The 288291-nt window shown below is 42.2% G+C and overlaps 3 protein-coding genes across 3 annotated transcripts; all 3 read right to left on the bottom strand.

Moving 5' to 3' along the window:
• Positions 1 to 10702: 10702 nt before the first annotated feature.
• Positions 10703 to 19006, bottom strand: LOC309408274 (homeobox protein CDX-4-like; the record flags this gene model as incomplete). Its single annotated transcript, XM_082004068.1, has 3 exons — positions 10703 to 11170; positions 13742 to 13887; positions 18577 to 19006. 3 exons carry the CDS (start codon positions 19004 to 19006, stop codon positions 10964 to 10966), a joined length of 783 nt encoding a protein of 260 aa, XP_081860194.1. The 3' UTR covers positions 10703 to 10963.
• Positions 19007 to 27969: 8963 nt separating this feature from the next.
• On the bottom strand, positions 27970 to 41922 carry LOC309408436 (homeobox protein CDX-1-like; the record flags this gene model as incomplete). The annotated part of the gene is made up of 3 exons (XM_082004256.1): positions 27970 to 28224; positions 31962 to 32107; positions 41490 to 41922. 3 exons carry the CDS (start codon positions 41920 to 41922, stop codon positions 27970 to 27972), a joined length of 834 nt encoding a protein of 277 aa, XP_081860382.1.
• Positions 41923 to 104605: 62683 nt separating this feature from the next.
• On the bottom strand, positions 104606 to 238228 carry LOC309408425 (vascular endothelial growth factor receptor kdr-like; the record flags this gene model as incomplete). The annotated part of the gene is made up of 30 exons (XM_082004241.1): positions 238088 to 238228; positions 202128 to 202224; positions 198047 to 198258; positions 184163 to 184290; positions 179791 to 179950; positions 177922 to 178058; positions 176233 to 176392; positions 174911 to 175028; positions 172908 to 173083; positions 161279 to 161429; positions 158225 to 158330; positions 149134 to 149242; positions 141820 to 142113; positions 139590 to 139736; positions 137763 to 137888; positions 137545 to 137651; positions 136169 to 136304; positions 134732 to 134836; positions 132212 to 132328; positions 128750 to 128838; positions 127329 to 127494; positions 126698 to 126795; positions 125618 to 125740; positions 125398 to 125509; positions 119877 to 119976; positions 119158 to 119263; positions 117663 to 117787; positions 117328 to 117406; positions 114006 to 114100; positions 104606 to 104816 (listed from the first exon to the last, which is right to left on the bottom strand). Exons 1-30 carry the CDS (start codon positions 238149 to 238151, stop codon positions 104606 to 104608), a joined length of 3954 nt encoding a protein of 1317 aa, XP_081860367.1. The 5' UTR covers positions 238152 to 238228.
• Positions 238229 to 288291: the final 50063 nt, after the last annotated feature.

The raw sequence follows: 288291 nt of genomic DNA, 5'->3' as shown, positions 1-288291 counted from the left end.
TCATCTCGGTTTTGCCCCTTTTCCAGGTGTATTTCTGTGGCGTTTTTAATAAAAACAGATGGGTAGATACTTCCCTCTCTTCCCCTCTCATCTTAAGTCGCTTGCTCACTTAGGTTTTACTCGCGCCACTCACGGGGCTGACCGCGGTGAAGGTGAGGGAGGAGGGGATGGGTTTCACGGCGAGGCCGGTGGCGGTTGAATTTTCCCGAGGCTTTGAGATGTTTGTCTGGGATTTGTTAGTCGGTTTGGAATTTTGAGTTGAGTACCCTGCAGGACAATGAGGTGGTGAGAGGGAAGAAAATCCACATACGAGGAGTACCAAAATTGGGGAAGAAAAATCTTTCAGAATAGTGGAGAGCAGAGGAATGCCCCCTCCCCCTGCACACAGGTGTAAAGTATTACTGAGGTAAGTTTAGGCACTTCATTAGTCACCTACTGCAAATGGAAAGTCAGCCAAAAAAAATTGGTGTTCGTATAGGAATCAGAAATTAAAATTCTGAGAGGATTTGTGGGTTGTTTGGTTGGGGTGTTGTTTTTTTTTTTTAATATTGGTCTAGCTACCATAAAGTGATGTGTTGGGTCTGGTATGTGGCCAAATCTGAATTCCTGACCCACAGCTTCTGCTGTGGAAGGGAACTTGCCTCCTCTTAAAAGAGGAAGAATGGTTCTCCATCGGTCTGCTGTTTTTAAGAAAAGACTTACCTCATAAATCATCTTTACTGTTTTTCAGGACTTTCTAGACTGCAGTAAAATACAGATGACTTGATTGTGAAAATTTTTGCTGCTTCCAAAAGCAAAATTGCATGAGCTGCAGCTTTATTAGTGCCGCTTACTCTTACTTCAGCATGTTGTCCATCTTATGTGGAGTTGCAGGTAAATCACACTCTAGTGACTTGAGAAAAAAATTGTAACTAAGGGACAAGATGTTGTTATAAAATGAAATTAAAAGATGTGTTATATCTTCTCCCATTTTTGTGAAAATAATTCTTTCTTCTTAGTGATGAATATCATCAATAAACTGTAGAGAAGGTAAGTGTGGGACAGAATATATCTCACTGTGATTGACCAAATATTAAAAAGATGTCCTATTTAGAAACATGTCAAAAAAAGTGAAAATAATTCTATATTTGAGGATCAGATATTTTTTCCACTCATCTTCATTTGTATATACATGATTGCCATTCATAACCCATGGAAAGAAAGTCTTGAAATCACTGAAATAAAGGTATTTATGGGGTTACTATTAAAGTAATTTAAATAAATTCAGGATGTCTGCTTTAACTGCTGTGAAAGTCAAAAAGATAAAACTTGAAATCAGACCTGAGAACACTTTAAGAAATGATAGGTCTGATGCTGTGCATTTACATTACAGGCTTTAATAATTAGTTGAGATTATCTTAGTTCTTGGCAGCTTTGGTGAACCATCCATGAGAAAAGTAATTATATTTAAAATGAAACTACAGGGGATGTAATCTGCTGTCCTTTTGGCCAGCATTCCCTGTGAGGAAGAGCTAAATGAAAGCTCTTGGGCTCAAGGCTACATGCTGTTGCTGAGCAGAAGTCAGGCAGCTCTGGGATCATTTCAGAGCAATCCATGGAACATGTTCCTAGTTTATTATGGAAGCATTTTCCAGCACTGTCCCTACAGAATGCCAAATAAAATATTGAAAACATAATTGCTTTATCTTCTTCACAGTGCTACAACACTTCCTGTTTTATCAAAGCTCTATGTGACCACTGATTTTTATAAACCTTGCTGGTGTATTTCAATTTCTTAGAATATTTTAAACTGACAAGTGAAGAGTTTTTACAGGTGCTTCCATGTTCAAAGGAATAATATGAATAGAGGGCCACAGGTAGGGTTTCTCACTCTTACCCAGATAGATGTGAAATGCGTTGTCTTAAATAATTAGGTTAAGGCATGTTTGTAAAGATACTTGGCATCTTTTTCTGTGTTTAACTATCGGTGTCTGTACTTCTTGATCATCGTCATTATTTCATCTGGACCGTGGCTTTGGAATACTCTCTTTTCATGGAATTGTGAGTACATCGGTAGCATGGATTTCTTCACATTGAAAGAAATAGCCATTTTTGACCACTTGTATCAGCATCTCTGTAACCTTATGAATTGAGAGATCCCGTCCCTATTTGCTAAAGTATGTGTGGTTTTGTGTATGTGTGTTTTTATAAAACTAAAATGACACTGGTGGTGATTCCGTTGATATAAAGTATTTGGATTTCAGAATAGTTTTCTGTAAAAATGTCTCACTGCTGAAACTAAGCTGTTCTGACATGAAAGATAGCTTAATATCTATTTAAATGATAGAAAACAAAACATGGTGATAAGACAGTCCTCATAACAGGGAAAGATTACTAATGAAGTCCCACAGCCTTATGTGCTGTTCAACAGGATTATAAATTATTTGGAATAAGAGGGTGACAGACTTTGCCACTGAGATGTCTCCCTGTCTCAGCAAAACTTGCCCCATGCTGCACAGAGCTAGGGAAGGTGAGGGAGTTAACCCTATTTCAGCCTTGTCTGACAATGTATGCATGTTGCTCTGCGTAACACTTAGATACCTCCGGGAGAAAGGTAAACCATGGGAACAGGCAATTACAGGTGGCAAAGGAGCAGTCCACAGTCTGCTTATGTGAATAAATGAGAGGAAAAGAGGCAACTGTGAGGGTTGTAGTCTGGGATTTCACATGGTCATGACACTGTACTCTGCTGGCATGATCCAGCTTTCACTGGGGTAAGCGCTTCTGCGCTGTCTTGGGATGTGGATGAAGCCCTTTAAGAAGATTTGTGCTAGATTTTTTTAGAGCGCTTAGGACCCCCCTTGGATTCTCCAAAGCCAAGACTGCTTCCTGTTCCTTGCATGTGTTCTGTTTCACTCAAATAAAAAAAAACTGTTGAGAGTTTTAGAAGGATGAAATAAAATTGAGAGACAAGCAGCATGTTTACTGTGCAGTGAAATAAAGAAACCTTGTGCTTCTCCGCAAGGATTTACAACTTTAACATTAGCTATGACAATGATGAGATGCAGGTGGTAGGGAAAGGATGGTGAACAATGAGAGATCCAGCAGCAGTATCATGCATGTTTGATTGAAAAACCTACATTTTAATGCAATTTGTGTTCGAATTTAATCAATAAGCTAATGTTACAGACATTTAAATGGATGTTGTGACAGAAGTGAGCATTTGGAATTAAGGCATGAATTATGTCAGGTGCTCAAACAGGTGGTAAAATAATTTGTTGAATTGAACTGTAAAATGAGGAAATGTAGTGTTTTGGCTTAATATACCGCGTGACTTCTTTATAATGAGTGTCTGAGGTATTAGCAAACCAAGAAAGGAGGTCTCTCTAATTGAAAAAGAGACTTTGCTATACTAGCTTCATATTTAATGTCTTAGGCTTTTTAATTAATACATTGAAGCCAAAGTTCAGCTGAAGTTTCAGGAGACTTTTTTTTTTCTTCCCCCATGGGTTCTCTCCTAGCAGGAATGATGACTATCTGGAGTAAAAATAGGCTGTTTTCGAAAAACACCTTTTGCAACCCATATCTGTATTTGAAGAATGCCTGCTTAGTATTGAGTTTCAGATGTAAATATTATAGGGAATTTTTTCAGTATGGTTTATCAAACTTTATGGCTTCACAGGAAGAAGTATTTAGATGCCTCATTTTCAACATTTTTTTTTAGGATGCCATTTATTACATGAAAGGATTATGTCATAAAAATGGAATGATTTGTGGAGAGGTGATGGTCTCTGGCAATGTTTATCCACCCAAATCACTTCCTTTCTTGGAGTAAAAAGTGGTGTTATGTAGAGCATGAAACATGAAAAGAGAGTGCAGGAAAGACGGGAGTTAAAACAAAGCACAGCATTAAATAAAAGCACTGTTGAGAGAACATGGAAAGAGAATGCTAAAGTGAGCCTGAGAGATACGGAGTCTTCTTCCAGTATATTTTTTTCCTTCTTTGTTCCATATAAATCTCCACCACACAATCATTATTCAGAAGGAAGAATATGCAACAAGAGATGTTGTGTTGGCTGTCATAATTCACTCGTTTCAGACACTTACATGTTTCAACAAAGGCAGAGGTTGTTGGATAATAGGAATATACTCTTGGAGTTTGGAGACTGTATTTTAAGGCTGGTGGATGAACCATCATGTGTTTTAATCAACATTGGCTCAAGAAGCAGAGGGGTTTCAGAACTTCAGGGCCTCACTGGAGATGCAAATGCCACAGTTTTGATACAGTGGAAGTATTCTCTTTTTCAAAAAGAGTGGACAGAATAAACAGTATTGGACCTCACCTGTAAAGTACCTCCTTCCTGAGTGAGTTTACACAAGCTGAGATTACTGATTCCTTTCTGAGAGAAAGAGTGTTCAGGGTACAAGCTTTTGGGAGTATTTTTTGTTGGGATGTTGGGGTGTTTTTTTGGTGTGGGTTTTTTTTTTTTTTTTTTTTCCTTGGTTAGCTTGTTTCTTCAGTTCCTTATGTGGCGAGTTCTGGAAAGATTGAAATAAACTTGCACAAGAAATCAACTAGTAGGATGTGGTGGTTAGTAGTGAGGTGTCTCTTGGTACAAGTTATTTCCATTGATGTAAAATTGTTGCATAATGTAAAAGACCAGTTTTCCTAAGAACTGCTTCCACCTGTGTGACACATGAGCAGCTTTGGAGAACTTACCTTGGCTGAAATCAGGATTAACTTGACATGGGAGCAAGTTAAGCTGTGGTAACCTCAGAACATTGGTGTTTATGCCTCGTAGAGTTTTGGCAAGCAACCACTTTCTTTCAGTGCTGCTTTCAAACCTGTTTGAGTTTAAACTTTCTATTTTCTTGGCTGCTCTGCATGTGCTAGGCTGCTGGTGACTTACATTGCCTTCCAAACTATTTTTGTGCTTCTTCCAAGAGAGGAAGATGCAGTAAATGGTCTGGTGTAGTGTCAAATTGTCAGGAAGCCTTCTGCCCCTTAGAGCCTTCAAGCTACCAGCTGCCTCATGAGTATATGGTCTCGGTCTTTCAGCACAAAGAATTGCTAGCAAATGCCTGCCCGGTGGCAGCTGTGTATTTCTCTGTCCAGAACATCTCTATCTAGGTACTTACAATCTAAGTTCTGAATTGTTCTCTTCTGTGTTTCAGTTTTTCCCTGCATACCCAGATTTAAAAATGTCCTCTTTCATATCCAGCTGCTTCTAACTCTGCCAATGCACAGTGTATAAGCCTTACTACAAACTGGAATTTTGCTAGGTTGCCTTTTTACTTCAAACCTAGGGCAGGTTTATTCCTGAACATGGTGCTGCATGCTTTTTTAACATGGAAATTAGTATTTTTAACATGGAAACCAGTAACTAAGCTTTGGATGGTTCTAATTACATACTGAATTTTGAGACATAGAAAGTGACTGCATGTATGTTTTTTATGATCCTTGTTACTGAAAACCTCGTAACATTTTTAAACAGCTTTTAAACGACATGATAGCTCGTATCAGAGGTTGAATTTATTTTTATTTATTGATTCTGAGCCTTGTTGCAGGAGGGTATGGTTCCATGACTTTCACTAATGCAGTTGGGAGACCTGTGCTTCTGAACTGATAAAGTAATACTCATGTTGATGAACCAGCTCTGCAGTACTGGAAAGCTCTGCCCAGATCTCCATGAAAATGTTTTTAGCCATTTTGGAATTCCAAAATATTGCTAAAGTACTATTTCCCACTAATACAAGCTTGTTTTCCCAAGTTGAGAAATGAATCTGAAGTTATTACATGAAAAACGGATAAGGGCTTAGTGGGGAGAAACCTTAAGAAGCTGGACTGTTCCCTTTAATAGCATCTGATGCATAATGAAATTTGGGAGGCCTGCATGACTGCATCACTCAGGTTGGAATTGTGTAAAACTGAAAATTCAAGACTCTTTTGGGAGGTATGTGTCTGAATTTATTTTCATCCTTCTCATCCCCACTATGTTCTTGTTTCATCTTAGTTCAACTATACAGTGAGATGGGGAAGATGTGTTTGTCACTGCTTTGGTTGCTGTAGCCAGCCTCGTCAGATGCTGTGGTGTTTGGCTTTCAGAGCTACAGCTAACAGGTGGCAGCATGCCAAATGCATACTGCTAAAATCGTGCGTTTTCTTGCCAATGTCTTGAGGCAGAACTCTGCCTCATTCAGAGAAAGTTGCACTGGCTGCCTGAAAACTGGTATTGATAAGGGGTTCCAGAGAGGAACTTGCAACCTGTAGAAAACAAGCCTGTGAAATGTTGGTTTTTTTACTGGCCTGCTGTTCTATACCCCGTCTCTTTTTGCTGTTATCCATAGGCAGTGTACTAAGTTTTCATTAATTTCAATATTGCATATTTTGCTTGCTCTACTTTTGATAGCCGGGGTGATGGGGAGAATATCAGGCTCTAGGGAGTGTCAGTTAATGGATCAAAGTATTAAGCTGCATTAATTTGGCATTTCAAACATTTTTTAACCTCAGTTGCACATGAGAATCAGCAGCTGATAATGGTTTTCGGATCCATGATTACAACTTGGTCATCTAGCATTCAGCCCCCTGTTAAGCCATTTACCTGTGATAGTGTTTTTCATTCTCAGGTTATGAAACCTTTACCCAAATGGCATGATACCATGTGCTGCAGATAATTTCAGTAGCATCATTAGTGTTTAGCACATCCATGGAATAATAAAAATAATTTCTTCAATGGAAATCATACTTCCTTTTAAAAATAGTATTAAGCGCACATTTTAAGATTGTTTGCTAAGTAGCTGAGGCTTTCTTGAAATAAGTCTCAAAATGTTAGCATTACCTACTAATTTCCTCTTTGGGAAATAAAGCCATAACTTTTGACTGGGAACTGCAACCAATGTATAGGTGTTCCTGTTCAATGCTGTGGAATTTATTATGAGAAAAAGACCCTGGTAATTTCTGTGGGTTTGGTTGTTGCATTTAGCAGAATTGTTTTTCCCTTTTCAGGTGCATCCATCATCTTGTTGCAGGTTCACATTCTTTTGTTTAGAAATAGAAATGTGTAACTTGCTAGGCAAATTTGGGTATGTTCATTTGTTGAAGTAAGGCAAATCAAGAGTGATGTGAGAGGTTTAATGAAGCTATTTTTGTGATACAAATTGTTTGTAATGTCTAGAACATTTTTGGCTTTGTGCAGGGGTATGCAGCTCTGTGGTGCTTATACTGAAAATGCCTAATGTAGAGGTAGATCAATTTTTCAAAAGTGATTTTAGTTTCAAGAGGTTGTCAAGATTCTGATCCAGGTTTTTATTTGACCTTTATTAGGGGCCAATTAGGGGTTTAAATTATGCTCTCTTCTCTGTAAATAATGGTTTTTAAAAATATTTTATAATAGCTTCCTTTCTACTTTCTAGTCTAAACTGTCTGTCATTACTATAACTACAGGTAAGTCTGTGATTGGCTTTATTTTTTCCCACAGATCAATATTTAGAAGTTAGTTAATGAATCCAAATCACTCTGCTGCTACATTGAGTCTCAGCATGAACAGTTTGTGGTAAAGTGTTCCTTCTTGATTAAGTATTTATAGATAGTGGGACTGAGAAAGGCAATTGTTCCCAAAGTTTTGGCACCTTTACAGTATTCTCATAAGAATAAAGTTGATTCAAATTAATGTCAGAAGGGATTTGCTGGCTGCTGGAATTAGACAGTTGTGTGATGCAGAATTTTCTTTTGATATCAGCATGGTGTTAAAGTGGCTCACTACTTTGCAAACTTGAAATGCCAATCAAACAGCTGAATTTGAACAGTGTGATAGCTTTCTATTTACATAAAGTGAAAAAGACAGGAAACTGAGAGCTTGGGGAAGATACCCACTGGGTGAGAAGGTTCATGTTTGATTTATTATTATTTTAATTGCCTAATGGTGCTAAGGGGGAGTCTAATTAAAATCCCTGGAGAAGTCTTCAAAGGAGGAAAGATAAATATTGTAAAATGCTATTTATAGCCTGTAGTGTTTCTTCTTACTCACATAAATACCAAAATTAAATATAAGACCTGGATCATCTCTTCTGAACCTTTTCCTTTACATGTGCAATGTAGAAGATTTAAACATAACTGCCCAGAAAATAATAGTGATGTAGGGACTTTGTAATGGCCGTATTGCCTCCGCCCAACTGCATATCCTGATCCTTGTGTTCCCGTGCTGATCTTGACAGAACTTGAATATAGGATGGACTCCTCTGTCAGGCTGTCATATAGTCTTTAATGGGCCATTAAAATGTGCCAGCATGTTAGATTTTGATTTGGGAAATTGTTTTCTGGCCAAAAAAACTGGCAGAGGCTGCAGTCAGATGCGCTGTCTAAACCCTGTCAGAGACAGAGTAAGAATTTTCTTCCTTTCAACTGCTTGCCATTTTCCCCTCTTTATGGCTTCCCATCCTCCTGATCTGGTAATATAACTGCTTATTTTATCACTGTCTAATCCAGTTTAGTAAAAATGATCCTGGCTAGTCTAAAAAGCTTTAAGAATGTGGTTTTTTCCCTTGGATTATTTTGAGAAACAGCTGTGGCACTACGCTTAAATTTAAAGGGACATTATGATCTAGATGGAGGGTAGTTATGCACAGTGCAAAATAGGGGGAATAACTTATTTGACTTAGCTGCAGCCAGAGATGATAATCTGATATGGTTTTAGGCTTAGAGGTCATTATCTAGTGCATGAAAGATAGTGTCTCCCCAGATATTTATTAATACATGCTTTGAATACATGTAAAATTGACCTGATGGGGAAAAAAAATCAGGGTGAAGATCAGGAAAAGGGAAAATACTTTTTATTGACAAGACTGGTTTTAAACATCTTGTAGGAGGTGCTTTGTATCCCATTCAAACTCCCATTTGACATCTAAAATAGTCTCATTTAAAATGTTTCCTTTGTGAACAGTGGTTGTTCTAAAGTACAATCAATAGCTTCAGTGGCTCTTCTGCCTGGTTTGTCAGAACAGCATGGTGTTTCCTGACTGCCTGGCAATTCGAAAAGGTAGACTGGAGCTTGTTTAGAAACTGCAAGATGATAATTTTGAATATGTTGAATGTGAACCTGGTAAATAATTATGCAAGTTTTTTATTTCAATTTTGACATAAATTAGGAGGAAAGGGACATTTTAAGTTAAACCATGCATTTCTGGTATACAAGTATAATGAGTGATGTGTTGTATGTTTATAGCTCTTTACTTGCCATTCTTCCTTGTTGATTTGAAAATTGATCACAGAAAAAAAATCTAGAAACTAGGAAGAAAATTTTTGTTCACTCTCAATTTCTGTCACTGATACCTTCAGAAAAGCTGTTGCCCATTCTTCTACAGAGGCTTTTTGATGATTTGAGATTTGGGTGGAAAGGTCAAGGTCCTCTTCCCTTTTCTTGTCTGTCTAAAGTATTACAGCTTCTTTCTTCCTGAGTTTCCTGGGAAATTATTTTTTTCTTCTACATCTTTCATGTATAAAAGGAAAACACAGGTAGAGGGACTGGTGGACTGGGAAAACCTCCTCTCCCAAATCTGTCATAGAGCAAATGTGAAGAAAGAGTTTGATCTGCTGTTTCTGGGACCAAGAGTGTGATGTTGTTGAAATAAGTGATGCATGACTTCCTATGCCAGATAACGGTGTTTTCTGTCTGTTTTTTTCTGTTTTCCCTTTTTATTACCTTTGCTCCTGATCACATTTTCAGTAATATTGTATTTTTCCAACAAGTACTTAACTTGTATGCTGTCAAAAAACTCATATTATGGAATATCAACGAAGGGTTTGGGGATTTTTTTTGTGCTTTGGGTTTTTTCCTACTTTTTCCAGACTCAGTTGTCTTCTACATACCATTGCTACCTTCTCACCTGCCAACATGGACGAGTAATTAAAGCTAACCACACTGTGAGTATGTTTTTCCTTAATTTGTGCTCTTTCAGGCGCGCACATGGAGTGAACACTTTTTGTTTCATGCTTGCTGTGACTTTGTGAATGTGCTAAGCTGCTTGATAACAGCTTCGAAATACAGTGTCACCTACTTTGCGATATTTCTTGCCTTTAGCCCAAAATAAGTGTCATGTATAAAATCAGTGGCCCAAGACTGCTACTATTTCACTTACAAGGTTTAGAGACATTAAACACATTCTTCATTTGCTTTTTGGTCATTTGCTGGTAGTAGCAGTTCTTTTTCCATTACATTTGTGCTCATATTTTTGAGCAATAATATGTGCATTCACTGAAGATTGAAGCAATACTTATGTATTCCAAACTATTTGGCACTTACTAATGTACATGACAAATTGCTGCATTTCTTACAATTGAACAAATCTTGGCAGGATTGGTATGATATACCTGTAACTATTGCTCAGGAGCCTGGCCTGCTTGAATACAATTACATAGGGCAAAGAAGATTTGTTTTATTTAATTAAATCTACTATGTTGGTATAGCAACATTGTTATGTTTCTTGAGTGTCTAAAAGTGTTTTGAATATTCTTGTTTTCAAAAAGTAGCATTCTTTTCAGTACACTTAAATGTGAATATTTATTAACATCTACAGTTTAATTATATAAAATGTAACAAACCAAATACACCCAGCATCTTATATTTTATGCAGTAGTACTCTATTTTATAATCAGTTCACTTAGTTTTCTGTGTATATATACGATCAGACTAGAACTACGTTTACTTGAGTTTTCAGTTGTGTCATTCTTTGTGTCAGTGTCTGAAGCAAATTACCTCCTACTCAAAGATTGAGTGATGAATCTTAGCAGCGCATGTTCCCTGAGATTTCTGCAATAATTAAAATATTTTGATAATAGTCCCAGATCCTGTACTTAAAAATCAGCACTCTGAAGACAGTTAAATGAGAATGGTCCTTTGCAAAGTTGAGTTTTCAAGGGAGTGGGTGGCGGTGGGGAAAACCATTCTTGCTTTTTCTTTTTTCCTTTGTTTTTTTCTTCCTCCTCTGTTCATTCTGAAACTATGACTTGATGAATGTCATTAGGCTGTAATCCATTTATTCCATGTGGTGGTGGGAACAGAGAACTAGATATTTCATTTGGACTGAGTGACCCAGAGTCACTCTGAACTGAGCCCCCACTGCCATCAAACTGAGATATTTTCTTCTTGATCATTTTTCTTTCTTTGGCTCGGCGATTCTGGAACCAGATTTTCACCTGTGGTGTTATAAATGATAACTGATTAATTCAAAGTAGTGGTCATCTTTTTACAGTAATAGTAGCAATGAAAATATAGGTATGTTAAAAAACTAACCAAGCAACCAAAGCCAACAAAAAAAAACCTACCCCACAAAAAACCATAAAACCTAAACCAAAGAAATCAACACTGGATTTGTGCACTGAAAGGTTTTTTAGTTAGTCTCTATTCATTTTCTACATCATGATCAATAGAAAATGAGTTTCTTTTCTTAGACCTGGTGGAAAGTGAACTTGCTGAGTTGTATTAAGAAGATAAGAGTCAGCTTTGTTATTTAGACTCAGGGTCCACCTAGTTCATCAGCTAAGCTTTGACAGTGCCATGTGTTGTTACAGAATAATTTTGAAGATTACTTCTTCATCTGTGTTACAGATTAATTCAAACACAAGTACTTAGGGTCCTTTTTCTTCATTTATATTGTGTCATTTGTGTATGTAGGTATATTCTTATTATAAGTTTTTAAAGGTTTTTTTTTTTAATTGGGCTATATATTTATATATGTAAAATGCATATATATGTACTGTGTCATGTATAAATAGATATATCAGCTGCTCTTAATGACAGTGAATTTCCCAGGCTAATTGTGCATATGAAAAGACTGCTTGAAATCTACTTTTAGTTTAAGTATCCATATTTTCTTTCCTTATGTGAAAGTGTGAATGAGTAGAAAACCCCATTCATGTGTTCCATATTAATTTTCTGTGTTCTCACTTCACAGTTTCTGTTATGGCCTTTAGGGTGTGTTGAATACAATATTATATAGAAAGTTGTACCATTACTTTATATTAAAAATCTCTTTATTATTTTCCAAATACTTACTATTTTATTACCTTACAGGTAATGACAATAAGAAGCATTTTGCTTTGTCATGAGTCCTGTAGAAGTGCATATGCGTTATGTATTTTGTCTACATTATACTTAAAGGAAATTTACCAGTCAAAAACTTAATGTCTTTAAGAGCAACAGCTATGTAAAAGGAAACTACTGATTTTATGTGGTATCACTGGTTACACCAGGCATGTCTGTGTTCTAAATCAGCCTGCTTGCAGAACATTAAAGCAGAGGTTTTGAATCTTTTATAATTACAGTTCTCTGAAAATTTCTGATGGAGCTACATCCTACTGTGTAACAAACTTTAGTCCATCAATGATAGACTTGCTTTTTGTAGTTACTTTCTGGGGCCACTGCAGAGTGTAATCTATGTACTGTTTAGGTCTGAGATTGAACATCACTGCATCCAATGCTTAATCCTAAAATATCATTGCTTGTCCAGGTATCCTTATACTTCCAGCCTCAATTAGTCCCTATTCTGTGTTCTTTCACAGACTGAATGCAGAAGCAGAGGAGGCTGCTGAAAGAGGAGAATATTTTAGAGAACGGAATGTGTATATTCAGAAAGAACAGAAGTTTGTACAATTCTAAAAAGAAAGATCTCTTGTTTAGATTTACCTGGGGTCAATAAATCTGGTTGCTAAAGTATGAGATGCCTTATTCAGTATAGCCAAATCTTCCCTTATCCTCCAACTGTAGCAGAACCATTGAAATTCTATAGTATAAGGAGGGTTGGATTCAACAGTTACTATATTTGCAGACTGCAGAGCTGTGCTTCCTAAGTGTGCCTCTCTCCAGCGTGATTTTAGGAAATTCTTTATCCTGAATTCCTCTAGTCTTTGTACGAACACAGCTAAGACACCTAGGCCCCTGCCCCGACTACCTTTATTCAGGGCAGCGCTTAAACATGTACTTGATATGAATGAATGAATGCAGCATTGCTTTCCAAAGAAGCAGTGGATCTAAGTATGCACTTGAAATTTTCCTGAATGGATAGTCTTGGCTATGTATATGTGTATAATAGGCATAAAAATTGGGCACAAAATTTTATAGCCTAAAGCATCCTGTATATGGTGGGTGTGAACTACTACTATAGATGCAGTACCTGTGAACATAGTAGCAAAAAGAAAACTTGAAAATCGAAGACTGCAACAACTCCTTAAAATGTGCTAAAATCTGACTGGTGAAGAATGTGGCCTCTGGAAATAGTGGCAATAAATTTGTAACAAAAAATACATAGATATCTTGTCTGATTGTTCTTTGAATGCTGAGTTTTTATTTTCCTGGCTTGTAGCTTATCCAATGCTTTGGATCTTTTCTGGCCACCATTTTGTGTGATTGCAAGAAGAAATGAAATAGTGAATGTCATAACTATTGAGAACATAGCTAAGATAACGTTAAGGTGAGCCGCTTAAATATTAGCTGTCTAGCAAGCTGTTAGGCATGTAAGAATAAGTACTTTTTCTAGTATAAATGAATTCCTCGTGTTTAGTTACCAATAATTGGAGGTTTCTGTAAATTAGCCTATTTATTAATTTGTATTTGCGTAGTGTATTCTCTGTGTCACACATACTCACAAACTGTATCATGGTTGCCTTTGCACTAGTTTTGATTACAGAACGTCAGTGCTGCTCATGTCCTCTGGCAGGAGCAGTGTCTGGTGAATGGGTGCGTACGAATGATCAATAGTCTCTGTGTACCTGTCTTTCAGATAGTCCCAGGTTTGCTGCAAGTTCTGACTTTCTCCTTATTGTAATATATCTGTTGCAGTGAAATTCCTTCTCTAATTCTAGTCTCTGATGATCTGTGTAAACAACTCGGTACTTTTCTTTTGTTCTTGTTTTACCTGTTTAAGAAAGAAATATTATTAATATGTTGAGTTTGATTTTCTGTAGCATCTTTCTTTCAAACATCTCAAACATTTTACAGACATTATTAATTAAACTGAAGAGTACTTGCATGGGATTGTTTTCTGTGTTACAGAGAAGGAATATGGGGTTGAGTAAGTGAATGAATATTGGTTATCATAACTGTGTCTCCCTCTTTATCTCACTCTCTGTAAACATGCATTTAAATGTAAAGCTCTTAAGTGAAAAGCATCTTAAGCAATTCATAGCAGTACATAATTGGTGCTGGCTATATTTGATCTCAAAGGGGTTTCATTTCAGTGCTCATTGAAGTGACTTCTGTGTCTATGGAGGCATAAATACACAGGATTTCAAGACTGAAGTTCAGTCACAGTTTGTGTAGTTGGACCGTGTCCTAATTATTTATTTGAGTTTTTAAAGATCACCTCTCTAACACAAAGAAATGTCCTACTACAAATGCTTTTGCTCTCTTGTGTGGCCACTGGACATGCTTGTAAGTTCAATAATAATTCAAATTTATTTTTTGAAAAAGGTGCAGTCTTGCCAGATTCTGAATGCCTGTAGAGTATTACTGGGGGTACTCTGGGTGCTGAGCTTTTCCTTTTGAATTGATGGGACTTGGCAATTTGTAAGATGAGGCAATAGAATACTTGTAAAAGGATTTCAGTGTCATCCTCTCTAATGTATAAAAGAAATACTCTTAGATATATTGGATGAATACTGTTAAGAGAAGCATTACTTGATGTTTAGAAGATATTTCTCATTCCATACACTTTTTTAAACGATTCTTCATGTAATAATAATACAGAGAGATCACTTTTCAAGTTTGTTCTCCTTTGCGCTTTTAACAGCCAACTAGATAGTTTTCCTTTTCCTTCTGATCTTCCCAGGTTTTTTTTGATGTGAGTTTTCTGGGACAAACTGTAGGACAAAGACTCCTTTAAAGTGGTTCCCTAAAATCCATTGAGGTGTTAAGATGAAGCACACGACACACAAAGGAGCGACAAGGAGATCTTATCAAGAACCCCTTTCACATTCAGAAACGCAAGCCAATTGGTTTGGAATTTACAAGCCCTAAACAAATGTCAGACTCTTTCATCTTAGCAGAGGAGAAAAGGACAGAAATAGATGAAGGAATATTTTTTTCCTCAGTTCTCTTTAATTTTGGACCAACACTAAGGATAGACTGCAATATTTCTATCTGAAGGCTAGAGCTAGACATAGCTGAAGACATTTTGCAATACGTGTAATTAAGGATGTTTTCCCAAGTCCTATGCCACTTTGACTTTTAGCATACAGGTTTTCCTACCAAAATTTGCAGGACTAAACCAATCGTCAAACTAAGTTTACTTTTTTTTCAAGGTACACATTGTTGGCTTTGAAATATTTGCTCTAAGTGATAGTTGTAATGTTAACAATAGTATAGATATTCTGGTTCCTTGTAAACTGAAGGCTTAGAAGGTAATCTTTGAAAACAAGTTAAAATTCAACAGGGTTATTCCGGCTTCACTATAATCAGCAAATATAACCATGATTTGAGGGGGTGGAGAAAAGGAGTAGTTTTCCCCATTCCCCTTGGTCATAAAATTCACAGAGTATTTCTTCTGAAGACAATAAAGCTTGGAGAAGGCCTCTTTATTTGCTGTGAAAATCATCACCCTTTCCGGCAATATAACTCCTGAAGAAAAGAGGGAGAAGGAAGAGACAAGACTGCATATCAAAGCAGAGAGAAGTGTTGAAAGGGTCTGTTGCCTCAATATGACAGATAGGCCTCAAAACCTCAGACAATGTAGGCCAGTAGAAAATAGATGTCACAACTAGTTTACAAAGCAAAATAAATTAGCATTCGAGCAGAGGCCTGGTCTTTTTTCCCTTCCTATTTTGCTTTCTGGCTGTGTTTCTGCTGTGATGTAATCTGAATTACTTGTACATCACTGCTTGTTTCAACAAAGGCATAAAATGTGTTGCCTGTAGTTAAAACAAAAACCAAGAAACCTGAGTCTGATCTTGCAAAATATAAAAATAATGTTGTCCTTTTGTTTCGTCCCCTTGAAGTCCATTCTCTTTCTTAGAAGGTCACTCCCAGATGAAGTTTCATTTAAAGTTTTAAAAGACATAAAATTTATTTTCCAGGCCCTTGTTTAGCTGCCTTCTTTCCAGTAAGTTTCATGCCTTGAAGGCTCATTGCTGTCATAAAATACACATTTTACACTGTTGATTACACATGTTTTAGAAATGAATTGATGTGAAGTTCTGCTCTTACATAACTGAAATTGATAGGGCATTTTGTCATTGTGGGGTTTTTTTGTGGGTGTGTGGGGTTTTTTTTTTTGTTTTTTTTTTTTTTTAGTAAAAACAGGACCAGACTGTAAGGAATTCTGTAGGTGTTCTTTTTCTCATTCTGGTAGCCTGTCTGGGAAGAGATCTTTACCAAGCCCACTTTTGGTGTTTGTTTTTTACAATTTCTTATTGCCTCATATGTTTGCAGTGTCTGTGTATTTGAAATAAAAACAAAAAGGTTTGATTCTGAATATAGTTATGATCTTTTAGTAAGAGGATATATAATTTCAAATCAGATTTTATCTGTTGAATGGACATAGTACTTCTGTTGTTGTGATGATGTTTCATCCTGAGAATTGACTTACGTAAATTTTCATTTCACTTTTCCTGCAATTTAATTTAATAAGTGCTAAAGTATTGAATCAGAATGTAGTGTATTTAATAGAGTCTAGATTATCTTCTAGAGAAAGCATTGATAAGTTAGTATGTAGCTGTTACATGCATAATTTTAGCCGCCTTATTATTTGTTTGAATTTCCTTTCATTTTTTACAACTTTTTATGTGTCGGTATTAAAATTTTCCAGTTTTTACAGTTAACATTATTTTAAAAAACACCAATGAAAAGCCAAATCTATTCAGTACTTGTTTTGCAAAATGCGACATTTCTGCTTTACTGTCCCAGACCCTTTTTTTAAAGCTGGGTTGATGTCTTGAGCTCAATTCTGTGAAGTCCTGAGCTGTTTTTAACACTTCAGAGGATTGGGCTTTAGGAATGCACAGCCTCAGGACATGTATCTATTGACAGGCCCCGTTTCAGCTGTCCAGTATTGTTCATAAAGTATTTTGGCATGTGTGTAAGTTCTAAGTGCTTTTCAGACTAGAGATTAATTTAAGCACATAACTGCTTCTCTGAATTGCATATATATTTTATGAAGTTGAGCAAGCGTGTAAGAAACCTCTTGGGGTCTTTGATGTCTGTGCAATAAGTGTAAAACTAGGATTTAGGTTTTTAAGTCTGTTTTATTCTTTAAGAATGCTAACACATTTAAAATTCAGTGACAACATGACAGACACAGGGTTGCCTTATTGACATTCAGTAGTCTGAATTGAATTTGGTCTACACTCAAGTCTTGCATCACTTCTACACCTGGAAATCTCCAATGATGTTAATGAAGTTACTGCTGATTTACATGAGTATACATAAGGGGGAAAAAACAGACTATAAATCTGCCTGGCTTTGAAGACCTTTGTAGAGGGTCCAAGTGGAAGGATGGCATTGTGATATCTTAATGTTCACTAGGCATTTTATATTTAGTAACAGGGGGAAAACTGTGTGTATCTGCTTTATAACTAAGAAACAATTTCCAGACTAATTTTGCTCTTGAGTAATAACCATTTGAAGGAGGATTGTGTCTCAGGCAGCAGTGCTGATTTTCTGTGTCTTCTAAAATTACTCCCATTGTAATTGCTCTTCTTTCTTTAGAGTATTTTCTTTGATGCTAACATTTTCTTGTGATTCTAACACACACTTACTACTTTTAACCTTAACAATAGATGTAGCAAACCTTACTACATCCAATTTACACCTTGGGAATATACACCGAAAGGTTCATCTGGCATGCAGCTTGTGACAAAAATGGGCACATCAACGAGTGACACTTGCAAGAAAGTGATTTTTAATTGGGTAATAGTGGCAAGCTGCAAAATTCTGGTATGTGAGAAAAATATGTAAAACCGATTTGAAACCAAATGAAAAAGAAGTTTAATAGATGAGATATGTGGTCTGCAAACAAAATAGTCTACACTGATCATTTGAGTCAGATCATTTCTCTAGGAATATTTCTTCTCACCTAATAAATCTAGGTAGAAAAATAAAAGACACAGGAACAACAGCAGAAAATTGCATAATCACTACAGTTGGATCAGAGCACATAATTTTCTTTAAAAGTATTAAGAAGTATGTAAAAATCTAAAAAGATCAACCTGATTTTAGATTGATATTTACCTTGCAGCACAAAATAATTATGTAGTATTTTTGCCTGTAACTGTTAAATGTTGCTGCAATTGTTGTTCCGTAACATTCTCAAGAGTATCATGTTTTTCTTCCAAAATGGCTTACAGAATGTTAGAACAAAGATTCCTGGACTTGAGTGAGATGCAGCCACATCTAAACACAACAGCCATTCCACTATAGTAACCCTATAAAGCCTTTATGGTATGAAAGTGAAACGAGTGCAAATTTAGTTAAAACTGCATTGAACAGCAGTAGGTTAAATAAATGTCATAAATGACCCACCAACCTATGTGCTTCAAGTAAAGTTAATTATTTCTAAGATCAGTGATAGCAGGAGATGCTTTCTCAGGCTGAAAGTTGAATATGCACTTACCAGTGGTGTTAGTTTGCACCGTTTTCCTCATCCATTCGTAAGAGCTGTGCCTTTGGCTGCTAGGAGAGATTTGCTGTGTATTAATTGTTTCTACAGGAGGTAACCCCCCAGATCCAGCAGGATGGAGGGAGCTGTAATCAGCAGAACTGTAGGAGACCTGTCCAGGAGACGAGCCATTGATCTGTGCAGCAGCAACCGTGCTGGAAGGTCCTGGGCCGTAAGCGTTCCAGTCCTCCCTCTGTGGGCCATAGTGAGATCCCCAGGTTCCCGCAGGCTGCCCATGGGTGTCCAGAGTTGGCACATGATGATATCCCATGTAATCTGAATAGGGTGGAGTAGACACAAAGTTTTGCACTGGCAGGTTGTTGCTGCCCCTTGCAGATCCTGGATACATGCTGTTCTCTTTATCCAAGAGAGAGCTCACATACATGATGCTCACAGATTGTAAATACGTTGTCACAACATCTTGTTCTTCCGTATTTTCTGTCGCTGCTTATAAAGAATTGTGTCTGGTTTTCTCTAATAATGCCACTTTGCTTGGAATCTTCTACTTCATCCTCTCTTATTATCAACTGTGTTACCAGGTACTGGTGGTAATGGTTTACCAAGATCTTGTCTGACGTCAGCCTAACTGCCTCCCTCATAATTACATTTACATTCAAATGAAGGGCTGACCAACCCCACCTTTCTGCTAGTTCTGGTGCTTTCTCTTTTAGAGAACTTTTATCTATCCTTTTACCCTTCCCTGATATTCAATAGCAATTCCAGTACTGTAAGATGATGCAACAGTTCCTTGTATTTTTAGCTTAGTAAATAGACCATTTTTTAAGAAAGGGCAGTGGTAACTATAATAGCAGTGTTTGGTGTTCAAATGATTCTCATTTGAAACCTTTATTTTGTGATGTGTTGTAAATCAACAAGTAAATCTGTCACTATCAATTTCTCAGATACTAAAAAAAAAAATCTCATTTGTACTTCTTAAGGGACACAGTCAGTTTGAATAACTGTAAGTCAATAAATGTGGAATACAGAGTACCTTGTAAACAACATGTCTTGAATATAAGTGTCTCAGAAATTTCCCCTCATTATTGATGTTTGTAAGTGGTTTTCCAGAATGGGAGAAATTAAGGCTCTAACTGCAATGCACATGTTCATGCTTTCCCCATACAGAGTGATTTAAAGAGATCCCTTCATCTGGTGGCCATTGCAAACTGATAAATTTTAAAAAGCAGACAGTAAATCTTCCTAACAAAGGTTGTGCCACAAGCACAAAGAAAATGACTGTAAAAAGCAGCGAAAAAAGTCTTTGATTAGGCCCACTAATATTGTTTGCTTCTGTTTCAAACTGAAGACAACCTTTATCTGCCTGAAAGGCCGGGTTCCTTCCTCTGAAACTGCTGTATAGCAAGTAGTCTGTCTTCAGTGGTGGCAGCTTAGTAAGTGAAATCAGCAGGGAGAAATATCTGGGTTATCGAGTTAGTGGATCAGAACTGCCTTGATGCTTTTCTGTAAAGCGCCTGACACATGCATTCTCTATAGGTCAATGTAAGTGTTCCCACTGAGAAAAATTCTGAAGGTAGTTTTGTATGTCGTTAAGAGCTTGGTATTAACATGGGAGAACTACACCATACTTTATGACTTGAGAATTGCCCTTATATGGTTGTCTAGCTACAATTTGTAGAGTGAATTTGATATATTTTTATCTTGGATGCATTTCTTTGCAATGAGCTATTTGTCAAGGGTTATGCTTGCAAAAGAGGTGCAAATTACAATGAGTTGTTTCCCTTTACAAAAGTGTGGTTTTTCATTCAGCATCCGTTGTATTTTGATACTACTCATATTCACACATCCCTTCTAATTCCAGCACTAAAGGATTCTAAGTGTGTACTTAAAGACAGGAAAGATATTCCTCTTCAGGTGTGGTGTTTGGGTGGGGTTTTTTTTGATGAAAGAATTTTTACTGAGAAGTGTAGTTATAAGTCATTTTGCTGTATTTACAGATTTCTTTATTAATCCTTGGGACCCTGAGAATGTTGAGGAAAGTTGCCTCATGGGATAGGACATGGAAAAAGTAAGGCCTTTTGCAATTAGCATATCGTTATAAAATAGACATAAAAAAAAATCAGAAGAGACTCTTGTTCTCTTCATCTTGAAAGCAAAGGCATTTTAATACGATTTTTGAGAGCCCACAGACTTTTTAGTACTGATGTGTACTAAAAAGAACAAAAAACTCCACTGAGCATGATGCAAATTGAACAAGAGATGTTTCCTATACTGGAAGTATCCTTGGAATCCTTGGCATATTTGTGAGCATTATGCCAGTAGTTAAATTCCGATGTATTGCTAAATGTTACGCAGAGCTGTCAATCATAGGCGGATCCATAGGAGGATGAAGCTTTGTCTCCACTGCCTGTATCTGAAATACATTGACATAGTACAAATGAACATTGGTTGCTCATAGATTTCAGATCACACACGTTGTTTGACTTCCAAGCACACCATTTTCACATCTCAGTGAATGACATTTAATTTCATAGAATGCATTAGATGATGGTAACATTTTTAATCCCTGGTCTTCCTCTTTCTTTATGGGATGCCTCTGCCCATACTCCCCACAATTTCAGTGTCACCTAATCCTATTTTTTGTATCTCAGAACTTTATCCTTTATTCTCTCTTCTTCTTTTATCTTTTGTTTATGCTCCTCCTTTCCCTTTCTTGTTTTGCCTGTTCCATTATCTGAATTTTCTTTAGATCTATTTCGATTCTTTCCAGAACATAATTAGATCAAGATACGCCGATGGTGAATTGCTACACTGATTTGATATCGGCTAACAATAGTAACCTTTGAATAAAGCATTTTGTTTAAAAAGATTTACATAGCAGGATAAGATTGCTGGGTAGGACTGCAGATTTTTAACACCAAGGTGAGAATAAGATAACTAACATGGCAACAGTCAAATGATCTTCTGCACCCTGACTGTTATGCCTCCCATTTTGTGTAACAGTACTGTGGACATGTGTTAAAAAGGAACCATACCTTTGCATGCAGTTTGGTAGTCTGAGGCTACCAAAATTTTGGGGTTGATGTTTTTTGAGAGCTAATTGACTGTTAATCTGAGTCTGCCTTCCCAAGAGTCATTTCTTGGTCATGCATGTGTCCTTCCTGCTCAGATCCTGCACATTGGTAGCTTCAGAGCCATAGAACCACTGCATCTTCAGTGTATAGCAGTAACTTACACGGTAGTTCCAGGAACACTTTTAGTGGGCATTGCCATCAGGAAAAAAAGAAAAAAGGAAAAAAAAAGTGAACTGCCCTTGCCTTGTGCGTATTTGCACTGTGAGAGGATGGCAGTGAGTCGCTGGTGGTAGAGGAAGGGCTAGTGTGCTGCCTGTGCCAGTGTAAAGTGCATGTGGAACTGTTGTGTTACCAGGGGCCCTCTCCTGACTATCTGGAGTGATGGGAAAGCAAAAGCAGTTCTGAGGTAGTGGGCTAGACATCCAGAAATCTCATCCATATGGAGGTTTGTATTGATACCATTTTCTGCACTGGGTGATAACGACAGAACAGGAAAGATCTGTGTGGTATTGGCAGCAAGAGTGCTACGTGCTTTGCATACTTCAGAGGGATGGATTGCCAGCATAACTGAATTCCAAGGTTGTAATTTTCCATTTTTTTTCCCACCTGTTAATATTCTATGTATAATTTTTCTACTTAGCCAGTGTCCACAGGAGTTGCCTCAGTGTTTGTTGGAGTGAAGTTGTATGTGTGTAAAATTAAATGTACTTTTGAGATCTTTGGGAAAGAAAATTTTCTGGTTTTCTAACAAGTGGTTAGTGAAAATCTAACAATACTAGCAAGTATGGTGATAACCATTGGAACTATTAAAGTTTTGTTTGTACAGGCAATGTAGATGGAATGAAAATTATATGAAATCTATCTGGGTTTTTGTTTCTGAGGTGTAAAAAACAGGTGAGCTTAGCGTGTCCCAATCTGGCTAAGGTGATAGGGATAGATGTTTGTTTTCTTGCCTCCAGATGACCACTCAAATAAGCCTGCTGTTACTGATGTGTTAGGAATTCTTCTTGCCCGTACCTTTATAACTGCATGCTTGGAATTTCAATGGAATGGCTAGCTAAGGGCTTTGTTAGTGAACTATGTATTGCTGATAGTTTTAATGCAGTCTTTGGAGGTGTTATTGACCCTTTATTCAGGCTGCACTTTGCGTGCACACCCATTCCTCCTAGAATTAATAGTCATCTGTATAAATCTTGAGAAAGGTCAGTCAGTATGTGGCATGCTGTCAACTGAGGTCAGTTCTGTTGGAAAAAAATCCAACTAGTCATGAAGGCAGGCACGTGGCTTTAAAATTTTAAAACACACAGTTAAAGAAGCTGCTCTTGCTTTCACAAACACAAAGCTTCTGAAAATTTTGATTACCCTTTTTAATTGGGCCAGCTTAATATGCAACACCCTAGTTAGGTCTCATTTGCAGGGCTTGAAATGCAAGCACATGCCAAATTGTATCTCTGTAGTGACAGATGTGGCACAGCCTAGAGAGATGAACAAGCAATGGTAGCTGAACTATTTTCACTTGCTGAACTGAGCTTTTTTTGAGAAAAAGGGGTATAGCCCAAGATTCAGTTCTGTACTGTGTGTCTCTGTCATCCCTAATGTGTATTTCTTTTTGATAGGAGACCAACAGTAGAAATAAAAATGTCAGTTGTCCATGAAGCCTTCCTCAATGGTTTCATTTTTAATTCCATGCTCTGAAATTGTGGTTGTTAACAAAGCCTTTTGAAAAATGGTGAAAAGTGACTTGTTGGGAGCATGGTGATTGTATTTACCCTTCTATCTATTCCATTACTGTTTTTCTAACTGCTGCTAACAATGACTTATCTTTCATTTCTTAATGTCAACTTCCGCATTTTATTAAAAGTAGCAACAGTATATTTCATGTATGATCTGCATCAGTGTTGTATTTGCCAGGAAAGAGTGGTCTGGAGCTAAAGGAGGGTCTCACTGTTCTGAAATCTAAATAATTTCAAATCTGCTACAAAATCAATACTGACAGTAGTAAGAGTATGTCCTGCTGCTCAACAAGCAGACCTAATATGGCAGGAGTTACAGAGCCTGCATGTGAACTCCAGGTTAAATTGCTTCTTTTTAGAAGAACCATGGAAACAAACAGTAAATCCTTTATTGATAATTAACTTGGTTTCCTTCCTGAGTCAAGTTGTGTAGGGCTCCCACTTGCTGTAACTAATTCATGCTGACCAGAGTATAGCTAGATGGGATTATTGGGTGCTCGCTATTGAGTCCTTGAGATGTTCTTTGGTGTGGTCTTTCTTTCATAAGGTAACAATGGAATTGATTGCCTCTACTGTTTGCCATTTTTGCCATACACATGGTTTATATTCCTGTCAGACTGGCATTTCTGTTGCACAAATTCAACTCTTCTTTCATACTCCCAGACAAGAGAGGTATATCTACATGAAGTCTGTCCTGCGATAGAGTGACTATTTTATTGTGGCTTAGAAAACCAGGAACATGCAGAATGTATCTTAATTAAGCCTCTCTGTTTATTGTGACACCTCTTAGAACAGAGTTTGTTACAAAATGTACAAGTAAGTATTTGTGCTTCTTGAGTATGAAAGCAAGTGGCAAACACTTTCATCATAAAACCTGTGCCTATTCCTTTACCTAGTGAGGTTTGCACAATGTTGTGTCCAGCTAGTAACGTCCAGTGCCATTCTAAAAGATGACTGGCTGTGTAAGTCATTCTTGGGGATGCATCATTTCAGCATACGCTCTGGGTGTAAAATCTTGGCTTGGAGTAAGCCTGTACTGCATCAGCAAACCAAATAAAGGTACTAAAGTACTCAGGAGTATGCTTTTTAATTTTTATGTTAACATCCAGAATGAATGTATTTTTGAATGTGCTCCTTGGGTGGAAGGTAGCACGTACTTGATGCTCTCTCCTACGTACGTTAATGAGTGCATGACCCCTAAGCAATTGCAGATGCTGCATATTTGAATTTTTTTGTTTTAGAAATACCATTTTGAATTGTATATCTTGCTTGGTTGCATGAAGTTTTTGTAGAAGGTGCTGTTTGCTATGCTTTTCTTGATCTTTTTGTACCATATAGATCACAGTTCTTGCTGGGTAATGGGGTTTAAAGGTTAGTGAATTCCTCTGAAAATTGGATATACCTTGATAGTTCTTTTAATCACAATTAGGATTAAGAGCTTAGATATTCTTGTGATCTAGTCTAAGGTATGCTTTTCTTCTTCAAGGCACTTTGCTAACAACCAATCAATCTTCACAGCAACTCTGCTTTAGTGTCCCTTGTTTTCAGATGTGATAAAAGTGATAGGTTATATGATATACCTAAAGTCAGGAAGAAAGTAATTGTTGTTCTGAGGACTGGCACCAGTATTTCATGACTCACAATGTTGGACCAAAATAATTTCAATTGATTTGGCTCCAATTTTATGTGTCTCTCATTTTTAATTATACACAATACAGCATTTAAGCAACAGCACTACACAGCTTCTTAGTGAAAAATAGCTTTCTTTTGGTTTTGGTGGGCAACTGTTTAAAGGATTAAAGCACATTGACAATATTTATTGAATAGATTGCTGGTAAGTTTAAAAAAAAATAAATTGAACTACTTAAAACAATCAGTGGCATAACTAGAAGGTTAATAATCTCTAAGGTATTGCCCTGGTTTATAGATACTGCTTTTGGAGCAATAAATTTTAACCTTTGAACATGTGCTTCTGCAAATAAAATCCAGCCTTATTTTGTGTACTTAACAACTTCTGATTGGAAACACATAGCAACCTATAGCAAGCATGCTTTCAGCAAACTGGAACAGAAATGAGGCAGATCTTCAAAGTGGTCACTTATCTTCCTCAATAACTCTTCTACATGTAAACAAGATAAACCAGGTCGTTTTGCCAGATCCCACTCTCTTTGAATGATGTTTAAATAATTTTAAAGAGAAAGAAGTTGTGTTCGGATGTATTTCTTTTCTTAAAGTTCTTTCTTGAAGCACTTTTTTTCTTTTTCCTCTTTAAAATTCTAATACAAAATTAAACTGTCATAGAAATGTGATTAAGATATGTAGTGATGAACCTGGAGCCAGGGTTCTGTGCACTTAGCTAGAACTAGGTCCTAAATTATTGTATATCAGTACAAAAGACACAGTTTCCCTCTGTATTCTTACCTTTTGAAAGACTAAATCTGGATTTTTTTAAAATTTATTTTTCTCTAGCCAGCATAATTCTGTTTAATTGGCCAATCTGAGGTTGCTTTTCTTGTTGAACATTTTTTAGTCTCTGTTAAGTTAAATATAAGTGCGTATGTGTGTGCATGAGCTGTAGGTAAAATATCTCTAGCATTTCCCTCTGTAGACAGAGTGGCTGTTCTGTGTATTTCCAGTGGATTCCTCTTTTGGACATATCCAATGGATATCTCTTTTTGGGAGACTAGTGTTTTGGTTTGGTTGCCATGCTCATCAATATGGATGGTAAATCACTTTTGTTCCCACGTGCTGTTTGCCATGTTCTGCTTTTCATAATATGTGGAAATCAGTAGGAGTCTTTCTGTTGCTGAACTTTGAATTGCAGTTCATTGTGTCCATTTAAAGATGGAACTTTACTCTTGTTTAGTGCTGTCCTTCTCGCAACTGTAAAATGGTAAATGAAATTAAGGAATAGTGAAAACTGCCAGCTCCCTGAACCATCCTGGTCTTATCATTCTCCTCTACTTTTTCTAAGTTTTTTAACCATCTCTCTGCTTTTAAATTTGATATTACAATTCAATAACAGACTAATCATGGAAGCATGCATGTTCACTTTCCACAGTAGCTGATATCGCGTTGGAAAATGATTATGAAAAAAGTCATTTATTTTGATCTTCTTTATACACAAAGTAATTTCACATTACCAACATTTTGATGATCTAATAGTACTATTTGTTATAATTAAGGAAAAAACCCCCAAGAATATAGTGCCTAAATGATTTAATGCTCCTAAGTCTTATTTGCAACAGTGACAGAGATATTTAGGAGGGCAACTTGATGAAAATTAGTGAGTATAGGTATCCTAAATTTCTGAACTGCTTCTGACAATGAGGGTGTAAACTGCCAAATCACTTGCATGCTTTAAAAATTTTCCCTTTTCAGACAAAGGTTATGCACATGCAATTGGTGGTCATATTAGGAAGTAAGTATCTGGATTATTCTTAACTACTGATTACCTATCAAATTCTGCTTAGTACAGTAGGGATCAGCACTTCGGGAATCAAGACCCACTTAAAAAAATGCCGAGAGTTTATGTTTAAGTGAAAATTTTGTTTGCTTTGTTGTCCCTTAATTTGGCTTCTCAGATTTTTTTAGTGTCACGGTAGCTCTGAAAACTGGACCAAATTTAAAATTAGTTGAGTGCAATTATTGCATCTTTATCTGTGGGCTATGCTGTCTCATGAAAGGCAGTCACTTGTTAAAATACGTACGCTTCTTGAAAGGATTTCTTGCCCTTTGCTCATTCTTTTAGGATATAAAATGGGTCTGACAGGATTTTTTCTTCTATCAGAAATGAACTTGGGCCAAGATTCACAATTCTAGAACGCTTTAGAAACATTTACGGTAAGATTGAAGAGTGCATGTTTATACCAGTGTATGGAGCATTGGAAATCATACCTGTCAAAACCAGAAAATTCCAAAAAGTTCATCCCTGACCTTTGCCCTTAACATGTAGTGAGTGCAATCACCATGACTAGGTTTTCCATCAAGTGGGTCAAAACATATAAACCAGGTTTTCATTTATCAAGATCCATGTGTAAAGTCCATGAAAGTGAGATTAGTACATGGAACCTGTGTGGAGATCAAAGGAGAAGGAAATACTCTTTACCTAGGGATGAGGGACAGACAGAGCACTTGCGTACAGCTGCTGTTACTGCCTCAGCAATGATGTATTGCCTGTGGCCCATTTTGTGCCTTTTTTTTTTTCTTTTGTCTGCAGCGTACTGTAAGAAGTGGCCGTACCTGGTCCTCAGCTCTCCTCCCTCCCAGTGCCTGCCCGCCTGCTGCGTGGCTGGAGGGATGCTTGCCTTGGGGCACAGACTCGGCATGGCATCCTCTTGCAGAGGCTCCCTGCAGCTAGGACTCCTGGCACGCAGCAGTTCCATTGCCCTTGGGAACTTGCGCTATCCTGCAGACCTGGCAAGTGGCTCTTGGTTTACTGTACTTGAAGCTGATGTGCACAGAACTGTGTCATGCTGGGGACTCCTGCAAAACAGCTACAGCTGTCCTCTCTCTCTCATACTGTAGTGCTCCATGTACTGGTAGTTTATAGTGTTCGTTATGCAGTAGCTCTTCAGGCAGCCTTACTGAGAGGCCACTACCTGCTGCAGGTTCCCGTTGTGCTGCAAACCATTCATGGGAAGCGGAGGTGGAGGAGGTGGAGGTGGGAATAAAGAACTGGACATTTCTGAATGAGTCTGTTGGTCAGGAACTGGCATTGGGCTCACTGAGCCAGAGTCACTCTGCATAGAGCCAAGGTTGCTGCCATCAAAATGAGTCATTTTCTTCTTCATTAATTTTCTTTCTTTGGCTCTGCGATTCTGGAACCAGATTTTCACCTGCAGGAAACAGGAGAATGTTTTTCAGTTGCTAATAGAATGCAATGTGGTCCTTCATGTATACAGTCAAGGGTCATAGGTAAAATCATTGCCATGAGGACCAGCGAGAAAGGCAGTGGCAACCTGAGACAACAGAGCTGTTTGCTTGCTTTTCATACAGGTAATCTTTCCTATCTGGTAATAAAATATTTACTGATGGTTTGATAAAAAGAGTTTTTCAGTGTTAGGTTTTTTGGGGAGATATTTCTTTATGGAATGAGCTTTGATTCTATTTATTTATTTATTTATTTATTTTGTACAAAATCTAATAGAACAGAATCTCATGTGTGATAGTGATGGCCAAAAGAACCTGGGAGTATCTTTACATTGAAAACTATACGCCCCAGTCAGAGCAAGTCAAAACCTGTCACTGGCCTGTAAACTGAAGCACAAAAGCTTTCCTGTCTGGATGCTGCACATTAATTGGTTAGCTCCAGTGTGTAAGCCAATGGAAATACGCTCCTGAGCAGAGTTTCACCAGCACACGACTCTTTGTACACAACGTTACTTAAAAATATAGTATAAGCGGTCCCTTAATATCTAAGTGCCTTTTATTGCATTCATGGATGGAGCCAGAATCTGCTGCTGCTCTTTTCCACACAGTGCACTGCTTTATACCATAGTCATTGCTTTGCCACTTGGGAAGAAGTGAAGCAACTATTGAAGAGTATATGTTTTTTGATTAGGACGGAAAAAATGAGGATGTGAGATGAAGTTGATGAATAATGGTTAATTGAAAATACAGCAAAACTTGTTCAAGTGTGAAAGGGTGAATGGTCTTTGGCAACTGAAATGTCTTTGGACGTGAATCCCCAATGTTGGATTTGAAACAGTGCATGCCAGCTATTTATCCTTGGAAGTGGCTCTGTATTATGTCCATTCTGTGTAATGAGTCAAGCTCCCTTATCCAGATATGTTCTGTTTTCTTGTTGGTGTTCAGATGGCAAAGGAAACACTTTTGTCACCATTTTCTATAACCCAAAGAAATATGAATGGTTTGGTGAGAGATACTGATTTGTTTAGTTATCCTGTGCTAGAAGCTAGAAAGGGAAAGAGAATGATGATCAGAAAGGAGGTAAAACAGTAAGAGGTAATAAAATCTGTGGCTACTAGGTTGTGTTTTAAAGGAAAACCAGTGGTGAAGTCCTACAAAACATCTTAAGAAGCCTCTGTGACAATCTGGGTGTACTTATCCTTGAGGCATTATTATTCCTATTTTACAATTGAAAAATTTGGATACACACAACACTTGTGGAAATTTGAACTAGGTCTCTTAAATCCCAGACTATCATCTGAGACATTTGGCAATTCATTTTTCAGTACCAAATTATGTTCCATTAAACTGGTCTCAAATACTCTCAGATCTCTTGCATTCTGATTGTGTTGAGGTAATCTAGTTTCACCCATGTATTTGCCAAAATGCGTGAAAAGATGAAACAGCCTAAAAACTAAACTATCATCTGTTTTAGAATTACCCTCTGGCTTCAGTGTTCTTACCTGCCTTTGAATTTGGATTTTTGTACTGGTTTGTTATTAAACTAGGGATGCAGATCTGCAGCAGTGATCCAGAGAGAATTTTAGTAGGCACTTCAAGGTCAATCATCAAATAATTACAAGTAAATACAGATCTGGAAAGTTAGACCAAAAGCTAATGTGGTCAGTTGCATCTGTCTGACTTGTTCTTTACCCGTTGCCCTCTTTCCTTCCAGTATTTTTTTTTTTCCACTGTTCAGTTGTTGTGCAAGTAACTCTTCCCCTGAAATCTAATTTTCTCTTTTCTCTTCATCATCTCCTTTATTTCTGTATCCTTCCTATATTAGCAATGTTTCATTTTGCCTTTTTTTTTTCTTCATTAGAAATAACATCTTTCCTTCCTTGTTTAAAAAATTGTTCTTTTTTGTTTTGTCTTGAACTATTCCTTCCAGTGTCCTGGATGGGATTTTGGCACAGCCAGGAAAAAAACTTTTCCAGAAAATAATTTCCCATTTTAGGCTGAGTGCAGTGGAACTTGGGAAAGGACAGTGTATGTTCAGTCATATTCATATGACTTAATTTGTATAAAACGGTAGTAGTGGGCGTACAGATCAGGTATTTCTTTCTTAATCTTACATTTTCAAAAGTAACTTCAGAGTTGTAGTCTTCATGGACTGGAATTAATTTCATTCATGACATACACTGATGATGAAGAGCAGCAAATATTGCAACAACTGTTGCCATGTTTCCCCAATATATGTAAAAAAACAGAAGTTTCGTGTCTTTTTTGTATCACCACTTCAAATATACTAACAAATATGTTTATCAGGAATTATCACTGAAGTAAGAAGTTTCAAGGACATATTGTTTGTTGTTTACAAAAGCAGGGTCATAATTTTTGACCCATCATAATGAAGTCAAGTTATTGAAGTTTTAACAGCTAGCAAAAAGATACATAGTGTATTTTTCATATCCGGTTGAAATAATTTTAATTTTTAATCATTAAATACTCACATTCAGCAGCAGATTGCGAAATATTTGCAAAATGGGTATTTGTTGCTCCATTTCTGTAAGCTCTTTCAGTGTGTGCTATGTAAGACAAGTCCAAGATGGATGAACAGTGCTACAACTAGGTGGGTTTTGGACTATCCCTGCTCAGTCGAGCCCACAAAACACTGGTAAATCGGGCATAATCTTCAGTGAATGACACTGAATAGTAACAGACTGAGGAAACAGTGCTATGATGGTTTGCAAATAGAAAAGGTAGCAAATGAGCTGAAATCTATTCAGGGAGATCTTTCAGTAAAGCTTCTAATTTTCTGTTTTGCTGCTCACTTCAGTGTACTCCATCAAGAAACTCCCAAGAGAAATGGCATGAACGTAGGCTCGGCCCATGCTGTGAGTGTCTTTGTGGGAGATCTAGCTTGGCATCTTATCTCAGTTGTTTGCATGAGCCAGCTGAAGTGCTTGGCAGCCAGAGGCCATGTACCTGCTTTACTTTGGTAGGGGGTGGCACAGGCGCTGCAATTGCATGATCGAAGAACACAGCACAGAGCAGTTCCAGAGCAAATAGTATATATCTTTTGACCAGATAGGATTGTGTTTTGATTTACGTTGTGGGAATAGAAGTGGAATTTGGAGGGGAGTGGGAGGACATAGGCTCAGGAGAAAGGAGTAGCAAGTATGTAGGAAATCCTTACAAAAGGTAAAAGGCAGCTAAAGAAACAAATACCTTCAAGTGTCCTGAACATACTTGAGCTCATCGGTACCATTCTGTGCTAAGACTGACCTTATTGAAATTGGTTATAGAATTCCCATTGGTTCAGAAGAACCAGGACTTCTGCTTTAGAAATTTCAGCAAAAATTTCTCCCTGCTACCACTACCCCAGTAAAACAGAGAAAAATCCAGGCAGGATTTTGTTGATATTTTTAAACTGTTGTTTCTCAGAACAGGACTGTAAGATTGGCATTTGCTTTTTCAGTGTTGTTGTACAGCTCCCTGATGAGACCTGAAGTGGTGTTGATGGGATATACAGAAATGAGTGCAAACAGGGCTGTTGGGCCATTCAGCTGGATAGTTTGAGTTCCTACGCTGCAAAGGGTACCCAGTCACGTTGTTTGGTTATTAGAGGCATTAGCATTTTTGTGTTTTTGAGCAGTACGGTTATCTCCTCATCAGCAATAATAAATTCAAAGAAATCCTGAATGGGTGATCCATACTCTACCTGTCTCTCGGAAAGTCTTAGGTTTGCAGCAAGTTCAGACTTCCTCCTGATTGTAATGTATCTGTTGTAATGAAATTCCTTCTCTAATTCTAATCTCTGATGATCTGTATAAACCACTCGGTACTTCTCTCTTGTTCTTGTTTTACCTGTTTTGAAAGAAGAACACAGTGCTTCAAGCTAGAATTTTTTAACTTCAGTAACACAAAATATCTGGCTTTACATTTGAAAATATGTTTGTGGGTATTTTAGGCCTGATTTTCTTTGCACTTACCCAGAGTAACTCCCCTTGGCTGCAGTGGGCTCGGTCTTGATTTACAACGCAAGAGGTTCATACCATCAGATTTTGGGTTTGCTCCTTAGTAAATAGATGATAAACTGGTCCTCATATTCTTTATCAACCTTGTGTTATCATTTGGGAAAGGGAAGTTGTTCTTGTTAAGAACAAGGAGCCAGGAAACCTGGGTTCTATTCCCAACTCTGATGCAAGATTCCTGCCTGGTGTTGAATTGCTCTGTTTCTCTGTCTCTAAAGCTGATACACTGCTACCTGTTTCAGAGGGAAATTGTGAAGGATATTTTACTGCATAGAAAATACTGAGAGCTTCCAAAGTTCCTTGCTTCTTGTTGCTAGGAGATTTAATACAATATTGTGATTGTTACTGCAACTTGGAGGTTGTGTTTTTCCTTCAAGTCTGGCAAGGTCAGTCCACAACTTGATAATAGCACAGGGAATAATAACATAGATTTTGAGATGACAGTTAATAAAAAAGAGAAAAAGCAGTAATACTTAACAAAGGGCATTGAACAATGATAGAACTGCAGCATCTGTTCTTTTGCAAGCTGCACTGCTGCATCCTTTCAGCTGTGGGTACAGCTGACTGAAGCAGATGTAGCTCAGCAGTGTCTGGGTCGTTAAAAAGTAATGGCAAATGACATGAGCCAGTGAACACAGATGCAAGTAGCTGAAATTTTATGGATTCCATACAGGGTAATTTCTGAGGACAGAATGTGTTGGCAGTAGTGAAAGAGAATTGAGAATGGGAAAGGCTACTGATGCTTTCTTTCTCACCCACCTTTCCTCTGCTATTAGGCAATCAATATATCAGAGATCAACACCTGCTTGGTGGCCCCTGAGCCCTAGCCTAAGGTGTTCCTAAATTTTTGAAAGATGTCATCATTGTTGTATTAAGACTAGTGTTACCATGTTTGCTAACCACAGTCTTACCATTTTTTATGTATTTATATGGACATTTCTTCAGATGTATATATTTAGACTGTAAATTGTCTGGGACAGGGAATGTATTTTTAGTTGTTTTTTTTTTTTGCAGTGTGTTCCACTGTGGTACTGTAGGTCGTCAATCTTTGTGTCCTTAGTGGTAACTATAGTAGAACAGCCCCCTTAGATTCAGGCTCATTCTCAGATGATGCATGAAATTTGAGGCATATGGTGGCTTGGTGCCTATAATAATCTGCTATTGCTGCAGATGTAGCTTAGCTTCATACAACAGCTCATGTTTGCTTATAGATCTGTTTCTGAAAAGATTGTGTGGATGCCTAACTCTTCAAAAAACCAGGTTCCTCAAACTCATAATAATTGTACTCCTAATAAGAGCACTTAATTTTGAATGGAGAGGACTGAAATAGATTTTTCAGGCACTCAGTTGGTAAAATTTCAGTCTCCGAGTAGATCAGCATGGCACAGCACCCCATAGGAACCAGCTTTGCCCCTGCAGGAGAGAATAGCTGGGGGTTTCATCTATCAGTGGTGTCAAAGGCCTGATTTCTCCCCAGCCCCTCCTTCCAACTCCCTGGCTTTTGAAGTTTAAGTAGCACCCAAAGATCACAATTCAGGGTACAGAGCTATAGCAGAATCTTGAAGTACTCTATCCCTTAATTCGTTATTTGGTTTCAGTGGTTATTGTTTTTTTTCACCATCTGTGGAGGGAGATGTCACGTCTCTTTAATAGCTGAATATATTTAAAGTTAACGTGGCCTTCCACTTGTTGTATACACTGTGTGGTAATGGCTCAAGAGCCATACCACTTTTTTCCTCTTCCAGCATTTGACAGTCAGTGCTTTGCTACTTGTAAGAATTTTTGGCTCACCAAAGTATTGTTTGCATTAAAAAGTTCTTCAGGCTCTTTTTGTACTATTTGTATAGATCCTAGATACAGAATTGTTTAGCACTGGAAGTCCTGGTCAGTGCAATGCTGTAAACAAATAGCGTTACACCTCTGGTTGTGGATAATAACCGGTTTGCCCTACGTGACCGGGTTTCTCTAGGACTCTTCCCAGGCGTGTAGAACATCGTCTACATCAGGATTTGATCCTTCAGCTTCCATGCTCCATGATGTTCAATCCTGGGAAAGCACTATGCATTAATAGTGAGTTTACAATGCTGTGGGCATTTTCCAACAGTCTTGAGGCTGTCAGCCTGTTTACGCAGAGTATTTCAGCAGGAAAAATAGGTTTGTGCATGTTTGTTCCTTACGCTGCGGTTTCTGCTCAATCCATGAAGCCAAAACCACTTTGACTCAAATCTGGTAACTTCCCTGTGAAGGTTCTGCTGTGCTGTGCTTGGCTGGGGTAGGTAAATAGGACATTGTCATTTCAGTAGCATTTCTATCATTGCGAAACTGTAGTGAAAGCAGAATTATCCCAATTATGTTTACACTCATAATCAAGTGAAAAGTGCTGTTACTTTTACAACATTATGGGAAGAATTTTAGAGTCTCTAAAGAACAGCAGTTATTCAGTTCAGTCCACATAAATACTAGGGACATTTGTTTTCATTCATTCGAAGTGTAAATTGTTTGTTTAACATATAGTCACCTGTGGTGCTTTAATGCCTCACTTGGTATTTTTTAACTTTTGATCTCTAGTTTGGTTTGTATTTTTTCCCCCTCTTTAAATGAGAATTTGGGGTCATTCTATGGGATGAAATGTTTAAAATGTTTCCTTAGTCTCCTTTGTGGTGTTAAGATGGAGTACACAAAAGGGCAACAAGATGATCTTATCTTGAACTGTATTCTCATTCAGAAGCCAGAGACAAATATCAAATGTTCTTTTATTGCCAAAACAAGGAGGTAAACTTGAAGATAAACCTTCCTGTTTCTGGTTTTAAGTGCTTAAGCCCTTATTATCTGAGTAGGAGAGGGTTGGGTTTTTTGCTTTTTAAACTGAAGAAACTAAATGTATGTGGAAAACAGAACTTTCTCCCATAAAATCTTTTATTTTCATATAAGTAGCTTCCAGTTTATTTTTAGTAGCAATGATAATATCTCATTTCTTTTTGAAGGAAGATTGGGAGCTTTCACATCTAATTTCTTTCCTTAAAGTAAATTAAGAGAATAATTTAAAAAATAGAAAAACAAAAGGAGAACATTTCCTTCCTAAAAGTCAAAAACAATCTGAGAAAAATTATCTATGATTTGTCACATAAATCTTGTCTTTGATAATTTTGATTTTTTTGTGTGGAGTAATACCCTCTGTGAGAGACAAGAGACTGGGAGTTGATCTGCCAGGGTCTTCTGAGAGGATACTTTTAGTTCTTGGAGGGTCATGTTTTAGTCTGTTAGGCCTTTACCCAGACTCTCATTTGATGTCAGTGAGAGTCTTCCTAATGCCTTTGTTCGATGCTGGGTTGGAATTAGTCTGCATATGGCATTTCCTTTCAAAGGCAAAGTACGCTTTTAGTTGCCAAAGTTAACAAACAGCAGCAGCAAAACCTATGGCTGAACACTTTGGGACTGTAGCCTCTAAATTCCATCTGTTAGATGGAATAGAACCACTCTACTGCATGCTGAGCCAAATTTTGCAGACCTTCTACTGGTTTTATTTACAGTGACACATTTTATTTCAAGGAGAAGTATTACCTGAGTAAAATTTGAGTTAGGACTAATGGATTCACCCCAGAGACAGCAGAAGGATGTTCTTTACTTCTCAGACTTCTTTAGGAGATAATGGCAGAATTTAATGATGCAATGATAGTAGTTAATATTTTAATCCAATTCTTTAGTCAAATCCTGCATATTTTACTCACTTAGGTGAGTGATATTACCAACATTTAACTTTCTACAATCTTAATCTTTTGTTAGCGACAGATTATCATTTTAATCAGCAATATAGTGTCAGTTTTATCGGGAATGTGTTCTGTCATGGACAGTTATACTATGGAATTGCAAGTGGTTGGAGAGGTAGTAGCTGAGTGGAAGAAAAATGAAACAAAAGAGCTTTGAAGCAGCTACCTTTGCAGTATGACTGCCTTTGTGTTCGGGGAGTGGGTTTCCTTGTTTTAATGAGCTATTTAGGAACGGTGGGTTTTGTCAAAAACCTATTTTACAAACAGTGACTATTGAAGAGTGCCTTTGGAGTCACAAGAAATACGGCATTTCAGACTTACAACACTTTTCATGCAATATAGTTTAACAATCCTGTTCTATCACGCCCGCTCTAGCAATTTTTGTGACTGGCCAAGTTTTGAGTTGGGGGAAGGGAACAGCTTTCCGATTGGTCATAAAATTCACAGAGTATTTCTTCTGAAGACAATAAAGCTTGGAGAAGGCCTCTTTATTTGCTGTGAAAATCATCACCCTTTCCGGCAATATAACTCCTGAAGAAAAGAGGGAGAAGGAAGAGACAAGACTGCATATCAAAGCAGAGAGAAGTGTTAAAAGGGTCTGTTGCCTCAATATGACAGATAGGCCTCAAAACCTCAGACAATGTAGGCCAGGAAAGGGGGGGAAAAAAACCCCCACCATCGGACCTCACAACTAGTTTACAAAGCAAAATAAATTAGCATTAAAACTAGCCCTGGCCCCTTTTTCAGTGCCTTCTGTCTTAACTTTTCAGGAATATTCTTTGTCCACTGAAATTGGCATCATTCATAAAATCCAGAAGCTACCTAATTCAGACAGAAGATGTCATAGTGTACAGTAGTGTCAGATTACTTTCAGATTACTTACAAAGCATTGTAATCTGGATGCTGTGGTTTAACATTGTTTCAGAGGAAGTTAATGTCTCTACCTGATGATTGGAAGTTAGCTTAAGACAGCTTGAAATGTGAAACAGCTTTCTGGCCTGAAGATATGCTCAGTTCAAATCTGCATTTTTATATTAGCTTAGTATTAAGAGAGAGATTAGTGTTAGTTTTTAAGCTTATAATGATGCGGACTGTCAGAGATCTGGCCCCAGAGTTTTGTTTTGGGACTATCTCTAAATATTCATGCACTTTAAAAGTGTAGGGAAGAAAGGGGGAAATTCTCCCCAGTGTAATTTCACTGACTTAACTGAAGTTGTGAAGCAAAAGTAATTTTAATTAAGTCTTGAAGATGGGCGTTGTGCTGCACATGATTTTCTGTAAAGTTAAATTAGAAACAAAAAACACACACTGCCATTGTATTAGAAAATGTTACATGCATCCAGTCCTGTATAATGTGAGTAATAATATTCCTGCCAGCAGTCTTAGTGTGATGAGTAGCAATATTCATTATTGCAAGATTGGATGCATAAAGGTTTGTGAAACATGAAATTCTGTTTGTTTTTTCTGCTGGGTCTTGATTGTTTGCTTGTTACACATGTCCAGATAACTCATGCTGAAAAGAACAGAATAGGATCATAGAATTGGAACCTTTCAACAGACTTGAAGAATTTTCCCTTTTCTTCTGTTTACTCCTATTTAAAATGCTAATGTTTTCAATTTTGAATATGTTCTGCTATTCTGTAGTAAAGCTCATTGGCCAAATTCTGTCCTTCACTTTGCTAGTATAGGCTTTTCTATTCATCTGCATCGTACAGAAGTAATTGAATCCAAAGAAGAGTCATTTTTATCACCTTTAAACAATGATTGGACAGATGATCCTGTATGGGTTTTGTTTGGCAGAAGGACCCAACCTACACAAAATGTAGGTGGATTTCTAACTGGCAAGGCCAGGGGAAATCCCATTGCCAATGACTGTATGGATCAAAAAACAAGTGATTAACTGAATGTTTTTTCCCCAAGTGTTGTATGTTCTTTAGGCATGCAGCATTTTGCAGGAATGGCTTCTTAAGAGACCTTGTTTCTCTTTGTTAGATTTGAGGGAGTAGAACTTCTTCCTTTGGAGACTAGATGCTGTATGTTTACAGTGCATTCAGTAACGATGCTACAGCACCTGTCGTCGTCGTCATCATCAGAAAAACTGTCTTTATGTCTTCAGAGCAAATTTTTATTGAACAAGAATGATAGAGTTATCATCTATGGGAAAAGTCTGCTCATAATCAGTTTATCTCTGTTTCAAATCTTGTTGCCTCCCTGTTTGATGGTAACGTAAGTATAGATCTTAAGATGTACTTTCAGCTTTGTGAGCAAATTCTCATTGCTACTGGAACTGCCTGATAGTTAACTGTTCAAACTCATTGTTTCGGGCACAGTTTTACCACAGATATAAGTTGTTTTCTTACAAAGGCAAAAAGTAAACTCTACTCCTGTGTGGGTGATTGCATCCCTCCATAAAAATATTGAAATCAACTGGAGGAAATTTGTAACTTGTTCTAAGGTGGTTTTATTCTACTTTCCATCAAAGAATTTGCCTGTAATTGTGCTTCGTGTGTGTGTGGAATTGCCACCTCAAATATCTACTTGTCGTGGCTTTGTTCTGTCCTCTGTTACATTTGCTAGTTGCCTTGGCTTTGCTCACCCTTTCAAAGTGGGGGTTTAGGAGAGGGGACAGGAACAGTATAAAGGTTAGAGAAAGGTCTTTTTCCATCAGTGTTCTTGGCTGAAAAGACTAAATAGTCAGTGTTTCCTTCTTCAGGCGTTCCGAGTCAAAACACATTTGTGTGTTGTGTATCCTGAACACCCTCAAGAATGCAGTGACTAGGCATTGGATCCTACGTGCACCGCACTTAGCATCAAGTCCCGATCCCTCCAGTTCCAAAGCTGGGAGAGACATTCAGACATCCTTCAACCAAAGAGAGAATGCTGGATGAAGCCTTAGTAGGTCTTTTTTGTGGGAAATGCATTCCAGTAACACTAAAGTAGGATGATAGTCTCGCATTAAATACTGAGATCTTCCAGTGGCTTCAAGTAGCATAAACTTCACCTAACACCAGTTGAAGACACGGTTTTATACTGGATGTTGTTTTGAATGTAACTGAGTAAGACTTGAAATAATTTCTTCTTTTGTTCCAGGTTAGTTTTGTAGATAACAGAGTATCAAAAGACCTGTAGGGCATGAGGCAGTGGTAGAAATTTCAATAAAGTGTTTTATTTGTCATCTGTCAGGTCATGAGGCTGCAAAGCACCAATAAGAGAAGCTAACCATGAAAACTCTGGAGGTGGAAATGTCATTGGTTCTGGGCCTTGTTTCTGTAGCTGTACAAGTCAGACTACTCACTGTAAGTAAACCTTTGGAAACAATCTCTCCTGATCTTAAAGGGATAAGATTGCTGGAACATTTGTTGCAAACTTTCAAGAATATCTTGCAAAAATGGCTTGTTTTAATAATTACTGTTTCCATAGTGAAATAATATTACTATTGATAATACAAGTAATGAATAAATAATAAAATTAATTTGTCTGATTAATTTTTTATTACTTCAGGTAAGTCTGAGCCTCAGTTTTTCCATCTTTAAGAATAGTGGCTCCTCATACCTATTTCACAGGGAATAAGGAAAGCTAATAAATAATAGGTGTGCTTCCTTCACTCTTGCCTATACAAAACCCCTGCTAAAATTCCTAAAGGTTTTGCAAAGATACAGAAGGGTAATGCTTAATGTATGTATCCAGCTTTAAGGATGTAAAAAGCAGTGGATTCCATCTAAGAAAATACTGAGAATTTTGATCATGATCCAGCAAACAATATTGGTACTTGCAGTTAGCCTACTCACACGTTTGAAGTCACTTGCAACACTTGCATGCTTAGGACTAAACTCACCTAAGTGCGTTGCTAGATCTGACATTAGGGCAAAATTTTAAGGAGCAAGAGGCAGGTAAGTAAAGAATAGATGAGAAGTAGTGTTTTTTTGAGCAAGTATTCTGCCATCTGTAAATCATATAGTTCGTGAGCAATTTCATTGCCCTTCTAAGGGCTACTCAAAAGTAAGCTGTAAGCTTTTTGCCAGACTGGCCCTGTCTTGTTTTTTCTTGGATAGTATTCAATGAAGAACAAATACGATTTAAAAAAACCCAAGTACTCTTTTTTAATTTGCCAAAATTCTTATTCACCCAGAGTAACAACCTACATTGTCCTATTGACTTCTATGGACTCTCTATGAACTAAAGTTTTACTCAGCAGCAGTGAGGACAACTCAGTCTGTCCATATAAATCAGATGCATTATTTTAATAACGACAATTTTTCTATATAGTTGCTTTCATTTTTCTGAAGTATGTTTTAAGTAATTACTTTCCCATCAGAGATTGATTCAGTACATGCTTTGAAAACTTATTTACAGGCATGTGTGGAACAGGGGCGGGAGGAAGGGCTGAAAGGAAGGGAACTTTCCTGGGATGTAACATTGAAATACTGTGAGCTTCTCTTTAGGGGAGGTATTGAGCATCTTTGATTTTTACTGATCTCGGTGCATGTCAAAGCTGCTCAGTACCTCGGAGGATCAAATACTTGTATATAGCACATTGTGCCTCTGTTCTTTTCAGGCAGTTTTCCCTCTTTTTCTTTTCCTGCTCCCTTCTTCTTTCATTTTTTTTGTTCTGTTCATACAGATTTTTGTTTCAGGGATGCTCAGTATTTTTTTTTATTGTTCCTCATCACAATCAAACAGAACCTTTTCCTCATGTTTCTTGTCTTATTTTTACTGGTTAAATACGATTGAAGAGTTGTTTTGTACTCATGAAATATTATGCATCAGAGACTGATCTGTCGCTGTATTAAGTCATTGTATTACCATGGATCTTTGTATTCCTGCATATTCTGAGAGCTACCACTACAAAGTGAAGCAAGCCTTTCCTTATCATTCCTGTTTTTAAAGCGTTGACTCATTGTTTGATCTTGCAGATCTCATTTCATTTTGGTCTTCTGGGGTTTAGAGAGGTTGTTTCTAATACAAAGTCTTATTTCCAGCCCCCCTACTGTATATATTTTACTTGAATTTTTCATATGTACTCTAAAACTTGAGGAAAATAAGCAAAGTATAGGTGGTGGTGAAATACAATACTTTCATCATAATTTCTTTCTGCGGATATGCTGCTTCATTCCAATCTGTAGGACTCCTATAAAAATCAATTATTTGATATGACAAATTTTTGTAACATATCTGAAGTGAAAATACTTCACTGTCAAAGGGCATTGCTTTTCATTTGCCTCAGCATTAAAGGTCAAGAAAGAAATGTAAGAAATAGTCAGCAGATCAAAACGAGCATCCAGTAATCAAAACAATATTTAACTGCTGGCAGAGTAATTAGGATCTTTCTTTCTTAAACTGTACGCTTCCATCTAAACAGGGAACCTAGAAAAAAAAACCCCAACAATTGGAGAAAAAAAGAGAAAAAGTGAAATCTCTTTTCAGCATAAAAGCTCAGTGCCCTCATACCTGTAGAAGTGGATTGCACCGTTTTCCTCATCCATTCGTAAGAGCTGTGCCTTTGGCTGTTGGGAGAGATTTGCTGTGTATTAATTGTTTCTACAGGAGGTAACCCCCCAGATCCAGCAGGATGGAGGGAGCTGTAATCAGCAGAACTGTAGGAGACCTGTCCAGGAGACGAGCCATTGATCTGTGCAGCAGCAACCGTGCTGGAAGGTCCTGGGCCGTAAGCGTTCCAGTCCTCCCTCTGTGGGCCATAGTGAGATCCCCAGGTTCCCGCAGGCTGCCCATGGGTGTCCAGAGTTGGCACATGATGATATCCCATGTAATCTGAATAGGGTGGAGTAGACACAAAGTTTTGCACTGGCAGGTTGTTGCTGCTGCACCTTGCAGATCCTGGATACATGCTGGTTTCTTTATCCAAAAAATAACTCACATACATGATGCTCACAGCCTGGCTTTGTCTTGCTGGGACATCTTGCTCCTCACAGTGTGTGTTTGATCTCTCTTGCCCTCCTCTTTCTTTCTCTCTCTTTTCTAGCCCTGACTGGCTCTATAAATGACTCATGCTAGCCCTGATGTCCCTTTACTACACATGATTAACAATGGTTTTACCAGGTGCTGGTGGTAACAGTTTACTAAGGTCCTGCCTGATGTCACAGATAACTGCCTGCCCCAAAATTACATTTGCATTCAAATGAAGGGCTGACCATGCAGGCAACTCCACCTTGCTGCTAGTTCTAGTGCTTCCTTTCTCACAGATCCTTTATGTATTATCATCCCTGTTCTATACCTTTTGAATATAGTTTGAAATCTCGTGGTCTTCAAGCAAAGTTGCATACATAGTTAACCAATAACTGTTCACACAGTAGCAGTAGTACTTTTCTTGATCAATACATGTGAGAATCTGACTTCAGGCACTAGGTTATAATTAAAGTCTGGTATCTGCTATCCTGTAGTTCTTTTGTTATTGTCCTGTGTTATTTTTCTTAAACTGAAAACAAAGGATCAGTGCAGTCTTTAACTACAACTCTTACATAGTTTCTCACATGAACACTCTTCTTGACTTAGCTTTTAGTCCATGTGGGAGAGCACTTAGACTGATTTTAACATTACAAAGGATATAGAAAAAGTCTCATAGTAATTTTGAGCATTTGTTCATACGAATAGTCTTGTTGATGTTAGCAAGCCTATTCATGAGCTGGCTGCTTGCCACAGCGATTGAAGTTTCTCTATTCTAACTTACAATGTTAACAGAAAGAGAATCTGTTATTGAGAGAATGCAAAATTTGTCACTTTCCATATGCTTATGTCTTGTTTGTGATATTGAAATGAGCGGTAGTTTTCCCTAAAGGTTTTTCTGTTCTCATTGCTGTGCTTGTTCACAAGAAGTAACAACTTTTCTTAGAAATATGGGAACAAATTCTAGATTTTTAGCTCAAAAAAAAGCAGTTTCCTAGCTTTCAGGAGCAATCCAATGTTTGTAAGTAACAAATTTGTATGAGATTATCTATAAGCAGGAGTGATGAGAGAAAGTGTTGATTTCTTCTTTTTTTTTTTTTAATGAGATAGATACCTTAGCATTGTCTCTTAATGAGAATTTACTCTGTTTTCATTCTTGTTCCTTTAATGATGTGATACTTAATTGCACCTTTATTAATGAACCAACTTGTTAAAAGCATTTTTTTCTTAAACAGGTGCAAAGTATAATGAGTTTTTTCTTTGTTCAGAGGTGTATTTTTTCTTTCAGGGTCTTTTACACTTAAACACCATTTAAACTTACAGATTCCTCCTCCTGGTTCTCAGGAGGAAAGAATCACTTTGCACACCTGACAACACTGTTGTTTCCTTTTGCGGGAGAATGGAGTCTTTAGGCTGTATTCACAAGACAGTTTGTAGCTGTAGCTGTGGAAAAATTTTTTTTGACTATTAAATTCACGGTTATGTGGAGAAGCACAGGCTTCCTTCTCTGAGTATTTAAGATTTTCCCTGTTGTGCACTTTGGTAAAACTTGTGCTCTTTTACATCTTTTCTTTTTTTTTCTTCTTGTGAGTTTTTGGAGGATGATATTTTGCTGGGTAATTGTTTGAAGGTATTTTTAAAATGACTGGGTGGAGGGAAGCTGGCAGAAACTGTTTCTTGTGCTTGCATATGTGAGCTTACTCAGTTGCAATTTACACATCTGTGACAGCTGGCCATTCAAAATGACCAAGTATAGCTGCTGGTATAGACTCCTCAAATCTAGGGAAGTCAATAAGCAGTACATGATGTACCTGAACAGCTTAATCCTCCTATATCAGCCAAATAAATCATGCTTTTCTAATAAAGAATTGGGTGTCTCTAGACAGCCTGTGCAATGGGATTTAAATGTAGCATGATCTATATATATTTATTTTTAGGGTTTTTTTACTGGTATGTTTCATTCCCTTTCTCAGTCATCTGGAGCAGTGTGGTTGCTTGGTAGCTCTCAAGTTCAGACTGTATTGAAATAGTTACAAAGAAACATTCTTTACAGCTTTGTGTTGTAACTTGATTTCTATTTCCTTTCCTGCTCTTCAAACTGATGGAAGACTTGTCCTTTCCTTTTAAGCATTTCTATACGGCTCCTGAATGCAGGTGTACCAATAAATCAGCCAGAGGAAGAAGCAGCATTTGCTTATTTACAGTAGTGTTAGTTGTAGCCCTCCAGCTGTCTGGAAAATGTTCTAATTATGTTCATTCGACAACACTTTTCCTGCAGGCCTTAGCTACCTACTATACCAACAGCACAAAACACCGCAGAAGGGCTGGGTCTCACCACATAGTTTGGATCTTGATCTGCCCTTCTTCAGTGTTCGGGAATGTTGGATACACCAGACTACAGTCATGCATTCGTTCTTTATCCTAGTGCAACGTTGTTCTGTGAGAAACGTTTTGATGCATTTTTTCATAATGGTATAATTTGGTTCATGAAGCTACTGAAAATAGTAAAATAGTGTTTATTCATGTTTATTAGGAAAAATTAGTAACTAGGACACAAAAATACTTTTTGATGCTTTCAACTAATGGAAACTGTTTTCCTTATTCCATAACGCTTAAAGAAAGTACTACACAATATATGATTGTTAAACTGACAATACTTTACTCCTCTGGCCACGTGCTGCAACCACGAAGCAGGAAACTGCTTCCTTTTGATTCCCAAGTACCCTAAGGTGGTCTGATTTCAGCAAGCTGTATTTTGTTTTCAGTTAGCCCAAGTTTTTAAAATTTATATCATTTAGGTCTAACCTATTAGTTGAACCAGAGTCCTAGATGTTTTTCAGCTGCTGGGGGGTATGTGAATAATCACATGCTGATATAGTACATTTAAAACTAAACATTTTTTTCATAGGAGCTCAAGCAAAAAGTAGGGATTTGTATTTGAGTTTCTTTTCATGCTTTCTAGTAAGAATATGTATTAGTAACAGGTGTCGTCTTGGGAAGATCAGTCTGTATATATACCAAATCCTTTATAAATATGCAGTCAAAACTGCTTCTGAAAAAAAAAAAATCAGAAGTTTTTCCAGTCAGTTGTTACATCTGTAAAGTGTTTGTACACAGTACTATATGTGTATGGTATTTGGAGCTTTTGGTGAATAAATCTTAAAGTCTGTCAGAATGCAAAATATAGTGCATTCATATGTGAAAAAAATCACAGTGTGCTTCACAAAGGCATTCAGTATGTAGCTAGTGGCACATCAGATGCCCAGCACTTTTGTGTACATTGATACTACATACAGCCAAGTTCAGAATTTGGAACTAAATTGTAGATTTCAAACTGAGAGGAGCTTTGGTTCAGGATTTTAGCCAATTCTAAAGAAAATTGCCAATGTATTTTGAATTCTGAACTCTTTCTTTCCAGCATGGTGAAATTTCAAACTCGCATTTTACTACTTAAATTATTTTGTTAATAATCCTCCACTGACAATTCTGAATTTCATTTTGCTATTCTGAATAAAGCTCTCTGCAAACACTCAGGTTTAGTGCATTATGCTTTGACATGCAGGAATGATAGTTGCCGAGTAGAAGAGAGGTCCTTCCAGAGCAGAAGCTTGAAGAAACAAAGCAGGAATCTGTCTCTTTCCTAAGTATATAACTGTATTTTGAAGGATATAGTAATCTCAACCTTTACTGCCCTTCTCATCTTTGCTTGACTATAACATAGCAAAGAAAAAGGATATATTCCAATGTAAATAGCTGACTTGAGTGACACCTGCCCTTGTTTGATGTATTAGCAGTTTCACTGGCTAGAGGGGTGTACTGGGGGCCTAGCGCATTAGAAATGGCATTGCCTCGCCTTTGATTTTTTTATGAGCAAATGTTATAGAGCAGATAATGGCTCTGTTTTACCAAGGCTGAACAAAAAGCAATAAATAGCATCCAAATTAATAACAAATTTTATTAAGCACATGCAGTCTTTTATCATTCTTTTGTAAGTAGCAACATTAAGGCTAAAAAAAAGCAATTAAGGTGGAATTAATTGCCTTGTAAAATATTATTATATATTCTGCCTTCTTACTAGCATCTGTTATGTAATAATAAATTCCAACCATTATCAATACGGAATGAGATTTCTCCAAGTTGATTTGTGAAGAGACCAAATCCAAAATGTTGTAGGTCTAACAAATATAGCGACAATACTGTGTTCTGGCCTCGCGTTAAGAATCCAAAAGATGAATGGAAATGGGAAATTTCCCCCCCTCAAGAGTAGCAGCGCTCATTTTTGGAGGTGTTTCTTTCCAGTTCCAGCGCTGATCCTTTACTCCTGTGAAGCAATGGGGACAGCTAGTGGTCAGCTGGCTGAATGGCAAGATGTTTCAAATAAATTTTTCCGTGATTGTGTCGTTATTCAGATTTCGGAGTTCTTGGTCTGTCCTGTTCTGTACAGAATAGGAGTGCCTTAAGTGACGTGAATCCTGTCTGTCACATGCCCAGATGCAGGAAGCAGCAAAGCTAGTGACGAGTCCCGGCTTACAATTTTGGTTACGTTGCAGGGATTTTTGCTATGTTCTTTAATTAACTGTAACACCTGTCTTTTGAAACCTGAAGTAATACTATTATGGAATATGCCAGGCTTCTTAAAGTTAACTTCTACAAGTAATTTTCTGTTTAAGAGAGTGCTCAATGGTCTAAAATGTGCTGCAGTATAGAGTTGGAGTACTGAGGTGCCACATGCTCAGTGCATGAATATACAGGGCTGGTCTCTATTACGCTGATACACTGCCTCTCATGTAATCTAATATGGCATCTTGTCGGAATGCTGGGATTTCACACCCACTTCACACTAGTAGAAGTGTCTTATGAGGTGATGACAGTGAAGAACGAAGAGCAGGACTGTGGTATTTTAATCTTGTATTCTTTAACAAGTGGCTGTGTTTCTAAGGTATTTTCTGTGTTAATCAGTATATATGCTCTTAGAAGAATGATACCCACTTCCAGGTTGGCACTGCTTAGCTGTCTGTTGTGTTAAGAGAGAACTGCCGTATGTCTGTACATAGTAAGATGTAGAAGTGAGGTAGAATGAAGACTGAGATAGATGATTCTCAGTGCCGCTAGTTTGTTCAGTTACCTTGGGCTAACCAGAAAATGTGTGTTCCATAGTAATCTGTAAAATAGAAGTAATACTCATGACCTGATGTCATGTGCCACAAAAGAGATCCTGCATGAGGATTGCAAAACATGAATTCTTTCTTTCATCTCTTGTGAAATGGATTAGCTAACATATGTTGATGTATGTTTAGCCTTAAGGATGGCTAAAGAAAATGGTTGTCTCATAAGAACACTGAAAACGTTGCTAGTTCTGAAAAGAATATCTCTTTTCCTAACTGTTATTTTCAGGATGCTTTGTGTTTTGAACTTTTAACACCTTGCAATATGCTGGATCTCCTCAGGCTGTGTGGGTCATGCCACTTACTCAATGTGATTGAAAGTGATGAAATTCTTGCAGCCTCACCTGATAATTCACTACCAAAGGTAGGAATTACCCAAAGGGGTGTGCTCAATAAGCTTTTCAGAACAAAGTGCAAACAGATACGAAGTCATTGTTCACTGCTTTAGTCTGCTTGCACACTGCTGTTGTTGCAGGACTTCAGCTCATCATTTGGCTGCCCACAGGAATAAGAGGGAAAACTTGTTCCATAGGAAAGAAGTCCACTTTGGTCAGTTCATACCTGACATAGCAGCAGACCTGATGCATAACAGAAGGTTTTCAGTCCCTGCCAGAAACCCCAGAAATTGTGAGAGGAGTGCTTGGTGTGAACTGAGTGACTAGCTAAGTAAAATGTAATCTGGCATTCCAGTACTCTGGGTTTTGTGTGTTTGCATATATACATTTAACACTCTTCTGCTGGTGGAAACTCGCATGTTTGCAGATCTTTGAAATGTGAAGAAAATTGTGTTATTTTTTAATATATGGCAAAACTAAATTAGGGATGCTAAATCCTGTCTGGTGAAATTCTTTCATCTTAGATAGTGGTTTTGAGAGCTCTATGAACACAAATCTCTAGGAGCACATTCTGTTCTTAGGGTATTATTAGTATTTAGGTACTATTAGACTGTTAGCTGCTGATCACAGACTGTATATGGATTATTTTACTCTAATTCTTAAATAGCATCAAGGATTGATTTTTTTTTTTTTTTTTTTTTTTGGGTGTTGCTGCTGGGACTAGTGTGCCTCCCTGTCCCTTAGTAGGGAAAATATCCCTGGATCTGACAGAGTGTCTCAGTACAGGTGATCTACAGCTACGTTTCATACAGCTGTATAGTCACTCATGAATTAAAAATAATCACAGGAAGAGCCTCTCATTAAAGTGGTGTTTTCCACTAGGTGGCACTTTCAATACATAGCATGGACAAAGCCTACACGGCTGATTAAGTACCCCTATTAACTGCTATTCAAATTTGTGGTTAGTAATTGACCAAGCTAAAAAAGGATCAATGTAGTGCTGCCTGCAGCAAGTTTCACAGCTCCTTTTAATACTAACATTGATTAAATCCCCACCCCCAACTTGGTGTAAAAGAGAATTAACTCAGAAATTATCCTCTCTCCAAATCCCTGCATCCAGCCTCCTCCACTGCCCCACCAACCCCACTAACCTTTTGTATCCCTGGAAATTAAATGCAATAGTGTTTAAAAAAAACCCCAAGTTTTATTTTAAGTTGCCAGATACAACCAAAATGAAGTACTGTTATGCTTCCCCACTGCTGATAAACATGAGCAGGCGTCAAACATCATTGCTTTGCTCCGTGCTTCTTCCTACTCAACTCACCAAGCTCCATTCCCAATGCTGTTCAAGGCTTTACTCAGAGTGGCACAGAAGGCTGGAGTATGCAGAAATAAAATAGGCCAATAAGCAAGAACATAAGTGACAGTGGAAGTAAAGGACAAAGAAATAAATTACTTGGAGAAAAAGGGCAGTTGCAAAGGGAAAACTGCATAGGGAACCTGAGTAGTATTAGTTTTTATATTTAGACAATAGTTATTTGAACTTCCCTAATGTTTCATTTCTGGTTTTGGAGCACTTTACAAAAATGGGTCTACCCAATGCCCTTTCTATACATGAGATGGGCCAAAAAAATTAGTTACAGTAGAGCTATGTTCTCCAGCTCTTATAGTTTCCAGTGCTGTTGGAACTGCGCAGGAGCTTCGAGAAAAAAATTGAAGGAAACACAGGAATTAATTGCTCTGTGTGTTTTGAGGTGAGTAAGCTGTAAGCTATTCAGGGTGGAATATAGGCAAGACTTAAGAATGAGAAGATCCTCAGTAAAGTGACATGATGTTCACTGCCCAAACTGAAAGCTCTTGGGGAATAATGGAAAGAGGCCTTGAAAAGGCTTTAAACATACGTGTCCATAAAAGAGTTGTATTGGCCGATATTGGCTCAATGGCCATCACACGTCAGTTTACATCCAATATATACAGTATTCACTGCTGCTGATCATGCTTACTGTCCTAAATTTTTGAGTGTACAGCTGTTTGGTGAGAGCACAAATGATAAAGGTACTGAACAGCAGCTGAGGGTCGGTCTTGTTCAATATCTTTATAGATGATCTGGATGAGGGAATTACTGAATCCCTCAGTAAGTTTGCAGATGACACCAAGTTGGGTGGGCGTGTTGATCTGCTGGAGGGTAGGAGGGCTCTGCAGAGGGATCTGGACAGGCTGGATCGATGGGTAGAGGCCAACTGTATGAGGTTTAATAAGGCCAAGTGCAGGGTCCTGCACTTCGGCCACAACAACCCCATGCAACGCCACAGGCTTGGGGAGGAGTGGCTAGAGAGCAGCCCGGCGGAAAGAGACCTGGGGGTGCTGGTTGACAGCCGGCTGAACATGAGCCGGCAGTGTGCCCAGGTGGCCAAGAAGGCCAACAGCATCCTGGCCTGTATCAGAAACAGTGTGGCCAGCAGGAGCAGGGAAGTGATCGTGCCCCTGTACTCGGCACTGGTGAGGCCGCACCTTGAATCCTGTGTTCAGTTTTGGGCCCCTCACTACAAGAAGGATGTTGAGGTGCTGGAGCGTGTCCAGAGAAGGGCAACGAAGCGGGTGAGGGGTCTGGAGCACAAGTCTTATGGGGAGCGTCTGAGGGAACTGGGATTGTTTAGTCTGGAGAAGAGGAGGCTGAGAGGAGACCTTATCGCTCTCTACAACTACCTGAAAGGGGGTTGTGGCGACGAGGGTGTTGGTCTCTTCTCCCAAGTAACCAGCGACAGGACAAGAGGAAATGGCCTCAAGTTGCGCCAGGGGAGGTTTAGATTGGATATTAGGAAAAATTTCTTCACTGAGAGGGTGGTCAGGCATTGGCACAGGCTGCCCAGGGAGGTGGTGGAGTCGCCATCTCTGGAAGTGTTCAAAAAACGTGTGGATGTGGCACTTCAGGACATGGTTTAGGGGACATGATGGTGCTGGATTAATGGTTGGGCTTGATCTTGAAGGTCCTTTCCAACCTAGTGATTCTGTGTGATTCTGTGAAGAAACCTAGATTCAGTTTTAAGCTCAGATCACCAAGTTCAGTTTTGCTGTTGGCACATTATTTAATCTATTTAATTTATGGCAGCACAGTGCACCTTGAACTATTTGGGGTACAGTGATGAAATCCTGTTTTTCACCATGAGTTATAAACAGATGGGCTCAAGTCACTGAGAGAACTGAACGGAATTGAATCTCTTCCAACACTCTTGCTAAGGGCGTAAGTACATTCTCAGCAGCTGAGATATGTAAGCGTTTTTGAGTCTTAAGCTTGCACATGGTCTTCTGAATGGTTTATAGGGTTCAAAATTACTCAGTAAACTCAAAAAGAGCCGTTAAGTTATTTATGTTGACTGTGCCCTTTTGAGGGAAACTACTCTAAGTAGTAGGTTTGCAATTAACATCGTTAAAAATTCATTATGAAGTCATTATGAAATTCAAGATTATATTATTAAAAATAAATCAAATACTTTTGGTTCAGTTGTTCTGATTAGCTGAATGTATTTCTGCAAATCCCAGTATAAACTCATGAGTTAGTTTCAAGTTTGGTGTTAAAAGCAAAAGTTTCAATGTCACCTTGAAAAAAGCTCTGAAGTGTCTTATGTGGGAGGTTTGTGACTGTACAGCTGTTGCTTAAAGTGCACAGCATCTGCAACGTTGAAGCAAAAGATGGGTTTAAAAATAGAAATGTGTGGGCACTGAATCTGCTTATTTGGGAAGGTACCATACCTCTTTTTGCCCAGTGAGTGACCTTTTTTGATTGTAGCCTTAATGTGTGAAAGAATCTGTAGCTGAGAGGCTGTTACTGAGTAACTCAGATCTGCTCCTCAACTTGAGGGGAGTTATGCCAGCAAACAGATACAGTGGCAAAAGTTTTCTAAAGGGAAAATGCATAGGTGCTCCTCTCTGCTTTACTTTAGAAGATGATAAGTGGGAGTGGTTCTAGTTTTTATACAAGGACAAATGGCATGTGCAATCTACTGCTGTAAGATATTATTCAGAACAAGGAGCTTAGAAGAATTTGATTAAAGATGTGATAATTAAATATGTAGTGGGAAATACGATGTTTAAAGAATCTAGTCCTTGTGCTTCAAGGTACAAATTGTCGGGGATAGGTTTTCAGAATTATCTAGCGTGTGATTTACTGAAGTTTTCTCTAAACTATCTGAGTTTAGGTTCTGATTATTTGAAAGACATTATACTTGAATAAATGCATCATTGCATTTGATTTGCATAACAATACCTGTTTCCACTATTACAGCTGTATAATAGTATTTCATATATTTTATAGTGCCTTATATTCATGAAGATCAAAGTATTTTGCAGATATTTTCTATCTTTATACTTCTAGCAGCCGAGTAAGTATTTTTGCTCAAATCTAATCTGTTACACTGCCACTTCTATTGCTGCTAAACTGAGCATGACATAGTTTGGGGGCAGATGATTATCTGCATAGATACTTCTATGAACTATTTATAAATCACTTGGCATAATTATATGGAGTAAGGGCATCTTGAGAATAGAGAGTCATGGCTAACAGTGTCTATTTGCACGTTTGCTGAGCTTAATATCCTTCATACGCTTTTTCTGAAAATCTAGTCATTTACATAGCTACCGCTAGCAGAACATAGGATCATCTCACAACCATTAACTAGGTTAGCATTGTAATACTACTTGTACAAAAGTAATATTCACTTTCTATAGATTGAGAAATGAGGCAGAGAGCATTCATTTGGCAAGAAGTCAACAGTACAACAAGAACTTTAAGTACAACTGGAATATATCTCTTAGAGCACAACTCAGTGTCTTACCTACTGTGCCATTCCTTCTCCTCCTTTATACTTGTTAAATTATCACTGAGCATATGACCTGATGTGTATGATGTGTTGAAGCAGTGCAACTCTGATTATGAAGTCAGTGTCAATGTCAGAACTGGGAGGAAAAAAAAAGGCATGTCAGAACTCTTCCATTGTATCCCAACTTTGTTTTGCAGATAATCCTTTTGAAGAGACACACATGCAGCCCTAGTGTAGGGATTCTGCAAAAATAACTAAAGAATATCCTTTTGATATATATATATTGTTTTAATTACTCCTTGGATTGCACAAGTGGTGAGTCTCCAAAAGATGCAGGCTGTAAAATTAGAAGCAAATCTAAAGTGGTATAAATCTTCCTTCGGGCCTGTTCAGGTCTTTCAACACTTAAATGCAGAGCTGTGGAGAGCAAGGCAGTATTCCCTTCAGCTCACTGGACTGAACTTGAAACTTGGTAAGAAGGTCTCAGCTGGCATAATTTACATGCAGAAATGCTAAATGAAGGTGAAAATTACGTCAGTGTATTCTCTTATTTCAATCTCTGTAGCAGTTGACTGACGCCTGAGTTTACGTTTTGGAAGATGCTGCTCGTGTGTTAATGAGACAGCATAAAATAACTTCGTAGTAGGTTTTTTCTTTTCTGGTGTGTCTGAAGTAATTCTTCCCTGCCTCAAAAGGCTTTAAAATGAAACATTACAACTCCAACTAGGCAAGGTCCTGTGCTAAGGCAGAGATTTTCGGTTTTGAAACCAACACAGTAGGGCTGTTGCCAATGTGGCAGGAGATCAAAAGGTATTGTGTGACTAAACAGTGCTTGATATTCCTATGGCAGTCCCTTCTCAATAGCCATCAGTCATATGGAGGAAATTTCACAAACGCAGAGTAAACAGGATTATTGTACCAGCACCGCTAATTCTACACAGGCTTTGGGACTGAAAACATTATTGGAAGTTCCTGGCTATCTTAGTTCTCTGGTTGTCTTTAACTGAGTCCTCTGAGCAGTGATCCATATATTGGGGATCCATAAGGGGGTTGAAGGAAAAGTAGGATTGGGGTTGGAGAGGAGGGATATAGTAGGGTTTAAATTGAGGTGATGTTTAAAGGTGATTATCACTACACTTACAAAGCTTTCCTAGAAACAAGCTTGGAGGCCACAATGAAGACCCCTGAGCATGCTACTGACTTATTTTCCACTCATTCTTAGGTGCTTATTGTTCTTAGCTTTTGGTGACAAGGACAGAAAGAGGAAAATGCATGCAGGTAATTGCTCTATGGTTACTATGCAAATACATAGATCCTTTCCCATATTTTTGTAGTATAAGGCATCAGTAGTCTGCCTGCCAAGGAATATGTGCTATCTTTGGAGATTAAAAAAACCTTATCCACACAGGTAATATTCTAGTAACAGATTTAGAGAACTGCTCAAGTAGTGCTGTAAGTCCAAGTATCTCTGACCCCTTTATGGGTATGTAAAGGGTGATATTTGTCTCCAAAGTGTTAAATACATGCTGTGTTGTATCCAAGAGCTTCCAGAGAGCTTTTGAATAAGCATCATAAGTCTAATATGACATAAGTGCTAGCTTCATTTTTCATATGGGAGAATGGGGCACTCAGATTTGCCTATGGTCACACTGTGACTCTGGAACAGAATGAAGAATTGTCCCAGGAGTTTTGACTCTGCTCTGTAGACTGACTATATTTTTTCCTGTATTGTTTGCTTTCTGCAATTTTTCAGATTTACACAGTTCTCGAACGTTTACCCATCTCCCTCTGAGTCATGCCCTAATTGTTCTTCTCTTTAGAATTTCTCAGGACCCAGCTGTGAATATCACCCAGTAGCCTTATTTTGGATTTCTGAGAAAACTAGTATATTGTATGTAGAATAGTTTTAGTTGTATACAATATGTCAAATTGTCATTCTCATTCTTGTAGCAGCACTCTGAATCTTCACAGCTAGTCTGACTGGACTACAGAGCTAATTAGTGCATGTTTATGACTTAAATAGCCTGGATAGATTGACTCTGTGGCACAGGTCATACTTACAAAATTCTTTTTCCTTTCACACTATAAATAACTGTGGAGTTTTTTATTTTTCTTTACATCTCAGGGTACAGGTAATAAAGAATAGCAGTGTTAGTGTTCTCGTGTTCTCATTCTTTGCAAGCAGTCTGTGTGGTTTTAGTTATGGTAAAGATTTGGGGGGGATGGGAATTCTGATTATTAAAAAAAAAATTGTGGGTGTTTTTTTTTTTTCCTATGGGGATGAGAATTTCTGCTAGTCCCACATAAGCCTTGCACAAAGTGATTGCTCAAAAGAACATTGGGACAAATGGATGATGATTATCCTAGCTTTGTGCTAGAATTCAGCTGGTCTCTTTGATTTAAATGTCTTTCTTTTTTTAATTGTCTAAATTAGAAAGTCTCTTTCATTAACATCAAGGGTTCTGTCTTACAGTCTTAATTCCCATATTCTGATATACTGGGCATTTTTGTGTCTCTAAGCTGCAAACTTAATATGACTCCAGCAACTTTTAAAACAGAGTGAGATATTAAGGTGCAGTCTGAGCAATTATAATGCATTGCTTTAATTAAATATAATATTAGAAGCTTCAATTAATAGGATTCTATAATAATGTTGATTTTATTTAAATGACAATAATTCTTATCTCCTGTCTCTATCTTTGCTATGTGAATATCCCTTCCTAACTGTCATGTCATGTCCCCCTTTTGACTTCAAACTTTGTGAGTAGAGATTGCCTCCTATTTTGTATGGGTTTATTTAACACTTAGCATTTGTGGACTCCTAAGTCTGACCAGGATCTTGGGAAACTAATGTAATTTCCATTCTGAAAAATGGAGATAAAGTCTGATAGTGAACTTTGGATGAGGCCAGCTGTGGCAGGTAACATATAGCTGTAGCTGGCTTCTAACTCCCTGCTCTATCCTACTGAAGGAGATTTCTGCCTCCTTGCAGTTAGCGGAATGGAGCTGCGGGTGCATTGAAAAGGGAACAAACCAACTCATCCCTCTCAAATGGGCATTGGGGAGCAGTGAGTTTATTTTCTTTCCTTTTCAGTTCAAAGTATGTTGTGATTTTCCAGAGTGAGATTTTATGACCTACGGCTGAGAGCGTGTGCTTCATGCTCTGTATGTCATGAGTACATGTGGAGTGATCTGAAGGTGCAATATCTGCTGGGGTAGTCAGACCAGACTTGTGTGGTGCAGAAGCAGCTAGACTTGACCTAGTCTCATCCCTACTGCCCACAGAAAGAAGGTACTAGAGTAAGCTGTCCTTAGAGATGCATTAGGATGTGTTTCAGGATGGCCAGATTGGTTCACTCCAAAGGAGCTTGGGATAAACTACAACCATAAAAGGTGGTGTATAATCAGGGTACAAAAAACCGGGGTGAAGCAGGAAACTAAAGTAAGTATCTGATGCTGTAGATGTACCTTTAAGGCTATCCAAAATACCTCTACAAGGCTGGCAGAATATGCAAAAGACCTACATTCCTCTAGAATGGTAGCTGGAGGCTGAAGAGGGTACCCAACAATGTTTGAGACAGCAGTAGGGGCCCGTGTCCAGGCAGCTGGGTCTCACTTGGAAAGACATGAGCAAAACCTCACAATTTCATTAGTACTGTCATCATTTCATCTACTGGCTTGCTGTATAAGGCTAATGCAGAAGTTGCTTTGACTATTAAAAGCATGGAAAAATACTACTGAAATAAAAATTAAGGACCCTGTGTAGGAGATGACTCTACAGATGGCTATCTGGAGCAAGCCCACTTATATTTAATGAAGATTCAAAAAGTTTCTAACTGATTTAGCGAAAGGACCCTCTGTTTGTTCTGCTCCTGCTAAAGAACAACACAATAGAGTCTACTCCATGAATGGAGCTCATAGGTGTTCCTGTCAGTGTTTTACTCCAAGTTTACAATATTGAAAGGGGGCTTTATACACAGTATGTAGGAACTTCTGTGAAAAAATAACCATTTGTATAATTATAACTGTACTACTTATTCCTCATGTGTTGCTCTGACTGTAAGTCCCAAGTGTTTTTTCCTGCCATATTTCCTTTTTTGACTAGGACTATTTCTTTATTTCTCTTAAGGTACAGGAAGGAGTACTTGAGGTCCCAGGCTCAGTATGTTGTGTTTTTTTTTTTTTTCTCAAAGCCTTTCAACAGGATATCCCATTTTCAAAATAAATACAGCATTTTGGTTTTGGAAAACAGGAAGGGCAGGCCATGGAATGGACAGCAATAAAGATTGTTGCTGAGATTTCCAAACTTGGATCTCAAATTTTAGCAGAAGGTGTACAGAGCAAAACCATGAACCTTCCCTTTTGAAGGTTTTTAAGGAAAAGAAATCCTAGCAGGAAATGTTAGATGGAATCTGTTTTCATTTTTTTTGTCTAAAGATAAATCTAGTCTGCAAACAATGCCACTTTGAATAGAGACTAGCTTGTAAACATGAGGAGAATTCTTGTGTAAACTAGGTTTAGATATTGTCTGCTGATCAGTGCGTGAATAAAAACTAAAAAAAGCTGTTTTTATTACACAGCAAGCAGCCAATACATCTTATTTCTATATTTACGGTGTGGGGATTTTTTTTTTTTCCTTCCTCTGCTACTGCAGTCACAGTGCAAAAATTTAACGAACCATCTGCTGAAATGCAGTTTTGCTCTGTAAATCAACAGGGAAAAATAGCAGCCTCTTCCTCAGAAGAGCTATTCCTTAAACGTGTTCAGAGTGATCTCTTCTCATTTTAGTGAAAAACCTTTTCTTATTTTAATTTGTTTTAGATTCATAGAGCCTGAGAAACAGCTCTCAAACAATCTGTATTCTTTACAAATGAAAATGTTAAACATCCTGTTACACAGACAAATTTTGCCTTTAGTCATATCTGTGAGACACCCTGTCAAGATTGTACCTGGCCAGCTCCCATGCAGAACAGCCTATTGCTCTGCAGATTTCTCAGAGGAAGATTGTGGCAGTGGTGGTGCTCAAATGTTAATGCTGATTTTGTTTAATAACATTTTAATAAAATCACTTTTCATAATACAGCAACAATTTTAACATTTAAAGCAATTGAAAACATCAGCCTTATGTTAAGCCCTTGTTTGATTATATGTAATCGGTAGATTTCCTATGACAGATTACTAGATGTGGTGTTACAGGGACATATTTTCAAAGTCTTTTATGAGCTTCTAGAAATTCCTCCATTGTCAAATGTTCCCAGTCTCATGAAATCAGAGGGAAAGGATGACATTTGATAAGGTAGTTACTTTTTCATTAGCATAGATATATTATGCTTATGCCATACCTGCAGACTGAGTTGGAAACGTCGTTCTCTCATAGTCTGCACAGAAATCTATCTCAGTACAGCTGTATGGATCTTGATATATTATCAGTTGCATACATGTAGGTGTTTTCTTGCCTTGCAGTAGTGATAGTCTTTATCAGCAGCCTTGTTTCTCAGGAGTTTATAATGAGGATATTGCGGTTTATCAGAGTGCCTTCATTTGGGTTATCATTTGTAATCCCAAACCTCATCTTGTGAACAAATCTTGCATGTAAAAATTTTGAAAAGTTTACTACAACTAGGATTTTCTCCTATGTCATCCAAGAAGCTTCATTTTATAGAACCTGGGCTTAGATACTGCCTCTGCTGACTGACCCACTAATACACCACCACCACCACTCCCCAAAAACAAATAAGCAGGGTCTGGTATAGAAATATCTCTGCAAGCCTGACTGTGCTTGTGATTACCCTTTTTTTCTTTGTTTTCTGTTACTTTTAGATACATGTAGTTCTTAAGGTAGGCTTCAGGAAAAACTTGCCAGTTTTGCTGACTGGACACAATACAACACAAGTCCGGTTGGTGAGGTCTTCCTTACTCCAGAAGTTGTTGGGAAGGAAACAGTAAAGATGCTTTGATAGGCTTAGGTAGTCCCGAGAAAGACTAATGAAGAACTGCAGCTTCTACTTCTGGATCAATGTAATGAATATTACTAATTATTTTACTAATATTACTATTGTAAAGAAGAAGAGTTGCATCTTTCTCCTGTTTGTAACTGCTGATTTATGAACACATTAACTATAGGGGATGTAATTTTGTTTCAAGGCATGTCAAAGTGCTATTCCGGATCCACTAAATGCATCTGATTTTGCCTAATGAATAAGTGACAACAAAAAATGCTACATCTCATGATCAATGCTGCTTTTTCAGCAAATGATCCTGTTGCCATGAGACAACAGGGCATCTCAGCTCGCTGCAGTGGCAGGGTTTGATCCAAACTCAATACAGAAGGTTTGTTCTTGCCAGGTGATGTAGTCTAAGTGAGTTTGAGTATTTACAGGACCTGCTGAAGACTTGTTAATATAATATTTCTTCTATTGGGATGTCACCAGAAATAGAAAGAACCAGACTTATTTATGATGTAGATTTACAAACAATAATGGCAAACTAAGGATTGCATTTAAAATGAGAAGATTACAGATGGGAGAGGATCCCTGGAGTTTTGCACATGCCTCATGAATCAAGGAGGAGAAACCTATGCACAAAGACCTGCAGGTCTGTATAAAGATCTCATGAAACATCAAAGGGAGAGGCTTTTATTTATAAATTATTCTATCAAATGTCAGTACACAGTAGGAAGAGGTAAAGGAGGTGCTCTGTTTGCCTCCATTCATAGGCATTAGGCCAGAGAATACTGTAAAATTTCTAGGAGTCTTTGAGCCCAGTGTACACTTTGAATCTCCAGTTAACAGAAAATGCTTGGAAGGTCATTATAAACCCAGCATATCTATCAAGCCACAATGTCTTTAAATGAGAAGATGAGAATGTATTGTAGTTTTGTTAGTGTCAACAGAACCAGAGTATTTCTTCTTGCTATTTCCTGTTGCATCCATTGAAGGTCTAAGCAAACACTGTTTTGTGATAGAGTCTTTGAACTTGTAATATAGAATTTTAGAAATGTTGCATCTTTATTCTAGAATAATCAGCATGAGGTTTTTCATATGCTTCTTTGGACATGACTTTGTATGCTGAAATCATAAAATAATGTGTATAAATGTGGTGAGATAGGTATTCTGCACAGTTACTGAGTGGTGTTCATGTCAAATGAAGATACTTTATAGCTTAGAAACACAACCTGAGGAAATGGCTCCCTTGTGCTTCTCTGTAGTCAAATTGAAATTCAAATATAGAAAAGCTAGACTGATTTAATGTAATAATTTGATTATTTTCAGCCTATACATCTATAGATTTTACAGTATCAACAGAAGTGCTATTGTAAATAAGCAAGTCTGTGACAAGGAGAGCTTTTTAAAATTATGCAAATGTTGTCCTCTCTGGAGTGTCTGTAGACCAAACTCACCTGTACAGTGCAACTGCTCAGAAACAGACTGGGGGGGGAAGGAACTATTTCAAGATGTTCCTTTCTTATGTCAGCTAATACAAATGCTGCTTAGAGTATATGAGAGAGAAAATCAAACCTTTGCAGACTGGTTTGGTGTTTGTGGGCTTTTTTTCTTTCTACTCTGTCGGGTTTTTTTGTCTTTTTCAGGGATGTTATAAATGTTAGCAAAGGAAAAAAGGCACATTATTTTGAACTGATCTTCATTTGACAATAATTAGCAACATCTTAAGCAAACTCTAATGCCCTTTTGGAAAAAAAACCTTTCTATTGTGTGTGATTAGAGGAGCTCAACAGTAGCATGAGGAGAGAACAGAATTGCTTTCCTTGCACATTTGCTCTATCATAGGGAGATGGGAGCTATTTTTGCTCCCTTCTGGTGATACTGTAAAGAAACTAACAGAAGCAGAGCGGCTCTTGCAGGTCCCATATTGCAACACAGTATATAGAAAATATAGCTTCTAGCTCAGAGCTTAGTAATCCTTAAAAGGTTTGTCAAGGTAGCTGTAGTCTTCACCAAGCTCCCATTAGCCCACTGGAAGTGCAGCTAGTAAAAGAGTTATTTTTTGGTATATTCTAAACCAGTGCTCAAAATAGTTCTGCTGTACTGGCAAAAAATAATTTTCTATTACATTTCAAGTCATGCAGGTTTTTTTGGGGAGGTCACTCTCCTGACAGGTAGTTCAGAAAAATTTTAAGTGTAAGTCTAAGCCTCAGGGACTCTTGTTGCAGCTCCCATTGGACTGCTGTTAAGGCCAGGTCGTGACCTGCAGCACATTGTGATGGGAGAGAGCCTGCTAATTTCACATTGCTGCTTTGCAGGAACAGAGTGGGCATTAAGACACGTGTACAAGGAGATCCGGTGCCTTTCCCGTTCAGAGGAAAGCTTGTTACCTGGTTTGAGTCATTACATCTAAGTCAGTAATGAGGACTAGAGTTCAGAGCATTGCTTAGGAAAGCTGGATTTAAAGGAGTAGCCTGCAAAGCCCAAGAAATGGGGTTGAGGGCTGGTGTTATTGCTAACAAATACTTGTCAAAGCAAGTTTCTTAGGCTGTATTTTCACATCATGGGAATGGTCCTTTAAAAAACATAATCTGACTGTTCTAGGATCGGTGGGATTTCAACTTCAACTGAGCTACTTGCTTTTCTCAGCTGAGTCACCTCCACATCCACCCCCTCCTTTTGCTGCAACTAGAGGGCAGATGGTTGTTGCTGGAATTAGCCAGGCACTATACCACCTGCTGCAAGTTTCTATATCTTCATTATCTTTGCAGCTATCTTTTCACAAATGAGGGGGAGGAAGGGCTAGAGATGTCTTTAATGCCGTATTGCGCTCCGTAGTATCTCTCAGGAATGGGGTTCCCTCCCCTGGGCTCAGCAGGTACCATACTTCACCCACCAAAGCATGCACCAGAAAACAAGTAACAATGCAAGAACAGAGGGCTGCCTTTTAACCCTGTACTGGAACATGACAGAACAGAATTATACAGTAGCGTCAATTTAGTGGAAAATAAATATGCTCCAGGCCACCGGGCATTGCTGTGACATCAGATCGCTTTGCAGTGTCACCTCTGTTACTATGCAGGTGGAATTGAGAGTCGTGGGCAGTTTTATGGGACTCATTGCTCCCCTTGTGTGGAAGCATGGTCTCCCATTCTTGTCATTTAGTGTTACGAGTAGCCAGCAGGGATCCTGCTGATCATCAGAGAGACAGAAGTGGCAGCAATACTTACTAACATGTAGAAGTTTGATGCTTGGATAACACAGTGTCATTTTAATCCTAACCCTACTAGCAGAGCAGAATCTAGGAAACATGGATACCTGAAGTTGTCCTGATGAGAAACTGCTGCATTCATTTACCCCTGGTAAATTTGGGGCTATTATCACTCTGTTTTGTTCATGTTTACCAACTCTGTCTCCATAACCAAGCAGAATGGGAGTGTGTTCATTTTTAAAGGAGAACTTGTGGCTGTGCTGTGATCATTTGACTTGCAGGAGTAGTTTCTACATGCTTGTTTGTAGAGCAAATATATTAATCTGGCCTATTTTTATGTACTGAGTAGTTGTTTGCCACTTTACAGCAAGTCAGCTTTTCTGATCTTCACATGTTCCTTATCAATTAGATTTTATTCCCATTTTTGAAGTACTAGAAATTTAGGTACAGAAAAGCTAATTGTCTCTTTCAGAATTTAGGAACTACAATCTTGCAGGCGTGCTTAGAGTCCAAGATTTCATTGCCTGGTTACACATCCAGATGGGAACAGTGCTAATTCTAGCTGAGGTTTTTTGAAAGAAAATTATTAAGATGTTCCTGTTCCTTCCCTATCTCATTTCACCTATATGGATGGTATGTGTCTTAGCAGAAGAGGATTGCTATTTTATCAAAACATAGAGATTGATCTTTGAGCAACTGCCATCATTATTCCAAAAACTTACTTGATTTTCTAATTGCAGATTGAAATATAATAGTTAATCTGTATTATTATCATCATCTTCTGTTCCAATGACAGGTTAGTTTGAGACATGCAAAAAAGAATTAAACTGATTGCCTACCATCTGAATCTCTGCAGGAATTTCTTGGTAGCAAAATGTCTTATCCTGTACTAATGGTGTGCAGAAATGCTTAGTAACACCCTTACACTGACAGACAGCAGGAGACACAGCTTGTATTATATATTATAGCTTTTAATATTTTATCTAGTGCTCTTGTGTAACTGGAACTTTTGTGTTTGTGGCTTTGGAGTTACAAGTTATATGGCTTAAGCTTGCTGTGGATTGCTAAGAAGTGTTTGTAGCTTTTGTTGTATGGAGTAGAGGTTCTGCTAAATATTTATTATGTAATTATGGAGGTAATTAGCTACAATGATTCAAGTGATGTTTCTCAATTGTACATTTGTGTTTGTCTCCCTCAGCCTTTCCAGAGGAACCAGTTTCTTTCACAGTGCTTAGCCATTCCGGTGAGAGGTTAACAAATTTGCAGTTGCAGTTTCCACAGTTGGAAGTTTCAAGTAGGGTCCCCAGTAATCCAGAGGGCTTTTTATAGTATTTGTCTCATAAAAGTGGAATTCAAAGCTGGGACAAGTTTGGGAATCCCTGACTTCAGTGTTTTCTGCCTTAACATTAATTGATCTTTTACCTTTGATGTAGCTATCATAAGCATTTCTTTTTTGTATCCTAGAGTGCTGCTCACTGCACCGGCAGATGGTAACTTTCATTCCTTTTGCCAAAGAGCTTAGTCTAACAGATAATGCAGCCAAAAACTGGGAGAAAAAAAGAAAGGGAGAGAACATTATTTACTGAGAATCACTTATCAGGACACCAGTAGAGCTAGAACAGAAGCATCACCTAAGAGCTGGGTGGGAAGGACATCACCCGCTTGAGGCTATACAGAGAATGTGCCAGCCCTGGGCAGAACTCAGGCTTTCAAAGCTTTCAAATTAAATCCTCCAAAGAAAATCAAAGGAAGAACAATAATTTGTTTAAGATTAAGAATACTCAGCCTTTCAATAGAAAATTAAATATAACCAACTTCCCTTTGGAAAAAGATGGACTGCTGAGTTTCTGACCCCTGGTGGCCAGTTATTACACTGTGGTATGTTTTTCTACGAGTGGAGCTTGTTATCTTAAATTTGACGTCCTGGCCTATGTTCAAGAGTAAATAACATAGGCTTTTATTTACCCATATTCAGTCTCAAGAGGGAAATGGTTATTGAATGCTGTGAGCTGTTTTATGTGGCTTCCTTCCTCTGACTAACTGTGCCATAAACCTTGTAAAATACTGGTACCACTTCTATAAATGCTTATACATAACCTTCCTTTAGATTAAAAATGTATGGGTTTTATTTTCCCCCAACCAGGATGGTAGATAATAGCTCCACTGAGTCCTCTGAGTTTGTATGTGATGAGATGGGTGCTCATCTACATGAGGAATATCATATTTTATTCCCAGATCATATGGGAGCATAGTTGCAGTCATCTTTCCAGCAAAATAGATATGGTCATGAAATAGTCTCAGTTTCTAGAAAAAGAAATTCTGGTCTTAATACAAGGAATCTTCTGTTTTGCACAATCTTCTGCACAGTCCGATATGTTTTTCATGTGGTCTGAACTTGGTGAGCACAAGTGAGCACTGATCCCAAAGTCTTGTAATCAGAAGGAATCACTGAATTTGAAAACAGTCTTTAGACTGATGCTTGCCTACATCAAGCTGTCTTTGGAGTTCAGGCAAAGAGAAATCAAACTGTAGAAAGGACTTTTATAAATGTACAACTCAAACTGAAGGTCTGACTAGGCATTTTTTTAATTTTACCTTTTTTTGATAACATTATAGTTGAGATGATCTGTAACAAAGAAACTGTGATTAAGTGAAGTCCACTACTTATTTTGATTAATATCTTTTTTTTCTCTAGAGCAAGACGCTTTCTTCTTGCATACTGAAACACCTTCCCACTTTGCATCTGTTATTCTTAACACCAGTCTGTTGATATAAAAAAATAACATAAAAATAATCATAAGATTACCCCCCCCAATTTTCAGACTTGAAATAATTCAAAATTCGTGTTTTAAAATCCTTAAATAAGTATTTGATTGAACTGATACAGAGTAATAAAGAACATTCATGAAAAACTATTTTTCATGCAAAATTGTTCTGATCAATTCTGAGCCTTCAGGACAAAAAGAAAAGTTTTGTGAAGTAAGGTGCTTCATGTTTGTTACCTTTTGGCACCATTGCCCACCAAATACCTGATGTCATTCCCCAAAATCATCTTCTGTCGTACAGCTCCTTTCAGAAAGCCTGCAAGGGTCTGCAGAGAGAACAGCAAGAAACGGGATAGCATGGCTGTGTGATATCTACTCAGCGTACAGATGTGCTTTCACTATTCAGTGTAGAGATCTGTTCAGCTGCAGTGATGGAGACAAAGATGAAGAGGCTCAGGAAACAAGACCTGCAGGGTTTTTTTTCCATTTAGGCAAGTGTTTTCTTAGGAGACAATACCATTTCCCTGCACAGCTTACAGGATGTGTTCCCTATGCAGAACAGCCTCAGTATTAATCTGTTCAGAGGTGGACAATGAGATACATTGTGTGTTGAACTCGGGGGAATGAGGCTCCAGAATTGGCATTCGGTAGGAGCAGCAGAAGCAAACACTATACCTAGTCTTAAATTAAAGCTTGATTAACTTGTTAGCAGGATTATATCCAGGGGACTGCACTCAGTGAACCAATGATGTCCTTTTCAATCCTGTGTCCCCAAATCATGGAGCATGTGTCACCAGTAATTGCCAAGTGCTTACAGAGGGCACAAAAATGCTTGTAAAAATAAACTTGTGATGGCACACAGATTACATAATGACAATGTCCATGTCTGGGGCTGTAAAGACCTGTGTCACTCATGACTCTGCTGCTTCAAAGTCAGATGTCATAGCAGTATAACAGCACTTAGAGGGGCTCTGGGAGAGAGGAAACGGGAATTGCCAAGAGCATTGTGCCTGAAGAATTCAGAGTCTGTATCTTTACATAGTTTGACAAGGCCCAGACTCCCTTTTTGGGGGGTTTCCCCAGCAAGTTTCCTCTGTTATCCCTTGTGTAGTATTGAAAGTGAGGACTCTACTTCCCACAGCCACTTGCCACATTCACAACGCTTTTCATGACAAGTCTAAGAAGATATTTAGAGAGCAGTGTGTGGGGAAATCCTGGCTGTGTGGCAGCTACTTTTTGGCAGGAGAGCTGACCTAATGTGGCAGCAAAGCTCCTGAAAGGCTCCCAAGAGGAATACTGCGGCTTGAGGAACATCACAGTGGGTGTATGTCAGATTGATATCCTCAGACTGCAGGAGACATTCCAAAGGCACCTCATACACAAAAGAACACATTAGAAATTTTCATACCCCATTTGTTCCCCAGTACTACAGTGGTGCACTGAAATAATTCAAAATTCATGTTTTAAAATACTTAAATAAGTATTTTATGGGAATATGCAATTGGGAACATATGAAAGCCTCTCGTGGTGCGTCTGTGACTTACAGTAGATACCATCTTCCAGGTGCAGATAGACCTCCAGGACACAGATGTGTAAGCAAGGGCTCATCATCTTTCATGGAAAAGCTTGCTTGAGGCAGTGATGCTTAGTTAATTTTGATACCTGTGAAAGGAAATGAAAGCATTTAGGAAACAAAGGTAAAGTCTTCCAACAAGGTTTGGGCCTTATTGAGTGCATATACTTTACAGTGCTACAGAAGTGCCAGAGGCTTTCCAGGACTGGCATACTGTATTGCCTCATGCTTTCAAAGCAATATGCAAATGCTAAAACTGTTAAAAAACCACTTGACTCACAGCTCCTCCTTCACTTGACATTTAGATTGAAGATCAAGATTAGGAGAAGCAAATCAGAATACCTGTATTTAAAATCAGGTGACACCCTACTGGTACCACTTACAGATGGCTGAGTAACTGTCAGCTGAGTAGAGAAGTCTGACCATCCCAATTGGTTTTGAACAGCGGTATGTAGAGTTACCTTCATTAAGCATTTACTTAGTCATATTCATGGTGGATCGGTGTGACATTACTATGGGTCATGAATGTTGACTGAGTTCTGTGACAGGAGAAAGGCTTTATGTTTGTGAGGAATTCCAATAGCTGTGGGGAAGAAACTTAGTAAAAAGTTTCATCCCCCCACTCCCTACCCCCCTCTAACCCACAAAAAACACACACAAAACCAACTAACTTCTGGGAACATGAAAGTACATTCAGAGTACATTTTCTCTATTAGCTAGATATTAAGGAACAGGGAGAAAATAAGTTACAGATTTTCAAAATTACATTATTTTGCATTACTCAACTTACGGCTTGCTTCATTTTGTCGGCACTTATTTGTGGAGGGAGACAGCAAATTAAAATCATAGAACGGTGACATTAGACAGAGTCTGTCCTCTGAAGCACATGGACAGCCTGAGACAAGCATACAGGAAGTATTGTTGATCATTGACTTGCTAGTGCTTTGGTTTGAACCCCTATCAATGAAGAGTGCAGTAATTAAATTACAGCGGAGACTTCTGGTATTTTTACTGGTTTTTTTGGTTCATGTCAGCTGACTGTTACAGTGTAGACTCCTGTTGTGTTCCTCTCTGCCCTGATAATCTAATCCGTCTTCCCAGCATTATTTTGTTCCACATAATCTTCCTTTCATGCTTTTCTCTGCAGAACTCGAGTCACATTTGTTCTAAAGATTTCTACTGCCATGTAGTTTGCCAGCAATAAGCCATCTTGGCCAAGAAGATTGCACTTCTTCCAAGCTGTAGCTGTGCTGCTGCAGAGATGAGACAGCATACTAGACTTGAGATATTGTGTTTCTCTCATGGAAGCTCTTTTTAATATTCCTTGTTTTTCTTGACCATTCAAAAGATAGAGCTGCTCTTTGTACACAGCACAGAAAACAGCCACCTACTTGCTTCTGTTCTGTGTTTGGCTTCAGTACAAGAGGAGCCCTAGTGATTGATAGTGCAGAATTCTGTGCATTCAAGTCCTTTGGTAAAACAGTCTATTTCCTTTCTGCTCTTCAAAGTCTTAGCATGGTAATTCCAGTTACTAAATTGGGCATTACAGAGTTCGGAACTCATTCACAGCCTGAACCATGCTTAAACACACAATTCTGAGGAGGTGCCACTAAAGGCAACCACAACTCTGAAAGTCACAACTAACATTTCAGACAAAAAGGAAGGTGTTTTATTTCAGCATGTTCAATACATTTTTAAAGCAAACCTAAAATTTCATCTCTATTTTTAGCTAAAACCATCAGCACTGCAAAACTCATGCTGCATGTAACACCAGGCACACCTTCATTACAAGACTAAAACAGACAACTTAGATCTGGAGAAGTTTTTTCTTATGATGACTGACAGGTAGTATTTTTCAGTCGAGTCTGTACCTGCCTGCTTCCCTGAGCTAAATGCATCCAGCAGATGGACATAATCATTGTATGAGAAACAGCAGATCTGTTGTGGGAAGTACAGGGCAAAAATTCTGCTAGATCTATCTGTGCAACACAGCAAAAGCTCTGAGTTAGTTTATTTTCCAGTGTTTACTTATTTCTAGGAAAATGAGTTGCTTAAGCTTATTTTGAATTAGTCCTAGTCAAATGCTGACCCTGCCTGCAAGAAATATTTTTCTCTGTCAGCTACTTGAGCATTTTGAGGCTAATTTTGGTCACTAATTTATGCATGTCTGTGCCTAATGATATGTACATAATGTCTTTTGGAGAAACATTTGTTAAGGCTGACAATAGTAGCTGCCAGATACATTGTAGGTGGAGCTGTTTGGAGTGTTTGCCATTCTTTCTAGGGAAAATAATTTATATACATCTCCAGACTAAGAACTTCATTAATGACCTTCATTTAGGAACTACATAGCAAGAACAGGAACACAACAGAGAACAGGATTCCCAAAGCACAAAATCCTAATCTGTTGTCCCAGACAGCAAATCGCCTTAGCAGAACGGGGTTTGCAGAGGTCCGGAACAGTGCTTACTCCTCTCAGTAGAAGAGTAAACAAAAGTACTAGCCAGTACACTGGTTCATTTTAGAGGTGGGAGGACTGAATATTTGCATGACTTTTCTTTTTTTATCTGCTTCCTGAGGGTATCTGAATAAATTCTGTCAAATTAGTGACATTTCTTCTCTCTTCCATACTCAATTCTTAAATTTCATCTTGCCACAGTCAAATTTGTGTCCATTGACCTAATAATCCCTTATCTGCCCACACTTCCCTTTTAATCATTACAGGATGCCAACATTTTTTAACCATATTAAAAAAAAGAAACCTTTCCATTAGAGCAGTTTACAGCCTGGTACCTGGCTATTGCTTATTGACTAGTACATTCATTTGATAACTGTTTTTTTTTTTTGCTTTGACAGAATGGACAATCCTGGGTAGTTTTGTAAGGTGGCCTGTTTGTTTCAGCAGGGATGGGCCCTGCCTCGCCTCTGTTTTATCAGCTGCCTCCTGGTTGAGACTAATCAGGCAATACAAAAGCCAGCAGGCTGCTCTGATTGAGAGAGATGCCAGGAAAACTCTGAGTCCAAGACTCTAGGAAACAAGTGATTACCCTCAGTTGGCACTGCAGCAAGGCACAGACAAAACAGGTTAGGAGGAAAGGCTGTTTGTAATGAGGATCACTTGTTTACTTTTTTCTGTGCTTAAGAAATGAGGCACTGAGGTTAAAGGACTTAAAGTCAGCCTTTCCTGGGGCAGAGGTCATGGCAGCTGTATTCCTATCATGTGAAGACCTAGCCTCAAAACCACTATCTTATTGTACGTAGGCTAAACAGCCATCCATACTTAGAACTTAGTCACTGCTAAGCTGAGACTGCACTGCTCCAATGAAACAAGTTGCTGGCCAAACAGCTGCTGAAGACAGGACTTCCTGGATGAGGGAGGAAGAAATGAGGGGCTGCAGGCATTTTTTTAAGCTCCTGTTTCACTCTTCAGCTTGAAATCCTCTGTCATGCCTCCATAGCTGAATGAGGAATGAAGCTGAACCAAGAGGACTGTTTGCAAATACAGAATGAAGGGTGTGGGAGGCGAAGCTTATCTGACTCTTAAACATACCATGTAGGTAAAATGCATCCACATGTGTGACCAAATGACATTAACTTGTACTAAATATAGTGCTTTGGGAGCTGGCTTGCTGTACTAGTGATGCTGAGTGAACAAAGGAAAAGCTTGTACTATCTCCCAGGGTTATCTAAACTGCTGTGTCTAATTTTGGCCTCCCTAGGTTTCTGGAGGCTGCTGTTAGCAAAAGGCAGCAGCGCAGTGGTGGGTGGAGCAGTTCCCTTCTTGGCAGGTCAGCCCCAGAAGCCTGCTACCGTGCACGTCATCTCCCACCTCTTGGGCTGCTGCGCAGGTGAGCCAGCTGGATGCCATGCAGGGGGAAATTCCTGCAGCCTTTGCTAGAGAGAACCTTTAAATAACTTTCCCTTTTCCTGTTATGCTTTCAGTGTTTAGATGATGCAAGGACAAATCCTACTAATCCTGAGGGGTCTTCAGGTGCCATTTGGAAATATCTCAGCACTCTTAGCCCCAGATACGACCTTTAACTTGCACAGCGCTGTGCAGTTGCCTAGTGGTAGGAGAGGAGTGAAACTTCAACTATTCCAAATCTGGCCCTGCAAGGGAAATATGAAACATTGAGCTTGCTTAGCCCTGAGAAGTTATCTCTTTGTCCTCTTGTTTTCTTTCCTCCTAGTTTGTGGAGGCAGGAAGAATGGGTGGGCAGGGAAAGGCAGAATTGTTAGAGCTGAAGAGAGAAGGGAGGCTCATGTCTAAAGGGGTAGGTGCATGCAGGTCTGTGTTGACACACTTTGAAGAGTTTATTTTATCAACTGAACTCATTTGATTTTGGTCTCAGAGCCTGTCAACTTCATAAATATTGAAAATTGTTTCTTACTTCCAAAAGTTTCACCATCCAGATGAATAGCTTATCCTGTATTGTTTTAAAGGGGAAGGCAAGGTCTGGATTAGAATTGTCAAATAAGTGCTAATTTCTGGTAATTTAAGACCCAAAATAGTTTCAGAAGTTCATAAAACAATTTACCTTTTTTTTTTTTAATGTTGAAAACTTTAAAGAACTGTTGCCAATCTTGCCAAGTATTACAATGTGGTACTCTGCTGGGACTGTTAGAAAGTGAAAGACTATGAAAGCAAGAATGACATCAAATAGTCTCCTTTAAAATCAGTTTAGTTTTTATGTCATACGTTGCAGTCAAAGACATGGGATTTAGATATTAAAGTTGTGTTGCTAATTAACAGGATTGTAATGAGTTAGCAGATATCTTAAATTTAAACTGATGTAGTTCATTTGTGAATCAAGTTAACCTTCAAGCAGCTCTATCATGTTGATAGTATTATTTGTAAAGCCTCATATTTTCATGGGGTATTCCTTCATCCTATGTTTCAAAATAAACTGGAGTAATCAATAGGGCCAAACTAGAGTGATTTAAATCTCTGTTTTGGTAGAAATGATCCCTGTGTCCTGTGCTTTAGAATCTCCTAGATCCTTTCTGGGTGTGTGCACTTGAGAAGTTTGCTTTTGTCCTTCCATTTCCCTTTATGAGACTTGAATCCAAAAGTCATAGAGCGCAACTCAGAGACTTGAAAAACAATCATCCTTGCTTATCAGCTTAGCAACATGAGGTACAAACACACAAACAAAGCCCCTCCAAGATGTTTTCATAGCCCAGCATGACTCAGTGCATTGCTAAAATCTCTACTACATCAGAGCCTCAATCTAACCCATGGAAAACAAACTATATCTTAGAAGGAGGTTCATTTCAGAAGCTGATAGAAGCTGGGAGTGTTCCAGAATTGGCTTAGTTTGCCGCTGGGAAGGCTTGAGTACCAGTAGCTAGGGAACAATTCAGTGACAGCAACAGCTTGTTTCTCAGAGATTTAACTCTGTATTTGTGGTGCTTGCAGGGATAAGGAAATAGCTTCTCCTGATCACTTTGAATAAATGTTTCATGAACACATAAATAGCTAATGTAAAAGGAATTTAAATGTGTTATCCAGAAACAATTCACTCTTACGGAGTCTGAAATAGTAAGCAAAAAGGTAACAAAGCCACTCTGTAGTTAAAAATACCACAAGCAAGGATGTGCCTCTCTGCACAGAAGGTACTACATGTGATTGTACTGGCTAAGCACAAACATCCGTCTGTTAACTTTTTGTGCCATGAGCTGGCATTGGCAAATCAAGCTTAAGTTACCCTTTAAAATTGCACTGTTAACATTAGACTTCTGATTTATTCTCTAGTATTCACATTCTTCAGCATCAGATAAACAATACCTCTCATGAATCAGGCCTCTTCCTCTCCAGTATTCAAAGCACCACACCTGCTTAGGCCTGTAATACAGAGGGAACAAAACGTAAATGGTAATCTGTCAGTGTATGAAGGCTGGGGCCTTTTGAGAGGCGTTTAGGGCTCAAACGTAGTCATTGTATAAGCAAGTGAAACAACCATTATTGCTTGCTGTCAAGGAATTTGATCTGTTATCTGGCACTGCATCTTCTAATGGGGACCTTAAGCATATTCAGTGGAGAAGAGGGCCTTTTTGATTCTCATTAAATTTTACCTTATATGGCAGCATTTATTTAATTTTGAACTATATGGTAGGGTCAGGACTCCTTTGCATTTATGAAGGACAGTCACTGCTCTGAAGTGCTGGTAAATAAAAGGATATGTAGACAGAGGGGACATAAAATTAACAGTACAGCTAAGTGATGCTAGTCAAGTCAATTAGTTTAAGTATTTTGGGGTCATAGGTAGAAATTGATACCCCAAATTTAAGTTTTTCTCCCTGGTATAAGACCATTCTTTCTTTGTTGACATAAGCAAGGAGAGAACAGTACCTGTACCCTGCATATAGTAACTGCTTTTGCACCTTGCTCAATCTGAAGTAAAAATGATCCAAAGAAAGAACTGGTAGGATGTTAAATCTGCCAGGTAACTTAAAATGTACATCTTTGTAACCGGGGAAGTAATTCAGATCATTAAGGAGAGCAATAGTAAAAAACCTCAAGATAAAGCAATTTTTCTCAGGAGCACATTTATCTTCAAATAGGGAAGCTGTAGAATTGGACAAATTATATCATTGACAAAGACCTCGTTAAACTCAGTGCCTGGAAACATTCAGGAATTACACGAGTGACCTATTTTGATTTCACCGGAGGATGAAGTAGGTGCCTAGTCAGTCACCTTTGTACAGAAGTTGTCCTGATTAAGTGGGAGCAGCTGGAACTACTGCTAAATTTCTACTAGTGGAACTTCTTTTTCAATGGCAGCATTTGCATTTAAATGAGGAAATCAGACATGTTGAAGTGCACCAGTGGTTCCAAAGTACAAAGACAGCATTAATCGCTGAAAAGAGAAAACAGCAATGCCTACCTAATTCTACAGCCACGTCTGGAATATTCACCTCTAAGAGATATGCCATGTTGTTACTTGAACTGTAATCCATAGATCCTCAAAATATGACCCAATTCCTATATGAGAGACCTTCCCGTCCTACTTAAGCAACAAAGTTTTAAGCTCCCCTTCTTAATTTTGTTGTTAAATGACAGCAGGCCAATTTCATCCAGAAAATCTTCAACTCGGATCTTCAATCTCACAGCTTTCATGAAACTCATTTGTTCAGAGCCACAGAGAGTTTAAGCACAGGCAACCATCCTCCACTTTCACCAAAAGGCATTGATACTGCCTGAGGTATTTTAATGAAAGAAGTTATTTCTTCTTATTTTCATCCCTGCTTTGTTGAAAGAATGTAATTATTCTAATACCAGTTACAAATTAAGAGAAAAAACAAACCAACAAAAAAACCTTCAAAATATTTTTACTCAGTACTGAAAGATAGAGTGGACAATCTTATTTTTCCATTTTTTGCTAGCCAGTGAATATAATTTGAATTCTCACAGCCAAGTTGGAATTTTTCATGAACTACCAAGCTACAAAGAAGTGCATTGTGGACTGGTTTGTACGCATTTGCAAATGCATTTCTGCTCTTTACCAAAAGAGATCAGAATTGGTGTTTTCAGATTCTCTATAGCAAAGTTCACAAAAATTCTTCTTTATCTTAACTGTTTGGAATGAGATTGTATCAAGCCCTGGGAGGGCACAGCATGAAGCATTAAGCAAGATGCCCCAATTAGGGAATGGATCACAACATGGCTAGAAGGCAAAATTTTCCTAGTAAGGCAACTTAACCTGGATCATTTTTTTATTTTTAAAAAATAGCTAAGTAAGTATTGATAGGTGGTCAGGTAATCAAACAGTGACCATTTAAACTGTACATACCAGAGAATTTCCAAGTTTAGTATCTGATATGTAAGGGCTGCAGAAGCACTAGTGTCTTTTGATCTGTTTATTCATGTGCCTTAACCACGTGGAAATCACTTGGCTTGAAACTGTCAGAAGAGCATCAGCATCGAAGTATTAAAGCACTGGTGCCACACATGCTATACTGCCTTTGCGCATACTTAAACCCTTTGACTTCTCCCTTAGGGACAGATGATGTGTAATTTAATTGCATACTTAGAGATGAAAGGCTAACCAGTGATTTATTTAACAGTCTAGATAGTACAATGAACCCAACTGTTGTTTTTTTTTTTTTACCGCTAAGAACTTGGCTCAGCTGTAACTCCACATCAGACTAATATAAAAGTTACTCTAGGGTGACCATGGCAGCTTTTCTAAGTAGATTAGGCATAAACTTGACAAGTATTCTCTAGTTTGTGCTCAAGAAAGCTAAATGACAAAGCCAGGAATATTTCCATGTGGGCAGATTAAAGTATTTTTGAACTGTGGTGGGGGGAGCGAAGGGAAGAGGGCTGAGATGGCACCTGTCCATTTCCCATGACTGAAGGTATGTGCCCTTAACACTAAGTCCATGTTCTTCAACAGCTTTAAAGACTCTTTTTCTAATGGATTGTGGTAGTTCATATAAATCTTATCTTTGAAGAGCATCAAATCTGGGATCTACTATGGACGTAGAAGTAGTACACTTAATACCAATATAGCACCTGCCATCTGGATGCTGCAGGTGTATGCTGTATAAGGTTTGGATGGAAATCACAGTGTTCAGTTCTATGCCAAAGTAAAAACTGTGCTCAATCATCAGGCAGTCGTGTCTGAAGGAACACAGGCTAAAAACTATAGCATTCAGATCTAAACCCAGAGGAAATCAGATAGCATCAGCTTTCATGTATTCAGTGGGGCTTCATGTAATTAACTGTTCCAGTAAGGAGTGTAAAACCTGATTGTTTGCAGAAGTAATTTAACACATCTTAGACTGCATTGGCTTCTCCCAGAAATTAAAAGAAATTTCTGCAGCTTCAGTAGAGAGTCACTCCAGCAGATAGCTTTAACACTCTTAAGTCAGGAGTGGACGAGGCCACAACACGCATTGTCCTCTCGAGAGGGAGGAAGTTTCCAGCATCTGAGGCCCATTATAGCTCAAAATTCCAGATGGCCCGTACTTATCTTGGTCAACTTCAGTTTCTCTGCTTTGCTTAAAGTCTATTTTAAGTCATTCCATCTTTGAGGAAAAATTTCCTCTGGAGTTTCACAGAGATTAGACCCAATGAACTTCCATTAGAACAACTCCACCTGTCACATGATTGGACTCCCTAGGATTTTAAAATCTTGTAGTAAGTTACAAAGACACAAAATACAAAGAGATATCATACATACTACCAATGCAGGTCTTATCTAAGCTAGATGATGATGACTGGAGAAAATGCTATGATAATAGCTAAAAGAAAGCAACAGCTGTTCTATAAAGAGAGGCACTGATTATTAGCCGTATTTTTCAGGCCACTTTAGCTTAATTACATTTCATTTTACTGGCTAACATTTCGATGAAGTAAATTTAGAGACTTCTTTATGTTTTTTCAAAAATGCTAGAACTCAATTAACAAGCTTTGTCAAGACTTGGACTTCAAAGTCCTGGACAGAGTAGTTTAGAAACTTAAATAAAGCAGCCCATTGTAAACTACAAAAAGCTGCAGTTTCCCCCTGAACTTTACCTCGGCCAGTTTAGCAGGTGTTAGGACATAATTTTCATTACTTTGATTATGCTTGTATTAAACTCTATTAGTTAGCTTAAGAGTGCACTTTTAAATCGCATCCCAGAACATTAAAATCTTATACATCAGTTTTCTGACATTCAGAAAGCAATTTTGAAAGAAAACCAAACCAACAAACCCAACAAACATAAGTCCCCTGTGAATTCAGGGCATCAGAAATGATTTGTCATTTCAGGTAAATTTTTGCATTCAAGCCCATTTTAGACCTCACAGTTTATAGTGGTACTGCTGTTCCAACACTGTCTCATCAATTTATTTCTCTTTGAAGTGGCAGATTTCTTTTATTTTGACCTCGTGTTTTAAAATTAACAAGTAAAAATTATTTCCTCAATTCTTAGATATTGAGGTAGGTCCCAGATCACAGCAACCTGGTTTTCATAAAATATAATCACCATTTTGAGACTTAGGCATTTTATAATACTTTATGACAAAAAACAGACTCCCAAACATAAAGATCTTCTGAATTAAAAAATTATTTCCTACAAACTCAAACCTCTCCTTCTTCTCTGCCTCTCCATAGGGAAGTCCTAGAGGTTAACAGAAGTTCAGAGATGAGGTTGCCTTTTAAAACTTTTTGTCCATAGTAACATAAGCACCTGCAATCTTAAAGAAGAACATTTAGTCATAGATAGAAAGGAAATATTAAAGTTACTGACCTGGATAATACAACATTTTGCTACACCCAAAACACTACACCCACAGGCTAGTTGTATAGAAGAAAGTCAAAGCAAAGCCCCTGGCCCTGGGGAAATTGGGTTATTGGCTTTTCCTCGTCTTAAAGCCAGCTTACAGGAGCATGCTCTTGAAGGGAGCTGGACTTTCTAACCGATTCATCAAAAAATGGCAAAGAAAGTATTTCTGAACCTAGAATTTCATTCCTACTTGTTTTCACAGAAGTTTTAAAAGAAACAGTTAAAGTAGAGAACTTCTGAAAACCAGAAAGCTCCTTCAACAATTAAGTCTTCAGTATCAGTTAACCTGTGCTGTGCAGAACTGTGAGAGGAGCAGGCTATAAAGCTTCTGTACCAGGTGGGTGGAATTTGTTTGAATGAGGGCTAAGGAACAGAAAGGACTGGTCTTGAGCTTTGGCTGCTTCATATCAAGCTGAAATTCTTAATTCTACCTTCCTTTTCTTTTTTGAAATTTTATTTTTACTTTTTCCATTTAGGTATCTTGAATAGATCAGTACTAGTAAGGGAAGTAGAATAGATAACTTGTTAGGTTTCTTGTCTTTCTCTGATTTCTCAACTTTTTTGCTTTGCTTATTTAAAACATTTCTGTCTCTCAAGAAGGGCTATCATCTGTCAGCTCTTTCCTTTGAACTGCTAGACACTAATCTCAAGTCTGGATCACACTGACTCATGAAGAGAGATAAAATTATCACCTTTGAATCACTTGACTGAGCAGTGACCTAGTGGGATAGGAATACAACCTTAAAAGGGTGCTGAAGTACCAATTGTTAAGAAGACTACATGGAATGATGAAAAAGGCGTAAGTTAAATTAAGCATGCAAATCTAGCCCCAACATTTAGACAGTAGTCATTCTGGTGGATACGGGACATTCTTGTGTGTTTGTTCAGGCTGAGCAAAGCACCTGGAAGCCTATTATCAAAAATATTTCTGTGCTTATTATTTTGCTTTTTTTTTGGTCTGATATGATGCTCCCATAAACTGTCTGTACTGGTTTGCAGTCTTCTGTCTTCCATCTCAAAATAGCAAAGCAAGTCCTGTATCTAAAGATTCGTGCTCTGAAGCTCTCCTTTTGTCTTCAAGTGAGCTCTGCCAGTGATGCAGAAATACTTTCACTTCACTAATTTCACCATTAGATGTCTCTGACCGATCATCATTACTCCAGCCAGTCCTGCCTTCGTAGCGCAGGCAGCACTGTGTCATACCTGCATTCTGTGTCATGATGGCAGCTCTGGAGAACTTCTGGGAGGTCAGGTGGGGCTTTGGAGATGTGACCAAGACAAAGAGGATTGCAGATTTCCTTCCCTGCTGTACAGGTGGGAAGCAAAGCAGGAGTTCAGGAAAGCAGCAAACTTGTTTGCCAGTCCCACGTGTTACCAAAATATTATCCTAGGTGTATAGCATTTGGTCCTCTGTTTAATAAATGCTTCTTTGCTTAATGCTTATACAATCCTATTTTGCTTACTTTAATGCCCTGAACATAAGAAGTGTTAAGTGTGATTATTTTTAAAATAGTACCCAACCGCCTTTTGCATTTGAGTGAGTAGGTCTGGATTAAGTTTACGGCATATAGTGATTGCCCTGCGTGCAGGAAGAAGCAGAACTTGCTTATCAGGGAGGAAAGAAAAAAGGGGGAGGGTTCTGGGCAGGATTAGAGATTACATTTTGCAGAGATTTGCTTTGTTATCTAGAGATGGGAGCTAATGCAGGGCTGCTTCTTCATACCTCATGCCTCTGGGGGAGACACCACTGTGTTGTTGGGGGGTGAGGCCTCTTTATTCTTGCTGTTTGCTAGTTGAATGCTGCTGGATGCCATTCTGGATGGATGTACATGCAAAAGGACTTTTGAGGAAATGGGATACTCCCTTTAAACACGTAATCACGTGAACATTTACCTTTCACTGTTGAAACTGTGGCTTGTCAAAATTACTTAAGCCGTTGACAGAGTCCTGTCGGGTAAACACTGTTACTCCAGTGACAGATTTTGGAATACAGCTTCACATCTCTGAATTGCATTCATTGTCTGCTCACTGAAACAAATCTGGTTTAACTGTTTATATGTATGTTGTGAAGCTGTCTGCATTTGTTTCTGTAATGATGTTAGCTGTGTAGCGGTATACATACTAATAACAAGCATTCATTTTAATAATGACATCAGTTATTTTCCAGAGGGCTAACAGAGTGAGTGACAGTTTTGACAAATTTTTATTCTATGAGCAAACATAGAGAACAAATTCAAATTCAACTTTTTAAGTGAAAGAAAATGGGAGGAAGTATCTATTAAAAAGAGTTAACAGAAATGCACGTTCTGAGTGAATGTTGTCCTTATGGTAATGCTGCTGTTTGCCTTTGTAATCAGGACTATTTTTATATAAGCCACTTCATTTTTTTTTTCTCTTTGGTTTTTCTGATATTGTTGTCACTGTTTAAATTTGTATGTATGAGACTGTGTATATAGCTACATACATAATAATGTAGAATAAAGGGTAGAAAGATTTGCTGTGCAGAAGATGAGAGATTTGCTATTATTCATCTGTTGAAAAAAGATGATAAAATAGTCCTAAAGAAGGCAAATTCATTTTATTCTATACGCCTTTGTGCCATTCACCTTGGGGGAAATGAAATGGAATGCTCTTGTGATTATAAAAATAGCATGGAAGTAGGATTACTGTGGTAGAACTTAAACTTATGCCACTGTAATTTGAACCTGTTCTTTTCCTTTTTCATCTAATATTTCTAATTTACAGTCCAAGTAGGATATAAATACTTGGAATTGTTTATCAGTGAAGTCATCACCAGAATGGCCACCTCATGGAATTAGTTCCTAATGAGATTATTAGGCCCATGTTTATTTTGTGGGCTCTGAATAGCCGACATAAACTTAGACATTGTTATTTTGCTGTCAAGATTGTGTCTGAAGCTCATTTTCTTTTCCAAGACTTGAAATCTAATATAACAGAGCTCCCAGAAAGTAACAGACCTATTTGTGTTGTAGAAATCTTCATTATGCACTGGGGAAAAATGATCTTGACCAAGTTGCTGGTCAACTGCATGCTTTATACTCATCTGACAAATAAAATACAACACAAAAATAAAGAAGAGAAGTGAGTTTCTCCTTTTTTGATGCATTTTTAAAGACCCTTGTTCTAAGTGTGCTGATTTTACTTAGAATAACTTACTTCACGAGTGAGGTGAAGTCTTCTATGGATGGGCGAGATTATGCAAGAATTGTGTATTATGATGATGATGATAAAGCGGAGCACAGTAGTGTTTGAAAAAATCTCATAATGAGACTATTCAGGAGTTTAGATGAGAAAGTGATGAAAGACTCTGTCTCCATGTAAAATCAGGAGGGAAATTTTGCAAAACAACGTCTAATTACAGAAGTAGCAATTTTCAGTGCCATTTCTCTTTAACACATTTGACTTGTCTATGGAATTTTTTTAAAATGCAGTTGATCAGAATGCTATTTAGGCCTAATCTGAAAGAGTGTATGCACTCAGCGCTCTCTTCTGTGACACTGGGACATTACAAGCTGTATGGAACATGAGAATTGCCATGCTACAAGAGACCTCTTGAGTCTCACTTCCATTGAAATGTCTCTGACAGATCAGAATGAGAAACCTCAGAAAACCATGCAAGAAATCCTTTGAACCACAAAATTGTAACTGACCAGAGAGGCTGTTTTATCAAATCAACCACCAACTGTCTGGGATTATGTTCTAGAGAGCGAATATTTAATTATCTTTTAACTTTATCCTTACTAATACAATAGTTCTTGATTCCTAAGAAAGCTTGACTCTTGATATCATTGAGAGACATTGCATTCTGCAGATTTCTCCACGAAGCTATGACCTTTTCTCAGAGCTAAATTTACTTTGTGCTGCTCCACTGAATTGTAGAAGAGCAAGTAAATATTGATACTCGTTCTTTTACGTACTTCCTACCCTGTTCCTGCCTCACACACCTCCTTAAACCATGCAGTGTGCTTTGATAAAATGTGCTGGTAAAGTACCATCCTTCAGAATTTCCTGTGCTAATTTCTGGAGCATGCTGTTTTTCAGAAGTATTTCAGTTTCTATCAGCGCTGTTATGTGTTGGGTTATAGCACATGTATGGTATCATCCCTACACCCAGGTTGAGCTTTAACCAGGATTGATTTGGTCCGTCAGGTATTAATTTGTTTTGCAGAGCATTTCCTTAGTCACATGTCTTTGAAGGAGGTCTTACTGACAATTCAGGATCAGCAGAGTTTTTTGCCTAACCAAAAATTCTCTTGATTATTTTATTCTGTTTTGAGGTGTGAAAGCTCTTTGAACTTGAACTTTTTCCTCAGTAGAGCTGAGTTATTGGAGAATCAAATTCACATCAACAAAAAGCCATAGATGACTTTTGTTCCAGTTTTTCCAGGATCTGTTCCGCTTACCTAGGCCTTGGGTATATAAAGAGCAAAGTTAAAGGAAGTCCTCAATATAGTGTGATCATCAAGTAATTTATTCAAGATGGGATTACTTCTCTTTCCAGATATGGGTTACTGTTCATACTGGTGTAACACCACATCCTCCAGTGTGTTTTATATCAGTGTGAAATGAGCACCTTGTTTTCAAAGGCATGCTCTTTCTACCACTTGTTGATTGACTTTGTTCCATTTTGTCTTATTGTTTCCTTTACGAATGAACTTGGGAATAATTATTGCCCTTTAGCACAGAATTTCCTAATAGGCGCTTTTTTTTTTTTTTAAAAGAAGCATTTAGTTTAATTGTTGTGAAACTAATAGGCAGGAAACGGAGATACAAAAAGAGATAATGTGTTAGTATTTATAAAATCTTTAGACAAGCTTGAGTGAGTTCTCTAATTAACCACAGAAAGACTATATGGCTGCTGAATAAATTAGCAGGAAAAACAATACCTGTAGTTGATTAGAATGCCTGAAACCATGTAATACATTGTTGGTCTTGCTACAAATGTTCACATTGGACAAATGGTCAGGAGAACCTAAAATGAAGATCTGATTTCTTTCTGCTTGTGTGAACATATTATCAAGTTGAGTTACACTGCGATTTATAGTGATGTGAAGAGGAAATCAGGTCTACACTTTCTGCAAACTTAAGACAGTCCATTAACTCTATTTTAGCTGAGTAAATTTGTTCTATTTAATGGTATTTTAAGTCAGTTTTAGAAACAGAAAAAAACCCCAGGGAATCACTCTTTAATGAAGGCAGTTTGAGAATTTTTGGTGACTGAATTACCACACTACGTGTGCTACGTTAACAGACCGCTATCTGAAAAGCACCCACGTTCCCATCTGTGATACAGAGATTTGCTGAATGGCATTTATTGACCAATTCCTCAAAATGCTGTGTACAAGACATTATAGATGTGGCAATTTCTTTAACAGCGTCTTGTCCCCTGGAAAAAATTAAACAACTTGAAACCCATCAAGATGATGATTTGTAGTGCAGTTCCTGAGCATCAGTACATTGCAGTTATATCATGCACAATCGTGGTAGTTACTGCATCAAGTGTTCCTGAAAAGCTGCCAAAATTAATACTCAGCTTCTCGGAAGAACTAACAAAATGGCTACTGTAGTCAAATGTCTCAAGGTACCGCGTTCTTTGCTGGACTTTAGACGTGGAAAGCAACTTTTACTAGGCAAATCCCTCATGAGGAAGTCCTGGATTCTAGGAGAGGCATGCAAGTACTGAAGGAGAAGGACTGTCTGTCTGGATTGCCTACCTGTATTTTGAGAGCAAATCTGAGCTGTACACCTGAGAAATAGTCCTGATTTGGAACCGAGCCCTAGAAATGCCACAGAGTAGACTATATTAAAATGGCTTTGTGAAGCTGAGTCTTTTACTATGTAGATTAAATTTTACTGTAGATTTTCTCATCGCAGTGTAGCTCTTCCATTTGTATGCTTGATTTCACCAGAAGGGAAGAAAGAAGTGAATCACAGAAACATACTGTCATTAGAGATGGGATACATATCGTCAGGGGTGCATATCATCGTACTCCATGCTCTACTTCTTCCATGATCAAAAAGGTGGCTTCCAGTTTTAAGAACTGTTAGTGAAGTGACTTTGAGGCAGCATGCTTAAGAAATTGTGTATACCTCTGTGCGGTAACAGGGAAAATGGAAGGCATACTGCTGGACTTCTGAAAATGTTCTTTCAGTGTTACAGATCAGTGGGACTGGGAATATATCTGGATTATTACATGCTTTACAGGTCCTTACCAGATGCTGTACAGAGCGGAGCACTCACAGTTACTTCTGAGAAAATCAGTATGTACAGATGAGGAGCTCTTAGTTCTCATTTCACAATTAATGTTTTTGAAATCACTTGTTACATGAGAACACAGGGTGCCATCTTATACCCAGCTGCTGCTACATTTAGTATCCAACATTTTGTAGTACCAGAGGTTTCAGAGAAAGGTGCAAAAAGTTGCAGAGAGGATGAAAATGTAATAAGCAGCTTTTGGGAAAGTTTCCCTCATGTATTCTGACTTTGAATCCCAGTGGGTTTCTGTTTCTCCTTTAATACTGTATTTCTTTGACCCCTTCTAAATGTGGATGTTCTGATTATCGACACAAATGTTCAGTTCTCTTTTGGCTTTTACTGAATTCCTGCAGGTCACCAGCTCTTGCTCCTCATTTCATGAGTCACTGCTGAATATGCACAAATATTGGTAGTTAGGACAGTCTGACCCTTAGCTTCCAGCACAACGATGTTCCATTCACTCTTTTAAGAGATTACTTCAAAGAAACCCTTTCTCTTGGAGATCCCATGCAGTTCTGTCATTATTGGAAATTATAGATGCATTTACCTTTCAAAAATGTTTTGGTGACGCAGTGGGTTTACTCTTGGGGCAATGGAAATGCAATCCACAGAAGAGGCTTGCTCAATATAAGCAGCAAGAAGTGATGGATCTCTGTCCCTTACTGCCCTTGCCCTTTCCCCAGAGGAGCTCCTGTAAAGCTGCAGGTGTAGCTAATGCAGAGTCATTACATTTCACAGGATCTGTGAAAAGGAGGGGTTGGCTTGAAATTACTCTTCAAACATGATCAGGCTGTTCTGGAAGACTGTTCTGCTCAGGTATGTAGTAAAAGGATTAATCTGTATTAGCATTAATGATCTTCTTAGTGATGGCACAATAAGAAGCTTATCTATATCATATAAGGCTATGGATAGAGGATGTAAACCTTGCTGAATGACCAGTTGCACTCTTTCACAATTCATAGCTTCCACTAGAAGCTTCTCACTTAATTTCAAAACATTTAAAACACCGATTAAGAGACACTCTTGGTTATTTAGGGACACGGAGCTTTTTTGGACAGGTTTGGTTCCTGTGCCCAGGTCAAAGGACTGTCTGCTCTCAAACTGTTTAATTTCTCTTTCTTTTGTTTATGACAACCAATTCCCAAAGGCAAAGCCATTGTTGTTATTATTTTGCTGAGTAGTTCTAGGAGATACATAACCAAGCTGATATGCCAGAAGTAGCTGTATATATTTAGTATATTGCTGTAAGGTTTCAGTCAAATGCATTGACTTGCTGAGCAGCAATTGAAAGTGTTTCTAACCTGTGATCTTGTAGGTATTAGAAGCATGTGGAATGAAGGTGACAGTGAATCAGGCATTGCCCTTCAAGAGTAGGTTCAATTAAGTCTTTGAAAACAATGTATTTTTCCAGTGTTTTTCAGGCTGAAGCACTCCTCTCTACAAAATTCCTTATAGAAAAACAGGTAATTTGCCCTATTCTGGGATGCAGCCTCTTCTAGAGTGTAATGTGGCTTGAATTACTACATGGCAGTTTCTTGAGGAGAGTAGGTGAAGGAAATGGTTTTAACTAGAAATGCAGGAGGAGGGAAGGCAAAATAATCCCATATGATTTAATCCTGCAAGGGGCAAAAGGAAGTTCTTTGAAGTCACTCGAGGCCTACTTGCTTATTGGTAGATCTACAAGGCCAGGAGGGACCATTAGATCATCTAGACTGACTTGGTGTATTACAGTCCCTAGAATATGCAGGTGCAGTGATCTGCCATGTGGAGTTAATTGGACAAGCTTCACTTCAGACAAGAAATGGCCAGGACCCAGGATGAGTTATGATATTTAGGTAAGGAATGTGCAAAGCAATGGCCCAAGGCAGATCCTGTCACTGTCATTCCTCAACAGAAGATTTGCTGTGCAAAGCTGAATACTCATCTTTCCTTCTTAGTCCCAGTCAGTGATAATGAAGTTTGCTGAGAACACACTGCCATTCTGTGTAGTCGCTGTGAATCTTGGTAAAAGCAAATGCCACCTGGGTACTGATGTTTCGGTGGAGCTTTTTAATCCCCTCTCCCACTGTGATGGGAATGTCACTGGGAGTACTGTTTGAAATTTAGTAGGGAGCTGATTCTACTCTGCGTTTTATAAGCTTATAACCTTAACAACTCTGTAGGAGCCATTTACTGTCAGAAAGAGATAAAATTATCATTTGCAGACTTACTATTTCAAAAAAGTGCCTTTTTTGGTCCCCTTTGCTACATTTTTATAGCTCATAAAGAAGGATTTGGTTTTCCTCCTTTGTTTCTGTTGTAGTTTATGAACCTGCCAGCTAATAAAATTTCAGGGAAATCTAATTCTATTGAAAAGTTCAATTCAATTTTTTTAATAGGAATTTTATTTGAACACCCTTGTTTTAACATAGCTGCCAACATGGGTAGTTTTAGGGTTTGCTGGAGAGCACATTTCATTTCTCATTCAAAAGATGGATTTTAATAATTTCCAAGGGGAGGACTTGATACTAAAATGGCATACTGCAGTTGCCTGCACAAAAGCCTCTAGGCTCCCTAACAAAAGCATTGCCAGCAATAAGATTGCAAGCGAGGACATTGTGCTTTTGAGTCTCTGCACTGTGGAAGTGAAGAAAAATAATGGAATTCTTGAACACCCATTCTTGCTCAGCATACACCAGCCTTCTGAGTTTATGAATAAAATGTAGTTTTCCATTGCACAAAGACCCTTCTAAAAACCAGGAATCCCCCGGCACAGACTCATCTCAACATCTACTGTCATTTGGGGTGTACTGAGAAAGGCCAGAATTCATCGCATGCTTCATGCTAGCTGTTCTTGGGGATTATCTACTGCTGGCCTCTGTGTTCAGAGTGAAGTTGCAACAGCCTTAAGGCTGCTGGTTTCCAAGTAAATCAGAAGTGATAGTTTTGTCTGAATTGATGGACAATGCAAAGGTAGATTACAGCCATTTTGCCTTCCCTTTCCCCATTCTAGCTGCGATCTTGAACTAATGAGCGCTTTTTGTCAAAGTTTTTCAGAGAATACCCAGCTGAACATTTTATAAAAATATTTTTGGTTTGCTATTTATCTGCTGTGGGTGGTATCCTAAGACACCTGGCAGAGGACTGCACATTTCACTAGAAGATTGGAAATGGTGACATAAGTAACTTAACAAATTAACTTAACCAAATACTGCAAATTTTCACTCCAGTTCCTCCTATTTCCAAGTGCTTAACAGAAATTAATGGATTTAAGATATTTTGCACTTTTAGAATATATATTGTCCCATCTATAGACTAATTAGCGTTTTCTTCACTCTTTTACTTTAGTATAATCTTTCCTCCAGTTTCCTTTTGGATTTCTAGGGTAGTCTGGCTGGCTAGCCAAGCTGATTGCGAATGCTCTGATAGCAAAGTTTGCATTTTGCACAAAATTTTTTGTTGTTATAGTTGATTGGTAACAGAATTTGCCTTGTCCACTGGTTGATGGAAAAATCAACATATACCATGTGCTGATGTCACCAGTGATTTTTACAGCATCTGTGTAAGAAGGTCAGAGAGTGCTTTCTTCTGAGACGTTGAGGAGTTGAGATGTGCAGGTCCTTTTATGGAAAGGATATGGAAAAGGTTAATCTTTCTGGATTAACCTCTGCCTTAGGAATAAAGCACAATCAAATGGTGTTTTCTGTAGTGCTGGGTGAAAAAAGAGTTCTTTGTACCCCCACCCTCAATAAACTTGGAAACCCCAAAAACCTACAGGCTATCCCCGAGAATCCTGTCTGGTTCTTGTGTTCACTCTTGTGTGTAAGCTATGGCTGAGCTGATAATGACTGTTGTTTGTGTTCACAGTCACTGTTTATCTGTCTGGTATCATTTGCATTGTTCCTTTCAGGGGCACAGGACTTCAGACATATATACCAACCTGCTGTCAGGCGTTGTTTTGTACAGTGCCCTATGCACATGAAGTAGGAAATGGAAATTCCTTGTTTCTCTCTTTGCATCCTGATCACCCCTTTCCACCTCATAAATCACTGAAACTTTCAACAGTCGCTTCTGTATTGACTTTTGGCACAACATCAGTGTGTTCCCACAGTTGGCTGTATCGCTTTCTGGTTTCCTTGGGAGTTGTGCTAGATGCACAGATATTAATTTATGGGGTTTCTTGGAGGGAGACTGAAATGAACCTTAGCATTGAGTGGGTTGTATCCTGGAGGATGTTGCAGCATATTAATGCAGAATCAACGATACGCTGCTTCTCGGCTGTTTCTGCCAATACTTTCACATCTGGGCTCAGGGAATTAAGAGCTGTCAATGAACTACTGAACCTGTGGTATCTACCAAGATCCTTGTCCTATGCAGTCCCACAATTTGAGGCTGAGGTTGCACTTTCTAGGCTGCAGTGTCTACTGTGCTGTCTTGCAATCTTAAACAGTATTTAACGACCTTTAAATAAACCTCAGTGAAAACTTTGGATCAGCTCCTTCGCTGTGGTCTGTGTCGCTCATGTGTTCATGGTGGAAGATCTGAAAGTACATTCTTACTCTTGATCTGCCATAGATTACTGGAAGCTCCTTAAATTAAAGCCCTAAACTTTTACAGTGCGGTACGTATTTCTGAGCCATATTACCTGGGTTTGTACAACAGGGATATGCTGCAACACTGGTCAAACTTCCAGCATCCTGTTTTAATAGTGTCAAAGCTATGAATAATTTGTTGGAGGGTCAATTTCTTCATTGTCTTTTGCATGTTGTAGATGGGGGATGAATTTTGGGTTGTTTACTTATGGATATTTATGATAATCCATGTCTCCTTTTTCTTAAGACAGTGACAATGAGAATGACGATATTGTGTTTCCTTTTATTCCTCAACTGTGTGGGTTTTTTTGTTTTTTGCTGTTTGTTTGGGTTTTTTTTAAATAATACATTGAGAATCAGCTTGGGCAAATATCCCTATAGGTGCAGCGATTTATATATGTGCACCAAAATAAAACAGCTGTTACAGGAAATCTGAATAAAACCCCTTGCCATACGGTCAGCCGGGAGTGACAGTGCTGTGCCAGTAAACACACTTCCTCTTCACAGGAGTGTCTCGTATTTCAGTTCGATTTTCCATTTCACTAGTGAAGTAGCAGCAACAGATTCAGGCCGTGAAAGGTGTTCAGGCCTGGTTCAATCAAACCAACTGTTGAAATCACGGCTATTTCTCAAAATACCTATTCAGCACACCCTGTTCATGCTATCAGGGAACTCTTGGAGGTGAACAAATTTACACTGAAAGCCTGACCTGATGCCAGATTTCCCTGTTCGTCAGCACACCCTGTGTGGTTCAGCTGCTGAGCTACTGTGTTCTGTAGTGTCATGTTAGCAGGTTTTGTATGTCAGATTTTTACATAACACACATAGGGGAGTGCATGAAATCCAGTGCAAAATCTGTGTAGCTCCCTGTGCATAGGACCTACAAAGATATGTTCACCTGAGAATAAATTTGTACTGTTTTGCAGAGAAGGTCAGTTTTGTTTTGTTTCCTAGTCATATAAGCATTCAACAACTTTTGCCTAAAAGAATAGAAGTAAAAGTTAAATGGGATGAACACCCTGTGCTACTTCATTATCAGAACAAGTATTACTAGTAAAATGTCTAAAACTGTAGTGACACATAGTTCTTCACTGTAATTAACACAAAATAATTGTAATCAGGATATTATGGTGATGCTTTAGTGGAGTTGTGAAATATTCTTTTACACTGTAGCTGGCTCTTGGATTCATCTTTGCCAAGGTCTTGTTGCAAAAAAGATCAGCCAGCAATAAGTGTTTATAAATGACCAAAATCTGTTCAAATATTAAAGAGCAAGATAATAGATCTGAGGAAAATCTGTTTTAAGGGAGGAACTTTCAAAATGGTGGCATGTCCTGGATCAATAACATTATATATAGAGTTGAGTGAGTCTACTCCAGACTGAATTGGCTTCTTTAGTTCCAACTGTAAATCCAGGGAGTAATTGTCAACATCTGTGGCAGAAGCTGTGGGGAAGAAGACTTACACAAGATCACAGGGTTCTTTAATGCCTTAAAATCTTTACATCAACACTCAAATGAGTCTAACAGAAATGGAATTGTATTTCAACATTTCTCATAGTTTACATCTCTGCTAGTATAATTTCTCAGCTGTTTTAAATGAAGTGGTCCAAGCTATTGTGTGGCAGATTTTTGAGTATGTCTTGTCAGAAAGCAGATAGTTCAACTGAAGTGTATACAAAGGAACTCTCTTTCCCTTTAGATGTGCATTGAAGTGGTTGAGATGAAACCTTACACATATTAAAAAAAAAGAAGTCAGTTATCCAATTCTCTTTATGGATTTTCAATCCTAAAGACTTCAAGATTTTAACATATTTTTCTCAAAAAATTGAGCACATATTTAATTGCCTTCTCCAAGTCTTTTTAAAAGGACTTTTTCTTTTTTACAGACATCAACTAACACAGCTAAAAACAAACTATCCCATCCATAGACTCTTTCATCTAAAGAAACCACAAAAGTCTCAGCAATTTAATAAATCCATAACCAAAAACTTTTCCAGTAAAGAGCTATGGTCATTTTTCTGTCTCATGAAGAGGAGTGCCTCATCTTTACCAGTAGTGTCTACTTTGAATTGATCAAACTTGATGTTTTACTAATTTTCATAGTTTCTACACCTTTTCTCAGCTCTGTAAGACACATGAACCAGTGATGATACATTGAAATGATTCTGCAAATGTATACACATTTTTATCTATGCGGCAAACAAAAATATTGAGATATGAAGTGTCATTATTACATTTTCAATCTTTCTGTGAGCAAATTCTGTTCACAGGTAAATGTAAATATTGAAGCTGTGTTAAAATTTCGCTGACTATCTTTGCAATCCCTTTCATCCCTCATTAAAATAGAGTCCTAATAAGCATTCTTTGCAGGCATATGCGATAAACTTCTTTTAGTTGTCTGGAAAATGTTTTTCTTTCAATTTCATACTACAAATATTTCATATGATGCTTCATGTCACTTTTTGGGACTTAGATTTTAAAATAAAAGTACAATTAAAAAAAAAAGAAGGAAAAGAAAAAAGAAAAAAGGAGTTCTTCCTTTCATGGGAGTTTTTCTTTATCTGGCATATATCTTATGCTCATTTCCTCGTAAGTATATAACCATGCTGGAAAACGAGCACTTTCCTTTATGGCTTTGTCATCCCATGCCAAAAATTCTAGTTTAGAGCTTTTACGTTCTATATGTAAAAATTGTTTTTGCCAACCTGATTCCAGTTGTCTTCTTGCAATATCATTTTTGTAACTTCATTCTGGTATGACTTCAGAATGACATCTTGATGACGGTGGAAAGAATTAACCAGCTGCAAAAATGCCTGAGACTTTGCTAGAAGTCTGCTAATAGCCTGTTACAGCATCAGGAAAAGGGGGACCTGGATGAGCTCTGCTATGGCTCTTTGTCCTGCTTGTCTTAATATGGATACTATTAACTTTGGGGATAACAGGGTCCATCCCTCTCAGAGCTTTATAAATCTCACTTAAACCTTTCTTTGTTGTTTTTTCTTAGTAATGGCATATTGTGGTGGTATAATTCAGTTTTTGGGAGAACAATATTCTACAGAACAAAACAAAACTTAGCTATTCATTATTAGCACAAAAATATTTACCTGTTATATGTTGCAAAACAAGAAAAAATAGTAATTACCTTGCAAAGGACTGTATAATCTTCCCTTATGTGTCTCTTTTTGCCCTCAGTCTGAATTGGCACATGCCTGAGAACGCTGTCAAGTGTGTATATATTGTTTAAAAAAACTGAACAACAAAATCCTGTGGAAACTTGATACAGTCCGTGACAAACTGCAACATATCATGATGCACCAGCAAGTACCTCTTAGTAGACGTTTCACTGACTATCCCTAAGCTTACAGAGATGGGCATGGCAGGACTTGGACTGAGAATGAAACAGGGTCTCTAGAGAAAATTACAAGGCCCTTTATGAGATAATGGGCTTTTTTTCTTGTTTTCTGATGTGTGACAGACTAAATATTCTTGTCTTGTTAATGTTGTCTTGATACTGAATACCCTATACTGTGCTGGTTTTGTACACAAGTCTACTACAGAATTTTCCATAGAGATCCCTACAAACTAAAAAGCTTTAGTCACCACTTGCTCATAAATATGTTCGCATGAATGTGTGATTTGTGGGGGTTTTTTTTGTTTTGGTTTGGTTTTGGTTTTGTAGTTTAGTTGCTGGTCTCTTCCCACAGCCCAGCAGGAACATTGCTCTGGTTCTGTTTATGTGTTCTCTCTTCTGAAGCACTCTTTAAGTACTTTTCACTATCCTTGACAAGCACTGAGAAACTTCTGCCATCAGTTTAAGTTGAAGGCCTCGCCATCAAAAAGGAGGACCAAAACAGAAAGGAATACTCAGCTGCAGAAATAGTTGGGAGGTGTTTCTGGTTTTCCTTTAGATGACATCCCTTCTTCTGTAGCACAGTTGCTGAGCACTTTGCACAGAAACAGAGTGAATTTTCTGAAAGGCAATTTGTGGACAATATCGGAGAGAATAAAGTGGTCTGACTGTATAGTAATCCAGATATCAGTACAGTTTGGTCTGTTAGGTGTTGGGGGACTTAACTAAATCCTTGATGCAAGCAAAATTTATTACTGTCACAGTACCAAGATTCTTCTGCCTTTGCATAGAATTTCAAGCTACCGTAAGTACTTACTTTCCCCTTTCAGATCTTTTCCCATTATATCAGATTGGAATAGGGCACCATGAACAGGGTTTGCATACTCTGTTCCATTTCTCTTTTTACTTACGGACTACTTGGTTAGTAGTTAGTATTTAAGCCTATTAAAAATATTGCTATTTACTGAATGGAGTTCAAACAGAATAAAAGATGGGTGTTAGTCATGCTTAAATAACAAACTCCCTGACACCTAAATACTAACTGAAATCTTAGGAAATAGGTTATTGTTAATTGTACCACTCTTGGGATAATGTTAGGAGGAGGGAACTACTTAGCATGATTTAGGGCAGTATTATGTCACATATTTTGCTTAAATTGTGTGTGTGCTTAAGCTGTGGTTTGCTCAAGTCCGGAGAAAATTTTTGGCTGTACTTTGAATAAGTAAAATTTGTACATCTGGAATCTAGTTTTCTGTCTTTATCAACTGGGGATATTCTTTCTTCCCTTGACTGAAACGTAGGTATGCTATCAGAGACACAGAGTAGAGAACTACAAAATCAGTGCTTCTCTGTGTCTGAGTGGAAGGTCCCTTGAGGAAGTTTCATGCAGCAGTGCAGGACCTGGCACCAGGAAGAAGCGGGTATTTTACTCACAAAACAGAGAGAAGCAATGCATCATGGCCAGCTCCAAAACTGTCCTTAGCATCATTTGAAGACGAGCACATATTTTCTTCTCAATTCCTAGCTTTTCCTTTCTGGAAGGAAATAATGGTTCTAAGAGAAGGAATGAAGATGAAGATGACTTCGGTTTTTCTTTGCAATCTGTTGGCATGTCCCATTTATTACAAAATCCTGAAGGCACCTGGGATCTCACAAATTCAAAGATTAGCATCAAGGCAAAACAGTGTTGCATCAGCCCAGAAAAAAATATCATTCAGCAGTGGAGGGATGCTAAGTCAACAGGTGTCAGCGCAATGGTGTGATCCATTTATGAGTCATCACGACAATAGGAGGAATTATTGATGTAACCTCCAGTGCAGCTTGGACCCCAGAAACAATCCATCAGATAGACAAGAAGCAATTTGTGATGTTCAGATTTTAATCTAGCTATTTTAGTGCTTAGGGAGATAATGTTTTGGCTTCAGTCCACCATCCTATCCTTCTTTCATGGGGCTGTAAAGTCATGTTGCACTTCTATCTTGACATCTTACCATGATGGTGGTTTGTTGCTTGTTTCAGAACCTTTGGGGAAAGAGAGGAAAGCAATTCAGTACATCCCAGATATTTTAGTAGACATGATTAAGGAAGCCCATTACCTTGATCCACCACATTCATGATTCTCGCCCCCTTCCACCTTCTCTCCTTGCCTTACCCCTGCTTGTCTTTGTAGTTCTGCTCCGTGCTAAGATGGCTTGTGACATTCTAGCTTGGGGCGTAAACAGTGGAAGACAGGATTTGAAAAATATACATGAATAAAAGGTCAAAACTCTCCCAGGAAAGAATAAAGTTCTTGGTTTTGGTTTTTTTTTTTTTAAATGCATAGTTATGAAAAGCAAATTAACCTTTGGGTTTTTGAGGAATTCACTGTGACAATGGTCCAGCTTAAAAATAAACAACTGCAACTCCAAGTAGAGTGTCCAAAGATGCCCAGGTTTATTCTGTTGGCCCTGAGGATCACCAAGTGTGTAGTTCTATCTTTAAAAAGTCATGCTAATATTGCTCATCCACAGCAGTCTGGAAGGGCAGAAGGCACAGGCCTATGTATGGGAATTATGGGACTAATTTTTTTTTTTTTTTAGCTCAGCAGGAAAACAAGGACTTCACTATGCTATTGATCTCTTTGATCTTACCTGCTGTCAGGTTTTCTTTAGCAACATTACAGTGGAAGAAAGAAAGACAAATGAGAAAAACTATACATTACAAGGTTTTCACAGTAACAACCGTGAAAAGAAAAATTTGTGGAAAAAGGAGAAAGACTCTTATAATATCTGACTAAGTCAAGGAACAGTGTATCATTGACAGATGCATGGTTTTCTTTCCTTCACATGACCTGGAGGCAATAAAATTCCTGCTTCATTTGCAAAGGAGAAGACTGTCTTCTTAGGTTTTTACAAACTTCCTATAATGCTTTTAGAAATTTGGTTTTATTTTGGAGACTTGCCCTTCCAGAGGATTATGGTAAGAATGTGACCCTGAAAGAAGTTCAGGGAAATGGACAGTTCACAATTAATATGGTGGACATGATTAGCTAATGACTAGTATCGCTATTTAGGTGTGGTAAATTATGGTATGAGAGAACTCTGAGTACTATTTGTTATCTGACAAGTGAAGTGGAGTAGCATTAAGAAAAAAAAAAAAAGCAGAAGTGTATATAGGAAGCCATAAGATAAAATTGCCTGTAAGTTTTCTTAGAGAGCCAACTTACACTTAATTGTACCAAGAAGAATGCCATTTGTTTCACTTCTGTATGTGAGAACAGTGTTGCCACATCTTTTGTTTTGATGCAGACAAAAAAATCATTAATTATTAGCAGATGCCACTTTACATATGATTCCCAGAGCTCTGCTGAGGCTCAAAGGGAATTGCTAACTAATCACTAATATTTTGAAAGGCTAGACCTGTGTGGCATGGAGGTTTCATGCTGGTAATTTGGCTGTGTGGATAAGTATAATTTATATCCAGAGAGGCTATATTAGAATGAAATAATGAGTCAGAATTGATCGTAGGATAATTCAGGTTAGAAAGGACCTCAAGAGGTCTGTAGTCAACCTTCCTGCACGGAGCAGGGTCTGGGCTTCTCTGGGCAACCTGCTCTACTTCTTGACTGTTGTAATGGAGAAAGAAGTTCCTCTGTATGTTCATCTTCACACCTCTCTTGTTTCAATTTGTCTTTCATTTCTTTTCTTCTTGCCATGTACCACTGTGAAGAGTCTGCCTTCTCCTTCCTGACAGCCTCATCATAGGCATATGGGTGCTGCTGTTAGGTCTCCCTGAAGCTGTCTTTTCTCCAGGTAGGACAAGCCCATCTCCCTTAGGCTCTACTTGCAGCGCAAGTGTTCTGAGTCCTGACCATCTTGGTGGCCCTCCGCTGAACTCAGTCCAGTTATCAGTGTCTTGCTTGTGCTGGTGGGGGACGCAGCACAGAATAGATGTGGTCTAATGAGTGCTAAGTAGAGAGGGATAATCACTTCCCCTGGCCGTGCTCCCATTAATGCAGCCCGGGATGCTGCTGGCCTTCCTTGCTGCCAGGGCACATGGCTGGCTCTTGTTCAGCTTGTGTCCCCAAGACCCACAGGGCCCTTTCAGCTATTCTGCAGCCAGGCAGTCCCCAGCATGTATTACTTCAAGGATTTAGTCCTTCCCAAGTGCAGGTTTTGTCCTTATTGAATTTCATAAGGTTCCTAATGTCACTCTTAATATTTGAAACAGTTTGGGTTTTTTTTTTCTTCTTTGAGAGGGGTCATATCCTACTCTGAGTGGAATCACTGAACTGAGTAAACCACCTCTGCAGCTACAGTTTGCCCTAGAAAGTATGCAGGTGATAGATTTAATCCTTTAGTGTCATTACCATAGATTTAGACAAGAGCAGCCAGTAGACGTATTCCTACCCTTTCTAGGACAGGTAGAGTCATGCTTTAATCACCTGCCATTAAAGGAAGATGGGCAGTTGTGTTTGCCTGCATTGGGTTACATACATTACTTATTTTTCACAGCATGTTGTAAGTTCTCATTTCAACTAAAGCTACTTATGTATGCTCACTGGCCAGCAAAGAGCTAACAGACTAACTCCACCTTTTTGTCTCCTCTGTGGTCAACCCACACTCTGAAGAAAAATCTCTGGACCTGGAAGGTGCAGAGCTTAAACCACAGAGGAAATATTTCTTCTTTACTGGGTGTTATTTCTTCTCAGTGAAGAATAGGCTAGATTCAGACCCAAGGGATTCTGTGTAGATCATGTATTCAGACTAAGTACCATCAGTGACAAATGCATAGGAAGGATATGGGAGGCTCTCCTCATTAATTTCATTACCTTGACATTTGGCATTTGATATTCTAACAGCTTATATTTTGAAATATCCTTCAGTCTTATTACTTCCTGGGAGCAACACAGCTATCTTAAAGGCCACTTAAAGAAATATGGAATAAAGGAATATTTAGAAGCCATGTTACTCTGCCCTTGTGGTTTGTGCAGATGCGGAGAAAGTATTTGCTGACTCTGCACTGAGGAAAGGAACAGGCAGGTCTCACTTTGTGCATCAGTGTGGGTGAGGAAAGATGAAGTGAACCGCCAGAACTATGATTTCCTGCATTTTGTTTCCTAAGTCCCTGTAGAAGGAAGTAGTTTAAACAGAAAAGTTTCTCCTCTCTAAGTTTTAATGAATACTAATACATCAGGCTATAATAACAATTGTGACTCATCATAACTGACTTCAGTGCTGTTAAAAATAATGGTTATATTTATGGCCCTTGCAGGGCTTCGTCTAGTCTTCATGCAGAGCAAGTTCATTACAGTACAGTCACTAGGGGACATTGTGTGCCACTTCAAACAGGCAATAGCCAGTGATAAAATGTATACTGAGATCCTGTGAAAGTTGTGGGCTACTTCATAGGTTTTGAGACAAAAATATTATCTACTGCTTATGGGCCTCTCTGTGTACAAAGCACATAAAAATAACAGTATTTTCCACTCTTGCAGAGCCTTTGCACTTTACAAACCCTCATAAGTTAAGCCTCATTATGGGAAGAAGGAAAAAGGACCTGACTAGAAATCAACTGGATTCTCAGTTTTCTTATGTGACCACCACAAGTTCTGTTTATCACAGAATCACTAAGATTGGAAAGGACCTTCAAGATCATCAAGTCCAACCATTAATCCAGCGCCACCATGTCCCCTAAACCATGTCCTGAAGCGCCACATCCACACATTTTTTGAACACTTCCAGAGATGGCGACTCCACCACCTCCCTGGGCAGCCTGTGCCAATGCTTGACCACCTTCTCGGTGAAGAAATTTTTCCTAATATCCAATCTAAACCTCCCCTGGTGCAACTTGAGGCCATTTCCTCTCGTCCTATCGTTGGTTACTTGGGAGAAGAGACCAACACCCTCGTCGCCACAACCCCCTTTCAGGTAGTTGTAGAGAGCGATAAGGTCTCCTCTCAGCCTCCTCTTCTCCAGACTAAATAACCCCAGTTCCCTCAGCTGTTCCCCATAAGACTTGTGCTCCAGACCCCTCACCAGCTTTGTTGCCCTTCTCTGGACACGCTCCAGCACCTCAACATCCTTCTTGTAGTGAGGGGCCCAAAACTGAACACAGGATTCAAGGTGTGGCCTCATCAGTGCCGAGTACAGGGGCACAATCACTTCCCTACTCCTGCTGGCCACACTGTTTCTGATACAGGCCAGGACGCTGTTGGCCTTCTTGGCCACCTGGGCACACTGCCAGCTCATGTTCAGCCGGCTGTCAACCAGCACCCCCAGGTCTCTTTCCACCAGGCAGCTCTCCAGCCACTCCTCCCCAAGCCTGTAGCGTTGCATGGGGTTGTTGTGACCGAAGTGCAGGACCCTGCACTTGGCCTTATTAAACCTCATACAGTTGGCCTCTGCCCATCGATCCAGCCTGTCCAGATCCCTCTGCAGAGCCCTCCTACCCTCCCACCCAACTTGGTGTCAACACTCCCACCCAACTTGGTGTCATCTGCAAGCTTACTGAGTGAGCACTCAATCCCCTCATCCAGATCATCTATAAAGATATTGAACAAGACTGGCCCCAGAACCAAGCCCTGGGGAACACCACTTGTGACCGGCCGCCAGCGGGATTTAACGCCATTCACCACAACTCTCTGGGCTTGGCCATCCAGCCAGTTCCTTACCCAGCGAACAGTAAATGTGTCCAAGCCACAAGCTGCTAGTTTCTCCAGGAGAATGCTGTGGGAGACGCTGTCAAAGGCTTTACTAAAGTCCGGGTAGACAACGTCCACAATCTTTCCCTCATCCACTAGGCGGGTCACCTGGTCATAGAAGGAGATCAGGTTGGTCAAGCAGGACCTGCCTTTCACGAACCAATGCTGGATGGGCCTGATCCCTTGGTTGTCCTGCAGATGCCGTGTGAGCACTCTCAAGACAAACCGCTCCATGATCTTCCCCGGTACGGAGGTCAGGCTGACAGGCCTGTAGTTCCCAGGATCCTCCTTCCGGCCTTTCTTGTAGACGGGCGTCACATTGGCAAGCCTCCAGTCTTCTGGGACCTCCCCTGTTAACCAGGACTGCTGATAAATGATGGAGAGTGGCTCAGCAAGCTCCTCTGCCAGCTCTCTCAGTACTCTCAGGTGGATCCCATCAGGTCCCATAGACTTGTGGGTGTCCAGGTGGTTTAACATGTCCTTAACTGCTTCCTCCTGGATTATGGGCGGGTTATTGTGCTCTCCATCCCCATCTTCCAGTTCAGGGGGCTGAATACCCTGCGGATACCTGGACTGGCTATTAAAGACTGAGGCAAAGAAGGCATTAAGTACCTCAACCTTGTCCTTGTCCTTGGAGACAATGTTCCCCGCGATATCCAGTAAGGGATGGGGATTCTCCAGTAAGGGATGGAGAATTATCTTACTCCTAAATCTTTCTCTTGCTAGTCCATATTTTCTTCTTGGATTTTTATCATCTCAAACCACCAAATTTCAGTACTTTAGACTGAGATTTTTCCAGTCTTGCATCTCTAGATGCTGCTGCTGTAAAAACAGTCATGTATGCCAAAAGTAAGGGACAGAGAAGTTACGCACCCTGGCCAAGACCTTGGAGAAAAGCTTACATTTCTTGATTCCTAGTGTTGTACTTTTTTTTTCCAAGGCATGCCATAACAGAATACTTTCCACAAGTGTAACTCAAGCTGTATGTGATTAATAATTCACATTTTGTGCTAACAGCAAATCAGAGTTAATTTTGTATATTTTCCTTCTACCATTTAATACATTAGTTTCCCCATAAAGGAGACTCTGTATTGCCTAGCATGCAATGACTCATGCGTTATATAAGTAACGGAATCATTTTATAGTTTACAGAGAAGAATGTTCTTGCTCATTATGTGGATGAAAGGAGATTGCTGCATTTCAAATGACATGTATAATTTAGACACTTATTTCTAGGACTGTTTGGAACAGGGAATGAAGAGAAACTAAAATGTTTGAAGTGACTTGAGTGCTTCATAGTTTTTAATGTGACTAGCAAAATACACAGACCAATAACTTTTAAGACTGTGCTAATGGAAGAATGGCTCTGAAACTCTGACATACTTTTTTTCCTCATAACAGTATTTATTTTAAGACAGAAGTAGAAACGAGTATTTGTCATTCTGTAAAAATCTGCAAAGATCTCCTATTTTTTCTGCCAGTAGTTACCTGCTGTGCCACCAAAATGGAAAGAGAAATGGGAAATTGTATTTCAGAAAGATTAGCCAGCGGGTAAGGAAAATGGCATTGCCTGCTGCACTTGACAATTGTTGGGAGATTTTTTTTCCTCAGCTTTTTGAATTTTAGACCTTAACTACAAAATAAGAGCATGGACTATTCTATATTTCAACAGTGCAGAGTTTATTCAAGTGAGAATTCAACAACAAAATTGTGGTTGTATATTAGGAAATATTTATTTAATTGTGTTGTTTTTGGAATATTATGGTTAAACTAAATGAAACACAATTCCTGAATCTGAACAACCCCCAAATGATACCACGTTCTGCAAATTATCTTCGCAGATTTACATACTTAAATGCTTTGGTGAACATGGGTCTTATGTAGAACGCAGAGTTCTGAGTCTATCTTCTAGCTCAGTCCCATTTATTTATTTATTTAAAATTTAACAAGACAGCAGTCTCTGTGTTTCATGGACTCTTCTTGGCAGCAGCTAGATTTGTGTATTTCTCCAGCAAATGGGCCAGCATTTTCTGTGAATCTTTTAAGCAAATGTTGTGGTTAGATATCTCTGAGCAATGACAGCATGTCAGGCTTATGTCCTAAGTTTTGACCCCTCTGTAGAAATTAATGTGAGATGTATGCCTTGTAAAAATCTCTCAAAACTGTTGCATTATTTATTTATATTCTGCTGCAAGGACAACACTTTTCAAGCTAAGAGATGACACAAAGCAGCCCTGGGCTGTATAAATATAGAATCTTTTTATTTTTTTGGTTAATAGATACAGTACAATTTTTGACTACATAAGAAAGCGTTGTTTTCAGTGCATACATTCTTCAGACAGACAGGAACAGGGCAGACAAACATTCCTTAGTGTTTCGAGTATTACATGGCACTTAGTTTATTTTCTTTAAGTCCCAAGTTACTGGGTTTTCCCAGATTTCATTAGCTGCTTTGACAACTTAAGGTCTAAGGAAAAATGAATTGAGTAATAAGTATGTGCTGGCTCTCGTGGCACAGGTTTATTAGGCAGGACAATGGGACACTGCTCAGTGCATACCGCACTAGTCTTCCTGTAACCATGGCCCTTATGGCATCGTGTTTGCTTGGGGTCCCAAATGACCCAGACCAGCAAGTTTTCTTTTCTATGTTAACACAATATGAAAACAACACATGTCCAACAAACAAGCCACTGCTTGGGCTCAACACTCACATTCCATACAGTGGCTGACTCTTGATGGGGTCAAATCCAGAAGTCCTCCCTGATTTTTACTTACATAAGATGGTGCTGATGTCATCACTTTGGCAAAATTATTTCTGTTTGTTTGTTTGTTTGTTTTGTGGCATGGCATAAAAACAGGAGAATGGATCTCAGGGTTTGGCCATTACTGTTTGAGGGAGGGACAAAAGAATTATTGCTACCATCTATGTTTTCCATTCACTTTATGATAAGAAAAAACTTATAGGCTGATCTCTGAGTATGATACAGATCCTGGCTAGCTCCTGTATTCAGAAAACCCAGTAATGCTTTATCTTGTTATGTAACTATTTGCTAGTAATGTTTCCCTGCAAATATTTCCTGGTGTTGTCCAGTTGGTGCTGGTGGGAGCTAGAGCCAGACCATTGACCCAAGACCATACCCTTACAGCTGGAATAGGGCCAGATCGAATTTGTAAAGCAAGATAGGACATGACAAGGCAGTGTCAACGCTCAACGTGAAGGATCATTGAGAAGTTAAGTCATAAACTGTTGACTGGCCAGTCACAGGCTTACATGCCAACTAACATTCCTACAGTATACAAGAGCGTAAATAGAAAGCGAGAAGTGCCTGGACACTCTAGTTTGCCAAGCAGGCTGACTGAAGAGTAGTGTTTATATTAGTGAGACGTCTTAAGCAGAGCAGTTTACACCTGCAGGCAGCCCTACATGTATACATCTGCAGCATTCAGCGGGTTCCAATTTCAGTGGTTTCATCTGAGACTGTTACTCAGACTTTAGGTTTTTATCTGACCTTCCTTGATATTCTGAGTAGATGGTGTGGGCCCAACATCCTGGTTAGGACTCCCTTCTCATGAAGGGAGAACTGAAGAGAAACCTCATTGTTTGAGAAAGATGAGATTCATGTAGATAGTCACCAACCTTTGTTTTGCTCCAGATACCAAATATTGAAAAATGAATAGATTAAAAAGCTTCTCTCATTCAGGGAAGGATACAGAGGCTTCCAGACAAACCAATATAAACTAGTTTCCCTTGCTTATATTGGAGAATTTTTAATGTGAAAAAAGCTAGCTTTAGATTATCTAGTTCAGCCTCTGCAAGAGCAGAATAATCAGGAAATAGCAGTGAAATGAATCCAATACCTGATCTTAGTCAAAAGGCAGAGAAAAGAAATCCAGAGGGACTGGGAAGAACAAATATCAAGAAACAGATGAAAAGTAGGCAAAAGAGGAGATAGGAAGCCAGATTGTTCAGGCTGGTGTTTTTATCAATAACATGCAGGTGAAGGCACTTATCCTTGGACACCTATGTGGCAGGTGATTGTTGGAGAGAAGATCACACATTTCTGTGGTGACCTCTGAGCTCCTTTGCCCTAATTCTCTGGGGTTACAAGAGGACAAAACCAGTAGGAGTAAGCACCATTAACGGAAACAAAGGTACATGTTAATATCGGATACCATTGAGCTCAGTCAGGTTAGATAAAGCAGGTGGCTGACAGGAGTTGAGTAAGAATCCCTGAGAAGTCTGAAAAAATAATAAACATCACATCATTTAAACGATTTGGCCCCTTCTGATCCTCTAGCCAATACACCAGCCTTAAGTTAAAACAGAGGCAGTGAAAATTCCTCGCCTTTACCTTGAGCTGCATGGTGACGCTTCCAGGAACGAGATAAACCTCCCAGATTCCTCCAGATCCCTGTTTCCTAACTGAAACTAAATAACACGGGGAATAAGTGAGAGCCAGAGATACTTGCAGCCAAGAGGAGAACTGCTATGGAATGGCACTAGTAGGGTACTGTAAACTGGAGCCTGGCCTGCAAGCATTAGTGAAACGTTTAGTAGCAATACTTAACTCTGTTATGTCTGGGTATCTCTTTCTCTTTTGACTAAAATGTTACAAATTTTACTATATAAATGAATCACTATATTTGTTTCTACTGGGTAAACTATATACATCATCGTAAGAAAAGAACAATAATTAAATTAAGGGAGGAGAGAAAAGGACAAACAAAATATTAGTAAATAAAATAGAAGACATATGTTCAATAATACTTTTCAGGCAATACGTTTGCTTGTTACATTTACTATAAGGAGGAAAAAAATCTTCCACTCAAAATAAACATTGGAAACACAGCTGCCCAGCCAGCAGTCACTCGCCATTTCCAGAACACTTGGAGGCCGTTATCGTGGGTTCCCGGGGGGAATCTGCTCTCTGAAGAGATGGCCATCGAGACTGCTCAAGACAGCTGTTGATTTTGCCACTGCAGAGGAGCCCCCAGTGTTCAGGGAGCTGTCAATGCAAACAATGTTTTAAAATGTGTCTTAAGCGCTTGAGCCTGCGCTCTGCTTTCCCTTCATCTCTCATGATGCAGATGTATGTTACTGAGAGCCAGGGGAGGACCTGGCTACCAGCGCTCCGCTTGAGTCCCACTCAGGAAACTTGCTTCATGTTCCTCTGGTCTCGGAGAAACCTCTACAGTTCATCCTTGATAAAGTGCTCTCTTAGAAGCAGACAGTTTACCCAGCAGTGTTTCCCATTCTTTTTCAAAACAGAGAGGATACTTGCAAGTTTTTTTCCCTATATATACTTATTCTAAAGTTTATAAGCAGAGGTTTTTAAACATTGTCATTTCCTTACCCTACAGAACAAGGCACAATAACAAACCATCCCACACCGATGCCATTAACAGTAAAGCCAGACAAACTGTCTGCACCTTTTCTTTCTTTTTGCCACGTCAATAAATTATTTTCAGAAGTGATTGATTATTTGATCAGAGCTATAGATAGTTAATTTACTGTTTGATGAAAAACTGATCCAATGAGCTTTCTGGGGCTCATCAGATGAACTCTTTCCCAGTAGTTTCTTCTGTTATATGACCAGTTCTACTTAATATATAGGTACTAAAATACAAAGAAGTGCAAAAATGACTGTAAAGCAACTACAGACCACAGCTATCTAGCAGGTCCACTACAAACAAGGGGCTCGTGAGTTACTGCAGGTGATTTCCTTAATACATCGAATCTGAAGTCAAGGAGAACAAGGAGTGCAGTGCCCAAGAGCCCATATTTCAGATGCTTTAGCATTCACAGTTAACAAGGTATGGGGTTTGGAGACTTGTTTCCCCCTTTGATAATACCTGAGGCTTGTTTGCATTTACTTCAATGTAACCAACTGTAACCGAGCATCCAGAAACCTTTTCTTCACTGCTGCGAGGGTGCTTAGGCTGTCTTCACCAAGGTAATATAATTGTTTTGCAAATGTTAGATTTTTTTTTTTTTTTTGCTTCCTTTGGTTAGCAATCGTGAAGGAAAAATTCTTTTTCTCTGAAGAAGCCAAATCAGTGTCAAGTCTAAGAAGAAGAGGAAAGGGTTGTGCAGACCTTGGAAGAAACTGCACAGAGTCAGTCATTTACAGATCTAGGCTTGTAACTTAGGAGGTGATGCCTTGACTGTCAGTGAACATCTCTCCCACCCTTGCTTTTTATACTTGCAACCTAGATACTTTTTCCATTCCTAGATTTCTAAAGTCAACTCTGGTTGTTACAAAGTACATTAAATGACAAGATTATTTGCTTATCTTTGAAGTTGTTGTGAGTACGTATGGGGTATGCATGGGACCTGGGTGTACATACTTGCAGACCAACAGTCCCTGCCACACACAGCTTTTGGGTCGGGGGCAATGCACTCTGAATTTCTCAAATGTGAGAATTAGTGATCTATTCAGTCCTGCATGAGTAGGCTACAAAAAAAGCTTTGAATTATCATGAACCCGTGAAGGGTTTAGATGCAGAACGCATTGCATATCATACCAGTATTTACCTTGGCAAGACAGTCAGAGACAAATATGTGTCACATATGCTTACAGTTTAGCATGGGCTAGTATTCCCTGGATCAAACTGTTGGGCACCTGCCACAGAATCCAAAGGAAATGCTTTTTTTTTCTTTTTTTTTTTTTCTTTTTAGTAAATAGCCTGTGTGCAGAAAGGAAACAAAAATGCTGCTACCCTGCTGGTGCCTCGAGGGAGTATGTGCATTTATGTGTAAGTCTCATGTTGTTAATGAGTATTTTATGTACATTCACACAAACACGTGCATGTGCGCTGGGAAATTCTGTCTGTTTAAGCTTAAGAAAGTTGTTATTTAAGGCAGTGATTTTGCCTTGCAATCATTACAGATGCATCTCCATCAAGGTTCCCTATTGCATTTACGTTAAATAATTTGCTGTTTGAAGAAGGAGAAAACACAGGGAAACAGATTTAACCACATTGTATGCCCTGATGGCCCAAAAGACCAGCCTGTCTCTTGATACATGAGTACTATCTGCTTTCTCTGTGCCTTATCATTTTTAGGAGTATATCCTATAGGCAGTGAAAATTATTAAATCACAAATTATAACCAAAATATTTTGGATTTCAAAATATTTCAGAAATATTTACGGAAGGTGAGCTCCCAAGTTAAGAATGATGTTTCGATATTGTTTTGCTTTTGGAGAAAATCCATTAGTGTGTATGGCTGTTGTTTTCAGCTGATCCCTTACAGCACCGTACTAAACAATCCCTGCAGGATGCATGGAGGACCAGCAGAATGAATCTTGTTTTCACAACTACCTTGACTTGACTCTTGGTGACTCTTATGGAGTAAAATGTGAATGACGGAACTTGTAAATCTGCAAATGCCAATGAACAGTCCCAGCTAGGGGAGGAAGGAGTTGAAGCAGTTCTGGGTTACAGCTTCTACTTACAATTCTGATAGACAGAATTTTAATTTACTGCATATGTTGCAATAGGCCTTTAAAGATAGCAAAGAAGATGCTCTTAAACTGTTTCTATTCACACCAGACATGTGCCAGAAGAAACATATGAACCCTTGTCCTGTCAGATTTCCCTTCTGTTTTTACCCAGCCTCTTGATCCAGGCATGGAGGCACGTAAGAATCTAGCATGGTTAAGAGAGGTGCAAGGTGCCCTGTGTCAGGTTGGGCTGCTTACACTGGAGGGGCCGAGTAGTGAATGACGGAGTTGTAATCTGGAGGTGGGCTGTGGCATTCCAGGTTTGGATCCATAGGAAGGAGAACAGAGTCTTCCAGTGTGAAGTCCATGGTGTCCTCTTCTACCTGTAGTGCTGGCTGGTATTTGACAGCCTCACGCTCATGATCGGATAATATGGATTCTTTGCTCTTGCTAACAGCTCTCCGCCTGTTGAGAACAAACAGTGTAATATAATGACCCTGCCTCCATAAGGTTTTGTCTCTACATGTAACTAATGGTCAAAATTATTAAAAAAAAATATATAAAGCATTTCAATTTACCTTTGCAGCATCCTGTAAGACAGTGACATTTTACAGATTGGATAAGGGAACTGAATTAAGTATTTCAAGTAACTTGATGTTGTAAAAGTAGATTTAGGAGTAAATCCAGGAGTCCTGTTGCCCTGTCTTTTTAGCAATGCACTATATATTTCTTAGTTATAAATGCACCTGTCCTATACATACAATAATATTCTCTCTTATTGTTGTGACACAGGTCAGTAAAAATTTGACTTTTCTGAAAGCAGAACTGAAGATATGACTTTAAGTATAATAAAGGATGAAATAATGAATAATCTATGACAGACTCTAATTTAAAATGATATTGCAGTGTAGGGTAAAATCTCTCTTATATTCTCTAGCCCTTTAAAATTACTGAGCAGTATGCTAGTGAAGGGCAGCGCTTTTCAACATTACAACTGCTGGCCTGTAACTGATGCTCTTAAAGAGAGCCAGCTTTCATTTTCTGCTGTCTTCCCCTGTTATAGGTGATGAAGGCAGTGGGAGAGAAGCAACTTAGATCACATGGAGGAACCTCAATGTTAAAAGTAGGAGAACCCTCAGAGGATCTGTATCACAAGGTGACCTTGAGGAACAGCAGTGGAGGGAAGAAAAAAGGTACTGTCATACACTGCCTTAAAAATAATGTTGTGTTAAGCTTGGTTTCTTCCATCTGAGGAATTCATTGGAAGAGGTCTGGATAATTTAGGTTTGGTTCTCAAAAGGATCTCAACATGACAATGGCTTTTGAACTTCTCCGCTTTGCTTAGGGACCCTTTAACATGCATGTCTTTGGGATAAGCCTCACTCACAGACTGCTTATGGCATTGCTCATGTCTCTCTTCAGGATGACTTATGAAGGTGCCTGGGAGAATTTCACATCAGGCAATGCTCAATATATAATACAAATTGTGTCTATATTTCATATGTGTTAAAGAAGCATAAAGCTACACTCTAATGACCCTAAATCAAAACTGAATAATCAACAGTTCATCAAATAATTGTATAATTCATTACACTTATTTTATTTGTACTGCTGCAGTGCTTACAGTCCCCAAGAGTTGATCAGGATTTCAGAGTGTGGTGCTTTAGAAAGAAAGCAAAGCCACTTCCTGCTCCAGGAAACAAAACAATAGCTAAGAGACAGAGTAATTGGAGGAAGGAAGGGGAACAAAAATCATGAATACTAAATGTAGCAGATCCAAGACACCAACTGTGTGCACTGTCATGTTTTTATGATGGTACAGCAGAGAGAACTGCAGTCTGAAGAGCAGGTTGATGCTTGGCATGACAGAATTGTAATATACAGTAGGCCCGGCTCCTTTCAGCTCTGAAAGGGTAAATATGTCCTGCTAGGTTGTGCTACTATGATTTTAGAAGTTGTGTTATCATTCCTCTCCATCTGGAACCTGTCACAAGCTTCAGTTTTCCCACAAGCTGCAGATACTCTCAGCCTGGCTGACAGAACTAGTGTCAGTATCGCCAGTTAAAATTTTTGCTAATTCTGGAAAGGTCATGAGTATGCATGGATAATGCAGTGCATGGGCAGAGTAGAACACTGCTTTATGGTCTGTGCACAACCACATTGAACAGCCTGTAGGGTCCATCTGTAAATTACATATCCCTGTAGTTCTCTTCTTGGGTGAGCGTATGGAGTAGGTGACACTCTGTATGTCATAGTCTGTGAAGCCAGTCATCCTAAGCCAGGAGCTGATCTGTTCAGCCAAATTCAGACATAACAAACAGCTGCAACTCTAATCAGCTGCAATGGGAGATTGGCTGCTTCGTAGTTGGCCTGATTTTAGTGTGCTGTGGTGGCTTTCCACAGCATATTTGCATGTCCAGCTTTGTCTCTAGGAAGTGAACCCAGGACCCCTGAGTTCTAGGAGCCAGCTCACCATGTCTTGCACATCTAGAATAAACTTGGGTTCTGTGACTTCTGAAACGCGAAGGCAGAGGTTATAGATTAAAGCTTTTAGAACTGCACAAGGCATTGAAACCAAACCTGTTGAGTGGCAAAGCAGAAATTCTAAAATAAATAGTAACCCCGATAAGTTCAACAAAAATGTAGCACACTTTGCTTTCACAATCTTAAGTTTTTCCTCTTTGTCCAGAGAAAAACATGATGGAAACTTCTGCATACTGTACATTTGGCAGCTGTCCCTTTCTATACACACACTTTCTCTGTACATAAATTCTTCCCTGGCATAAGCGATGGAACCACAACTTTGCTTCACTGTTTATTTATGTATTTTTCTTTGTGTTGGTCGGTTCTATTGACTTGTGTCAGACAATTCCATGGATGCTCTGGCTTCTAATTTGCCAGGTATTAAAGTTGTCAGTGGAGACAGAGAGAAGCTTGAAAGTATTTGTTTAAGTTGGCCCCCAGCCTGCGTATCTCAGAGTGCTGGAGAAAAAAAGAAACGCTATTAGGGTTTAGTTTGGTCACACAATGGGAAATTTTCAAACCTGTGTAGACTCCCAGCAAATGCTTTTGTTAGGTTTCTGCTCCTGTAGGTCAGGAGACTGGATATCTGGGAATAGCTCTGCCTATCACTGAAGTCAGGTTGGTGTTTGAAGAAGGATTCCTAAATGCTGACATCTAATATTTGCTCCAAAGACAGAAAGCTGATGAGCTAGGTTAGAAGCAAGTTTTGTCATTAGCTGTCTTATGGCAGACCAAATGCAATTAACTTTCAAAACTATTCCTTTTATCTAAATGCATTTCCTAAATTAAAGCTATCCAAAGGTCTTTGCATTTTTCCCTTTAATGCTCTCTATTACTGACACTTCAATCTACTCTGTTCGTGCTCGGCAACAGAGAAATGTACATATGCTTGGACTGTATATTGGAAAACAAGACTGCAGCATCCCTTTTCTGTCTGTCTGTCCTTGAAATCTCATTTGCTACATAGAAACTGCCACACTGAATCAGACATCAGTCTTGCCTCTGGCAATGGTCAGTACTTGATGCTTTGGAGGAAAGCAAAAACCCCTTTATGCTCTGAGCCAATTGTACTACCCTGTATAAGACAGAAAAATTCTCCCTGAGCCCTACTGATAAACATTTTCTGACTGAAGGCATTAGATTTGATTAATCACACAATTATGCAGCTACAAAAGTTAATAATGGTCATGTAATTAAGTAATTTCATTAAAAGCTACCCATTACTTGGTTCAGTGCTTCTCCTGGGTTGGCATTACACTGCCCCAAAAGGTATTTCCTTACTGATTTTGCCTCTGCCTGACTTCTGAGTGCTGCAGCTGCAAGAGGCAACAGAAGAGATGTTCCTTTTTGATAAATCTGATCATAACTGTGAATGTCTCAGCCCTGTCCCACTTGACTGTTAGTATTCTCACCACAGCACAATACTGAAGATTAGGCCTATGAATACCGTGACATTCAGCTGAAACACATTTGCTTACTGACCCAAGCTGGTCACATTTTACACAACGACCAACCTGAAAACTCATTTGTCCTTGCAGGAATGTGTACTGTTAGGGGCAGGATAAGGGGAAAGATGAGAATCTGAATGCTGCCACTTCCTGACGTCAAACAGATTTTGTAACCTAAAGGACCCTCTTTCATAATGTGCACATTTCTGTGGGGTGCTGGTTGGGGAAACATGATTTCCAGAATGTGGTGAGCTGGCTTCAGCCTTGTTTCGTAGGCAGAGCTGAGACTAGACTTAGCCAAGGCACAGCACCAGGCTCTTCTCTTTCAGAAGGGTACCTACAAGCTAGGGAGGCTTATGAGGGAAAGTACAAAAATGGTGAAAGCACTGGAGGAACAAATATTAGAAGATTAGAACAATGCAAATAGGTAGCAGCAAATCAACTAAGAGTGACACTCATGAGGAAATCCTGCCACACTTCAGGCTGTATTGCTATAGTGTCCCTGAGCCTGGTGCCAATGTTGAGTCTGTTAGATGTAAAACCAAATGAGGTGGAGCAACCTACTAGTACGGACCCAGTGTTGGTAACTGAAAGCCTGACAGGTCTGTAAACAGGACTGTATCAAGCAGCCTGATTATCGGGCTCGGGCCCTGTGCTAGTGCATGCATGTGTAGTGTGTCTGTGTGGGGGCACAGTATAGTTAGTAGGTCTCATGACCCAGACGCAAGCTTGGTCAAGTACATTTTAGTGTGGTACTGTGTGTCGTGAGAGCTGTTAACCCTTCCCATGTTTACTGTGCTATGTCAGATTTCCTGGTACAGATGAAGCTGAAAAGTCAAGGAATTACACTAGATGAAGGAAAATTTAGACTGAATATTAAGTAATCTTTCACAATCTTTTTTTAAGTTTTCTGGAGAGATGTCAAAGTTGTTTAGAAGGATATCCACAGAGGATAATCCTGTAATAGCTATAAGACCTAATGAGACTTTTTCATCCTACTGTATGAACCAGAGGTTTTGGTTAGAGGTAGAAAAATACTGAAACCATCAAAGAGCTGTGAGATCATTACTGGAGCTGTTTATTTTATGTGAGAGGGAGCCAGTTTCTATTAGCCTAAATCTCAGGGTCAATGACGTGAAGAGGAGCATGGAGAGAGATGACTGTAAGAAAACCACCCTGTCCAGTGAGGGACTACAGTACCAAGTGCAGTACTTATTCCCAATGCTGTGGGTCAGCTCCTACTGCTTTGCAATAAGATCCCCAAGTATCTTGCCCTCCATAGGAAAAACTAATAGGCTGTGGTGTCCATGTAGGAATCCTGGCCTTGTTCAGAAGCTGGGTTTAGGGAAAGATGAGAAATTGGGCTGAGCAGTTTGTCTCATGACCACATCTCATAATAACATGTAGGAGCTTCAGGGCTTTATAATAGCTTTCATAGGTGTTTAATGAGGCACAGAGCAAGAGTGATTAATTTTTAAAATTTTTCTGCAATGAAAGAAATAAAAGGGTTATTTTTTCTTCTGATAGTTATGACTGATTCACAATTTGCTTTAATACATTCTAGACGGGGTGCTGTGCAGGAAGAATATAATCCTGGGTTCCCCTCTGGCAGTATCAGTGCATCAGGAGTGTACTGGAGAACTCAAGGGGATCAAGAATTCATTGTTCTGAAACCCTTCTAAATAAAAAGTGCAGCTAGAATAAAGTTTTAACAGGCCAAAGTCACCAACTCATTAAGGATGCGTCCTCTTGCATGTGTGGCAAAATTGGTCATCTGTCCCTGACACTCGCTCCAGCACTCAAAATGCAGTGACATGAAAAGGGACCACAGCCTTTCACAATTCTCCTTTTAGTCCTTGCCACTGTAAGCATATAGTATAAACCTAGAAAAAAAATGGCTTACATAACTCCCGAGTAGCTACTCATTCAAAGTCACTTGTATTTTGGAGAGCTCAAGTCAGGTCATAGTGCAAGGTGCTGCATGACACAACAATAAGTACATTTGCTATCTCAGCATGCTCATCACAGAAGAAAAATCTTCAGAAACTGAGTTCTGCTATAGAGCAAACATATTTCCATGCCTCATTTTTATGAGATGGTCCAAAAGAGCTCTAGCCCAATCAGCTGGGTTGCATTTTTATTGGGCACTTTGCATTTGGACGTGGATGCCTGGTGCTCCTGAGCAAAATCATCTTGTTTTAATATTATCGACTTGTCTTAGGCCCAGTTTGGCTTTGGCAGAGCGCTCAGGGATGTGATCTGGATGCAGCATCCAGAGCCCAGAGCGTATCAGCTGAGCCTCAGTCAGCTGGTGTCGTGGGACTTGGCCAGAACAAGATAAGTAATTTCAGAGCAACTGAGGATAATTGGGTTGGCGGGGCAGGGGAGAAGGGAAAGGGATGGAGGGAGGACAACTGAGCAGATATCAAATCTATTACAATAACTTGATTATAGAGTCTCTGGGAGAACTTTAAAGCAGTGCTTGGCAGTAGCCTGTTAATATTACGAGATGAAACCTGACACCAGAGTCATCCCATCATTAAATTCCCTCTGTGCTGAATGCTCTTCCTTGAATGCTAACTCTGGTGTCATTATCCCAGTCAATCTTTCTGTCTCTCACTACTGCTACTGTTGTGACTTTATACTTTAGCAATATAAAATGCTTAAAGCTCAAGAAATGGTTAGTCCAGTCTAACAGTGGTCCCAGGCCCAGAGTATCAGATTCATCTTCAATAAACTCTTGACACTGACCCTCCATGGTGTGTAGTGTTGCCAAATTTTAAACTTGACAGAGAAATGAATGCAAGATAAATAAACAGCAAGATTTTGGCAAAAATAATAAATGCAGCCACCCTGGTTTAGAAAACATGCTAAGCCTTTGAACAGTTTTGTTTTAGAAAAGAAAGACTGTTTGAAAAGGATCCAGGGTAAATGTTTTTGAGAGAGAGAGAGAGAGAGATACACAATTAACAAGGGTGACTTTATCTTCCCTATTAAACCAGCACTTTCTTTTGACCTCTCCTGGACTATTCCATATGCTTTTCAGGCTTGTTTTTCAAGTTAGCAGCACAGGAGCGCCAAGGGGTGTCATGTCCTCAAATGAGAGGGCATCAGGATGCTCTGCGACTACATAAAAAATGTTATTTGTGCCAATGACAGTCTGCAAGATTAACAAAAAAAGAAGCTGACAAAATAGCCTTCTCAGCTGGACCTCAAACACTCAGTGAAGGATGTAGCCAAGAAAAAACACACTTCTGTCCATTCAATGGTAGCTAGGGTCCTGGGAATAAGGAGACAACAAACACAGCTTGCTGCAGGGTTTGCTTTTATAGCAGACCTCTGTCAAGATGGTCTTTCTTGGTCTGGCTGGCACAGAAAGTATCAGGTATCTCATGATGAATGGAATCCCTATGGAAGTATTGACTGTAAATGGGGAAAGCCCCAGATGGTGTGGGTCAGGCAGAGATTCACGGAACCCAGCAGAGCTATGTTAATTCACCTTTACTCCCAGTGGGCCTGATAGCAGTTCAGAAGGCTTTCCTGGAAATCTCGAAAGAACAGGCTGTTACGGTTTTTTTGTCTTTCTGCATCTGGCTGGATGTTGATTTTTCTGATTTTCAGCAGAAAGCCTGAAAGGGGGAGAAAGAGAACCTTCCTCTGCCAAAAATGAGGGAAATGCAGAAGGGGAAACAGCAGTCAGAGGTGACTGACAGAAATCTCTAGATGGGTAAATCCTATCAGGGAGGCTGTGTGTGTGTGTATGTGTTGGATTTGTGTCAACATGATATCATGAAGAAGAGAGAGGTAAATCAGCCCAGATAAAGCATCATGGTAATGCAGTTCCTGACTTCTGAGCTCCTTTTTTTAGAGCTGGTGCCATTTGGTCTCCATAGCAATGCACTGCACTGTGCAGAAATCCTCTCGGCATGTGCATAGGATAAGAGCGTGGAACCGTATCTAGATGTCTGCTAATCCCCCAGCAGATACAACACTGGGACAGTACTACAGGGGAAATACCACTGAACAACATTATTCCTGAAGTCATACTCCTATCCAGCAGAATCTGTAGCTTTTGAATGCTCCCTGTTAATGCTGCAAGGCTCTCTAGCCTTCCTGAGCAACCTTTCCCTCTTTCTCCTCTCCTGCCTTCAAACATCTAGGAATTTATGATTTTAAGGCCTGAAAAGACAAGGCAAGCTCCTTCCATCTTGCTTTTCTCTCTGAGTGAGGAAGTTAGCCCCTCTGAAATACTGTTAGATTCTGACTATCCACTCTCATGTGAACTCTCCCATACTGTGCAGAAATTGCACTAGTTTTTTTCTCATCTGTCATTTCTTATTAGTATAGAAAAATGGTGACTTGATGTAGAACAAGCATTTGCTTTGGTGGGAAAGGTCACTGAGAAAATAGAAATTTCATCAATAGATTTCAGGGAAAACTCTAGGCAATTCAGTAAAAGTCTAATTAGCTTCATTAACTGAATAGACATGGAATTCCTTGCTACAGAATTGTTTCTTTTTTAATATTTTGGGTAGCTATTCTTTGAATAGCTTGTAGAATACAAGTTGACAATTGAATCAGCAAAATGGGTTACTATTGTTATTATACTTTTCTAGGAAGGTGGAGAAGACCTATTTCACTACTAGGTCAACTTTCTGCGTGAGCCTGATTGTTACAGAATTATAAAGAATTCTGAGCTAAAAGCTAAATATCTGCCTTTATTCTTCTGTGATTGTACTATGAATGTATAAACATATAGCAAACACAGGCACAGCCTCTATTTGTAAACCAAATATGAACAATATAATTCATAGGGTGATGAAGGTAGTAGTATGAAGGGATTTCTCTGTAGGACTGTCTTCATAGCTATGACAAAGCAAATGCAGAAATCACAGTTTTGGTAAACGTACTTGCTTTGCAGTGCTTATGCTATTCTTTACTATATATGCCTTCTTAACTTTTCTCACGTCCCAACAATTGCAAAGGTGCCAGTCCTTCTGTATGTCTACAGTGAAACATAGCTTTGTTATACACTGGTGTAATTATAAATGTTATTTTCTGGCTTAATAAATCAAGTTCTTCAAACTTAATTCCATCAGTAAAGGACAACACTGGAGAGGCAGTTAAGAAACAGCTGAAGTAGATATGTATATTCTCAGCTCTTTCGCTTCTATCATTTGCCATGCGCAGAATATTCAGATCGGATCATGAGCAGGAGACACCAGCGTCACTAGAGAGCGCTCTCTTGGTTTTTTGAATGTGATTCAGAATCACAAGGCAACTTGGCATTTTAGATCAAGAGTTAAATTGATTGACAGGACATTATATGCTTAAAGCTGATGAAATGAGTTTCATTTTTATCACATGAGTCAACATTTTTCATGTTCATTAACTTTCCTGTAACTTAAATGCAGCAGTGCAGCATTCCTTTCAGAGACCTGCAACTCTGTTTTATGTTCAGCTTCTTTCTGGAAGCAAAGTTTACATTATAACTTTCTTGATCTTAAAATACATTAACCATGGTCTTTCAGTTATAGGACTAAAATCCAGAGCTGCTTCTCCTTCTAGATTGTTTAGATCATCTAACGGTTTTCCTTTTGGAATCAGAAACAAAATTGCAAGTTTCAGAAGCATTTTTCTGAATGGGACACTGTCTCAAAAAGAAATACCAAAAAGTACTCACGCTAGAGCCATGATCCCGTAAGGCCAAGAACGGATTTCCAGCCTCTTTGGGCTTTTTATCTCATCTGATGTCAACACCATCCCACTGTCTGACTCCTGTATAGCAAAAAGATGACAACATCAGCAGAGTGCCAAATGATCATGACAGCCTAGAGCACTTTTAACTTAAAAATGGCTTGCCATGGGGAGAACGTGGAAAAGAGTCAGACTAAACCACTGTTAAAGTTCAGCAGAGAAGGAAAGACAAGGAGCTAGTTAGAATACCAAATTCCAGCTATCTTATTTTGTGATGATATTGCTTTTAGGCAAGTTTGATAGAACTTCATCTTATAAAACTGTCTCCAGCTACAGAGCACACAAAGCAAGGGCAGGAGAATGCAACTTCTTCACTGTGGCCTGTAGAGGTTGGGGATCCCTGTCTATGCAGTTGGCCATCTGTAGGTGTTATATTGCTATATACTGATACTTGTGTACTGGAACTAATGTAGGAGCTACCAGCTATTCTATGTTATCACAAGATTCCAACCAACAACCTGGAGGGCAAATGTTTGCATCAAAACTCTCAACTGCCTGCTATTTAGTAAAGTGCTTAACACATAAATATGTCCAGCTGGTATATGACATTAAGCCCATTCTTCAGGTTGTTCTCTTATCAGGGCCTATATTATCAGTTTTTATCCAACTGTTCCTGATAACGCTGCTTATTTAGCCTGAGAACACTTGGCTTGTTTTTGTGATGATAAAGTTTTTGAGCTGTATTTTGAAAAAGCACCCTTAAAATGAACATACCAAAAAATAATTTTACATTTTCAAACTTGAAATTGATATTAAGCATGACATATGGATACCGTCTAGGTAGGATAGCTGAGATATGAATAGACAGAAATTCATAAAGAATATATCCAATAATAGTGGCTAGGCTCCTCAGAGAAAAAGTACCCTAAATACCTACTAGAAATACACTATTAGAAACATTGAAATTTTAAGGAAGTGGAAGTTCAGTATCATTTTGGCAAATCAAAGTGCTTTGCAAAGATACATAGCCTAAAAGCCTCCTTGTACTTTGCTTATGGATTTTTTTGAGCTGTCCAACAAAACTATCTTGATTAGTTTTAAAGGGTTGTGATTCCGCTGCACTTAACAGTTGAGTCTCGAGTTTGCAATTAAGATTACGCTGCTATTGTGCTAAGTGCTACACAAGTTCAGAGACATGCACAGTCCTTGTTTTAAGGAATTTTAAAAATACTAAATATTCTGGGGTGTTCCTTTGCATTTGAAATATTTTGTGATGCTGGAAAGTTGCATGTCTGTCAAAATCAAGAAAGCAAAAGACTTCAACATGGGTAGTGAAACTCTAGCTAGTCTAACCAGTCAAACCCATTGAAACAGAAAAAATAATCCCAGCAAGCAATAAATAGAAAGCAAAAGCCTTTCATAAATGCTTTGGTAATATATCAGTTGTTATTGATCAGTCTAGAAACTGGTTTTCAAAGTATAAGGTAAAATTCTAAATTAATTAGGTCTGTCAAAAGCTCAGTAGAACCCAGCTTTTCTCTCTGGTTTTTATCTTGACTATTTCCCATAACATATGTGGTCTAGAAACAATTTATCTGAGTGCTGCTTTGCACTTCACTTACAGAGGAATTGTTAAAGGAATATCAACAGAGCCTACAGATAAGTAGCACAATTGCAGGAAGGTGTGGTAGAGCAGTTTTAGAGTTCCTGGGCAATTATTTGAAATAGTGACCTAATCGATATTAATGTATTGATGTTTAAGATAATTTTAGTAACCCAAGTGCCCTTACTTTGTCCAAAAGTAGATCACACTATAATTTTGCTTTAAAAGATCCTCACTGAAATATCACATTTATTTCTGATATATTATTACCCGTTCTTGGAACTTCTCCCCCTTCACGTAAGAGCTTACTTTAAAATGCCATGGACAGGGAGCATTTAGGAAACTAATGCTTGTGCTGGCAGCAGTAATCTCTTACTGATACTGGTTCTATATAGTAAATGTCTTTGTGTGATTCAGAGGGACAGATTTTTATCCTGCAAGAGGAAAGATGCAGGAGCCAGGGAAAATTCTAAGCCTTCTAATCCCTAAGATGCACTGATAAAGGCACAGAAATTACATCTGGCAAAATACTAGGGAATAATGGGCATCAGTTCGTGCTAACAAGAGAACAGATGAGAAACACGCTGTATTTGTCAAGGACATGAAATATGTCCAGGGCAAGTTGCAGCTAAAGACCCTTCCCAAGAGAGCTGGTCTGAGGAATGGCTGTCTGCCCAAGAAGGAGTCTCAGCTGGAGCATAGGGGACGGTTACCTGACTAGCAGACTGGGAAGACTGGCTTGTTTCTGTAAAACTGTACACATCCTTCTTCTCTTTTGCTGCTCCTAGCCATCTGATGCTTGCCCTCTTCTCCTGTTAGAAGGTTTCCTGAGGGCCTCATGCTTCCTCCCTAAACATCAATCTGCTTCAAACGTGCCTGCATTACAAAGATCCCACCTTCATGGCACAGAATCTGTCATTCAGGCAAGTGGTGTAGACTGCATATGGCACTGCAGCCAGTGAGTACCTGAACCATAGAGGAAATTCATGAGTTGGGGGGGGGGGGGTTTGTTGTGTTTTGCTGTTGTTGTCGTTTAAATAAGGAAGAAAAAAAAGGAAAAATCCCACCACCAGAACCCTTCACCCTTGGAACCTGTAATTTCAGAGGAAGCCAACAAGCAGAACCATCATTCTGTAACAAAACAAGCTTTTGTTTTCCACTGGAGTGAAAATGAAACCTTTCAACACTCTCCCACCCTGCAGTGCCATTAAACTAGCAATAAATAAGTTCACTTAGGGTGAAGAAAATCCAGGGTTAAAGCCCTTTGTGTGAATCAAGCAGAGCAGGAACTTGAATCTTGGTCTTGTCTATCCAGAACTGAACACCCTCACCACCAGCAAGTTATTGGCTGTCTTAGCCAGCCAGAATGTGTTCCGGACACATTTCCTTCAAAAAGCTCAATTTCAATGAGCTGCCATTTTGTTATGGTGGAAAAAACCATATTGAAACATGTAATATAAAGCCCCTTAGTCTGGTGAAAGCCAGGATAATCATGCATGAGCTTCTCTAAATTATTTGTTAAGCTAAATGCAGGTCCCTCTTTGTTGTCACACAGATCTATGTGTGAGATGCTAGGGCCAAATCTTCTGCTTGATTTAGAGCTTTTTCTTACAAAACAGATTTCAAAAGCTCTAATAACTCTTTCTGGTGCTGGTGACAAGTGATCTGTGAACCCGGTGGAGAAGAATGCAGTCACCTCACTTACCTCATGCATCACTTTCTCCTTTTCCACTGGCACCTCATCAAATGTCTTCACACTCAGTGGTCGCTTCTTGCTGTTGTTACTGAAAGCAAGGAAGTTGAGGGGTCAGCATAAAACCCAGGCAGATGCTGCAGCAGTTGGTAGCTCAATTAACATCCTTGACACAGCTCAGTTTCCTTGACCAGTTTTCTCTTTTAATCTCTTGTAACTAATAAACAATGCCCTGGCAAATTTCTGTCCAACTACTTTAAAACAGCCATATTGAGAGAGGACAGCAAACAGTGCCTAGCTGTATCAAATCTTTCTTTCTGCCCCACCCCTGTATATCTTTTTCTTACCCAGTTTCCACTGCACTCCAGCGATTAACACAGTTGTTCAAGTTTTCTTCCACAGGACAAGTTTTGGAGTTAGATTCTCCATCAGGACACAAGGTGATGTTCAGTGGAATATAGTCTTTACCATCCTATAGAATTAATAACATAAAAGAACACAAAGCTGGTAAAGTTTTTGTATTGCATCTCAGATGTAAAAGTTTATTGTATTCTACAGAACTTTACACTGAGAAAGGACTAGATTTTATTTTAACTTTATAAGGTTTCTTGAAAATGATTGTGATGTTCTTCACATGTGGAAGATAGAATGTATAGCTTTATCCAACATTTACTGTGTAGGAGGCTTTGTATGGGGAAAATGAAACACTTTGGGAAACGTGTGACACAGGATGGATGAAAATGGGACCAGTCTCAGGCACGCCTAAATCCGGGTTTAAGCCATGTGTTTGGGAGAAAAGAGGGAGTGGCATGAAGTTACAAAACTCCTATGGCCAATACAACTTTAACAGATTTTGGAATTGGTGAAAGAATATTGCCTATGTATAGAGTTTTTGCTTATGTTCAGTTTAAGGAGATGCAGCTTAACAAGAGCCAGTCCTTAAAATGGTAGCCTTAAAGGATTTTATTTCTTGTCCTTACCAGAAATTGATGCTGAGAGTTTAATAGAATTCAGTACACATCTTAATAAGCTCTGCATTGTCATTACACCCCTGCAGTAATCTTCAGAAATGACTCTTCCTTTAAGTCCTAAAACTATTTGTCCAAATTTCCATTTGCTTGATTTTTTTTTTTTTAATTTTGAGAAGCGGTTAAGTGCCCTATTCCCTTATCATGATTTTTATGTCTCCTTAATTTACTTTGGTTATAGGATAAAACTCACAAGCTCTTCATATTGCAAACTGAGCCCTCTTCAACTTAGCTTCACTAAATTTGTTTACAAACAGGAAGGAGCTGGAGGAGAGTGTTTGATTTCTTCCTAAATTAAATTGACAGTTACATAACTGGTCTGGTTGTTTTTACTGAAGAAGAAAACAACTGATTTAACTATTATGAAAATAATAATTATATAATCAACTGTCTGAGCTTTAAACTACACCATTTTAAAGCTCCTAAGAGCACTGATGAACATAAGCTCAGAAAATGAGAGAGAAAGTTCAGACCAACTACTGGCAGCTTACTATGTTGGAGTCTAATCAAAATTGTTTGTGAGATAAAATACTATTGTTCCTCTAAGGGGCAACTGAGCCTTTTTTTAATTAACGTAAGTTCCTGCTTATTATGGATGGATAAACATCGAGTTTTGAAATATAATCCCCATTGAATAGTTAACATTTTCTTTACTCATCCCAGCATCCATTTTCTTTGTTGTTTTTCATTGACCTCTGTTATGAAGTCAAATCTGATATTACTGCTCAACATAGTCTTTACGTGCGCACGCATGTCCATATACATATACATCTATATGTACAAATTTGTTGAAGAAATGTTTGTATTGCTGTACCTGCTGTACATTGGCTTGAAGAAGATCTCCTAAGCGCTCCACAAGCTCAGTGAAAGTAGGCCTCTCTGTGGGTACTCCATGCCAACAATCCAGCATTGTCTGGTAGCTAGAAAAAACATAGGTATTAAGAAAGGAAAAGGATAGGAGCTCTGCTTCCCAACTGTTCCTTTCTGCTGCTGCTTGTTTTGGTCATTGTTTGGGTAGTCTTGGATTAAGACAGGTTCAAATCTCCATGTGCTGAAATTCTATTCTAGTTTTCATGTGGGAAGCTTTTTCCTTCTATATTCCTCCCTCAGCTGAGCCTGTAGGCTTATTATTTTAACCTAGCTTAAAATTTGACTGCTGGACCCCACTGATATTGCTGAAATAAGTCATAGTTATGGATGCCTAGTTTCTGTCACAGAATTGGAAATCAAGGCAGAGACAGTAGTCTCCTGAACTGAGATTCATGAACTACAACTGATTCATGAACTACAACTGACATGTGGAGATCTGTTAATCTTGTTGTTGGCAAAGGTCAAGCTGACTTGGTCTGTCTTTAGCATTTGTCTGAGGTATCAGAACACCCAAGATATGCACAACTACCACGTTTACTGAAAACAAAATACATAGCTGTCATCTGATGAGGTCTCCTTCCCCCTCCACACTTAAATACAATCTCTTTTTGTAATACTTAAATGACATGTGTTGGCGCTCAATACAAAACCAGGAGCTCTTACACTTCTGGAGTAGAGTACTCTGGAGATCTCATCCGGGTTCCTTCTTTGAGCCGTCGGCAAAAGTCCTCATCTATCTGCACTCCAGGGTATGGTGAGGCACCTGATGGGAGAAATAAGGAGGAGGCTCCAGAATGCCACAATCCCTCTTTCCGAGTCCAATGAATTAAATACATATTGGTGATATCTGCTGAGCATTTGAGATTAGACGTAGAGTCTGACAGTAAAAGAAACTAGAGCAAAGAAGGGGTTGCAATCACTTACTATCTACATGTTTTGTTTGGTAAAATCATTACAGACTCACTTTATCTCTTTAGAGATTTCAGTCATGCTGTCTCTGCATTCGTGATACAGCCAGGACCACTCCAAGGTAAAATACGGCAGAAGATAAATAATTATCTTTATTATTTTTATTATAAATAATAAAAAATTCAATTAGTTTGAAACTTTAAATTACCTCTTGGTCAGTGCTAGAAAAGTTCCAGCTCATGCAATTGGTTACATACTGTTTTGCATACTGTCACTCTGTCAATATGCTGCACTAAGTGAATACACATGAAGTAAATACGTCTTGCTCATCATTCATTGCCTTAGAATCTCTGGCCTCACTGGCCTCTGTGAGTAAGTGCAGAGAAAGCTGTAGGCATGTGGCTCCTGCAGAAGGCTGTGATAACCTTGCAGTTCAACCTCAGGTGTAGAATTGTTGTCCTTCTCTCCTGGTTCACCAATTTAGTATTCTATATGTATTACAGAGTCCTACAAGTAAAATTTCCTTGAAAAACGACCTTCCAAATTTTTAGCCTTGTTTTCTTTTCTCAGTGTGAGTTCAATGCTGCTTATTTTCAGGGCCACTCAAGTGTTAGTGTGAAACGTGGGAGGACAGTTCATGGCAACTGCAATTGCTTTTGAGAGGTAGACTTCTGTAAAGGGTCTGGTAGTATTATATTAACTTGCACAAAAGTTTGCCTAGCGGTCATCAAAGTGAAGGAGCGAGACTTATTTAATTTCTGTGTAAATGGTTATCTTCAGAGGAATGACGAGTATGAATCTGTGTGTGCACTGAATGCACTCTTCAACTAATGAGCAAGTGGAGGCTTTTCAGAGGTTGTGATCTTTGTTGTATGACATTTGCACTTTATGATGCACCATAAGTAAGGGGAACAAATATGTAATTTGAGAAAGTACTCTGGCATCTGAGTAATCCAGACCTCATAGGTAAAATTCAAGAGATGTCTACGCTGAAATTTGAAGCGTTACTGAACCTATTGTTGATAGACCTAAAAGATCTGCAACCCTTCCTCCCTTCCTTCTCAGCAAAGGCTTCACGTGCAGTGCAGCCCCTGTCTTTCACATTGTGGCATCCTAGAGGCTGAATGGTGAATTTGGAAGAAAATTTAATCAAGTCTTAACAGAGGGGATTGAATGGAATCTGGACCTGTATCCAGCCCTCGAGGAATTTGTATATGATTTACTGTCTATAACTTTCCTGCATTTTTTTCCCCCATTTGAAAACACAATCATGTACTGTGCACTTGGGGGCACAAAAAGCACAGCAGAAATCTTTTGGATGAAAGCAGTGAAGTGGGTGCCAAAATGTGGCTGTTCCCAGAATTATTCTACTCTCTGAATCTGACTGTTCTATCTGCAAAACTATGCACCGGGGAGCAAAGATCCTGGCAACTTCCTAAGAGGGCATCTCAGCACAGCAAATAGGCTCCGATGATATTCAAAGCTCAGGGAAGCTTAGCCACAGCAGATCTGAATTCCCTTGATGTGCAATCTGATGATCACAGTATTAAGAGTGTTTCCTGGAGTTATGTAGATTGGAAATAGTCAGGAGCATCTTTTCTGCTTTATATCTCAATTTTTCCTTCCTAGTTTTGTCTTGGCCTGTCAATTATGATCCTAATAACCTGCTAACATAATGTTCAGCTCACATGGCATCACCCATTAGCCAAAGATCTCAAAACAGGCTTCTATCAACTCACAAGATCTCTCTGAATAAGGAGATGGATTGAAACCATAGTGTCTCTTTCCCACAGTTACACTGTGACAAAAGGGTAAGGATAGGAACAGGGTCTGGGAGCACTAACCTGCTGTCTCTGCACACCTGAACTCTCGCTACTTTGTCTTTTCATCTGTGGAGGTTTATCTTTACAAACCTTTACGAGGTTCTGAGGCTTCATGAATACATTTGTGACTTGCCCAGTTGATCCCATATCTATTTAACAGTGGTGCAGCCTCTCAAGAGAAATGAACATAAGCCTCACTTGATCTAGTTAGCCCTAGATTGTCAATGTACTGGGGCAACACTGAAAACAACACCCCTCATTAGAGAAGAGGTAGGCTGCATGGCCTTTTTCATTAATCTCCAACTGCATTATGTGATTGTGCCATTGTGGCCAACCAATTTCTGTTTGGAGGAGCTGAATGGACTCAAGCCATTGATGAATGGCTGTTTTACCCTGACCATTCTGATGTGTGAAAGAAACCCCTCAGTTTGCTATCACCGGCTGGATCTGGCTCATGAGCACAGCAGAGGTTATTGATATGAATTAGTCTTGCAAATACATTGATTGGGACTGAGACTTTGAGGGCAACATGGTAGAATTGGGTGAGGAGGGATGGAGAATTCCGCTTGATCTCATAATCTCAGTTATCTTTATTTGATTACATCATTGATCATTATCAACTGTGATATGTTGGTGAGAGCAAGTACAGGGAAGGCAAAGAAGAATAGTTTTTGGTTGCAAGATCTTTTGGTAGTTTATATTTTGACCAGTGCTGACCTCCTACCACCTGGAGGCAGCTCAGATCATAAAGGCAGTGAACTCTTCCTTTTTCACCTCCACTCACCATTGTACTTCATCTGGACTATGTGATAAGCCTAATAACTTGGATTTGGGATGCTGAGACTGCTTCGGAGAAATGCAGGCTGAAACATACGGTGTACACATGATGTCTACACATGTTGTTTTCCTTAGGGGATATCTCTTCCAAAATCCTCAAAAGATGTGGCATGCATTGGATATGGTAGCACTCTTTTGATCTTGGTTTTATTTTAGTAGGATAAGATGATCCTGATGTTACACTACCAGGCACTGCTTGTTTACATAATTATCTGATTGCTTTTTGAACAGTCCACATTTAAATTCCAGGAGACACTGACATTACGTAATGCACCATGTAAGTGATTTCAAGATGTATTAAACATTGCAGGCATTACCTGACATGAGGTGTGCTGACCCCTCTTAATGCAAAGCTCAGTGCAAACTCAGCCCCAAATGAAAATTGTCTCTCAAGTCCTGATTTCCCTGTGTATCACCAAAATGGATCCAGTCTGCCAGCCTTTCTGGAGGAAGCCTATCACCCTTCATTCAACTCCTGAACCTGAAAGGACCCATGTCCAAACTATGCATTTTACTAATCAGTATTTTTTTCCTTTTTTAGAGGATGCTAAGTCTGTGGCACCCAGTAAAAAGCAGTAGTTGTAAGTGGGAGCCAAAACATACCCCGTAGCAATGACAAATAACTTCCATCCCCTGGCTCTCAATGATCTGTAAAACTTTTATATGAGAGTTCAATCAGTGACACAAATCCTTAATTAAATATTTATCGTGTGAGCTGCAGATGTGAGTAGTGCCAAACCACAGACATGCCTGGATGATCTGTATGAAAAACCCACTTAGAGAAAATGACTGCTTTTGAATCTGTGCCATGGACTGAAGAAAGTAGTTTGTGATCTACGTCACAACGAGGGCAGAGGCTGCTCTATGGATGGCAGCCCTTGGAGTCATTTAGTAGATTCCTCTGAAATCAGAAGAGGACAGTCTATTGTTCCAAGTAAGCACCTTCATTAAGGAAAGAGGCTATCTAAATTTAAAAGAAACCAGATACATTCTTTTTAAAAATAGTTAAAAATAAAGATGAATTTCAGTGACTATATTTTAATTTTTATTAGTCTTCAGTATTAAAGGCCAAATGGCCTGAAGTTCACATCTGTTAAACTCTGTCAGGACCTTTGGGAATGATATAAACAGTTTGCCTCCTGGCGTGGTCCTTGCCATTCATCAGTATGCAGTTGATTTGGTTCCCTGGAGCTGCCCCATGGAGACACTGTCCCCTCGGAGTGTGTCTCTGCATGCTAATGCTAATACACCTTCCTGAATAATCTATTAGAACTGCATGTGCTTCTGGAGCTCCATCTTTCTGGGGTGTTTCAAAACACATGCAGCAGGTGATGCTGTTATGGAGCCATGGAGGTGTTACACCACAATAACAAAACTCTAAATATATAGGACTGAACCCTGCAGAAGCCAATAACTGCCACTTATTTTAACCATTTGAGCGTGAACTTTCTGTTTTGCATGCTGATATGAACTAGAGAAAAGTCCAAATCAAAGACTTGGACTGAAATCAGGTTGTCATCTTTGCAGCCAGCCCTAAATAAAGATTAGGATAGAAACAGCTCCAGACTTTGCATCTAGATCTGGACTTGACATCTTGAGCCCCGTCATTAATTTCAACTGATCCATGAACCAAAGATAGTAGGAGATTACAGAGTTTGCTTTAAAATTCAGCAGCTTAAGCTGACAATGCTTCTTGTTTTCTTTTGTCTGAGAATGCTGATTTAAAAGCCAGAGCTGAAATTCCTGAATTCCCTCAGGAAAACAAAACTTGCCACTCTGCAAGGAGAATTTGAGAGCGGCAAAGTCCAACCGTCTGTAAGATTGCTTGTCTAAATTTCAGGGCTTTATCTGCTGGACAGTAACCAGATCTCAGTGAGGCTGTGATTTCGAACAGCACAGTAAGATGAAATCTATAGTAAATAAAGAACACCATTACTATTCTCTCAAAAATGTTGTGGCTTGCAAATGATACGGCCAGAAGAGTACGCATTCTACCTGTTCGCTGCCAAAATGGCTTATGCAGAGTCTAGTGCTGGTTCTTGTATCAACCTGACGGCAGCTGCTGCCAATACATTTTTCTTACTTAGAAAATCTTACTTAGATTTTGTGGGGAAGATAATCAAGCTGGGATAAAATGTCACGTGGGCAAACTCCCTTGTGTTCCGTGGGCTGCTACTAGCAACATCAGACCACTGTGTCAACAGCAGTGTAATCCTCTGCAACCTTTGAGCTGTGAAGTTTCCTGATGCAGACTGCTTAGAGGAAAATATGGTTTGACAGGGAAACTTCTTCATTGCTCTCAAATATTTCACTCCTGAGCAGCAGAGGCTTGCATTATCTCTGTGTTCTGTTGTTTCAGTTATTACAAATGTTAGGTGCAGGGTTCTGGATTTTGTTTTGCTCCCCCCTCTCCAGTATTCACTGTTTTCACGTACTGTGCCAGGTGGGGTTTTCACTGACTTCAGTCCAGTGACTTTATTTTACACCTGATCTGCAGTGTGCACTTGTACTAACTGAAATAAAAACATGGCACCACATTATCACCTTTTGTTAAAAGCTTTTCTTAGCAATAGAGTCATAAATTAGGGGGAAAAAGGGTTTTAAACCATTCTTACCTAGAGAAAATATTTCCCATAGCAGCACTCCAAACGACCATACATCACTCTGCGTTGTGTAAATTTTGTCGAAAATAGCTTCTGGAGCCATCCATTTGAGTGGAAGTCTTGCCTAAGAATGCAAAAGACATGACATGTTGCCAGAACTGTTGTTACTAATCTGCCCAAGCCCTAAGGGAATAAAAACCTGAGATTAGCATTTCAAGTTTCTTCCACTTACATCTCCTTTCCGTACATAGTCAGGGTCTTTATAAATATCCCTGGCTAGTCCAAAGTCACAGATCTTAACCACGTTGTTCTCTGAAAGAAGGATGTTCCGTGCTGCCAAATCCCGATGAATGCACTGTGAAGGAATGAGGACAAGCAAGATCAGAGGGTCTGCCTGGACAGCGAGCCGCTGCTGGAGTTGAAAGCATGAGACCTCCTTTGGAAAAGGGAAGATAAATGAACTTATGTTGCGAGCAGGTTAGAGAAGGAAAACGTGTGTGGGAAGCTGCTGCAAATATACTGTCCTATGCAAATGAGAAAATAACTCAGGGAATAAGCTGAGTACTAGAATTAGTTTTCTGATTTTTCTATGTGAAATAACTTTCACAGTTATGATGAGGCGAAGGGAGTGCCGTTTGCCAGTTAATTGTTCTTCAGGAAATTTGGGAGCGGTCAAAAAGCAGCTGCCGCTACATTTGCAAATGCAGTCCCATGAGCGTGTGTGAGACTGGAGTAACTGCGCATGGTTTCAGTGTGTGCTATCCTGGTAGCTGTGCAGTAAGTGCAAGCTCAAAGTTTTGTGCATATTTTGGCATGTGTATTACATTCAATTTACTTGAAAAGCAGACGGTCTACAGGCACACTTTTTTTTGTTAGCACCAAAAGAGGTGCTAGCTTTGCTGATAGTCCCCAACATTGCTGACAAGCTAAATAAATAGCTGGATACTCCCTCTTCATTTTTCAGTAGTACTTTTGTTGGCCATACTGGAAGAATCTTTCCCTAGGAGAAATCTTTTCTGCATTTTTTATGAGGCCGTTCTGCAAATTGTCTTACAATCTGTATTCACTCCTTCTATCTCCACTCTTATGTTACAGATGCCAGTCCTTGTAGCCAAGAACATGATGGATACTCCTTCACAAGTCCTTCAGTGCTACTTATTGCTTAACCACCAGAGCTAATGTGATCTCCAATGCTTCAATATAAAATGCGAAAAGCAGATTACTCGGGCTCAAAAGTATATTTGGATTTCTTCATATCAGATACTTATGATTCTGTGAAAGAAGCTCAGCCCTGACGTTTTAATGAGCTCACTTTTCGGGAGGCGAGAAACTCCATGCCTTTTGCCACTTGGAAGCTATAGCAAATCAGATCCTCCAAAGTCAGGGGCCGCTTGTACAGATCCTCAGCATCTAGGAAAGATCACAGACATGGCAAAACACTAGAGCAACAGCTCCAAACCTTTTTAGCACGGGTGCCACTTGCATGCTGATGACCCCCGCCCTGCATCTGAGTATTGTTACATGAGTTCTCTACTAGGTTTACAACTCTGGTTTAGGAACTGCTGACCTAGAGATGGAAGATCAGATGATTAAAAACTAGCATTAATCATGGCATTTAGCTATGGGGAAAACAACATCTGGGGATAAGAGTGAGGGAAAATATAGTGAGCGAGTGATGAGACTGGGGACAGACTGGCCCCACAAATCTTCTGGTAAGTTATTGCTATTACTCCTCTTACATAACAGGAGGAGCTTTTATATGCATACATTATTGCAAATCTCTTTTGGGGAGAATGTTGGAGTGGGGCACAGGCAAGAGAAAGAATTTGCCATTTCAGTCAAACTGCATAAGGGCTGTAAAGTGTGTGACAGTGTGTGTGGCGCTAGCCAAGTAACAGAAATCTTTACAACAAAAGATCTGGGAGTAGGTAGTTTTCTTTTACCTTCTTCATCATCTTCTGAATCGCTGTAACTCTTATCTTCAATAAATCCTGAGCTGGCAGAGCTTCCTGTACTGGCTACGCTCTCAAGGCGCCTCTTGATCAGTTCGGTCAAATCACTGTTGGACTCATCCAGACTTTTCTCTGCTTGGTCAGAGTTCTCCTGGGACTAGAAATGGTACAAAACTGGTTTTTAGCTTTGGATGATGCAGTGCCTGGGGATTGAAAGTATGTAACAGAGTGGCATACGGAGAAAGTGTCCTCTCAAAATGAGCTCAAAACATGTTTGAACATGATGTTCCCTGAATAGCAGAACTAATGAAGCCTGGTTTCCTATTTTTTAATACAGAACCTCCCATTTTACTGATAGCAATAATCCACCATAAAAGTTAGCTGGAAGCTGGCCAGGTGAGACTGATAGGTGAGCAGAGAGATACTGTAGTTCTGTACTTCTTGCTTTCTTAGGAAACCATGCTAAATATCACAGTTCTGTGCATGATGTGCACTGAAATGCATCTGTCTCACCCTATCCTGGGGAGCAAGACATAACCAGTCCCTGCAATTCACAAAAACAATGGTGAGAAAAGAAATTTTGAGTGACTGTACCAGGAAAATCTCCTTCTCTTACACAAAGTACCTTACGTAATTTTGTGCCTGTACACAATAGCTATAATAATAATAATAATAGAATCATCCTGGAAAATAATCTTGGGGAGGCTCCAGTTTCTGGCAGGGCTTAGATCAGAGAGCCCTTTCAATGCAGTATTTGCACAACAAGGAGGTAGTCCCCTCCTCTCTGATTGCTGATTTCTGGCCTCCTGTGCCTTCCCCCGTATCCTAGTCCAATTTGTGCTAGTACAAGTGTTTGTGTGGATGCAGACAACTGTTTGGAAACCAAAACCATTTGCTTATTTTTAATATGGACCATGTTTGTGATCCAGTTCGCTGCATACAGCACATACTTTTACGTTGGCACAGGGGAAAGGAGAACAGAGAAGATGAGGATGAGCAGATGATGGAAGGCTGAGCTGCTTTCAGTAGCTGGCGTGGGATGGGCCTAGAAACAAAAATCCCTTGCATTTTGGGAGGGTTCACCTTCTCCTAGTTCAGTTAATACTAGTTTTTCATTACAACTTTGTTGCCGCCTCTTGTGCTGGGTAATATCTCGCAAGTAATTCCCCTCCTCTCTCAAATGAACCAGAGTGCTTGCGTATTTGCAACTAAGAAAAGTAGAGGATGGGAGTGAGATCCTAAGGGAAAAAAGTTTCCTTTTCTTGCTTCTACAGACTGAAATGTGGTGAGAAAGTAAAGTGCCTATATAAATACCAAACTGTCTCAGTGCCAATGCAGAACAAAATCCAACTTGTGGTCAGTGGTTGTTAATTCTCTGCCTTGTGACTATGAGAAGCCTGTCATTTTTTTACCTTGTATGCAATGAAATCTCCTCGTTTTCCTCTTAGGTAGTTGGACAGATTTCCATATTTGCAATATTCTACTATGACCATTAAAGGACCTAAAAAGACAGTGAAAGTGAAATAAGTTTTGAAGCACTGCAAAACACTTAATACTACCTTATCCTCACAAATCCTCTTCAGAATAAACAAATACTGTCATTCCTGTTACACAGATGAGGAAATTAGGAAACGGAGAAGTGGCACTCCAGAAGCACACAATCAGTAGTGGGTATGGAGAGAAAGGGCTACAGTACTGAATCTTATTTTTCCCCATTAGATGGTAACAGTTGTTTTTTATTCTTTATTTATAAACAAAGGAAAATTCAGAATGATAAATAAGAATATATAATACTTTATACATAGGTCCATAGCGTTGAGCAGTCTTCATTTTTCTCTGCTGCCTTCACAATTGTTTGCTTTGGCTGGAGCTGATGCCACTAGAGGCAATAAAAGTACGCAGGATCATAGATCGAAATCAAAAGTTGCAAAAATATTTAGTCTGAAGTTTTTGAAAACCTGGAAAGTCCTATAATTTTCTTCCTTCTTATTCCTGTGCAAACTACTGTAGAGTTCAGTGCAATTGCTGCTTTTATACAGTTATATGTATTTTTAAGATGTGCTTGAAAATTATTTAGCATAATCCCTACTTTTTGTAATCATTAAATGTAAGATAAGGTGAAATCGTGGGACTAGAATGTATATAAACACGTATTATTATCAATCCTAAGAAACCAGACTTCCATGTCCAGAAACCTTTATTTGCCTAGAAGGTCCGTAGTTCAGACTTAAGAGTTTGAACTTCAAAGGAAAAGTGCCGAGAGCTGCACTTGGCTGCTCAGGAAGGAGGCAGCTCTAAGCAGCACTTTTGTCTGGCCATATCAGAAATGTGCATATGGACTTGTCTGCCCCCTTGGTCCAGTCTGATGTGTCCAATATTGACTGAACAGGCTCAGAGCAGGGCTACAAGGGAGAGTGGAGGGGCCGAGGAGGGAAGAGTGAACCTTAGAGATTCTGATTGCTGCATCCTGTCTGAGATGGGCTGATGAGTACCTCTTAGAAGCAGATCATCCCATTGAAAGGGAGGTGGTGAATTCTAGCAATAGTAACCACTAACTTGCCGATAATGACATTGCATATTTCTGCCGGGCTCTTTATTTGTACAAGTCCTACAGCACTGCTAGATTGAACACACACCTTTGGGCAGTCCAGGACTTCCAGTTCCTATTGACTACAGCTGTAACATGTTCAGCACCCGAGTAAACTGTACCAGTGACTGCACAAACACAACTTGCCCAAAATCAGAGCTGTCAGTGGTGCTACTGCTGACCGCACAATACCGCTCGCTTGGGCTTAAAGGCAGCGGTGCTGGGATTTGGCAATGCACAAGAGATCTCTGGGGGACATCGTTCTGAAGAACCTAAAGTTGAATGTCCCTCATGGATGACCTAAGGAAATGCAGATTCCACTACAGCTTTAAAGCTCCAGTTAGTGATTTATTCATGTTTTTGAAGTGCCTTCTAGACACGGCCTCTCCATATTTTATTTCCTTATTGTAAAGCATATACTATGCATTAGTTCTACCTGCTTAGCATCGGACACTCAGCCAAGGTGTTAAAATTTTTTATTTCTTATATTGTTAAAATAGTATATGTGCATACTTAATATCAGTCTTCATCAGGAATACCGTTATATGGTTACAGAAAACCTCAGAAGGAGGGAGAAAGCACTGTATTCTGCAATGGCATTTTAATAGTAACTCTTATTCCAGTGTCTATCTTGAGAGCTCAAGGCTATTTTTCTTTAGTCTGCAGTTGCATTGCTCAAAGGTAAGCAAACCAGCGCCTGCCTAGAGGCTCCTCAGTGCCCAGCGAGGCCATGCTGTGCTGCTCTGCTCCATCCACTGCTCCCCAGAGTAGTCAGTGGTTTTCCTAGGCAGCTAGCAGGGAAGAGTGAGGGTTACCTCTTCACCCAGGAGAGCAATCAGGATGGAGCAGGCTGGAGAATGGGAAACTGAGGGAATCCCGGGAGAAAAAGCTCCTCAGAGATTGGACAATCGCAGTATTTGAGTTACTGAGATGTGTTTTACTGTGCAACTAGAACTCTGTGGCTGAATTACTGCTTTGGTTAAAAACTATTGACCTTTTAGTAATGCTGCCATGTTTTAGGCACCTGTTTGTATTAAGCCACCTCATTGACTTCACAGGAGAGGAGAGTCACCAGCATTAATAATGTTACTTCCCCTCTACTCACAGTCCCAAGCAAAGGCTACTTGCTTATGCATCTGAATCTTAAAACCCTCCAGCTAAAGCTGGCCATCCTCCCATACAAGCTTTTGGGGTCTGCAGTGCTACAACAATTCCTGCAAATTCCCCGTTCATGGCTCCCGGATCACAGCAGTAAGTGTGGTATCTGCTCCTTGAGGAACTGGGAGTATCTTGCTGGAGGAAAGATTTCTTTCCTGGCATCCTAACAGATCTACATCACTGAAGTTTTCTTTTTTCCCCTGTGACTGGACAACTGCATGTTCTTTGGGAAGATGATGGCTTCGGAGTCTCAGATGCCAACAGATCTGTGCACCTTCTCTCTTTTTCTTTCCCCTTCATTTATTTTACGCTGTGTTTGGGTTTTGTTTTGGTTTTTTTGTGGTTTTTTTTGTCCTCAGCTCTCCTAAATCGTCCTTTGGGGATTGTTTTGACGGTTCATTGTAAGCAGTAAAGAGACATCTTGGAGAGTTGCTGCCCTGAAGTTAAAGCGCAGTATAGTAACAGACAAGGATATTTTGTACGGCAGTACGGGAAGGGATGTTTCAGCAACAAAGGTCTAAGATTTATGGAGTCCTTTGTTTAAGTCTGCACTTTGCAACAGATTCTTTGTATGATGTACAGCCAGTTGTGTCAGCTCAGCCCCTTGGAAGTGCATGCTGTTGCACCATTCAGCTCTGGACGGCCTCAGGCTTCCTGTATACTACACCAAATATGCTTGCATTTGCCCAGCAGGAGTGAAGTTCTTGGGAAAGGAGGAGGCCTGAAGCAGCTAAGTGCTCAGCCCGCTGCATCCTCCTGATAAGGCCAGGAAGAAGAGGGAGAAGAACTTTTGAAATGATCATTAGTGTCTGTCTAGAGGAATTGGGCACCTAACGGCAATTAAGGATCCTGCCTCCCTTCTGTCCATAATCCCTTTTGTAAATAAGTTGGCAGAGAAAAAGAAAATGGAGAAGTGACACCACTGGCTGGGAGAAGTCATTCAGAAACCATAGATGAGATGTGGCCATATTCTGCAGTAGCAGAAGCTCTCCTATGAGCAGGGAGATAGAAATGTTTGTGCTTGCATGAACTGCATGTGCATGAGACTTGGACTCCACCACAGAGACATCCAAACACCACTGTATCTGAAAAGTGTTTCTTTGCTCCTTATTTACTGAGGACTTCTTACCTCCAGCTTTGGTGCAGGCTCCCAGCAGGTTGACTACATTCAGATGATGTCCTATATGGATGAGGATCTTCAGTTCAGACATTAAAGCCTTGCATTCATTAGTAGTTGCACATTCTGCTTAAGATAAACAGGAAAAGAAATCATCTTTACACAACAGGATATTTTTAACAGGACACAGCAAGATCCTGTTTATACTTGGAAACAAAACCCACCCAGGTTACTTGCAGTATCTTTGCTTTTCAGACTTTTTAAACAGATAATAATTCATCCGTTTCATTGTCTGTTGACCTTTATGAAGTGGAATAACACTTTATCTTTTGGGTGACTCTTCCTTTCTCTAGCATGGGTTATGGTGGGTTACTGTCCCTTAGGAGAGCCCTCCCCCAAAATCAGACACCAGAGAGCCTTTGCAAGGACTGAATTTTGCAAGCTTAGCAAAGAAGCAACCAACCACTCCATGCAACAATAGCTCACAGAAGAACGTGTTTCTCCATCTGTAATGGTGATGTGCAGTTTAGTAGTATTTCTTTACAATACCTCAGAATATATTTTTCCACAGTACTGAGCAACTCTCCACTGCAGGTGATGGAGGAATCCAACGTATCTGTAAGCCACGTCCCAAAATGTACTGGGGAATGTACAGCATCACTAAATATCAGCCCTGTGAGACCTCATCAACCCAAGAAATAAATTTTCCAGCAAAGCAGGGGGGGCTGTATTTGTGTGTGAACCATGAGCTTGACACTTGATGGAGCACTGGCTAGCTAGTTATACTGTAGTTTCATTCCCTTTTGCTGCCAAAGCTGAGGAAGGCACTCTCGGGCCAGAATGTTGTTCAGATGATGGCTTGTTTCCTCTGCCTTCTTTCCAAAACTTTCATGATGTATTTTAACCAAAAAGGCTGTGTCCTGTTTCCTCTGCTTTTCCCTTGCATCATGTAAGATTTAAATATGAAGAAACAGTTACATAACAGATTGTGTGACAAATGTAACCTCTTTATCTGTTTGTAGAATTCTCCATAACCAAATCTTTCACCAAATTCTGTCACAAAGAAGGAGCTATTCCAAGCCCAAGATTTCTTCAGTCAGCAGTATTTGTAGATGGGTGTGTACATGGGTGGTATTACTCCTGACTGATCCTGGCATGAGCTGGAACACATGCCTGGCAAAATCTAAACAGAGGAGCCTCAGAATTGTTTCAGATCATCTTTCACATTAGGTTTTAGCCTTCAAACCAGAACTGATACCAGCCTACTTCATGGAAATGACAGTTAATGCTAGAATTACAGAAATGCAGACATCTCCAGAACCTTTTTTTTTTTTCCTGAATGGATTGACTCATGCTAGAGAATCTGCTTTATTCAGGAAAGTCATGAATTATGGGCATGTTAGTTGGGGAGGGACAGGTTAGAGCAGGAGGCTGCTGCCTCCTTTGGGGGAGGAAGGTATAAAATGATGGAGGAACTGTCAAATAGTTTGCTGAATATGTGCAGGCAAGGTAGAGTTGACATGAGGATCAGCTGGGAAGCTCAGTGTGGAAGTGAATGAAAACCCAGAGCTATCCAGAGCAGTACGTTTTGAATGGAGAAGGGAGTGTGTCTGAATCAGGGGCTTCTAGAATATTTCAGGGATCCGGAGATGGGCATGGAATAGAAGAAATAACAGCAGAAGAGAAGATGATCTGAAGATCTACTGACGAAGGCAGAGACTGGAGGCCAGATTCAGAGGGGGTCCAGACAGATGATAAACTGGTGTTTGTGAAATTTCAGAGAGATGGGAAGTAGCAGAGCATCAGAAGAGGCAGATAGCAACAGAAGCCAAATACCGTGATAGAGGTTCCTGAATCATGGTATTGCAGGGGTTAATATTGTCATGCAGCAGCAATGCAGAGCAATGTGGGCCATGAAAAGCCATCCAGTGAGCATTGATTGTACCTTTGAAAAAATCCTAAATGCACAGTTAAAAACCTCCAACCCAAAAGTAGTCAACGTACTGGCTGATACATTTATTCATAAGCTGTCTGCAGAGGCTTTGTATGTAAATACAACATAAAAGAACAGTCTGCAAGTTCCCCCCTTCCCCACCACTGAATGGTAGAAGCTTTCCTTAATTTCAATAATTGCAAGCAAGTTGTCTCTAATTCACTCCCTTGGCATTGGTTTTTTTTCAGCCCCTTGAACTGTTCTACATCTGGAAGGGCTGTGATCGAAGGCGTAGATCCAATTTCAGACTATCTAATGTAATTACATCTGTAATCTGTTTCTCTCCTAACCCCACAGACCTGGAAGCTGCTGTTTTCCTCCTCTAGGAATACAAGACTTAATCAGCGGCACAGCATGGAGCCTGCTTGTCATTTCCTACACGTTAACATCCACTGTATAATGACTGATTGCTCCCATATGACAAACCCACTCCCTTCTGAACACAATGAACTTGGGACTGGTTTGGAGCTGAGAACTGGAAACCTCATTGCCCACAGGTTCCCTGAGGAGTCTTGTGAGAATCTCAGAGGGATATGTACCTTTAAGCATTTTTACGGCAACTGTTTTGCAGGTTGAAGATTTATCAATGCCAAAAGCAGACGCCTCCACCACCTTCCCAAAAGCACCATGACCCAGTGTTTTACCTAGAGAAGCAAGAGTCAAGAATGAGCCATAGGGGACTTACGACAGTCTGCATCAGGTAAGAGGGAAACATGCATTCTCAGCTATGCAAGAAATACAAGACTCCAGTGCCCAGGCACAACGTACATGTAGACCGATAGTCAATAGCAACCTGTATCACATATTTGCAGTATATGGACATAAACAGTATGATTTATATCCATATGACTTTAATGCAATACAGTATGTGATAGCACAGAGTAGAGTAAATAAATCTGCATTCAGCTGAAGGCAAGGCTGAATACATATATATGGCTTAAGGGTAAAAACATTATGTATAGCTGTCCCGAAGCCCAAGAAAGTCAGAGTTTAGGTTAAACATAGGATTGTGGAACCCTGATCTCTTATGAATCACAGTCGTAAGAGCTGGAGATAGCCAGCTAAGGCACTCAGGCAGGCAGAACCCTTTAATCCTTCAGTTATTGACATTTATTTGACGTAAAAGCTATACTAAATGGAATTTAAGATTATAATCTTTCTTTATTTGCCCTTTCACTTGAATTTTCATGCCTGTATTAACTAGTGTGCTCTGAGGGCTCTGACCCACAATGCAGCAGAATACACTGGGCATCATGGTCTGGCGCTTTGGTTCTGCTAGTTTGACCCTATGTCCCACCATCATCTCATTTTCTGTTATTTCTGTCTGTCTTCCTCCTTCTTCCATGTTTTCCAGCTAAAGCACCAAGAGCACACACGCACACAGATATATTCCCTACACTCATCATTGCACACAGATGTTACTGTTTCTCCATAGAAACACAACCTGCTTTTTATGTTTTCTTGCTCCATCATCCAGTGAATGGAGCTGTTGAATGAAATTTGGTTTATTTTTTCATGATGGCTCTTTACAACTCAAAGCCAAGTTCAAATGATTGATAAGGAATTGATGAATTGATAGATTTCTTCAAAATAAAATTCACTGAAAGACTGTCAACTTTCAGATTGACTTCTCTTTCCCTTTTCCTCTATGGCTGTGAAACCATACTTTGGCAGGGACAGCACCTGGAGGTAACTTTCTTCCCTGTCAAGAGTTTGGCTTCACTTCTCCAAGAAAGAAAAAAAGATGGTAGCTATTTTGAGAGCGACAACATCTTTGCTTTTCTTACCAAATCCCTTGTTTCACCCCCCATTAAGGATGACCCTGAATTCTGTGACTCACTGCCAATTCTCCCTGAGGATGGTAGTACACTGGCACTAAATGATAGGCTGCTTCTGGGGTTATACAACAGATCCACTGAAATTGAGGAGCATTAGAAATCATCATTCTTTACAGTAATAATACCCAAACCACTCACCCAGCCGCAGTCTGTCTCTTGGGAACTCCCATTTACTGCTGTCGTAGGGAAGACGGTCACACTGCTCATCAAGAGGCATTTCCTCTGGATCCATTATAATTGACAGGTATCCTGTTTTAATATCTGTGGCATCAGGCTAAAAACAGGGTGTGGAGAAATTATTCATGCTATTTACCCTGCAATTCTCATGGGAGAGCTGTCATCTACAAGACTGAGTGCTGGCTGGTGATTTCCCTGAACTCCAGACTTAGCTCTGAAATATATTCTGAACCATGAATGCATCACTTCAGCTTCCTGCCTCTCTTTTTTTTATATCTGGGAAATAAACGTTTATGTATGCCTGCCACTCACGGGTGTTGGGAAGAGTCACTGATGAATGTTGGTAAACACTCTGAGGACACAAATCCTGTATCTATTAAAGGAAATCAGTGCTTTTCTCTGGAAAGTCCATGAGTTGCACTTCCTGGTGCTCTATAGAGCATTTTGGCATTTTCATAGCGTTTTGGTTTGCCAGCTTGATTCTCCAAAGTTATCCCCTTCATGGCTATTGCTTATTACAATTTAAAACTGAAAGCTGGTGAAAACTGCTACTTCTAACGCTGCTCAGTAAGCAACTGATTTCGTGGGTCCTGTGAGCAGACTTGCATGGGTGTAAAATGTAATAGGAAATTCACTGTTGTCCACAACTCTCTCAAACTGAGGTCAAGGAAGAACACATTAACTTAATCACTATATTTGCAATAGGAGGGGAAATTTTACTCAAGTATTAGGGATCAGCACTGGAACTGTAGTTTGGAGAGCTTCAGAGCAGAGAACTGTGGTTGCCTTTCTGTTTACTGTTGGTTTTAGGATAAACAGGCCTGAATTCCTTGGAACTTTACTGAAACTTTACTTTTTTGAGTCACAAAAGGGAGATGAAAGAATAACAAGACTTGGAAACAAAATAAGCTATGTGGTTTGAGCTCATTTCTAGAGCAAACATCCTAGGATCTTTCTTAAAACAGGGCCACCTTTAATACCTATGTTTCAGAGAACTCTTATCAGACAAGTGCTGAAATCAAGCCTTCATTTTAGGGGATTTAGGATTTTTTTTTTTTTTTTTTTTTTTTGATTCCTAATCTTGCAAGCCAGTTTGACTCATAAAGAGGGAGGAGCCTGATTTTATGGTACTATGGAAGTGGGTAGAAATCTCAGAAGTGCAAGTGATCTCTTGAGAAGTCAAAGGACTATCAGCAGAAATCTTGGACTGAAATTTTATAGGAACATTTTGCACAGTTTTTCTACTATCTGTCCCAAATATTCAGCCCTAAACTGTGATGCTATGTATAAACTGGGCCCAATCTCAGACCCTTTGTGCTATATGGAAGCTCTCTTACTTTTCTCAGTTTCCGAATGAATAGAGTCAGAAGAAGCCAGAAGAGGGTAGCAGCTAGACCAGTGCAGACCAAAATGATAACTTCAATGTTGGATTTCTCCTCAGAACCTGTAGGTTAAATATACAAACAAATTTAAAATGTAGCCAAAGTCCATGGCTGAAAAATAGTTCTCATCAGCCCAACACAGTATGTGTGTTTTGCCTTAGCTTGGAACTCACCTTGTATTTTAATGAAGGCTGATGTGCTGTCTTGGCCCATGTCATTGGAGGCCTTGCATTCATAGAGCCCTTCATCATCCTTTTTCACTCGCTCAATGACCAGGGTATTATTTTCCATGGAAATTCCTGTTGTAAGGGATTTTGGTTAATATTATCACAATAACCTACCTGCCTACAAATGCTTTTAGGAGACAAAGAACTGAAAGTCAACCCCCATCCATGCAGGCCTGGTGCGCACTGGTGTTAGGAGGCATTTTAAATCTATGCTCCTCACTGTGGTCTGGCAACAACCTTTCCCTGACATTTTTTTTTGCCTCAACACCTGTGTAAATTGCTTGGGGATCATTTAACCAACAGCAATGTGGCTGTTAATTTATTATGAGCAGACAGAGCCTGAGAAAATTTCTATGGAAGTTAGTGAAGTGATAGGAAGATGGGTTTTCTGGTAGCAATAGGATACATTGGGAAAAAAGGGAACTCTGTGAAATTATTGGAGAAAGACAATGTCTTGGAGGCTGTGGGAAGTGACAGGAGTTCTAACATGTGGAACGCGGAAATCAGGTTATGCACATCCCTGCAAAAATCGCTGCATGGAGCAATCCTGGATTCACAGGCAGCCAGGGGCTAGAGGTGGAGTGGGAAGCGGGAGGCTGCCCAGATGTGACCTATATGAGGCTTTTCTACGTTTAATTTTCCTGATTAATTTTCCACATTTAATTTTTCCTGATTTGTGGCATAAAGCTGAGAGCTCATCTGTTTCACTAAGGATATATTTGGTGCAGAAATAGGGAAATAGCTCAGGCTTTGAATCCAAAAGGGAAGGACATTTTGGGTTTCTGGGTGTTCTGCCTGTGAACCCCGTTGTTGTTAACAAAAGTACCGCACGTAACTTGCCATGCACTGTGCTGCAATATTTACCCTGAGGTGTTTTTTCCAAATATTTTATTTATGTTTCCATTGGTTGGATGAGTTACATGCTTGTCCCTCTAGAATTATTTATAAAATTTCAGTAGCTATAAAGAGTTTCTCTCAGAACAGTCTGATCTGAATTATGGATGATCCTAGATTTCCTACCTAGTCCAAGATGCAAAATTAAAGTCACAGGACCAGCTACTGGCATGGGACTCTCCATGATTTATAGGAGATCTCAGGACAGAGAGCTGAGAAGAAATTCCAGGCTCAGGTGAGGGAGCCCATGATCCCAGCCCGTGGTAGCACTGTACCTATACTGCTCTCTGCCAGTTGAGCTGAGAGCACATTCTCACGTTGTGGGAAATAAAAGAAAGCACGTGTAATGTGCTGTGGCATGCCCTGGACCCGACTGTTAGGCGACTGCCCATAATTTGCCTCAATATATTCTGATCAGGCCCCGAGGATATCTGGCAGTTCAGGCTTGTGTTTTCAAACCCACCTGACGAGCAGATACACTCTGTCTCAGTTTTGGACACAAAGTGTTGTCTCACACAAGCAGACTGAGCAGCAGCACACTGTGCTTCTTGATTTACTAATGCTATGCTAATGTGTGCAGGCTACCTGGCTGACTGCAGACACGAACGCTGCCACATGCAGAAGGCAAGCTGCATAAGCAGGCGTTGGGTTGCAACCGGTTGGCAGCTTCGACCTCAAAGTCCGAGGTGGAGACTACTACAGTGGTCTGATATATTTGGATTTATGTGTGTCTTTTCTGAGGTTGCGTATGCCACCCTGAATCAGCCATGCGTGCAGTAGCCGTGGAGTTGTAGGTCCTGCGTTTGTGGTGAACCTGCAAGTCCATTATCCTGTGTTACGTACGATACCGCAGCACGCTTGGGAAGCAAGCGCACTCACCTGATGCTGCTGAAATTGGGTAGCCGTTCTTCCTCCACGTAATCTGAGGTTCTGGCGTCCCACTGACTTTGCACTCCAGAATGATCTTGCCACTGATGTTAACCTCCAGATCCGTGAGGTTTTGTACCACATATGGTGCTGCCTTTGCTACAGTCACAGAAGAAAACAGCACATGGTGAGATTTCAGAAGGCATCTCCCACAGCTCTGCCATCCTCTCCCCTTTGGCCACCTGCATGGCCTCTCTGGGATGGAAGTGGTAAAGATTTGGTTGATAAGTTTATTTTCAAAGCGACTAAGCTTTAGATTCGGCTTCAGTACGAGCCTCGTTGACTTTCTCATCCTCTGAAGAAAACAGAGGACAGTGAGTGAGTAGAGCAAATGCAGAGTGAATGCAAAAAAAGAGAGGAGGAGGCAAAGAGGAAACAGTTTGAAGAATTTTGTGTCCTCCATCATGAGTGCAGTTATCTACTTACTACAAAGCATGTTATGTTCATTTATAAAAGGTACAGGAAAGCAATGAATAAAATCACAAGCACAACGTAAAAAATACCTAAAACCTGCAATAAGGACAGCAGTGATGGGTGTTAGTACATTTAAAAGACCTGGTTTGTATAGTGGAAGGAGGGCTGATTTGGAGGGGCATTTCCACGCATGTTGTCCAGATGAATTGTCTCTCTGACATGTGCCAGACAAATAACAGACCCCAGTAACTCTCAGAAGAATGTCATCAGGGTTCCAGTTCTCCCATGGATGTGTTCCCAGTTTAGCTGTGTTTTTCCCATAGCCATCATGTATGTCTCTGTGTCGGTGGAAATTTGACTAAATGAATAAAAATATCTGCCAGGGGAGAGCAAAGTGAATTGCCTGGATGCAGAGTGCAGAGAAATCCCAGTGCCTCCATGGCAAGTGGTGCTGAGAGGTGGCTCCAGTACCGGCTGTGGGGACAAGCCAAACCACTCTGTAATACCAGGGTGAGATTCTTCCCCTTCCTCCACACGTCGGGAAGAGGCAGGTGCTGATGCCATTCCTCAAAATAAACCACCTCCCACTCAGGTATCGGAGCCGTGCTAGCCACAGCTGTGGCGTGGGTGAGCATTTTCTCCTGTGTGTGTGCCTGTGTGGAGGGGGAAGGGACTGTGAGAGTTGTTGGCTGGACGGGGTAGGAAACTGCATGGGAAATGTGCTCGTTCACTTAAACAAGGGTGAAGCCAGCACTGCATGGCCTGGTTTTTACCCAAGTGACAAGCGCTTACGGCAGCATAGCCATCCCTTCAGTCTCTTTAGCCACTAACGTAAGTGGAGAAGCCAATTTGAAAATCACTGTCTAATTCAGTTTCTGAAGGACTCTGTCTTCTGCTCCCTGGCTTGCTGGTATTTGTTTTACTCCATTTCTTCTGCTTTGGGTTTTTCTTCACCATTGGAAGACAGCTAATAAATTCACCCGTTCCAGCAGCACTTCTTCTTCTGAGAAGGCTTACAGCTGATCACTCACTTCCTTCACTATGAGGCAGAAGAAACTTCACTAATTTTTAGTGAGTTTCTACCAGAAGTGTCTTGCCCTTTATATTCATAGCCAAAGAAAGCAGGCTTCAGGATCTGTAGTGTTACTATTTTTATGAAAATAGAAGAAAAGAGTCGGTGGGTTGGATATAAGTAAGAAAACACTGTTATTACAATGAAGTGCATCTCACTTACGCAGAATAAATGGTACATGTCACTTGGTTATACGCTTGACCGGTGACATTTGTGATCACATCTGCTGGGTCCACACCTATTTAGGTATCTATATCATCCTGGCAACCGTAAGTGGGTGGGGTCTTCTACCCAAAGTCATATAGATCCAGGGTGACAGTCCCAAATGATAGAGTTCTGCTGTTAGTCACATGGTGGGTGATGCCTTTTCTCCTCAGTCAACACTGTATCTGCACCCAGCATGGAGTTGGGAAGATAAAGTGCAGCTGAAATCACCTTTATGTGTAAGGCAAATATTTTAAACAAAGCCAGCAGTGGCTGGATGAGTAATAAGTATGGCTAGGTGTCAATCCACATACAGTAATGCGAAAAAATAACCAAACCAGAGCGCAAAGTCTATATTAGGACAGTCCCTAAGAAATGATGGGCACCCTCTCCTTTGAAAGACTTCAAAGGGAGCAGCAGATGCACAGCATTTCTGCTCCTGCAGCAGAACGATAACACGTCCCACTGCCATTTGCCGTTGGCAGGACCTACCTCTGACGAGGAGCTGAGTGTGCTGTTCTAGCGTGTCAGTGCTGTTGTGCTGGTTCTGGGCTCTGCACTTGTAGAGGCCAGTCTGTTCCTTCGTGACGTTGGTAATGACCAGTGTCAAAGAAATGGAGTAGTTGTCAGTTTTCTTGATCACTGAGTCACTGAGCGCCGCCTCTGAGGAGGGGTAATACCAGGCCAGGTGACTGTAGGTGTACTTGGAGGCCCGGCAGGTCAGCTGGACATCATTCCCCACAATGGTTGTGACTTGTGGATCTGTTTGCAACCCAAAGGGCACATCTAGGAGGAAGAAAAAACATGTTTACAATTAAGTCACAACTGAGAAGATCTTTGGCTACCTGGTTGCAACTTGATGGTGGAATTTCAAAGACCAGCCGTAATGGAATGAGCCAACTATAACGAGACCCACATTTGCACGTGCAAACAGGCACTGGTGCTTGTGAGTTAGGTACGTGTATGTACCCCTCACGTCCCAGTGCTGACCTCTGGTAGTCTGGCCCCCAGTATGAGAATCATTACTTTTTCAAGTAATGAATTGAAAGTTTATAAATAGAAGTAGTTAAGGGACTAAGAGAGTTTAATCAAGACAGACTTCTATCCAGGTAGACAAATGTGTTCATGAGCTCTTCTCTTTCTATCTGCAATCAGTTCTTGAAAGTATAATTGCATAAGACTAGAGAGACCTATTCCCATTTCTCAGAAGTAACACTGTCTGTCTTCACCACTGAACAATCTTCCCAATTCTCTCTTATTTCAACTATGCCAATATTTATTTTCATCCCATGTGCCTTGGTGGATATTTACTTGATCACTGAATGGATTAACTGATGTAATGATGTATAAGTCCTTGAGGCCTTTATATTTAGCAGAGAAATACTTTGAGGCATGAGCCCAATCTATCCACAAAAGAGTAAGCTGTTTCTTGCTGTATTTCTAGTAACTTTTCACTCCAGAAAAAAATCAATTTTCCTGAAGTGGTGAACTGAATCCATTTGAAGACGAGAAAAAATGTTTCTAAGTAGAATGCCAGAGTCTGGCCTACAGACGCATTCTTATTACTGCATTAGCCGCCAGAGACCTACAATTAAATTGTGTCTGGAAGATGCTCTTTTCCCTTTTTATTCTGTTAGTTGCACTGATCTAGCCACCCAGCAGACTTGCATGAAAGTGCATTGATAACCACAGTGACCTGGAATTATTCTTCTGCCTGTTAGGTCAGGATTTTCAAACAGCTGAGAGTTATGAGGAATCCCTTATAAATTTTACCAGGTGTAGTATGGGAATGGGACACTTGGGGAGGACTTGCTCTGGATTACCTTCTGAATATGAACAGTGTTTGCAATAAATCTGATTGATAGATTGTTACTGCAGTACCAAGCTGTTAGTAAGATGCTTTCTCAAGCTAGGATGGAATGGATGGTACGTTAAGAAGGACAGAAGTTAAAGGGGAGCAAGTATGCATTGCACTTGCCATCTGACAAATTCCACAAGGGAGCTGGTATTTGGTCAGGGGCCCACACTGCAAACTCTTGCAAAAAGTGCTGCCGAAGCTATAGCTGAGCATAAATAGCGAGACTGTTGAAATAACCAATCTGCCTTATAATAAACCATATATTATATAAAATATGGAGCCCTGAAGGAGCTTTCAGATATGATTCAAAGTCTCTCTTCTTCACAAGTCATCTGGAAAAGAACCAATAAGCTTTGCTTCATGGTTTTTAAAGACTGGCACCAGAAATGTTTTACAAAAGATCCAAAAAGAGAAGAGATCCCTCAGGCCACAGCTGTGGAAATTGCTATTTTTCTTTTCTTTCCTTTTCATGAAATTTCAGTTTACTTTATGCAGTGTTTTGTTAGGCTCAGTTGCTCTCTTTCTTGCTTAGTGCTAGCTGTACGCTCAAAGTGACTTGTGTAATACATCCATTCTTCACATCTGATGTCCTGTGGTTCCAACATGTCAAGATGATGCTTATCAAAAAGGGGGAAAAGTCTGAGGCCAGCAGAACTTCTCTAAACAAAAAGAATTAAGGTCCAGTGAAAACACTGGGATGTGGCATGAGCAGCATCTCAGCATCCCTCCTGAGTCTGTCAAACCAAAATAGGGAAAAAGTGCCCTCAACTTGCCTTTTGCTTTGTTTCTCTTCTAAGCATTTGCTATTTGCTCCGGCAAGAGTTACAGTACTAAGGCAGATGGATCTTTGGTTAAACTCAGTTCTTTAGTAAGCTCAATGGTCTGGGGGACCTCCTGAGATCCCTTTCACCCTGAATTATCCTATGATCCTAAGTGCTAGGTCTTGGTGAAATTATAAAGGGATCCCAGGTAAAGTGATGAGGTAGGAATTTGGTCAAGTTACCTGGGGTAAAACACGGTGAACCCCTGCAAATCTGCAGGGCAAGCTAAAGCTTAGCTGTAAGCAGTTAGGCTGTCAGCCCCATCTGCCCTTGCTTCTGCCTCTCAGGAAGCCTTTTCTTCACGAGAATTTCTTTTTACAGCTTGCAGCCCCGATTGTTTCGCAGGGTGAGTTTCCCCGAGTGCCTGTGGGAGAAAGCCCACCCCAGGGGAAATACTGCATCTCTTGGGATAAGGCACTGGCTGGTGTGTGGTGGTGACAGCACGAGCCGGAGCGCCCAGATATCTCTGACATTTTGGTGCAAATTCCCAGTGAATTTGATGTGTTAATTTCCAAGTCCTAAATTGTGAAAGATGCTCGACAGTTTTTCCTTGCTGCTGGACTTCACCAGTGCAGGTTTTTTTCTACTGACTTAACATTCTGGGAGCAGAAGGCTGGCTTGTTTTTCTTATCATTTCTCCTACTGACATTTTTTATTTAGTATTATGAATATTTTTAGCTGCAACCTGTGCTATTCTCTTCCATCTTGTTAGCCTTTCAAGAAGCTCTTTCAGCTCCAATAGAATATTCATTGATTTTCATTACAGTAGAAAGAAAAGAGAGTAAAAAAAGTCTCTCTTGCTCTCTTCTCTTTTCTCCTCCTACCTGGATTATCTGGGGAGTAACTGCAGCTTTGAGAGCACATTATAAGTCAGTTCATCTCATAGACTACTTTGCTTACACAATCTTGAACCTGAGCAGTCATTAACTTCCTCTCTCTGAACAGATACAGTGTTTTATAAGACTCCTAATAAGTTGGCTAAAAGAATGCACCATGGGGCCTTTTCTCTTTTATCAGCAGTCACCAAACATTTGTCTTTCGTATTGTATTACAGTGTAGTAGCCGCGAATTTCACTCTCGACTGTGCGGGATTCCATAGCAAAATAGGGAAATGAGCCATGGGGGGAAGGTAAAAAGTCAGCATAAATCAAAAGAAAGTCTGGCTCCATTTGTATTTACAAGGAATTAATTGGTTTTAATTTCCTGTGCTTTGCACAATAATCTGTGTAATTCAAAACAACTGCTCTTTCCCAAATTCCATCCCTGTGCCTGTCAGGGTTGGGGGGGGTTGCCATCAGGCATATGCATGTAGGGAGAGTGAGAAAAAGAAAGGGTGAGCCTTACCATCTGAAACAGCACACAGCTTTTCATAAATCCTGTAAACATGTCAGGAATAAGCAAACTGAGAGTGGCAAGCAGTTGTAGAACAGCCCGGTTCATACATTGTTCTAGTATCTGATAGAAGATTTTTATCGCATGTTTGAAATATAATATTTTCTTTCTGGTAGAAATCTCTAACTCCATTTTTCTGAGTTGTTTTTGCAAGCAGATAAGCCCTTGAAAAAGGGCTTTTGTTATTATTTGTTATTCTTATCATAATTCATTTATATTCCAAGAACATTCAGAGGTTTCATATAGGTGGGATCCCATTTTGTTGTATGTAGTACAATCATACAAAGGCTAGAATTTGATTTACTGTAGACCTACATTAATATATAGTTGCCCTTTCCAAGGTGCAGACCAGAGATTAGAAAGTAAATAATACTTGTCCATGGCAGAGAATACCTCCAGGAGACAACAGATCAGCTTTTCACTGCACAGGGAAGGTTGCAGTCTGCCTTGGGTGTCCTTTGGTGCGTAACCGGTGGTGGGCAATGACATAAGGCAGTTCTGAGCATCTGATGTCTCGCCCACATTGCCTCAGCCCATGACAAAATAGTCATCTGACTTAAATGGGAACACTGGTGTCAAAACTGTGGTAGGCAAGATAGGCAGGAGACAGATTTTGTTTCCGCAAGAAACAGTAAAAGAGGTTTACATAAAAAGCTATAGGAGTTTCTGCTGCCATGAACAGCTTTAGGAGAGCTTCAGCGGGACATTGACAGTCAGGACATCGGCAGAAAGAGCTCAGAGAGGCTTCAGGGCTGTCACTGAATGATAAGATTTCTCATCACGTTGGACCCCTTATATGGTTTGGTTTCAGTGTGCTCTCCAAACCGTGCTGACCCTTCACTGAAATAAATTCTGCTGGCAAAGAAATGATTTAAAAATAGATACCAGTGCTATTTCTGGTCCGTGGGAGTTTTGTGGGGGCTCTGCAGTGGAAGAACAAAATGGCTGTTGACATTATTCCGTTGGGATAAATACATTCTTCTGAAATGATTATGGTGGTGTTGAAAACACCAGACTGAAGCAAGGCATGTCCCCAGAAAGCAGGTGCAGCCCCGAAAACACCTGATGAAGTCTCCCTTTAACACTCTCCCATGTCCTGACAAAACATTTCAACTGTGACCTAGTGGAATAGGTTTTTGAGGGAAGAAGAGAGTTTAGCCTCTGTATCAGCTTCAGATTTCTCACCAGGGAGAAGTTAATTATGCTAACTTCAGCTGTTTGACAGCAGCTCAAGATCCACCAGTTTGTTAGTTGGTAGGAGGCAATGGGAGACTGGGTCTTTGAAAGCAACAAATCGCTGAACTAACTGGGGAGTCCCACAACTAGCAGCTGGTTTGCAGAGAACAGAGCACTGTGAAGTGCTACGAACATTTGCCAGATGTTGTCCTAAAGGTCCACACATTGCTTGTGTGCTCTCAGACTCTAACTCAGCCTTTACGTCAGCTTTTAGGTTCAATCTGCATAAAATTTATCAGCCTAGCGATTGTAAAGTGCCCTGCTCAGAGCCTTATGCTTTTTGGACTTCCCCCATTTGGTACCTCACAAAATGTCCCTGAATGTCCCTCCAGCACTGAGACTAGAGGCAACTCCTGGTGAGAATAACCTGGCAGTCGCTTAGCGTCCTCCAAGTGCACCCAGTAGAAGACAGTGCTCTTTTTCCATCTGTGAGGCAGACCTTCAGCAGCAGCTCTTAGAGCAGCCTGGCCACTTGTTGGAGTAATATGCATTACTCAGCAGAGGACCATCATGTAAAGAAACGCAGCAGCAGGTCACTCTGCTGCTATTTTACCACTGCAACATGACCTACTTTAGGATCAGGATGGCCACATTTAGAAAGATTTCATTTATTTCTAATCCATAAACACGACTATTTTTAAACACAGCACTTATAAAAGTCAGTCATGCTCGTTCAGCATCTGCCTCTTCTCCAGAACGGCACAGACTCACAGTCTTTTCTTCACAGGCAAGACTATATCTGTCTTGCCAAGCCCTGTTCACCTCCTGGTCTGTTGTGGTGGAAACATTTCCACCATAACCACTGTCAGTAATTTTGTCCAGTGATTCATTTCCTTCATAATCAAAATTGCATGATTAAAATATTGGTGTCTCAAAACCTTGCTAGATTGATCTTAAAATAAAAAATCTGAAATATCAGCTCACTGTGGGAGAAAAAAACCCCCTACATAACTTTGTTACTAAAATAAAACACAGTTGTGAAAGGTGTGTGGATTGATCCAATCCTTTGAATCTGACCTTATGCTGGTTGCTTATTTAGTGCTTATTTGCAGCACTGGTTTTAGTCACCAAGTATTACAAAGTTCTGTGAATAGCTTGGGAACATACGGCTTTGAGTAACCCATCCAAACATAATAGCTGGCAGAATTCAGAGCAGAAACAAACCTACATAAAGACTCAACACTTGGAAGTGGTGAAGAGTAAAATTAATAGCTGGTCTTCAGCCTGCCTTGGACATCTTGCGGACCTCTTATGTCTGAGCTGTATCTCCCAAAAGTGCACCCGGAAGGGCTTTTTCCTACATAAATAAGAGTTAGGCCTTTGGAAAATATCTTTTGGAGGCTTAAACCCTCTTCCGTCTCCATAAGGCATCAGGGTAGTACAAAGAAGCTGTACATGGAGGTGCAATCTTTTCCCCATATGGCAAAAGCTTCATTATTGTTGGATGACATTTTTCTTATTAGCACTTCTGGGTAAGAAGAATGGTAGCAATGTTTAGTGAGCCCTTCTTTGGTTAGCCCAATTTGGAATGTGCTGAATTACTTTAGAGCACCATAATCAAACAACGTAGGGCACAAGAGAGCCAGAGGAGTGCAGAGTGCTGCCACGAGCAAGCTTCACCCTCAGAACTTGCTTCATGGGGAAGAAACCAAGTAGTGAGAGTCAGACATTTACCTTCCAGGACACTTCTGCACTCTTTGTTCTAAAATTTGTTATTTTGATGCAAATTCTACCAGCCAACATCCACTCATCCAGAAAGTGAGCACAGAAATGATTCAGTTTGTTCTGGTTAAGCAATTGAACAAGGCTGTCCCTGGACTCTTCTCTTTTTTTAAGCTCCCATCTCTCCTAAAAGCATTATGTAGGTCTTGATCTCACTACTAAAGAATTCCTGTGTTGAAAGGTTAAGCAGATATTTGTTTGGATTTGTGTTCTTTGGAGAAATAGCATGTCCACCTCCTCCCTCCTTAAAGGGCACTGGAAAGGCTAATTGCTCAGGCAGGGATCCAATGTCACAACAACTCCCAGTGATATCAGCCCTGGATTAGGTCTGAATATTGGCCTCGCTCACCTTTGCTATGTCTGCTCACTTAATTGGAGACCAACCATTCTCCTGAGTCAGGGAGAGGCTTCAGGCCTTTGGAAGACTACAAAGGCCTTAGCTTTTGCTAGAGGTTTCATGAGGACAGCATTCAAATGTCATGAGTGTTGCTTCAAGACACGGGCAGATAGACTCGGGGCCTGTATCTGCAGCTTGAAAAGGGCAAAAGGGGCATCAGGCCTGATGCTGGACATGTCAAACTCAGCTGTGCACTGACACAGGACCCAACCTTGCATGTGCTGAAGAGCCTGGGACTATATGATTGGGAGTGCTCTGAAAACACAACGTGCAGGGATTCCCAGAAGTTTTAACGAGCACTCACCAGCCATATAAAACTTTAAGATCCCACCAAGATCATCAGCATCAAGTTTTTGTGTAGTGTCTCTTGTGTTGTTTACCTGAGACGTAGAACTCAATGCTTCTCTCCTCTTCGCCGACCTTGTTTGAAGCCACACAGTAATAGATTCCTGATGCACTGCTGTTTTCCATAGTTAGTGTGCTCACAATCTGCCAAGTGAAGAAAGAAAATGTAAAGGCTTTGAGTGTAGCGTAGGCTTAGCAGAGAGGCTTGAGAGTAGTGGACAGGTATATGTTTTATGGTAAAAAAACAGTTAACAAAGGAGTTTCTAGTAATGAGTGAAGCTCACAAACAGACAAGTGCTTCAATTAGTTTTTTGGTGTCTCATCTCACATCACCTCAGCCCAGTTAATTCTCTTCCCTCCTCATTCCTAAACCTTCCTCTTCCTGTCTCCCCCATGAAAAACAGGGCTCCCCTTTGACACACTGCTAAGGTCTTTGTGGGACAACATCCACAAAAAGATCCAGTGAAGGACCTGGAAGATTCATCTAAGACACTGGAAATGCGGCCCCACGTCCATCTATTTTCTTTCTGGCTTTTCAGTTATGGTTTCTGGGCGTAACAGGACACCCGCACTTGCATGGGAAGCAGGTCATTCACACGGATGTGGTATAAAAAATATTGCAGGATTTTGCTTTGCTTTACTTTGCTATAAGCCCAGAGAAAGGAGGGATGTGGCCCCTTTGGGCCCCAACTCACTCTTATAAATTGTGCTTAGAAGCAACCTTGATTCCATAAACCTTCCTCAGAGTCTTACTGGAACCTGTGCGGTAAGGAAGGAAGCTCTGGAGAAGCTGCCTACACTAAGACACTTGGCAAATGCAGAAAGAAAGGGAGGATCATGAAGGACAAGGAAGGAACACTTGGCCTGCGCTTCATGACACAGAAAAAGGAAGTGGTTCAGTTACTCATGGGGCTGAACTCAAACACATCCTTAAGAACTTGTGTTCCTTAAACATCCTAAGCCCCTGCTTCTGTATAGGGCCTTCTCAATGGGAAGCCAGCCATATGGCACTCCCCTGTCCCTGTCATGATGCAACATCACAAGCCCATGGAGGACTATCCAAGGTCATGGCTTTAATTTTTAGTACTTCCTTTGGGCTGCTAGCAAGAAAGCAGGGTCTAACCCAACAAGACAGAGATGTTCTTGCAAGATTACTTTGCTTCCCCTGCAGCCATGCACCTGAGGAACTCTGAGCCCTCACATTTGGAACAAATATCACTTTCTTTGCCATCCTCTCTAAGGACTTTGAGAGTCAAAACTTAGAACACCCTCTGGCCCTTTGTCCTTATCTCCAGAGAGCGCTTTGAAGTGCACAAAAGCATCTCTGGACTTTCTTTTTAATATCCTAAACTAAACTCACACAAGACATTCCTTTACTCTTCATAAAGCTGCACCATGAATGTGTCTATAGCTGCGCAGGATGTATTTTCAGAAAGTTATTTAAGATTTTCTGAGCTTTGGCACTTTAAATCCTGTAGGGAAATGAGTTTCAAAGGTTTTGATCCCATGTGCATTTTACGTTCTAATGGGGAAGATTTTCAGCAGAATAACGGGTAAGTGGAAAAGTGTCTCCTTTTCATGGGCACCAAACACAGAAACTAACCAAGAATAGGGACAAACCAAATTTAGGGGTGACAACGGGAGACCAGTAAACCCAGCTCCCTCTGGTGTCCACCAGAGAAAGAGCTGTGCAGTTCTGATTTATTTATGATGTGAAAATAGCTCTAACTTGGATATAAAATCACCCAGAGAAGCAGTTTGCTCCTCCTCCTTTTTCTATTCCTGTAGCAGTGGGCCTAATGCCACAGGTTATTAACAGGCACATGTTCAGAGCACTACCCCTCACTTTAAGCAGTAGACACTGCCTTTTGAATTACTGCTGAATCAGGGCTAAGATCTTTCTTCTCATGATTACTGGGTCTTAGAATTTTATATGTGGGAATAGAAAAAGCCAATATAAATGTACGTGCTAAGGACAGAAAGGGATAAATTTGGGCAGCTGTTTAACAGCTATTAGTCTTCCTAAGTGACAGCTTGAGATGGGTAGTTAAGGGTAATACTATAAAGCCAGTTAAAATCGTAAAGGGGAATGTAATTATCCAGTTTGGAATACGTCCAAAATGTTACAAGTGACACTGTGACTCTTCTAAAAACTGATCCAATGCCTCAAGCTGCATTTGGTGGCCCAGAGGTAAACGAACACATATGCTCATGAACTCACGCAGATGCTAATGTCTCAAACTACATAACTCAAGAAAAGTCTGACATAGTAGTGGGAAGAAAAAAAAGAGCAAATAGCTATACTGAGACCTCATCTTAGTTAATCTCAATTGTGTCTGGTGAAAAAAGATGTTAAAATAGTGGTGGGAAACAATCTGGGGATGAATTCTTGGGAAAAATTTACTGAGAAAAAGATAGAAAGTCATTTTCTTGTTTGTATGCTCAAAATCACTGTTGTGTACTTGGATACCAGTTTGCAACACACCTGAGCACAAGAGATAACACACTTTACTGTCTTAGTACTAGCACCTCCCAAAACCCTCCAAAATGTGACTTTTAAACTAGCAGCATCCAGCAGAGAAATATATGTGATTTCAGAGCTGGCAATGAAAGATTTTGAGCGATTTTCTTGTAATAAGAATGCAAAAGGGGATTCATTATGCAAAAGTTTTTCACTCTACCTGTGTAGTTCGAGGTAAATCCTTGTGATTGGGAGTCCAACTATCTTTCCAGCATCTTAAATAAAATTCTCAGTTGCCATACCTAACCTAATCTTGGCTTAGTCCTCAACAGAGTGATGCTTGGAACACTAACATGCTATACCAAAGGGCATCCAAATCCACCTTCCCTCTGTAAGACCACATAGTTTTGTCTTTTACCAAAAAGAACCTGAAAGGAACATTTAGGAAGCCAGCAGTGAAGTATCTGTAGATCAAGGACATCCCACTGAAATCAAGGATATCCCATTGAAAAGTAGCCCCTATTAACCCAGATGTTAAACCCCATAGTATTCACAATGCTGATGTTCTGGCAGTTGTTCATCACCTGTTGTGTAGGCAACCCAAGTTGAACAAACTTGAAAATTTGAAATTAGTCTGTACTTGGTCGTAGTGGCAGGTAGGGATAAGGGTTTTGTTTTTCTAAATGCCATCCCCATACTTTCAATGCAAAAAGTCTGCAAAAAGAAGTTGAATGAGAACATGGCTTGAACTCCAGCAACCAAACATAGGAGTCTTTTCCCATTATTAACAGTGAAAACTGTTAGCAGACTTCTCTCTCAGTGGAGTGACACAGTCCCAGCATTTGGGGACCCAGCATTTAGCACAGAGTGGAAAAAAATTCTGAGGGGATAATCTACTTTGCGTGCTCAGGCCATGCACCTGGCAAAGGATTTTCCATTCCTGGAATCAGAGCCAGGATAGAAAAGTTTGAGACGTGTTGGCATTTGCCACATCTAGACTCGTGAAATCGCAGAAAGACCTTAGCTGCGCGGGACCACCGGTGGTCTCCTGTCTGACCTCTTACTCAAAGCAGGACTCACATCAGAGCTGTTGCTCATGCTTTCTACTGAGAAAACCCTGCTCCCAGGCAGAGCACAGCACTTTCTGCTAAGCCTAAATAATGATGCTGATGTGAAACCTGCAATTGCCTTGAAACATTGTGTCTCTTCAGTGAGATTAGGATTCAGGGACTATTTACAGCCTGGAAGTTTGCACTTTTTAGTTTACCTTCCACTCAAGGTCCTTGTCAAGAGCAGTTTGGACTAAATGACACGTTAACCCTTGCCAGTGTACCCCAGCCACAAGTGGTAGCACAAACTATGCGGCTGTTCAGTCCCTAGCTTCTGTGCAGACTGCGCTGCAACCAATGGTAATTAATAGCAAATTATTGGCATGTAATGTCTAGACATCTTCCTAGTGGGAGCTGGACTGAGATCCTGTGAGTTCACTGCATACCAAACACCAAACATCGGATCAGTTTTGATTGCCTGTGTTGAATTTGGAAGTAAAGGGCTCCATTTCCTATTACTTAACCTAAAGGCCACCCAATACTGCGAGCCGAAAGAAGGGATTATTAGGTAATAAATAATTGCTATAAAAGAATAAACTAAGTTTAAAACTCAATAAGAAAAGAAATAAAATGACTGATCTCTGAAGAACAGCTATGGCAAGTAAATAGACATTGCTGCTGGGAAAACTCATAATGGAATGGTTCAATAAAGTCCATATGTCTTGCACTGTAACGTTCCCGAACTGATAAAGACAAGCTATTTTAGAAGCAGCCAAATAACATTCCACAGCCATATAACATGAGTGTTTTAAGACATCTTGTAGTAAGGACAGAGCAGCAAGACCTTTTTTAAGCTGGAGCCAGCATGAATTAATATATCTTGTTATTCGTTGCTTTCTCTTTCCTTTGTCTAATCCCTCCCTCCAATAGCTTTAGTTAACAATTCTCTCTTTCACTTCGTTAGCTATATGTGGGCGAGGATGAGGAGTAGAAAAAGTGGGTGGAAAACTTCTCAGCTGTCTAACTCTGGCAGAGCTGGGGTGGAAGTGGCTAGAGGGAGATGAAATTATAGGAACTTCACCAGAGACCCCGCAAAGAAAATATTCAGCTAGCTCCCAATCCATCTACTTGAATGGCACAGAATAACACTTATTTTTATAGCCTGTCAATTCTGATCCATCTTAGTTCATTCATTCAAAACATGCTAAAGGATGGACTGAAGACAAGCGATGAGAGAAGTCTGTGAGTTGACTGAGAGCTTCGAGGGTGTGCTCTCACCTCTGGCAGTGGGCATTTCTCTCCCTGTAAAATGAGAACAATCATTGCCTTCCTCACAGAGTACGGCAGAGCTGACAGTAGTACCGTGTGATCAGGAAAGGTGCTGGGCAGGGCAGGAAACTGGGGAAAACTGAAGGTTTGAGGTGTCTCCGGAGGAACTGATATACATTTCTAGTACGGATGGATGGATCGCTCTCTGGCCCTGGGGCAGGTGGGTAGGTGCTGGCTAGTCATGAGCAATTACCACCCCCGTGCTTCTTCCTCACACCCAGTGATTGCAGCTAAGGGATTTAAGAGGGCAGGGAAGACAAAGAGGGCCATTTCTTATGTCCCTGCTGCTAGCCAGGCTCTCTCAAGACGACCTGCCTCGTAGTCCATGTGCTCCTGTGCCTTGGTAGTGCCTGAAACACCTGGACTAGTCTCCCAGAAAGTGGATGCTTTGTTCAAAAACCCAGACGCATGGCTGTTCACCTTCCCCTGCCACCAGAGACCAGCATGACAAGGCGTGTGGGAGCTCACTGAAATGGGCACCCATGCAGGGTGACAGACTTAAACAGCCCTACTGAGTTGCTCGCATACTTTTCACCAAACACATCCCACTACTCTAACGTAGTCTTTTTGCTCCTTCAGGAAGTTTAAATCTGGCATTTTGGGGTCAATTTTCTTGAGCAGTTATGCATTTCGCCAGCAAGAGAGATGTATGAATTTCATTGCAGAAACATCCACGTGGCCAGGCCACTCTCTCACATATAGAGGAAAGGCAGAAAAGGGATGAACACCCCCCCTCCCCGCCAGTGAGGATCTTGCTATTCTGTTCTGCTACATACTGTTCTCCCAATCTCAGACCAGTATGTTCAGTTTACTAATAGGAAAGAAAACTGAATAGCAACCTAGCTCCTTACAACTTGAAGAAGATGTTCAGGCAATTCATGCTAAAAGCAGTCTTCAGGGGTAGCTACACAGTAATTTAAATCACAAAGTGAAAAGTTCAATATTGACCCCAAACCACCGGGAAAATTAAACTAGCACGATGCAATTGCCTCAACCACTATTTGAGTAAAACTTCAGTGAAGTACGTAATGTTAACAATAACCACATGCTTTTCGTTAGGAATGAGACTCAGCCTTTAGAAGACAAGAGGGAGTGAAAATCACTTCTTTGTCTGTGGAATAATAATAATGAAATAGTCATTAGGATGAAGATGACAAAAGACCTCAATTTTAAATACCACTTTTGTCAAATAGGTGTCTAAAGATCTTGATGTGATCTTTGATCAGTGATCTGCTGGAAAAATCCTTGCTTGCTGCCCCACAAGCTAGCTTTTGAGCAAGATTCTGGATCTGGTAATTTCTGGGGGTTTGTTCCCGTATTCTTAGTAGCTCTAAAAAGTTAATGCATTTTTTCATATGTTTCTGAACCAGCATGTGCTGCTACAGTTCTTCGAGGGTGAATTCTAGGGATGCTGAGAAATCTTAGGGACTAGGTAACTTCCACCTTCTGCTCTGAGACTCCAGCTATCACTGGATAGGCTCAAATCACACAGGAAAAATAACCATTCTCAGCTAATCCCAGCTTTATAACACAGTCAATAAAAGCCACACTCAGACTCCAACATCTTTATTATTTCATCTGGCTAGTCAATGCAGATGAATTACTTGCTAGGACATGGTGGGAATGGATTGGGCTGTTTCCTGTCTATTCCATTTCTGGTGGGAATAACGACTGATAAAACACAAGGAAAAGTTTGAAGGCTATGAGTTTTCATCAGTGTCTTTTTTTGAATTATATTCTATTATCTAAAGACTCCACTTAACACAGATAGCCTTGGACTTCAGAAAGGGGGAAGTAGAGGAATTGTCTGCTAATGTAAGCAGGGAGACAAAGTGCTGAAACCCGAGATTCATAAAATCTAGTTTTATTAATTTGAATAAATCTTAATGAGGACATAAAAATCATTAGGAAACACCTCAGAATGTGTTTTCAACCAGTGGATCAGCAGGAGATGAAAATAATGAATATACTATAAATTGTAAAATTATGTAACTTGTAAAGAAGTATTCTGATGAAACTTTAATAATGAAATATGTAAAAGCTTAAAGGGTTGTAGGCTGAGCTTTTGAACATGTCTAAAAAACGAACACTTGGGGATGTCTGGAGTCTATAGAAAGAGCAGAGATGGCTGGACAAGGCAGAGCAAGGAGCAGCCTCGGTGGTACTCAAGGGGTGAGCAGCAGCAAAGCTCTTGGGAACAAGAGGAGTCCTTTTGAGGACTGCGTGGGGTCCTTGTACTGAAGTTCCCTCGTGGTCCTCATTTCCACCAAGCTGTTGCGTCTCCCTTCTCCTAGCACTCTAGTGTCCACCATGTTTTACAGGCAGGAAACTCAGGCACATGGTGATGTCAGGACTGACCTGTGGGTAGGTGCTGTGGTGTCCTCTCTGGGAGTGGAGCACTATTTCTCCTCTGGCTGCTGTACGTGGAGATTGCTGCACCTTTTCTTTCTAGGGAAATTAGGTGAAAGCTGGGAAGTCCCTAATCATGCACCAACATAGACTGAGGATGTGTTTGGAGTGCGCCACTGGATCCAGGAGCTCTGTGGCACTCCTAAAACACCTCAATCAGAGACTGCAGCCAAATCCCATCTTAAGTCCACTAGCAAACTAAAATTTCACCCAGCTGCATATTTGCCTCAGCAAAGTTCTTAAAAGAAGAAATGGGAGTAGTGTACATATGCATAAACCAAAGAAAAATGTTTCTAATTTTGTGTTGTTGAGGTATCTCACTGTCCCAGCATTCTTCACTTTTATGTGGGGACTAACATAACTTTAAGACTGATCATCAGGTATCAACTAAGCTCTTGGACACCAGACCATATATTTAGACAGACTGTATATATGGAGGGGAACGGTAGCCGTGAGAGCCACAAAAGTCTTGTCAGTCCATATAGCAACCAGAAAGTCTTAGAAAAGGAAGAAACTTTGTAGGTACATGTCACCAACCTCCATTTTTTACAAGTAGTTAACACTTTGTAGGTAGTTGCTTTTACCTAAGATCCAAAATTCTTAGAGAGTACATTAAAACCAGAGCTTAAGGGGCACTATGCCATCTAAATAAATCTAATTTATAAATATCTTCCAGCAAGGGGAAAACTCAGGAATGAAATGAGAACACTGATTTTCTCCTTCCCAGCCCAACCTCCATGTTTTCAGAGCTCTGTTTTAGATTATGTTTAGAGCTGGGAAGTCTCCATGAGAAAGAGCAGATGCCTAAGCCACTGATCCTGCCAGATGCTGATTTAGTCTGGACCCAATCCAGAAGAGCACTATAGCTTTGTGCTTAACTTTAAGCATGGGAGTAGCCCAATAATTATCATGTGCTTAAAGGTATACCAGGATACGAACTGCAGCATTCAGCACCTTGCAGGATTAGGCACTAAACTATCTGAAGCATCCACCTTGAAACCTGTAGCTGCAAAACCACTCCTAAAGCCACAAACCTCTGTAAGTCCAACAGGGGTAAAACATCTGTCTGAGCCAGACCACAGCATCTTCTCCAAGGCATAGCCAGAAGCCTGTGAATCTAGAGCAGAACAGCTGCAGCAATTTCTCAAGGCTTAGCGTGGACGTGTGTCAACAATATCACACAGTATCATCACAGGTACCCAGGAGGCATTTAACAGATAATTCATGGCTGGGATCTTTGCAGGTCATGCAGGAAGTGTGCTCCCAGTGCTGTTTGGAAGGGGAAGCAGACAGGGAAGAGTAGAAGGAAAGAGGTCTTCCCACCTTCATTGGCTTGGAGTTGGCAACCCAAATGGGTAAAGAAACATTGACAACTCCAACTGAAACAGGCAGGTCCTGCAGGCACTTACACACTCTGAAAACCAGGCTATCTCTGGCCACCGTAGGCCTCTTAAATTACACAGCTGTTTCACTCCTGCTACTGGGAGAGGAGGCAAGGTTGGGCAGTACAAAGTGCTCTCTAAGTGCTAGGCATTTTAATGAACTCAGAGTCCTTATCAGTTGTGCGCGCTTCACAGGACCCCTCTTGCACTGAACTGGTCTTACACTTTCTCAAGGCTGAGGGACACAGAGAGTTTTTTGACCCAAAAGTCTTTGGAGAGTTTTAAACAGGGTGTGTGACATCATTATCAGAATCCCGGCATTTATAAACAGCAGAGATCTGAAAATGATCCCAGGGCTGTGGAATTTAAAGCATGCTAACAACCGGCAGCAGCTTGGGAACTGTGGGGAGAGAGCTCCGGGTGAGGGCAGCGTCCCCTCCATAAAGCCCACTGCTATTTCATGACATCATTACTCAGATTTTCATCAGACACATACCTTTCTTTTATCCCCATGCTTCATGGTTATGTTTTCAATGCTTCTGATCTTGTTGCCTATGAACATGTTTTCCTGAACTACAATTTTTTGCCCATCGGGGTTGCATCTGGAGGTAGAAAAACAAAGGTGGTGTTAAAGAACCCGACTCACTGCAGATAACCCAGGGAGGCATTATTAAAGACAGAGAATGTCATTCTTAGACAATAGTCTTAGGTCTTAAAAACTCCTAAAAGCTATTGCTGCTGGAGGTTGTTACCTCTTTGTGAAACTACTGTATTCCTTCATCGCAACATTTCACAATTATTTATGAAGCACCTTGACAGAGGTAGACAAAGATCAGTATATGACCAGCAAGGAAACCCCCCAAACTTTCTGAAGATTGAAAATAGAAAATACTGGATAGCTAATTAAATCATGTGAGTTGAACCTGGCTAATATGAGTTATACTCCAACTCAGTGAAGCTGTGGCTTTTTAAGTGCTCTTTAAGCACTTGCAGTGCATTTCAAAATTCAAGATGCCAGTCATTCAAAACGGTGGAGAGGTCAATGTTGCTGAGTGTGTCTGTCTGCTCAGGTTTCCCACATGAAGTGCAGGCTGAGGGAGTAGAATGGATAAATACTGGGATAACAATAGCAGAAGGCTCTTCTAATATTGCATACTCCCCAGAAGATAATGACATCTCAGTCAGTTATCAATCTTCAGTTTTGAATTATGGGCAAAGAGCAGTGTCTTGTAGCACATCATGCGAAAGGTATATCTGCACCGTCCAAGGCAAAAGGCTTTTCGGTCTTCTTTAACTACAACCGTTGGAATAAATGAGCAGAGACACAAGCCTTCTCACACTTAGGAGCACAAAGGCTCCAGCAAGGCTAGAGCTCCATGCATCCTGGCTGAGGATGCTGCCAGCTGTTCAACGCAAGGCAGCCTTTCATTTTAAAGTTGCCAGTTCAGCTCCAGTCCAGCATGGCTGAGTGTTATGAACTGTGGCTCCGTGACGGCAAGTTAGTGAAGTCAGTTCAGTCCCACAACTAGCTGCAATTGCACCTTGCACACAATGCACGACAGTAAAATGTCCTCACTGCTCAGGCATGGCACTTCCCATGGCCAGTCCCAGCTGCCTCTGAGCCCACCGTAGCAGATTAGGATTACAAGAGGTAAAATGAATATGGACTTCTATAGGTGATGACCAAGGGCCGATGCTGCAGAAAACTAATCCATAAATCAGCCATGCCTTTGCCAAATCTGCACAAGACACATGGGTAACACCCTGGGTCAAGGGAGGGTTTATAGCTCTCAAAAGAGCCTAATTAGAAGATGTCTTGAGTGATTTCCTGCAAGGCACAATTCTGTCTTGAGGATGAAGGGAAAAAACTCAAAGGAAGCAATCACATCACAGCTATAAGGAACAACGATAGTGTTTTGGGATTCAAAGTGCACTAGTGAGGAGGAGGAGAGAAAGAGAGAGAGAGAGGAAGTGAGACAACAGAAGGAAATGGGGTCTGTGTCATTTCCCACAGGAATCCTCCTACAGCTTCTGCTGGAAAAAGATAAGGCTGCCCCGGAGGCCAGAAGAGGTAGACACCACACTGCAATTGTATTTAAATTGATAAGATCAGAGAGTCAGAGAGCTGGAACAAGGGTTATACGAGGTCTTTTGCCACCAGGTCACTGGTTCGAATCTGTCTTAATTCGGCATTCATGACCAATTCCCTCTCCCTAGACAGAAAGGTCTAGAAAAGATTTCAGGTCATCTCTGTGGCTTTCCTACAGAATGCATAACCTGTTTCCTCATGATGTTTTCATTCTGCTCTTGCTGAACACCTCTGAAGCAGCAGCTTGTATGCCTTCTGCTGACCTGCGACGCCAACAGCCCTACCTCAGCCTACAAACCTCTGCCAGTTTGTTTCTGCAGGAGCAGTGTAACTACCTAAATGAGGTAATGGGCTACTTCCCTTGTGGAGGGACACTAGGTCACTTTTTAGACCCAGCTTGAGACTAGATCACCTAACATCACTGCAACTGCTGCAGCAAAGAACCTGGGAAAGGAGATTCTCTGTGATTTTTCCCTGTCTCATGACTTGCCATTCACAGCATTTGGAAAAGCATTGAAATGGTGAGAAAATAAGGAACTATCCACCAATTTGCTCTCTTGCTTCCTAGACCTGCCTTCATTGTTTTAAGGATGGAAAACCTGACTTCAGCCTTCTCACCGAAGGGAAGAGTTAAAGTGCAGTCAGAAATGTTATACATGGCTACTGTACATCCCCTGGGCTACCAGGGGAAGTATTCAGACCTTAGCCAAGACCTCTCTCTATAGATCCCTCTGCTCATATAACAGCAGGAGCAAAGAAAATGTCTACTTGTAGAAGGCCAATCTCAAAACGCATCTTGTGTTTTAACTCGCCTCATTCCTCTCTGACAGTTTCGACCCAGTGACTTGCTTTTGTGTCCTCACACCTCAGGCTGCCTCCAGACTTTAGCAAAGAAGGGTCCTCACTAAGGTGTGAAGGCCTGGTTACCTCTTCCAGCTTCTGCAATGCAGATGCTGCCATAAGAGCCCGTGCTCAGTGTGCACTAGTGAAGACAGCTCTTAGGAAGTAGCATAAATTCCATATGGCAACTAAATGAAGCAAAGGCTTTAGCAGGTTTGTCTGACAATAGCTCTTAGAGGGGAAAAAAGTATGTTACCTCTACAAAGAAAGCACCTGTCTCTTTTTTCTTTGTCAACCATGCAGGCTGCATCCAAGAGGTGTAAGGAAAGATCCTGGTAAGTCAGAGGGGCATTGCTGGTCAAGTTAAAGAAAATTCAAGCCTGATCTTTCATCACTTTAAACTTACTTGGCACAATTCTGGTAATATAGAAGGTGTTTGTAACTCCAAGAAGATCATACACAGCTAGATGTCTGCTGGGTTCATAACCCTTGAGATCTTCAGGTGGGGAATCACTGCTTGTGATTTTTAACTAAGATAAATAAGATGTACTGGAAAGAAAAACTGATCTGAAACTACCAAACCATTTTGCAACATGTTCACCTGTAGGAATGTCCACTTACAGTGTGTCTGTGAGGCTGCAGGGCTGCCATTTCCACTCGATCTTCGGGTCAGGATTCCCGCTTACGGTGCACTGGATTTTGTGTTTACTTCTTAATTCCACACGCTCAATCTTATCAAAATCAGTTTCCTTTTCATAGATTTTGGGTCTCTCTAAAGAAAAAAACCAACACACCACCAACATAATAAACTCAAAAAAGCAAATTTACATCCATAGTCATAATCTCGTTTCCATCAAAGGTTTTGAAACCTTTCTCTGTCATCACAGAGAGACGATTTAGTGAGGATTGCTGAAGTTGTAGGGCGATTACCAGCAATACTGAAAGTACACATCCACAGGAACATGGGTATTAGTGGTGGGGTTTCAGAAAATGCACTGAAATGCTACCGCATTCATCCTAATTGCTTTCAAACATTGTCTTAGACTTGCTATACTTCTGGAAAATTTATACCATGAAACATCTGTTGGTCAGGGACTGCAGGGTCAGGCTGTTAGTGTAAGTACTGTGGGCAAAATAACATTCGACTTCTGATGTCACCTCCTGAGAGGAGCCTTATCAAACCGCTCTGCAATGTTATTTACCATTGTGCAGGTTCTCCCCAGGGTTTTGGAGAAAAAGTCTTTCTGATCTGAAAACCTTGCTGTCCTATTCTGTTTATGTGTAACGTGCACTGGATGAAGGGGTGAAGAAAGCAAGGTAAGAAGTGGTGGGGAGAAAACACTTGTAGAGTAATGCCAAGAAATTCTCACCAATAGCAAAACCATTAAAAATGTCGCTGCATTATTCACATCTGGAGGGGTTGCAAGATCACACTCTCCAACTGGAAAACTCACAAGAACAAACTTTTGTGTGACACTTTCAGGGCTGCTTGTTGCCAGCAGGAAAGAAATGCTTTGTCCCATCTACTTCCAGCTCCCACGGGAACATGCGAAAATGAGAAAGAAGGCTAAAAAATCCCCAAAGTGTACTGAACTTTTGCTAACCTCGGAGAGGGTGGGTTTGAGTTTGGGGTGAAAAGCACAGCTCTTCCCTTATGCAGACAGCTCTGCCCATCCCTAGCCATATCTCTTTGTCTGCTTCTCATAACAGGAAATCAAACAGATTTATTGGTCGGGGTCCCTCTGTGGAACACCTCTGTGCAGCCAAGTGTGGCTGCTTTACACTGAGGGCTTTTGACAAGTTGGGAAGTGAATGTAGATTAGATTTCTATTTTTCGGGTTAACTTATTTTTTCTGCTGTCAAGGAGGCCCCAGATATGTAAATATGAGCTACTGCCCACCTCATCAATCTTGAGCCCTTTCCCTCTTTTTTTCTTTTCCAGCCCTCTACTCTTACGAGAGGACTGACCAGGCTGATCCCATGTCTCGGTGGGATCCTCGCTTTCCATTTCTCATGGCTGCCAGGTCTTCCGACCTCATCATTGCCTGAAAATACATCAGCGTTTCCTTCTCCATCACATGAAAGGAATATTGACTGTAGCTGGTTCAGCCATACCCAAACTCCCATGCTATAGTAAGCTATTAGCTGCTTTAAAGAACCTTCATTAGGTCCTGATTAACATTTCACTTGAAAAACCCAAATGATGGGCCTTGTTTGGTTTTGCTCTTGTATTGCCTTTTGCTTTTTTGATTCCCTTTGGTTGAGTCTTGTTTCCTCGGCAGATGATGTTCTATCAGGCTCCAAAAATCCACTCCTCCCTCTGTCGTCCCTTCAGAGGGGGAGAGGGATTGTCTGCTCGTGAAGGAGAAGATGAAGAAGGAAGCAGATGGGAGAGGACTTCAGGCTGTGGTTAGGGTCTCTCAAACTCACATCCTCACCTGTAACATGGACACAGGCTTTCCTGCACCACATCACTCTGGGTTATGCAGCGTATCGCTGATCAAGTGCTTTGAGATTTGTGAGCAATTCACAGGACAAATTATTGGGACTAATGTTGAATTTCCTTGTAACTGGCATCTCATTTCCCATCAGTAAATTATTTCTGATCATAAAAATAATTTTGTAAAACTCTCTGGAGAGAGAAGCACATTTTTCGTTATCTTGGACATTTTTCTTTTCAGTCTCAGATCCTGTGTTTGGCATGTCTGGACTGACCTCAAAGCGTGATTTGCACTTGGAGAAAGAGACTCTAAGTTCAGTGTGAAAGGTTACTCAAGTGTTATGTGAAAGGTTACTCTAGTGTTGTGTTTCCTGGGCTGTAAGAATAAAGCTTTATGCACTTGGGGAGGGAGACAGTATGTTTGTGTGGTTTTGTACGTGTGAAAGAGTATGGGGGAACAAGGTTTGATTACAATCTTTTAGTATTAAGAGATTTTTCTATACTCTTGGTGAAATGATGAACACGTTGACTATCATTTAAATTATCCTTCTAAAAAATAAATAATAATTTTAACTTGATCTAATTCAAATAAGAACATACATGAGTGACGAATGAATTCTTAATTCCACAATTACTTTACTGCATGGCACTATTAAATATTTCTTGAGACCTAAAATGAGTCAAAATGATTCATCAATTGAAATAATTATTATTTATGAGGCTTAAGCAATTATTTTCTTAAAACTTGAGGGGCTGGCTAAAAAGGCCTCCCCATCATTTCTTTCACAGTGCCTTATAACACAGTTAGTGTGGGGTCGTAGCAAATTATGGGCACGAAACTCAGAAATTGAAGCAATTTTTGTAAGTGTCTCTCTTTTTCCCTGCAAAGGTTGTAACAGTGGTAGGTGTCATTCTGCAAACGACTCTTACTGCACTGCTACTGCATCGGGGACGAGGCCCTTCCACAACTTTGAATGTGCCGCCTTTGTGTGTTGTAAGGGTGTTATAGCGGGCCCAGCGCGCTGCCGGTTTGTGATGCGGAATGCGGGGGACTCATAAGGGGGATATGTCATGGGCTGAAAACTTTCCAAACCTCTGCACGCTGTCATGGCCACTTTACATCTTACCGTCCCCGCTGAAGGCAACCAAAGCTTTTCTATTCACTTTGCTCGCTGCTGGGCCAAATCCTATTTCCAGAAGTTGCCTCCATCAGTGATGGAAACAAGTTAACTGGCTTCTGTGGTGGGTACTGGCCTCTTAGATCTGCTCAGACCATGACTGGATAGTTGGCTCAGTGGGCTGGCATCTGCAGCAGTCTCACCTGCATAAAGGCTCTCCACACCGGCGTGATGAGGAGTTTTTACCCTAAAGCCAGGGATTATCCAAGGTACACCTAGTAGTGTATTTCTCAGATAACTCTCTCCTCCAAACAGTGCTTTGCTTTCTTTTTCACGTTCGCTTACTAAGCAGCATGGTGGATTATGCACAAACTGTTGTTTATCTTTGCTCACGTTTAGGTGCGAGGTAAGGCTTGGGGTACGAATCCATTTGGAAGCACTGACAAAATCCAAGTGTATTTCTGGTTGCACCTAAAATTATGCATCCAAAGTGTGGATTTCATCAACACACATACATCTGCATGTTTATTGCTGTTTTTTAAGCATAAAAAACCCCCAAAAGCTGTTGGGAATGGAGAGCTTTAGCAGGCATCGGACTAATGGCGGTACAAAAGTTGAGTGAACAAGCGAGCGGCGTCGGCACAGACCCTGCAGTGCACCTTGCCTCCTCCAGCAAGTGCAGCGCAGAGTTCTCCTTCCTCCTTGAAGCTCTGCGACTGTGCCAAGAGCTTGACCTACAGCACCCTCTGCTATCCTAACCTTGGGCTCACCGAGCACCTTCCTGCAGAGCCTTGTCCCCAACCAGCAGTCCTGCCTGCTACAGCAGTGCTGAACTGCAAGAGGAGATCTTTAAATACACTCCATTCCCGACCTGAAGTATCCCTTGCTACCCCACTCCTTGCTTCCCACCGCCCCCCGCACCGAGACCTGCCTGCTTACTTTCAGCCTCCGCCTCCCATCCCTTCGCTGTTGCCCTCCCCAGGGCTGAGTTTTCTCAAGCGAAAGCCAAACAAACCTTAAAAGCTTTCCCGTCTCTGGCTGCATTTGGAACGCACAATGTTCAAATGGCTCGAAATGTATCGAAGTAAATGGGGTTTTGTCCTCTCTGGCTTAAAGTGTGATTGTATCCCCAGCCCGCTCTGCAGAGGTGCAATTGCTGGTGTGAGAGCTGACCTGAATAACTAAAGACTTTGCTGCTGCTGCACTGTGAAATGCGATCAAAAAGCAGTTCTGCTTACTGTACATTTCCAATTGATCAGCATTATGTAAATCTCACTTTCTGGTGTTATCTTTAGTTTGTAGCATTAGGAGCAAATAAGACGTACAAGGATTAGGACATTAACCCTCTGGCATTACCCCTTTTGCCGGAGACTCTTCTATCTCTAAATTCTTTGCAAATGTTATTATGGGGTTGCACACTTGTCACCCAAAGGAGCAGCCAAATATAGAGGACAGCACATAGAAAGTTTCCCTGCCTTTTTTAGAGAAACTTTGCTTTATTTTCAGTGGCCCCTGACTGAACTGCTGTTTACGTACCTTCCCCACTACCATTTAAACTGGGTTTCAAAAAATCTTTTTGAAATCTTTTCAAAATCTTTTGTACTTAATCTTTTCACATTAAGCACATCATTAAAATAACAGAGTGGTCCAGTGAAGCACTTAGGCTCAATCTTATGTACTCAATGGACCTGGGGCTTCATTAAAACTATTGATAGAGCAGCAACTTGTTTTCTGTTTATCCTTTCTGTTTCCCAAAAGGAAAAATAATTCACACTTTTAGCATCCTTCATCTGATGTTTGTATGGCACTTAATGGAAATATAAGCTCTGCAAGTTGAACCAGCTGAATATTCTGTAAGGTAGATAGGAAACTCATTAATGCAAGTTCGGACTGGTCAAGCAGTATGGGAAAAAGAAGAGGAAATTTCCCCCAAAGTAAAAACACTTTGTCTGTGTTTGGCTTACAAGTGATTTCTGTGGTTTGGTGTTTTGTTTTTTCCTCTTTTGTTAAAAGGAAAGAAAGAAAGAAAAGAGTTAAATGACCTGAAAACAAAACTTTCATTTCAGGCTGAACAGAACATTGTGTTTGACCCCAGCTGATTTTGTCTGGGTGGTTTTCTTTGTTTCGTTCTGTTTGCTTTTTTGTTTTATTTTGCGCAGCACTGCATACAAGGCTGCTGTGAAATGGGTGCATGGCATTGTCCCCACAGTACCTCTGAGGAAGCAGATGCCAAGATGAAATGAGTGGCCAAAATCTCTCCATGAGTCAATACCACGGCCAGGAATAGAATTAGGGTCACCGATTATCGGTCGCCTGTCTAATCTCTAGCACACACACCCTGCTGCTCCATTGTAAGCTGCAGTTATGGGCTGGGAATGCCAGCAGGGTGGAGGCAAATGGAAGAGAAACCATGCAGTTGGGTACTGAATGAACAGACATTAAGAAAAATCACAGGACGCTTAACCTACCCTACGGGGAATTTTGTTGTTAAAATGGCAGTGCAGCTTGGTTTTGTTTCTTCTGACCTTGTACTGTCACTTTTGGACGTATCTACCTTCACCTTGTAGGACGAAAGCTGACTTTTCCAGTCCCATACCACCTTTTCCAGATCTGTCATTCAACACCGATGTAGCCAAGCTTTGGGAAAAAAAAGGGGGGTTCTCTTGTCTGTGTCTCCTCATCTTATTTTTTGTGGCTAAACAGAGTTCAAAAGCAAACATGTAATGATGAACTGGTTAATTTTTAGCAGAGCAGGCAGTTTTCTAGCATTTTTGTCTCTGCCCCCTTTGCCTGCTTTTCAAAAGAGAAAAACAACAGTTAATATACCTGCAGGCTTGGCTGAGAGGCAGCATGGAAACCATGTGCTGCCGCTTTCCGACTTCCCCCCACTACTCTGGTTTTTAAGGGCTGTCAGAGAGAGATTGCTGCTGCAGAGACGTGAGTTGAATGCTTCAGATTTTTTCTGGCAAACTGCAGCAGGCCCCCACCCTCCTCTTCCTAAAATTGCTTTGGCTACTTCCAACAAAATGAAAATAGCTCATCTGACTTTTTCATTAGGGGTTCTCCTGGGAATGTACAGAGGCTGAGTGGAGGCTGGACCGCAGAGCTGCAAGTGTGCAGGGTTTGCATGATGTCAGTGAGAAAATTCCTCATAATTTGCTAACAATTAGCGTGCCGGAATGGCCCACTACAGTCTGTTTGTGCTGCTACATTTTTTCTTTTCTTTCATATATCTCCCAGAAAAAGTCAGGTGTTTCTTTCCTGCCTGTGTCTGATAAATGAGACTTGAAGGATAGACTGGAGCACTGTATCACTTTGCCCTTGGTCTTCTCAGCTGAGTGTCCTCCCCACCCAAAGCGCTGGCCACAGCCAGTGCTGCCCGTACCCAGGAGAAAAGCAAAGCAAGGGGCTTGGGGAGGAACAGCGGATGGATGGAGACAGGCAGTGTTTTATTTTGGGGTTTCTAGTTTGCTTGGCTGGCCCAGGAGGTGGAAAATTAGCTTTTCTATTTTGACTTTTCCTGAATGGCTCCTCCAAGGAGCTATGCAGGAGATGGATATGAAACACAATGGAAAACCAGTCCTGGCAGGATACCGAAGCATGCAGGCAAGGTGAAGCTTGATCATTTTATGTAGCCCTTCTTCCTGTATTTGGCTCAGTCCTTTAACCTAAGCATCAGTTGGGTTGCACTAATAATCCAAAGAAATACCTGTTTCCCACAGTGCAACAGTGTCCAACTTAGAGATTTCAGGGGCCCTTCCATGAACAACAGACTACAGGAGTCTCCCCTCTGTCTTCAACTGGCTTTAAATGAGATCCATCACTCCAAGAGCTCTTTTTCTCTGAACTGGCATAGCCCAAATGTATTAAACTCATCCTGAAGGCTCATTTCCCTCTCCAGGCTATTTCTCGGTCTGGTTGAGGTGTTGGGGTACTGTTCACATGGATCACCGCATATTTATTAACTTTTATGAAGATCACTGGGGACTCCTTTGATGTCAACTCATCCCTTGCAAGCCAAAGTAGGTCAGGCACAGAACTCCCTTTGCCTTTGATTTTAAACCAAATATGAAGAGCTGGCCTGACTACAGAGTAGGGCAACATATGCATCATTAAGTGCTCTGGAGCTAATTCTCCCTAGTAACAAATCGAGGTACAGCTGGTCACCTTGCTGACATAACAAGGAGCACATGGCAATGCACACGTGAATTCTCCATGCACCCCTTTTATTCCAGTTCTTGCCCAGGAGAGAGGGAATTCATAAGGAGTCTGGGAATTACTACTGCTTATGGTAGAGGCTATTTCTAGAACTTAATCCTGTGTTTCTTATAGATACAACACAAGAACTTGTGGGATCAAGGACTTTACAAGGGAATGTAATTTCAATTGAGTAGAGCAGCTGGAACCCAAAGCAATATTTGCTGGAAGAGCCTTGAGGGAGCACAGGGGAGAAACTTTGGGACAAAGAAGAAAGGCAAAGTGATGAAGGAGGTTATTCATCCCATTTTTTGAATTAACTTATGCTTCAATACAGTCTTCACTTACAACGTGGTGGTCAGAGCACGCTGACTGCTCCATAAAGGGCTCAGCAAGAACCCTGATAGATGCAGACGACTTGTGCAAGGGTGAAAATGAAATGCGGTCTGCTTGCCCATAAATAGATTTGAGGTTTTTTGTTTATGTTTTGTTCTGAAACAGCTTTGTACTCCAGCCTGGAATAACTCTTTTCTCCCACGTTTCCCTTTCTTGGCTGGCTCAGATGTGCAGCCACCAGCTGTTTGCTAGGATTGTTCCTTCTCCTTGCTCCCTCCCCTCCAAATTCTTCAGGACATTATTTTCTTGAAGCTTTTCTCAATAAGAATTTAATCAAACAAAACAAAAACACAGCAACCCGCCGCTTCTTGGACAGTGTTTGATGTGTAAATATGTAAAGAAGGAGTGTTTTGAAAATGCAATCAGCTACCTCCTGGGGACTGGAGTCCTACAATGAGCCAAGGCGACTCCACAAGGGATATATGTGCTCCTGCAAGGTTAAATTCCAGCTGCAGTGGGAGCACGAGTGACCAGAGGCACAGCTAAGCCACTTCTTAAAGAGACATTTTTTGAATAGCAGCATAATCCTCCTCCAGGCCAGGCAGCACTCGCACGTCTTCATGTGCCTCCTTCCTGCTTATTGTCAACCAGGTCCTCACCTCGGGCCAGCATTGCTTTCGGTTCCCGCCCTGCAGGTCTGGGAGTTATTTGCCCATTTTGCTCCTCCTTGCCCCTGTCAAGCCGAGACGATGGATGCCTCTGCTCTCTGCAGATACTCGTCACTTTTATGGCCATATCAAACATGGGGGGGAGATGGCTCCTAATATTTTACTTATTACCATGGAGTGAAAAGCCTTGCAAATACAGTGTACGCTTTATGTCAGAACTACTGTGATTGCTGCCGACTGAGTATACGGGAGGTGACTCCAAGGAAAGCCTGCAGCAGTGCTGGTCTTCTAGCAGGTCAAGAGATACACTGCATAGAAGCTCCTGTCCTGCAGGCTCAAGCAGATGACTTCTTATCTTGTTCTCATCCTGCTTAAAGTGTTCTTTTCTGCTGCTGTTACTATTGAATAAAATACACTGCAAAAATTAATACAGTGCCATTTGATGAATCAGTCCTTCTGCTATTTATACTTTGTTCATGAACAAGAATTCACAACACTATTAACTTTAAACTCCCTCTACACCTAGTTCAAATTCAGTGATGGGTTTGTCACAGCATGCTGACTGCCAGTTACACGACCTGCGATGCTATTATTTTGAAGAGACTCACAGGAGAGGGGGCTGTACACTTACTTATAATTTCTTCAATGCAGTGTCCCCTGGCAGCAAAAGAAAACAGTCAAATGACATTTATCTTCTCATTCAAAAGTCTATTTAAATAATTTTCAATCTTGTCATTAATAGTCTAAATCAGAACTCACTCACTTTCACAGATGCAGCTCTGAAATTTAAAAGACTGGCCCTGGCTTTGGGGGAGCAATGCTGTAACTCAAGAAGAATTGTTACTTCTCAGTAGTAGGGAGCTGGTACACAGTTACGTACTCAGCATGAGGCTTGTTGGGTGCTGAATTGCTGCAGGCTCCACCTTTTAGACATGATGCAAAACTGATGCTCCTACCACCATGTTCACTTGCAAGCCCAAGAGGATTTTTTCCATCAAGTCTGCTACTCCCTGCATTCAAATTCCAGTTTCAGTAATTGCAGACTGCATAAGGTTCTAAGCAGAGACATTAATCACCCCCTCCAGCTCAGAGGTGGTTGTGTTTCCATGGTGGGCAAGGTAATCCCTGCATAAAACAGCTAGAAAGTGTTTTGGCCTCCTTCTGCACATCTAAGTGCCTGCTGAAACTCCAAGCTATTTAATATATTCAGGTGTGATACCAGGATATCAGCCATGATGACTGGAGATAAAGTGTCAGGTTATTTGTTGAGAAGCTAAGGGAAAGATTCAAATCTGCGTTCAGTTTGGAGCTTCAGAATTTTTTTTGAAAATAAAGCAAATGATGCCCAGATCTGAAAAAGGAGCAGTCCCTTTACGCTAACTGAAAACACAAGAAAAAAGGCAGTTTGCTGCCGTTGGATAAGCTTCAACAGCAAAATTTGCCTTTTTTGGTCTCTATCCACATGCATCTCAGCAAAATGACCCTTCCTTGGGCTGAGTGCTTCACATACAGCATGTCAGGTTAGTGCTGCAGAGGAGAGCCTGGCAAAGGCAAGAGAGATTTCCTAGGTGTTTTGTGTCAGTCCTGTCTACAATCAAGGCAAATATCCTCATTGTTTGCAGCCTTTAGCTTAAAAACAATGGCAGTCTGTGGCAGATATTTGCCTTTGCTTGCTTTCATATCCGGGATGTCCTCCTTCTACCAGAAAAGAAACACTTGCTGTTCATTTTTCCTGTGTTTCACCATGCAGCACCTTGTCCAGTCGGTAGCATTCCTGCAGCCGCTGGATTTTGCAGAGTCCTGAGAAGTGGTGTTTTTGCAATGAAATAATTATTCCTGATTGAAATCTCTGTTGGGCTGATCTCTCAGAAGGGCTAACAATGAGCACCATGCTAGGCATGCACTGTGTGTGAGAGACAGAATACCACATGCTTGTACGTACAATGAAGATGAAAGGCTTGTACTGTAGTTAAGAGCATGGGATGGTTTAATCCTGAAATAGCATCTTGCTGATGCAAACAAGGTCTGTTTGGTTTTTATATGCCTATTTGGGGAACGGCTGCTCTTCAAGTAAACATTCTTCTTTTGCATGCAAACACCAATATTTACCTTGATAAGATAGTTTATTATCATTCTTAATTTTCTCTTCCTTTGAATGTTTCCGTTCTTTTAGCAAGACGGCAAAACGACTGTATGGATAAACAACCTCGAGTGAACAATTTGCTGCAGCTTAGTGCACTCCTGCTCATCAGCTGACCATCAGCGTGTTCTTAGCTCTCTCCCCTCCTAAATCACACATTAGTTTATGTAATGTTTAAGGTGGTTTAAGCTATCTTATCTTACTTAGCATTCTTAATAGGCCAAATATGCCTAAGTGACAAGTTCTCCAGTTGTCAGGTATTATTCCTTTCTGAGAGGTGAAAGGTGAAATGAGAAGAACACAAATGCTGGAAGTTACATGGTGCAACCGTACATAAGTACACAAAACAGGACAACTGAGAGTATTTCTAGGTGTAAAGAGGACAAGGAGAAAAGAATTCACCACAGAAAAGAAAGCAAACCTATTTCAATAACTTTATCTCACTGCCTGAGTGAACCTCGGGAAATACAAAGGGAGGAAGAGCTAACTTTTTCTGAACTCCTTCTTGGCCTCCCGATTCAATCTCTGTTGCCAAATTCAGTGGATTAAAAAAGGCAGTGGATGTGCAAAGAGACAATGTGGTTCTGTCTTCCATTATCCCAACAAGGGAGATTAATAAATGTGATTCCAATATATATTTTCCCTCTATGTCAAGTGAACCTGCGTCAGGGCATACCACAGTTTACTTCAGGTTTCTCCAGATCCCCCTGAAAATGAACCTGTTTCTCAAGTGCTCCCAGCAGATAAATGAGAATACATAAAATACAACCTTAGAAAGTATTGCTGTAGCAGGATGATGGAGAGACATAAAAGACAGGGTAGCTTATCTAGTTCCTTCCGTCAGCCCTATTGGGACTTTTCCTGTCCCAACAGATGTTCTCCAGTGCTTTGCCCAAGCTAGTTTTTAAACTCAAGGGATAAAACTTCCATCACTTCTCCTGGGAAACTGTGCCCCTAGCTCTAAGACCTCACTACTAGATATCCTCCCAAACTCCTATTAAAATTTAAGTCCTGTTAAGTTTGTTCACTTTCAAGCTATTTTTGCTTCCCTTTGTGGAGGCAGTCCTGACACAAAGGTTATTTCTGAGGTGCAATATCTCAGTGGAAAGTGACTTTAGGTGATCTAGTTTCAGACTAACTCCTCATACCAGCTCTCCATTCTATTTCTTGGATTTAATATGTGAAATGAGGTGGATCTTCAGTGGTTCCTAACTAAGGTGCTAATCTATGCACAGTGCTGTATCAGCTAAACATGGGGAAATGTCACCCATTCCTGCTGACTGGTAAACTAAGATCACACAAAAAATGAGAAAGAACCCAGTAGAAGTCATTAGAAACATCAAGTCCTTACCTGTCACTACCAGCTGCATGGTGAGGTTCTTATACAGGCCATACTTTGCATTGCTCAAGACGATGGTGTAGTTTCCAGCATGCTTTGGTCTCACATCTCTTATGCCCAGCCTGTACTTCATTGGATCCGGCTCATAGCAAGTATGGTTATCCTTGATCAGTTTGCCATCTTTGTACCTGTTTTGAAAGTCCCATCAAGGCTCATCATGTGCGTGCATGCATGTTAGCCCTCAGAAAACCTGCTACCCAAATTAGGGAGGGTAGAGAGTCATCCTTCAGAAGCAGCAAAGGAAACACTGATCTATAATCACTGCGTGAATTGGACATCTATTCCTTTTATCCTTCCACACTAGAACTGAGTAGCACCTGCAGTGCTATGGGATGGCTTCACCCAGCAAACAGGAAAAAGTTATTTTAATGGATCTGAATGTACAGTGTCTCTCTCATGCTCAACTATGGTCAGAAATGTACATCTAGATGCCCCCAAATTATGCTGGATGTGCAATACTAAGTGCAGGAAATCATGGGTTAGCCAAAATTGATGTCATCAGTTTTAAAACAAGATATTAATTAAGCAGAATTTCTTTCAATATGTATATATGACCATTTACTGTTTCTAAAAAAGCTCAAGTCTGTGACCTGGAGAATTTACAGTCAATAGGAAGATCAGTGAGGAACCCACAATCTTGAATCTTCACTAGCTAAGAGAAGGACAGCAGATCCTGCACGAGCAGACTCCTCTTCACTGCCAATCCGATATGCAGATTTGGGTTAGGAATATGAAATAGGCTGGACTTTGCCACCCACAGAGCTTTAGGCTTGGTGGAAGGAGAAGCTGGGGCATGTGTCCCACTGCCTGAGAATGCTGGAAACCTCCTTTACAGTCGTTTAAACAACCGTACTGAGAGACCTCCAACATCAACAGCTGTAGCTTCGAACACACAGGGAAGGCAGCTCTGGTGGTCCCAGGCAGCCACCAAGCGGCTCCACGCTGAGCCCCAAGGACAAAGCCTTGGCAGAGAGCAGGGGGACGGTCCCCACTTCAACTCACAAAAACATTTCCATTTCCTAAATGACAGCAACAATTAAAAATATCTCCTAGAAGCACTGATTTGACTGAACATTAGAGAATTTCATGTTATTTGACTGCTAAAAAAAATGCAGCAAGCTCATGCCTGACCAATACCTGTTGCTGACTGCCAGGCCACTGGCGTGGCACCCAGCTGGCCAAGGGAAAGTGCACTCTGCAGGTGCTAACTCACCCAAGCCACCCTCTCTGCCAGGACAGGCAAACCCTCGCCAGCTGTTGTACAGGCTTTCGTAAGTTGAAGAAGTGTAAGGTGTTGGATTGGGGTTGTTAAAGACCCCCTGTAGAATGAAAAAGTAGCAAGAGAGAGGACAAGGGATGAAAGGGTAAGGAAAGAAATGAATGTCTTCTGGAGTTGCTTACTTGTTGCCCCTCCTATTAAGCTGATTCATTACAGTCCTGGTGGAGCCTTGAACGTGCTTTAACAATTCACTGCATTGTCTGCAAGGATCTGACATTGCTGGTGGTACAGGACTGGAGAAAATTACTTAAGTTATAAAGGGAAACAATTTCTTATGTTGAGAATGTGTCCTGCAGCTTTCTATTACGCACTGCCTCCTTGCAGACTGGCCACTGCTAATGGTGGTAAACTGGCAACCCTTCCTCAATAGCTGTCTACTTGAATCTTCCAAACAGCTCTGTGTCCAGGGTAAATGAAAGCCCCTTTTTGCTGTAGTCACCTTTTCTGTATGACTAGAAGAAAATAGCATGGGAAAGAGGTAGGGCTTGCCCAGCTTCACTGAGCATGTGTCAGCACACAAAGGAGTCACATCTCCTTAGCTGAACTGTGAGACCACAGCTATGAGCATTCCCGGCTTTCATCTTTTATCTGTGTGGTAACAAACAGCGAAAATTCTCGACAGGAGCCCAAAAGAAGGTCGCGTATTCCTGATTTTGCTCACGATGACGGTACTCACCAGGCGACGCTTGGACGAGGAAAGGCGTCCACCTTTGCAGCTAGTTTCAGTAACTTGTGTCCTGATGTAATCTCGTAGTAAGGCCCTTTCTTATGCGAAACCGTAATGAAAGGTTTGTCTGGAAAGAGAAATGAACAGGAGGACAAGTAATGCCAGATCTGCCACAGTACAGTGCTCACATCTTTGAGTTGCGTTGTGTCTGCCCTGGATTTGTTGCGATACAGATCTGCAGAAGCTGCAGACAACCAAATGGAATGACAAGCTGTTACCGCAGTTCCCCTGCAAAGCTCAGCCAAGGCCAGTAAGGTCTATCTCCAAATGAAGGACTTTATATTTATAAAGCAGAGAATATGCATCTGCATTGCCCCTGGAGCAGTGCGGAAAAATGCCTGAGGTATCTCTGGTCCGCGTGAATGCCAGCAGGCCAGACTTGCCAGGGCGTCAGCAACCACACTTGGTGCCAGCTTTTTCAAAACAGTTCAGCTCCCAGGTAATCCATACCCTCAGACATGACTCAGTCTTGAGCCCTTTAAAGCTTCTGTCCTGGTTTCAGCCAGGGTAGAGTTAATTTTCTTCACAGAAGCTAGTGTGAGGCTGTGTTTTGGATTTGGGATGAGAAAATGTTGATAACGTGCTGATGTTTTGAGTTGTTGCTAAGTAGTCAAGGACAGTCCAGCTTCTCGTGCTGGCCGGCCAGCGGGAAGGCTGGGGGTGCATGGGAAGCTGGGAGGGGACACAGCCAGGACAGCTGACCCAGGCTGGCCAAAGGGATATTCCATACCATATGACGTCATGCTCAATATATAAAGTTGGGATGAAGAAGAAGGAAGGGGTGGAGGGATGCTCGGAGTGATGGCGTCTGTCTTCCCAAGAAACCATTACGTGTGATGGAGCCCTGCTTCCCTGGAGATGGTTGAACACCTGCCTGCCCATGGGGAGTGGTGAATGAATTCCTTGCTTTGCTTTGCTTGCGTGCGCGGCTTTTGCTTTACTTATTAAACTGTCTTTATCTGAAACTATGAATTTCCTCACTTCTACTCTTCCGATTCTCTCCCCCATCCCACCATGGGGGAGTGAGTGAGCGGCTGCGTGGGGCTTAGTTGCCGGCTGGGGCTAAACCACAACAGTTTCTTTGAAAACACAGTGCTGGGTGCTGACTCTCTCATAGATTGATTAGATGTTATAGATGATTAATGGTTGTTTTAACTAGTTGTCATTCTTCCTAATGCAATTTGCATATCAACAGATTTAATGATGTCGCATTATTCTTTAAGCTTAACAACCTTGGTTCTTGGGTATTCTGGTTTAGCTGCAGAACTTACCATACACTGTAACTGTGACGTTGGCCTCCAGCCTTGTTACGTTGAATGTTTTGCATACATACAGGCCTCCGTCTTGCATGGTGACATTTTCAATTGTCAGGCTACTGCCAACTTTATACACCATGCCACTCTGGTCCATTGTTCTTCTAGGATAAGGGTGCTGGAAGTTAGAAAAAAGGGGGTCAAAAAGCAGCATAAACTGGATCATTTTGTTCATCCTTTCAAAGTCTGACAGTAAAGTGGTGATTCATATCAAAATTAGCATATCTCCCCATCACTGAAATAAATAATATAAAAGACGAATCAGCAGGAGGGGCTCTTGTCTGAGGTTTCATTACTAAGTCTAATAGAGAGAGAAATAAAGTGGAACAGTGGCACTTCTCGACCGAAATCTGGGCAGACAGGTAAATAAAGGGATGCAACACATCAGCCCTCCCCAGGGACCGAATCGCAGGGATCTCAGTGCAAAACTGCCGTTGCCATCTGTAGAGTCAGACTTGTGCCTTTTTTTTTTTTTTTTTTTTAATTTGGGGTTGGTTTTTTTTTTTGGTCACAGTCAGTAATTTACTGTCTTAAAACCCTCCTGCTTTCTAAAAGAAATATATTATGACAGAAATATAATATATTATGATGGCCAAGTGCCAATGCAAATTCCTGAAGAATTTTAGAAAGCATTATCCCTTCTGATAGGATTTTTGATCCCAGAGATTTGGCCAAGAAATTTTACATTTATAACGTTAGAAATCTAAGGAATGTTCATAGAAAAACAATTCGCTTCCATCATATGGGGTACAAGAAACAAAATTCAGTAACACCATATTGCTTTCACTTCTATAAATTCTGTGTTATATTTTGTGTAGTTTCTTCACCAAAACAAAATCGGACATTCTTTCTTTATGTAATCAAAATAAGTAAAGAAAAATATCAGGGTTTTTGGAATCACATTTTACACTTTTCCAAGAGGCATAGACGCTTCTTTGAAATGTATATTTTGCTGAACTAAAAAGAAGAAAAAGCAATCGTTTTAATTCCGAGCATCAAATAGAACTATGAGTAGTAGCTCAGATAAATGAACTGATTTGGAAAATACCGCTTCTTCCCTCTGTTTTTCCTTAGAACTGAAAGGTTTTAGTACATCAAAGCAAATGCTCAGTCTCTTACATGTTTCTATTTCAAATTTGGCATTTTTGTATTGCATTCCACAGAAAGCTCAAGAACCTACACTCCGAAATTTAAATTTCATTCTTTGGTGGAGATTTCAGCAGATAGATACAATTGGCTTTTGTTTCACTTTTTCCTACTTAATAAATGCCAAGATGGATGAGCAGATTGACAACTTGCAGCCTTCGTGGCTGCCTTTGAGACTTGCCACTGTGAGCCGAGATCAACAAACAGCCCGGAAGAAATGAGACAGCTATTCTTCCCAACAAGACACATACATACACTCCTGGCTTTTCTTGAAAGCCTATATTTAGCCTGAGATTTGCAGTTTAATTTGCAGGTTCAAGATGGTCAGGGAAAGTTCTAGATTCATTCAAATGAAAAATACAATCAATTGTAGGCTTACGAATGCTTGGCTATATTACAGAATAAGTAGTAGTTCGGGTTTACTCAGCTCTGTGAACAGAACTTTCTTTTGGGTAGGGGGAGAGTGCATGAAAGCAGAATACAGAATTTTCATCAACTCACTCTCCCATTAGGACATGTCCATATGAGCTCAATCCGCCCGTTGATGAAGGTTTCTGCTCTGCATTCCAAAGAGAGAGTTTCTCCAACCAGCAGTTTTTTGGGAGTTGCTTTCAGAGCCAGGTTCTGTACTCTGCCCTCTGAAATGAAAAAAGCAAACGTACAACCACACATCAATGGCATTTAAGATGGAATCCTCACCCTGATTGCCTCTCCAACATCTGCTCCTTTCACAGTGTCCAAAACATCTCACCGTCTTCTGTCATTCCTATGGAAATTGTTGGAAATGCCCACACAATGGAAACATTAGGGCAGTTGTAGAAATGCCTGAACCTAGGAAAGCTCTGAGGAAGGAATGAGAAGGAAGTGGGATGCATCTTACTAGGCTAATTGCTTTGCCATGGCTCTCATCTTCTACTCCGTATGTGTAAACTACCAAACCCCTATTGCTAGGACCACTGTCCCTTTCCCATCTACTAGTGTCATCAAGAAGGCAGTATGGATGGGCGACCTGATCCAGCTGAGGATGTCCCTGCTCATTGCAGGAGAGTTGGACTAGATGACATTTAAAGGTCCTTTCCCACCCAAACTATTCTATGATTCTATCATTCTATAGTGTCAGCTGATCAAACTATGATCACACGTGGACACAGTAATTTATGAATTACTTTTCTTGCATTTGCCATGATGGCTCCAACCCTCACTCAGCAGCTCCACAGCCATTCTCAGAAAAAGCTTTCAAAAGTGACTCATCCTTTTCAGTGCCTCAACATTTGCATATCTGTGAGAGGATGAATTTCTGTAAAACACGAAACGTGTTTCTCTTGCCCTCTGATGACCAGCTACCTTTCCTGTCTGCAGAGGACCCCAAAAGCTCGGTCTTGTGTATTTATAGATGCCCACTTAAATATACCCACTCTGAAATAAGCCTGCATCGTGTTTATGGTGCCTCGTACCATACACACGTCTGACCACTGCACAGTAATGCATTATAGAGTAAGGCATTGCCTGTGTGCTTTTGGGCTAGGCAGGGATGACCTAATGGCTTTTTTAGCTTTGCATTCATGATTCTACTAAAAAATAATTACTCCAACAATGAAGAAAAAGAGAGAGAGAGAGAGATTTACAGGACTTTTATTTGGCTGCCATACAAATTTACAAGTTCTGTTGTTTAAAGTTGAGTGCTAATTGTATAGAAGGATGCCATGATCTAATGGGAATGAAGTCACAATAAACTCTCCTCTGTCAAAAACATAATATATGAGGAGAGAAAGAACATACATTGAAAACAAAGGAAAAAAAAAATCTAATTGGCTTCAAATAAATTCCCAGCACCCAAAAATTTAATGTTTAGTTGCTTCAAATTCAGATTTTAATTCTGAGATGGAGTTCAACTGTAAATAGAAGGGAAAGGGCATAGTAAGTCACCAAGAGAAACTACATTAAAAACCCAAAGATTTGAATTAGCAGTTTAATGAGATTTTTATATCATGATCTTGTATGTTTAATGACCAGAAGCAAAAAGGAAGCTACTGTTTGGTTTATCCTAAACCAGCAGTTGTTTTAATGTTAATATAGCTCAATCTAAGCAAACAAAGCCTTTGGTGGGGTTTGAATAAAATACTCCTATTTTGTACCACCTCAACACTTGGCAATTTTTCAAAACCAGGAGTGAATCAAATCCAAGTTCTGTTGAATGGGAAAAAAGAAGAAGAATGAGTTTGCTTTTAGCCTTCCAGCTTGGACTTGCTACAGATACATACCAATAAGATATATCAAATATAATCGAGCCTAACCAAGAAATAATACCCAGGAGCTTAGCTATGAAATAGAAACATTGCGGTCACTCCTTGGCGTACAGTAGTCACTCACCCAATCTCTGTGCTAGGTAATAGGAGGTGAACACACTTCCATTGACATTTGCAGTGCATATGAGTACTCCAGAGTAAACAAAAGAATGAGAGGGGATGACAAATCCTCTTCTTGGGTCCCACACCATTCTCTTGAAGTTCATCTCTACAGAATAAGGATACTGAAAGAGAACAGACCGTTAGGAGGCTTGTGAGACATTCCCTTTCCCCTCAGACCATAGAGGCAGTCAGCCAAGGCTGTTCTGCTTTAGAGGCAGGGTAGATATTTGACCTTTCAGAGTGGTTGGTGGTCTCATTCCACACATATCTCAAGCAACATCAACATAAGCAAGTAGAAAATTCCTCCCTAAGGTATGACTGTCTTTCTTTGAAATCCAAAACTTGGCTATCATAACTGGGGCTTTTGATTCAGTAGCCCCGGTCCTCTCAGATCTTACCCACTGTAGGTCCCATTTCCCTCATCTCTTTACTGGAAATAATTATGTCTATCTTATATGAATTTTGTAAGGTAATCTTTTTGGAAGTGTTTAAGAAGAAAATTTGCTTCTCCTAATGCTACATGCAGCTACCAGGTGTTTTCCTGGGATCTCACGGTACTTCAAAAATACATGTGAAGCTAGACCCCCAAAAATAGGAATTATTCATGTCAGTAGCTCACCTGATGGCAGTCATCTGTAAGCTATGGTCTATGGCTAGTCATCAGATTCTCTCTATATCATAGAAAGGGATGAGACCCTTTCAAAGCAGCCTATTGATTTCCACTAGGCACTCAAGCAGGGCGGATGACTTGAGATGGTAAATCACAGGATGGCAGAAATAAGGGGACTTTTTGTCCTAAATTCATTAACACTTGTAATGTGCTGAGATTCTTGAAAAATCTGTAAGTATCTATAGTTCAGTATCTGTAAGTTCTGCTTATGAGGAAGAAGTGAGGATATAAAAGGCAAATATGGAAAACAAACTAGAGCAGAAATTAATTTAATAAGAATGAACCCTCTGTATACCCTTGGACAGCACCAATGACAGGCAGGTTATCTTTTGCTGGTGGGAATAATTAGTTAATTATGAAAAATTAGTTTTTTATTATTATTAACACACAGGGAAATTGTCTATTAGCTAGAGAAAATGCAATTTACTTTCCAAGCATTTTGAAAATCCTGGATTATAATGTACAAAAGAAATACGTGAAATTAAATGCAGACAAATCACTCAGGATTCTGTAAAAGATTGCTGAAGTTCACCCATTTCAGCCTGTCTGCAGGCAGGTGAATGGAAGCACAGGCTGTAGGTCTGACTTTTCCAGCAGGACACAGGAAGGCTCGTTAGGACTGCGGGTGTGCTGCAGGAGTGTTGAGGTCACTTTTGACTGAAAAATGAAGGGTCTGGGGAAACCTCAGTGTACCTACAGTTGCCACATGAAAACTAACTTTATTTCCACAGTGCTTCTCCCTCCTTCTTACCATATTCTGGCGAATTAACGTTTTCCTTTTCAGAGCTACCTTTTAGCTTTTGGAGCTAACCAAGGGAAGAGCTGCACTAGGGACCGCAAGTGGGAATTTCTCCAATGATTTCAGAGTTTTGCTCTTATTCTTGCTGTTATGGAGCATGCAATTTATTTTTCTGTCTCCAAACAAACAGTAGTCTTGTATGGCAGTGTGGTTTAAATAGGATTCAGTTTAAATAATACTCTTGTTCCGAAAAAATTTCAGCTCCAGGCTTTGAGAGCTGATGCTCATACCTCTCATATGAATACATAGTTGATCAGGTTGGCATTGTTTTAGGTCGTCTGTTATTACATATTCAGTACAGATCAAAGACAAAGGAATTATGGCTGTGGGGCAGTGACGGCTTTCTTTTGGAACAGTGGTTCTCTTCTCAGAGTAGTAGGAAACACGGATTTCATGTAAATACTTTCAAAGTAACCAAGCTGTGGCATCTCTGTTCAGAACCATCAGGAAAATTCAGGAGAATCACAAAAAGACATCTGAAACCTGAGGCTTAATCGTGCTTTAACACCCATGAAGGTCAAAGCTGGAAGTGGCAAATGCACACTGAACCAGATCGGTGACTAAACAGATCTGACAAGACTGAAAATGCTTTTTTTTAGCCCAGAATTAAAATCATGTTAAGCAAAATTAAAAGTTTGAATCGTGCATCTTAGCATGGGTTTATTAATAACAAAAATGATATGTAGAGTTAGTTGGGATCTGTTTAGTATTAGCAAGAGGTACCTTTCCCCATACATATTTAAAGGCCGGAGAGTGCAACGATTTTAAAGTATAATGGTAACATAAGGAACTTAATTTACGGTGGAAAAAAGTACATTTTCTACAAGAATAATAAAATGTGATAAAGTTGAACTTCATGGTTTGGCAGCTCTGCTCCCCGATGGCCAGGGGAAGGGGAAAGAAAAAATAACCCTACTCAGGAGGCTCTTTTCAACACTACACACATAGTAAACGCCTTCATAAAATATTAAAAAATATATATTTAAACAGTCAAACAAAAAGCGTCAATTCTGCTTGAAGGAAATCACAGTGGCTTTCCTCCCTTTGAAGTTTGTTGTCTATTGGAGATTAAATTTGGAAGAAGAGGATGTTCTAAATTTGTCTGATCCCCTTATTCACCTCTCCTCCCCCATCCTTACCTCCACCCCTCTCCCACCCCGCTTCCTCTTTGCACAGGAAGCCGCCACCTCGGCTCCACACGGCGCTATGAAATTCCCAGACAGGGCAAAACAAGCGGTGACTTTCCGTAGATGGAGCCTGGGGCTGGCGGCTCCCGAAGCCAACGCACACCTCCCAAAGCGTGTCCCCTTGAGTAGCTCACAGCCTCAGGAGGGTTCCTCTGGGGAGCGGCACTCAACATCTACAGCCCTGCCCCGCGGTCCAGCTCCTCTCCCTTGAGGGGGAAAAATCTTTTGGGGACAATTTTCTTTGCAATTCAAAAGGGAGATTTCAGTGGAAATTTCATTCCAGCAGCAGCTTGCAGCAAGGTAAAGGACTTCAGTTTGTGTTCGAAGAAATTACCGGGGGAGAATTTAGCTGACAAGCAGGGAGAGCAGGGCTGCCTATAAATGAGGGGATAAATGTCGAGGTCTGCTTGGTCGAGATTCCAAGGGCAGGTTTAGGCTCACGTGACTGTGCCGAAGTCAGCAGCAGTACTCCAGCAATGAATTTGGTTGAAGTAGGCTAAAATAAGATGGGGATGTTTCATTTTTATAGCCAAAGAGGAGAGGGTGATAACACTTACCCGGACTAAAGTGATAAGCTATAACTGGAGAGGAGTCTTATTCCCTGCCTTTTAATCCCTACTGACAAGACTTAAAAATAGAGATCTGCTAAAGCAATAAGGCCAGTGCTGTCCCTCTGCACGTCTACTGGAAATTTGCCATGGGTCTCAGCAGGAGCCGGAGCACTGTCTCAGGGCTCCATGGTTTCATTGCTTGTCTCCCAGGAGGAGACATCTAATACTAAGACTTCTAACTGCTAAGAGGAGCAGAGGTCCTCGGACCGCTCCACCAGCACGGCATCAGCCTGTCTGCGTATGCTCCGCTATCACACCATACCCAGCAGAGCGACCTCATCTCTCACAGCCCCTCCAGAACAGCCGTGGAGCAGGGCAGAGGCAGAGGACGGGCTCTCGCTCCCAGCAGGACAGCTCACGCAGTCAGCCTAGCAGGGGAATGGAAAGACACAAAACCTCTTCGGTAAAAGGCAGGATTGGAGCCAGGAGACCTCTGTTCTGTTCCTCACTCTGTGATAGGCTTCTCTGCAGGGCAATTCTAAAGCCCTTTACATGAGTGACTAGGTCTCCATTGACTGAGGAAGCCCCAGACCTTAAATCTCCTCTTCTGTTCTACCAAATGGCCTTGGCCTCCACAGACCATTCTGTAACTTTGACATTCAGATGTAACTGCTGCCGAAGGGATGGAATCTGTAGCTGTCTATTTCCAAGGCTGAAACCTGGTTTAGATTTATGAAACCAAGCAGAAATGGGCATCTGTTCTTGAGGAGGCACAAGGCATAAAAGAGATAAGCTTTCATGACGGTAGCTAATAGCCAGGTATTTTACAAAGAATTTTGAAGAAAAATAGTGTCTTGTCATCTATCTTTGACAATTTAGGGAGGAACATCAAGCCACAAGATGAGAAAAATATGTGATAAACTCAGCCCTAATCCCCAAAACACTCTTGTACACAGTTCAATAGTAATACATTGCAAGAGCAGGACTGTGCTACTGGATTTTCAGTGTCTTTGCTATTTTTTTCCTGAAACTTACCTAACTTCATACATTTCATTTTGTATTTTTACCCCTTGCCTTGGCAGCCCAGACCTCTGAATTGATTGAATTTCTCTGAAACAATCACTTACCTGGGTAAGCTTAGGTTTGATATCTGGCGAGGTAACTCGGCAAGGGACAACAACCGTTTTCTTAGCATCTAAAATGTAGATTATTTCAGGATGTTCTGGGTGAATCTCCACAAATGGATTTCTGTAGTCTGCAGGGGAAAGAACACTGATTTGCAAAACCACTCCTTTACTGGTCAGTGCTCAGAAGAGCACTGTAACCTGAGTTGCTAATTGCCCACAGACAGCCCACTCTAGCGTGTGACAAGACACCCAGTCACATCTTGCCTGTTTGCAAATGCCAGCATCATCTAGGGATTATAGCCAATGACCAAGAATGGGAACACTCCATTGCTAGCCCTATTCTACCAGTTTGTGGTGTAATCTTGTAACAACTCCTTTTCTTATCCATCCCCTGGCTGTAAAAATGAAGTTAATAAATCAGCTGCACAGGTCTTCACGGCACTTGAGGTAGTTCTTTCCCCTGTGCTCTGAATTTCTTTCATAGGTGATGTTATATCGCGGCACTCCTGAATTCCACAGCAGTTAAGTGTTACAATAGGTTTACCGCAGTTAAGATAAATCTACTGAAAGAAAAAAGCTTCTTTCTGTAAATGAGAATCTTTAGAATACTGCAGAAAGCACGCAAAAAAGGAACATAGACCCATGACATTCAAAGCCAGGCAAGAATAATCTGTTTATCCGAACAGTGAAGTAACTTGGTCACACTCTTGGGCAACTGTGGGATTTTCTACAGATCTGCCACAATAAATCAGGCTGGATATACATGTACAATAGAAATAAATAAAAATCTGAGGCAGTTTAAGTTAAGAAAGCCTCTGCATCTCATTCACTGATTTTTCATTGTATGAATAGGTCATCAGAAAATTAAAATAATGTTTGTGAAATCCTAAAAGCTTCAAGATTTTTCTAAAAAGCATTCTTTGACTTGATATTCTTATGGTATAAAGTTTCAAATACCATTCAGCTAATGCAATACCAACTACACCACGCAGTGTAGGCAATCAACCGCTTTTGGTTCGGATTATACTGTTGACAGGAAAGGATGTACACCCTGTACAATAACCTCAACCTGCCTACCCCCTGCCTGGGACCTGCCTCCACATACTTAATTGTATTTCATCTACAAATGGCTTCACCTAAAGGATGGGAAATAGCTGACTTGAAAGGTTCATGAACAATCTAGGTTGCAAAAATGTGCTCTAAAGTTTTCTGTCAGTACTTTAAAAAAGGATGTGCTATGAGGAAATTAAAATCAGTTTTCAAAAGAATGCTTAACTACTCCCGAAGGGGCCAAATGGGTAGTGTGTGCAGTCGGCTGAGGCTGACACATCCATCGCTATGGACCGGTAGGAGGCCTTCAACAATGGCCAAACACTTATGGGAAACACCTATAGTGTAGGCAACAAGTTCTCCTGTGTCGTATAATGAGGGAAAGTATCTTCTTGCTGAAGATCATTAATGTACTTCCTGAACAACCCTTGTATCCTCATGTCATATTTCCTCTCTAATTCCTGATGTAGTATTAATGGGTTTTTAATAGAGAAAAAAAATCAGTTACTTATTGCTTGGTGGATCTAGCCCCACGGTTCATCCAGAAATTGCCCAGAATGGGACATTTCTGTGCAAATACATGAAAAAGTCCATGCATTACCCAATCAAGATGGCAATGCTTCTTCTAGATCTTGGGGAGCCCTCCCACGCTCCACAGCCGAGAGGCAAGGAGAGCCGAGCCAGAGGTGGCCACCGAGCCGGAGGAGCAGCTGCTCGGGCGGGCAGTGCTGGACGGTTGTCTGGCGGGGCAGCCCCTGACCCGTACGGCTGCTGGCGCCAAACCCTGTCGCAGCACTGCCAGCATCTTTCCTGTCTTACGGCCCCTCTGTTTAGCACGCATTGCTCTGACTCTGCAGCACGGTGCAAAAGTATCTCCAATAAAGGCTGCGTATACCCTCATCTGTGATAAGACGCTCCTCAAATGCACAAATCAAAGCCACAGGCTGTGTTTAAGAGCCTGAACGGTGTGATCGTCTTGGTTTAGCACCAGTGTGTCAGGCCAGCTGGCCCAATCCTTTCACCTAAATGCGTGCTCTCGTTTTACGTCTAAGGCTGTTGTGGCAGCTGTTCTGTGATTGAAGAAAGCCCCGGTCGCAGCGTGTTGGAGTAACGCTATCTATTCATCCCATTAATCCTTGCATTACTGTATCAGGCCACTCTCCCTCCTTCATCTGTTGGCAAAACTGGGAATGTTCTAAAATCTCCATGAAAAGATGGTAAAATATTTCTCTAACATTTTTAGCTAGTAAGGAAAAAATCCCTGTACATAGAGTTTTAAAAATTCCAAGTATCCCTTTCTGGGTGTTGGCCATTTTGGCCACTCCCAACAAAGAGCCTGAAATCGTGAAACCCTTGAGAATTTCTCCTTTCCCAGTACTCCATCCCTGGCAAACAGTCTTTTGCTTCAAATCAGTGGTGATCCATTTTTCAATTTAAAACATTGTGTTGTAAGTGTTCATCCTTTGAACCCTAGCAGGGAGCTGTGTAGTCCATGCTGGAGGATCTGTAATTAAACAGTAGGTGAAGTGCTTATTTATGTTAATTTTTCTGGGTGAAAAGTGTTCTACATCTAAGTTACATAACTATGCTTATTGGTGAGTGGCTGAACAGTTTGAACATGGAGTGTGAGATTTGGACTTGCTCTTCCGCAGCTCCACTGTCAAAGGCAAACGCAGAGTTGGTTTATCTCACTCGCTTTGTCTTTATTTCCCGACGACTGGTAACTCATCTGGGACCAGGTCATTCATTTGGGGATATCAATGTTCATTTCCTGGCTAATGACAACAGTCTTTGCTTGAGGAATGTCATGAAAATACGTAAGTGCTGTCACTTGGAATTAATCTTCAAAGAATTGGCTCGGTGCAGAGCTGGAGTTCCTTCACCCCACAACCCAAACCAGTTTCACTCAAGAAACCTGAATGGTGAATGGCAGGGACTGAGACAGGGGAGTGGGACTGTTGCCTTTTGTATTTTCAATAGTTTCATTTTAGCTCTGAGAACTGGAAATAGGATTCTTAGCAGACAAAAGGTACCGCAGGCTCATCGGGACGAGAGCAAATGTTGGTAGGAGCTCCTTGTGTGTATCAGAAAGATCACACGTGGTGCAATGATGTTTCACAAAAGCACCTGGGTCACCGTGCAAGCACAAGAGGTGTGTGATTAATGTGGGAGCTCTGACAAGAAGCTGATCAGTAGCACTGCACATGAGGCGGGAAAACAGAAGATAAAGACCAGAAATTTGGATGATGTCTATAATTTCTAGTAATGTTTTTTCATGTCAGCTTTTATTCCGTGCCACTGATTTATTCTGACTGTGTCGGTCTATAAAAAAACATGTACTTTGGAGAAAGGGCATTGCAAGAAACATTATGTAAGAGAGATTAATTAGAATAAAAAAATTAGACCTGTGTTCTCCCCACATTTAGGAAGCTTCAGATCACATTGGAACTTTCTGGTTAGGCAGGCACTGGTTCTAATCAAGCCTTGAGCTGAGAAACCTGATCTCTAGACCATAGCTTTGTAGCTTGTTCCAATCCCTAGAACTAATAGGAAATATTTATACTCAGTCCAGTATCTTATCCACTTTCCCAAACAGGTCTGCTAAATTCTTCTATTGAGTCACATTACAAAAATGTGTTTAGTATTTGTCCCTGAGCATTAGTGCTGCTTAATACCTCTGCAGTCTTGCTCTCCAGCTAAAAAATACTTGGAGGTATCAACTGATGATATTTTTATAGCCAATTTTAAAGCTTGTGCAAATGGTGAAAGGCCTTTCTGCTTAAAAGAAGACCCTGGATTATTGAAAGAAGATCCTTGGATTATTTGTTATAGGAAAAAGTAGAGAAAGTAGATTTTTGTGTATTTCCAACAAACACTGGGAGTGCAGAAAAGTGTCAGGGGAAGTGTATTCATGTCTTTTTTTAGTCCTATGTAGAAAAAGAGAGAAAAACTAACATGCCACGTGCCAGGGGACTAGGACAAGAATATAGGCCAAGAGGAAAGTTGCTGTGAAAAAAGGAGCTTCTTGATACCAAACTATTCACAAATCTGGATCAGATTTTGACTAATTGTTTTGACTGAAAAGATGGGAACACTGAATTTAAAAATATTTGTGCCAGTGTTTTTAAAGGGAATTTCAGAATAGCACTGTTTGTTTAAAAAGTAACATAAATCAAACGAAGGCAGTTAAGCAGAAGTTAAATAATCCTAAAATGTCAGAAAATATTGAATTATGCAATGATTGAAATATCTTAGTCAAAACAGAGGAAAATTTTCAAAAATATTTCCTGTTCAGGGAAAAAAATAATTATTTGACCCCATTCTCCTCCATCATCTCTCCCTACCTCCAAGACTGACCTCTACCAAATTTTCAGATTCACAGCAGGCCTAAAAATAATCTACTTTTTTCAGCTCTAAATAGGACAGATACTCATCATGGTGGTACTAAACTACTGAAGAACACCTAAACGGGAAGCATGAATTTACAGTGCATATAACAGAAGCTATATTTCATTCCTAATTGATATTTAATAGCAGCCTGCACCTGAATTGCCATATGTCTTGCCAGTAGCTAGAATTACACTATCCCAGATCACAGGCTACAATCTGAATTGGAAGCCAAAATATATAAATCTAGCCTTCTACCGTCAGTACTTGAAATCTAGATAGTGTTTTAAAATCACTGTGCAATTAACAACAGCAAAAGGCAGTTTCTGGGTTATAAAGATTGGGTTGGGAAAGGAGAGGATGGCTTGAACTGCAACGGATTGTTACAGTCTCCGGTAGATGTCAGGTCTCACGTGCATTATTCTGACTCTGTTTTGAAAAAAAGAGAAAAGGGGTTTATATTTTATGGGTCCTTCTCTTTCCTACAGCAAGTCAGGTTGCCTGGAGCCCTGTGCAGTAAGCAGATGGCTGTAATTTGTGTTATCTCAGTGCTTTGTCCAGTTTATAGCCTTAGCCTAAAGAGAGTTCTCTGTCTACCAAAGGCCTCCCTTCCTCCCTGTTCCAATCTGCAGCCCTGGAGCTCTTAAACGGGACAGGATAGCTGTGTGAGCAGCTCCTGAAGTGAAGATGCTAATGTGTCAGCTACTTGGAGGGCCAAACTACTACAGTTCTGACAGGAGACCTTAAACACGAGCTTAGGGCTTTGGCCATCAGTGGAAAGTGGCCCTGGCATGGAAGCGAAAGGCAGTTGCAGGTGAAGGTCAAGCACTCACTAAATAACCCAGTGTGGCCACAGAGGCTTTTTTTCCTCCCTAACTGTGAAACTCTGTGCAAAAGAAAACACAATATCATCAAGTGCTAAAAAGTACCAAGCAACAGAGCAAACCTCCATGGGTCCTGCGGTCTGCTGCTGCTCCAACTCCACCGGCTCTAAAACCCCACGTAGGCAGGAGCAAGCGCGCTTACGCTTCCCGCTTGCATTGGGAAGGAGACGCTCTGAGCAAGAGTGCTTTTCCAGGCAGCTGGACTGTTCACTGAGCAGATAAGCAAATGTAAAGTGGCTCAGCTTTGGATCTTAACAAAATGACAAAGTATAAATATTGAATAGGGAACTAATCAACTGCCAGCTGATACCTTTGTTATGGTTTGTGCAGACAAAACCCCAAATCCTTCATGAAACTCCTAAGTAGTTCGGACTGCCTGTGGCGTGGAAAAATGATCTGCTGGAACATCGGGAGTGTCACTGCCAGCTTTGCAAACATGTTCACCACCTTAAGTTAATCAGCAATCAGTTAACTCCTTGTAAAAAAGGCTCTCAGAGACAGAACTTGAGACAAAAGGGACAGGGTCACTTTTCTTTAAAAATGATAACCTTAGCCTCAAGGAAGATCTCTAATTCCAGATGGTGTAAATCAATTGCACTCAACTATTGCAATTTGGAGAGCTGGGGCATGGGAAGTGCAGGTGTCATCTCTGCAGTAACCAGCACCGAACTCGGAGCGGAAGAATTCTCAGCAAAGAAACACTTCATGAAAATAGGGTATTTCCCTGTAGCTTGGCACATCTGCTGCTCCTGAGTTGGGAAGGTAATATGCCCTGTGAATCTTACCCATAAAAAACACCCGTCAATTCCCATGGGATAATTAAAATGGCTAATTTACTGTGGGCTGCAAAGCTCCGTACATGTGGAGAAAGACAGGAGCTGTAGCACGCTAGGGACCTCTCAGCTGCAGCACCGGCTCCAAGGCGAGGGACAGCCCCTTCCCTTGGGTCTCAGACTGGCTGGCTAGCTCTCCAGGTCAGTGGAAGTTTGCAGGAAACCGCAGCCAGGCCAGGGTGTTACTGTTTACCCTGCACGGCGCGGGAGGGAGCACGAACGGCCAAGCGAAGGAAGCTGAGGCAGCGGGACAGCCGAGGGGAAGGGGGCCTGCAGTCCGGCCGCAGCGACAGAGCCAGCCAGAAAAATCGAGCGTGCCGTACGCAAAAGCAACTCAAAGGTCAAGTGCCTACAAGAACATTGTTTACCTTCAGGCAGTGAAGCCCTTCACGTTTAAATTCTCATTCTGTCTAGGTGGAGATTAATTGCTGCTTGAGATGAGCTTAGGGAGGGTCCCTTTTAACTCAGCGGTGTAATAGCAATTGCCCGGGGAACGCGCAGTTCCCCCCGCGAGTCTCCGCAGTGACAGCATGCAGACAGAGATACGGGACTCCTGCGCCTGGCAGTGACATCTGTTCTTTTGTTTAGCGTTATCTGTCATATAGGTGACTACCCACCGGGAAGCGGTGGAGCTCTGTTGGTACGTCGTGCTCACTCGCCGTTTGAATCCCGCTCTCCAGAGGGCTCTCGGCCCTGTCCCACCAGCTGATGAAGCTGAGGGACTTGAAAGCCCCCAGCCTTGCACCCCGGCACTCAGCCTGTTGTAGACTCAGGCTCCCTCCTACAGCTCTTTACTTGGCAGCTTTGTATCACCTGCCTGCGTGTTTGAAACATCCTCCTGAGACACACACACAGGATTTTGTACAGGCTTTTGGGTGCTTTTCATTTCTGTTCATGTTTCATACACTGTGATGGCAATTTGTCTCATGATATTTGTATCATATCTAAAGCTGTGGAGATAACATCACCTCCCCCTTCAGATATTATCCATCAGCCCACACAGATGATAAGCACTAAATGGCCTTTGAGGACAGTCATCCACGGCTGTTCACGTCTGTGAAATTCCTGAACATTCTTATTTTGCTTCTCACTTTGTTCCTGCTAAAGATAATTCTCTTCAACCTCACTATTTATTTTCTTCATTCAGTCATACCTCAGCTGGGAAGCCTGTGCAGAGTTTCACAGGTTCTTTAAGTTCATGTTTTGACATAATCCCCATGAAGTTTGTCTTCATCAAGGTCAAAAACACTGAGAGGAGGTTTATAATCTCTTCTTTGCATTATTAGGATCATTAGGACTTAAGTGACACTTTGGTCAGAGTACTTTGGAAAGCTTTACAAGGAAATTGCCCAATCTGCTGTATTCCTCCTGGTAACCCATCAAAGCTTCTTCTAGGTACAGGAGTAACTTCTATAAAGTCACTTGTTTTGAAACTGGATCTTTGAAAATAGAGGACTTTTCAGTTTGGCAGGCCAATGAAAAGAATTGGTTGTGGAATGTTTAGATTACACAGAAAACAGAGTATTTTCTCTTTAGGCAAAACAAAAGTGACTGCAAAACCCCCAGAAGCCATTCTGAGTCAACATGAAGCATTCTGTTTTGGTCAAATGAAATACATTCTTCCCCCGGAGATTACTGTTAGAAACACAGGAATATTTAGAGAGAAAAATATTACTTTAAAAAGCGTTACTTCAAAAACTGTGGAAGCAAAATGCTTCTCATTGCCAAACAAATAAAAGCCAACAGGGAAAGATTTCGTTTTTTAAAAAAGCAAGTTTCCATACTTTGGCTGAAATTATGTTTCAAGCATCAGAAGAATTAATAAATTCTGACTCCCCACAACATTAGATTTTAGGCAGGCATAGACTTTGTAGAAAATATTCACCAGCTTTACCTGAAGTCCCATCATTAAGAACAGGTCTCCTACACTAGCTGCTGCCAGCCACAGACCGTGGGTAAGGCTCAGCAATTAGCAATTACTGAGTGAATAAGAAGTGGGGGAAATGTGTGTGTGATTTTGGCTGTCAGGCTTTCATTTAGAAGTTCTTTATCAATGAGAAGGGGGGATCACTACCTCTTCCTGCTGGGATGTCAAGTGCTGTCACTGACTTAGTGCCAGGAACTTACACTGCTCACTCATCGTATCTTACAAGGCTCCTCCACTTAAAAGTGACCCTTTAGGATATGATTTGAACATACTGAATGTCTTGATTCAGAATTGAAAGCATCTTACTTTTCTTCTGCATCCAGCCCTTAATACTTGAGGAACAACAGAGAGGGCTCTGCACAGCGACATAGCCTATCTTCTCACGTCACGTGGCCCTAAACACTGTTAACAAGGATATGGTGCCAAACCCTTTCACCAGTCTGTGTGAGACAGCCAGCTTATCTGCTGGGCTCCACACTGAGCAGACTGGACAGCATTTGCCTATCTCAGCTTGCTGAGTGTCTGGCAGCAAGTGTAGCTGTCTCAGTGTCTCCAGCGTGAAAGAAAGAAGAAATTCAGCTCCAACTCTGTTCTCACTGGTAGTATCTTCTGGAAAGCAAGTCAAAGCCAAAGTTCAGGGCTGTCACCCTCACCCTGCATTTCTGCTTCTCACATGCAGATTATCTCTGTAAACTGTCAAGAGAATTAAGGAGGCAGAAATCAGCTTCAAAGAACATCAGAACCAAACTATGATCTCATGTGAGGGGTGCTTTCATGCAGTTCTGTCCTCTTTAGATTTCTCTTGGTGGGGAAGGGATGAAGAAGATGGGGCTTCATATCTCCAGGCTGTACCGTTTGATAAAGAAGAGACTGTGGCAGTACTGGTACCATCTCTCCTCATTCTTTGCAATGGCAAGGGAGAGCTCATACCCTTCCTTGGGGATGCCTTGCTGCTGGAGCTGACAAGCAGTGAGTTGCATACTCTCACAGGACAAGCTGCTTGGATGCATCCCCCTTTTTCCTTCAGAATAGCCTTAACAGGACTCGTGCTCCCATATAAAAGTCCATCTTGCTTCAAATTTTCAGAATTGCCAGTTCTTGTGTTCTGGACTCCTACAGGACTGCGCTATGGCCCGAGCCTACAGTGCTGGTGCTTGATGGTATCCACAGGAACTTTAAAAGGAGCCAGAACTCAAATTCTCTGCAGGGGCATCTTGCAGTTACACTGTGTTCCTGTGATCATCAGTGCTGAAAACCAAGTGTATGGAAACAAAATTCTCCCTCAATCCTGCCACGTTCCCGACTCACGGTAACACTGAGATGGTGAAACACCAGCAGCTGAAGTGCTCTGGGTGGGAAGACACTGTTAAAATATTGACCAACCTATGTGTTCAAAGAGTGAACCACACTAGGCACAAACAGGAATTGGTGATTCTACCCCAGCGTACTTGGACCCTTGTGTGGCAGCCAATGCTGATGCATTGGGCTCACATACACCGTTTTGGGCTCATATACGTCGTTTTGTGCCAATTACAGTATCTTGGTCAGAGGAGGTGGCCTGACCACCCATGTGTTTCTGAAGTAGTTATTTGAGAGCCAGCCCTATCTTGGACATAATTATTTCAAGAAACAGAATAACAGCCCTGCTTTGCGTAAAAAATAATAGAGGATGTCTGTTGCTGGCCTGCTCGCCCCATGTCTGCGAGGAGGAGATTGTCTCCTTTAGCCCTACAGAGCTGGCAAAGCAGTACTATTGGGGGGTGTGGATGGGAACCAAAGCACAGCTTGGAAACTTGGATGAACTCTTCTAGTCACTATTTGGCAAGATGTGACCAGTTCCATTTACCACAGTAACAACGTTGGACAAGTTGCTGATGGAAGGAAGCAAAACAGAATTGAGCTCATGCTCCTTCTTACTGATGCATTGACGGAGTGGTACGAAAGGATGTAGCAAATCCCGTACCGCTACCTGGCGCTGAGGACTGCAAACGCTGAGGCAGCGTTTCTGCTGGTACAGCGAGCTCTTCCAGCTGACGCCCTGAGGACTATCTTACTTCGAGACAGCTGCTTTGCTGACAGTATTTCAACTAGCTGCGAGCTGCAAGTCCTGACTGCTGTCTAGGCTGGGGCCTGGGAGAGCCCTTTGGGAAGGCAGAGTGAATCTTTGCTTGATTTGTCCTTTTTTTCCTCCTTCTCTAAGCCATGTTAAATTTTATATGCGCCCTAGGAAACATGGTAGAGAGGGCTCTCTATATTGTAACACAAAATAGACGGCCTGCCCTTTCCTTTGGCACAGGGATCCCAAAGGTTGAAATAAATGAGTGTGTTCCTCACAGGGAGGTATCCATTTGGCTGGGAAGGGCAACTGCAGGAGATAGATAGGCAGAAGCAAATGACATTGGCTAGCTGGCTTTGGCAGCGTTTGCGGTGGAAGTGCCGTCCACGTGAGACTTTCTGACGTGGGCTCCTACGTGGGCAGATAGTTTGTGGTGAAGACTTGTCTTTACTGCTACGGGTCAAGAGCTGGCTCAGCAGAGACAGAACATTCTGTGGACTGAGGGTGGGCTTCCCCCATGCACCCTGGTCTCTGACAGCAGCCGCGAGAGCGCTGCTTGGCTGCGCTTCCCGTTCAGCACTGCAGCACTGTGTTCGACCAGACGCCGCGTCTCGCTGCAGAGATTATCCCTCGGAGTTGCAATGAAGTTAAATTTAACACAGTTAAAAAACGCCCAGTGATTTCTGTTCCAGCCCTAAGCTACGTTATATTTTCAACAAGGAGATGGGCAACAGGAGAAGGGGGTCGTGTTGCTTTTTTAATTACGATCCTTGGGACTTGCAGCTGCAGCGGGAAGCAGAAAAGGCCTCGGGAAGAATTATTCAGGATTAAGATCCTGAGTTCTCCCTCCAGACTGTCGGTGCACAGCTGAGGCATGGCGGCTGACCTTGCCGCCTTCGGGTCCCTTATGATCTGACTGATGTGCAGGGGTCACGGCTCAATTGCACCAGGGGAGAGAGCTGCTGAATGCCAGATTCTGACAGAGCTTAGAAACTCCACCAGGGAGGCTGTAAAAACAGAAGCAAGCACAGGAAATAATAGCCAATAAGCAGGGCTTCCGATACAATCATGTTCTCATTTCGGTGTCAAGCAGCAGGCCAGGAATGAAGGAAAAAAATACCATTCCCCTTCCTTTTTTGGCAATAATGGCTTGTAACCTCAGAGGAATCTCCAGCCTTCGGGGTCTGGATCAACATTTTCTCACTCCACCTGGCTCAGTCTCATAAACACCCTGCTGAGGACTAGTTCTCTCCACAAAATGTCCAAAGAGATGTCTTTTGGACCTCTCCCTGGTCTGGCAGTCACCGGGAGCTGTGAGTTTCTTCACTTTGAGACAACGGGTGGGTTTCTCAGTGATGCCCAGACACTGTCGGACCAACTTCCTTAAACAGGCGTGTTTAAATATCGATGAAAATCATAAGTACATTCTGAATACCTTGCTCAACGCCACGATTTGTAGAGCACTCACCAAAGAACAACTTTCTTGTCCCCAAAACAGCCTGCTGGCTTTCAATAAATATACACAGGAACTGAATGGGAGGAAGAGCATGCCCTGAGGACAGCATCCATGCTGAGGTATAAAGAGGTTCATTTCACTGGGGCCAAGCAGCTTCCTCAGACCGGCAGGCCAGATCCCAGCGGGCACTTGCAAGCTTACAGACTGTCCTGCTGTGGCAGAGCTCTGCTTTGGGGTGGGTGAGCCGCTGGCTCGCAAGGACACGGACCAGAGGGGGCCCCACTGACTTGCCTTTCCCGCTACTGCACCCACGGAGTGCCTAGTACAACCTGGTTCATTTTCTAGCCACTTTTCCTTCAGTAACTTTTAAAGCACGGGAGTCCGAGTAAGAGCTTTTAGAGCAGGGAGGGCATATAACGCTATTAAATTGCACCTGAGAGAGGACAATCTTGGAGGGTGATTTAGAGAAAACAGCCATCCAGCACTGTTTTTCAGGGGAACCTTGGCACAGCAGGCTCAGGCGAGCGAGAGGACATCCTGCAATTTTTTTAGATTAGCACTGTTCCAAGTGCATCGCCGGCAAGCATTTCATAACTTCATAACTTGAGACATTTTCCTAAGGAAAATACTCAGGCGGTCCCAAAAGATCCATAACATTTCCTGCACGTGCTCCCGCCATAGAGTAATGAAGGGCTGAGTAACCAGCCAGGGCACTGAATCAGGATAGAGAATTGAGTTTTCAATGCACCGTTTCCTGAAGCGTAGGCATTGCGCTGGTAACAATCGTAGTCGTGGGGCATCTGAGCAGTGTGTAATGAGAAAAGGAAACAGCTCAGCACAAGAACTAGGGTGGATAAAGCGACCAGGCCTTAGAGTAACAAGAAAAAATCAGAAAAAGGAAATAGAAAGGGAGAAAAAAATGACTGCAGGAACTAAAAAGTAACACCAAAAAGCTACTTTCCGATAAGAGGAAGACTTGCTGGGAGAGCAGGATAAGGGCAGAAAGGGACTATTTTCAACAGACATAAAGAGACAGGAAAATGTCACCCACGTGAATCGGACAGGTGTGTTCACCTAGTAGTGCAGAAGTTGAATTTAGCTGTGTGGGTGTATCGCAGTCCCCTTGGGATGGAAGCCGCCCCTCGTGGTGGTTTCGCCATCATTAGCAATAGCATGAGACTACCAGAGCTGTCCAGCAAATACACGTGTTTTCTGTAAGTTTGCTAAACTATTCAAATAGTGTCAGACAAACTCATCGCCACTCTAGCATTTGTTTTAGTAAGAGGATTCAAAGAATCGCATTTTAGCATTTACTAGAAAAATGAAATTAATTAATTTTCATGAGTATTTGTGGGGAACTGAATAGTAAGCCTATTCAGCACCAATAGAGTTCATGTCATCCCCTATTCAAGACACTAAAAGTCAGCTCCTTTATCTGACTACTCACAATCTCAGCTTGGAACATCCAAGATGATTCAGTGGTTTAGTAATGCATTTGTCAAGTAGGTTTGAAAAAAAATCAGCATTTTTTGGGAATATTCTTCTAAAAAGGAATTCATGTCAATGGAATGGTTCTTCAGCATGTTATGTTCACTTAATCACAGAGGACCATGCTCCTCTGCAGTTTCTGCTTCCACTTATTATTGGATATGAACTCAATGATTCTGCCACATGAGGGAGAGGCAGCTCAAAAATGAGCTCAAATGAGCAATGGGCCATTTTTTACAATAAAATATGCATAATGCAGTCATCCAGCTTTGCTAAGTATGTCTCTCAGATGTGAAGGACAAAGCAGTATACAAATCTGTACGAGGGAGAGGCATTACAAAGAATGTTGTTGGGGAGTTTCATGCCTGGGGAGGAAGGGAAAGAGAGAGGACTTGGGTATTCAGGATGAATCTTAGATAAAGCACTGTGACAGCAAAACCCTTTAGGATAAAAAAATTTAGTCTTAAAAAGAAAAGAGATTTAAAGAAATCAGTGTATCAGTTATTTGGAACACTAAACTAGATGGGAAAATCTAGTTTTCAAGTCCCGGAATTGAACAAGATAGGTAATTTCTGGTTCTCACATCTATGTCCCTGTGAATTCAGCTGTCATGAAAATCCAAGTATATCCAGCCTCTTCAAAATGTCAAAGCTGGTGCTTGCTCCAGTGCTGGGCCAGGGGGCAGGTGGGGTTTGTGAAAGCATCTGAACTGCATTGCTTGTTCTGCCTGGCACAGATCCCCTAGCTGAACACAGCTTATGGTACCAAAAAGCCATAACAAAAACCCCAAATGAAATTCTTACCTTTAACAAACACATAGATCTTGGCCATGAGATCCTCATTAGATGGGGAGTCATCATGAATGCAGGTGAAGTAACCAGTGTCATTAGCTATGACTTTCTTGATGACAAGCATGCTGCAGCTTTGCCTTGTGTTATTGCGACAATTACTTATGTGCACTCGGGGGTCTTCCTTCTGGTCCCCCCTCAAAAGCCAGCTTACAGAAGATGCTCCCCTGTCAACACAACACACCAAAATTAAAGATAGAGTCATGACTTCAGGCAAAATTTGGGCTTCCTTCTGACCAACTGTTATTCCCAGTGTTCCTACTCTTGTCATTTGCAAATGAATAATGAAGGTTGCTGGGTGTTTGTGTTTCCACACATAGGAAATTAAGATGGATCATGCCACACTCTTCCTCAGAGCAGGGGAGATTCCTGAAATAGTCTATGGGAACTGTAGCAAGCTAGCTCCTGGAGGAAAGTTTAATTTTTATTTTAACAGACTTCCTTATCGTGAGTTTGTTTTTATAACACTATATTCTAGCCACTTCAAACATTAAAAAGCACTAGATAAAATTATATGTTTCTTCCAAGCTGAGGACTTTGCATATTTTAACAGCTAAATTAACTTATATTTTCTTATACTAAGGCTGCACGGAGAGAGAACATTTATGTAATTTTGCATCACCTTTCTTGCTTAATCAGCAGTGACTCAGTCTTGATTTTTGTGAAGGGTCTGGAACTAATCAGATTAAAAATCTTAGAATATCTGCTCAAGACATTTTTTTTTTCAATTCACCTTGTCACGCCAGTCAGAACATAAAGCTAGAAGGGTAAAAGAAAGCAAGGCCTTTTTGTAACCTGTTGCAGGACTCAGAGAGAGCTTTCAGCCGATCTAAGTTAGCTCGGTAACAGGCAACTGGTTTGCACTCGTCCTGTTGTGCTGGAAAGATCAGGCCACACCATGGCAGCAGGAGCTCTTGGAGCTCTCTTCTGCTTGAGCTGCACTTTGAGGGATCTGGTGATGTGCTAGTATGTGCTATACATGCTTATGAGATTAAGATTGTGGTCTTTTTGTATCAGATTGGGGTTTGGTGGTCATGTGGAAACTGGTAGGGCATGGGGGTAATCGTCCATAGATTTTTGGGGGCAAGAAGTTAATATTAGAGAGAGGCAGTTCTGTCTGTGTTTGCAGAGAGAAGCCACTCTTCGAAAGGACAGGGGGTTGACTCACCCCTTCTCAGCGAATTCCCATTGACCCAATGGCATTTGCTGAGCTGAGGAAGGAGTAAGAACCTCTGGATTTCTCCAGCTGAGTGCTGCCAGGGAAAAATCCAGTCTAGACACATCGACTCAGTATCCAGTTGCTAATACCAAATGCATCTAACAAGCAAGCTGTGTGAAGTTGCCAGTTATCTAATGTCTCTTAACTACTCTTTCTGTGCCAGTGGCTTTGTAGCGGTGCAGTAGGTGCAATAAGGGGACGCGTTTGCCAGCAAATTCAGTGACACTTAAACAAACATCCTCTTGGCCCCTGTTTCTGCCCGTCCTTTTGTCGCCTTCCTGAAGATGATGCAGACACGGGGCTGAACTCTCGAGGTTATTCCCAGCACGTAGCTGAACAAGGGCACTGGGAGAAGTGTGAATATCCTTTCTGGTGAGCAGCCTCACCCTCGTTTTTGGATGCACAGTTCACTTGGACAACCCCACCTCATCCGTCACACCAGCTTCCTGTCCTTCAGAGCACTGGATTATTTTTTGACACGGAGGTCCTTCCCCGGTGTTCTTTCCCTACCTTACTAACGTCATTAATGACATAACGTCCACCTCTGTCAAGAAATGGGACTCCTGGCCTGGAATATGGAACAATGCCACTTCACATTCAGACACTCAACTCCAAGCATCTCATCATGTCCCTGCCCCTCTACCGTCACCCAGTCTGGTGTCCATCAGGGCTGGAAATCTGCAACAGTGGCTCTGCAGAGCAGGTCAGGGATTTCACACGCCTGTGCTTCCTTGCATGTGCCCACTTCTTCCTCCTGCATGTTTTATGCTGGTGGAAGATGAAGACTTCGGCTATTGCTTTTGGATTTTCACAGATCTGGCAGAGGGGAGTTGCAGCAGTAGCTTTGGCCAAGCTGCCAAAAATCAGGAAATCCTGGCCAAGAACCTCAAATGAATGGAGTTTAAGGGAGAAGGGATGTTCACGCAGAGTTACCGCAGTCTTCAGCAGCTACCTGCTCGGTCGTGCTGTGCTCCAGACAGCCCTAATGCCCCGGGAGGATGAAGGACTTCAGAGCTCCCTTTGGGCCAGTCGGAGCTAATCCGTGAGTGTGCGGATGCTGGCGTGAAAGAGGAGGCAGGGTGACAGGCATCTGCAAAGGACCTGATACAGGGACTCGCGCACCTGATGTGCCGAAATCACACCTCTAGCTTCTATTCCCAGCTTTTGTGTGGCCTGAGCCCAGGAACTGAAGTGCTCCGGGCGCCTGTCCCCATGCTAGCACGGCAGCATGCTAACATACTTTTCTGTTTCTCAGACCTGTCGTGTGGATTTATTGCTTTGCATCCATAAAGCAATTTGGGAATGAAGTGCTAATAATTTCTTCATCTATTTATTCATCTGGTGATATGAGAAAAATAGGATGTTCATGCAGATTAAGGAGGCATTAAAAAGAATGGATAACTGCTGAAAAGGATGGATTTAATTGGCCTGGAGCACTACACCAAACTCGTGTCCGCGTAACGCGTTTTATGAAGCACTGCATCTAGATTTTAAAGGACTGTTTTAACTTTATTGCCATCACGCTTGCTGCTTGCCAAGCTAAAAATACCACTCTAAGGTTGTTTTGACCTCATAAGCCACAGGGCTAGCTGGAGGTATTTGCAAGAAAACTGCCTTACACTCCAGAAGACATCACAAATTTACACAGTATGAGTCAATTAATCTTTCACTATAACAATGAATTAAATAGACTAGGACAAAAATCAGAAAGGACATATGTGTCAGCATAAACTGCAGCTTAGATTCACCTTCCCACTGCTTTTTCTTATTGTTTCCAGTAAATTCTGTTGCAAGAAACCTTCCATGTAGTGGCTACAGTCAAGGAGACTTTTCCAAGAAGGTGTAAAAATAATCTCTGTGTGTGTAAGAGAAACTGTGATAGCTTGTATTACCTTAAGCCTTCTCTCCTACAACACTCTCAGAAGAAATTAAAAAACAACCTCGCACAGTAGTTTGGCATATAAATCACACTCAGAACAAGTGATGCCTATGTAGATCTCAGTCTGAGGCCTTTTGTGTGACCAAACAAGCTGATGTATGTTTGAGACAGCAGAAAGTGCTCTGACTCTTTGTATTGTATATAGTTGTGTGCCAGTCAGCTGTGACCAAACGCTATATCCCCCATTTCCAGAGGATCATCTCCCTGTAAACACATGTCATTGCCAAAATTTCCCTTCTTTCTTGCATGGCTAGTTTTCACACACTGTGACAAGAACTGGCATAATTTACAATATCAGCAGTCTGGGTTTTTACGAGTTTTTTTATGACTGTGATATGTTTAAACAGGTCGGGTCTTTCAATGTACACATACTAACTGCTGTTTATTTAACTGTCATCTTATAGGCTAGATGGTATTTGAGGTTAGGAAGTTTAAGCTCATATATATATATGCAAAGAGCCGATGACATGCCCTGGTGATCCTGTTTGTCATTTACTTATGGACACAGACTGAAAGAGTGATTTTAGCTGCAGAGGAGTTGAATCTGAATCTATTTTCAGATGAGTATTTTCCAGCCATGTCCTTAAGCATGGTACATCCCCCTCCCGTACGCTTTCCCATGTGCTGACTCAGGATTTTGCTTGGGCCCCTTTACAGCATAAAGAATCCGGCCAAGCTGAATGTTGACCTGAGACTTTCCTCCCTGCTCTATTACAGCCCGACAAATTCTCCTCCACGCAGAAATCCATGCGAGGGTAAACAGCACCGGTTCCCAGCTGGCTGTGCAGCGGTCTTTGCTCTACCCTTGCCAGAAGCTGTACTGTGCCAAGGCAATCAATACAACCACGGAAATCCAGCATTGCTGGAGCAATCCTTACCTGCATTTTATTTTTAGGGTGTCCCCTGGTAAGATGACAATGTGGTCTTTTGCAATGCTTAGCGTTGGTTTCTCAAATAATTCTTCCTCAGCAAGACCTGACCCAAATAAAGAAGAAATCATGATTAGGCAGGCTATTCAGTATGGTTAGAAGAGGCACAATACCGTTGAGGCAAGCTTTTTGTTTTGTAAATAGTTCCTAATTTGGGGGCCCACACAGCGCTTGCATTTATACAGATGCAATTCAGTTGAGTGTGGACTTAGTTGTGAGATGCCATTACTTTGTTTGTAGTTTCCTTTATCCACCTCTTTCTTTTCTGACATTGAGCACCTGCATTTCTGCTAATAGTCTGTCTCTCCTTTCATTTAGAGCTAGATTATTACTGAATTATTGCAGTTTTAGGAGAACAGATTAATTTCAAAAGGATTTTACACACGTATAAAACTGGAAGGAGTCAGGTCTTTGGGAAATAGTTTGATGTGTGAGCTCATAAGTTATGTTTTAATCAATGGGAGGAAAGAAAAGTATAATTTTGGGGAGCAACTCTTCGCTTCACAACTGTGCAGCATCTGCTATATTAAAAGCAAATCAGAAGCCTGCTCTACTCCAAAGCACCACTCCCAAATACCGCATTTGAACCAAACAGCGAGCTGCGTGCTTTGTGGGCATCGTGGCTGGATACTGGTGCAGCGTTCCAAGGGGAATGTGCAGTGGTGTCTGGGACACCATCATCAGTGCTAGTGTGACAAGGTTTGTCAGGTCTCTGATGACAATGGTCTTTAATGACAGCAGTGATAAAGGTCTCCCTCATCATCATCTCCTGGCTCAGGAAATGTCTTCTGAATGTGAAACTGTCCTCCATGAGACGCATATCTGCGTGTACATCTATGACAATATAGTTTTCAGAAAGTGAAACTGAGAAGAAACAGAAGTGAGGTTGGCCAGGCTGGTCTCCTTGTCCAAATTCAAAGTAACATAATCAAGGAAAGGAGAAAACAGACTTAGTTAAGTATCTCAATTTCCAAAGCTCTGACATTAAAGCTATATGTTTTCTTTCCCCTCCTGCTCTTCAAATCTGTACCTTCTCCTTTGCCTTGAACTTGATAAGCCAGAAATCTTTATCTGGGCTTAAAACAGAGGCATTATTCTCAGCAGAATAGTGAAGATAACATATCTAGCAAAAAGAGAAACATCAGGGTTTAACTTTTCAACTGGATGAAACAGTGATTTTCTTGCCTCCCACCTCCCATCTCTCATCTCTTTTTTGCTGGACTTGAGTAAAATGCTCTTAGCCTGGCATATTCTCTCAGTGTGGAAAGCGAATCACTCCCACTTTGGAGAGTCTGGCTTCCTCCATGAGCCATTCAAATTCCCATCAATAACTCGGCGGAGGCCAGCTAATCTCACGGCACCAGAGAATCTTTCCCAAAGGGGATCCTGCCCAGACAGTGTGTTGCTGGACTCCCTTCGAAGGCATACTGACCCTTCCTGTAGACCTCTAGCTGAGACTTTAAACTAGTCCTGACCATTGCTTCAGCATCAGAGCTATCCCCCCGCCCCCCCCAGTTTTACATAACTGATGACACTAGCTCTATCTCCAAAGTCCTTTGCAGAGCAAGAAGTTGGAGTCTGGCCAACACCAACTCCCTCCTGTGCACCTCTCTGACATTATTTAGCATGGCCCTACCTAAAAACTGCTGTTGCATGTAATGCTGTGGAAGAAAAATAGCCAGTGGGTTCCAGCCCTGCAGTTTCCGCGTTTCTTTTAAGAAGTACCATTATTCCTAAACACATTCAGGATGACACGTGCAGGGTGCAGCATCCCACTTCGCAAAGAATCAACAGAAAAAGCCCCAAACTCTGCAGGAGGAGACACTATCAGGTAAGTAACACCCTTCCACTTGACTCCGAGTCCCCTCCACTTCCTAGAAACACCCAGTTGACACCAAGCATGGGCTGAGCTTTGGCATGTGTTATTTCATGGTGCTGAGGTATTTCAGTCTCTTAAGACCATGTGCTGAGCTTTGCAAAAACAATCCAGAAAATGGCCAACAGCTTTGAATATGTCTGTCAAGTGTCATTTAACTTGCTAGTGAGGTTGGCTGGGTCCTGTGTAGCTCTCCTGGGACGCAGCTACTACCATGATCTGCTCTGGGCTGTTTATACTGTGACTTCAGCCAGGTGTTGCTTCGACTTCAAAAATCCTGGGGTTTGAAATAATCCTTTCTTTCTTTCCTCATGTGCCTTCAGTTGTTCTTAGGGCTTAGGGGGGCTTAGCTGATGTCTCAAACTTGCCTTTTGAACAGGCCAGAATTTTACCTCTCCGGAGCAAGCGTGACACTGTCAGAGGGGTCTGGAGTGCAGTGCCAGGCAGCTGGCATTAAACCTGAGCTGCCAGTGTGCCCGGAAAGCAATGCAGTCCTTGGGCTTTTATAATATTTAGGACTGGTTTTGCTAAAAGAAAGAAAAGTATTTTTCAATTATCCTGTTTATACTTCTGAGCTACTTCTTTCCCAGTTTATTTTGGCTTCAGGAGCTGAAGAAAAGAATAAGCAAAGTGTAGTTTCAGTGCTTTTCTACCCCATGGAGGACAGGAGGAGAAATTCCTCTGCCACTCACGTATTTGATCACTGCTGCCAGGTGACAGAGGGTTTATATAAACACAGCATGTACCCTTTCTGGCACACCAGAGCCAAAGCTAAGTGGACTGGGAAAAAAGAGTTTGAGGGCAAAACTGAGAGAGGAGTGGGGGAACCGGTTAGGTTGTGCCACATCAGGACACCTGAATGCCAGAACTGGCAGGATGATGCCTTGCAAAATTTTTAGCCTCCCATGGTCCCTTTAGAGTGAGGCTTCATTTTTTGGAGGCAAGGCAGAGGACAGCCCCGGGACATGTTGGATGAGGAGACTACTCCACTTTCATAGTTGTTTTATATATTTGAGGAGACTTGTGGCTTTAAGAAGGCATCCGGATGCTGCAAGCAGCTTCCTGCGGAGAGAAGCAGGCATACCCTCATTTTCCCCAATCCTGCACCCTAACGTTTGTTTAGCTTTGGATTCTCATTCACACCAGTCAGTGGTGCCAGGGAAACCCGGGCTGCAGGTAGATACTGTTTAGCTTGCACAAAGTCTTCTGGAACATTGTGTGCAGGTCTCTTACTGCCTGGTAAGCTCTTGGTCGCAGGAGTTTTGAAGCACAGGCAGGTGCTATCTGGTTCTGGGGAGGGCAAAGTTAACCCGATGTTGGCATCCCATAGAAAAGCATTGTTTAAATACGCCATGTAGCTTAGTTGCAGTGCTTTTCCTTCTTAGTGTGCTATGTGAATGTTCACCATTTTAATGTATTTCATTTCCATTTTATGGCTTTCATCAATACCTGTCTAGCACTCCTCAAGAAAAGTTTTTCACAGCTACTCTGCCCTTTATATAAAAACCCTCAGACTTGAAGAACATCTCTCTGAGGTAGTACTCTGTGGCATGCTGTAAAACCTGCCCAGAGTGGGATGGGAGATCCACGCTGCTGGACCAAGTCTTGCTGAGGCTAATGTGCTCTGATTGCATAGCTCAAATTACAATGTCCAGGCCTAAAATAAAATTCTCCTCTTCTCTGCTAAATTATTTTGGTCCTGCTCTAGGGCTACAAGGGTCATAAAATTAAAACAAGTACTTGCACCAACCATGTCATTACCATAGCAAAGCTCTGCAGAGGAACAAACAGCTTGGCAGGCTCTGTTCTGCAGAACGATGTATAAAGGCTCAGGAAAGAGCGTCAGTACCGTGGCTGTCCCTGCCATTTTCTTTGTGAAGCTACCACTGCTGCCTGGCTGGGGTGAGGAACCTGGTGCGGAACCTGGTGCAGCATCCTTCCATAGATCCTCTGGCATGGTTTAAGCTAAGATGCTAGAGTGATAATACTCCAGAATTAGCAGAGAGCCTGTTGCCTTCTGCAGAGCTGCAAATAGGTCTTAGCACAACATCCTCCCCCCGTAAACCAAGGGAGAAAGGCTCCTCCTGGGAAGTGACATGTTGCATCTGACATTAGGTTCCTGCCCTCGATTACTTATTGCCAACTCAAGTTGACTACAGCAAGACTCAAGAGCATAGAGTCACCAGGCTAAAGATAGCCCCTAGACAGAGCCCCGAGTGAGGACAGACCTTCTGTCCAGGGCCTCACTGCAGCATTTCTAATTGCAAGACTTTATTCTTAATTTCAGTTTAGACTTTAACATTACGCTCTTGACGCTGAAAACCCCAAACACAGCAAAACCATACAAATCCTTGGGAGTGAAATGTGAAAGGTTGACCGATACATTACCCAGGGAAGAAAAGTATATTGAAAACTGTTTTTCCTTGGATAATCTGATTTTGCAGCACAGCCAACATCAAACATGAGAGTATTCACAGGCAGAGGGTAACATGCGACCTCCCTCACCTCTCTGTCAGATGATTTCTAACTCTATCTCACTTGGCTAAGGGAGATCCCTCCCACGCTAAGCGAATGCCTGGTTGTTCATCCTAGGACCATCAGTGAGCATGGATAAAAACTATTTTTAATCTCTGTTTCCTATTGTAACCTCAAGCATTCTTTAGGCACTGTAAGTACCCAGTAGCTATCCCAAAAGGAGCACTCACAAATGCTTGTGAGATTGAACATATCTAGGTATCGTACATAGTGACAGCTAACATCAATATGATAACTGATTAAGAGATCCACATCTCCCTTTTGGGCACTGCGGCGCACAGAGGAGGGGAAAGCTGAAAGAACAGTATCAAAGAGCACCTAACCTCTGCATCAGATGACAAAGAAATAACTGCTGAGCAAACCAGAGACTCCTGTGTTGACAGCTAAATGAAGCAGGTTAGACTAAGGCCCTGATTCCACAAGGACTTGGGCACACAAATAGCTTTTTGCACATGATTGAACTCCAGGGACTATTCATGTGTGTAAAGGCACTCTTGTGCATAGATCTGGGCCCTAGGACACATCAGATCCCATTAAAAAGGACTGGAAGTCAGAGTTTTAGAGCGGATTTTAGTGGGGGAAGGGGAGAGGCGCACACACACGTATTTAAAAACTGTTTGATTCATTGCCGGCAATAGATTGGGGATACTTTCGTAAGCCGTGCTTACCTTAAAGCATTTCTGAGTCAGAGCCCGGATAGGAAGGATAATCTGTACTCTGAAAATACTCTGGAAGCAATGGGGGCTGTACGAAGAGCGTGCATGGCCCTGGTCAGCGGTAAGAAGGTGATCACCCATAACACGGATCGTGCAGGTGAAGAGCTGTTACCTACGCTGCCTGCCAGGGCAACACTGGTGACGCTCAGTCTCGCCAAACGCCTTCGTGTCTGCAGCAGTAAGTGACACGAAGGAGAGACAACGTGCTTTCCTCTGAGATGCCAGGGTACCCCAGCATGGTGTGAGCACGTCTGAAAAATGAACAGTTACCTGTTTTAAAGGATGTTTTCATGACTATATGCCCAAGGAAATCCTATTTTCACTGGAATTAGAAAGTTCAGGGATTCATTGAAAAGCTGTGTGTGTTTAAACCAATGGCCTGCATCATTTTAGGATTGATTTCAAGGTTACCCCCTATGTAAAGAGAAGACAGCAGTACTGCCAGCATTATTGTATCACAAGCCTTGCAATATTTGGTGTGTTTATTAAGTCTTCAGCTCCTGGAATCAGCTTTCGCTTGTTATAATCAAGTAATTTTGTATTTTTTTAAAGGCTTAAAAAGATAGTAGGAAATAACTGACAGACCCACCTCCCCCTTTTTTTGTTGTGAACTTGGGTGGGAGAAGGCCATCCAATATTTGATTGGACATTAATAACATGCTCTCTACTCAAAATGCAAAGTTTTCTAAATGAAATATTATTGCTAGCATTGACTTTCCCAGCAAAGAAGAAGGGATGCTCTTGTGGAGAAGATCCTGGCTGTAAGTCAGGAACAAACCTCTCAATTTTCTTCTTTTCTATCAGCTATGGAGTTCTGTGTCAAGCCACCTGCTGGGTACTGGGTCAGTACTCAGTTGCCAAAATTGTCTCCCTTGTCTACACTGCCACTAACTCTGCTTGAGCAGAATTATTTTTAAGGAAAATGGTTCAGCAGCTTCTAAAGATTCTATATTTTCTTTGTTTGTTTAAGGGGAATGGTTACAAGAAGCGTATCTTCCTGTTGTTTTCCACCTAGAAATAACCTGGAATCCCCCAGAGTGGTTCTGCAACAGAAATGTTGTGTGTGGGCAAGGAACTAGCAACGTGTAGGCCACAGCCAGAGCTTCCATTCCTACAGAAGCTGAAGAAGTTCATCCAAAATTAAATTAGCAATCATGAACTCATCAGAAGAGATGGCTAAGATTCTTTCAGGATATTTGAATGCTAGTGTTAACCCAAGAGTATCTGCTGGCAAAGCAACAGGCTTCATGTTTTTGTTGATTTTCCAAGCCAGAGGAACTAGTATTTGTTGAGCTGACTCATGAGAAAGGGGAGTAGTTCACACCCGTTCTTCTTCTCTGCCTGCCACAAACAGAAGTTTTGTGTAGCTCAGCCAGAGACAGTAATTTGGGTGTAAATGTTCCTAGTGACAACAACAAAAAATTAAATCATTAGTCTCAAGCGGAGGGGACATCAACAGCAGCACAGTAAAAACAACTGCTAAGCAGAGTAAGTGTTTAAAGATAAGACAAGACATTGGCCCCGTTCTTGGGATTTGTTCCTACAAGGCTTTTCCTCACCCATAGATGCATCAGCATTTCCTGATGAAGTGGCACAGGGTCACTCTGGTTTCCTTCTGTAATCAGCAGAAACTCTTCGGCAAGGCCACCTCATTGCTTTGTGTGCTGACGCTTAAAAACCCCCGTGTCAATTAACAGGAACTTTTCTCTGTTTTTCTGTAATGAAAACATAACCTTTGGAGTTCGACTACACCTGCTCAAAGGCAACTCCCTGAACGTACAATGCCATGTGCTTTCTTGGCTGTCCATGATATGGATCACTGTATCAGTTGCAGATTTATGGAAAGAGGTCACAGAAAGCAACTCTAGGTCACAGTTGTTTGGGTTTTGGTGGCAGCAGCTCATTAATCAGAGCCATTGTTTTCCCTCTGACACTGTAGAGTGTAGAGTCCTAAAGAAAGGCAGAGATATCACCACCCTGTGCTTATGTTGAGTTATGTAGCAAGGGGACACGTCCTTTCTTTGTAACTGGATGACAAGTGGAGGACTTAGATCTACAGCCATAAAATAAACATGAAATCTGGGAAAGGAGGTGGCAACATCTGCAATCATCTGCCATGCACTCAAGCACAGTTTAAAGTATTTAGGAAATGCAGTAATCTCATGCCGATGGAAAAAAGGCTGGGAATGTTGTTATTTCTTGAGCCAAAGTATGGCAATTCCTCTGGGAAAGAGAAGACCTGGCACATCTCCATAATTAGCAAATATGCAGACCCAGTGGGAACGAGACACATGAAAAGAGAGACCACACTATGTGCTAAAGACTTAAGGGGAAAAAAAAATCAAAAAATGTGAGGTATGAAACTATCTTTGCCTCTCCACCAATGTGGTCTCCTGAGAAAAGCTTTAGGATTGCAGATGCAAGTATTTCCAATGATTCCCAGACAGCATTACTTCATAGGCGCTCCAGACATAGCTTTCATTCTTCCTTGACTTGACCATCCTGAGGAGAGGGCACATTCTTCAGACAGGGCTGCGAGTGAGAGGAGGAACAAGGGCACGCATTGGTCTCTAGGATGAACCAGCATGGGGCACAGCCCCTGGAAGAACCTGACACACCTTTCTGCTGATGGCTTTGGCCCCAAGGTTCACCCTCCACTCTCACTGCGGTCCACCACAGCACATGTTCTGCCTGCCCTTCACCTCCTCCCAGAGGACTCAGCAAATGAGGATTTACTGCTACTCAGTCTTCAGATATAATACAGCATTTATCTGGAAGTGAATCTAGCCAAGATCTCTCTCCTTTCTCCAGAGCACTGTGTAGGAAAATGGGAAGGCAGAAAGCCATCTAGATCTGTCTCCACTGGGTCCTTTCCAGGCTTCCCTGTGTCCCTGTGTCAACTCAGAATTGTCACCACAGGTGAACTCCGGGGAGCATATTTGTGTATTGATGATAGATAGCTGGATATTTTTATTGCATGTCAGCCCAACGTTTCTTCATAGCTACAGACAGTAAACCATGGATCGCGTTATGATTCCAGCTTGTCAAAACCCTACATTCAGTTCCCTTTAATCTAATCAGGATTGCTCCACGCAGGGTAATTTGTATGCGGTGAGTAGTTACTTACAAAGTTTTGGATGCTAAGGAAGGAATGTTTTAAAACTCTTTTAACTAAATTACTTTATTATTTTGAGTAGCTATCAGCAGATTAGCTCATTTATCAAAGGTGACATGTAAGGCTGAAAAGTCAACAGCAGTAACTCACAGACTTCATGTGTGTCACAGCGCAGCACTAAACACTGCGTTCGCTCACACAGCAATGGGATTGAATTTGGCACCTCTCTATATTTCTCTCAAACTTATTTGTTTTGTACAGCTGCAAATAATGAAAGCAATTGCTGTACTGACTCTATTCCAAGAACTATTCCCCAACCTGCTCATGTGCACAGAAAGAATCAGTCACTATTGAAATCTATCTTGATATGAGCCAGGACCTCTCATGAAAAAACAAGTAGTAAATCTCTGTTGATGCAAGAGTGTTTTCTCTCTTGTTCCTACCCAGTTCTAACATTTATACTGGACTTTTAACCTGCAATAAAGGGGCTGCCTATACTCGGGATAAGAGTAAAGCTCTTCAGGCTGGATATTTTGTTAAAGAGAATGGACTTTTTTAAGTCAGAGCAGTAGTAGAAAAGTTTTCACTAGGCCTTCTCTTCTATACAGTTTTATACATTTCTCATCTTTTTCTACGGAAGTGACAATAGCAATCAGATTAAAAAAACCCAAACAATCATTTTCTTTTCTGTGTGGATATGATACAGTAACTTTTTTTTTTTTTTTACTTGTTAATCACAACGTTATTGCAAACTTCTTGGCAGACTGGAAAATCATATAGTGGTTCCTAGACCATGGTGGCACTTCCTGTAAAGGGAACACGCTGCACCAAGGCTGTAGTAAAGCTGCATGCAGGTCAGTCTGTTCATAAGGCAGGAGACAGGGAGAATGCAGTGGGGTTTATTTTTGTGAAGGCAAAAATTTCCTTTAGTTCGGTGTTTAGGAGGCAATGCAATAACCCATACATGCCTCAGCTTATAACTCACGGCGGCTGCCAGCAGAGGTCAGACTTTAAGCTGGCAACATAAAATACTAAGGAGGGATTTCCCTCAGGTTTCCATAAAAGTTGCTATGAGGAGCAACCATCAGTGGGAAAATGAATTTTTTTGCCAGAATTCAATAAAATTGATTGGTCTCACACGTGTTGAAATGCTGTTCTGGTATCTGGTTGTACAGAGCATACTGCTAGAGCCATAGATCTAATCTAGTCCCCATCATCTTTAATGCATAATCATGAAATGACTTTCAGTAATAATTTAGAGCTGTCAGACTTGTTTCTGAAGGAGAGCTTTGGTACCATGGGGGCTTGGAAAATAGCACTCACATGAATTAAAAGCAAATAGATGAAAAGGAAAGTTCCTTAAGTTAAAGAGGTTGGTAAATTAAGTTTCACTTGGCCATACCACACAAATAAAGCACTGGCAAGTACTAACCCGAAGTACAATCCCACTTGCCATATATACATATATTTACATAGCTGTTGAGGGATGGTAACTTTGAAATTCAGCTAGCCTGGCTATTTAAGTTCTTAGCCAGAACATGCATTAGCAGAGAAATTTTGCATGTAACATAAGGCAATATTAACAAGCGACACAGTATTTCAAACTACGGAGTCAATTAACTTATTGTACTGTATATCATCTTACTCCTTTAACAATAAAATATGATGATAATTCATCCTAAGTAAAAGACTTTGGAAAAGTATAAGACAGCTACCCTAGAGAGACATTAAAATGACCAGAGAAGAAGAGCGAGAGATTATGAAACCCCCGAAACTTTGGTTTAGCAAGAAGTGTGTTTCTTTGAAAGCACTGTACGATCTCTGCCAGCATTCAGCCTTTGCCTGTATGTATCAAATGAGAGGAGGATGCTCACTCACGTCCCTCCTCTACCATCTGCAGACTAAACCGGTGACTCCCAAGTCTTTCTTCTTGTTTCATCAGTCACTTGCGCATGAGACTGTTGGGAAAACCCCCAAACTAGCTGTACCATATCCTTAAGCACTGCACAGTACAGAATGACCTTTATAAGACCTGAAAAAAAGATGTTTTAAGCCCAACTGATGGCAATTATCAGGATGTGCCCCATGTGGATCTGCTCTGGGTCCTGTCTTTTCCTTCCGGAAATCTTTGTACATGGAAATGATTTGTTTGCAGTGATTTGAGTTGGTAGAGCTGGATGAGGCTTAGGAGGGAGACTACCACAGCCCTTCATTTGTTTTGGTTTGGTGAAAGCTGTCTAGATGAGATGCACACATTTCTAAACACACGAGCGTGGTCTTCAATGCAAACAGAGTTCAGTAAGGAAACCTGCTAAGTAGCTCACATGCCAAAGAATAAAGAAACTTGTCACTACGTCTAAGCTGGTGGCTCAACTCCGCTGAAGACAAAAATATTTCAGTGCCACAGAGGTGTTTGTTTTTAAGAAAGCGTGAGTTTGCTTGCATGGTGCAAGTTATTATTTTAGAATATAATTTTCTCTGTGTTCTTTGATCTTCAGTCAAGGATCAGTAGCCCAAATCTAAGGAAGGGAACAGTTAAGATGCTAAATACATACTTTGTAGCTTGACTCTGGCATCTCAGGTGTCAAGGATGCTTATATAAACAATTTTGCCTCAATATCGTATGAGTGTTTTGCCAGTTATCCATATCTCAAACAAAATGTCAGTATGGTTTAAACCCACATCCCTTCGGCTGCTAATCTGGTTATTTGCCACACTGCTTAACCTGAAGACCAAGAGCCCTTTTGATAGATTCGATACTACTTTCTTGCACAGCATACTGTAACAGGGCCTTTAGATGCTACAATAACAAAAGTTTTGTACATCTGAGTGGGTATCAGGAGAGGTTGGAATCATGGGAAACCCAATACCAAGGGCAGCGGTTTATCTGCTTTTTCTGTTGGTAAGAGTCTAGGGAGAGAAAAGAAAATCTTCCCAAGGTTGAGTTATATCAGCCTGTGTAATTCATCTCCCAAAGGAAGCAATGATGCCAGCCCTATCTTTAGGAATATTTAAAATTAGACACGATAAAGCACTAGGAGATGTCCTTCAGAAAACATTTGCTGGTGACCTACATGAAGAAATCTCTAAGAGCTTCAGCTGCCACATTTGGCAGTATTAGGGCCATGCGGTTCTGTCGAGATGGCCTACCAGGGCCCAACCTGGGGTACAGGTCTCTTCCCTTTCCAAACTTCTTTGGTGCTACCTCAGCACTGCTGAGATTCAAAGCCAGAGTGGGTGTTCTCAGTTTTGGACTCAAAAGTGTCCGTAAACCAGATCTCAAAAGAAGACTGTGGCTGTTTTCTACGAAATGCAAGAGCTGACAAGAGGAATTTGGATGAGGTTCTACTGATGATAAGAGGGTGGCTTGCAAAACAACCTCTGACCATGCTCCATAGCTAAATCCTAGTATTGCCATCAGCTCACTGACCACCAAATGCTTATGGATTAGCTGCTCAGGGAGACCACCTCTTTTCTCTGGCCACGTGCCCCAAAGTTTCCTACCTGGAGCCTTGCCAGTGCGAATCCGGCAGTCGCTGCGGGTGCCGGTGGGTTGTGTAGGCAACATCACATGAACTCCGGTGGAAACGGGGCAATCTGTATTCTCAGGCCTTTTGCATAGTCGTGAGTTCCTCCTCCCCATCACCCAGCCCTCTTTTCTAGGAAAAAATATCAGCTTGCATGGAAACGCTCCTCTGTAAAGAACATCTGTGTCCTCCTGTGTGATGAATCACTGACCTGCAGAAGGAGCAGGCCAAGGGAAGGCCACGAGAGGGAAGGAGTTGAAATCAGAACAGGGAAGGTGGATGGTCAGAGTGAAGCAGAACAAAAGCCCACCCCTGCTAGCATTGTTTTATCATTTTTCCTTGAGCTATAAATCCAGAAGCAAATGAGCCAGAGCTCCCGGAGATGAACTCAATTGATGCGCCACACTAAACAGAGATGGATTTGATCAAATGGCAGGGATCCTAGAGTCAGGAACGTGTAGGTGCTTAGTGTCAGTAAAATCTGCTTGGTGGGGAGTTGTTACTTTGTTTTCTCAGTTTCTTAAGTTTACCCATTAAGAAGAAATGGGCTGAAACCAACTTTGGCCTTCACGCTGGAATCTGTTTTCGATCAGCTCTGTGTTCCACTTCTATCGGCTTTGTCTGCGTGCCTGTCTCAAGAGGTTTTCCTTTTTTTTTTGGTTTGTTTTGAAGGGTGGGAGGTTGCTATTTTGTGAGACAAGATAAAAGCTGTTTGCTGGAGATGGGGAGAGAGAACCTAACGATCTCCTGCAAACCCAATCGCAGTTTCAGTCACATTTCCGCAGTCCCGGACGTCGTTATGTTATCTCTTCCCTGCAACCTCCCTGGGTAGTTTGGCCTAACTAGGTCTGGAAGCTGCTTTCCTCACTGGTTTGCATTAAGCTGGAAAGTACCAATCGGACCCAGGGAATTGGCTGCAAATCATTTGTGAAATCCTTCTTAATGACAAACTCCATCAGGCCGTGGAACAGGGCTTCAATCACTTCCTCACAGCCTCCACCGCACTCGTACCCTGACGTGACCCCAGCTTCGCCCCCGTTTGTTAGGCTTCTCAGCAGCTGTGACATAATGTTTTTGATGGCAGGGTTTGGAGGAATCTGCTTGTGGCAAAGCAGGAATCTGCTTCGAATTAGCACTGCACATATTTATCAAGTCTACATAGCATGGCTGCCTGTTGACAAAAGTCCCTTCTTCTATCCCCCGCAGGTCTCCAGATGAGCTCACTCCACCTGCGGAGGTTCGGAGGAAAAGCAGTTGCTGGTGTCTGCGCACGACCTCCCACAAGCCCAGAGAAGGGGCAGCAGGTGGGTGACACACCGGGCGTGATGATGCCCAGAGCTAAGTTCGCTGCTTTAGCACCAGATCCTGACTTTTGGGTTTACTGTAAGGGGTTTTGCGGGGGGTCAGACACTTAAAGGACGCCTTCGCCTTGCTGCTCCCGTGCTGGCTATATCCTCTGTGCTGCTGCAGCTCCTTAGCTAGAGCAATCCCTTCTCTAGCAGGTTGGTCGGGTTGCAGCAGATCAGTTCATCACCTGAAAAAACTACGGCATAGGGGAGATGATGGCACAGTGGCCTTGGAAACAGCGAATTTGCTTTGTGGGATCCTGCTTTTAAAGGTGCTTTACTGCAGTCATTCCAAGAAAAGAAAACATTGCCAGGTACCCAGGCGCAGACCCGGTTTGCATTAAAGCCACCTACGCCGCTTAGCAAAAGCTGGGCAGGAAATTCTTCCCTCTTCATGTCTAAATATTTAAGATCTATTTATTTATTTTAATTCCTGTTGTGCATAGGAATAAAACGCAAATCCTTCAAAGGTTTTTCTTATTATGAAAAGCAGCAACAGAAAAAGACTCGTCTAAAAATAGCCAGATATTTAGGGCAGCCCCCGGTAGTGGGAGACACAGATTCAGAGGCTTGATTCCACCAAGGAACGTGGTGTCTCCAGCATCCTACGCATGCATCTCAATGACAAGGTCACGGCATTGCTGGGTTGTGACCAGAAACACCATCCTGGCTGGAGAACCCTTCCTGGAAAACTGCATCAAATCCAGCCTTTTTCTACACTGAATTTTGCCACAGTGTAATTTTCTAATGAAAAGCTATTTTGTTATAAAACCCTTAACTGGTTCTATTTTTACTATTGATTTCAAGCAGAGCAGAAGCAAGCACACCGCTGTTTTCTTTTCCTAAAAATCTCACCTCTTCAGCCCAAGAGTTTATTGCAGTTCCTATAGACAGACAAAACGTGCAGTCGCCCTTTGAACAATAAAATTAGTTCTTGTGCTGGATAGTTAACAAAATCAATAAATGTGACTCTAAAAGTAATTAAATGAGGAAAGCAGCTCCTGGTTTTGGAGCTCTCTCCTGACTACCTCTTGCAGAGTATCAGAAGCCCTGGTAAGAAATACAGAACTATATGAAAATAACTGAGGGGAAAAGGAATCATGAAAGTCACTTGAGCACTGAATGAAAGCAAAGTGAAAACTTTATGTCACCAAGCAAGAAAAATGTCACCATTTGGATTCAGGAGGAGAAAAGTACCAAGGTGGGAGATGAAAGAACAATGCAAATGCAGGCAGGCAATTAATAAGGTTCCTTCCCATCCTGAATCCACACATACAGCCTTGATTTGCTGCACTAAGTTTTCAGAGAACTAATCACAATAATGAAATCCAGATCTGAGACACTGTAAAATAAGCAAACAGCTTATCAAGGTAGAGCAAGCATTTGCTGGGGTCCTTACTTGCTTCTTTCAGAGGTCTGTTCCCTCTCGTCTTGATTAGTCAGTAAAATTTTTAGTGCGGCATATGAATTTTGGTCTGGCAGATGTGAACTGTTACTGAGGGATTTCTCCACATGCTGCAGAAAATCAACAGCTTCCCAGCATCTCTTGCTGAATACGGTGGTCTTTGTGCATGCATACACCAGGGGAAGAGGGGGAAGCAATGCCCACTACAGAGAAACAGATACATTGACAAAGCAAGTACAGCACAGTCAAGTAAAGGTGTTTTGGTTTTTTTTTTTCTGGATGTGTCATAAGGTTACTCAGATGCCTGGATCCGCATGACCAAGCCAAGATGAGACCAGCCACTAGTCTAGCCAACGACATGCACAACTTTGACTGAAAGAAACATGCTTGTTTTCCAGCTGGAAAGGGAGGCTGACCATTTTGTTGCACTCTTAAGCTGTCGAAATGTTTATATCAATTTAAAACAGACTCTTGGGGAGAGTAGAAAAACAAAGATGAATTTTCAGGCTGAGACCTCAGATGCCAAATTGTAAACCCTTGGCTAAAAGGTCTTAGGGTAGAAACAACTGCACAGCATTAACTGCATAGCAGTGGTTCATACAGGAGCCATAAGAATAAAGATAGTATTTAGGAAAATTGTGAGGCATTTCATCTGGGCTTTAGCGCAAGGTCACAGGATGTAAGCAGCTTTGGGAAAAAAAAAAATACTGTTTGAGAGTAAAAAGAGCTGTATGTCAAGCACCAGTCCTGCAAACCTTATTCACAAGAGCTGTTGTGTTGATATGAACATCTGTCCAGTGGGAATAGTCCTCTGAGTCCAGGCTGACTCCACCTTGCAGTCCAAAATAAAGAGATCATGACACTGGGCAGTGGCACCATAATTAAGGGGCAAGTTTCCACTGCAAGGAAACAAACTCTCATATGCTCGCATCACCACTGGGAAGAAGGACAGCAGAACAATTTTGGTATTCTTAATTTATTTGAGCTATTTTAAAATTACAAGTATCTAAACCAATTATTAGATCTGTTTAGCTTTTTAAAAATCCTTCTAAAAGGGCTCTTTTTGCTTATTTTTCAGGGAGTTTTGTTTGTTTGGCTTTTGGCCATAATAATATAGCTCATCTTAAGAGATTTAATGTGAGTGTACCAGGATATCAAAAAAGCGTGATTCTATAGTCTGTTACGGGGCTCAGAAAACATGATCCAATTCAGACAAGTATAAGGATACTCTCCCGATGTGTGACTGCCATACAGCCCCATCCCCAAACAGAAGTGCTAACGTCTGCGTGCAATCCCAGGGCCTGATTCAGATCAGTTTTACTGCTGTGCAGCAGCTGATTTTCTCCTGATCTCCTCAAACACACACGAGCGGCAACGTGGACTGTACAGCCTGGCGTGGTTGTGAGTTCACAATGCTAAGCATGACCTGTTTGCTGTTTGAAAATGCGTACGTATGTGTAATTCTCTGTATGATTCATTTAGCTGTCTCTGTTGTTCCTTAGACCAGCCATACAATTATTTCAGAAGACACGTTAAAAATTTTATTGCTGCAGTGAACAAGGGAACTTTCTCTTTTCCACGGTTTTCAGAAAAATGTGGGATGTTAGGAAGGAGTCAAAGAGAAAGAAGGAAAATTTGTCATTTTTCCTTTGAAGTCTACAGTTTTGAACTTGGTTAGAGTCTTCCATGTATGTATGGACTTAGACCCTCTTGACACAATCTCTTAAGGCAATGAGTTGCAGTAGGGACTGAATGCAGCTATGACTTCAATCCCTCTAGTCCTTCCTGGGCAACTTAGTCACTACTTGAACAAGATCCTCTGCAGCAGATCCAAACTGACTTTTACACTGGAAACAGCAGCTCAACCTCTTAGATATTGCCACTTTGCATGACGTTTACAAGCTGGATTTTACAATTTTATCATGTGCCTCCCTGTACTGACATGAGATCTCATTGCTGTTTAAAGGGAAAATAAATCTGCAGGTGTGTTGTTACATGATAGAAGGAGTTTAGAGATGTAATTTAGATATCTAGTAATGAAATAGAAGGCAGTAGGAAGGCTCATGTAGGAACCTTCCATTTGCAAACTTCTGCAATATGCTAATTTATCTGTTCCACTGATGATTCCTTAAATGAACATTTATTATTGAAGACCTGAATCCTGAGGATTTGGAGAATAGTAACATGCAAATCTTCTTTCCCCTTCTCATTAAGCCAAGCCCTGCTTTAACTGTGAGGTTTAGGATCTGCAATCTTTGCTGACCCTGCAGGACAGCCACAGGAAGAGGGAGGAAAGGAAGTCAGTTTGTATTCAGATCCAAACACAAAATCAGCTTGATGTTCTTTTCTCCTTCATCAAGCGATTCACGTTCCTCCCCACTTCCAACTTATCCCGACACTGCAAAATCAGTGCACTTTGGTGAGTCCTTAATGCAAAGTCCAATAGAAAAAGTAATCCAAGTAGAAAGTTGAATGTTTTTCTGTTTAAAATGCGAATAGGATAAAATTTGCAGCTTCAGCTCTTCTGTTTTCTTAAAAGAAAAGACTGGTCACCCCAATCCTGTGCAGGATTCAGCAAAAGAAAGAAAGGTGCTTTCCATTACAAAAGAGCTCGACTGTCTTCATTCTTGTTCCAAAACAAGGTGAGGCTCCTCCTGAAGCTCATAGCTATGGTATCCCGCCCTCGCCACCCTCTCAGTTCCCACACCAGGCCAGGATGGGCAGTCAGTGTCCCACCGTGCGCACTGAGAGGCTGTCTGGCTTTGAGAGAAGGCAGAAAACATCAGGAGTCACCCCAAGATAAACTTGTTTCCCCACAAGTTCCATCTATCTCCCACAGATCTAGGAGGAACACATAAAGTGCTGACAAGCCCCAAGATTTTGGCTCCCTCTTAAGAGTTAAATCTATTTTGCTGTGACATGAGCTATTCTTCCCAAAGCAGACATCAGCTGGTAGCACCTCTAAACCATAGGAGGCTTATGAGGGCAAAGCTTTGAGCTGGTGCTTTGGGTGGGGGTGAATTTGCACCCCTCGCCCCCATTCACAGGGGTTCATTGCGCACATGTACCCAGCCTGTCTTTCTTCTCATAATGTGCTTTCATCTCTCCCCGTTTTAAAGAAACCAGTGACCACCCCACCCTGTCGTACGACAACCGTAGGGCTATTTACCACTTTGAAAGGAAATCCCATGTCACAACCCCTAGGAGCACAAGGAATAATGTCCGGAATTCCTTTATCTGTGACTAGCCCTGGCACACAGTCTCTTTCCCGTCTCTTAAGTATACACAAATATATTCTTTTGTCAAGGCAATGGGCCCAGATTTTAATGATGGTTTATTAAAAAAAAAAAAAAAAGGCTTTGGCAAGACTCAAGAACAAACGTTTTCTGACTTTAGGTCCTTTTGTTCTTCAAGGTGAAAAGTGACTATAAAGAATAAGGAAAAATGAATCACTGGTCTTTGCCCTCCATAGTAAATTTGACCTCCGCTGTTTTAACAGTACCTAAAATTGGTATCCTGCGCTAATCAGGGAAGTAATGTGATAAGCCTTTCTCCATGGCTGCTCTGCATGATGATTTTGTTTAAAGTGATCAAAATGACTCTTTGAGCATTGCAATTTTTTTAACCCTTAGCTCCACGGCTTCTGTTCATGTTTCCATGCCAAAATTTGCCCAACTAAAGGCGATATTTATCTTACCAGTTTGTAGAGTGGTGGAGTAAAAGGCAGTAATGGACATTATCAATCCTGAGGGCAGTGCTCCCCTTGGATGAGAGGATGGAAGGGAGTGAGACGCGGCATGTACATAAGTGCCCCCATGCACATGGGTCCAGAGCTCTGGCTGTTTCCTGCACCCGCCAGGCCTTGCAGCACTGTAATGTGTTCTGCTCACGCCATAAAGACGACCGGGGGCTCCCATCTCTATCTGACACATCCTCTCAGGGCTCGCAGAGACAGGGCATCTCTGCGACGCTTGTGCCCTTCCACAGCATGAGCTAGAAGCCTACGGCGTTAGCTATCGACGTCCTGAGCAGCACTGGGTGCCTCTGCGTAGGCAGCTGAATCAGGCGCTGACATTTGCCCCTTCCAGGCCAGCAGAACAATGCCGGGTGCAACCTGGACCATCAGCTCCAGGAGAGAGGGGAGTGAAATCTATAGTAGGAAACGGCTGAGAGCAAGGAAGTTGCAACAGAAATATTGGCACCAGCAGTCTAAGGGAGGCGGTGGAGGCAGGCAGGAGAAGGAATCTTTCCAGGAAAAGAACATTTGTATCAGATACTTCCAAAAATAAAACATCGTGTCGGAGAAATATTCTAAATATTGGCAGCACTGCTGGCTTGGCCCGCCACTCTTTTCGGCACTCTTGCAAATAATTTTCAAAAAAGTGTTAATGATCCTTCACTTTTTAGTCCTCCCATGCAAAAAGAAAGACACGTGCCAATGGGGGACCACAGAGCAGCCCCAAGTGATTCAAGGCACCCTCTTCTCACTGGGTGGTGATATTAGAAAGCTGACAGCCTTGTTGCAGAACAAATAACTCACCAGCTGGAGTTTACTGGCTCTTTTATTTATATTCCTACAGCACACAGGCAATGCCAGATGTGCTGTCCCTGATTCATGTATATTGTGTTTGATGTCTCTCATCAGAATCAACCCTGGGCTAAGTCCAGAAACTAAACTGTTTTTAGCAGAGATAAATATTTAGGCAAGCCTGTGATTGGCAAGAACCTGTCCCTACTTTTGCATCCCCTTTAAAACTGAAATAAAGGTAGCAGCTGGGGGTGTGAGCACGTCAAAGATCTTGTCTGCACAAGAGGAACGCGGTGTGCCCTCACTGCCGACTGAGCAACTGCCATTTAAAAAGTCTCCAAAGGAGGGGAGAATTTGGCAAGAGAGGACCTTCCAGGGGCTGAAACTGGAGCATTTACACAGCATTGTGTCTATGTGCTGGACCACAGCATCAAATTAGGACCTGCTCTTATCTGCGTACTGTCAGGCTTTCTGCTGTCTCTAGGGCATGACAGGCAGTTGTTGATAGTGGACGCTGTCATGGACTCTGACAACGGGGGGGAATAAATTACACTGCTTGCCCTGCCTTTTGTCAGGTGTGGATGTGTGTGTAATAAGCTGACTTTGAATGCCTGTTAGTTGTAAATCTTGATTTTCCTTTGCCCTCTGTGTTGTGGCCCACAAAGCGTGCAGAGAAGTTTCAGTTGTAGGAGAGGCTGTGTACATGGGGTTTTCCTTGCTTGTTGTCAAGCTCACTTATTTCTCCACCTACTGAGGGACCTGCTCTACGTGAATAAATCCAGCACACCTCTCTGAGCTTTGTTGCAAGTCCTCCTGAGAATGGCCTCTCTTTCCTAGGTTGGGCTCCTCCATAACTCCAACAGCTCTGGCTTTCCTCTCCTGCCCGTATCATAGGGACTGCCTTGACGAGAAACCTTTCCAGAGCAGGAAGGATGGTCTGGCTGTGCAAGGCTCAAGTGAAGGGACTGAAGGAGAAATTCAGGGTGGCTCTTCTCTTGTTCAAGTCAGATATTTCATTGTGGCATAGCCCATACGCCAGTTAACCTCTAGTACTATCCTGCTTACAACAAGGACATGACACTGAACTCCTAAGGGAAACGACTAGCTGTGTGAATTCAATTGATGCAAATCAAAGTAAACTGGTCCCTTCCATTTCCCTGCGCTGTCACTTTGCAGTCAGTGACAGTGATTTAAGGCCACCTGACTCATGACTGGCCTTTTATTTCACAGCTTTATTTGCTTGACCTTAGTTTTCCAGACTGTCCAGTGCAATGAGGAGATGAGCCCACATATTTAAAATTATCTAGGCTAATGTTGACTGTAATGGATCACAGATATTCCTATGCCCCATGTCAAAAAGACTCATGACTTCACTAGCATTGTCCCAGAAGAGGGAACCCACTTCTATACAGACATGTTCTCATTATAAAGTTGCTGCACCACGCAGTTTCAAAGAAATGAGACCGCTGTGCAACACAACCAGAAGGCAGTTCTTAGTTTTACCAACCCAGTGTTTCTGGCTGCATGCATGTCTATTCCAAGAAATGCTGATTTTGGATGCAGGTACTATGGGGAGTACACAAGCTGACAGTGCGGATATCACTTATAAAGACAGGCAAGCATCACAAACTTGGCACAAAGTACCCAGAGGCCTGGGGGGCAGGATCGGGAATACCTCCCTATTTTGTATCCTGCTCGGTATCTGCTTTTGAACGAGGTCAGAAGAGATTGTTATTCCCATCAGAGTGTTGCCGTGTTGAAATGGGGAATTTTTCAGGAATTTTTCATTAACGTTGGCTCTGGCAGATAAAATATTGGCCATGCCAAAGACAACATGCTTGGGAATATGTTGCTCTTGAGCACAAAGATACCGTGCCCTTAGCACTGCAGTTCACACAGCAAATGGATTGCCCCAGCTGACAGAATAATAGCTATGAAAATTGATAATGCCCAGGTATTTTGTTTTACCTGTATATTTTTGTCTTAATTAAAATGCCAGGATAGCGTATTCCAGTGAAAACTCATTTATGCTGTTCCCTTTTGAGTGAGAGAAACTGCCTGGTAAGAAACTCAGCAATTGTAATTCTAGCTTAGCCTGGAGGCAAAGATCCAACTTTCTACCTCTTCAATAATTTGATCTTTTTTAGATGGCTTTAAAGACACGTAAAAAGAGCCAGGTTATTGGTCACATATATCCAAAGCAGTGGCTGAATGAGTGCCAGGTGTTCAGTAGCCTTTCTGGGCTGGCTTCACAAACATACTTTGTTCCAGGGTGAGTGAGGGATTCATGACAACCATCATCCACAAACCCATCTGGTCCCTGGTCTTTCGGCACTGAGAGGTGTCTGTGACAGTCATACTGTGAAGCAGACTCCTCCCTCACCAGCTAGGCAGGGCCGGCACACCTAGATACCTCCCTCACCCTCCAGAAACCACCACACAGAACTTCAGTAAGACATTTTGGTTCCTGGGGCACCTTTCTGCTCTATAGGCTTCTGTCTCCGCTGCCTCCTTCTCACTTCATTCGCAGAGACGTGCAGCCCCCTTCTTCCTTCTGCAGCCCCTTCACAGCCCCACTCACACTCAGGCTGTGTGCTTCTCTGTCCTAATCCTAATCCTAACTCCAGCCCTGACCCTAGCCCTAACCCTACACAGTGCCCAGGTCCAACACGGACTCCACCTGGGCTCCTTATGTCCTGTTGGCTTCTCTCGTACCAAGATGCCCCAGCAGGAGATGTCTTTGTACCTGCTGGAGACAGAAATGTGTACTTGAAGTAAATAATACTTAAAGATCTGCCTGGTCAGGTGCTTGGGAAAAACAAAAAGCTTTCCAAAGAGGAACAATGTCTCTTTTTGTCCTTCTTCCTACCCTTCCTCAAGACAAAATCTTAACAAATACTAAAATAAGCATTAGAGGTTTGGTATCCAGGCATGAGAAGAGAAAATGCATGAGATGGGTTGTCTTGTTTGTATGTGTGTGTCCCATTGATCTTTTGTTTTCTGCATGGCTATGCCCACCCTCTAAGGGCCTTTGGGGCTGAAGATCCAATATACTGTGCCCAAAAATGAGAAAATCTTTTGTGGAAACGGATACTTAAACCCTAGCTGTAGGTTTGGGTAGGTGCAGATGTCATAGTATACCATCCATGGCTGAGAAAGGACAGTGCCAAAATGGTAATAATAATAATAACAACAACAACAACAACAGTCTGCATTTCTAAGATTAGCTGCGAGATGGCTTACAAAGGGATTTAACCTTGCAACGTGTTTGTGAGGTTGATAAGTAATTGCTATTATATACTGCTGGAACTGAAGACAGATAACTATCTTACTTAGAGGTCATAGAGGAAGCCTGCAGCACGGCAGGAATTAGAGCTTAAGGAAATTGGCTCCAAGTTCTGTGCTGAGCTGCAGGATCATGCAGGGAAAGGCTCTCTTGGGTTTCTACAGGAGCTGGAGGGAGCTGGCACTAGTGAGTATCTGGTGTGGCAGTGCCCTCGCCTCTGAGGGTGGTCAGTGGGGCAAGCACACGGGGCAAGGAGGAAATAATAGAGAGCAACAGTGTATTTTGAACCCTTGCTCCACGCCGCTCAACTGCAGCTCTTCCCTCGTCCCCAAAAGCATGCAAGTTCCAGAACGAGCATGCAAGTTCCAGAACGAGTGAGCTCCTCGTGGGGCGATTTCTCCTTTTGCTTCTCAACTTTGGTAAATCCAATATTCCCTTGTGCAGATACCTATAATCACCTTATTTCTACTGGGTTGAAAGCAGTAAGGAAACAAGTGGGCTCTAAGGGTGTGAGGGCTACCCTCCTCGGGAAACTCCTCCTGAACATCGGCACAAACACTCAGTTGCACTCCACGCTCATTAACCAGCTCTCCAAGAAGTACCTCCAACATAGATGTGCGCAGGGGAGAGGAGAACAAACGCTCAGTTTGGAATCCTCTAGCTGTAACAGGCTCTCAGCAGGGGAATCCATTAGACGGTAGCTGAAAATCAGCTTTGCAAATTTCTCTGTGCCAGAAGACGCAGTCAGAATGAAAACCAAGTGGCTTTTTGGAATGTAGTTGCACTCGGAGTGACGCTGCATCCATTTGCACCTACGCACGTGCGCGTCTGTGCGTGCAGGCACGCGCGCGCTTCATCGTGCCTCCGAGGAAACTACAACCTGCTGCATACGTGTGGGCCAAGAGGCTGAGGGAGGTACCACGCTAAAAGAAATTCAGGAAAAACTGTAGCCTTGCAAGCCCAGTGCATCACTGCCATGCACCTGGCGGTACCCATGCCGTGTACGCAGGCTCTGCAAGCCGGCACTAGCAGGGAGTGCGGTGTTAGACACATCTTTTGGATGGGACAGGCAGCATTTCAGAAGCAGGCGTCACACTCTTCAGACTGTCCAAAGCTGTTTACAGAAGGCAGGGTAACAATGACTCCTAATCTTTTTCATCTGCTTGGCTCTGTTCCCATGCAAAGTAAGTGAGAGCGTGACATGTCAGTGCAAAAGAGCAACAGCCAAACCCAAGTTCTATAGGAGTCTGTCTGCAGGACAGGAGAGAGATTCATTTCTGACAGCTCGGGCCAAGCTTATCACAGTATCCCAGTCCTAATCCTTACACCCTTAAATGCCTCAATATCTTTGTAGTTTCAAATGGCTTTTTTTCTGATGATGGAAGTGAAGATGAAGTAAATCTACTGCAGTTCCTGAGCTGCTTTTTCTCTTCAAAACATTTATTGCCCCATCCCTCCAGGGAGAAAGGGAAGTCCTAATCTTCCTCATTTGCAGAAGAGCAGAGGCACAAAAGCAGAAAACATACCTGTGCTGCAGAGGGGAATGCAATGCCCCAGAGCCCGAAGCGCTATGGTCCGAGGGGGTACCTACAACCTGGAGAGTGCAGCTCGTGGAGCAACTGAGCAGTGGTCCTGAGCAAAGCGTCCATGCTAATTAGTGCAGGGAACACATCTGTAATTGCATCAGCCACTTCCCATCCAGAGATTCTGGGTGTTCCTGTATCACGCCCTGCTGCCACCCCTGTTCTGGAGTTAGTGCTGGCAAAGCCGCTGGAGATGTGCCCCAAGTGAGTTCCCCTAAGGTGACTGTCAAAGGACAGGGGACCAAAGTTGAGTTACTTAAACATCATGGCTTATGTCCAACCCACCTGACCTCCTTGCTGCTTTGCATCATGGCGTGTGGCCAGCCGCCGCCCCAGCATCCCCCCCGTTGAGCCGAAACCCCGCAGACCTGGCCTGGTCTCCTCTGCTCCTGGCCCTCCCACTGACTCCAAAAGTGTCCCTCTGCACCACCTCGTCTGCCTGAAGCGCTTCCGCTTCAGGCCGCTGCTGCGGAGCGGCTGCTTGACGTGCAGTATGTCTAAGAGGACGGCAGTTCAGAGGAAGACATCAAACCAAATTATGCCTGGATTCATGTTCCTAAGAATGTAAAGGAAATGCAGCCAAAATGCACTATACGACCACAGAAAGTTAATGTATGCTCGTTTGTGTATCAGACCATTGTCCGGGGGAGCTCTCAGTTTCCTCTCGGGATCTATAATGAATAGACCTATAAGAGAATGTTATGGTGGCAGAGATTTCTCTTTTCCTACTATTTAACTTAGAACAATATAGAATCAAAACAAAGAGGCAGCCTTTCAAAGGCTGGCAATACAATACACGCTAAAGGACATCACTTCGACCATTAAATGAAAGAGCACGAGAGAGAGACCTTTGCCCTACGTATGCTGAGAATTCCTCTCGATTCCTTTATCGTATACACTGCAAGAAGATCGGCGTATGAGATACCCTCCTTTTACATCCCACCACGCCCAAGTGTCGCTACTTTGCTTTCACTACTAGCAGATGTCAAGACCAGAATCGAGATAAGCAGAAAGATTTTAAAACAGGAAAGACAACTAAAGGAATTAGGCTGTTCTGGGTTCTCCTAATGATGCTCTTTAACCCCTCTTGCAGTCTCTTTTCAAGCCCGGTTAGCCTAGCTCTGAATTTAAGGAGACTCTGTGTGATGACACCAGACAAGACCAGATATATTGGTCAGTCTGGGAATTAAAAAATCAGCAGCCCAAAACAATGGGTCTGCAAAGCATTAGCTACCTGATTCATCAAGCTGAAGTGTTTATCCTCAGCCATAATGGTGATGGCTTTAATGATGTCAATATTAACTATCACTGCTGGCCCAAGGATGCAAAAGAAATGCATCGAAAGAGTTTAACCGCTGTATCAGCAATGTCCGAAACCTGTAATAGCAACCCCAGAGTCACAGAATAAAACCTTCAGTATTTCCCTCATACAAGTTGTCAGGCACTGGACTCTGGATTAAAGATTACACTTGGCCTTTTGTTCTGGAAAAGGGCTAGTTCATCGATGAGGTGAATTCCACCTTATCAATTACAAAGCGTGGTCGCACGAGGTGTGACCCAGGAAAGAAGAAGAAGCCACCTGAGGAGAAGGGGTAGTGACAGCACCGTTGCTATTTGAATGCACATCCCTCTATCCCCTCTCTGCACAAGGAGAAAATCTTTAGTGGCTTTTTTTATGCGGCAAACCAGCCCCTAAAGGACATTCTGCAGTACTGCACAGGCAACACGAGCTACCCAGGGCACTTGCAGACCCTGGACCAACTATTTGTGTCTACAAATGGATCTGGTTATGCTGGTAAGAGATCCATGCTGTCAGCTTTGGGCAGTATTTCTGCCCAAACTGATTCTACCCAGTCATTGATCTTACAATGAGTATTCCTGTTTTCCCAAGTCGCTGCCTGTTTCTGAAAGACACCTTTATCTTTTTAATGGAAGCTATCTTGAAGACAAGATTTTAGATAAAAATTTCAGTTAAATCAGGAAGATGTTGAGACTGAAATGTTTAGGTCAAGTAGTCAGAATGAGGGACATCCCAGGCATAGGTAGACAGAAAGGCAGAATGTCAAAGTTGTATTGCTCAATGCCAGACCACAAATCCATGTAGTATTTAAAAGTCTACATTAACGTTATAAAGTACAGTGATACTGTGATATTGTACAGTGGAAGAGCAAATGGCCTCAAACAGCAGCTATGCAAGCTCCACTCTACGGAAATCAAAACTATCTTAGTTTTAGCTTTTCCACTAATCCCACTTTGAGCACAGAATTTTCAGCTTTACTGCCCTGATTTTCTCAAAAGTGCAGAACAGGTTTGGCAAATGAAAACTGAGATTTATACCCAGACAAAACTGTCTCCTTTCCTCTTTTTTTGTCCTTCTGCCAGAAACTCTCCAGAAAGCTGAAGATACTGTCATGAAGAATGTTAAAACAAATTGTGCATATATTCTTGGGAAGGGAAGAGGAGGGCCTTTCTCTTGGGAGCATTAGTCTGCGCTTGTAGACTTGTGGGATGTTGTAGTGCCCGCTTGTGGATGCCTGCCCTAGATGATATTGTATACCAGCTCTGACATGCTGGATAGCACATTAGGAAAAGAAGGTTAGTAATTTATTTTTAATAACAATATAACAACCATAGTTACGCACAAAATTCAATAGAGATCAACTTCAGTAACCAGAAGGCAGCACACTACTTCATGATTTATTAAATTAAATTAATAATGGCATTTCACCATGTAGGTTTGAACATTGTATTTCAAATGCGAAGCAGGCGACAATAAAAAAGGCTAAGTACATGGCTAATTTATACCAAATATTTTTATCCTTGATGTAAAGATCACAGTCCAATTAATATATTGTGAAACTCCCAAAATTTCTTTTAGGAGTCTTTCTAGCTCCTCCTTCTAGTCTAACAATGCTCTTCTGATAGAAGCCATAGCATAGAAACAACCAACGCTACCCGTCTTTCTGTTTGAAAAGTCTATAGATCAGAATAATCCCATGTCTCCAGAATACTAAGAAGAAGAAATCAGCCCTGTATACACCTTCCTTCAAATGTAATGACAAAATTTCCTGATGGGGATTGCAGTGTACAACACTGTCTGGAGCCAGAAGGGGGGAACCTTTGACATACCTTGCTCAGCAGCCTGCTGTCTTCCTGAGTTCACCTTGCTCAGGCAGTTCCTTCGTCCCAGGAGTTGTGCCATACTGGGCCTCTGGTTTTGACCTGCACTTCTCTTTCCTTAGGGCAAGGTGATATTGCCCAAATTGACCCAGGGAATGAAGCTACCCATGTTTATTTGACTTGGTGAGAAAGCCATGAGAAAACAGTCCAAACGCGAGCGCAGCCTAGAAACCCTGGAGCGATTCCAAACCTATAAATACATCACACTGAAGACTTGGTTTATCTCCTTTCTGGATGAAGTCAGAACCTGATGTATCAGTGGGTTAAGTAATAAAACTGTTAACGGGATCATTAGCGGCTTCATGGTAACAACTGGGCCTTACTTTCCCAGAGACCCACAGAATCAGTGTATTTGGAAGAGTCATCACCGAGTGGGATGATGAGCTGTGAGAAACACACAAAGTGAGATGGGCCAACTGCATTGAGATCACAGCCAGAGGAGGCTCTGCCCCAGGGAATCCCTCCCCATTGCATGCTCCGCTCCGTTCATGCTGACATAGGATTCTGGGGATTAATTACTCTCTCCGGTAACTCCTATTGGGCCAAACCCTGTTCTCTTGCCTTAGCTGTTGCTCTGTCCTTACACAATAGAAAATTTGCCAAGACTGAAGGAAAGTGGTTTGAAGCATGAGAGCCTCCAGGAGGCTTAGCAGAATGGGATCTTTAAAGCCAAAATAAACGTGAAGTCGAAGCGTATGCTGGAGCATTCAGGAATAGCAGTAGGGGTTGTTGTGCTGCCTCACACAACTGGCTGTTGCGGCAGTCTCGGTGCAGGGGCCACGCACTGGCTTTCCTTCATCACAGGGAAGTAAGCGAGTTACTTAGCTTTCTCACAGTGGATTTTCACTTCACAACAAATCAGGATTTTCCAGCAAGATCAGTAAAATCTCTACCTTTATAAAGCATGCAGTGAGAGAGCAGCTTTCAGTCAGTTCTTTTCTCACTCAGATTCTACCGCAAAATGTATAAACGACCATAATAAATAAATGTTCTCAGCCACACAAAGGCAAATTCAAAGACAGGCTGTTGTCTTCAGCCAAGCTACAGCTTTAAACCTGTGTAACTGAGAGCAAAGCTGGTCCCAAGTGCGTGAACATGCAAGGAAAATAATCCAGACATCATCCATTTGTAAAGAAAAAAATGTGGCAGGCCAAAAGGTTAGCCGATCCTCTGTGCTTCACACCATGTAATAGCTTAAATTGTGTTTAAAAGGTTCTCAGGGTGACGTCATTGTTTAGATTCACTTGAATCATCCTTTAATTATGACAGTACAAAACCCTTTTAACTAGCCAAATTTGCTGTTTAGCTCCATCCTGCTGTGTCATGCAGCAAGAGCTGATATAACTTCCTTGCCTCATATACATCCAGAAAGAGACCTGGGAAAAGCATTTCTCCCCGCACTTGGGCGCTGGGTTATTATTTCTTCTGATAGTCCTCATGGGTTAAGGAACAAAGTAATACCTGTGCTTTTAAGTAGTGGATGCTCATGAAGTCCTTTCCCTTATCTTTGCGAATTAGCAATGACAGTATTAATTCAGGAGTGAAGCGGCAGTGCATGGGGTGGGTACCCTTCCCTCATTAGAAGTGGGGGATGTACCCAGTGACCCGGTGCTGGACAACAGGGCACCCATGGGATTTATTTTTCTGCAAGGAAAGACAGAGACCTTGAGGTTTGGATCTGATAATCCACAGTGCTTTACTTCCCTCCTTTCAAACACAGTCGCACGCGTCTTCCTGTTAAGGGTTCTGGGCAATCTCTTCCAACAGCCATTTCCTGTATGAAGGCGTATTGTAATTAGGATTGCCCACCAGAAGGGTTTCCGAATGCTACTGTGTGGGCATGTGTTACAGCCCCTCCGGGAGGTGGCTTCAGGCAGCTGGAAGAACAAGTGAAGAAGCAGGGGGGAAAAACACGTTTTGTAACTCCTGGAAGACACTGTAGTTGGAAGATGCTGTAGTTGGCATCTCTACCTTAAAGGTCTGAAACACCGACCCTTGCGCAGCCCAACCCAAAAGGTAGTCCAGGCTCGCTGTCGGCTTTCAGGGGTGATGCCTGTGGCTACAAGGGGCCAAAGCGAGCCCTTCTCGGTAGCTGTGAGGGAATCAAGGATGAGAACTGGGAATCTGGGAGGCCCCGCGTCACCTGCTGCAGGCTTCTGGGGACAGGGAGGAAATCGCTTTAACTCCTCAATTATTGTGTTCAGCACTGATTTCAGTTAATGAGATATGAGTTAACGACAAACAGGATGAACGCCTTACAGAACAGCTGCTTCTGTGTATTTGTGTGGAGTATCCCTATGAGCAGTCCCACTTTACTCACAGCTATAGAGGAATAGGCAGAGTAGCCCCATGGTGGTTGGTGCTTTTCCTGCAAACTGACCTTAGCGTATCTGTAAGGAAGAATTTAAGGTGTGCAATTTCTGAGCTGCGGGCTCTAAGGAAGCAAACATTTTGGCTGAGGTGTTTTAGATTCGTGGAGATTTTGTAAAAAATGGAACAGGTAATGACTAGGTCAAGCTTCCTTGACCCTCAAATCAAGAACAATCCCAGCAGGGCTGAAAACTCCCCTCTCTACTTCCTTGGCAATCATGTTCCCACAGTTCAGAGAAACACAGGAAGATCTAAGGAAACCTATGTGGAAATGCAGAAGACAAAGGCAAGTGATCTGAAAATAGAAGGCTGGTCCATATATTTCCTTTACATTCTGGGCCCAAGTTTAGTTTTTGGCTGAATTTTTAAATCTTGGGGGCCATATGCTTTTTCCATTCCCTGCAGGGCACAAAGGAAAACTGGCTTGTTCATCCTTTCATCATGCAAAGGGTTAGACGAGGTTCTTTCCTTCTTGCTCAGTAATGGCAAGGACTCCTCAGTGCTAAAAGCTTTACTCCTTAGAGCCACAACGAAAGCCCCGAACACTGGTTACACACACACTACGCACTAGCCACGACTCCTTCTGCATTTCTAGATACTGTGGGGGGAAGACTTGCAAAAATCGCATCTTGTAAAATTGAGTACAGCAGGAAGACTCGGTGCATCTGCTTGCAGTGAGCAAGAGATTCAGCTGCAGGTCTCAGGCAATCCCACTTTGGCTTGCCAAGATCCCTGCAGCAGGCACAATTTTAAAGGCAAAATTCATTTTGGTACAAGGAAGAGAGACTGTGCAGACCTCTGTTATGGAAAGGCTGAGAAATTCCTCTTGTTTTTTTCTAATGTAAAAATTCAAGGAATCCTGAGCCCTGAGGGGAGTTTAGGAGACATCCAGGAAAAGGGGGGAGAGTAGGAGAGGGATGTAGGATGTAGCGAGGACAAAAAGTATGTGCTGTAAAGACAGACTAATCCAAGGTTTTGGAGATGAGGCTATTGGCTTCATAAAGCAGTCCACGGACTTACTCACTATCCATCCGAGTGCATAGCTGTATTACACTGTTAGTAACAGCCTAACGCAAAAGTTAACAACACTTGCACGGGGCAGTAGCTCAGCTGCCCTTAGTCTGTGAATTCACTGCTTACATTTCCAAAGCCTCTGAAAGCACAGAGCTGGGGCACTCACTCGGGTGTACGCAGCCTACAGCCGGCGACGGCTGCATGTGCTGCAAGCCCCGTCTCAGCCACGGCAAAGAAAAGCACCGTCACACCCGATTCAGTTCCGTGAAGCGGGGACTGGACTTGATCCGAGAGATTCTTTCCTGGTTTGTATTCTAGTTATTGGCAAATGCAGGAGGTACGATCAGCTTGTAAAAGCAGGCACAAGGTTGGCCTAGTTCAGTTCCGAGTTCATGTTAATACCTGGTTTCAGGTGAGCCGGGGTTCTCCACACAGGTGTGTTCAGCACTCGGGCAGTGAGGAATTTGCATATAATGGGCAGCCATCAGTATTGCTCATCACGGCCTGGTGAGAGCAGACTCCCTACCTTCTCTGAACCTTCCTCCTTCCCCACTTGAGGACATGGACAATCTCTCAGGTCACACCTCATACACAAAACCTTGCTTCACACGATTTGTTCTGATTTGCCTTGCTTCTGATGATTGCAAGCTCTCTGCTGCTAAAGTTCTGCTCCCTGGGGCAAGCTTCAAGCCTGCGCCTATATTAAATGCCATTTCCAGATAACAGCCTTGGCTGGCTGATTTGGCAGCCTCTACTATTTTCTCTGTGGCCTTAAAAAGAAAAATTAAAGAAGTGCCTAACTTGGTGAGGAGATCCATTCTCTGTTACACGCATTTGATGCCAGCTGATTTAGGTAGCCAATTTTTTTTGCTTGTTGTGACTGAGTATAGATGCTTTGCCCGAAGGTGACGACTGGAGGAACAGGAATGTCTGCCAGTCATCTGAGCTGGTTTCTGAAGGAAAACACTAGGGACAGATCTGTTTTGTTCCTAGCTGGTGTTTAGATATTCCAAACATCTTTTAATGACTTCCACTCGTAATTCGCATTCCAGTGACATCAGGCCGGTTTAGAGAAAAAGGGAAAGGTGCAGCAGATCCGAGGTTCTGAGGAGATATCACACTAAGCACGCGAAGTTCAGTAGGGCTAAGCTTCAGTGTCCTTCTCACACTCCCTTTCAAAGTCACACGCTGCCTCCTGGAAATTTCCTGCATAGTTTTAAAAAATGCACGTTGCTGTTGCTGCCCCAAAAACTGCTTTGCAATGTAAACTGAAAGCGGCTCCTTTTTTCATCCTCTCCTTTGCTGCTGATGAAGTGACCCTTGCTGCATATACTTTGCAAATGGCTTTGGAAGCAAAAGATGTGTTTCACCTCTGAATGTACACAGCACAGGGCAGATTTTCACCCTCCTTCGAACTGGGCTGGCAATTTGGAAGACAAACTTAGGAAAACCACAGATCGCCTACCACTGACTGTACCTAAGAAATCTCCTGTTGTGGTTGGAAACCTTTAGCCCTTGTGCATAAACCTACTAGCAACATAAATATCTAGCCCAACTTGATATATTACTTCAGACTGAAGTAGACTGAGCTATTGCTCTGTACAAATACCTCATCATAAAATGAACAATTCAGAGAACGTGCGAAAGGAGAGACAGAACTCGAATGCACCTCGTTGCTCTTATTTAGATTGATACGTATTAGGAGACCAACGGGGAAATGTGCAGATAAATATTTTTTACAATTTTTAAAGAAAATACTGTAAGTTCTTATAACAGAAACCTTCAACAAATAATCCGGTCTGTATCCTCAGTATTCTTTTGGGTACGATGCTGTTTTTTAGAAGTTTAGGGAGTATTCAGAAATACTTTACATTTTTTTCCCTGCCTTAAATGGATGAATTAGTGTAAAGAGATTTCCAGTTGGTTTTGAATGTGGCAGCTTCAGGCAGGAGACTCATATATCACAATCCTAAAAAAAAAGGTCTTCTCTGCTTTTTATAACATTTTCCCACAGTAAAGCAAATGTTTAGGAATAACACCAATTAAGAGACACATTTTTGGTTTGCTAGAACCGATCAACAGCCCATATTGTCAGCTATCCAATCCTCAACTTTCCAGCGCTGACTGCCTCAGAGAAAGGCAAAAGCATACCCCTTCTGCCTCTGATTTTCTAACAGCGGCGCCGCTGAGCCCGCAGCCTTCCCGGCTGCGCGCACCGAGCATCCTCGTCGGCAAACCAGGAGGAGGCTGAGCTCCTGAAGCTTTTGACTTAGCTACTGATAGGTGGTGGAACTGAAAGGTATATGTTAGCAAGCTAAATTGCCCATCCCAGTATATTCTATTTGTAGAAGAGGTTGCAAAATGAAACAAAAAAAAAATTTCAATGTGAAACTTGCTTGAATTTCAAAGGGATTAGGCTGAACCTAGTTTTTATTCTTGAATCTTTTTAGTTTTCCAGTATTAAATCACTGAGTTACTGAGTTTATTCCAATACCTAAGAAGTTATTTGGATTGCTCATATATTAAAAACTTTTTGATGATGTCAGGGGGTAAAAGATACTAAATTTTCCATGCAAGATATAAAGTGTTGCTAGGGTAAAAAATTCTTTAGAGATTGTTTTTTAAAGGGCTGTGTTTTAATCAACCCACTCCATACCTAAAACACGTGCCAGCTGTTGGCATCTGCACAATAATTACTACATCAAAAGTTTTGAGCCGCAAGACCCTAACTACTACTCTAAGGAGCTGAATATAAGCTGTGTAATAAGCAAAAAGAAAGTGGAAATTTCATGATACTTGTGGAGCTGTCTTATGAAATTTAAAGACGCATAAAATATTTCGAAGCTGTGTTTTATAATAAGGCAGGAAATTGTTGGAATGATGTTTGCATGGTCTCTTCCCCGGGCTAAGCACCCACACGGACTGAAAGCGCCACATAAGTTAGGGGTTCTCTGAAGGAGACCATCCTTTGATCTGGATGAATTTAATGGCTATGGTTAACTTCTGTCCTCTGGCACCCATGGACACCTGGGCAGCCTTGGCAAGCTGCTGAGCAGCACGCAGAAGATAATAACAGAGTGGTTGCAATTAGCTACTAGTTCAGGAGGAGAGGGCACTCCGACTTCTTTGCTAAGGTTTGGTATGAGCTGAGAGAGCTTCCTTGTACCGGGCACCCGGGAAGTCCTGACCTCACTCGGCACCTCAGGTACCGAATGTCTTTCACAGCTGTACAACCTTCTATCTGCATTGCAGATGAAATTGTTTGGATTCGAATCAGAGTCAGCCTCTTCAGCGCAACTCTGCCTAATTTTGACCACAAAGATCCCCAAGAAGGTTTAACCTACAGCCTGCAGAATAGATCTGTGCCTCTTGTGCCTTGGGAGGTCAAAGAAAGTTCCACTGAATTCACTGCTGGAGATGAACTTTGAGGGAAAGGTGACTGAGGAGACAATACCTCCGTAACATCAGTGCTATCCAGAATCCTCCGACCTCCTGGCCCTGTTTCAATTTGGCTTCCAGCCTAATTAGGGCACACAGAGACTATCCTAACATATTATCTTTTCCTAATGATGGACAAAGGTCTGACAGCCATAATGCTGCTTCCAAATCCATCATCGGCCTTTGCCTACAGGAACAGTCAGCCATGTGCCTGCCATCCTTTCTTTGCCGCAGGATGTGGACATTGCCTCCTCTCTGCCTTCTCTGTGCCTGACACTGATGGGAAAGTCAATCTGGACCAAATTCCAAAGTTATTAGGACTAAAATTAGTAGGAAAGTAACCTGGTAAGGACACAAGAAAGCCCTGACGTGGGGGTAGCATCCCTTGCTAGGCTTTTCACCCACCTCAGTAACAATTGTGCTGTGCTCCACTTCACCCTGGAGCCTCAGGAACACTTGTGGCAAGACAGACTTTCTCCCTTCTGCCAAATACTTGTTATTATCTCTCTCTGATCCATGAAAGGCTATGGTGATTTATGCCTTTGTGAAAATCACACTGGATTTCTGGTAATATGCCTTCTACGGGCAACTTTTCCAGACTATTCAGACGTTAAAACTAACGCAGCACGCAGCTGGCTGCTGGCGCACGTGTCAGCCAGATGCAGCACATTACGGGAATTCTCCGAGGGCCGCGCGAGCGTCCGACGCCGCGCCAGGTGCAACTCAAGGTGCGGGTACTGGTGTCCGGCGTGGTGCGGGACTGCCTTCTCTGGGGTCACCTTGGGCGCCGCTGCCACGGGTCGCGAGGGTGTCTGTGGTGGGGGAGCTGCTTTTTGCCTGGAAGGTTTGCTGCTTTAGGTTTTTTCGGGGAAAAGCTGGACAAGCCCTTTGGGGCACAGTGTCAGGTTTGGCTATTTATTCTGTAGGTAGCCGTGGGGAAGGTGCTGTAGGGGATATGTAAAATTCACTGGGGTTAGTGCTTGCCAATCAATTCCTATATTAAACCCCTGAATGAATCCAAGAAAATCAAGGACAGTGATGCTTCACAGTGTTTATAGAAGCTATCCTCTTGATATTAAACTATAGAAACATTACAATATGCTAAAGAAGCAACTGTCTTGTGCTGTGAAATACATTCACCATCCCCCTCAAAAAAAATATCATCACGACTGTCAGAAGGAATTCCCTGGTAAATAACAGACCCTTACACAATTTGCAGCATCATGAAAGAATAGCATAGTAATCCAGCGAAATCCTTACGCTTAATGAGATAATGAAAAGTCATACGGCAGATTGAAAAGCTCTTCTAAATCTCATTAACCTGCCTCTTGGCTTTTCTGATACTGGCAAAAATTGGGAGTAACTCCCGGGGGGTGAGCGCATTTGCAGCAGGGTAAAATGAGCGCCGGGGAACGGGGAACCTGACCTAGCGTCGGCGCCGGGAAGGGGAACGCAGTGGAGAAACGCCACATGAGTAAGACTTGAAATATCAAAGAGACGGTGGGCGTTTGCCTGCGATGTCTGTACCCGCACAGCTCCGGCATGAGCCCCCATCCCTGCCGGAGAAAGCGAGATGGCCCGTAAAAATAATGTCCTTTAAGTGCAACACACTTCAAGGAGGTATTTTTCCCTCCCCCTGCCCGGCCGATACGGCTTCTTTTATTTCCAAATCTCTTTTAATGAAGTCTTGACCCCCTTTGAGGTGTAAACCCTGAGCTAGCCCCACCTTCCGTGGGTTTGGGCCGGCGGGGGGGGGGGGGGGTGCGCGGACCCCCCCCCGCGGACCCCCCCGCCCCCGAGCGGCCCCGCAGCACCGTGGGTGGGTTGCTCCACGCGTGGGGGCGCTCCCCGCGCGTCCTCGCGGGGCGGCGGCACCCCCCCTCCCACGCCCCCCCCCCCGCTCCACACGCACACACACAGCCCGCGGCAGCTACCCACTCTGTAGGCGAGCGGGGGAAGGGTGGGAATCCCACGTGTGAACGTGTCTTACCGTGCATCAGGAGCAGCCCCTGAAGGGCGTAGACGGCCAGGGCCGCGCCGCGCCCGCGGAGCATGGCCGGGGCCGCGGCGGGTGGGCGCTTGTGCCCCGGGCGCGGCGCGGAGCCGAGCTCCGCCGACAGCGACAAGTTCTTCTCTCCAGCAAGGTCCCACTTGTGGATTCCAGTTAGATTGTTCTTCCCATTCACTGCTTCATCCTGGGGCTGCAGATTTTGTTTTCCTTCCTTTCTTCTCGAGGTGCAAGTTTTTTAGTGTTTGTTTGTTTGTTTGTTTGTTTCCCCCCCCCCAATAACTTTATTCCTCGTTTCCCCCTGCTTTTCTAATTCATGGGGTGCAGGAGCGTTCCTCTGCCTGAGAAGAGAAGGCTCCCCAGCCCGCCTGGGTGGTGCGGAGTAACTCAAGGGGTTAAAAAGCAAAGCAAAGCAAAGCACCAGAAAAGTTTGGCAAAAAGTTTCCTCCAGTCAGTGAGTCGCTGCTCCGAGCAGTCCTTTGCCTGGAGTTTGGGGCAAGGTGGCTGAACTGAAAAGCCTCCTCTCAGATGTATTTATCCAGGGAGGTGCAGGTGCCGCAGAGATCAGGAGGAAGAACAAACCTCTCCACTTCAGCGAGTTTTGCAAGACAGGACGAGAGGGAGCTTCCACGTCCCCCAGCCTGGCTACCTGCCGTGGGGCACCCCACAGCACGCGGCGCGGGCAGCCGGCAGGCAGCGGGGCTTGGGCATGGCCAGATCCCTCCTTAGGTGTTTCTCTTTCCCTTTTCCCCCACCCTTCTGGGTTTGGTTTGCTTTCGCTGGGAAGTTTGATGCGAGCCCGAGATTCTTTATAGGGACAGGAAAAAAAAAAAAAAGAAAAAGGAGGAAGGAGAGACGTCACCAGCCGAGGCGAGGGGACTTCACTCTCTCTCTCCCTCCCTGTCATTTCACAGAGCTCCTGGATTTCCTGTTGCTGCTGCTGCTGCCTGAGATGGGGCAAAGAAACGAGCCGAGTCGGCCCCCGCTGCCTCCCAGCATCGCTAGTCCCTGCGAAGCCGGAGCTGCGTGAGCATCAGGTGGCAACATCTCCCCCAGTCCTGCCCCTGCCTCCCCCAGGAAGGTGGCCAGGGTGTCGGCAGCCCACGCCCGGCTCCAGGGCTCTCAGGGCTCTGGGGCACGGGGAAGGGGAGCACGGAGGGACACCACCTGCGAAGCAGGCACCTTGTAGGAGCGCTGTCTTTGCCCCCCGTCCCCCAGTTATTTAGCAATTTGGGGTTCTCTTTAGGCTGCTGAGTGTATCCTGCTGGAATGCCACCTCCGCCCTCCCTGCCCTGCGGCGGCAGCTACTGCTGTGCATCCCTTGCTCCTGGGGCGCAGAGAAAGTTTCTTGTTTGAATAGGATATTTTGGGCAACCCTAATGGTGGTGTTATGCAGCACAGCTGCCTCCCTGATCTCTCATGGGTTTCTCACAGCAGCTGCTTCTCTGTCACCTGAGCATTATCTCCAGGCACTTGGGCGTAGACAGATCCACCCACGCGTCGAGGCTTCCAGCCTGCCCGCGTGCCTTTGCTCTTGCCATGCCAGGCAGGATTTCAGCCGGGGCCAGCACTCCGGCAATGGAGGGGGACAGCGTGGTTTTGGCAAGGGGACACGCAGATGCTTCCCTGCTCGCCTCCGCCCCGGGAGAGCACAGTCTTTTCCTGGTTCGGGGCTGCTCCCTCGGCCACGGGTGCCTCCTGAGCCAGTGCAGCCTCAGCTGCACAGGTCAGAAACCGTGACCAGGCGCCCGGGGACGTGTCCCAGTGCACGGAAGGGACGCTTCTGGAAAGGCAGCCGCACTCAGGTGACGGGAAGGGAGCTATTCTGTGCTGTTGCAATGCACGTGCCAGTTATTTGGCTTTTAATGTACACAAGCCACTACACTGTACTGATGATGAGAGAGTGGTGGAAGCTCTACGGCCGCCCACAGGGATTGTCGTTCCCAATAATGCCACAGATGAGGCACTGGGGTTAAAAGACCTATTACAGCCTTACAGTAAAGCACTTGCCAGGCCCCATGGCTGAATGACGGGGTTGGTTTGCATTTTTTTGTTGCTCTTGCTCAAAAAAGCTAGATCCGATCTTCAAAAGATCAGAAGAAGAAGAGAAAGAGAAATGAAAGGCAGCAGGTGCATTAGACCTTACACTGTATGTATATCAAGGGGTTTAGTGAAACTGAACTGTGATCAGGGAATCATGAAGTTTTTCATGCCTCTTTTTAGTATACTTCTACATTCCCAATGCAGGTGACAAGTACGTATGCTACATGAAAATGCACTAGAGCAAAGGAGACATAGGTACGGTTCTGGGAGTTAGAAATCCATATGTTATCCTGCAAGGAAAATGGGCACTTTGGAAGATCAGTATTGATACTTGGTGTAGAAATCTCCCAAATTCAAACAACAAATTGAATGCAGACTAGCCTCAGATATTTCCAGTGTTATGAACAAGAAGTATCATTTCTCATGCGCAGAGTTAAATCAGGAACGCTTTTTTCAATACCACATGTCATCAGTTATTGCTAGTTTTCATATAAATGCCCAGATCATTCTTAAGATGACAAATGCATTTTCTATGCCTAAAATTAATTTTTAGAACATACAGCTTGCCCCAGATCTGTGTTGCAGTAACGGACTTCTAAATAGTCATCTGTCAGGAAAGACCAACCTTATAGGAAGCTTAACTGAAGAATTAAAACCCTAGCTTAGTTATAGAACTGTAGTTTATTTTTGATTTACAGGGAGGTGTTTAAGAATTCATTGGAGGTTACTGACCGGCTGCTAGCAGATCATGGTGTATTTGTGTAACACCCTAGATAATATTTTATCTTTCGATACATTTAATTGATATTTAATTGAGTATAAACGCTTATAGTGTGTAGTTTCACAAGGAATTTGGTGTGAGAACCTGGCCAAATGGTCCTGGGAACTATTTTTAATTCTTTATTTTCTCCCTCAAAATATATGAAATCAAAGATACAGTTGTAAGAGTGGCACGTTTTGTTCCTGAGCATCTTCATATGCCTGTAGCAACGTGTTAGGGCTTTTCCAAAGCATAGCAGACTTCCCTAACACGACAGCATGTTCTGTTCATACAGATGGGAAAAGCGATTTGCTAACTGGACTAGAACCTCTTTGTAAGAGTACAACTTGTTTTGACTTGACAGTTATTCCTTCTGAAGAACTCAAAGGTCCTTACTAATATTAACAAGTATCTTAGCCTCACAGTACTTGTGGGGATTGAAGTAGGGCTGGAAAAGGTCATTTCACTTCCTAATGAAATGCTTTTAGCTTTGCAGAGGCGCCTGGTGGTTTTATCTGTACAGCCATAACTGAATAAAATAATAATAATAACAAGGAAGTGAAGATTGCTGTGTCTGGTGGAAACACTAGAGAACCAGGATGGAAAGCAATTACCTGTAAGAATTTGCCCAGAATATCAGGGCTGTAGCCACGTGGACCGTGAAGAGCCGGGACGGAGCCGTGCAGGTTTGCAGCACCAGGGCAGTGTAGCCTATGGGACCTGCACTAGCTAGAGACTGAGCACAAAACTTGCCGGGCCGTCCCTTGGAGCATCTTCCATCCTTTATGGCATTGGCCTGACACAGAGGGTTACATGAATTATTCCCTCTTATCAACTTGGCGATGGACCATACCACAGCTGGGAAGTCCTTCGCTTTATCTTGCTCCTCTGTCGGTGCTCGTTGGAAGCGAGCAGGTATCTAGGAAGCACAGTGGAGGGAACGGCTGTTGATAGGAGCAGGGCCTGCAGTCCCACCGTCCACTGCCAGCTGCGTTTAGCCTTAGCCAAAGGCAGGATGTATGCAACCTAGATGTAGCTGTCCTAATGTTGGGTGTCTCATCTGGGCTAGTTATCTAGGCTGCCCCACGTAGTGACCGCAGAGATGGGCTCTTCTGACTCACCCCATCTATGCAAACCTCTGTTTTACAAACCTGCTGTTTGCCTGCTGCCCGTTTGCCTCCCTCAACAGTAGCCGAGGGAAGAGACAAGTGTAGCCTGTAAGCCTAGATTTTAGATGGCTAATTCTGCTCTGTGTCTTCAGGTAGAGGCACTTTGACGCAAAGACAGCCTTTCCTCTCAGCTCGAGGGAGACCGTCCCGACCGGAGGCATGTTCTGCAAAATGGAGGTATTCTCTGAAGCAACTCTTGCCCTTTCAGTGGGAGAAAGCTGATATTCACAGCTGTGTGCTATGCTAGCGAGTGCTGGCTTGGTCTTCCAGAGCGAAGCTTTCCCTGCGGAAAGGGAAGCAGGCAGAACGTGACACTGGATTGACAGACATGTTTCTGTGTTAGTCACCTGTGGTGGGAGAGGAGAAGGGCAGTGACCACCTTTAAGGACAGTGAATTGGCAGGCCCATGGGTTTTCACTTGAAGTGTGCTGTATCAAGGAGTTCGTCATCATTTTCCTGAGAGGACCTAGAGTGCTTTTTGGATGGACAGCTTTCCATGTCCTGCAAATTCAAGCCCCCAGAAGAGGTGGTGGAAACAGGCAGGACATTGAAAATGTGCCTTGCACTTTACTGTGTTGCTCTAGGATAGAACAGTGCATGTCCCATGAATTCAGTTATGATTTATTTGATGTATAGGGCACCTTGGAGGCATATGCTGACCTCCAAGACAGGCAAGGTGCTGGCTAGATATGGGTCCTTAAGCCAGGAAGCAGAGGTAAAGCCATCACTTCCCAAGGTACGCAGTCCATCCCCAGTCCCGCATCCCCTGACACAGACGGTGGCATTGCCAATGGTAGCTGCCTTAACGGTACCTCTCCTCTCCTGAGGAGAGCTGCAAAGCCATCACTGGGTGTGCCTCTCCACAACCTGCTCGGGCTGTCTTTTATGCACACACATCCTGTAGTCCCTTGGGGATCGAAAGACAAGTTAACACTGGCAGTCTGTGGGCAAACAGGGTGGGGGACTTTTTGATAAAAATATTTTTCATTGGAAAATGGCATGTTATCAAAACAGAAACCTGCTGTGGGAAGTCTCAGTTTGGAGTAACTCCTGCTAGGGATGCAGCTTCTGGGGAAAGCAAGCACCACCCCAGCCTTGCCTGCAACTTGGTGATCTCCTGCGTCTGCAAGTTCCGGTTTCAAGATGCTAGCCTGAATTAGGTCAGAAAACTGTAGTCTCATGTCTCGCAGGAGTCCTCTGTTCAGCAAGTCCATTGGCTGTCCTTTGGCCATTCCATTCAGGTTTTGCAGACCTTTGCTTACTTATTCCTTTGTTTGGAAAAAAATAGAAAAAAAGGCCTCAAGGAAACCCCATTTGGCTCAAACACAGAATGGGAACAAAATGTTTCTCTAGCTGGGAAAACATTTCCCGCAAAGCTTTGTTCAAATACACAGTAGTACACAGGTGATTGGAAGCCTCATAGCAAGAGATGTGGGGCCAGCAGAGCCGTGGGCAGGTTTCTGGTGACCTGCTGCTCCTCTGTGGGATGGCAGCTTCTGAGGGAAGGACAGGAAGCACATATGGTCATTAACAGAGTCTCCGTGCAACTTCTTTATACAAGAAGGGAAAACAAGACAAAGAAGGGTTTAACGAATCATCCGCAGCCACAAAGCAAAGCTGGAAGAGGCCTGTCAGTCACTTTAATAACAAAGCAAAAATATAAGTAATATACTGGAAGCAATTTTATTTTTGTTTAAATTGTGTCAACAATGAGGAGTTTTCCTCTGCTGTGACCTTTTCTCCATCCCTGCCTAGCGTCCTGGCAGGCTCTTCCCTCGCTGCCCAGTTGAGCCTTTACTGCTTGCCTCCGCTGCCGTCCCAGCCCGCCGCGCTGCGCTTCCCTCACACGATTTCTCTTGCCCTTGCACTGGTGCAAAAACGTGGGCACCTGCCTGAAAAACTCCTTAAACACAAGCGTTCAGACACCAGAGGAAAGCAGAACATTTCATCCTTCTGCTGGAAACGTGGGAGATTAAAGGATAAAGATTACTTACCTCCCATTATATGGCGCTTTGAACTGTAGTCTGGTTTTTAAACTTTAACATGGGGGAAACATGTGATGGACCATCTCTTTGTGTTTCCTCTCTGAGGTTGTTTTTGAGCATCTCCTTGTAGCCGTTTGACCCGAATCCTTTATAACTGAGGCTGCCTGGGGAGATCCTTACAGCTTATAAATATAATCCAGGCCTTGGGCCCGTATGGCTCTTAGGAAGAATTAACTGGTTTGGAGCAGTAGACAGACTTCTGAGCCAAGAGTACGAAACAAGAGAAATGTTAAGGAAAATAAATAGCCATCAACAAAAGGAGACAGGCATGGGGTTTGATCACTGTTTTGTTCTGCTAGAGTCTGTGGTAGAAAGACAAAGTTATCCACCTAATGAGGAAGAAATTAATGAGCCAGGTTTCATCCATACACAGCATTTGAGGTAAGAAAAATATCCCATCCCTGTGAGATACCTTCATCCAGATCTTCTCCCTGCAGTGACCTTCCTCAGTCAGAGGCCAGAATGCATACGAAAGGTTTTCCTTCGCCAGAATATGAACTTCAAAGTGTGAGAAAAATGGGTTTCATCCAGCTGTAGGTCTCAGAGTGAGCGACCAAGAATGCTCATTTTATTTATTTTTCTTTGGATTCTAATTCCCTCTTACTCTTTCTCTCTCTTTGGGGATAAAGCAGGATTTTCTTACCACTAAGACTAAGAATGAGAAACATGGTTCACATCCATGGTACTCTGCAGACATTCCTTTTACGCTGAAGGTTTCTGCTCACGTCTCCAAAACAAAATCACCGATTAGAACTGTCTGATTCAAATAACTGGAGTGGAGGGAGACAAGCCTGAGAGGAAGAAAAAGCACAGATAGACCCTGACAGTGGCAAGGCAGAAAAACACTAGTGATTCCAGAGCACGCACATTAATCAAGACACTAGCCACATCAATCACAGAAGTGTTAGGGTTAATTCATCCGATAGCACCAGGCTGGGATCCTATACTGTGAGCTGGTTAACTTGGTACCAGAGGGGCACTGTGCCCCAGTTTATCACTTAAGTCATAACATGTACCGATGCTTAGTCCAAAGATTTTTAAAAGCTATGTTATAAATGCTACACCGCACTCCAGCCTTCCCCTCCTCGTGCCGCCTAGTGGAAACTGTGATGGGAGTTTTGGATTAGCCTGTACCAGCCCATTTTCTCACCCCGTTTGCTACCCCTTAGTGACTGCAGTAACCATAGAGCAGCATCTGGAGCAATGTAAGATGTTCCCTTTAGCACTGACCTGGAAGGCCAGTGGGGACAGGCCAGGACAGCCCCAGGCGTCCCCCTCACCAGGAAGGCCGTCCAGCAAAGCTACACAATCCAGCCCTCAGCTGGAGAGCGTGTGATAATCTTGCAGTGGTGTGAGTGTCATTAATCATGACACTATTTTTTCGTCCTGTTGCATATGCTAAAAGAACATGCTCAGCACTCCTTTTGTTGAGCTGCCATCTTTCTGTTAGATTTCACAAGTAAATGCTTCTTGTCTCCATAGGACGAGCGTTGAGATTATCGCTGGTTACGCTAGCTCCAAAGTAAACCAGAGAGAGCTACATGACTCAGTGCAGCCAAGCCTGCGAGGCAAAAATAGCAGGCTGGTGTGCTGAGATGATGGAGAGAATCAAAGAGACACTGTCTACCAAAATTAAAATGTCTGCAAATGAGCTTTCAGCCAATGCAGAGCCAAGAGAAATGTTTCTTCCATGGACTTATTTACTGAAAGGAAGCAGTTGCTAAAGACAAATGGACATTGTGCTGAAGGTTTTAGAAACGAGACATGGTGGCACAAAGACACTGATAGTGAAACTGCCATCACTGATCTTCATTGTCCAAGCCAAGAGGGACTGAATAAAAGCTTGAGCTGAAGCCAATAGAAGTGAATAGAAGTGAAGGGGAAGATTCCCAAAGATTGCCTTTAATGAGTTTTGGCTCTGAACCTAGCTGAAGAAACATAACTAGCAATGAATAAACTAGTTTCTAAAATTCCTTCCATCTTTAACAGAACATACTGGCATCAGTAGAATGACAAAGGGAATCTGTTTACGATGCAGTTTTTTTCAAAGGGTGGCTATGTCCCACACTGAATAAAAAACCCGTGCGTTGTCCTTGCCTAGGTCAGCAGCAGCAGCCGCCAGGCTGGACTCTCAAAGCAAGAAAACCCAAACCTGTCCTGGCTCGCCTAGCAGGAAGCCTCTCTCCCACCAGCCAGCTTTGGAGTCTTCTCACACAGCCAGCCACTACTACCTGGAAGGGATGAGGTGACCCGCTGAAGGGGACAGAGGGCAACTATGACCAGCCATGAATATAAACACAAAGCGCTTCAAGAAAGTAACCACGGCCCCCAAGGCTGCGGTGTGTCCTTCTTATGACAAAAGGACCTAGTGCAGCCCTGGGGCACTGCGAAAACAAGACTTACTGGCACAATTAACTGTAAAATGAAGGAAGGAGGTGCAGGAAGAGCTTACAGGAGGGTAGCAGGACAGTTTCATCTATCTGTTCTCACTCAAGGGCAGGTTGGATGGAGCTCTGAGCAATCTGATCTAGCTGAAGATGTCCCTGCTCATTGCAGGGGGTGGACTAGATGGCCTTTAAAGGTCCCTTCCAACCCAAACTACTGTATGATTCTATGATTCTGTCCAGTTCCTGCTCACCCCATCAGTGGATGTTGAAGGAAAGCAGGTTAAATGTTTCATATTTGTTCATAGTCTATGCTTCGAATAGAATCCAACCTTGGGAGACCATGATGGCGTTTACAGGCAGGCAGACTGAGATGTCAGAGTCTTTCTCAGCAAGGTCACCGAGTGAGTCAGCGCAAGGCCAGGAATAGCACTTAGAACCAGCACGTCTGCGCGGCTGCGTCAAGCTGGAGACAACAGGCTCTCCTTTGTCTCCCTGGAGTCACCGCCCCGGCCAGGGAGCCCTGCTCAGGCCCTTGTTTCAGCACAGTCCGTGCCATGAATTTCCGAGATAAAGCATATACTTCTTGGATGATGAAAAAAGCTAGCCAGACCTTGCTGTTCTCAGCAACTGCATTCTGCTATTTTGCCTGTAAATGAGGTCAGATATGTTCTTCCCTTTTGGTGCTCTTCCTTCTCCCAGTTTCTCCATTAGCAGTCTCTGAAACTCAGTGGGATGTCAGACATTCGATGGGAGGAATGATCCAGTTGTCAGGGCGTTAAGCCTCCGGTTCAACAGCATGATTCAAACTGCTCCCGCACCAAAGCCCACCTGTATGTTCCTGGAAAAGTCGCTTGATCTCTCTGTCCTTCTGCTCCTCATCTGTAAAGCTGGGTTAAGTGTATATCTCGAAGACACAGGGGTCTCATAAAAGTTGTGCTCCAGACTCTGCAGTAACACCAGCTATCGAGTACCGTAGTTATCCTGAACAAGGAGTCTCAGCCTGGCAAGGTATTAGATTTACTAACAAGGTGAGAATGTGCTTCGGGGTTAAATGGGAGAAGGATGTCTCTACGTGGTAGCATGGCATGGGGGTGAGACTGACTGCTCCTGGCAAGCTGAATCGAAACTGCGGTACAGGAAAGCCTGTATCCCATGGCAGGTGAGTTCTGCTTGTTTCTGCCCGTAATGGTCAGTAATGGGTGAAGCTCACAAGTGAAAAAACCCACTGCTGCTCCTTTTTAAAAAAAGCAAAACTTTCTGGAGGCCAGGCACCTGCATTCTCACAGCTTGTTTACTAACTTTTAAAGAACAAAGCAGTTATTTTTTAAAAGCCTTAATATCCCTCGCAATGCCACAAGGGTCTTTTGTACAGAGGTTCTTTGTCTTCTGGGCATCAGGAAGAATGAAAAATACTGCAGGGATTTCATACACTAAATGACAGAGGTGGGAATTGCAAGGGCTTTCAGTAGGGAGAACAAAGTTTTAAAAATCAGCAAGGTGGGCTCTGAAGACTGACTTGTGCTTTTCTCATCTCTGCTTCTTCTACAATTTCTTTGTACAAGTATTTGTCTTAGTCTCTTGGCTGGTGTGTTTGGCGATTAGGATCGAAGCCTCTAATCACAGCAACCTTTTGGTTGTGCGTAAGCTAGTACTTTCTTCAGATGAGGGTTAAATTCACCATCTGTTTTAAAAATGCAACCAAAACATGAAACTCCTGCTTAATCTTTTTTCTCTTAGCTTTAAGCTCCTTGAGCCAGACTTGCACCATTTCTCCGTGCAGCACAGAGCCCACACTGACTGCTGGAGAAATTGCCATCTGCAGCTAACTAACTGCACGTTTACTCTGAAGCTGTGTGTCTCGTGTTACTCATAGGTTTGTGTCAACAGTTAGTAGGTCACAGAAAACTTTCTCTTCTTCTCCAGAGTCCAGGGACATCCTCAGATTTATTATGGGAGCGCTTGGCGTGAAGCAGGTTGTGCTGCTGCAGCAGCAGCGATGCTGCGTGGAGGAGCTCACCCGGGAGGCTTCGGGCATTTCGCAGGAAGGGCCCAAAGGAGAGCTCCACCCGGACTGCTCTGGGTTTGCCTCAGTCCAGACTCAGATTTTTTTAAAAAAAGACCAAATCTCCCCCCAAAAGTTGGGAAGGAGAGGAGGGATTGCACTTCTCTCTGTCCACACAGTGTGTCACCCTTACTCCATGTCGTTGTGTGCTCATGTAACATTCCTACGGGATTATAAATGGCTTTTAATAGAGCAAACTTCACTGACTTAGTCACAGTCCATAAACCGACCCTGTGCAGGTCAAATGGGGATTTTACTGGTGACATCTTTAGCCTGCAGAAGGATTAAACTAGCAGCTTCTTTTGAAGGAAGAGGCAGCTTTGGGAGATGAGCCATTGAGGTATCCTGCCAGCACCAATGGGTTGATGGGGGTGTTGCAAAGCCAAGAGCTGCCTCTTCCTTCCCAGCATTATCCTGGAGCACTAAGGAAAGCGGTTGCCCTTCCAGTCTTTCCTTCCGGATTCATAACCAAGCTCCCATTTTCCACCTGCCGAGTGCTACTTGCTGGAGCCAACAGGCATGAACACCAGTGCTGGCAGCAGAGCCTCTTCAGAAAGATTTGACTGTTGCTTTCACGTCAGCCAAAGGCAAAAAGACTTTCTAACCCTCGTTGCTCCCACAGCTCCACGTGGCCTCATCACCTGTCTTCAAATTTTCCCCTCAGCTCTTCTGCAACTCATTCAGCCCTACCATTTTGTCTTCCTTCATCCACTTTTGCACAATGAAGCCCTTCGTGTCCTCCCAGCTCTTTTTGAGTCACGCTGGCCTCTCACAGTGACCCTTCTGCTGTCCTTTGCCACCAGCCTGTGCACCCCCCACCCCGCCAGCTCCTCTGCTCCTTTCCTGCTTCAGCATGGCCCTGATCTGTCTTCACACCCTGTCCTACCCCGTCAGCCTTTCTCCTGGTGTTACTGGTAGTGCTGTACTTTCCCCCTCCTTGCTTGCCTGAACAGTTATGCCACGTGTCCATGCCTAGCTACTGTGCTGTCCCAGACGCTGCGCGGCCCCGCACAGTGCCGCTATTGCTCGGTGCTCCTCGGATTCATCACGAGCAAGCTAAAGCCATTGCGCTATTCTGTGTCTGACACGTACTGCAACACCCTGCTCCAGGGAGTAGCAGCTTTGACCCGGGGCAAACTGGAGCGAGCGGACATCTTCTGCTAACAGTATCACTCCCACTTCCCTTGATGAAGTAGTGATGATAGTTGGTGTGGAAAGAGGCAACGTGCAGGATTTGAAATGTGTCTCCTTTCCAAGGAGGGTAGGATTCAGCCCATCCTTCTATTCCCCAGCTACACTGGCTCTTTTACTCCATTTCAGCATTTTTTTGTTACTCTCTTAGAGGTACGTTGCAGTGCTCTCAGAAAACCCATCACTTTCAGTGGCACTATTTCAGCAGTAAGGGACTATTCAAAATGCAAAAGGTAGCAGAATCTGGCAGATGGAAACTGATACAGAGATGTAACAAAGAGCGTTTCAGAAGGCACTTTCTGCCAATTTTATGCACTGTATTAAAATTTAATAGGCATGAAACCACCAAGGTTCTGTAGAAATCTAAGACTTTTATAGAAATTGTTTAAAAATATGTAAGCTGCATCTTCTGTTAGTGTATGTTGGCAAAATCAGTAGAGCCATGCTGATATACACCAGCTGTCTTTCTGTGCCATATAATTGTGTAGCAAATGAGTTGTCTGCCATAGATTGTTGGAGTATGGTCATGAATTGTAGACCGAAATTATTAGCCTGTGTTAAAACATATAGCATTCTTCCAGAAGAGGTTTTCCTTTAGTCCCATGAACATCAAAATAATGCTACACCTTGATGGCTGAATAATAGCATGCTTCAAATCCTTTCTCCTAGCCCCAGAACCCCGAGCTGAAGTTTAGATGTCCCTTTGACAAGTAATGTGATGACACTCATACAGCTCTGATATTAACTCAGTTCTGTGTGATTTGACTGTTCTTTGTCCTCTTCCTTGAGTCAAGAAAGCAATCTCCCTGAATGACAAGGAAAATGTTCCTGGGTCAGCTGCTAATACTTGCTTTTTGCCATCCTGTTTGGCAGTAGCTTATTACAAGTGTTGGCCTGAACAGCAATAGAGATTTTGCAATGGTTTGCAATGTTGTGGTGATAAAGAATTATTTACTGCTTCAATCTCATAGCAATGTTGATGTCACTCCTCCATCCGCCCCAAACAAAATGCAAGATAGATAGGGAAAATGGTCTAGAAAAGGAGAGAAAGCGTGGATCTCATTTTAATAGTGAGTGTCCACTGAATGCTTCCCTTCCCCTGGGTGAGTATCTTGGCTTCCTCCTTTCCATGGGCCACATCCCTCTGGCAACTATGGTAGTTGCTTACACTGAAAAGTCATGTTATCCAGTTACAGTCCTAGACTCTTTTAATGCAATTTAGCAGCTGGAAACCAGGAGGAGAGCCAACAGCATGGGAGCAGCCAGCTCCCTGTGCTCCTCCTGCAGCCGGCCCGCACACCGTAGCGTGGGGCTGCTGCCATGGCTGCAAAGACTATGCTGCTGTGAGCGGAAAGGCAGCAAATCTTTTCTTTGGCCTCTGACATTCCTTCTGCTTTTGCAGAGGAGGGGGAAGAGAGGCAGGTTTAAGACCTGCGAGACGCTTGCCTGCAGATGCTTGCAGAGAGGCAGTGCATATCTAAGGATGCTAGTAAGAAAAAAGACTCTGTTGGGAACATCACGAAGGAATAGGTGAGGGAGAAGCAGCTTTCTTTAATGTTCTCCATTTAGCACAAAAACATTTAAGAACATAAAACTGTCCACGGTACATCATATCAAAGGTTCATCTAACTCCACCATCCTGTCTGCCAGTGGCTCGAACGGAGGCATTTTAGAAGGCAGAGAGGAAATAGCCTTTTCCAGGATTAGTTTCCCAGCCTGCAACAGCCTGGGCACATGCTGACTGAGAGGTCTCTTTTTGCTTAATAACTCTTGGTGTCTTTGTCTGTTATGACCTTAACCACTCTCTTCATGAGGGCATGTATGTCTTTAATACCCACAGCAAGGTTTTCCATAGCCTGTCTGCAAGGTGCGTGCAGAAACGTCTCCTCTGGCTTCTTTTCAGCACGCAACCTTCTAGTTTCACTTACTGCTCCCCAAGTTTCTCAGTGCAGCTCTTGTTGCCTCTTCACCCTCCTCATGCCGCTCCTGTGATTTTATAGACCTACATCATTCCCTCCCTCAGTTACCTGTTTTTCAGACTGGAAACTCCCAGTTTGCTTAGCCAGCTCTAGCACTGAAGCTGTTCCGTATCACCTTACTTTTTTAACCTTTTCCAATGGAGAGCAGTCTCCAACTCGATGCTAATAAAAGAAGCAACAACTTCCTCTGCACCTATGAAACAAAAAGCCCTCGGGAGTGATGGAGCAGGCCAAGTCTGCAGAAATGGGAGTCAGTTGAAATGGGAAAGGTTTTGGCCCCCATAAACCCATAATATATTCTAGGACAACTGTAGAGAGTTTCCCATCAGCCAAGGAAAAAGGAGAAGCAAAGCAGAAGGCGCTCTTGAAACTATTTGGGAAACGTAGGGAGCCTTTCTGAGACAAATTTCCCAAGTGTCCGAGTCTGGTTTTTTTCTGTACTTAGGTTTTGTTTTCACCCACGTTCACATGTTGTGCTGGGTTCTCACCAGAATGCATTAAGAAGCCACCTGTGCATGACACCCCCAAAGGAAGACCATAATCCCCTCATTCAGAAACACCGTCTCCCCCAACCACAACCCTGCAGAATTTCATTCTCTCTTTCCTTTCCCTTCTTACAACTGACCTGTGCAACTTGCCCCAAATGTCAGTGATTTTAGGGTCCCTCCATGCTCAGAAGCTCAACCTGAGCCTTAGAGAGGAGTTAATCATCAAGAAGATGTTTATCTCTTTCTCATTCTTTTGAAAAGACTCAAAATGAACATGTAAATTCACACAGGTAAATCCCAGCCACAGACTGGATGAGCCCACAATCTTGATATGGACATAGCGATGGACATTTGATAGTGCACTCGACTGTGGATTCACTCTTATCCTGGACAGACCACTGCTGCCAAAGGCTATCTTGCCCTCTATTCTTGCATGATATGATAGTTAAAAGCAATGCTACAAATGATTTGGTCATTTCTCTTTTCAGCTGCCTGTGGTCTATTGCCACGTGTTGTCTCTGATGTGACAGAGGCCCTGCAAACCATTATATGGGAAACTCCAGGGAAAATGGGAAAGCTGCTTATTTTTCTTGGCATATGAATGATTGTTCTGGCCAAACTGGATCCAGTTTTCTGTGTGTTTATGTCACACTTTATTATTTGCATGGCTAGACCTGGTATGGGTTTCAAGGACCGGTGGTTTTGTAATTTGTACAACCCCTGCTCTGCCTGCTTTTGCTGTCCTCCACTGTAGTTATGCCAGTTTCCTTTTTTATTACCACTTCCTCCTGAGGGAGCTGTAATTTATGGTCAGAGGTTAACCTCATTTGCTGAAGCATTCAACTTCTATGCCAACAGATCTATAAAAATGGAGAATGGGGACAAGGAGATGGGAAATAAATAAAATAGATATTCTTCAAATGACATACACAGTCATTCTTGTTGAGACACAGAAACAAAGGAATTTCTGTAATGGCTGAGATCAATATGAAATCCAGTGTTCTGCCTTTGTTGGGATATTGTAGCATACTTTGGAGGAAAAGGACAACTCTGTTAAGTAAAAATTGTGGAGCCATCTGCCTGTAACGGGCTTTTCTCTCCAAGTCAATTTGCTTCTTGAGCCAAATGCTAATTGGGGGACACCTCACAGGATAACATTCCCTTATCTCTACAGATTTTAACGTAGTTCTGTGCAACTGGGAATCCTCTCCCTGTGCATCCAGCACTGCTAAGCTCTTGACTTGGATGACATTTTGTGGTAATGAGTTCTGTGGATTAGCTGGGCATAAAGGCGTTTCTTTCCTTTCAACAGCGATGGCAAGTGGCTGCAACTCAAACTTTCACATCGCGCTCTCTACCTACGGCTTTAGAAACAGCTGGAAAAAATACATTGCATGACAGAAGCTGCTGTGAGGCTTCACACCAGTGTGAGGGAGAGCACGGGGTTGGATGCATTTGTATGATGAGACCTCGAGTATCCTGGATTTGTCTGGGCAACCCACGCTAGTGTGCGAGAGCTGAAGTTCAGGGGTTAGTGACTCTGGCAACTATAGTGTGTTTCTCTTAAAGTCCGAGCACTTGGAATTAAGTGGATGTGCCAGATGGGAGGCTTCTGGGGTTTTTTCAAGGTAGATTCTAGCCTTTGTTTGTATTTGTGTGTCTGAATGTCTGCGTGGGACTACAGAGCACAAAACCAGAAGACAAGCAAGATCTGGAGAATGCGATTCCTTTTCCTTCAGAAACATGCTAGAACTTTATCACTGATGTGGAAGAAGGAGAAGGAATAAACACTTAATTCTTCAGGCTGTGATAGCAGCCACAGACTTTCTGGCCTTCCTTACAATGAGATTTTGGTCTGTTGTATGTGATACTCTTTCTCCTAGTTTCAAGAGAAACTGTACATGATACTCTTCTAGTTTCAAGAGAAACAGCTTCAAAGTATGCCCTCTGCGCAGTGTCTTTATTACTAAAGGCAGGCAGAGAGGCCCTTTAGTACTGTACCAGCCACGGGATTGGTCCTGCAAAACTACGGCACATCTCTCCAGACCATAGGGTGGTACTTTATCTATTTAATATTTGGTATTTTTATGTATTTCTTTATTATGTTTCTATTATATTTCTATGGTATTTCTTTTTTTTCTGTTTGTATGTAGACACGGAACATGTCTGTAATGCTCCCTCAGTGCATATATGACTTCCAAGGCCTACGATGAGGAAAAAATAAGACAGGATTCATTTCCACTTATGTGTTCCATCCTCCCCTTCCTGTCCCACAGGTTTTTTTCATGACATTCCACATTAATCATAAATGTGCCGTGTTGGTGATCAAGCAGTTGTCGAAGTAATCATCAAGCTCAGTTGCTGGTTCGAGGGCAGGGTCTGCAGTTTGATTGACAGCTGTCAGAAATGATCTGTTCTTGGAGATCACTCACATCTCGCCCACCAACCCGCTCTGCTGTTTGACCACACGCTGAGACCTGCTTTCTGCTGTCCATCCGGCATTGTCCTCTCAGCTGATGTCTTCTGGTCTTTTCCCCAGTAGGCACCGGGAGCAAACGGTCACCATCCCTGTTGTCGGCTATTGCTCATTGATTAGCAGATCAGTTGCTGGAATTAACGATGACTCAGGTGCACTAAACAATTAGAAGGCTGTGCAGGCAGTGTGAGCGGAGCAGTAATAACACAGCTCCTGTGCAGAGCTGTGGGACTTGTCTTTCTCACCGAGCCTCCTTTCATTTTCCCATGGGTGGGGGTTAGTAGCACAAGCTCTCTGGTTCACAGCGGTGGGTGTGCGTCCTGTGTGTCTCAGCCAGCCTCAGGCTTCAGCTCCCCCGGGTGTAATGGAGCTACTTCTGTTTCCTTGGTAGAGCTCCGTCCTCATTTTGGCTCCAGCATAGATGATTCTGTTAGCGCTTGCTGGACAGAGCAGCTTATCAGCGCTGGCTGATCGATAGCTGGGTAGCTCTGCATTGCGTAAATCAGTCGATATGTTCCTAATTCGGTCCCCTAGAAGTGGGCTCAATGTGGCGAGGCAATAATTTTCGGTTGCAGGGGTCATGTTTAGCTAAGATAAGTTGGCAGTTTCCCTGAGACTGAAAGAAAATATTCTAAATACAATAAAGATTTTTTATTTAATATTTTATTTAAATAAATATTAGGCTTTGACACTAACTGGAAGAAGCCAAATTTCCAGCTGGCAATAGGATGCCCAGCTCCCAGGAATGTAATGTGAGATTCTTGGCTCACTTTGTCTCAAAAATTTAATAATCATTTGGACTGAAAATGCCCCAAAGTGTTGTCCATCAAAGTGATTTTGAGCGTAAGTTTAAATTGTCCAGGCAACTCCTCTAATTAGCTACAGCCTGACGCGGGGTCTGTTACTTGCTGCAGAGCCTGCAAATACCCTCATCCAAGCATCTCAGCTATTCTCCGTCCTGCTCCAAACATGGCCCTGCCAGTCTCAAATAGGCTAACCAGAACTTGTAATAGAGAGGTAACACCAGAGCGGGAGCCCCAGTTCTGTGCAAAATTCCCATGAAAAACGTATTCTGAGGTTACTCATCCCTGCGGTTATTTTTTGGCAGGTCTTGTTTAGTAAACTGTTCGGTGTTGCTTGTTTACTGATGGGAACAGGGTGGGGATCGCTGGTGCACCGGGTGATTATAAATATATGCCGCATCCTTTCAGCAACGGATAAAGCAACTCCGCTGGTTTGAACCACCTGACTGCAGCTCAACTTTCAGAGCACCCAAACTGCGTGATCCGCAGTCTGCAAGATTCCCTGATGGCAGACAGAACATCCTGGAAAAAAAACCCCAAAGCCTAAACAAAACAGCCTCCTGTGAGCTAAATACAGGGATACACAGGAAAAGCTTTTAATCTTGGGTAGACAGTCATAATTGTCTTGTCTTCCTCTCCCCTAAAGAAAAAAGAGAATCCTATAAAACATGTTTTCTACCCAAGACATTGTCTGATAAATGAGAATGGGAGAGGGGAAGTGGGAGAGGAGGGAGGACCCTGTGAAGGAATGAAATCCTAGGCTCAGATCTAGGACATTAATGCAAAACACACCTCATCTCACAAAATAAATAGGCCCAGTTTGTTCAGGAAAAATGTAGGTGAGCAGCATCAATGTTGCATTTCATTTCCTTTCCTCTGTTCTGGACAGTTGTTTTCCTGGGGATCAATGAACACTTCAACTGCTAGAAATCCCACCTCTGGCAGGAGAACAATGAACAGTACTAAAAATGTAAATCCCACTGAACTAAATGCACCTAGAAACGCCGGTTCAGCACTATAGAGGCCAGAGGTTGAAGATTTGGGGCCCATGTCCATGTGGAAGTTGTGCTCAGGCTACAGGTTATCTCTGGGGCATTCAGAAGAGGGGGTTTGGTCCTTTTGTTTCTCCATTCAGACCCCGTGCCGAGCAGAGCTTGGCCAACTCTTGAGCCCTGAAGACAGGAATCCAGGATCCCGCTGCATTCAGTCATATGTCACAAATTTTCGTGTCATCCTCATGCACTCAGGCTTGTCTTGAGTCTCCTTCTCTGGCCACTTGGTTCAAGTCAGCTTGCGAAAATAAGTAAAAAACCTCTTTATCCTGAATCCATCCCTGCTTAAGAAACAAGGAGGGAATTTAGTGGGGAGTGGGGGAGATTGTGCAGAGAGGGGAGCCGTGAGAAGGCAGACCCCAGATAAAACTCTGTTATCACTTTACAAAGAGCATGAGTGTAGTAATGGCAGGAGCCCCACACGACATGCTGGGAGAGACCCCCAGAAAAGTCGGGGCTGTTCTAGGAATATGTGCAAGGACACAGCCTGAACCTGCCGCCTTGCGCGAGGGAGCCTTCTCGGCAGCTGACCCGACCCGCCGTGCTGTCTGAAACAGCGGGTCAATGGTTGAGTTTGCCAAGCAGGTTGGTTCATGCCAGATGCAAGGTGTGGTACCAGGGCAATCAGGAGTGAGTATTAGGTGTATTTAAAGAGTCAACAAAAAAAGTCCTGTAAGCTTTCCTCTGGTTGGCATTCCTCTCCATGCTGATGGTATGTGTTGGACTCTGAGCTACAGGTCTGACCCATGGGTCAGAATTGCAGTTCCCATGTGCAATAACAGCAAAATCCCCACTGATGTCTACGGGAACAAACTCTGTATCGTAGGATTGGCTTTTTTCCCCCGGTGAAATGCTTCCAGAACAGCTTCACCAAGTCTCTGTGCATTACATTTCTTTTCAGAGCTTGCAATAAATATGTGAATGGCCTCTGATCCTGGATTTCAGGGTCTTTATTTGAAGACACAAGATTTCATTTCATTCTCAGGTTAAAATCTGGCTCTTGGGGTTGCTTCTCTCCACTTCCTCTAGTCACAAGTTCCTACCAACTCTTCTAAGAGTGTTGGTGCACACAAGGCAATGATCTAGTGTCACACGCAGACCCTGATCTCAGGAGCACTTGTGCATTCCTAAATTAATTTCTAGCAGCAACAGTAATCCCCATTCTAAGATAAGTGGAGGCAGATGTGGGCTAACCTGCAGGAGAGCATTAGGTGTCCCTTTTCTCAGCATGGCTGTGGTGCCTACATGGTGGAGCAGCCGATCCACCCTGTGAAGGAAATGCATGTGAACTCTGATGTCCAAAAGCTGATCTACATCCTCTGTGCCTCGAGACTGCTTTTTCGTCACCACCCTTCCCCCTTGAAGTATAAATAGCTTTATGGTGAAATAATTTCAGTTGTCACCGAAGGAAAAAGAAAAAGTAGAGCAAGGACCCAAGCCAGATCCTCACCTGATGTAGCCTTCATAAAAGAAACCAAACCTCTGTGTGTGTGTCCGTTTATCACTAAGGCAAAGGTGTTATTATGGTGTTAAAACTTCTGCAAGCAAAGAGACAGGCAACTGCTTTTTTGTCAGCTCAGTTGTTTCTTCATCCTAAATATGTGTAGCATGTCTAGGACAGTTCTCGCATCTGAACCTGAAGGCTGAGCATTAACCTTTAAATGCTTCAGGAGGGATTTAAGCCTTCCCTTGATTTCATGTCTTGCCTCTTGTTATGTGTTACATAGCAGGGTGGCAGGAACAACGCGTTGTCCTTTTGTAATGCCTTTTATTTAATGACTTCAAAATGCTTTGAAACCGTTCGATGTTTGAAATGAGAACTGGGTCAGTTCTGCCTTCCTCATTTTAGAGGTGAGGACAAACAGGTGGAGAGGTTAAATGATGTGCCCTGCAAAAAGGAAATGTATGTACAGTGCAATTCGGAAGAGTACCTAAAACTTTTGGCTCTGTTACCTCTGCACTTAGCACAGGAATGAATTTCTTCCTTCGGTGAAAATTACTTCCTCTGTGAGCATTGACAGTGAGGCTGCCAGCCAGAAGAGTATGATTAAAGAGAACCCCAGAGAAGATCAGCAGCCCAAAGCTGAGCTTTCTCTCTCTACAACGAACTGCAAGGATGATTTAGAGGGAGCTTTTAGAAGAGAATGGGACTGGCTCACGTCTGTTCAGCTGATGGGTAAAGTGGCTGTAAGACGTGTCGGGGCCTCCCAAACCAGCCTTGTGCCTGCTGCCAATGGGCCAGCCCAGCACCCTGTGAATGTGGGGCAGAACTGGAGCAAGAAATCAAATAGCAGGGTATTTGCCCAACCACATACTTCTAGGAAACTGCAGAGTACCAGTGAATAAACCGGGCTGGCCAACAGGCATAATAAGGATTTCTTCATTCCATTTGCTTTCATTGCTAATCAAATCCTGGACACGGAATTCACTGGGAAATACATGGCTCTTGATGCGCTCTTTTATGTAGGGCCTCGTGCTAGTTTGTGTTTTTCTGGTAGTGACAGTTTCTGCAGAGATGATGTTGCATGAGAGACTCAGTTTTCATTTAATGGTAAAATGAAGTTTCCAGCCATCATAGTTGCAGAGAAGAGCCTAGGTGACAGCTCAAAGAATACACAAGCTTGAAACGTTGCATGCCAGGCCATCTGTATCAAATCACCCTGAAACAAATTTAAGATGGATCTCACTGTGGTGTTTTACCACCTCGCAGAGGAATTGCAGGCTTAGAAAGCAGAAACTGTTCTGAAGCATTTTAAATGTCAGATTTATTCACAATTTATGTGACAATATAGTGACAGTAGGTCAAATGAAACTGAATAGCATTTCAATAAAGTCTCCACAAAGTATCTCAGGAAGCTTAAAAAGAGAAGACTAAATGCATGATTGTGCTATACCATCTTCGAATCACAAAAAGAATAATCTGCTTTTATACCCACCTCCTATCCAAGGGTGATGCAGTCCCACGCAAATCGTAATGCATTTTGCCACCCCTATTTTCAGTTGCAAAGTACCTGAGGATTTCCTGAGAGGAAAAGTTGCTTACCAAAAACAACTCCGTGGCAGTTCCTTCAACAACCTCCACCTTTGTCTTGAAATCTGCCTGTATTTGACCTTCACTTTTGGCTTGAAATCTGCCTGTGTTTACTTCCAGTTGTGTCTCTATCACGTTTGCTTTTAATAATCAGGTTTTGACTTATGAAGGCAAGTTTCTCAATCTTGTGATTCCTGTGGGACCACCTCAGTGCTACTGCCATCAGCATGAAGTGCTTTTGACTGCAATATAAAATGTGCCATATCGGCCTCGGAGGAGAGTCTTCCGACAGCCAAAGCGCTCTTAGGCTGAAGACGAGCAAATCCACCCCCCAAATGTACTGATTCTGTTTCTGCAGTTTTCTTCCTTGCATAGATAAACACTGCCAAAGTGCCTAGTGTGATGGCATGATCTTGTCACCTGGGTGGTGTAAAGTGAGGGATACATGAGCAGGAGCAGTTGTTTTAGTCGGCAGTGCTGGTCCTGTAGACCCCAAAGTTTCCTTAGATGGTAGCCAAGCTTCATCTTGTTACCAGATGTGACCTACAGCGAGGGGGTGTCCCCTGCTCCGAAAGCATCTGCGCATCTTGATGCGGCCCAACTGGGTTATGTGCACCTGCCGCTCTGCAAAGTGGTACCACTATTCGTTTTGGTAGGAAACATCCATGTCTGTGTTCTGTAGCATGGCACGAAAACCTCAACAGATCTGGCTCAAGGCTGTTGTCTGAATTTGAAAGTATTGCCCCTACATGAAAGAGAACCTGGTTTCATTATCCTAAAAACTTTTCCTTCCTTCTTGGTGGATCCTTGGAGAGGAAGGGAGAAGACGAGGTCTCCAAAGACACGACAGGATTTCCAGCAGGAAGGGCAGCGTGTTCTTATCTAAGACACTTACTGGAAGGGGAAGGATGGGAAATGTTGATTCATCAGTAACTGTTGTGGAACAAATATTTTAAAAATGGCTAAATTTGCGTGTTGTTTATAAATAACAGCATTTTTAAATGCCATGTCGAGAGTAAGATTATGCTGGGAATCACTGATGTGATCCTAGCAACTTTGTGTGAAAATCAGCACCTTTTTTTAGTTATCTACAGAAATAAAGAGGGTGTGGGGGTCCCTGCAGCCAAATGGATGAGGGACCGAGGAGTTATTTAGAGAAACAAACTGGAACATTCATGCTCGAACAGGGACCATGAGGAGTACAGGGACTAGAAAGAGCCGGTGGAAAGCAGTGACAGTCTCAGCGAGGTAAATACCTTCTCTTTCACTTGAAATATGGCAGGAGCTGATAGCAACTGGAGGAACAATCTTTTCAGACAGAAATCGATTTTCGCAAGATTGCCAGTAGAGGAGAAGAGTGCATGGGCATTATAGAGCACGTACAATATCCAGTGTTCACTTCCACCCCTCCAAATGGAAAAAACATCAAGAATTTTGACAGCAAAGAACCTGACCCTCTGAAAAGCAGCTTCTCTTCCTGCAGGCTGAAGGACAAAAATAAGTATTCTTTCCCAGTTTACTGCCCTTTTGGCCCACGAGCACAGCGTGTCTGAGCTGGCTGCGCCTGGGCAGCGGATAGAGAAATGCCTGGCCAGCAGCGAGAGGTGAATGCATTTCTCTCTGTGTTCAATCTCTAAATGTCCCCTGCACTGTTCTGTAGCTTTATTTTGTGCCAGCCATAAAAAAGATGATGATGGTTATTTAGAGGACAATGTTTATTTAAAACTATTGCACCTAAAACAGTGGAAAAAGACGGATGGTACCTTTATATTCCAATATGGACAATAATATTGTTGTGTTATCTCGATCTGTGTCATCAGGATATATCTCATTGCACCTTCCCCTTCTTCTCCCGTTATCAGCCACACTGGTGATGGCAGAGGACACTTTGGCATGGGGAAAAGTGTCCTTGAGGGAAGCCCTTACACAGCATTGCTTTTAAACTGTTGACGATTTTCATGTCAAAATCAACCAGATTTCAGGAGTTGGGCAGGGCTTGTCGGATGGTTTAGGGTCTGGGTTCTGGTGATGAGGTTCTGGGTATTGAGAGACTGAATGCAAAGCAATCATTCTCTTTGGGGGAGGTGGAAGTCGTGAGGAGTAAGACAGAGCACAAAATGATGTATTTCCCTGTTGACACATGCATTTGAGAGAGCCCTGAAATGTCAAAATCACACAAAATTGTCCCAAAAGCTTTTAAAATGATGGCGGGTATTACAGCCAAGCACCCTGTGGCGCTTGAGCACCACGCGAGCGGCGAGCGGAGCTAGGCAGGACGCAGCCGGCACCGCGCAAGTGGTGTCTGCCCTGCGGGGACGGAGGGGCTTTACGGGGTGGGACGGATCGCTGAGTCGCAGCGTAATTTAGGCTGGAAGGCAGTCAGGCCTGGGGGTCTTCTGGTTCAGCCACCACTCCGGGCCAGGCCACTCTGAAACACCATCATTGCTTTCATAGGAAATTGGACAAGTCCTCTTCCGGCAACAGCCAAAATCTGTTCTGCCGCACGTCACCTGAGCACCGTCAGGTTGGGGTTGGTTTGTTTATTTGAAAAATATTTTCTCCCTCCTTTTTGTAAACAAACAAGAAATATTTCCTGGTTCAAAACATGGAGGTAGGCGGGGGAGAGGAGCATGGGGAGGAGGAGGAAGCCAGGAGCATGGAGAGCAGGAAATATTCTCCCCATCTGTGGAGAGAAGAGAGAGAAGGTGGGGAGGCCACCAACATACAAGTTATTAATGGGGCTGAGAATGTGTTATTTTACTTGAAATAACCGATGAAACCAGCTGATAAAGGAAAATCGTAACTTTTAAGGCAGATGAAAGGTAGTCAAGGAAACCCAGTATCTTCCCTTCTCTCCTGTCTAGCCTCAGGAAAAACACATTCTCTGATACTGATGCCATCATGATAAAATCACATTTTTAAAATATCTACACCTGTTCTGCTAGTAGTGCTAGATTATTAAAATTATGAAAACTGTTCCCGTTTGTCTGGCAGTTTCCATCACTGTGCCACCATTAACTAGTGCATCCCCATCCGCCACCGGGAAGAAACGTCCAGGGACAGCCTTGCCTGAGTGAACTGCATGCTTAAGGACCATGCGTTTCATTTAACAGACGAGGAAATGATTTGAAGCACCATTAGAGAGGGGGATAAACGGCAATGTCTGCGCTGCTTTCGGAGGGGAGACCTGAATCTGTGCTGAGGTTCGGCTCCTGTTGTGAGAGAGGAGAGGTAGGGGTAGGAGCAGGAGCCTGGTGCGGCCTCCTCCGGCTTTGGTGTCCCTCACTGCTCCTCTTCAGAGCAGCAACGGGGGCTCTGTCCCAGATGGACCTGGCATTACATGCTGGGGGATGAGCTGGTGGCTTGCAGCCAGCTAAGCTACAGCCCAGAGCTGCCAGCCAAAAACTTCCCATCCCCTCATGCACAGGCTCTGGGTATGAATTGAAGATCTAGCTCATCTTTGTTTCATCAACCAACATTTTCCCTGTTTCTTCATGGCTGGTGAAAGTAGTTACTGCAGGGGTGCTTTGTTGGTCTTGTGCCTTACACTTGATTGTGGCTTGTTAGGGAAAGTGCCCCTTTGGGTGGTTGATGGACCCAAAATTGCCTCTGGATTGACTTTGAGAAGGAGAGCGAGGCAGCGCGGTCCCAAGCGGCGCGACGTGGGAACTGACAACAGGTCACATCTTACGAGAGATACGTATGCGTCCGGGTCCGATAAAGCTTCATTGTGAAGCTGCCAGTTTCCTTCCAAGGGCTGCGAGGACGGCTCCGTCGCGGCTCTGAAGGAAACGAGGACGGGGTGGAGACTCGTCCAAAAACCGCATGAAATATTTTACCCATGAACTATGGAGAATCCGGAGGGAAGCAAGGGCAGGGCAGGGCGCGAAGGGGAGCCTGCTGCGCGCAGACAGCGGGCTGCAGTCTTGGCTGGTGCTACGGGCTGTTTGGCACTTCCAGGGAAGGGTAAACGCGGAGATAACCGGGCAGGGTGTGGGTGTACAGCGCTGGGCTCCGAAAGGCCAAGTTTCCTGCTATGCAGCTCTCGAGCTCTTAAACAGGAACAGAAAGGTCATCGCTGCCTTCCCCCTGCCTTGGGACCGCTTTTTGATGCTTTGCTGCCTGGGGCTGCCCTCACTCGCCCCACGCCGGCGGTGAGCTGCTGGGGTCTGGCAGCACCGTCTTCCGAAACGGCACCTCCTCCCGCAGCCAGAGCAGTCAAAAGAAGCTAAAGGGCAGGGTGTGTTCCCCTGATCCCGTGGAAATCCTGAGGGTTACGGGAGTCGCAACGTGGCCACGTTTGCACTGATAATGCACGTAGGTAGAACCAGAGGCTCCAATGCAGTTTTGTGCTTTTTCATCACGTTTATTAATGGTTTGCTTCTGACTGAAGAGTAGTGTGAATTTTCACCCAGATAATGACGAAAATAATGTGGGAACTTGGAGTAAGACAGCAATAATAAGTAATTATAAGGAATAATCAATTAGTCACGCTGTGCGCTCTAGACAGAGTGCTTTTCGTTCCGAGTGATTCCCATGCACTCGCACGCGCTGGCCGAGATTGCCCCCGTTAATTTGCTGCAGAAGCGGGGGCTGTGGCACTGCCAGGCTGTAGCAGAATTGATCACTTCACTGTACTCGCATCTTGGTTTTACACAGATATTCTGTGCTATGGAGGACACAGATCATTAGGGAGCTGCTTTTAGCTCATCTTTTACTCCTCAGCATCTGCCCTGCTTTCTCCTAACTGACGTTGGTAATTGATAGTCCATCACAGAATCACAGAATCACAGAATCATAGAATCACAGACCGGTTTGGGTTGGAAGGGCCCTTTCGAGGCCATCTAGTCCGACCCCCTGCCATGAGCAGGGACATCTGCAACCAGAGCATGTTGCTCGGAGCCCCGTCCAACCTGACCTGGGATGTTTCCAGGGATGGGGCATCCACCACCTCTCTGGGCAACCTGGGCCGGGGTTTCACCACCCTCATCGTGAACAATTTCTTCCTTATACCTAATCTAAATCCACCCTCTTCTAGTTTAACACCATTGCCCCTTGTCCTATCGCAACAGGCCCTGCTAAAACATTTGTCCCCATCATGTTGCCTCGAGAGAGATCCAGACAGTAGGCCATGGCGCACGGGAAGCGCAGCCCGGGGATCCCTGCAGGATTTAAGCCTTCCGTGCCTCAGTTTTCCCACCCGTGGGTGTGGAACACCATGAAGTACCCTGGCGCGGGAAACGCTGTAGGGAAGCTACGGTTTGCTGAGCACCAACCAAAAATGTCTCCACCAGTCGCAGGACTCTGGGGTGGAGCTGGGCAGCTGGTGAGCGAGTCCCAGCACCTTCCTGTGCCGTGTGGTTCCTTCAACCATCTGGTCCCGCCTGTGAACCAAGCCCCGCTCGAGAGGAGCAAATCAGACTAGAAATAATTGCTCTCCGAGTGAGTAATGTGGAGTTGCTGGGCTGTCCCCTAGCATTTCGTGTTAATGATCTCTCCTGAGGTGCAGAGAGGGGAAAGAAAAATTGCAGTGCGAAAATGAGTTGCTGGAGGCAGGTCCCTGGCATTCTTCTTTGCTTAATTTTTCCAACTTAAATAAACAGATGTAAAAAATGAGATGAATAGAGAAAATGTTTTTCTCCTTTTTTTTTTTCCCCCAATTTATTTTAAATACTTACAGCATTAATCAAATTGGGCTTGTTTAGAAGCCATGTAGCACTGAATGAATGACACAGAAACGATATTCCCTGTAATTCCAGGTGGGCAGTTTACAATGAGCATTTTAAATTTAATAGGGATTTTACTGGGGAATGCGCATATATATATGTGTGTGTGTATATATATATAAAAACCACAGAACCACTAGTCCCACCAGTGGTTGGGACAAGTAGACACTGCGTTTTTCCAAGGTTCATGGAAATGCAAGCCTGCCTTGGGGGCTTTGAAGCCAGGTTGATATCAATTAATTCCCATCCCTCAATGAACTGGGGTGCTGTTCGTAAGTGTGGTACATATGCAGACACCCAGCGTACATCTGATTTGGGTACCAGTCCTTTGGCACCTACACCCCAAAGACAAATACATTTTGATGGTATCCATGGACGCTGGCAAAAAAGATAAACCATTTTTTTCTCTGCACTCCATGACTTTTGCAGAGGAGAAATGTTTCAGATGCTGTTGCTTGATCGAAAAAAAAATCAAGTAAAGCAGAAGCTGAGAAACTTTAGGACTGATTTCTGACAACAGTTACAAGAGGCTTAGTGGGATGAACTTTCAGTGTTCCAATAAGATAAAGTGGAATAGAAAATTGATGTGATAGAAGAAGAGATTGGTGAAATAGACATTTTTGATGTGCCACCCTGAAATATACTGTATTTCATTAAATTATTCCTTCAGTTGAAGGAATAACATTTAAGTACAATAAGATTAGGAATTTAAAAGACTTCAAGAGAGCTTCATTTCTCGGAGTGCACATTCAGGGACATTCTGACATTTAATTTCCTAGCAGAATATAAAGTGAAGTTAGAAAACGGGACGCAATTAACATTTACTTAAAACTTGGATACGGTTTTGCGTCGGTTCAAACAATGCAATCAGAGTTGAGTGAATAATATGCTCAGTGACTTTGCCTCTATTTCTGCTTACAAATGTTTTGTGAACAGCTTGCAGTTTTCTCAAATACACCCATTCTTTTCTGGGAGGTACTAGTTATTCATCAGATAAGTTTTATGAGTAATTCTCAGTCTTTTCTTGCTCGGTTCTATATTTAGATTTTCTGCTGTGGTGGCTAATACTGAGTGGAGGCTTAGGTCACCCATTACTATTTCTATTCTCTGACTGAGTGCAAATACATACGGTTCTGAGCATCAGACAACTTCAAATGTCCTCTAATTTCTGCTAATATACTCATCTTCTCCAACACTGGTCAGAAATGAATTTAAAAGGAAAGTGTACAAATATTAATTGACCTCAGCACCATTTTGAGCTGCTGTGGCAGATATTTGATGTACCACTTTCTCAGTTCTAATTTTAAAAACACCGAATACAAAAATCACAAGTAAATTCAGTAGAGATGGTTGGAAACTGCCTCTCAACCTAGGACTTTTCTTTGTCATTGCCCTCTCTAGAGATCAAGCTTAGATGACAAGACTAGATTGAAAACCTCATTTTTAGAAATCCAAATGTACATGAAATGAATCCTGTCTGAAGTAAAAAAATACCCTCAAAATCTCAGACAGCACTTTGTTGAAGCGGCAGCTTCCTATCAGAAAAAAACCCCAACATTTTAGCAGACACATTTCAATCACTGGTATATTTTTGTATACCTGCAAATGCTGATCCTCTATATTTTATCTGAGCTCAAACCTACAGTTTTGCTTAGATTTGCTACGATTCCTCCTCTTTTGGTCAGACTGATAGGCACAAATAGCCGTTGATACTCTGATGAACGCAAGTTAGACCCTCAGTGCGTCACTGCCTTTCTGTGGGCTACTAAAGAGCAACGCTGCTGGATCTCCGTGGTGCCAGCCCCTACCATTTAAGGCCTTTTTTTGCTGTAAACTGTTAGGGCTTGAACGATGCAGCATTTGAAATTGAGACATTACTGCTCAGGAGGTTTCCTGATAATATTCGGGGATCCACGTGGAATTCCAGATCCGTTCACATCGCCGACCGCTGCACTGGAAATGTCAGGTCCTGCGCACGCTTGCTGTATGTCTCCACGGGGGTTTTTCTGAATATATGCTCTCTGTTACCCAATTTAGATGCTGAACATTGAAGTCTTAAGTGTTTGATTCAAAATTCAATAAATAACGAGCACTAAGGGTACAGTTCTACATTGCACTAAAAAAGAAAATCGCCTTTGAGCTATGAAAAACAAAGTATTCTACAATTTTACCTTGAATTCTCCACTTGAAGGAAGTTTTTGGAGAAGGAGCCAGGCTGGTGTGGTGCTATGGCACCTGCCGAAGCAACGAGAAGGGCTGAGGTCCTCTCCTGCTTCCGCCCCAGGTCACCTTACTGGGGGGACATTTCAGAAACCCAGACATCACAGACACCACGACGGAGGTGCGTGGGCCAGTGGACATTGGAGGTCCGTCAGAGGAACCATGGCTGTCCTGTGTGACCTGAGGGTTCTCCTGAGCCTTGTTTCCTCACCTCCGAAACAGAGCTACGTGGCTGCGCCTCCCGTGGGAGGGTGTAGTGAGGTGGTGTACGCTGAAGCAGGGAGGCATTCTGGGACGTGGGGATGAGTGTGAGCAGTGGAGCATGGACAAATCCACGCTGGGTTTAATCCAACTAGCTCCAGGGTTGGTAGTTGTCTCCCTGCTGCAACAGGCCAGGTTGGTATAGTAATGCTGTAATTCCCGCAGGAATGACTTTCGTGACCTATGGCTATTTTTTTCTGCAAGGTGGTTGTGAGCAGACATCTTTTTTTAACTGTCCTTGGCAACTGGTTGTTTTACTAAGGTCCAGGTTCCTCCTACCTAAGTTTAGATACTTAACTGAGGCACCCGAGCAGGATGTGCACCTGCAGAGGGGATTCAGATATCTGATGGACTGAGGTTCTGTTTGCTGAGGCCCCTCTCTTCACGGACAGCGTGGGGGTGGAGGGCACCTACATTCATAATTTAGGTGACTGGTTTAGTAGCTTGCAGCATGTATTTTCATCTGGCTTCTCCCAGATTTTTCTTCACAACTCAGAAGAGTTGAGACTCCTGGATACCTGTGTGCTAAGTGTGCTCCAAATCCCAATGGAGGTTTTTTCCAGCCCACTGGAGAGCTATTCATCTACGCTGTGCTCACTGGCATGCTGTTAGTCTTTCTGTGTATTTTTTCCTCTTTCATGTAGTTTCCTCTAGTAGACCAAATCAGAGATTTATGCCAAAACTGCTTAAAAATGGTTGTGCCGTTCAGTGGCTGTGTCAGAAAACCTGTGCAGATGTTCCTGCAAAACGGCGTTTTTAGCTTGATGGACTGCCTGGCTGCTACATTTGTCATGGGGTTTTAAGTCGCTCAGTTTTCCAGGAAGTTTCTTGGCTCCCTACTAGAAAAAAACATGGAGACAGGAACAAATATCAGAGCAGGTCAAAAAATCTGCCAGTAATTAGTAGGTTGAACTGGTCTGGACCATCTACTTTTATCATGCTTATATGCTGGAAACTTGCAGAACAGACCATGGTGATACGTTTAAGAATTTTTCTATCTCCTTTGGTAAAGACGGGGCGAGGTGAGTTCAAAAAAGAACTAACCACTCTGAGATTAATGGATGGGTTTAAAGGATGAGTAAGAGAATCAGTGGTCGTGACTCACTGGCCAGGCCTGCTGCTCAAGAGTATTTCTAAGTCCAAGATGTGCAAGCTCAAGGAACCTGACAACCAGACCTGAGCTCTGAACCACGCTGTTAAATGCAGAAGCGTTAGAATCCCCATAGTGATCTCCTGAATGCTCTTGGTCTCAGCAGGAGAACTGAGCCTCACTGCTGCTTTCAGGTGCTTCTGCTCAATTCAGATTCAAATCCAGAGCCTGGTCCATCTTTGTTTTCCAAGCTTTTTAGAAAAGAACAGTTGATGATGAAAAAGTGCAGTGGCACAGAAGGCGATGCCGTTCGTCAGTGACGGATCAGAGCGCGGGCCACAGAGGAGAAAGCAGTTTCCTTTGCCGTGTCTTTCATTGAACAGCGAAGTCCAGAGCGGTGCTGTTGAAACGAGAAAGCTGTGACGTTTTGGAGGAAAGGGAATGGCAGCTAGCAGTCATAACCTGAAATGACCATCACCATACAACTGTAACCATAGCTACCCCTCTTTGAAAAGAAGTGCAGTGAGATGTGTAAAACCGTCTTTATCAGCGACAAACTGCATGGCTGTCATACCCACTTGGAGCAGAACAAAACATCCTTTAATACAGCTTTGTTCCTAGTGTGTTTTGCTGAGAAAATGGAAGAGGGAAGGTGAGGGCGTGATAAAAATGAAAAGACCTGCCTAAGTTGTCTTTTAAGTTAATCCACATAAGAGGGACACGTTCTAAGAAAAGAATGTGGCCAATCGTAATAAAAAATTCAATCTGTGGCTACTCTAGCTAAACTGCAGAGTGGACTGTGTAAAAACACACATAGGCAGCATGTGACCAAAATAAGTCTCTATTAGCAGATGGGACAGCATGACAGGCCGCTTCGGTGTTCCTGGAAGAATGCAGTATTACCGTTTTAAATCAATCGGTTTCTGCTCATAATTAAACCAGTGTGAATCAGCAACAACCACAGCATGGTGATTGCTCTTCACGTGGTCAGCTCAGCACAGAAATTCATGCAGGAGCAGGAGGGAGCACAGCTTTTATTCCTGCAAAATGACCAGCAGGAATAAAAATTCTGATACTTTCTTTCAGCCAGCAACAGTTTGAGATTTTTGGGTCAGAATTAAGGGATTCTTCCAACTCCAGCTAAAAGACAGCAGACCGGCTGTTTACCAGTCACCCTTGGGAAAAAAGAAAGAAAATTTCGTCTGTTTACCAGTCTATGAGTGAGTTTGAAAAAAATCCTCACGTCCTGTTCTGGAAAATAAAGTGTGCTGAGAGCTCGAGAATTCCCAGAGCAGTAGGCAATATATGCTCATAGAAAGGCAGGTATAGCAATAAGACAAGTAAACCATTCTAAACTACAAATAGATGTGGATAGAACAGAAAGGATTAAGTAGAAAGAAGGGGTATTGTCAGGAGCACGGTTCAATATTTATCTTTTGTGCTCTGTCCTTAAGGAACTGCAGGGCAAACTGAACTTAACATTTTTCGGAGGATGTGTTTAAAGAGATTTTTTTTCCCCCACTGCTTTTGAATCCTATATACACATTTGCTACAGGAGATTCATTGTTTCAGTGACTGGTTTGTATAATCTAGTTGTTACGGTGGGCGACTGAGCATGATGCAAACACATAATAGTGCTTGCTGTTTTAATAGAAAGTGGCAGGTTTGTGGTGTGTGCTGAGGTTTTTCACAGCATTTGTTTTTTAACGCAGTATTGTCCACCCCAAGCGTTCCCAGACCAGCTGTTTCACTGTTTTCTCCAAAAATCATCATATTGGCTTAAAAAAAAAAAAAGAGAATGAGATCTTCACCGACAGGGCAATGAGTTGAAGGGCTCTGTGCTGCGTAGCTGAACGGAAGCGTGTGAAGTGCTGGAGTCCGAAACCTGGCTTTACATCCATCTCCCCACGAAAACGCGTCCCTTGCAGGGACAGGAGAGGACAGCCTCGGTCCTGGGGCCACCGCTCTCTGCAGCAAACAGCAGGTAACGCCCAGGGCGGGCCCGAGAAGACTGTGCTGCATGTTAAGGGACCTACCAGAGATGGCCCTTTGCAGGCATTGCACGTGTTTTTGTACAACTTTGTACTTCATTTGTTCACGCTTTGGCCCTCAAATTCAGTTGTCCCCAGGTCCAGCTTGCTGTGATAAATCCTACGAGCTACTAGCTGACCATTCAGGCAGCATGTGTACCTCTCAGCCCTTCTTTTGTTTTTCAGAAGCCAGTAGAGCTTTCCTCAGACACTGTCCAGGGCCAGTCTTCAGGCAAGGTTCAACCTTTCAGTATAGGTCAGAACACTTTTTTTTTTTTCCTTTTCTTTTCCTCCCTGTGGAAGTGATTGAATCTAGGTTATGGCAGGTAGCTGAGAACCACTCTGCGTCACCAAGCTGAATCCCTGTTCAGTCTTTCTCCTTTGCCACGTGGACTTTTCAGTACTTACACAAGTGATCAAAAACTTGTCGTCTGTTGCTCTGGGTTGCTTTGTCATGTGTGACTTTCCTTGCAATCCATGTGTTTGGCGTAAACTGTATGGCACAGTTCTCCTTTCAAGGTTCAGAAGCTTTTTTGGATAGCTAGGAAGCATTTGGCCTCCCTACCTTCTCTCCCTCTATAACCCTCACTCCAGTTAGACACTGCAGCTGGGAACAGTCACGGTGGTCTTCAGGGGTCTGGGGATCCTCTTGTGAGTCTTCCTTTCAACAGAAGGGCACAGAGATGGCTGTCAGGTGGGACTGTGCCAGCTGGTTTCCCCAAACCAAAGGTTGACCAGCAGCTGCTGGTGAGGATGTCCTGTTTTATTGCGTTTGCGGGCAAGGGTTCGGCAGCGGGGGCTGCAGAGGCGGCTTCTGGGAGAAGCTGCCAGAAGCTTCCACCATGTCTGACAGAGCCAGTGCCGGCCGGATCCGAGACAGACCCGCCGCTGGCCAAGGCTGAGCCCATTGGCGACGGTGATCGGTGGTGGGGGGTCCCCACACTATAGAAGCCTGTTCCTGAAGGACGGCACCCGTGGGGGGACCCGGGCTGGAGCAGCCTGTTCCTGAGGGACGGCACCCGTGGGGGGACCCGGGCTGGGGCATCTTGTGCAGAACTGCAGCCCGTGGGAAGGACTCACACTGGAGAAGTCTGTGGAGGACTGTCTCCCGTGGGAGGGACCCCACACTGGAGCAGGGCAGAGGGTCCCCCCACGGGTGAGGAGTCCTCCCCCTGAGGAGGAAGGGGTGGCAGAGACAGCGTGTGATGAGCTGACCACAGCCGCCATTCCCCGTCCCCCTGCGCCACTCGGGGGGAGAAAGGAGAGAAATGGGGAGTGAAGCCCAGGGAGAAGGGAGGGGTGGGGGAAGGTATTTTAAGATTTGGGTTTAGTTCTAATTATCCTAACCTGATCTGATTCGGAATAAATTAAGCTAATTTCCCCCAACTGAGTCTGTGTTGCCCCTGACTGATCTCTCCCTGCCCTTATCTTGACCCACAAGCTTCTCGTTAGGCTTTCCCCATCCAGCTGAGAAGGGGAGTGGTGGAGCGGCTTGGTGGGCACCTGGAGTCCAGCCAAGCTCAACCCACCACACCTGTGTGAACCCGGCCCCGTGGAGGGGCTTCATTCGCAGCTCCCCAGGCTTGGGGCCTCCTGGGAGGCCATGCACCAGCCCCGTGGTGGAAGGGTTTCACCATTTCTGTGGTTTGTGGTGTTGGTGAGCACAGAGAAGAACAGGTCTGTTCAACCATGACTGTAATTGTTTACTGTGCTGAAAGACACGTAAGTAAATTCTTTGTAATGCATTAACTTTTGTCCTAATAATATGTATTACTTCAGTTGTCACTGATTCTTGGAAAACAGCGCTATTACAGTACAACATTAATTGAGTATCTGTTGCTTGTATTATGTTCTACTTATTTTCTCTAGTAGATATGTTGTAATTCCTTATATTTTCTCAGTACTTAGGAGTGAAAAAATTTAAGATCTTTTGGAGAAATTGTACTAGAAATACTTTTGTGATCCATGCTGTTTGCTGACTTATGCTTGACATGCACTATGAGTAATTGAGGAAATTTTTCTGCACCAATGGCAGTAAATATTGGTGTCCATTTTCTTCCACAGAAAATTATTTCTGTGCTTGTTCTAGAAACTGAAATGTCTCTTGCTTCTTTGAAAGGAATTATCTTAAATTGTTGATATATTCCCACCACTGTTGTTGTCAGAATCATATTCAAGGACAGGTTGTGATTATTTTTTTTTAATAATTTAAAAATACAGAGTTATTTGGATTCAACCTGCCATAAAACCTGTGTGAACTCTTCTGCAGCACATAAGAGAGACTAAGCAGATAAACTGCTTGGAAACAACACTTCAGAATTTTTGGTGCTATCATTAGGGCAGAGACAGAAGAAACACAAAAACATGGGGCTATTTGAAATAGTGAAAGACCCAGTTTCTAACAGCCTCACCAGATCTTTCACTGAGTGGATTGGAAGATTGGAAGGGACCTCTGAAGCTTGTCTCCTCTATCCTGCTGTTCAAAGCAGCACCAGCTTCAGGCGTAGAGTGGATCGCTCTGGGACGCGGAGCCTCTGGGAGTCTTAGTCTCCGCTGCTGACTCCTATTTTGGGTAGATGCAAGTTGGTCAGAAATTTTTACTTTAAGGTGGAAGGATGTTGAAGTTGACTTGCATTTTTTACTTTCATAAATGCTGCAGTGACTTGGATTCTTTCAGGGAATGCTTCTTAGGGACAGATGTTTTAAAATGACAAAATTAAGGCCTCTGCTACTGTTGTGGCTGGTGTTAGTCTGCAGTTTCTGTGCTGTGCCTTTGTATTTTGCATTTCACTTACTGTGGTCAATAAAAATAGAGGATTGTGTTATTTTGGTTCAACTTCTTCCTGTTCATATCGGTGTTCTCCATCTGACTCCCTGCAAAGTCTGAGACCACATATTTTCCTGCCTGCCTCCAGGGGATAGCTCATCTGGTTTTAGTGCTGCCATCAAAAGTACGCACATTGTTTGTGGAATCTGGTGTGCTGCAATGCTCTTAGAAGAAAGTTTAGTAGCAGTCTGTAGCAGTAGAGTCTGTACAGTAGCAGACTCTAAAGGCCAAACTTTAAATATTAACAGCCCGCATAAGGAATATTCTCTGCGTGGCAGCTCACCTCTTGAAGATTAAATGAAAATACGAATTAGGGAGGTCTTTGGTTTGCTGAGGGATGGGGTTGGGTGGATGAGAGTGAACCTTACAGCGGGGAGCGAGAGGTGCCTATAGCTCTTTATATAGGCACCTATCCTGGGTGTAGCCTTACGCTAACCAGCTCTGCTGAGTACAAAGCATGGGGAGAAACCCACATCTTCAGACGTAGCGTGTGCCTCAGCTTATCCCTAATGGAGCTACAGGGATGCATGGGAGCTCTGCATTGCAGGAGAAGACGGAAAGCCAAGTCTCTACAAAGAAAGCGGTGGGAGCAAAGCTCGGCTTCTGGTGAGGAGAGTAGCGCCGGGGCAGCGCGGGCGCCGTGCCCAGACCTCCATGTGCTGGAAGTGCCGGAGCAGCGTTTCCCCGCTGACTGCGTGACTTGATCTTGCCAAAGTCTGTACGAACTACTTGGTGCTCCACAGCAGGGCTCGTCCTAAGGAAAATACCGCAAGTTAAAACAGAGTCTAGAGAGCAGAGCGAGAGCAGCTCGTTGGAGTTGAGAGCCGCATCTTCTAAATATTAAGGGGCATGTCGCGGCGATGCTTAGCAGATGCAAAAGGTCACTGCTGCCCAAGCTTTCAGTAAAACAAAGGCCAACTATTTTTAACTTCGAGTGGGAAGCCTAAAGCCATAAGCTGGCCTGATTGCAGGAGGCCTAGACTTCTGTGATAATCAGAGCTGTGTGTGCAACGTGAGCCCGTGACTGCATGCGCTGCAAGCTGCGTCCAAAATCTGTTCTGACCTCTGCGAATGCCGTGACGCCCACTGTTGCAGACAGGGCCCGACCTTGTGAAGTCCTGCAAGCTCGGCACTAAAAACCCTTTCCTGTCTTGCAGAGTTACTGTGAGAGACGGCGAGCTCAGGAGCCAAGGTGGGGGTTGAGAGAGAGACATAAACCTTTTGCATTACTTAGTAGTGCCCCCGTCTTCCGCTGCCCCCTCCAAATGAGTGAAAAAGCAAGAGATTGATTGCAGGCAAATGGGACAGATGCAAGACCCATAGCAAAGGGATCTTGTGTTCTGCTTGGAGAATCCAGGGCTACTTAGATGTGTCCTGTACAGGACACCAAGCTTTGACTCCAAGGCTATTTTGAAAAACAAATATATGTATTTTCTTTTTAAGAGATCTGCAGAGCTCGTGTTAATGTACCTGCTGGCGGGAGTATAAGCATTGACAGGAGAAAGTCTGCATCTCTGTTCTGCATGGCTTTCTTCACCCTGGTGTTGGAGCCAGGCGGGCGATGCCGAGTTCTGGGCCCGGATCGTTTCCTTACGTTTCTCAGCGCCGCTGTAGAAAGCGGGACAGCAGATGTAGGTCTCGGTTCATACTTGTTTCTGGCTTTGAAAAAAAGCTACTGTGACTTCTTGGTGAACTTTATGAACCCAGCAGGATTTGAATGTCACCTCGGCTGGGTAAGCAGTGCCAAAGCTGCACCACACTTCCCGAAAGTTCAGCTTGTCTTCTTTCTGGTGTGACAAAGCTGTGTCAAGAAGAAAAAAAAAAATGCAAGTTTGGGCCAGCCTTATTCCTTCTGAAATAGTATTTGCAGCAGGGCCTTTCTCAAATTTATGGAGGGCATATGGAATATTTTTGTGATTTCTTAACGGTCTGGCAGTGCGGAGGCACGCTTTTTCCATAGCAGTGATAGGCATGAGTGCTCAGCTGTTTTTCTGTGCAGTTATGAAGCTGGATCACTTTCTGATTATGGCACCCGAGGGGACCTGGGGAATGGGACGACTTTTTTTCTTAAGAATAAGCTTGGAAGGCTTTTAAGTAGAGGAGCTGTTTGTTTCATCGACGGCTGCTGAGAGCGTGGGACAGAGTGTAGCTCTGATCCTGGAGCGCCCGAGTGCATCGTTGCACTTGGGTTGACAGTTTGCAAACGCGGCTGATCTGCGCCGTTGGGTGGCCGCCAAGTACGCCATGAGGTCACTGCCCGCAGCAGCGACGTAGGCGAGACTGGAAAGGCTTTGTATCCAAATTACTAAATGCAATGCAGCCTGGGCCTGTTCTTGGCTGTCTTTCCACCAGCGCTGGTAGGGAGCGGCCGTCAGTCCGCGGCTCGCAGGCTGCCGCAGCGTGGCAGAGCAGATGGTGCCAGTTACGCGAATAGATGACCCCCAGCTGGAATCGCTGTTTGATCCCGTGGCTCCCAGTCCTCAGCCGCTCATCAGACATCTTCTGCCTCAGGTGGTCCTACAGCTCATCTCCCAGCTCAGACTTCGTATTTCAAGAGGACGTTCTGCTATTGCCATGGTGGCTATTCTCAAGGAGCAGGTCTTCCCTCCCCTGTGCACAGAGGGGGAACGTGCTGTTGCTGTTTCTAATGGTACTGTCAGCCTGGTCCCTTTTCACAAGCAGCACAAAATGGCTCTCCACAGTACTGAGAGCCTTGAAGCTGTGCTCAGTATAAAGCCCAGCTACCTCACTGGTGTTTGTCACCCCTTGGGATCTGATGAGTGACCCAGACCTCCTGTACAGTTCCCTTTTCAGCATTCTGTGTTGCTGCCACATGCTTTTGAGGAAACCAGCATGTCCCCAGGTTGTCAAAGTGTACGGAGAACATAGATACACATTTTCATCTTATTTGTAGGACTCCTCTGTCCCCCAGCTATCCCAGGTGCCATGGAGGTCAATGAGCAGGTATTGCTTACGCTCACCTAGAAATTCCTGTTGACAAACAGTGATACTTTGGGAATCTCAGTACAGGACCAGCCGTTTGGGGATCCCACACTGCCTCACAATTGAGGTATTGCCCTCATTTATCTATCAATAAATCTATCGAGGTGCAGAGATGTTACGTCTTTCGGTAGAAGGCATTATAGAGCTCTTGGCATGGGAGGCTCCTAGTCTTACTCTTTCAGCGAGAGGCTTAGCTCTGCTGTGAGGTATGTCTGATAAGGCTCTCTGACAAATTGCTGAGAACAAGGTCCAGTCAATAATCAGTTTTAATAGTTTCCCAGGCTGAATTACGTACTTGTTTCACATGGACGCACACAAACCCTGATAGATTTGATGTTGTACTTGTGGCTGCCTTGTAGTGAAAACTCAACTTTTTTTCCATATTCAGCACAGATTAAATCTTTTTTCATTTTTCTTCAAAATTTTGCAGTAAGGATGAAATTAATATTTCTCACCTCAACTTCAAAGCAAGCAACCAAACCTCTCGGGGTCCGTATCCAGTGCATGCAGACCAGCCTAACCGCAGCAATGGCAGTGGAGTTGCAAGGGTGATTGGGCCCTGGCTTTTTCCACCAAGCCCACAAGAAATGACAGATCAAATACTTCCTCTTCCAGGTTTGCAAGGACCAAGTGGCTAGACCCTACCCTTTCCCGTACTTCACCCTGTCCATCGTAAAGCACCACACTAGGTGTTTATACCTCACAACCTCTGCTCTTCAGGAGAACAGGCTCACAAACCAAAAGCAAGTTGCGTTGCCGTAGCGTCCTGCAGTGCACCCTCACAGGGCACTTTCCAGGGCTGGCCATTACAATTAATAATAATTAAAAGCAGCGCAGAGCAGCAAGGGGCTAGATGCTTAGCTCAGTTAGTTTCAAATCTGTTGCAGATTGCACGCTCCAAATCACAGAAGGGACCTGATGCTACGGGTGACGAGCAACGGTTTAAAAAAAGCGCTGGCTGCTTCCCAGAGAGCTGAAGTACTAATTAGGGCCGTGGACAGTCAGCTAATTCAGACCTTAATGAGCCCTAAGGGGCTGCAAGATAACAGAAGCTCAGATGGGTACACCGCTGCGCAGCCTTGAAGTAGTGCTGTTTTATTAACAAAAGCCTTGACAATAGACGAAGCGTCGTACATGCAACTGGGAGGAAACTGTGGAGAAGGAGCCTGTGAAATCTGGACAGTGGAGGCAGGTCCAACCTTCTGTAATGGCAGATTTCACCCATCAAAAAGCCAGATGCACATCAGCAAAATTTGAGGTCTCTGTAGTGAAAGCCCTGGTTGCTGCAAAATCGGGTTGTTAGTCCTTGGGTTGCAAAGAGAAGTTAAATCTGTCCAAAGGCAAGACCAAAATCTCCTCTTGTTTTGAGGCCTTTGGAGTGAATTTAACATTTCTTCTCTAGGTGGTTACTTTTTGGTTTTATTTTGGGGAGAAAAAGCCACGGCGCCTTTCCTATCCTTCATTTTCTTGGAAAACTTTTGTACAGACACAGCAAGGATCTTTGTGTGCGCACGAGCAGGCCTGTGATCTGCCCTCGTCCCCTCATCACCCGTGTGGGAACGTGGCTAACATCGAACACCGGATGCTTCCATGCCTCCAGGGTACAAACCAGATGCAAGGCAAAAAAAAGAAAACCCAAAAAAACCTCACAGCTGCCCTTGCAAGCTGCTCCCAGAGAGTCCCGTGCACCTCCTTATCATCTTCAGTGAGCTTTATCCGAGGCACTGCGGACCCTTTGTGGTCGTGTATGTGGCCCTTTCCAGCGGAGCCTTCCTCTCTTGGAGATTCGCTCTTTTGAAGCATAACTAAATGATTTTGAACGCAAACAATGAGATGCCCTTTTTGAGGGTATCCTGACAAACCTGGGGCCAACCTCCTCAGCCAAAGCAAATATTCCCACTTGCTGCCAGGGCTGTGGGACCCCAAAACCTTCCAGAGGTGTTTGCTCCGGAGCGGGGGCCGTAAGCGTCGCTGCCGCCCTGCTCCCGCTGTGCCTGCGTGTCTGCAGAGGCATTCCCACCCCACTCTTCCTCCCGGGCAGTGAAGGGCAGGATCTGGCCTTTAATCACAGGTTTTCACGAGGGCTTGTGCCTGTCTGGCTGTCGCACCGATTATCTCTGTATTTAGCCTACTGAGAAGTTAGGGGTACTCAACGCTATTTTGCTGCAGAGCTCATTTTTAATGAATTAAATTTAAATTTAATCAACTATTTCTCGCATTTTTGCCTCCTCAGTAAGCTAAAATGCTAATCGCGGAGCAGACGAGCCTAATGTGAAGCTAGTTTTCAAAGAGTTTAATGGATATGAGGAGATCTCTGCGCACACGATGGGTCCTCCCCACCAAAGGAACATCTGGGTTCCTCTCCCTCCCCGTTGGTCCTATTTTTATATACATGTATTACGTTATATGTATATGGGAATCCTCCTGGGCTTGTTGCAATTCTTTCTGTAAAGAAGAAATGGCCTTTTTTGCAGACTGCTTCAAACCTGATCTTGCTGGGAGCCCGGGAACCCCTTCCCTGCTGCGTAACAGTTGCTTGCTGCGGTGCCGAGTCCGTCCGCTTTGTCACTAGTCCTTTCAAAATACAATCCTTTCTCTTTTTATTTTCTACTACATGTATCAAAGTAGACCCGTGCTAAACCTTTGAGTATCAAACCCCTGCAAGAGGGAGAAGTTAGGTGTTAGTCACCTGGAAAGTCCATCTGGCCAGCGGCGAGAACGATTAATTTTGTTTCCCTGCTAAAATAAAGGATGGTGCTTTGCTCCTTACCCCTGTTTACACAGCTCAGGAGCAGCTCCTCGCTTTGTAAGTCGGGATCCCACCCTTCCTCTCGTTGCCGAAGCGCGTTTCCTGAGAAAGTACAACCTGTCTCCTGACCAGAATAGCTGGGGGCAGCTCTCCCCCCCCTTGCCCTGCTCAAAAGGCCGAGCTGCTGGGGCAGGCGCCGGGGAAGAGCCGGCAGTCGGCACGCCACGCGCGGTTCCGGAGGCGCTGCCTGGGGGTACCCGGGCAGCCTCAAAAGCGCAGCGGGTGCGGGAGTCCGGAGCACTCGGCGCGGCCCTGCTGTGACCGCAGGTGGTCAGCGGGTTCCCCCCGTCTGTACGACAGCCTCTCGCAACCCGTATGACGCCTTTATTTCATTCTATCTTGCTATTTGTAGCTACGCCCTGTCTTTTGCACCGTGTCGGTATTAACAGCCTGCGCCCCTTAAACACCCCAGCCAGGCACACGCGTTGTTTGCTACTACCCCCTCCTCTGCTTCGGTCCCCTCCCCGGGCCGCAAAGGGCAGCGCGTCCCTCCCACCCACGCCTCGCCTCTGGTGCTCGCCGCGTGGGCAGCTTCTTTCCGCCGCTGCGGCTTTTCGTACCCCTGCAAGTAGGAGTGGCTGCAGCACGGACAGGAGGAAAGCGCTTACTTTTGGCCCGCTGAACTGAGTACTATGAAATAATGGGATATGTTGCAAATTGTGACCTTTTAATCATTATTTCTGGCATGAAATCCTGAAGTTCTTTTTGCTAATATTCTTGATATATGAACCTTTGAAGTCTCATTTTGCAATCTCGGATCCTAAGAACATAAAATAGTACAAGGTTGGTAAGAGTTGGGGGACCTGCAAGACAAAGGCAGGTGTTTTCCTTGTCATGTAGCCCGGCTCATTTGCAGAGCTTTTCCTCTAGGAAGCATTTTTAGACCAGATGTGTGCTTGCTCACTAGCCCGTTTGCTACACTAACATAGGAGTATTTGGTTTTCTTGTTATTTTGAGTGAAACCTGTTATGTCGCACAGATTTTTCAAGGTTCCCCAGTGACAGTTCTTCTGAGTCATCATCTTGTAGGAAGTAGCTATTGGAAGTCTTTTCTCCCCATTCGCAGCTTGCAAACCGTCTAAAAGAATTGTAATAGAAACTAGAAGGGTCCTAAGCAGAGATGAAGAAATTAAACACCACTGAACACCACCCTCAACCCCCCTTGTCCCCTCCCCACAGTCACCCACACATCTTTCTGCTGTATCTCCTGCCTCTCCCCCGTCAGCTCCTGGCTGCCTCCAAGTTTGGCACTCGGCAAAAATGGGGACCGAAGGGTAATGCCTGGATGGAGAAGGGAATTCACGCACTTTTGTGCCTGTGTATGCTCTGATTCTTGACTCTGGGATGGCCAAAGGTGTTGTGTTACTGTTGTAGGGGAGTTTCGTGCTTATTCTGGAGGGCTCTGCAGCTGCTTGGCCGTTGACTCTTGGTAGTATCTTGCTGAATGCCGTAGAGAGAATGACACTCCTGTCTGTAGGAGCGAGATGATGTATGTGTCCACTGAAATGAAAATAATAGCATGCGGTGAAATCCCTCTGGACTCTCCGCATCTACTTCCAGTGAAATACAACACTTGTAGATGTTCGGCTGGATGAATTCGAGCGGGGTTTCTAGGTGGAAACTACTGTCCTAAGCATTGAAATAGTTTTTATTTATTTATTTAAAATCAAAACTACGAGAAGGCAAAAAGCCCCCAGAAACCCCAAGCCCATATGTCTGTAAGAAACAGCAGGTTACTGCTTCATGATTAAGCCTGGGTTCCTGGCACCACTGCTCACCCCAAGCAGTGAAATACTCGGAGGGAGGAGAGTCCAATGGAGAGTGAAGGGAAATAGGAGTCACCAGATATTTTGCAGCCTTGTCACTGGAAAACTGAGTAGGTAGAAGAGCTGGGTTTGGATTAGGAATTCCTCATCTCTCCCTGTGCTTAGCTCCCCTCTCCCTTTTCACCTCTGACTTACTCAATGTAGAACTCGTTAATATGACAGTGATCGATTAGGCGAGCGCTGGACGGATACTTGCCTCTCCCCCCGGGTCAATCCTCCTTCCTTCCCTCCTGCTCCTCAGCTGCTTGCTTTGGCAGCATCCTTGTCCCTATGTTTTGGGCAATAACAGGGCCCAGAAGGGCTTTGGTATATTGGTTCCCATCTGGAACCCTTTTGTCCTGGGTTTTGCCAAGTGTCTCATACATGTGGTGAATAAGCCCTGCTTTGTATTTTACTTCCCTCACCGCCGTTTGGCCGTTGCCTGGGACAGCAGCGTAAGAACAATAATTATCAAAGCTCACAGCAATAACAAACCACGAAAATCTTTGCCCTCCAATTCAACTGTTTGGCATTATCAAGGAGAAGAAATGTGAAATGGTAACACTCTTTAACTCATTAATGTGTTGATTGATTTCACAAGATTTGTTTGCAGCCACCTAAAGCCATCTCCTCTACTGCTTATGAACTGCGAGTACAAAGCAGAAGTACAGAAGACAAGGCTGCCACTTGCACAAATAAATGAAAACACTGATACAGCACAAGTTGCCTGAAAGCAAAAATCAAATTCTTTCCTGTTCTGCCGAATTTGATATGCATCAAAAATGCAAACTTTCTGCACTTCCAGTACTCTGTGAAGAACAAAAGGGTAATTTTTTTCCCCGTTAATAACAAACGCCTAAGGGGCAATCAAAACAGAATAATAGGGAGCAGCCCAACTCAGTGAATTTAGTTTTTTGTCAAAAAACCCTCATCAATCTATTGTCGTAGATGAACGCTAGTGAGAGACTTGAGACTTAGAAATGAAATGGAGTTGTTGTCATACAAAGTGTGTCTCCTTTCAGAAACACTTCCAATGGTATTTATTTTTTGTATTGATTTCAAGAAGCTCTGGCTACAATACAGGTCCTCTTTTGGCATGAATGCTTCTCTTGAGACTATTTTCCAGGTGGTTTTTTGAACACAGATGTATAGTTGAGAAATCAAATCGGCAATGCAGCAGCCGAAGGGACTGGCTTGGCATTACTTTCTCGGCATCTTTGGCTGGGCATCTTAAGCCAAAGATGCTCTCAGGAGAGAAGAACCCTCCTTCCCCCGCTTTCTCTCTGAAAGTATAACGCACATCCAGAAGATAACAATGATGGCCCGGGGCGTGGGGGGGGGGAGTGCAGATTGCTCAATTTGAGAGAAAACAATTTCTTTTCTCCCATTTTAAGTGGAGATGGGCTTTAATAAAAAAGCGTTGCTGCATTGGAAGGGATGTGTCCTCCCTTCTGATGGAAAGAAGGCTGGATGAGCAGGCACAGCACTGACAGGCAATGGGTGTTTCCTCACTGCAATGAATTTAAATTTAAATTTAACTTTCATAGGTGGTGTCCCCCCAGCATCTCCCCAGGTATTTTTGGCTGGCCTATCTGGGTCATCTCCATGCAAAGCTTTGATTTTGAAAAGCAGTTTGAGGCTGAAATGGAGCTGCATTCCGGGCATTAAGGGTCCTTCTAACAGAGTGCCACGGAAATGGCAACCACGAACCGTGGATCCAGGTTGTTTCTTTCCGTCGCTTTTCAACAAGTGTTTCTGGGAGCGGTGTCAGAGAACAACCGCCGTTGATGAACATGGAAGGACTATGAAGTACTAACACATGTGATTATTGCTACTGTGAAGCTTCCAACTGTTTGGGGTTTAGGAATTGTTCAGGCATCTGAAAATGCATTATCTTAACATTTGGCAAGATGAGAATTTGGAGGAGAGAGTACTAAAAATTTTGTTTTCATTAACACAAGCTAATTAAATCATTTAGCTAGCACTTTCAGTACTGAGAGCTTGCAGCCACATACTATTTTGAGGTTTCACTTGTTTTTCTGCCAAGTTCTCGTCTCCAGACCAGCTTTATTTTTGAGTGGGAACTAAGAACTTTTGGACAATGTCAAGCATCATCCACTGGATCTGCTAATTTGTGGCTAGATTGTGCAACTCTTACCCAGCCAACATGACTAATTTTAGATGTGCCTCGCAGGGCGAGTGCGGGATGGCTTTGCTTAAGCAGAGGCTAGAGGAACAGCCCTGAGCACAGGGATTAATTGTGTAAGAATTTAGTACAGTCATGAGTAAGGCTCATATGATGTAGCCCTTCCTTTTAATTCTGTGTTGTTAATGTGAACTTTGCTGTAGTCAAGGGTTTCCTGAGAATATTATTTATAATACACTCGGTTCCTAAAAACCTTTCATTTCTCCGTGGCAGAACCTCACTCCTTCTGTGGTTTCAGCACACAGTCTGGGCAAAGGGGCTTTCTCCTGTTTTGTTGTGGATTCATCTCTTTGCCTTTATCCGTCTCACATCTTTGCTGGATGTAGACTTTGTTTTCCTTTAATGAACTTATTTTTAGCTCCATAGAGTACACTGGAGATACCATCCTTCCCAGGCAGCCACGCTGCTGCCTAAGCAACCGTATTCTTTCTGGAGCATTTAATGTAGGGTGGATTTCCCCCCCCCCCCCCCCCCCCGCCCAGTACCTAGTAAAGCTGCCCTGAAATACATGTGGTGCTTGGACTGGAGTTTTATTTCCCGAGAAAGGCTGAAATTCTGCAAGTCAACAGCAAAACCCTGAGTGACTCTAGCGAAGTGAGGATGAAGGGGGAGTAGCCAGTATATAACCTCGATAAAACTGAGAATATATAGGTACATCGCATCCCAAACAACGAAACCCCGACCCAGCTTCTCACTCAGCAGACCGCAGAAGCCCAATTCGCTCGCTCCCCGCTTGTCCCCCACTTTTCAGCTCCCAGTGAAGGCTGGGCTGGCCAGAGACGAGAGTGGATCCGGCCCTCCGTACCCCCGGTGTGGCTTGCCAGGGCTCGCAGAGGCTTGCGCCTGGGAGGGATTTGGCTAGCAAGACTGAAGAGAGCCTGGTGAAAGGAAAGAGGGAAATCTGCAACAAAATCTGAGAGGAGACTTGGTACTGAGACGATTCGTGCAGAAGAGGCAGAAAATTGAAAGCAGAGTTTATAATGTGGACAAAAGCGCAGAGATTAGATGCTGATGTTTGCCTGATTAATTCGGAGGAAAATTCCTGGTAGGCTTCAGAACGTGTTCGGGGGGACCCTCCTTTTGGTCGTTTTGGACTTTGCCTGGTGAGAATAAAGCTCCAGCACCTCTCCTGAGGGCGAGTGCCCTCACGGTTGTGGCCAGCCAGGCGTACTGGGCTGCCTGTCCAGCATTGCTAACGGAGACCTTTGCGTGGAAGAGATGTGGGGGGAAACCATTCCTGCAGCCCAGGGCATGAGGGGTGACGGGCCATGGCCACGGTTCTGGTCTTAAAGGTCTTTTCCAACCTGAATGATTCCAGGATTTGTGTTTGGCTGGTTCTCAGTGGCTCGTAAGCGGAGGTTTGCCCAGTCTCATCCCTTCTGTTAAAATTGCTATCCCAAGGGAGTGCCCGCTTGCTTTTTAGTTTGTTTTCCCTCACTGCTGTCACGTTGTTGTCATAGCTCCTAACCCACTGCTCGGTGCTGTTCGCACATAACCCCAGAGCTCGGGTTTTATTCCTGTGACCAGAAGCTTACAAACGCCCTTCACAAAGTGTCACCACGGGCACCAGCGGCGCGGTGCCACCGGGTACCGCCACGTCCATCGCTCCTGGAAATGGTGCCTTTTCCCACCACCAGCGATCGCAGTTTTAACCTCTGCGCCTGGCTGACGGCTCATCTACGGTGCTCGTCCTGCATCTGTGCCGCTTCTGGGAGATGCGGGTGTTTGTGGAAACCTCCCCAGGTCTGGAAGGACGCGCACAGACACGTACTGGATAACGGGATGTGGGGAGGCACCACGGCCCAGTTGGAAATGGAGAAGGCCGCTGGCTAACGCAGGATACGAGATGATAGCTGGCGGGGAGCGGGCTCAAAAGGAGTTTGCAAGTGAAAGCAGAGAGCCCCGCACGGCGAAGGGCCCCTTATCTCGCCGCTTTCTCCCGTGGGAGAAGGGGAGGGGAGGGGGCCGTGGAGCAGGGCCGGCGCTGTACGGTGCTCTCTGCACCTGCGCTGGCTGCTGGCAGCAAAACGGGGAAAAATGGGAAGCACAAAGAGAAATCACTAAAACCAACTAAAGCCGAGAAAGGGCTGTTGTGCGCCCGCCTTGGCCGTTGCTCCCAAGACGCTTCAGAGATGTCCAATCTAGCTGGGATCCAGGCTCCATCAGGCTAATTCTGAGTTGACGAGCTCTAATTATGCCAGCTACTGCCCTCTCAACTGCCTTCGGATCAAACCGCGGGACCCAAACAACTCGAGTTCAGGCTTCAGGTTCAGCCTTAACAGCTTGTACTGTAGCGCCTGGGCAGTGGGGTAAGGTGGGGAGAGGTGTGGGGGCAACGAGGTGAAATGACCAGTTGTGGTGTGTCCCTGGGCCGAGCAGCGCCAGGACACCCCCGGCATCGTTGCGTGCCGATTTTTCTCGTCGCTAAAATGAACGGGGGGGCGGGGGGGTGTGCACGCACACGGTGCTTTCCCGATCCGTGCTGGGCTTCCAGGCACCATTGCACGAAGAACAAGAAATAACGTCACTGGAAGAAATGCTGCTGTTTAAATGACTCGCTCGTGGCTTTGTTTCAGCCGCTGCAACATTGCAGAACTAATGGCCAATGGCTGACGTTACAGCAACGTCCCTGTCACAAGTGAATGCCCACACCGAGCTTTATTTCTGTAATGTCACCAGGCTGGCAGGCAATGAGAGAAGAATTTTTGCCCTTAAATTGCAACACATGGGGGGGGAAAAAAAAATCACAAGTAGAAAGCGGGAGGAGCTTGTGGATCACCTCACTGGCCAAGGGTTTACGACTCTCGGTGCTGGCGAGAGCAGGGAACCGCAGGGCGATGACAGAAGTCTACGTTTTCTGAACAAGCTGTACTAGCAAGATGTGTCTGGGAAGGCAATGAAGGCAAAAGGAAGTAAAAAAAGCAAAGAGGAAAGAGGGGAGAGGAAGGAAGAAGAGAGAAGGAGGGAGGAAAAGATGAGAAAGAAAGAAAATAAGAAATATGTCAATTTGTAAGGCTAAAGCTAGCCAGAAGGATGGGAGCAGGACCCCTCCGGGCGGTGCTGGGCAGCAGCTGCCCGGGCACGGGCGGCTCTTCGGGGCCATCCGGCTAGAAAGGCCTGTTGCCCCTTCAGAGGGAGGCGGTAGCATTACGGGCGTCCCGCGCGGCGGTTTGGGGCGGCCCTTGGGAGCATCCGGCGAGGCGATGAGAGGCCGGTGGCACCGAGGCGTAAAGAGGCCGAGGCCTTGGCCTGGGCCACGCGGGGTCCCTGGGCGTCTGCGATTGCGACGGCAGGCGCTGCCATCTCTGCACCTTTGGTCGCTACCAGCTTTGTTCATTTTGCGAGCCCTCGACCTTCCCGTCCCTTTCAAATGCTGCTGAAATTTCTTACCTTGGCGTGCTTGAAATGACGTCCCCTAACGCACCACCCTCCTCCCGCCGCCTTCGTCTGCCAGCCTAATCACTGACCAGCTTTAGCACTAAGCTCTATTCTCGGGAGCCAAATAACAACGCTTCTTCAAGAGCAGCGTGAAGTTGATATGAGCCATAGGTCAAGAGGAACAATTTACCAAAAAAAAACCCCCAAACCAAAAAAACCCCAATATGTTTTACTTAGACAAGCGTTACTACGTCATTAATATGGCCTTCGTTTGCTAAGCCTTTTTACAGTCCACTTAGCCTGCAATCTGCCCGCTGTTCGCTCTAAGCGCTCTGCTAGACCTGACGGGGACGGTAACTGCGATCGGCTTTGCTAGCTGGTTTTTGTTATGCTTAGTTTCACTTGAAGGGTCTCTGCTGCAATGTTTGGATAAAAACACTGCAGAGCCATGGTTATTTATTTAAACCATCTGTTTCCATTGGCACAAAGATAGCCCATCACAATATTTCTGTTGGGCTTCAAACTCTTTGCGCACCGGGCAGCGGCCGTGCGTGTTAGCAGATCCAAGTGAGCGGATCCTGCTGTTACGACCAGTTCGTGCTAGTTTGGTGCAGGTACAAATAATGCCTGTCGCTGAAGGCGATGCCCTTTTTCTGCTGCCCTCGCCACATTTCTCATCCTCCAGCCTGGGAATAGCACAGGAATTATAACCGGGGCGGAGCGAGGAATGGTGGAATTCAAACTGGCGTCTCTACAGCGGTTTATATCGGCCTTTCTCTTCCAGCAAAAGCTTTTTGTTTGTGTTTGGTGCAGGATAAATATGGCCTTTAACCCTCTACGTGACTGGGTGTTACTAACATGCCTTTTCATGAAAAGCCAAAAGAATTACAGAGCCGGGGCAAAACCCAACGCCGAGCAATCTCCGCATCGCTCTCGCCCGGGGTTGTCATCTCTGGCTTTTTGGGGACCTGTTGTTCCCTAACTGTACAACATCCCCATTAGCCCCTGGCCCTGCGTCTAGTCCCTAACTCAAAATGGGTCTGTCTGGGGAGTGTGAAGGACCACTTTAACAGTGAACGCGGGGTTTGGTGGCTTCTGCCTCTTGGGTACGTGCTCTGATTTCTTTTTCACCCCTCCAGGAGGCAACGTGAACACAGTCCCTGCTACCTCAAATTCCGCAGTCCGGTTTCCCACGTGTTGGTAAATCAGCGGGGTCAGCATGACCAGGGTGCAAGAAGTGGATGGGAAAACCCAACCGCCCGTCTTCCTTTGCCAGGTAAGTGTTGTTACCACCCCCTGCAGCGTAAAACCATGTTGTATCGGCACAGAACAACCGACTTGCTTCT

Source organism: Phaethon aethereus (genome assembly GCF_964289735.1).
Source record: "Phaethon aethereus genome assembly, chromosome: 10".
NCBI classification, from domain to species: Eukaryota; Metazoa; Chordata; class Aves; order Phaethontiformes; family Phaethontidae; genus Phaethon; species Phaethon aethereus.
The sequence above is the reverse complement of the archived record's forward strand: the minus strand, read 5'-3'. Positions and strand labels throughout refer to the sequence as shown.